The 202,578-nt window shown below is 38.9% G+C and overlaps 5 protein-coding genes, 2 long non-coding RNA genes and 1 other non-coding gene across 8 annotated transcripts; 3 read left to right on the forward strand and 5 right to left on the reverse strand.

The window, feature by feature from the left end:
- Positions 1–56,859: 56,859 nt before the first annotated feature.
- Positions 56,860–61,357, reverse strand: LOC135475368 (uncharacterized). Its single transcript, XR_010445040.1, has 3 exons — positions 61,037–61,357; positions 60,337–60,465; positions 56,860–57,462 (listed from the first exon to the last, which is right to left on the reverse strand). It is a non-coding gene; the product is annotated as an uncharacterized LOC135475368 (long non-coding RNA).
- A 2,412-nt stretch (positions 61,358–63,769) lies between these two features.
- LOC135475983 (uncharacterized) lies at positions 63,770–73,887 on the reverse strand. The gene is made up of 3 exons (XR_010445084.1): positions 73,502–73,887; positions 66,248–66,377; positions 63,770–63,883 (listed from the first exon to the last, which is right to left on the reverse strand). It is a non-coding gene; the product is annotated as an uncharacterized LOC135475983 (long non-coding RNA).
- Positions 73,888–77,176: 3,289 nt separating this feature from the next.
- LOC135475050 (kinesin-like protein KIF15) lies at positions 77,177–113,319 on the reverse strand. The gene is made up of 38 exons (XM_064754791.1): positions 113,233–113,319; positions 111,531–111,564; positions 110,954–111,137; positions 109,308–109,384; positions 108,333–108,370; positions 107,611–107,711; positions 106,985–107,164; positions 106,664–106,765; positions 105,686–105,793; positions 105,119–105,244; positions 104,314–104,372; positions 103,783–103,846; positions 103,333–103,473; positions 102,505–102,604; positions 101,719–101,834; positions 101,248–101,409; positions 100,528–100,732; positions 99,954–100,078; positions 99,272–99,451; positions 96,453–96,647; positions 95,880–95,987; positions 95,299–95,404; positions 94,233–94,363; positions 93,934–94,011; positions 93,171–93,287; positions 92,479–92,559; positions 91,678–91,848; positions 89,545–89,772; positions 88,934–89,032; positions 88,630–88,677; positions 87,612–87,770; positions 84,630–84,713; positions 83,733–83,842; positions 83,024–83,149; positions 82,471–82,521; positions 81,760–81,853; positions 80,028–80,159; positions 77,177–78,886 (listed from the first exon to the last, which is right to left on the reverse strand). The coding sequence occupies exons 1-38, from the start codon at positions 113,243–113,245 to the stop codon at positions 78,605–78,607; spliced, it is 4,515 nt and encodes a 1,504-aa protein (XP_064610861.1). The 5' UTR covers positions 113,246–113,319; the 3' UTR covers positions 77,177–78,604.
- A 176-nt stretch (positions 113,320–113,495) lies between these two features.
- LOC135475051 (uncharacterized protein SCO4629-like) lies at positions 113,496–116,378 on the forward strand. The gene is made up of 3 exons (XM_064754792.1): positions 113,496–113,600; positions 114,956–115,079; positions 115,906–116,378. Exons 1-3 carry the CDS (start codon positions 113,496–113,498, stop codon positions 116,376–116,378), a joined length of 702 nt encoding a protein of 233 aa, XP_064610862.1.
- Positions 116,379–125,341: 8,963 nt separating this feature from the next.
- Positions 125,342–146,617, reverse strand: LOC135475308 (partitioning defective 6 homolog beta-like). Its single transcript, XM_064755154.1, has 3 exons — positions 146,470–146,617; positions 144,365–144,590; positions 125,342–126,804 (listed from the first exon to the last, which is right to left on the reverse strand). Exons 1-3 carry the CDS (start codon positions 146,530–146,532, stop codon positions 126,089–126,091), a joined length of 1,005 nt encoding a protein of 334 aa, XP_064611224.1. The 5' UTR covers positions 146,533–146,617; the 3' UTR covers positions 125,342–126,088.
- Positions 146,618–146,899: 282 nt separating this feature from the next.
- LOC135475052 (uncharacterized) lies at positions 146,900–168,180 on the forward strand. The gene is made up of 12 exons (XM_064754793.1): positions 146,900–147,047; positions 154,011–154,126; positions 157,718–157,805; positions 158,596–158,684; positions 160,508–160,561; positions 161,254–161,387; positions 162,701–162,844; positions 163,726–163,935; positions 164,583–164,800; positions 165,410–166,787; positions 167,322–167,746; positions 168,058–168,180. The coding sequence occupies exons 1-12, from the start codon at positions 146,928–146,930 to the stop codon at positions 168,172–168,174; spliced, it is 3,093 nt and encodes a 1,030-aa protein (XP_064610863.1). The 5' UTR covers positions 146,900–146,927; the 3' UTR covers positions 168,175–168,180.
- Positions 153,002–153,194, forward strand: LOC135475985 (U2 spliceosomal RNA). The gene has a single exon (XR_010445085.1). It is a non-coding gene; the product is annotated as a U2 spliceosomal RNA (small nuclear RNA).
- Positions 168,181–169,829: 1,649 nt separating the features above from the next.
- LOC135475337 (cyclic nucleotide-binding domain-containing protein 1-like) lies at positions 169,830–182,090 on the reverse strand. The gene is made up of 14 exons (XM_064755193.1): positions 181,923–182,090; positions 181,387–181,465; positions 180,278–180,391; positions 179,197–179,255; positions 178,068–178,245; positions 177,214–177,362; positions 176,292–176,425; positions 175,945–176,006; positions 175,623–175,701; positions 173,338–173,470; positions 172,511–172,620; positions 171,149–171,299; positions 170,690–170,757; positions 169,830–169,978 (listed from the first exon to the last, which is right to left on the reverse strand). Exons 1-14 carry the CDS (start codon positions 182,050–182,052, stop codon positions 169,850–169,852), a joined length of 1,575 nt encoding a protein of 524 aa, XP_064611263.1. The 5' UTR covers positions 182,053–182,090; the 3' UTR covers positions 169,830–169,849.
- Positions 182,091–202,578: the final 20,488 nt, after the last annotated feature.

Consider the following 202,578-nt stretch of genomic DNA (forward strand, 5'->3'; position numbering starts at 1 on the left):
GTATGTATGTTGTATGACTGAGGATTTACGTCGTGCTTACAATTCTTCAGTCGTATGACGACGAGGAGTCATAATGTGTGTGTACATATATTGTGTCTTTTTGTGGCAGAGTCCACACCACCAAAGTGCTGCCGCCACTGAAAAATCAAGCCGAAGACACGCCACATGACACCCCACCCACTCATATTATACTGATACCCGGCCACCCAGTTATGTTTTCTTGCTAGGCAGCAGCAAGTACCATTTTAAAGTCTTTGGTATGACCCGATCCGAGTTTGATCCCGGGGTCTCCTGACTTTGTGGCGGACCCTCTAGCCATTAGGCCACCGGTCGCAAACTTCAGAAGGGCATTCCTGTTGCCCTGGCCGGTTGATAACTTCTGATCCGTTCCTAGGTGTGTATGTACATGCTGGAGATGGAACTACATCAACACTTCAAAAACAGTATTTCTCTTTTGGTCAAAAATCATTCATGTTGACAAATCAGTGACAGAAAAAAATTAACGCTAAGTTGTGGTTTAGTGCGTAAGCTGGAAACTTAAGAATTGGCTATTACTGACCAGGTTGTCATGAGGAATCTATAAAAAAAAAAGTTTCATCCTCGTACTCACTCGTGACCCATATAGATGTTTTAAGGTATTGAACTTAGCCCAAGTATTGAACTTCGACCCGTTCTTAAATGATTTTGTGCATGGAGTTGAAACTTAAGAATTATTATTTTATAATTACTATATCTCAAGGTATCTATTGTCCGATAAAAGTCGTTTATCACGCTGTTCCTAAGTGGCATGGACGGGAAACTTAAGAAATGGCTTTTAATGATCAGGTTATCATGAGGAATGTATAAAATGAGCTTCCTCCTCCCACTCAATCGTGACCGATAAAATTAGTTTTAGGTTACTTTCAACCCTTCCCACAGGAGACTGTACACGAATCACCATTTGTAGTTTTCCCACATGGTTCTGCATGTTCAATGTTTTAAAGCTTTCGTAAGGGACCTGATCGATTTCGCAAATCAATTTTGGGTCAAAAATAAAAAACATTTATTTTATTAACAAAGCAGTAACTCGATTTGTCATAACCTTTCTCATAAGCCACTAGGCCTTGTCACGCTTAATTCTATACAGCGTCTTTCACGAAAAAGTTACGAAAGTGACCCATGGTGGTAAAGCAATATATGTTCAAATCATTCAACGTTAGTTCAAATCCTTCAACCGTTTCATCTGATAACAACGTATTATAAGACGAATAATTTTCGCTAATCGCCATTGACATATATAAGGAAGTGCTGCAGGAAAAGATCATCATCAATCTGCAATAGTGCACAAATAATGACGGCAGTTGCACACCCATTATATTCACGCAGACATACATCTGATGAGGAACTCTATTTTCCCCATGCAAGTTTATTTTCCCACATATCCCACTACCAGAGATCTCCAGAGTGTTCCTAAATTCCACACGCTGTGAATGAACAGATTCTAATCTTAACGGATATGTGAAACGTGGGGATTTTATTCCTTAATAAACAACTGAGGTTGTACCCTTACATATAAAAGTACAAAGGAAAATTCTTAGTTATGTTTTTGGTGGAAGAGGTTACTGGTGATAAAGTACTGTTTCATTAAGGCCCCAGGGGTCAATCAGAAAATTGCGGTCGTTAAGGGTGAATCGGCGTCTGATTCACGCTGTTAAGCTAATGCCACAAAGCCGGTAAGCTCACCACTGACAACATTTCAGAAACCTTCGGAGAATTTTCATAAAACAGAGGAGTACTTTTGAGAAATGAAATGTGACTCCAAAATACAAATTTTACACATTTTTTGGCTTAATTTTCTTCCTTTTTCAACATAACAATAATCTTCGTGTTAGATTTTCTTTTCATGTGTCCTTCGACACAAGACATTGACAAAACAATTTAAAATTGACATTCTGCAGTTGCTTTCTCCACAAAAATGATGGCATTTAGCCTCCACCTCTGAAATGCTAACATTGTTCCCACATGCATCCTTGATATTGAATGTCACTGGTTCACATCTTACTGTTGTGATATGCTTTTTCATCTGTGCCTTCATAATCTCGTTTTATTGCATAACAGCTGATTTTTTAGACTTGCCTAAATCTAGAACTAACATTGGCAACCTTGCTAAAGTGGCCATGCATGGGTGCCATTTAATTCTGTGACGTGCAATTCCTGAACGACAAGAGCCACTTCACTAAAATGAATAATGGGCGGCACATCTTGAATGTTAATTCATGTAATCTTAAATGGCCAGAACAGATTAGCTCTGCCATTCCAAGACTTTGATTGTATATTAAATACAATTTAACAACACAGCATTATGAACAATTGTAGACCAGTAATGTATAATAACTGTATTTTTTTTGACCTAATTCTCATTATGCCGTTGTGAAAGAGGCTGTTTAAGTTGTTATTATTTATGCATTTACACGAATGCTTAAAATATAACCGAAACTCAGACAGACTTAAAAGAGGCTGGATGTCACCGGGTGTGCGTCTCCTTTTGTCAACTATCACACTGCCACCAGCGCTCTGGTTTAACTCTCTATACCATACCCACACCTCTATCCAACTGTACACAGAGTTCATATACGTACCCACACATTTATCCTCCTGTACATAGAGTTCATATACATTTAAGGGACGTCGATTTGGAATGGCAGGCATGTTAGTGCATGCTACTCAAGGCCTAATGGTGTTTAGCAGTCTCAACATATCAGAACAACTCTGGTTATTGGTAAATACCAAAATCTGATACATCATTTACGTCTTAAAGTTATGTCAAATGTTTCTAACATTTCTGATTATAGGCCTAATGGTACTTGACTCAAACAGTTTTATCTAACCCCTGGCCGCGTTCACTTAACAAATTGCCTATCTCTCAGGCACTGTGGTAATAAGTCACTAGCGGAAGTGTTTTGTCGTATATAAAGCATGTAAGGAACCTTTATGAGAAGAGCGTCCAATTAGAGATCGGTTGCAAACTTGCCTGGTTTCGTTAGTAAATTATTTATTACTCAGAAATGGTAAAGGAATCCTCCTCAGAAAGCATAGCTTATTAAAGCATAATTACATCATACGATGTTCAGTAACATATAATAACAAAAAGAATGCAATACGGATAAATGTCTGCCTTGTGAATGATTTATTACAACTTTATACCACATCAACCGTACTTCAGGTTTGTGAAATAAAGTGGCGATGGTTTACCCAAATCTCTGGTCGGTTTAACTGAACCTATACACTTGATAATACATACAGTGTCCAATAGTATATAGAGTGCCCAATAATACATTACAGTGCCTAATAATACATTACAGTGCCCAATAATACATGCAGTGCCCAATAATACACAGAGTGTCCAATAATACATACAGTGCCCAATAATACACGACAATGCCCACTAATAAATACAGTGCCCAATAATACATACAGCGCCCAATAATTCATTACAGCGCCCAATAATACATTACATGCCCAATAATACATAGAGTGCCCAACATTACATTACAGTGTCCAATAATACATACAGTGCCCAATGATACATGCAGTGCCCACTAATACATACAGTGTCCAATAATACATACAGTGGCTAGAGTAAGCCACAGTACAGACCTCTGGTACGTAACTGAGGGACTTTTCTACTCACAGAGCTTCACCCACATAACAAGCTAAATCACCCTTGATAGTTTGAGTTAAATTAAACACTCAGAACCTCAGTATCAAATCCCTAGACTCCTATATTACAATGTGACAGCATTCAAAAACTGGGACCGATTTTCTAAATATTTTACCTGTATTACTATTAGGGTATATATGGTATTGTAGTACCTAACAATATATCACGTGGACAAGATGATGTCAAAAAGGTTAGCATTGTCTAAAGCCATAGCAGAACCTGCAAACACAATCTGGTCGTTGAGATAAAAACTACCACACGTCCACACGTTCCATGAGAATCCGTTAAAACTACACTTATGCCCAACCATTGGCTAAACACCCGTTAAAACTACAAAATATAGCCAACTATTCTTTAAGCATTCGTTGAAACTACAAATATGCCTAACCATTCGCTAATCATCCGTTAAAACTACATGTATATCCAAGCATTGGCTAAGCATCCGTTGAAACTACAAGTATGTCTAAACAGTCATTAACCGTTCATTAAACCTACAGCATATTGTATGTTCAACCACTGGCTAAACATCCGTTAAAATTACACTACATTGTATGTCCAACCACTGGTTAAACATCCGTTAAAACTACACTACATTGTATGTCCAACCACTGGCTAAACATCCGTTAAAACTACACTACATTGTATGTCCAACCACTGGCTAAACATCCGTTAAAACTACACTACATTGTATGTCCAACCACTGGCTAAATATCCGTTAAAACTACACTACATGGTATGTGCAACTACTGGCTAAACATCTGTTAAAACTACACTACATTGTATGTCCAACCACTGGTTAAACATCTGTTAAAACTACACTACATTGTATGTCCAACCACTGGCTAAAATCCGTTAAAACTACACTACATTGTATGTCCAACCACTGGCTAAATATCCGTTAAAACTACACTACATTGTATGTCCAACCACTGGCTAAACATCCGTTAAACTACACTACATTGTATGTCCAACCACTGGCTAAACATCTGTTAAAACTACACTACACTGTATGTCCAACCACAGGCTAAACATCCGTTAAAGCTACATTACATTGTATGTCCAACCACAGGCTAAAATCCGTTAAAACTACACTACATTGTATGTCCAACCACTGGCTAAACACCCGCTAAAACTACACTACATTGTATGTCCAACCAAAGGCTAAATATCCGTTAAAACTACACTACATTGTATGTCCAGCCACAGGCTAAACATCTGTTAAAACTACACTACACTGTATGTCCAACCACTGGCTAAACATCCGTTAAAGCTACATTACATTGTATGTCCAACCACAGGCTAAATATCCGTTAAAACTACACTACATTGTATGTCCAACCACTGGCTAAACATCCGTTAAAACTACACTACATTGTATGTCCAACCACAGGCTAAACATCCGTTAAAACTACACTACACTGTATGTTCAGCCACTGGCTAAACCACAAGTATTTCCAACCATTACTTCGACTATCAGTGATGTATGTGATTCTTTTTGAAAGACTAGCGTTTATCAATCATGTATGCCGTAAGATGTCTACGTACCAGCCTGCCGCACGAATTGGTTTCTTATCCCTGGACAGGCAATGGACATGCGATATGCTTCATGAAAGAACACCCTAAGTCTATTTGAGCGTTTCCTTCCTGAGGCCACGCTCTCTGCAAAAGGATCGATAGATACTGGGCCTTTATTTATTTAGAGGATGGTTAGCGAAACCATAAATATCATGGCATGCATTGTGGCAAAAAGCATTAGAGGCTCTTTTCATGGAGCACGTTTGTCTTTTGTAGAAAAACCTAAGATTTAAAGCCGTATAATAGGGATTTACGTAGGCCTGAGAGATATGTGAACATGGCATCAAGGTGAAGCGTATATAACGCATCAGGGTGTCTACATAGACCATGAGGAATACCCCCTCCCTTAAAATAACTCACTAATACTCCATGTTATTTAAGATAGATTAAATCTGTACAACAAAGAAATGGAACGGGTGAGATCTTTAAAACGAGAAGTCTGACGAATGCCCTTCGTGGGCGTAGCGCTGTTATCTTCAGTGCCATATGGTATGCCCACCTACAGTAGTTTCATACAAACGAAGTAAAAAGGAGGGGGTTTTTTGATGGTATGTCGCACAACAGATAATTTGTGGAGTCTCATTCAGCTACTGATCATCAGATATAAAACAAAAATGCACAATGCTGATCGCTGGACAATGCAGAAGTATATACCATGTGTCTAGCCGTATATTTCTAGCTCAGTTGACAGTATTTGATCAATTCAGACACGTCAGCAAATATGAAACTTATGTCCAAGATCATATTTTCATATACACTTGGTTTATTTGGTACACCTGGCTGATTAATCTCCATAGTTAGAATGTTAAAAATAGCTGTAGGCTCCTCGGCCTCATTGTTCGGGTGTCCTTGGTGACAGTAAGCCGTAGGTGACGTGCATGTGACTGCTAACTTAGTCCGTTAACGCTCCGTGAAGACCAATAGGGCAGTTTCGAGTTCGAAGTCTTTAATCATTGTAAGTAGAAAAAGTCCAACTGTATCACGTGACCTGTCAAAAATGTTAGGCAACTATATTTGATCACATTTACCAGAACATGAGCGTCTGAAAAAAAGTTTCATAAAAAGTAATTAAGAGCAGACGAAAGATAAAGAAAATTGTAAATCTCAGCGTTTGTGAGCTTGAGAAGAGGAAAGAGGCGTAATTTGTGCCTCTAGAACAGGGCGAGACAAGTGATCAGTAAATTAATGTCAACACCTAACACGTTCCACAAGTCACATGACACAGTAGAACTGTTCTTACCTTTGACGACAAAAGGGTTCCAGCTGAAAACTCCCCATTGTCTTCCACGGGCACCGTGTGCGCATCAGCATGCTACACGTGTGAAAATTCCTTAGTGACACGTTTACTCCGGGTTCTCCGATCTCCGCCTCCATCCATAACACTGACTCCCATCACATAAGCGTAATATTCATGAGTAATGCATTAAGGAACAATAAAATAAAATAATCCATCAGACAGTATTAAATTCCATCCAAAACCCGTCCAAACAGCCATAAAACGAATATATAAAGTTCACAGAAGATGTGGAATTTAGGACTCGTTCAGGGCGAGGGTTGACTATCGCATTTTAATCGCTAAAGGTGTTTCCTTCCACCATAATGTTGGCTGCCGTCGCATAAGTGAAATGTTCTTAAGTACGGCGTCAAACACCAATAAAAGAAATAAATAAGTAAATAAATAAATCGCAAGAGGTCGTTACCTCTTTATTTGTGCCGTTGACAAACACACCCTCCGTCCACTGCAATAGAAATATGATTTTTTGTTGCTTTACAGTTTGCAGTTGAAATGTAACATTACAGACAATCGGGCCTTGAAAATAAAGGAGCTACATGTACATGTATGTGCCCGTGATGTTTACATCTCTACAAAAGCAGCATAAGGGTGATGTCCAGAGGGTTTTTACACTGTAGTATTGCATATATTATTACAAACTTACAAAGCCATAACCAAAACACATACTGGGGATGGGGGCAAGCGTCCCTAGAATAAACCATCGACATTCGCCCCTACCTGACAAACCTCCTGACCCAAGGCCGCAACCGAAGCAGTGAGAACTGAATTTGAACACGCGATCTCACTGGTTCACGTCCTGACAGTCATTTGAACACGCGATCTCACTGGTTCACGTCCTGACAGTCATTTGAACACGCGATCTCACTGGTTCACGTCCTGACAGTCATTGGAACACGCGATCTCACTGGTTCACGTCCTGACAGTCATTTGAACACGCGATCTCACTGGTTCACGTCCTGACAGTCATTTGAACACGCGATCTCACTGGTTCACGCCCTGACAGTCATTTGAACACGCGATCTCACTGGTTCACGTCCTGACAGTCATTTAGTTAGCACAACATAGTCATACTGTGTCACAACGTTAGGCTCGCAAGCAAAGGCTATAGGCTGCAGCACGAAAGTCAAGAAGTGTTAAAACTTATTTTCATGGTAATTTGTCAGTTGAGACCCTGCAGAAATGTTAGTTCTCCCGATGCCATTAGACTGTGACTGGGTTGAGCGTCTGTTGTCTTTTGCATCGTCATTCAGTCTTAGAGGAACGCGTAGGGTCGTTAGTTTATCGGTATATGTACAAACAGACACTCAACTCTAAATAAAGGAATGTCAATTTCAGATATAAGGTCCAGTGGGCCCAAAATAATTCAGATCCAAGCTGTGTACATGTCATTTCTTGTTTATTTCTGCACGTCCGATGAATCTTTGCGCGCATATTGGAAATGTAGTACTCGAATATTACAGGAAAACAATTATTCGTCCAGCTTACACTACATTCAATTTCCAATCGGAGAATCATCCCCGTCTTCCGGCGTATAGTCAGTGTGAGTAGTACGTTACCAGTTTATACGTGAGCAAACTGGTAACGTACTACAGTGGCCAGTCCGGCTTGGACTCACAAATGGCATGAACAGGTACCGCATTTGACAAGGGTTGCATGGGGTTAAACCTAATTGTTGCACCTAATTACTTTGCTGCCCGAGTGATGGCCACTCACAACAGCTCAAATTCAATCTCACTTGCAGTTCTTAATGGCTGAAGCCTCTGGAGGCCATGCTTAATTTGTAGTCTGCAATTATCTTTCAATTTCCTTATGCTTGCAAGCAAACCTTGTTCCCACGGGCTTGTGTCATGTTGGAGAATCGGGGGACAGGGCAAGGGTCTATAAGAAAGGTGGCCCAGAAAGGTGGATGACAGAGGCAAAGACCTACCAGTGTGAATCCTCAGTTAGCTACCAGTGTAAATCCCCAGTTTCCTACCATTGTGAATCCCCAGTTACCTACCAGTGTGAATCCCCAGTTAGTCTTTGAAGAGAACATTGCATGTATTTAGAATGTTGTTCCCATCCTCACACAAATGACACTTATTAACAGTATATGTGCTCATACGTGTATTGTCTGATGTAAACTTCTAGATCATATGTTAATATTTGGTCTCGTTACAATCTGACACAACATCGGAAATTTCGCCTTTGTTTTCGCGCTCACAATGACTAAGAAAAAGGCACTGTTTTATTTGCAAAACCCTCTTTTAAGGCGAATGTGTTTATTTATTAATTTTTATCTTTATTGAAATGGTACCCAAACTGCGTTTCCGATCGCTTGAATATTCACGCACATACCTGCCGTAAAATCCATAATGCAAAATCTCATATCATTAACAAGCGGCAAGTTGGACGTCAAAATATTTGCTTATCACTATTTAAAAAAGTTACAGATAAATGAAGTTAGTCAAAATATTTCGCCAACAAGCTGATGACGCTTTAAGAATAGCGTACAACCTGATGCAAAAACCGGTGGCGATGGATGCTTTCCATTTCATTGCGGGGTCAAAAAGCTGTACTACCAAACTTGTGTCATCTCTCTTAATGAAAGCACTACAAGATGTATAGTCATTCTTGAACAAGTACTGTTATGCAATTGCAAAAAAAAAACAGGTGTCAACTGCATGTGGATACTTAAAAACTCTAAACGTCTCACTGAAGAACTAGACGCTTTAATATACATACAGTATATGGACATATCTTCTTGGGATTTCTCCACTCTCTACACTACGATTCCTTATATGGATTTAATAGACAGAATTTCATCACTAATTGTTTCAGTGTTTAATAAAAGTTGTCACCGCTACATTGATGTCAAAGGCAACAAAGCCTTTTTCAGTTCCACAACACACATGGATTACCATTCATGTTTACTGAGTTGCTTGAATTTCTCAAAAATAAAAATGAAATTCGGGGAAACCATATATCAGCAGTGTATTCCGATGGGTACTAATTGTGGCCCGCTTTTGGCCGACATACACGAGTTGTAATGTGAATACGACTATATGCAGAAACTATTAAGGAGTAATCCTCACCAGGCCCGATCTGTCTCATTCCTTTAACGGTATACTGATTATTTCCTGGCTTTAAACAATCCATATACAGCAAAGGCTGTGAAAGATATGCACCCACCTTCGCTGAATTTAATTGAAACCACACTCTTCAGATAGTACATCTTATCTGGACGTATATTGTACAAATACCAAAACGGTTTCCTCTCTCGCAGATTTTACGACAAGAGGAATATTTTCGATTTCGACATTGTAAATTATTCTTTCTAGGACAGCAGTGTACCGAAGGGACCTGAACATGGCGTGTAGATATAACGCCTTGTAGCATTTGTTAGATCCTGTGTGTTGTGTGACGATTTTAATCAACGTCACAAGTTTTTACTGCAAACACTTGTATGTCAAGGTTATTTCATCAAACGCCTTCACTCCAAATTTCTTAAGTTTTACAATGAGTATAATTCTCTTGTAAGTAAATATGGACGGAGCGTCCGGAATCTCTGGCCCACAGCTTCATGACTGTGTCATCGTGTCGGATAGAGTATATGAACAGTTGCAATCAAAACTCAATTGAGATACATATTTTGTTATCGACAACTGATATTCTAGCATTACACGATTTGAATACTGATTCACTCAATCGCCTAAAACATACCTGGCGTTTTCCAGCATCCTTGAAAACTGTTGAGTGAATCTCGTTGCAGGATTCCATCCTATTTTCGTATTTTGTATAATTTCTCATGTTCGTTGGTCGCTTGTGTTATACGTTGCTTTTGTGAATTGAACTTGCGATTATTGACCTGGAACGTCCTTATTGGTTGACTACTGGCATAAGAATGTCTGTTTCGACGCATAGATTTCAATCGCTTGGACACAAGGAGTGTTGGTTCTTTTTTGCTCGAGATTTTTAATCCCCCACTGTTGTTAGCGAATTGGTCGAAATAAGTTATAGACAGCACTTCAGGTTGTTCGTTTGTGAAGTTCATTTGTGATCACTTGCCTTCCATCAAGGCAGTAGGCTCTGACATTCATATCTCGTAAATTCCAAGCAATTAAGTACACGTGAAATGTCTTCGTTATAATTGTGTTTTATGTACGAGAGATCAATCAGAAAACGTCAATTGCAAATAAACGCATTCTTTAATAATGCTGAATCGATTCTGTTCTACTGAAAAATTCCTTTACGACCAGGCGAAATTACGTGTATTTAAAATATATTCAAAATTGTTTTAATTTCCATAATGTTTAATTTTCCATAAAGTTTAATTTGCCATGTCAGCGGTTCTCAATCTTTTATTTCCTCATACCCCTTATTGACTAACATTGCATGCTTAATTTTCTGTCATGGGTAGGCCGTCATCAACCGAATATGTCAATGACTGTCACGCAATTAATAACAAAGGGTTTAGCCAATTAAGTTTATCCGGCCGCAAAGGCATTAAATACTTTTTACTGCTTAACTTCTTGGCCCACCTATTTGCTTTATTGTGATACCAACTCACATCAGTCCCAATTCAAACTCAACTGCAGTTGTTAACGGTGTAGTCTGCAATTACAGATAATTTTCCTTATTGTTGGACGCTAACCTCGTCTTCACTGGCCCGTACCAGCCCGGAGAATCGGGGAACTGTACTGGGATGTTTAAGGAAGGAATTCCACATAGAATGCCAGAGGCAAAGTCCCACTAGTGGGCATCCAGAGTCGTCCATTTGGTCAAAAAGGTTCATGTATCTACAATCTTGGTTGTATGGTTTACTCACATACCATTTTGTCGCCGGACGACAATTGTTGAGAGGAAGATCACATGGAAAACATGTCGTAGATATAATTTGTCATCGAAATTTTAAAATCTAAAGCCTTTTGCCACTTTTTGTCCAATTGTCGTCAGATAATTCTTACAGGTTATCCCCTCATCACATAACTAAAAGTATCCAAAGTATAATTTCTAGGCCACCATTATTTGAAAATGTCTTTTCATTCGAGACTGTTAAATGACAGTACATTGCGCTGCTTATTTGTTACTACATCTCAGGCTAAAGTCAATTATTTACCGCTCGTATCGCGCTCCAAGATACTGAATAACGCACCGCTGGCGCGTGACAAACTCTGTGTCGGAGACCTGCTGGGGAGCGCAGGATTATCGTCGGAAGGTGTGAATATAGTTTCGTTTGCAGACATAGGCTTATCTTAGGGTGCAAGCGAAGATGCAGTCCCCGTGTTTCAGCTATTTTAACATACACCAGCCGTGAAAAGCGGAAAATTTATCTTACAATATATGGCATACTTCTGCACAACAAAATCAGTTCATCAACTTGATGAAGTGCGATTAGAGTCTCCGAATGGTCTCGACGGTCGACAGACTAATTTTGATATACATCTACATTATGCCATATAGAACCATGCGACAGATGTTTTATAATAAACTGGCCAAATCTTCGCATAAATTTTACAACCCAACGCGACTTTCTTGTGAATAAAACACGTACAATAACGTGCGCTTCCCGCTTAGGACCTCGCCCCAACAGCGGCAGACAACACTCTCTTGTGGCCGTGCCTCACGTTTATGCCTTACCATTTATCGCGTATATAAAGGTGACGTCTAAATAACGCCATATAGTCATATCACTGAAAGGATCGTGTAAAAAAGATCACCCAAAACACGTATGCTCAGGTCAGCATCACCAGGCTGCAGGCCTTCCACTGTGTGCTACTGCTGGACAGACATATATGCCGAGCCGCAGCTGACAGTGTTGTCAACCAGTAACCCGAATTGGCTGGGGTATTTTTTTAAATCTGACTGGTGTGTTTACGAAGTTTTCAAGATTATCCCACAGCACTGATTGTCTATACAGACCTGCTCAGTTGCTGACCAAACCGCCACCCAGGGTGTTGTGCAGAAGAGGTATTTACACAGAAACAGCGAATTCAGCCCCAGTAGCCAGTTTTGAGAGATTAATTTATTCCTACTGTTTCATCTGGGTGTTGGCTCAAATCTTATTTTGCTAAGCATAAGTTAACAGGGTAGAATGAATTCCATGAAGACATTTTGTAGTCACAGAGCCAGAAAAGAAAAGGTACTCTGTGTCTGGTAAGCCAAAAATGCGAATAAAGTGTACTGCTGCATATGGGAAATTATTACCGTATTACATGGTGCGAAAAACCTTTCAAACAAATCATTTTTTCCTTTATGCGTTGGCTATGTGAGTTCATTTCCTACATGGTTTCGTAGAAATTACAAATTCTCCACAGTCATGTAGTCAAAATTTAACTTTCCACTATCATGATTTTATTTTTTACCACGTCTGTACATGAAATTCATATTGTAATACCGCGTTGTTGTTGTTGCACGGCAGGTCAAAGTCAAAGTGTAAATATGGTTTTCTTAATCACTGAGTGGCAGATAATTTTTCACTGGCAAATGACTCCCACAACAGGGAGAACCTTCTATGGAAGAAACGAAAGATATTCGCCCATCTTTTAGCTTGCTATGGGAGATGAAGAATGAGCTAGTTTTAGCAGTCGTGGTGCTCCATTACAAATCTCGCATGGACTCAGTCGTAAATCACTACTTAATACAGGATTGCCAATTTGCGATCAAAAACACACACACATCAGATGTTTTACTTCAGTTTCTTGAAAATAGTTCGTTTCAATGTCCATTTGTTGAATGCTTTCATAACTGTAAATGAAGATTCATTCTGAATGGCGAAGTATGGCAACCTACTGTGTCAAGTGGCAAGAAGAAGGAAGTGGGATCACAGGTCCCAATATGGTCAGAAAAGACCAGAATAGAATTCAAAGTTTTAAATGCATTTTACTAAGTCCAAATATTCTAAGAAAACAAATCAAACTATTTGCCCTGACAGCATTTAATAGCCTTTCATCTGACATGTCCTTCATGCTAGTGTGTTCTATGCCCTTAAAAACAACAGCAGTGCGGTACAAATTTTTTAGTTTTACACTGGTGCATGTTTTCACCCTCTTTGTCCATAGTTGAAATTTATCAAATCAATGACACCTTTATATTTGACTAAATGGTGACTGTGTGAAAATCGTGATCGACTAGTTAAGATCCTTGTCTTTCAGTATAACCGAGCTATTGTCGACAAGGCGTTAAGGCAAACCATTCATTCATCCATCCACGCAATCACTTCCAGCCTCGTCAACAAAATACTCCAGATTCCGTTGCCTCCACAGCCGTCGGAGCCATGATGAGTATAAGCCATACCCAGGTCTCAAAATACGATAGAAGTTTACCTGTAGCTGTTACATATAAAGCTCCCGTTTCATCCGTGAACATTAGGCATGTTTTCGTGGAAACACCGGGATATTTCGGTACTTAATTACAAAAGTTGACGTCAGTGGATTAAGCTGAACCGTTTCTGTAAACACCTTGGTCGATAAACCTTCCCATAGCCTAAGAGCGGTAAGCCCTGGACAGAAAGCCACCGGCAACAGGTTGTTGCAACACAGTTTCCGCATTGAAATCGTATGATACTTTGTATTACAAGAATTACAGTATTACACACCTAAATGCATTGGATGACACATCTAAGAAAGCGATGCGTAGATGACAATCTTCAAACCACAGCAGATCTTTTGAAATAGGTTTGATGCCTTGAAGATTAAATACGCTTAAAACGAACATTTCCTCCTGATCAATTAAGCGAAAGAAGAAAATGCCTCTTCTTGAGGGATTTCTTAGTTATTTCTAGAACATGCAATAAATCTAGTCATCCGGAATGATAGCTATGTGATCTTTCTGCCAGATATCCACATACATCATATCGGAAACTATAGATATCAATTGTTAGTTGGAATATGGCCATTAGAAGAGAATAATGGGAAAATCAATTCGAGTATAATGCAAAATAGACATGTTCCATGAACTGAGCACTCCACACACAAATGTTCCAAGAAATGAGCACTCAACAAAGAAATGTGCAAAAACCGAATACTGAACTCACAAGAACTGCGTACTTAACAAACTAACAAGAAAGTGTTGTGGACAATGTAAAGATGAAAAACAAAGGATTCCTCTTCAAACAGGAAAATTCAGCCTTTATACGTGAGATTGTCATGAATCACACCAGTGCTTGAACCAATATCAACATAACACACATAGAATTTACTTCGTTTCTTCAGCAACAAGTATCATTACCAACGAGGCTTTCTCAATATCGTTTTGTCGTTAAGGCATCAGTAGCTTTTAGCCAGGACATTTATGGTGTGGAAGGCTGGCAAGAACTAGGGTTTTACATGAAACTTATTTCGTTTTGTTTATAATGAGCGCCACCTACCTCTGAACTTCATGACAGTCACTTCGTGTTCGTTTAATGCTCCGCATCATATAGTCTCCTCTATACTTTTGTCGATCACTTTCTCCCGCTCTGATCTATTACACATACGCTTGGCTGTTTCATCTCATTATCTCTAATAGTCGGCATAAACTACCCGGTAATTTCGGTATTGCCAGGCGGTTCTCACACCTGCTGGCTATCTGCTCTATAGTTGTCGATCGATCAGCCCAGAACGGTATTAAAACCAACGGCGACTATTCGCTGTTCCTGCAGAGTACATCATCGACCATGTCTGACAGTCGCTACACGCCACTGGTTTATGTGGGTAACTTGTACAGGCTTAACGCCGTTTTCGGTTTCATTGTTTGCTGGAGACTTCACTGGCAGATAAGACTACAGATGCATTAAGGGCGAACGCATGAGGCACTTTTTCTCTCAAGTTAAACAGTCCTTATCAGAAATTTAGTTAAAAATCAATGTTTACATTCGTGCTTCGCATTACGGGCCTTCTGTCCACAACAACAGATAACTTCCTAGTCGAGTTTTCTTCATCCGTTAACCTGGCCACTATCTATTACATGAAAACAATTTAAAAAATCGACGTTCATAACATATGTCTATGATAATCATGTCGGCAAGAATAAGACAACATACCAACAGCATCGAAATTACTTTTATCATTTTATGATATCGTTATTATTATGATTGAGCTTTTGTATGCGTTATCTCACACTATAGAAGAAACCGATTATCACCGCAGATGGTGTTCCAAGTCCATTTCCAATTCCAAACAGTAAATATTCTTTATTCCAACTACGCGAAACGGAGTTGTGGTCAGAGTTTTACTCTGCATGCAAATGATTGTTCGTCACTCTATAAATGGAAGCAGAAATACCACCTACCCAAAATGCACCTCATATGGGAAAATACACTACTAAAAGTCAATCTGTTATCTGTTTCCTGACAAAACAATTTGTCAAGCGGAAGGTTTCAAGAGAGACTGGGCGTTTAATCACTCGAATTCTCTGACCCTTTGAGATTTCATGTCTTTTCATCGTTTTGATAATATCAGTAATGACTAATGTGGTAACAATGTCAGGTTAGTTTAGGTTTAATGACATGAGTGAGTGAGTGCTTGGGGTTTAACGTCGTACTTAACAATTTTTCAGTCATATGAGACGAAGGAATCCTTAGAGTGCCTCCTTGTTGCAGGACGGAGTTCCACCGCTCTTTTATCTAATGCTGCTTCACTGAGACGCCTTACCGAAGCCGCCCCGCCCGAGCCATTATACTGGTAAGTGTCAACCAGTCGTTGCACTATCCCCTTCATGCTGAAGGCCAAGCGAGGAAGTTACAACTCCCTCTTTTAAAGTCTTTGGTCTTACTCCACCCAGGATTGACACTGGATCTACTGACCCTGAAGCGGACGCTCTACCAACTGTGCTATCGGGGCCGATCAGTGAAATGAGATCTGTAACAAACTAGAGTTATCACATATAACACACCACTTGTGTAGTCAAATAATTTGCACGAGGAATGTAGCCTCATGTAAGGATATTCAATGTTTCAGGTGTTAATGATTTGTCCGGTGGGCATTATCTAAGGGATACGCCATATAAATGAAAAGTAATATCGATGTTATAAATAATATAAGGTCCTCCAACAGATTCCACCTCCATCTGTGTCCAATAATGTCATGGATACGTCTTACGGCTTTTATTACACGTAGATCACCCTTAGTCTACGGTATGGTGTGAAAAGAATCAAACTGATCTCACTGAAATGAAAACGGTGTGACAGAAAACCCCACACTTATATATTGTTCGAGCACCTTTTTCTTTTGAAGTCTGGAAACCCCTCCTTTCTCGTTATCTCAGAGATTTCAGCAGCTGTTACAGAAACAAGTATTTATATGCACTGACGGTTAAGTAGATTTCTTGTCTTTATTGGATACAATGGTCGATCTAGATTTCCATTTAGATGGCTGAAAGCGCCAATGCCGTAAATCTCCGTTTCACGGTGTTTTCGTTTTTTGTCTAGCAATAAATCAGGCTGTTAACATCATCCAGTCTGATACTACACTTAGGTGTTAATGAAAACATTCACGGTATCAGGCAGATTTTTCTCTTGGATTTACAGGTTAAACAGGTCAAATTGAAATTAGCTCTACCGTCTAAGCGGAAACAGGGTCAAGTTGCAGAGGCGCCCAAATGGCTGTTAATTTTTAGCCTTTTGCCGGGTTGTTTCCAGAATATCAAGATTGGATCAAATCTGATAAAGATTTTAGATCTTTACAGAAATACACATAAACTTCTATTTCAAACTGTCTTTCAAAGTCGTTATATTGTTTAAACTGTGGAACCAGGTGTTGTGTTTTATTTGAATAAATTTTATTTGACCCGTTTTAAAAACTCCATTTCATTGACCGATTTCATCGAAATACTCTTACACAGTGCTCGTATTAAGTTCAATACGCATTAAGTATTAAAGCATATCAAAAGTGTCTTCAAAAGTAAATACAATCTCGTCAGTAACATACCCCGAAGACGGTGGTTTACAACAGGCGCTCTAGTTTCGTCTAACCATAAAACTGACTGTCGTGGCATAAGTAAAAAAACTGAGTATGGTGTTATGCAACAGTCAAATAAATAAATAAACAAAAGCAGACATAAGATTTAGAGCCAATAGTAAAAGCTTGTAATGTCAACGATAGGACAATACTGTATCAACATAATCCACAGTGCCTCAGTTGATTGGTGAGATTCAAATGATTCCATTGTTTTCTAGGCCTTGAGGCCACTGATTCTGGGATTGTTAATGTGGTCCTATATGAATTTAGTTGGAGGTCACTTACTATCAATCAATGTGAGACCATCTGTGAGTGAATTCTTGCGTGAAACGCCAATAATCTGTCATCTCGTAAATCCAACCGTTGTCGCTGGAACTCCCAGGCTTCCAGAGCAAACAATTCAGCGTGCCAATCGAGCAACCCAAAACATCGGTATAGAACTGTGTTAAATCAGAGCTGATTTTCCTGTTCTAAATGTTTGATGGTATAAAAACAATCAGCAACAATCCAATGATTCATGCAATTAGGATTAGGCCTACCATCAAAACTGACACTGAATCTTCTACGTAACGCCCCTTTCATAACCATACTAAACAGAGGGGTAATGGTCTGTAACTGTTAACCTAATTCTGCTTACGTCATGGTACTAAGGAGCGTCTAAGTTGATACTATTTAGGCATTCATATAAACAGAGTAAAAATCCACACTAACGTAAATTGGATTTCATCGGTTACGCGTGACCATTTGTCAACTGTCAGATTGTCGTCGCTGCTTTGGCTTTAATGCCAATGATTTATGTTTTATCCCATAGCATTGCCTTATACATATTGCTATCCAAGGCCGTGGATAGTGCTACGAGTGAAAAAGTCATGATGACGGTACAGAAGTGACAGTAAATCAGATGTATGTAATGGTCGAAGGATGTTTTCCGGTGTTTGAACCAGAACCTCTTGATGCCACATCCACCTCTTTACCAAACCAACCTAAAACGAGAAGTAAGCTTACCGCTAATGTAATCCATGTAAAAGTGTTTCGTTGCTACCCATGATTTCCTGATATAATGTAGGTCCATGTCCTTAAAGGGAAACAGTTTAGAGCCGGTGAAAACGACTAGTTTCCTTTCGCCATTAGCTGACATCCGAGTAATTGGTTTCGGGTGAATACTTCAGAAAGGTAGGAAGGACACGTGTACATGAATCTCTCGGAGGACTTACAAATTTCGCACCACAACGTCATTTTGCGTTGCATGAATTTCATGCCACAAACCACTCCGACGCGCTTCAGTAACCACACTCACGGGGGTCGCCGTGAACGAGGTGTTTGGCGTGCCCGCGCGGCGCAATAACCCGAGAGCTAACCACTCTGGTGATCGCTCTGAGTTCAAGTCAGTTTCATGCTGACTTCATTTCCGGACATACATGGGAAGGTCTGCCAGTAATTTGTGTATGGTCGTGGGTTTCCCAGGGCTCTGCCCAGTTTCCTCCCATTGTAAGGGTGCCACTATCGGAGAGTAAAGACGAGAAACAACTGGCTTGTTTAACTGTCAGATTCGCAACAGGCTCTACACAAGACCAAACAAAGAAACATGAAAACATGAAGAGGTTCCAAAGGCGAGTCAGTCCACGTAAATACAGAATCCACAGTTACGTTGAATTCCTTAATGTACGGATGATGGTCTGATAACTGTTTTATTCCCCAGCTTCCTGTAAATGTATCCAAAATATAGCAGGTGGCGAAACACAAGCTGACAAAGTGCCCTGTACAAAAAATGGAGTACAAATGACGAATGTCGAAGGGCGTAAAGACAATATCTCCAAACCCAGCAAAATTCTTCACAGTGAATGACAGTAAATGTGACTGCTCTCAAATCGACTTGAGTATATGGCTTATTGGTAGACTCTAATGAACGACTTCGAGCTGCAAGAAAATTGTGGATGGTTTGGTCATAAATATGTTTACGTCACCGATGTATATTCCAAGAATGTACACACTATTTACAACGACACGAAACTCATAACACCGAAGCCCCGAGAACGCTCGACAGTGCTGGCTATAACATACACAGAGGGGAAAATGTAGGTCAGAGACTGAAAAATACCCAAAATATAATACAACGTTTAAAAACGAGGTTTCGTAACACCACAATAATGCTGGCCGCCGCCGTGAAAGTGAAACATTCTTGAGTAAGGCGTAAAACACTAAATAGGTTATTTTTAATTATTTTTCGGGGGATCCAGGCTATTTCATAATGTTCATCTTATTGAAGTAAGACATGCGCTGTTTGACGCGATTGTATTCAACAAATCTCATCGAGTTGCTTCGGTTTATGGAACAGAATTATCCTGCTTTCATTCAACGTGTCCAGTTCAGCGAGTCGGTACGACAACTCTAACTTTGAAAGATGCAGGAATGACACTTTTCTGGTGACCACCACAACAAGCTGTATCAACCAAGGAAAGACACTGTATGGTCATCATCAGCCTCTGAGCTAGATGGTTTGGCTCCATAATAGAACTAAAAAGTCAAAACACATGGATTACACACATATTTATACCAACAATGTTTGTTTAAAATATATTTAAATAATATCAGAGTTTACATGGTTAAATATAACCCATCGAATTTTGCCTTCAAAGTTTTCAGGTCTCCCTGTTTTTTATCTTAAATTGATTTTTGTTGTTTTTCCAAAGCCTTCTTCCTCTACTTCTTGGCTTCACTGCTTGAACAGCTCTTGGTACTTATTTCCCTCGCCTCCACCAGCCAGCAGCAATTCTTTTTTCCTCTGCTCATCTAGGTTCTCCAAACTTTCATTTGCAAGTGTATTGGCATTCGCCCATTGTTGTCCTATCTCGCTTCCTTAAATAGCGACAACCATTAGAAGGCTACTCAATAAACACGGCGAGGATCATTTTTGAACAGACTTTCATGAAAATTTTCTAATTATGGGCAAATGACTGATAACACCTCCTCTGTGGAAATAATCAGGTCAGGGCTTTACTGCTATAGGTAGGAAACAAAAATGTCATGATGGAAACCAAAATAAATGCAATTACACTCCCATCTTGTAATGACTCGTCAGAAAAAAAAACACGCTACTTATAGTGACATGAGCAAGAGTATATTATAGACAACACACACTATTAAGACACGTGAAATGAGGACTCTTATGGTGACATAAAGTTCACTATTTAATGTCGTCCAAACTGCTGGCCTTGGTGACAAGAGGAGCTATACCTGATGTGCGCAATATCAGCTATATTGCACATGAAATATCTTGCCATTGATAGCCATGACAGAAGCTGAATTTCTAACGCAAGAATAAAGCTTTGATAACAATACAATAACATGATAGAAAAACAAACAAATAATACAAAATTTTCTTTTCCAGTTTAAGTAGTACACGGTAGTTAGGGAGGGAAAACTGGCTGGGAAGATCATTAAGGACATTAAAGAAAAAACCCCTCTAAAAATCGAAGTAGGCATCACTAAAAAGACCAGTTAGCTATGCATAAACATACTTTTATTTATTTCTTTAGATTTTTGTGAAAAGAGTCAAAGGTGCTCAAAGATTTTAACTTTAAGGTGGGCTTTATGTACTATACTATCAGAGGTTAGGAGCTCTGACGTCAGAGGAAGTTTTTCAATCTCTTATCACGACACCGAATGTTGGAATAACTCTTTTTATCCTGGAACTAAACATTACTGAAATAATGTTCCCAAAAATTCCTTCCTTCTTGTGAAAATGAGTAGGAAAAAGGTGGTGTGACGTCAGAGTTCCTAGATACCGTCAGTATGGCTCATAAAGTCCACTCTTGTATTCAAATATTTGAATACCTGTCAACACTGTTAAAAATCTGAAAAATATAATGAAGGTACTTTTACATATAGTTTTCAATTGTCTGTATGATGAACCTTACTTCATATTTTAGTTTTCTTTTACTTCAAATTACCCGCAAGATGTTGACTATCCGAATGTTGTTCTGATATTGAGGCTTAACGCACCTTCTACTCTTGTTTAAGCCAAGCCAGTCTGTGCATGACAAATGACCTTAATTAAAACAACTTTTTTATTTGCAAAGATATTTGCACTAGTCTATGCACAAGGGTAGAGAATTGCTTAGTGGATACAAAGCTGTTTCCCTTGTATCAATAGACGCAAATACTCGAATATCAATAAGGCAAATTAACCAAGAGGAGTTCATTCTATTTATCAAGCTGATCAAAAACAAGCTCAAGTAGTTTCCTCTGGGAGTAGCCTATGGTTATTATAATATCGCTCTTAAGCCTCGGAATTTCCAACTGGGAAAACTGCGACAAACTAGAAATAGACAGAATTTGGACATTGATTTTATTTATTCGCCTCTTAAACATTCCTTGCGTCTTTCCATCTTCACTGAAACGGTTTTCTTTGCAGGAATCCGTTGTTACTTTACATACTTTCTCAATTCGCTGGTGGTTGGTGTTGAACGTTGTTATGGAAATTAGTCTTGGAATTATAAGCAATGAGCGTCCATTTTGGTTGACGTCATCCCCAGTAGGTTACACAAAACAGCGAACAAAGACTGACTCAACGGAGCTCAATGCCAAAGGGTGTGTTGAGTAGAGATGTAAACATCCCTCTCATAATGTGTTCAGAGAATGGCTGGTCGTCTCGTGGCAAGAACATCGGTGCATCCTTAACCAATCCAAGACTGTCCTAGGCACTGGATTAATTTTTCACACATTTGAGTAGCTATGACGACCGTAGGCAATAATCCTAACGTCTCGCATCCTGCCGTAACCAGTACCGGTCTTTCTGGGTAATTTTCTGCCGTAGGCGCATTTTTCCCAAGAACTCTATAAATCCAACTTTCAAGGTGCGAGTATCTAGTCGACCCATGGATTTCGACTAGTCGATTTAAAGTAAGGCATGCGCTATTTCAAGCGATTTCATTCAACAGATCGAATCGAGTGAACCGGCATATGGAACAGAATTCTCCTACTTTCATTCGATACGATAAATCGCTCTTCGAAAGACACATCAAGGATACTTTTATCGTCTTCGCTACGACAAACATAGCAAAAAGATACTGTATGGTCATCATCAGCCTCGGCGATAGTTGGTTTGGCTTCATAATAGACTTTTTTTAATTTCAGAAGTGATGGAACCCTGACTGAATTAGGCAAAATTCACAATCAAATAGAGTGCAGAAAAGATATTCAGGTTGCCACATGTCTTTCTCTAGGTTCATCAAGTACCACTTTTTCAGCAAGTGGAATAAAATTCCTTTTACGTACCCTTCGAGAAGTTTAAGACGGCTTAATGCTATCCCTGTCTGCGCTTTTTAAAATTTGTTGCAGCTCTTTTCCCTCTTCGTCTCCCCAGTTTCCTGTGGCTTTGCTTTGGATGCTCCTGTGTTTTTCTGATCATTTGTCTCCTCTCCGCTAGCTTTTTACTCGGTGACAGGTTTGTTTCTTTCACAGGATCTATCCTTTTCATTGAGTCTTCGACTGTCTTTTTGTGAATTCGCTGCATTTCTGTTAATTCTTGTAGCTACTAATGGGACTTCTCCTTCAAATACGTTGACATTCTCGCTGGTTAGTGCTTTGTGTTGCCTGTTGCTGAAAAGTGACCGTAAACTGCTTATTTCGAAATTCCTTACCATTACTTCCTCACTCTGAACATATGTAATGCCATCTGCGTGGCCGACGAAATCTATTCTTATTTCTGGTTAGCTCCTCACCTTAAATATCTCATCATTCTAGGATAGCCTTGGCGGTGTATGACCGTCAAAACAGTCACTTTTGGAACACTATTGGGATCACATCGCACGGTATTTAACGGTATCTACCTTTTAATGCAGTTCAAGTTTGTCCTCGGGTTCCTTTTATAAAACAAAAATTTTTTGTAAATATATATGATGTTTCGATCTGAGTTGGATATACAGTTGGATACGCATTAGATTAACTTTCTCTCCTACTTAAACATTTAAACTATAAAGAGTATATTATCGTTTCAAATTAAACATATAAAGTTACACAGTAATGGCCTGCACAGGAGCAGGATTATAGATCTTTTGCCCTGTACAAAACAAGATCCAAGGTTGAGAGACTGTCGTAATAGATGCAGATGTCACTTGTTACTTGGTGAATGATGATTCTGTTTACTAGGCCATTAACCATTTGCTTAAGCAGAAATGTAACCTGAATACCCACCTAGGTATTGACGTGAGACAGATAGCTGACAGTAAATATTTATCAGGTGCTAATGAACAAATGGGGGTCAATCACATATACCCATCTGTTCCATCTGTGTTATAAGCAGTCGCAAATTAAGAAATAAAACTTAGGCTGCCATGCTCAAATCACTTTGATAATGTAAAGCAGACAGAAGTTGTGTTCTGCTTGAGAACGAGAGGCCACAGGCCTTATCGAGCACAAGCTGTTCACTCCCATCGTTTGCTTGTAATACCACCAATCCGCCGCTTTTGGAGGGGTTAGAAGTGCGAGAACGTTGAGAAATACGCATCGTTGCCCATATTGCGCTTATCCAGATTTAGTACATAGGTGCTTGTTGTTTGATGCCACCTCTTTATATCTCATACACGGGATGAGTGCCTATTGGCCACATGATGTCAGTAATGGTAAATAATCCACTTTTAAACCCAACTGCCTGACCAAATACATGTAAATTCATTTTGCCTTTGTCCTCGAAAAATATGAGCTGTCAGATTTTGAAAAAATAGACGTTCTGGCAGCACAACCCAGCCCCCTATTTTATCAGCGAAATGGAACCGTCCCGGCATCCATGACAAGGGCGTCAGCTGTGTAAAATTGTCAAATTTAGCACATTTCGCTCACCATTGCTTTTAGAGATAAAGTTTTTTGAGGTATGTTAGATTTAGCAATAGCTGCACTCTGTTAATATTGAAAGACGCTTAGGACATTTGCTGTCCTAATTATTTATGACGCTTTTTCATGAGAAATAACCTCTTGAATGGAAGTGTTATTTACATGTAGTGGAGGGCAGTTTGGCTTCGTCAGACATGAACAGTAATGATACATGTAACCAAATTCAGAATATGTATGCAGGTTATATGAATTGACACTTCTTATCTCGATTAGCAGTCGACAAAAAATCATATAGTCCCATCACTCAGTTTGCAGTACACAAATCTAAACAAATGAAAGTATAATTCAGGGTATATAAATGTGACATTTGCCATTTCTACTTGACTCTGCTCCAGTTCTATTCTTACTATCCTGTAAGAGAAACGCAAATACAGAAGTCGTCAACCTAACGATACACTTAAACACAAAACAAGCTTTTTCATCCTTGATTTTTTGGCAACAGCAGTGTCAAATGAATAATTATTGTTTATGTCCATAAAATATGATATTTTCAAAAAAATTAGATTTATTTTAGTATAAACGAAAATAAGGTAGAATACAAATGTGCAGATATCTGACATTAGTAAATAAAAGGGTAAGGAATCATTTTGTAGTTTCTTCTACAGCACTCATCGCTATGTTCGAAATGTTATCCCACGGTATGGTCTGAATTCATCAAAGCGGGAATAGACCCCGTGTAACCGCTTACCAGGTGTATAACCGCAACCTCAAGCTCTGGATATAACCCTTACTTACAATTAAAATGTGAACTTGTTGATCGTCCGAGGATTAACCGAGCAGCCGACCGACACGACAAAGAGATACACAGAGCTTGTTGTAGCAGCTGAAAGAAAGTCTTTTGTCTGCTATTAAAATATTAAATATAACACTCTGCTGTTTCTGTCTCATTGAAGTCCACATTGTACGGCCTGCAATGTGAGTGTTTATAGTATTAAGTCACCCGACCGTGAGCCATTATTCGTTCAGGAAATTTATCCACGCCTGTTTGAAGCGCGCAAATCTGACTCGATATTTTCGGGACCATCTGTCTGAAGCCGTGTACTCAGCCACACGACATCGTATGGGAAATATATACGGACAGCATTAAACGACAGACTGCCAGAGTGTATCAATACAAAGCTTTAGGAATTCAGGATATGATTTGCTTTGACGATGGAAAATGATATTTCTCAATGGCCGTCTACTCACAGCCTGTCAGTACATTTTGTACCCTAGATCGGATCCATTTAAGAGCTTTACTGTACACGATCATTCCTTCTACATGATCATGCTGTCGCGGTCCATGTTGATGAATGCATAAGTTTAATGTGAATAATTACCCAAACACCCAAACCACTATCACATCATACAGAATGTTGTCTTACTAAACGGACTGTCAACCATGTAAAGCGTAAGGCAAATTCTATTTGACATGTATACATATAAACTGTTTGTTAAGTCTCAAATGAATCCCGTAAACGATTTCTGCTTTAGACAATAAGTGGTTGTTACATTCAGAGAGCTTGATTAGGTACACAGTTCTGTGAATACGTGCTATGGGAGATTTATAATGGAAAAGCTCTTAAGATTTGTACAGTATTTGCAGAATGACATTCGCACAAGAGATTCCGTATCGCCAAGGTTGTCATCACATGTTATACACATGTAGAGCAGATTGGTAAGTGTTTGAGCTGAAAAATAAGCTCTATTTCAAGAACAGTGCCATGCCTGTCTAAAACGTTTCCAGTCAGCATTTCTTCAAGAACAGTTCTATGTCGGTGTGAAACGGTCCAGTCAGCATTATATAGAGGCAATCAACAGAGGAGCTATTCTCAGCGGTATTGGCATTTTAATATTTCCATCTAGTAAAAATGATAGGAGACCATTTGTACGTGTAAACTTTCTCGAAGATCTCCTTATTTTATTTAATTTAAAATACCTTTAGAAAATGTATACGAGAAATTCAAGACAACCAGTTTTTGACATTAAAACGCATGTCTTTGCAACGTGTTTGAGAAAAAAATGTAAATAAGAAAAAAATGTTCAATACACCTCAGGTCACTGGTACAATTTTCCTCATGCGATTTGACAAGCACATTTTTACATCAAAAGTCGAACTGAGCCATCGCTTTGTAGAGATTCTCCGATTAATACCACAAGCCAACCTGCATGTAGAGCTCAGTTACTTTTGTATACCTTTGCCTTTTACGAGACTTCTCTTACAGACAGCACTGTTAAAATATCCCTTTTCAACAAACTATGAGGGAATATATTAAGCTGATGTCCAATGCTGACCAGACAAATGAATGTTGTTTACAACCTCAAAAGTTCAAGGGTCAACAATAGAGAGTAACCCACGTTGGGATTCGAACGGGTACCAAAACAAATGCGTGTAGCATAGTTACCAAGCCGAGTTAATACAGCAACAGGAAACATCGCACTTGCTTTTCTTTCATTTATTTACTTATTTATATTTGGATTTTAATGTTAATTTTGATGGTAGATTCGGACCAAAACAGTCAGTTAAGAATGGTATCAAAATTAGTGTGTTTTGAGTGACCCTGTTTATCCCATAGAAACGGCCCTGTTTATCCCATGGGAATGGCCCTGTTTATCCCATAGAAATGGCCCTGTTTATCCCACGGAAATGGCCCTGTTTATCCCATGGAATATCCCATAGAAATATCCTTGTTTATCCCATAGAAATGGGCATGTTTATCCCATAGAAATGGGCATGTTTATCTCATAGAAATAAGCATGTTTATCCCATAGAAATGGCCCTGTTTATTCCATAGAAATGGGCATGTTTATCCCATAGAAAAGACCTTGTTTATCCCATAGAAATGACCCTGTTTATCCCATAGAAATGGCCCTGTTTATCCCATTTCAGTATTTTAGTTCTCCTGGTACTTTTTCTGTCCAAACAGGCAAATATGCATAGTAGTAAAAACACATTTCCCTATTAACCTACCCTCAGTTTTCAGGTAGGGAGCTTGTACAAAACCAACTTCCCACATATAACAGCCTTACAAGAAGCACAGAAGTCAAAACACGGGGATTACACACATATTCATGTAAATAATGTTTGTTTGTAAAATATTCTATACAAGTTTTCAGGTCTCCCCCTTGGGGTTTTGTTTTTCTCCCAAAGCCGTCTTTCTTTCTTATGCTTGGTCTCGCTGGTCGAACAGCGCTTGGTACTTATTTCCCTTGCCTCCAACAGACTGCAGCAATTCTTTCCTCTGCGGGGGGAGGGGGGCTCCGTGGCTGAGTTGGTTAGCACGCTAACGCAGCGTAATGACCCAGAAGCCACTCACCAATTCGCAGTGAGTTCAAGTACAGCTCATGCTGGCTTCCTCTCCGACCGTAGGTGGGAAGGTTTGTCAGTAACCTGCGATTGGTCGTGGGTTTCCCCCGGGCTGTGCCCGGTTTCCTCCCACCATAATGCTGGCCGCCGTCGTATGAGTGAAATATTCTTGAGTACGGCGTAAAACACCAATCTAATAAATAAATAAATAAATAGATCTTTTCTCTGCGCATCCAGGCTCTCCACACAATCACCCATCTTGTTCGACGCTTACATGAGGAAACTTTCATTTGCAAGTTGTATTCGCCAAAGAAAATCAGGCTCATCAAAGACAAGCTCCGGTGGTTTCTTCTTGTATTATGGTTCTTAAGCTTAAGAATTTCCAACCGGGCAAACTAAAAGGTACAGGATTTGGATATTGATTTTATTCACTCGCCTCTTAAATATTCCTTGCGTGTTTCCATCATCCCTGAAAGCTGTTTTCCGTTGCATGGATGTGGTTTTTACTTACTTACTGTCTAAATTCTTCGGTGGTTGGTGTTGAACGTTATGTAAATTGGTCTTGGAATTATAGACCTGGAACGTTCATTTTGTCTTTACAAAACAAAGGGAGGTCCATAGTACTGTCTCTGTGTTCAACAAGTACCACTTTCCAAGAAGCTGAATAAAATTTCTTTTCCGTACTCTTTGAGAAGTTTATGACGATTCAATCTCTGTTTGTGATTTGTTTCTTAATTTGTTGCAGTCCTTTTCTATCTCCATCTCTCCAGTTTCCTGTGGATCCGCTTGAGATGCCCTTGTTTTCTTCTTACCATCTGCCCACTCTCCGATAGCTTCTTACTCACAGATAAATTTGTTTCTTTTTAGGTGATATTTCCTTTCATTGAATATTCGACTTCCTTTTGTGAACGTGCTCTGTTTCTATTACTTCCTGCGGCTATTTAGATGGCTACTTCTTCAAATATGTATTTTTTTTACATTTTTGCTGCTCGTTGGTGGTTCCTGAATAGGGACCGTAAAGTGCTGATTTCGATCAAATGGACGTTCTGGGTCAATAATCGCAAGATCAGTTTCTAAACAAAGTTCAATACAAACCATTGAAGAACTAAGAAAGTATATGAAGTACGAAATTAGATCGGATGCACGCAAAGAAGAAATAAGTTGTTTTCGATGATGAAAGAGATGCAAGGAATGTTCAAGACGACACGATGAAACAGATGAGGAGGGTCTTTGTTTTCTTGTTTTACCGGTACAAAGAACGCGTACCCAGTCTCCATTTCCCTGTGTTTTGTCACTGGGATGCAGTAATACAGAGAAACAGGTTACAAAATAAAATGTGTAAGGCTCATGGCGTCAACTTTTCAGCCGCTTGGTGGCGCCCCCAGGGGGCTTTGGGGGTACTGCTGGTGATCAAATCTCATTCTCGACCACTTAAAGTGTATACACTTTGTTCCGTACAGTTCAAGTTTATCATAAGGGTTATATTACATACAGGAACGTTTTGGCGTCGATGAGCAGTTTATACGAGAACAACGAGAACGATGTTGTTGTTGCTATTAAGGATGGTGTTCATGTTCTTAAAGAGTTGGGTGCATTGTTGAAATGTGCATGCGTTGCATATTGTAACAGCAAATGGGTAAATTTTTTGGTTCCTTGTTGTGAGCTGAAGACATGTAATCCATGTTATAGTGTCGGTGGCAATCAACAATTAGTACTTATCATTAAAAAAAAAACAATAAAAACCCGTTGTCAACATTTTCCATGATTATTTCTGAGGATTCGATCTGTGTTTTTATTACTCAATGAAGCATTTAGACGATAACGAGCATACTGAACATTTAAAATTTGTACATAGTACTGACATGCACAGAGATAAGATTAAAGATCTTTTCCCTGTACATAACAAGATCCAAAGTTTGAGGGACTAGGAACAGATATGGATGTTCTTTGTTACCTGGTGCAAATATTATTGCACAGGATTATACGTCTGAAGCCGTTTATTTAACCGCATGACATCCTCTGGGAAGGAGAGGCTTCCACAATGTATCAATCCAAAGCTAAATCCATGACATGATTTGCTTTGATAAAATAGTGAAGTGGGTCATGCTGTTTTGTAATGGCTAGCTGCTCACCGGCTGTCAGTATATTTTGTACCGAGATCGGATCAAGTGAACAGCTCTTCTGTACAGTATAATAAAGACGTACAGCATAGAGATAAAATCCAGAGCAGCGACGACAGTGTGATAGTTGGAAAATGATCACACGTAATCGGTGAAATACGGTCTCATGTCAATTTACCTCAGTCAGGGTTTAATTCTCACCATTAAGATGGTCGTTCCTTCTGAGGGATGATGCTGTTGTCCCCGTTCACGTTGATGAATGTATGATTAATGTAAAAAACCACACAAACCGTGATCAGATCATAGAGAATGGTGTCTTACTAAACGAGCTGTCAATCATGTAAAGTGTGAGGTAAGCTTCATTCTATATGTATAAACTCTTTGTTAAGTCTCAAATGAATCACGTAAAATAGTGTATAGTAATAGCTACCAGGTGAGTTATTGCAACAAAAAAGATGGCTTAAACGTTGGAAGCTTTTCTTTTTTTATTGATAGATTGATATATTTGTGTATTTGTGAATTTATTTGGGTATTTAGTGGTTTCAAGGGTTAATTTTGATGGAAGGTTAGGGTCGAAATGAAAGCCTTCAATGGGCCGATATACAGCATAGATCTTTTTCCTTTCTCTGCGGCCCTAAATCCGACGATTACCGAGATACCGTATATGACAGAACTGTTAAACCTGTTCGATTATCAGCATCTTTATCTACAGCTCGCGTTCACGTTAAGCGTTACATGTGATGTCATCTGTATTTGAGCATTTACGTCACTTGTTTCCTGATGTACGTTTTTCAGCTTATTGAGGAAGTGAACCAATGGCTTTTACGATAAGCTTTGCGTATGTATACATAAGCCAGATGTGACGTAAATGCCCAATTAATGGTGACGTCACGACGAATAAGCACGAATACAAGTTACTTAATCTGTGTGCTATCAAAAACATCAAAAAAAGTTTGTGAAGAACATTATGAAGGTAGTCTATACTAGAACTCTGACAAAAGACCAGCAAGACAGGAATTTACGCCAGGACATTGGTGTAACTGATAAGTTACACAGGTTTTTTCTACGCCCTGTTTTGTGTATAATAACCTGAAAAATATACGAGTATGACGTAACACAGTCATGAAGTCAATAGATGACATGGTCAGGTTTTTTGATGGTAAAATTATGGATTATTAGTGAGGTCAGTGCGCCCCTCCCCAATTCCAACACACACCCCTCCCACAACCTCATCCCCGCCACTTCCGCTCTCTCCCAGCGTAAATCCGAGCGGCAAGATTGATATAATCTCTTAAGTGAGTGGGTATTTATTACATCTGTGAAAGTTTGTTTTGCTATATACTGGACATGTTTTTAAAACAAGGCTGGTGATTTTCCCTGATGGATTTTAGGCCATTTACCCCATGGCTAAGGCTTATGAAATAATCTCGTATTAGAAATCCAAGGCTACTGGGAAGCTGAGAGCCGTGACTCCTCTATACTCATGGATCCATCCATTTTCACGATCACACAAAGGCAACTTGTAGTAGCACCTTCACGAACCTCAGCTCGTGACAGGCCCAATGGGCAATATAAAATACAATAACCAACTAAACAGCTCATCAAGAACAGCACCACAGGGATCAGATTGTTTACATTGTGTTTTGTCTGGGACACGCTGACCAAGGCATGCAACATCCATTAAGCTTTATTCTGGGAAAACGGATTGTTGGGGTCTCCATCAGTTATCAGATGAGCACCTCCTCATGGACTGTTTTCAGCTGTCTACCTCTACCCCCAAGCTATAATTTATGGCTGAACTGCAGTTCTTTCCCTGGAACAGTACGATCACACAGTAACAAAGTGCTATCGATTAGGTATGTTACATAACAAGCACAATGAGTCTGTTGTATAATTTACCCCAGAACTTGTGTCGTCTAATTATAGCGTGTATTATACCAGATTCAGTTGGTATCCTGGTCAATGAATGCATCTCCTGATCTAGTTTGCGCATTTGTACACTTAATAGACACGTTTCAGTCCATAAATGTGAGTTACTTTATGTTTTCAGCCTAATCATGCAATTCGTAACGTCACAAGTCTTACAGACATAGCCCTAGAATGGTGATAATCGATCGCATACAGAGTGACGAATGTCACGTTTTGTGACAGAAATAAGCGCATTACGAAAATCCCATTTAAGGCAATAACAATACATATGCATCACGCCACCTGTTGAATTTTTGATCTATACTCGAAATTTTTTTCACTTATCGCCATACGAGCGCCCACAGGGAACCCTCTTCCTTATAATCTGACGCCTGCCAAACCTCCTGCCCTATTTGAGCCAGGCACGAGCCTGCGACCTTGCCAGGTAAAGGAAAAGACCTCTAAAAATCGAAGAATTCATCACTAAGTAGACTATGTAGGTGGGCTTTATGGACCATACTATCAGAGGTTAGGAACTCTAGCGTCACAGGAAGTTTATCCAACTCTAATCACGACACTGAATGTTGGAATAACTCTTTTTACCCATGAGCTAAAGATTATTGAAAGAATGTTTCCAAAAATTCCTTCCTGCTGGTGAACATCAGGAAAAGCAGGTGATATGACGTCAGAGTTCATGAATACCGTCAGTATGGCTCATAAATATAAGCGTCATGTCCGACATTCGTATACCATTCGTAGTCCGTAAAGGGCGTTCCAAGTCGATAATCGCAAGATCCATTTCCAAAACAACGTTTTAACACTAGCTCCCAAAGACAAATGTATGTACGAAATTATACAAATAGGAAATAAGGCCGGTAACACACAAGAGAGAAGTGGTCATCAGTTTTCAGTGATGCCGGGCAGACAGTGGATACTCCAGGCATGAATTCCATATCAAAGTTCAAATTCGTAGTCCTTGAATGAGTTGCAAATAACAATCAAATAACAATTAAACAAGGTATCTCAGTCGTGCTTTGATTGCAACTGTTCATAAAGGCATCATGCAGATGTTATGAGCATGGATGCCTTTACGGCCTCTAGCTCCAGGTTAAGCGGTATTAGATACAGTTCGAAAATGACGAGCGTTACAGACCTTAACCGAACAGATTGTGATTCAAAAGTCATTTGAATCATTTGAGTTCATAAAACCCACATTCGTATTGAAATATATTTGAATCGCTGTCAACACTCTCAAAAAATCTGAAAAAAAAAAATGAAAGTATTTTTACGCATAGATTACAGTTGTCTTTAAGATGAACCTTGCTTCATATTTTACCTTTCTTTTACTTTCTTTAGCCTGTCGGCACCGATGTATTGAACACTTTAGGTGAATGTACCTTCCACTTCTTGTAGTTTCCTTCGTTACGTAAAGGCTGTTGTCGTATGTCCAGGGCTCTGGATTCTGGATAATTGTTTAAACGGGCAGAGTACGCAGTCCATCGTCCAGGGCGCCGAAAGAGCTGAATGAAAGATCATGTTTCTGAAATCAGAATTGAGCGGACATTCATGTAGTCGGCCAGCTTTATTTTACCTTATATCTACGTTTGGATTAAACCTCCCGTAGAAGCTTCGCCTAGGATTTGTATTATGGAGGTGTGTAGAAATATTTGTTCGCTAGGAATACTATGATTCCCTTGGCTTTTGCAGCATTCGGCCGATTCTATTCACTTTTTATTCGCATTGTTTCAATCACAATCCAGTCAAAACCAAATCATAGCAGATCACAAACCGGTGATTTATTTCACGCATAGCACTCGGTTACTGGTATTTATTTGGTGGTTTGCTTGTGCCAAGATTTGATTCAGGAGGTGGGTCGTGGCTTTATATCTTACTGGCACTCAAATGCCATGAACATATACTGACCGCTCAGCTCTTGCCGATATATTCTCCCTCGTCCCATCATTTTCTACGCTACTGTCTTAATCAGGGTACTTTGTCTATATCGGTACAGGGATCTCTACTTAACCCAAAATTAATTTTCTGTTGGTACACACTTACATTCAACGTATACAATCCAATACACGTTAAACCAAGGATATGTCTCTGCTGACTACAAAAGATGCTTCGCGAGAGAACCAGACGATGAAATAAATAGCACTTTCCTCAACTTAAAGAAATGTTGGCATATTTACGCCATTGGTTGGAGTACAGCTTATTTCTGCTAATAAATACCATTTTCACCTGCCAACATCTACGCAACATGAAGAAAGCTAGTACATAGTCAAACTACGACAAAGCAATAAAGGAAATTTACTAGCTGTGTATAACGATTAAGTTCATGGGCTTGGTTCAGTTATGTGTGTTTTCTCCTGGCTTGGGTAAATGCCAAGTCTTACATGGATCTTTACTGTATTTAATACATGTCAAACACCATCGGCTTCATCATGGTATATGGTTCCTAAGGGGGGAATAACCGGACGCAGTCGGGATCGTACCAGTTTACCGCTATAATAAAGACAGATAAACTGTTGTCACAGATTATAAATAACACATGATACATAAATCGATAGTTTTCACAAGCTTCCATGCCATTCCGTTCTCCTGGTTTGGTATATATCAGTACAAAAATGACACACTACATTTTCAGAGTGCCCCAGCTTTCACACATAGGTTATTTCACGAGCTTTTTTTCAGACAACCTCGGCTAACGCCATATGTGTGGAAAATAATAGGCTACAGTTAAAATGAAATGCCGTCAGAATGTCGTTTGGAGAGAGAGAGAAGCTACACTAGTTGCTAATAAATTCTAGATGCTAAAACCCCTTAGGCCTTCATTAAAATATTTTCGGTCGTATCCTGGCCGCCTCATCAAAAACAACCCTTCTTAAAGATTTTATTTGGGCTTTTGGGAGGACTTTCACGTTTAGTTTTTAAAGTCGCTATCTATGTCACTGAACAAAACAATAAACATCTTTTTTCGTTTGACCCACCCTATTTTTTCTGCTAAGATCTGTTCAGCCTCAGCAATGATTTTTTCCGGTGTGACTTGGTGTTTCGGGTGTTTAAACTATTTTTGACACATTCATCATTTAAAGATAAGACGGCAACTATTTGCTTGCTTTTTTGTGTTTTTTTTACAATTACCGTGCATAAGAAATCGTTTGCCACAAAACTGAAACTTTTTTTCTTTTTGCCGAACTAAAGCCCTGCAAAACATTCGACTCCATACACAGTCTTCTTGGAGGCGAACAAGCTTATAATTTGAGCGACCATCTTGGCCACGGAAAAGGCTCCTTGTCTTTTCTGTGGAGGGCACAAAAGATTGACAAAATATTGATCAGGGCAAATCCTATCGAACTTTTAATTTTAAAATGTCCTAAATAATTACCTTCTGCAAAATATCAGCCTCGTATGCGCACATGATTCCGTTCAAAAACGGTATAAAGAAGGTCTCACTATCACCTTTTCAGTCTTCAAATAAACCGCACAGGTACGAGAATTTTTGCCCAAATAGCTCACGTATAGCTTTTTTAACTGTTATCGGTGCCAAGGCGGCAAACACCGGTCGACAGTGCCAATATAAGCTCATACAGGAAGTCCTTCATGATGTTCCAATACGGCGTGCACATTGCGCTCGAGCAGCAAATATACATGGAAAAAGTTTACTCCCTTCATGCCAAACGCCTGTCTATGTCTTCAAATCCCATGTGGAAAAAAACATATATGATCATACCAAACAAGTTCATTTGTAATTGCGAACAAATCTAAAAAAAAGAATAAAAAATAAAAAAATTAAAAAAACAACAAGACAAAATTTGAGGGATTGACTGTAGATAGCCTATTCGAGCACCATTTGGTACATTCGGAGTATAACTAGGAAGATTTCGGGGCTGAAATCATTATCCGGCTCTTCTCAACTTGAATCACATGTTTCACAAGAAGAGCTAAAGTGTCCTACTTCAAAGTTGAGAGAGAGTCGCTGTTTTTGCTATGGTTTACATCACATGGCCTCAGACCGTCGTTAATTTTCCATAAGCTACAGTGTTAACGCTTAGCGCTGTAGCTCAATCCAAAACATTCCATGGCTAATAAGCTTTGGTGCATACCTGGCCCCGTCTGTGAGAAAGCAGCCATAAAAATCTTGACGTAGGTTAACCGTCAAAATCTAGGCCTTTCCATGCCGGCTGCTGGGAGAGGTGCCTAGCAACCCTAAGAGGAAGTCACTCGCAGACTCATCAACACCTGTCTCCTCGTGTCCTCTAGCCCAGAATTTCAAACTTTCATCATTAAAACTCATACCTGTTCAAAGCTGAGACAATTTCCATTATTTTGATACCAAGCATGCACCTGTACACCAAAATGGCAGGCTGGCAGCGAAAAAAGATTTTACACCCTAAAATACACAGAATTACACCCCATGAACGGAAGTGCTAATGGGGCCCTGATTCCACATGCGCCGCTCTCTACGTTCGTAAGAAGTGTCATGGTGTTCTTTTTCTTCACCAGGTGGAGCATTTTTGAAATATGCAGCTCGTGACTGCAAATCGGTCGTCTGTTTGTTTGTTTTTTTTTGTTTCTTTTGTGTCTGTTAAAAGTTTCTTATTTAGGCCTACAATAGACTGCATATACGTTCTTCGCTCTTTAAAATGAGCGAAAAAAAATTTCGTGTTTAAAATGATATACGTCAGCACTGGCAAATCTAGGTGTCACACGACCATATGTCGTTTTCTATGGGTTTCTTGTTATACAATGAGTAGATCGGGTGCACTGTCCAGGAGCCGAATGCCTTTCGTACTGATGAGCCTGTCACTTGTGTCATACTTAACACTTAATCATCTCGAGAAATATTCTAAACAGTTGTCAGCTGGGAGTCCCGACTGGGTGTTGTGTGAAATCCTACCTTGAGGCAGATCTCTCAATCACCAGTAGCCACGCATACTCCACACGCTACTACGCAATTATCATTCTTATAACAGCGACAATTACTCCACTGTGTCCTTCTGCGACCGCATGTGGAATCTTTACCATATATCCGCACGTGACGGTTGGACATGGGACCTTATGAACTTCGTAAGTCTTGCCAAGCCATGTATATACATCGCGATGAATAAAATCACCACGTGGGATACCGGTATGTGAACTGTTACAATCAAAGCGAAACGGAAGCTGAACTTATTTTGATTAACAACAACCGATGAACCCACCCGTTACACGATTTGAATTTTTTAAGTCATTCGCCTAGAACACTGTATTTGTCTTTTCGTCATTATTGCTTAGTTCTTTTGTTGATTACGTTGAGCGTTGTTTTGGAAACTTGTCTTGTGATTACAGACCCGGAATGCCTAGAAGATTAACGATTGATGTTTGTTTTCACACCAATATTCACAACGGAAGCTACTGATTCTTTTCCGTCTCATATCCAATACCAAAAAAAAAACGTAGACTATAAGTACTGTGAGCTATTATGATTAAGGATTTGATGTATTACGAATGCGTGTTTTTCGCTCATTTTGATTACACTTATTAATGACGCTCACACAGAAACAAAAGTCCCCGGGATACATTTCCACATTCTAATGCATGACTACCAATGTCACTTTCTATTTGACATTGCCACAGTATGGATAAAGTGCCGCCTAGTTGACACAAAATCATAACCAGTCGATCAAGCTGATATTTTGCATATTCAACAGGCCGTTATCCCCTTCAGAAAGTTGTAAAGATGTGCAAAGTTGGGACCCTACGTACCAATACTGTAGGATTCTGAAGCGTGTACTGCTCAGAAAGGTTTTAAACAACGTAGCAATACGCTACTGTTCGTTACCTGTTCGGCATTGTGTAGGTAATGCTGTCGGCACAGCACATTGCAGTCATACGGTATTGCACTGCAAGCACACGGTATGTTATGGCAGTCATATAGTATGTATACTGTGCGGGACCTGCTCTGTACCTTAAGGTTACCATGTTTTTAAAGAACCACTGAGAAGGTTTACCAGTTGTGTTATACCCTGCCCTCAGAGTAAAGCACCGTGGCTTTTAACACCAAATTTATTTAACACTTGTTTAACGTCACACTCAAAAAATATTCAGAGACTGACGACAAATGATCTTTAACGTGCGTCCCTCACGGCACCGCTACTGTAGGATTTTAAAGCAAACAGATATTTTAATGTAATATATATTTACTTAATATATACTGCTATACTGCTTAGAAAGTGCTAATAAGGTCCATGAATGTTTTACAAAATGGTTAAGGTACACAGTTTTAGTGTATCCAACATTAGGATGCGTTATATGAGTGCACATAACAGCAACAAATATGTCTTGTACCCCTAAACCACACGGTAGCATGTCAGTTAACCGCACACAAGGACAATGTGAACGGCTGGACGGAAGACAACTGTTGGGCGTACGTGGTAGTTTGAAAAAGGAATATTTATCTCCCCTGAATCATAAAGCAGTTGATGCCCCATGTCTCCCCCGATTGTGGATTATAAACAAAATACCACAGTGAATGCAATCCAGCAACAATATTTTCTGTAGGCATATATGTACACTATTCTACTTATTTTTCTTGCAAACGTGGAAATAATACTGTTCAATATCCAGAAAGTTTGATTCTAATAATGACAGTACTGTTATTTAAAACCTTTTTTCATAATTTATTTGATGGATGTTTTTCGTCGTACATATCACAATATTTCACTTAAACAAAAGCGGATCTTTTTCATAAATATTATGCTTTAAAAGTATTTATCACAAGGCTGGTCTATTCCATACATAACCCTGAACGGTGACGTATTCGTTATAAATGCTTGATTATATGGCCCTAAATACTGATGAAATAAATAAATTAAAGCAAACAGATATTTTAATGCAATATATATTTACTTAATATAAAATATTAGGACTTGGTGGGATAGGCTTTGATGTGCCCACAGTACAGGGTGGTCATTATACTCGGAATTCAATAGGTTGCACATGAGTTAGAGAAGCAAAAGTACTTGTGAGTTGGAAGTCAGTTTACAAAAGCTGTCGAACTGTATGCATAAAGCAAGGCAAGAAAGTTTAAGACAACAGCAAAAGATCTGCAGTTGACAATGTGTTATTATTCACCAGTATTTGTAAGCTATAGGCAATTAAACCTTAACTCACTGAACTTGTACACTGAGACCGCAAAAAATGCATCGTCCGCTTATTTACTTCACAGACCATCAGATTTCAGAAAGCACACCAGGGGAAATAACTGCTGTAGAATAATAGCACGAGATCGTTGGATATTAGCACGAGATCGTTGGCTATTGCCTCGTGAATATGGAATATTACCTAGTGAGCGTGACTTCGCTTTGCCTCGGCGCGTTGTAAATTATGTTTTGTGGCCGAGTACTGACCAAGAAAAACCAAGAGTAACTCTATGAGGTACAACATTTAGCGGTAAATAATTGAACAGTGTTACACTTCACCTGTAATGAAAAAGTGGATTTTTACGACAGGCACGACTACAAATATACACACTAATCACTGAGTAAAAATTTTCAGTTCGTAAGAGCACGTTATTAACCCGGATTGGCCTACAAAAACTGTGAAAGTCCCATGCCAAATACTGATTTTTTTTTTGAATTGTTGTTTAACGCCATTCTCAAGACTGTTTCAGTTACACTAGAACAGAACAAAATAATGAAATTTTGGATGAGGCACAAGTAATAAACATTCAACAATGTTTTCTCAAGATTCTGAGGCGATAAACTGATTTTTTATTGTAAATTAAAACACAGCATGTGGAAGTTCATTTTACGATTAGGGGCGATTTTACATCTATCATAGTTGGGATGCATACTGTGAAAATTTTACCAAGAACGTTTGCTGAAAAAGCTGGCCTGAATCCGATTCAGTAAAGTTTCACTTCTCATAAAAGTATGCGCTGATTTTGTAACGTACAGGATAACATTTAGCTTGCTAAACTTTACCATGAGTAAATCTTTACTAAAACATTTGCACAAAAGATGCAGCCCAGATTTGTAGCCCTCATTCATGCAAGCTGCAGTATGTCTTTAATTCTATTTGCTTTAGGAAAGTAGTGGTTTAATATATATGATTTTAAAGACACAAGCGCTCTTAGGTTGCAAAATATAAACGTCCCTCTATTTGGATGGAAGGTGGGATATGCTCATGTATGGCAATGTAAAAGACTGCTATTTCAAGTTAAAATACCTTAGTTCATCTCATAAATGTGGAATGTTTACTGTGAAAGGTAAACATATCCACAGTATGTGTAAAGGATATACAGTAATCACAAGTGCTTACTAAGAATTCTAAAAGTGCAGTCGGCTTAGTAATGGTATGAATCATCTCCTCTCGGCTGAGTATTGGCATGAATCATCTCCTCTCGGCTGATTAATAACATGAATCATCTTCTCTCGGCTGATTATTGGCATGAATCATCTCCTCTCGGCTGATTATTGGCATGAATCATCTCCTCTCGGCTGATTAATAACATGAATCATCTCCTCTCGGCTGAGTATTGGCATGAATCATCTCCTCTCGGCTGATTATTGGCATGAATCATCTCCTCTCGGCTGATTATTGGCATGAATCATCTCCTCTCGGCTGATTATTGGCATGAATCATCTCCTCTCGGCTGATTAATAACATGAATCATCTCCTTTCGGCTGATTAATGACATGAATCATCTCCTCTCGACTGAGTAATGGTATGAATCATCTCCTCTCGGCTGAGTAATGGCATGAATCATCTCCTCTCGGCTGAGTAATGGTATGCATCATCTCCTCTCGGCTGAGTAATGGTATGCATCATCTCCTCTCGGCTGATGGGTCCATTCCCGTTTGTGTCCAGACGACGGAAGGTGGGCCTAGTCAAACCTCGGTTATTTTTATAACTGTGCCACTTGTTACGGTATTGAAAACAGCAACAGAAAACAGACTCAGTGACTCAATATTACAATGTAAACAATGTTTTATATATATAAAATGAGATGTACAGTTTACAGACAGTTCAACAACAACAACATAAAAAAAAACATACACATCAGTATTACCGGTCTTTACAAGTTTCCAGTTCACCTTTGCATCCCAAGGAATGTATTCCAGGAAATCCAACGTAAAGACCATGGGATAAACACACAAGTCACAAATTGTCCCAGACAGGTACTTCGCCAGGTTAGCGAACGCGAACACAGGTTACACAGAACTGGAACAGTCAAGCCTTTGAATGACGTCACACCCGCAGAGCACAACACAGGGTAAATACAGGCATGGAGGTATAATCCACTTCAGATCAGTCACAGCTCCCGCAGAAGCTCACAAACGAGCCGTTCAGAGACGTAGAGTAATGTCACCTTGTGGCAGAACGTCAGCGTGTTAAACAAATTACACAGTCAACACTGTATAATCATAATAAAGATCCGAACACCAATAAACGTGACTTCCGCAGAAATTCACATAAACCAGACATCAGTACTACTGTGGTACACAAACGGTGCCGGCATAAAAATCTTTCCTCCCAAATGAAACTGGCATCACCAGCTCATATAAATATAATGGACTCGATACGAGAGCGTCGCACACTCTCCTGGCTCCCAGTGGATGCAGCAAAAATACCTCCACTCTGCACAGAAAACACGGCTTATATACGCTCCAGGTGGATTCAACTATTTTTAGACACAGAATTAACAGCCAATGTCCCGGCCAGAGTAGGCAAGTTTTCACAAACCAGTCACTTTTTTGCCAAAGCTCTGCGTCGGATAATCCACTGAGCCGTGGTTACTGAGGAGTGGTTACCAGGTAGGTTGTTCGCTTCGCAGATTGTGTTTCAGCCTTGGGTGTGAATTTGTTCGAGGATATTTCCTGTTTTCCATCGCTGAGGTAAGCCACCATTTCATCCTTGTGCAATATCCCGTCTCTCCGCATGTCAAAGAAGTCAAAAAGTATCTCTCATTTCTTTTTCTTGTACGTTTCCGTATCGACCTGCAAAACATAGTAACAGGAACTACCTAAATATAAATCTTCTTCTCAACATCATTAAAGCACATGTAATAACTTGCAACTAATCTCGCTAAAAGCGAGATTCTCACACAAAAAACCATTGTTGGCGAGATTTGAGGACAAAGTTCGAGGTTTTGATAATGTAACTTGTGAAAAGCAAGATTCTGACGATAAACAGATTCTCGCGAGATTTGATGAGAAGATGCGATATTTTGATAATGAAACTAAACTTTTTTTAAGAAAAACAAAGAGATTCATATGAGATTTGAGGACAAATGTGCGATATTTTGATAACGAAACAAAACTTTGCTAAAGGCAAGATTTGGGAGAAAAAGAAAATCTGAAGGGGTTTTGGGCAAAAGCCTGATACAATAATAGGGCGGAGGCGAGGGGGGAGGGTCGTGTTTCAGTTGGTTTGCGTGCTAGCACAGTGTAATTACCCAGAAGCCTCTCACCATTGCGGTCGCTGTGAGTTCAAGTCCACCTTATGCTGGCTTCCTCTCTGGCCGCACGTGGGAAGGTCTGCCAGCAACCTGGCTCGAAAGTACACAGGCACCTGTACATGTATAAACGGAAGAAACACCACCATAGTTTTATTTTCTAAAACCATTCAGGGTATATATGTAATTAACGTCTGACATTTTTACCCGATTGCTAACCTAACTGGCTCAATATCCTAAAGCGTTGCTCTCGACGAAACCAATCTGTGTATTGTCATTAAGGTACCAAATTCAAATATAGCTATAGCTAGCTATGGTTCGAATCATACACTTTGGATTTTTGTGGTTGTTTTCTTTTCAAGGTGTTGGATCTGCTCTGTGCGTATACTGGTAGCAATAAGTGTATAACACAATGTTCACATGATTGTTTCAAGTCCATTTATATTGCTCCTGGAGCAGGGGACTTAGAAACTTAATGTGTAGTCCCAAAAGGAAAATTGAATATCCTATACTTTAGCATGTGCTTTGTCGATACTGGTGGCTACTACTGCAAAACGTTGTCCGAGTTGAATGATGGGTGTTTACGAAACGATTTACGATCCTGTGGGTCGTGGATTCAAAATAATAGCAAAACCCACCAGAAGCCCTATTCAAAAAAAGTCAAGTTTCTTCATTCTACTGAGCTGGACACTGTCGTTTTAATGAAAAAATCTTCAGGATATTGAATCAAACACAAATACAAAAAATAAATAAGATAAAACAAATTTTTACCTTGTGTTCTTGTTCCATCATTCTTGGCTACACTGGCTTACGGCCTGTGTGGTACAAGGCTTGTGCGAGGCAAAGAAACAAAACGTTACTGACACAAGCCTTTAACAGATCCGTCTCACCAAGACGTCACGTGACCAGCCAGGAGAATGATAATGATTTCGTAATAGCGGTTGCCAGAAGCAATCTTACAAATGAAAAGAAACGATGACAGTTGGCTAATAAGCTGAATAGCTGTTTCCAGTGCGCATGATCGAGACTTCATCGCTGTGGGATCAACAAGTCTATGTGACCATGTTAAAACATTATGACACTGTTCAGCGAAACCCGAGCATTTTGTTCCACCCGTTGTGACAACTGAGACTTAACATGGGTTCGAGAACAGTTTCAAGTTAAAATTTTAGAAAAATACATTTTAAGAAATTGGATGGGGTTGAATTTTGGGCTGTTGCCGAAGACTGTAATGTTGTACCATAGGCATAAACAATCATGCGCTTTTGTTTATCCCACCAATGACACATTACACACATACGTACTGAGGCACCGCTCGAAACAGCTATCTGGCTCATTGGTAGGCTTCTTGATTAGAAATTATAAAATCGTTCATATGGACTCACGTCAGGGTATTGCAAATGTAGAGGCTTGTCGATTACATAGAGTATTATTACAAAAGCACATAGTTGTATACATATAAACTGTTTTACAACAATTCTGAGAATAAAATATTCAAGTTACTTACGCAACTGATATAAACAATCAGTTAGAAAAGGAAACTATAATAAAACGGTATCCCAAACACGTATGCTATATGGTAAGCCGTTTTGGTATTTGTTCTCTAAGTATACATATGTGCAAAATATTCGAACTTATGTCCACATGATTTTGTAGTTATGTACGAATATTTGTACATATTCCTAAAATCCTCAGTTTATTTGCGCAGATCATTTCCTTGTACACATGTAAAATCAATTTTACTTGCACATATGCACAAAAGATTTAATCTGTATCTGAAAATTCCTTCAAGAAAACATGAAACGCTTTGGCTTTATTTCTTAATGTGCATATTATGCTGTGTAATAACATGTAACTGTACAAACAAAGTTTTCAACTTTCGCTTTGGGGGTGAAAATGCCTTCAAAGTACAGTTTTCTTAAGGCTCCAGTGGTCAGTCCGAAAATTAAGTAGCTTGCAGCGGTGACGTCAACGATGATCCCTGTTTAAAACGTGGCGGACAGATCAAATGAGTCTGACCAAATGCGAATGAACAGTTACAGTGTTTGAGAAATTCTCACTGCACACTTCTTTTTCAACTGCCGGATACATGTTATAAAAGACTGCGCATCCCTACACGGTATTGAGACGACATTCTTGGGCTGGACAAAGCACACGATGCACGATCTCAGTTCCTCGGCAGACTGGCCATATTCTTCCGGCTTGTGCAGGCAGCTCTGCAGTTTTGACATCGTTTTTGTCAGACATTGTCGTATGTTTGATTGAGATTTAAGGTATGGGCTGGTACTCCGCCTTTTATTGACTACATAACAGATGTACACATTCTACATACTTCCGGATCGTTCCTACTATTGAGTAATTCGTCTTTCTATGCACGTAGTCAAATATTTCACGGGGAACATGACGCAAGCAGCATTGTCGCCGATATGTGCCATGATCAGCTGTTGGTAAGGCCATCGATTTGCAGTGTGATACAACTAAAACTACATCTGAGATCTGTTGCAGACTTACCAGGTTAACTTTCAGACATACAGACAGGATACATACTCTTTCATTTACTATAAACCTGGAACTCAGTATTTTTGAATGTGCAGTCCTCGGTATTTCAAAGCTGCATGCTACAAAAACACGTTTCATTTTAACTTCTAGTAATTCTGATTTCATATCACCTGCTTATTCGTGAATAATAAAGACCACATCGTCAGAATTGTCCTCAATTCGTTAACCATTATTTTCTAAACGAGTTAATCACACTTGGCACAGTCCATGATAATCTCATGGAAAATTTGGATGGAAACCAAAAAGATGTGACCTGTTAAAGGGTTTACTCACGGCTTATTTGGCAGATTTCACTTTAAAATTTTGTTTTAATAATGATCAGAAAGAAGCAATTATTGTGATAAGAAGAGGAGGATATTATTATGGAAGTCCAGTGAAAATGGGAGTTTACGACATTCTGCTGCTGTCAGAATGAATGCACCGGTTACATTTATATTAAATGAGAGGTTATAGTTTTAATATTCCTGCATAGTTAGGTGATATGAATGGAGAGACTCGATGACGAGCTACACAAACGCTCCATAGGACAGCAGAACACAAAGTTTTACTATGTCACGTTGCAAAGCGTGTGTGCTTCATATGTGTTTTATGAGCACACATACACCGATAATTGCGACTTAATAAAGGAAAGAGCAAATGAGTTCACAGCTTTGGACCGTCTTGATACAGGTGGGAAGGAGTTTTACCAGTTCCCCATTAATCTATATAGTATTGTATTTGCCCGGTGTATGCGTGATTTTGTGAGGAAAGCCCCAAGTAGTAGGATACAAACCCGGCTACAATAGACTCGAACTTAGCGAGCGGGGAGCATACTTCTTGTCAGTACACGAAGACACGAAACTATGACCACAATGGTAGGAGGATACGCCTATGATGGTACCATGATGGTACCATGGTTCTCCGACCATAGGCGGATGGCAGTAGCGAGTGCATCTAGGTCCACGTGTGCGATAGGCGATGGACGTTTGGCTGGCATCCGGCTGTATTGTATCACCATCAAAAATTTGTCAACTGTGACATTATATTGACACCGAGCCAACCAGTCATGTTTCCTTCCTCTAACCTCTCAGTGTTGAGCGTCAAGTGAGGCGGCAGAAAATAGCAGCTTTAAAGTATTTGGTTTGATCCCTGTGTCTCCCAAGTTCGAGGCGGAAGCTCTATCTATTAGGCCGCCGAAGAAGCGGTCGGAGTTCGTATGACTCCCTGATGAAAGACACATTCATCCATGGAATACCTGATAAGAGTCCGTGAACGACTCTTGCGAGATTTAGGTTTGACTGTTGAAAAGGCTGTTCAGAAGACTTAAGAAATGACAAAGGCTCCATTAAAAGAACTTCAACAGTGTGTGACAGCAAATGTTGACCCGGTCAAGAGAAGCAAATCAACTTTCTACATATAGAGCAGACAAAGGAAAGAACCATTAGTATAGTTCTTCACAGTTAAAATGACCACACAGAAAACGTGTCGCGTGGAAGCCTATGGTATAGATATTATATTATTCGGTTTATGGGTCCACTTGTACCACCGGTAAAACTGCACAGTGTTGAGGAAACCATTGAGTCTAACGTAAGTAATGAGGAGGCTGTGACTTCTTTTTCGAGACGACAAGAGTAGATTAGATTAGTAAAAAGGCCAATAAAGACTAGCTAATGAGTGCATGCTACCTCTCAACATCAATAAATGTATAATTTATTGATTTAGTTAGTTGTTGTTTAACATCATGCTCAAGAATACTTTCACTTATACGATGGTTGTCAGCTCTGTGAGTGAAGGAAACTCTAGTTCCCGAAGTAAGTCGCCCACCTATATTACGTTGATGACGAGCTTTCCCACACATGCACGTAATATTGGTTGAAGAAAAGTGGTTTACAACGAACGTCGAAGTGGGGAAAATGCCACACAAGCGCCATCGACCGCTTACTGTCACCAAGGCCACACAAGCTCCATCGACCTCTTACTGTTACCAAGGCCACACAAGCTCCATCGACCTCTTACTGTTACCAAGGCCACACAAGCGCCATCGACCGCTTACTGTCACCAAGGCCACACAAACTCCATCGACCTCTTACTGTTACCAAGGCCACACAAGCGCCATCGACCGCTTACTGTCACCAAGGCCACACAAGCTCCATCGACCTCTTACTGTTACCAAGGCCACACAAGCGCCATCGACCGCTTACTGTCACCAAGGCCACACAAGCGCCATCGACCGCTTACTGCCACCAAGGCCACACTAGCTCCATCGACCTCTTACTGTTACCAAGGCCACACAAGCGCCATCGACCGCTTACTGCCACCAAGGCCACACAAGCTCCATCGAGCGCTTACTGCCACCAAGGCCACACAAGCTCCATCGACCTCTTACTGTTACCAAGGCCACACAAGCGCCATCGACCGCTTACTGTCACCAAGGCCACACAAGCTCCATCGAGCGCTTTCTGTCTCCAAGGCCACACAAGCTCCATCGACCGCTTACTGTCACCAAGGCCACACAAGCGCCATCGACCGCTTACTGTCACCAAGGCCACACAAGCTCCATCGACCGCCTACTGTCACCAAGGCCACACGAGCTCCATAGACCGCTTACTCTCATCAAGGGCACACAAGCAGTGAGAACGGAGAAATATACACCTCTGTCCAAGGCATCAGTAGTTGTATAACCCGATTAGATTGGGCATCGGTGCGCAGGCTATCGTCATATCAAAAGCCGATTTTAATTCTCTCTTCAAGCTGCCAAAGCTTCTGAAGTCCATGCAGGTGTCAAACAGTTACATCAATATCAAGATTCCCATACTGGGAAAGTGCAAACATGTAGTAACAGTACACACTCAATGCCATTCCAATCCTCTTGCATTTTTGTTTTTTTTAATTGTTGTTCAATGACTCTTTGGAGGCGAAGCCTGCGTAAAACTAAATATGAAGTTGAAAAATTGTCTACGCACAAGTAACCGTAGTTCTCCTTACGAAAAAGAATCAAAGAAATTATGAGTTTGCTAGAGCCTAATATTAGAAAAACCATAAAATAATTTCGGGACTAGCAAGTTGGTATTCATGGGCGGCTGTTTTCACTGATCATGGAAATGTGTTTGACAGCAGTGTTACCCATACAAAACATGCCACGCCCAGAAAACATTACGAATGTTCAATGATTTCTCGATATTGTCGACTTCTCGCAAAGTGGAAACCAGGAATTGGTCTCACTGAGAGTCTTGCTGGAAATGGACACCTTGAGGCAGCCTGGACATGCTCAGGAAACAGTTGGTTTGATATGCAGAATGACATGACCTTCCAGCCTGTCCTACAGAAATGTAATCACCAGAGGCCAATGAAACTATCGTTGGATGCTTTCAAAGATGAACTTTTCGCTGTGTCATTCGAATGAGAAAAAACATGCGGAAACTTGATATGTTAACGTCCAAACTTCACGGGAACTACTTGGAATTGCCCAGTTGTCAATCAGTGCTTGAGCAATAATCAGCATCATGTTGAAAACAAGTGTTCCGTGTATAAACACATTTCCGTTACACTGAACAAACACGTCCTTGTGTTTATTTCTAATGACCAAATTTAGTAATTAAATAGATGTGTTTATTGTAGGCTTTATGTATTCATTTTATCGGTGTTTTACCTGTACTCGTAAATACTTCACTTATACAGCAGTAGTCATCATTATGGTAGAAAGGTAATCACAAAAGAATTCATAAGCCCGTACCTTTTGGTTGAAGAAATCCTAACAACGGAGTAAAGCACAGCATGGGAAGTAAAAGCAGAGCAGAAACCATATTGTGATGCGTGGCAAAGAGTCACATGTAACACTTAAACTCGAACTCCGGACTGTTTACCTTTGTAGTGAGGATTGTGTTCTGCCTGTTGATTTAAATGTTCAAATAGTTGAAAATTACAAACACCCTAGCACCACAATATTAACAGAATTATGTAATAAAAAGTGCATTGATGTTGATTACAATTTATTAGATAACACTGGTCTAAAATTACGCAAAATCTTGTGATATCGTGGAACTGTTACTGTGTCACGTGATTTTAAGACGATACAATTGTATGTACATATATCAAAAAATGTAAATAATTACAGTGTTTGAAAATATCCCGTTGCACAAGGGACATTTCTTATTTTGTAACTGTTGGATACATGTTATACAAAACTGCGCATGCCTGCACGGAATTAGGACAACATTCTTGGGCTGGACATAGCACAAGGTGCACGATTTTAGTTCCTCGGCGGACTGACCACATTCTTCCTCTCTCGCAGCTAGTTCATGCGACTCTACAGCTCTGGTTGGTCTCAATTTACACATGCTAGCTAGGTTGATCATAAATCCCTTGACGAAGCAGAGGCATTGGGTGAAATTTGTCATCGTTTGTGTCAGACATTGCCGCAGAAAGTGCCAAGTCATACAGACAGCTGTCTTGATGAACACCGCTGCATTAATGATTAGATATTTTGCCACACGACTGTAAGTAGTAAACAGGGACCATACCAGCCTGAAATGAGCCAGAGCCATGTAGACACCTAGACAAGCCAAACAGAAAATTACCAATAGTACCAACAGAATCTTGGTGAAACATGTGGCGCCACAGTTCCTGCCATGATTTTCCAACACCTTGCAATGTCCACACGATCGGCAGATGGCTACGCTTTTCACATTGTCCGGCAAGTCGTTCACGGCGACATAGTCTTCGATGCATTTCGCTTGACAACGGCTCCCACCACTCTGTCCATGGAGAACCAAGGTCTCCATATTTCCTGTTGTATATTTGTCTCGGGAGACAGTTCAGTACGTACTAAGGACTGGTGGTTCCTCTTTCAAAAGCGTCGTGCTTACAGTGGTGAATAGTCTAGGAGACGGTTAGTTCAGTACGTACTAAGGGCCGGTAGTGCCTCTTTCAGAAACGTCGAGCATACAGTGGTGAAGGGTTTAGGGGACAGTTTCTCCTTCAGTGGTCCGGTCCTGTGCAGTACAGCTATGAGGAATCCAGCAGACAGTTCAGGATGTACTAAGAGCTGGTAGCTCCTGTTTCAATACCGTTGTACAAACAGAATAATCTGGGACATAATTAGGCAACACCGGTTGTGTTTCTCCGAGAAAGTTTGCTCTGTAAATGGGCGTACAGCTTACCAACACATTAAATGATCCAGGCTGAGAATAATACGTTCAGGATTTATATCTGACCTTTCGAGATAACAGTAAAATAGTGCAAAAATGATACAATGTAAACACTGTCATTCAACGACGTTGAAGGGATAAGCCTCTGTACGTGTTATAATACACATCAGACCGAATTAGATTTACCTCCACTATCTTGTATACCAAAGGGCGAGGTATTAAACACACTGATAACGTTTGACATGGATTTATAACGCACAATAACAAGCGCAAGCTCGTCATATCACAAAGATAAACCGACGTATAGATCAACTCTTCCTTTCGTTTTCACAAACATGCCGCTATGTGTTAATGTGTCTCCAGCATGCTACACCATTGGGATACTGATTTAATTCGTTCACCTTGAACATTCTTCCGGTCTTTCCATCAGCCATGAAAACTGTTAACTGCTTCTGTTGCATAAATCCATCTTAAGTTTTTATTTTATATACTTTCTTACTTCTTTGCTGGTTTGTGTTAAAAGCTGTTTTGGAAATTATTCTTACGATTATTGATCCGCAGCGTCCATTTTATACGAATATCTGTTTTGAAGCCTAAACTCATGCATTGAGCTTATAACTGTGATTAACACTGAAAGCTATTGTGGAAATCCTGAGAAGTGCGTTCACTCATGTAAAGGAAAACCAAGCTCTGGGCTGATCGAGAGAAGTAGGGAGGAGAATATTTACAATAACACACCACCGACGACATAGACAATTTCTCGAGCATCAGCTATTAAGATGTCAGTTTCATAGACATGCATTGTAATATTTCGCTTAGAAAACATCGTATTTATAATCCTGCGCAATGTCATAGATGGGACTGAAACTTTCACTGACCTCGCTACAGTAGATCTTAAACCAAGGCATTTAAATAATACAGGACGGCAGCTCATTGGTATTTGACATGATGGCAAACACAGAAGATAATTAAAGGATGACACAAGTTCATGTAAAATGAATTCATATGCATTAGCCCATTAATTAAAGCATACAGTAAATGTCATGTGTTTGTCCACTGAATCCAGGCTTTGAAGAGCGTGTTATAGAACCCCAACAACTTCAAAGGAAAAGACCTCTGAGCATCAAAGTAGGCATCACTAAACAGAAAATTTAAAACTATACATAAATATACTTTCATTTATTGTTTTTTAGATTTGTGCGAATTGAATTAAAGGCGTTCAAACATTGAATTTTATGGACCATAAAATCAGAGTTTAGGAGCTCTGACGTCACCGGGAGTTTTTCTAACTGTAATCACGACGTTGAATATTTGAATAACTCTTTTACTCGTGAGAAAGCGATCAATGAAATAATGTTTCCCAAAATTCCTTCCTTCTGGTGAACATCAAGAAAACAGGTGATGTGACGTCATAGTTCCTAGATACTATCAGTATGGTTGATAAAGTCAACCATAATATTCAAATATTTGAATGTCTTTCCACCCGGTTTAAAAAATCTAAAAAGAATAAAATTATTTTTACGCATAGTTTGCAGTTGTCTGTTTGATGAACCTTGCTTCATATTTTAGCTTTCTTTTACTTTAAACTGAAAGACAGCACTTGGCTCATGTTTATGTCCACTAAACGACTACCATTCACAGTATCCTAAACCGGCATTAAATATTTTTTTACATTTTTTTTCAACCCAGTAAAATTTTAGTGAAACTTCATCTTGACACTGCTTCAGCACGTCTCCATTATCGAGAGAAAGGTGACCTGACGTTTAGTCTAACTCTCTAACGTCGAAGGTATTTTCCGTATAATAGTTTATGCAGTAGTCTGTGGCAGATAAAAGTTGTGGACTTCGGCAATGAAGGCCCAGGTGCAGTTTCCAAATATAATTCTGAAATCGATCAACACGAAGTGTTTTGAGAATTACGGGGAATAACTCCTTCTAAAGTGTCGCCACGATATGGCTGAAATATTGCCGATGTGGCGTTAAACCATAATCATTCATTCATTCCTTCTAAAGTGTCGGATCGACGGTAAGCCACATTTACCGCATCTTCATACGCGCATTAAATCTTAGGCTATACGTAACTAAATCGTTGTTAGCGATTTCAAAATGATGTCTTAGCCAGTAGTTCTGTGTTATCTTTGTCATTTCATGGAGTGATTGGGTAAAGGCCCCGCAGTCTGATAACAACGTGTTTCATAGGATAAAATTCTCGAGACGGCTGCCTCGACTCACAATAGCCATTTGTGCAGTATTGTCATTTTGTTCCACTTATTATTCGGTGAAATGTCATTAAAATAATAAAGTATGATACTTTTTAGAAAGCTTGAGTATCGGTTGAAATATGTTTTCACCAGGTGCTGTCTTGTCCTTTAATCTTTTCGCGTGGTTTGTACATCAACAATTGTACAAAACTTCAAGAGCATCATGGTGTGCGTCTGATGTCTATACACAGCACAGTTTGTGTGTTGTGATATTCTAGAAGCTTCGAAATCTGAAGAAAGCATGACTTATTATTGCTGTTTTACGTAGCAGCATACAGCATAATCCGGGTGTGAGTTTTAATTTCTGTGTGACATATCACTGTTTAGTTATATGATTATTCCTTATTCAAAGAGATTAAGTGCCTATACGATTGATTCTTATTTATCTATAAATGCGTCTCGCTAAACACACAACTTTGGCTACTATAGGCCTACAGATTCTCTTTTCTTTCCCTAAATAACATGAAATCAGGAAGTTCTCAAAATGATATGAATTTTGAAATTCTTTATTATCTTTCGGTCAGAAAAGGTTCTTTTACGAAAGAGTCGTGGATCTCTCGGGGTCTACGCTGCCTTTGGAGCCTAATGTGTTCGGACAGGCTGTTAAGCTACTACCCACCCCCACCCGGTCCCCCAATATTAATCTTTTCATAACTCTACAAATGGATACAGAATCCACGCTGACTGGCTGAAAGTTGAGGTAGGGTTCCCTGGGTTAAATCTCGCATCTTCCAGCCTTAAATGTACCTTACCTAAAATTCAGCTCAGGCAAGGCAGAGCCTTGGCAGGAGGCAGATAGTCATTGACTTGCCTGAATCCTTTATTCGTGGTTTTCTTCTGGAATTAGGTGCAGGCAATATGCAAACAACTTCCGTCACCCAACTGAAATGTTTTACATTCAGTCCGTTTATTTGATGTTTTCTACACAGTACATTAGCATTTATTTAAAGGCAGACAGGGTTACAACGATAGAGCTCGCGGTACGACTGCACGAAAATACAGTTGAGAACGCATCTCCAGCCATCTAAGACATGTAGAGCTTCCGGGGCCAAGGCAGCCCCTGGACCCTCGCCTGATGAGCTGTGATACAGAGTGCGGAGTGACTCTGCACTGTTTTCATGTGACTGTTAAATGTGATGACAACACAGCATTAGGGTAATGCTGAACTAGTGACGCCTAAGAATTTGAAAAAGACATCACTTTATATTCTTTGTATTTAATTCGGATTAAACCTTGGTGCTAATTATAGAAAATCTGTAAATGAGCTAAGCTGACAAGAGGGCGTATTTCACCGGTTACGTGAGACCATGTGCCAGCCATCACACTATCGTTGCTACTCTACTTTCTCTGCTCTACTATCTATATGCTGTAGTCTTTTATGCTGTGGCCATGTACCTCGTCTGGGGTTCATGATATTTCCACTCAGGTGAACATATATGTGCCACCTTTACCCGCACTACCCTATATACAAACAAAGTGAACTCTGAGGGTCGTGAGTGGTGGTTGATAACAGCCACCTAGACCGCGCCCTGGACGACCAAGCGGAAGACGTGGAACACGTGGAGCGACGCCTTTTCTGCCAACACCAACAAGCTCAGAACACGAGGAGCAACGCCCGCTGTGACCTTTCTGCCAACGCCAACAAACGCGGAACACGCGGAGCAACGCCCGCTGTGACCTTTCTGCCAACGCCAATTAACGCGGAACACGCGGAGCAATGCCCTCTGTGACCTTCCTGACAAGAGCAACAAACGCGGAACTCGCGGAGCAACGCCCGCTGTGACCTTTCTGCCAACGCCAATTAACGCGGAACACGCGCAACAACGCCCACTGTGACATTTTTTGCCAACGCAAACAAACGCAGAATACGCGAAGCAACAAAGCATCAGGACAAAGCATAAGAAGAGTTATATCAGTCTCCAGCCACTGGTTCCTTTCGGGCTCTCCGCCAGAGCACAGGACATCCAGGAATTCGGGCACAGAAAATCAGCCCTTTAGGCAACCTATCAAGCTTTTGTCCTTGTTAGATCATATAACAAGGTAACAAGCATCGACGCCACGAAGGAATGACATGTATATCATCTAAGGGACATTCGAAATTACGAGGGGGAGTGGGGGGGGGGGTATCCGTAGCCTGGTGGTTAGCTTAGCATAATAACCAAGGAGCTTTTCACCACCAATGCGATCGCTATGAGTTCAACTTCAGTGCTGGCTTCCTGTCTTGTTGTAATAGCCTAATGAATTAGACCTTGTATGCTAATTAATTGTAAAGCGTCTAACAGACGTCCCTTCCCAAACCGCTGGGTTTATTCTTGTCCTTAACTTAGAACCTCCGTAGCGTTTCCTAACTGACATTTTCTTAATCAGCGATCTTTAGTCGACGGGATCGCACTTTTTTTGGACCACAATAGGATCCGATTACGATCATATCGAGCATTTTTAGTCCACAACCCAGTATAAACATCGTACAGCCAGTCATGTTCGCCATCACTAACCTTTGCGCGCATGAGCGTGGTGCACAACGAACTATTCTCCACAGCTTGGATATTTTGTTTGTCATGCACAGCAGGCGATTTTTATCTGTGAAGAACAGCCATCAAGATGGCGAAAAGTCAAAAAGTTCAAAATGTGTCGGTTTTCAGTCTAAAAATGATGGATTTGAGGAGAACAGAAGCCCATCTTTCTCCAACAAGTGCGATCCCTTCGGCTGGGGATTGCTGATTGAGAAATTGTCAGTTAGGAAACGCTACGGAGGTTTTAAATGCTGAGAGGGAAATACCCAGCGTTTTGCAAAGGGGTCACTGTTAGACCTTGTATCGTTAGGATACAAAGTCTAATTCATCAGACTACGGTTGTATGAGAGATTTGGTAGGAACCTGCAGATGAGTTGTGGGTTCCCCTGGGCATTGCGGGTTTTCCACCCACAATAGTGTTGGCTGCCGTCGTATAAGTGACACATTCTTGAGAACGGCGTAAAACACCAATCAAATAAATAAATCGATCTTTAAGTGAGAAACATCTCACCACATTGTGCTAGTGAGAAATCTTAGACATCTGTGTTTGTCACGAGTGCATTTTAGAGCAGCAAGAACAGGTGAGGATAGTCAGTAGTCACTTGATCTATGTTAATCAAAGGGAAGACTTGTCAATTCAATAGAAAAGTTGTTGTTTCTCATCGTATATCTCAAAGTATCAGGACAAAGCATAAGAAGAGTTATATCTGTCCCCAACCACTTGTTTCTACGAATTCCTCTCCATTGCCTCCTTCATTGTAAAGCATGCACATTGAAGTACGCGAACGGTAATTCATGTCTAAGTACATCACTGGTACGAACACTTCTTAGATAAATGGCTATTTTTCTCCCACAGAAAACTTGTACATGTCTACGTCTTTCACATTTGCGTGACCATGGCCATCAATAGCTGATAATGACCCTCTTCTTGTGCAACCTGAAGCTGAGACAGCAATACATTTCCGTAGATGATTTTGCTTTGTTTTATGTTTCACTGAGGCAGCTTTTCCGACCACCTGGTCCAATCTGAATTGACCGTTGTTGTCTCCGTTTGTAACCAGGTTGTACACAGGACACAACCACGTAAACTGGAATGAACATCTCACAGCTTAGGCCAGAATTACTTCAGGCAGGAAATGTTCCCCTTTGTCTGATCACAAACAGTTCTGAAGTGATAACCTCACTCAGTAACCTCATTCACACAGAAGTAACCTCACTCAGACAGAACTAACCTCACTCCACAGTCCACATGATATGCATGCATCAACTACTTTCTACCAAAGATGTATGCCTTTTGGGCTCGGTTAGCCATGCTCCCAAATTAGCTTCCACATTCACCCCTCTGAATCGTTACATTCACTAACCTGGAACTCAATCTTGCCCCCTGCGCTGTCCTCAAAGTGTCAACGCTGTACGCTAGGCTTCCCGTGATCTTAAATCATACATCAAACGTCTGTTTCTAATTCTGAATACCGGTACGTAGAATATGATGTGGCCTAGCACATGAAACCACAAAAAGCTTACAGATTTTCTTCGTGGGTGTAAAATGGCTTTAAACTAATTGTGTACGAGACCCCGTGCAGAGGTCAGTTCGGAAAATAAGTAGCCTGCCGTGGTGACATCAACGATAATACCTGTCAAACCTTTTCTTTGGTTAGAGCCCGAAATGGGGGTGCCTGGCTGATCTTGCGCTCCCAGCATGTTCAACCATGTTCCTTAAAACCGTACTCTTCGTTTTGCAGTACCTTGTATCCTGTAATGTAATTCTAAATACATACACCCGCATTGTGAATAACAGCAGTGTCCATATGAACAGTCGTAATTAACAGAACAGTTGCCATTTGATTCTTTTGTTCATTATTAAAACAATAAATAAATTGAAGGTTCCCGGATACGTTGCCTGCTACCCGTTTAATGATGCACATTTGGGTTTCAATGAAAACGGTTTCCCAACTGATGCTCAATGATCATTAGATAATCTCAGATGGCTGATAAACCCTGGCTTGACCCTCGCAGATCGCCTGCTGACCCAACATGCATGGTGAAACCTCCCGGCTTGATTCTCGGAAATGAGCTCAGTTTACTGATTAAACTTGCTTGAGTTTCAGAGCTCATCGCATGACGACTACATAGGGAATAAATAGGACTTGATTGTTGGGATGATCATGTCAATTTTAAATTAAAACTCCGATGAAGGATAACATGGACTTAATGTACAGATTACAAATCCGGCTTTTGACAAAAAAATATTTCTTTATTTTTGTGCCTTAACTTACATGTATATATGACCATAATCACAGATTATATGTTCTGTATTTTCACACCTTTATCACAGACAATGTTAGTCTTAATCTTTTTCTGAACACCTCTGTCAAGAAGTGTGGTATAACTGTTTAATGCCGTGTACTAGGAGTGGAGAAGGCCTTGTTTTCCATTGCATGTACCTTTCTATAGGACAATCAGGCCTGTGCTACCCCAAATACGACAGTAACACAAAGTGAACAAACCTGTTTAAATCATGTTGTACTTCATGCGTGTCAGTAAATAGTCCAATTGTTCAATGCAAACTCATGAATATCCGAGTAACGGCACCACTAATGAATACAAACTCACAAGTGTAAGTAGCTACAGTCTCATTAGTCAACACAAACTCAACCATATTAAGCATATCACATTACAGATATGTAAAGTGATTCCCATAACAAGATGGGATGACGAATTTATGTCGTCTGTGAATGATTCCGATGCTAGGACTCCTTTCCTTGGTTTGGCAGTGGAATTGTTGGATAGCACTTGCGTTGTTGTCGGCATATTGGTGGAGGAACTTCCTGTACTGTTTACATTTCCTTCTGTTGAAGGTGTTGAGGCTAAATCTGAAAGTATACGTCCGGTGGTCATCATGTGGTGCTACTCCAGACCTGTGGTATATGATGCACTGACTGGTGAAGCAAATACAAATCCTCAACCAGGCCTGAACAGAAAAGCCCAACCGTTATCATGTGCTATCCCCATTATACAGGATCAGAGCCGGAAATCTTATAACCGTGACATATACACCAACACCCACCTTTCTCCTCTCTCACAATATCTCGCCTTCCTTCGTACAGGTGAGTCCTCCTTCGTACAATTTATTCACGGCTAGTTGGTGAACCAAACAAAATCCTGTTATTTGAAACAATAGTTTCTCGCCGGCTAAAAATTAACTGAATTTAGCTTCTTTTTGTATGTCTCCTGAAAATCATTTACTAAAACGTATTTAATTATGAAAATGTTTCCAGATGTTAGTAATCCAATCAGAAATGTCGTTCCTGGGAATATAGCATATCTGTGTCCGTAAATTCTAATGACGCTTACTCACTTTTACTTTTTAAGTTTTACGTCGGCTAAATTGTCAACATAAGCGTAGTATTGATGATCAAATAGAAAAATAAAAGGTTACATGAAATTACCGTGCATGGTAACGGTGAGTTCTTGATATCTCGAGTCACAGCGCTGGTAGTTTCTGCCCCGACTCCTGGGCGATGTTTAGGTCAGCTGATCCTTAAACTCGCGGGATCGAGATTTCGTCACATGCCCTCTAGGTGAAAACGCACGTTCTTATCTCTTTCTTTCTCGTCATTAATTTTTAGCTATATTTATTGGCACGCAAAAATAGTAGTTCTAGTTTTAAGATAAAACTCGTAGAGTACATGTGCAATAAATACTTATGCTTCTTTAAAATATACCTTTAAATCATAATAAATTAAATCTGGGACTGTCATATTTATGCATGCTTAAGATGTACATCTGGCCAGCATCTTTAAGCCTCCTACCTCGCTCTGGACAAATTAAAAACTCATGCTTTCCCATGTAAAACCTAACCGTTTCTCGTGGATGAGGATTCATTCCGAATAAATTCTACCACAATCAACTTCAAAATATCTTGAATGAGTCACTTCAAATTACAAATGTATTCCTTAAGCAAGGGTTTGTATTTCGAGCCCTGTACAGTGACATTGGCGTCAATGGCCGATTTCCCCTGGAGCAGAAGACCCAGAGGTAGTGTAGAACTAGGTTATGCAGAGCACTCTGTGAGGATTTATTTTGAAAGGAATGACTGAAAGATTATGTTTTAACGCGAAATCGTTTTCTTTAAAAGTGTTCAGATGTCTGTTAGCCTGCACTATAATATGGGCGCAATAAATCCCTATTGGAAATTTGTTCTGTGTGTTAATAATGTTTGATACCGGTATTTTAAAAGAGAAACACAATACAAGGAAATTAGATGCACTAACCTTAATTGGGAATGGATTTTTGTGGCAATAAAACGTGTAGACTTTTGGCATAAAATATTATTTATAAAAAAAAACATCCGTGACATAATTACCTCTCGCAATATACTCAGGAGTTGGACAGACTTTCTCACTCAGACGGAACTACTCACAGGTTTATCTGGAACTACTCACCAGTTTATCTGGAACTACTTACCGGTTTATCTGGAACTACTCACCAGTTTATCTGGAACTACTCACAGGTTTATCTGGAACTACTCACCAGTTGGACAACATTACTTACCTATATTCACCAGATTTACTCAACACTTGGGCTGAGATTACTCGCCAGATGAACAGAACTATTCACGGGTTGGACACTACTGCTCGCTGGTTTAGTATTACCGTTTACAGGTTAAATAGTGCTGCTCACCGCTTGAACAGAACTGCTCAATACTTCAACAGTACTGGTCATCGATTGAGCAGTTCTGCTCACTTAAACTGTTCTTCTAAAAAAAAAAAAACAACATAAAAATGACATAAAGTTCAGATGAAAGAGTGCGAAAAGCTATCCCTAAATTTGGTCTTCAATATTTTTTCCGATTTTTCCTTGAGGAGAAAAAGACACTTGAAAATAATTTTTGTATGGTGGGTATTTGGGACCACCTATTGGTATTTATAGTCTTTGTTTAATAATGTCATAAATGAGGTTGCAAGAAAGGCTTAATAAAAATTTTTGCACTAGAATTTTTCTTTTCAGCTAACAAATGTAATTAAACCTCAATTTGGATCATATCTATATTTTAATATGTTCATAAATTGTATCTTATTTATTTATTTGTTAGGTGTTTTACGCCGTATAAGTGAATATTTCACTTATATGACGGCGGCCAGCATTGTGGTGGGTGGAAACCGGGCAGAGCCCGGGGGAAACCCACGACCATCCGCAAGTTTCATAAATATTATCATAAATTATGTTAAATGCATATGTTTCGATATAAACAACAAATTTATTTTGAAATAAATTTGTTAGACAAGCATCACGTCCTTATTTAGAACATTATTATGCAACAGCGATAAATACCAAAAGTTGGTCCCAAATACCCTTTTCTCTTGAAAAAAATAAGTTTCGATGCTCTTTCATCTGATTTTGGTATCATTTTTATGTTTTCTTCTCTTTTAAGCATTACTGCTCACCGGTAGGACAGAAGTACGCTCAGGTAGAACAAAACAACTCAACAATTTGACAGATGTACTCACCAGGGTCCTGTTCCACCAAGAAGTCGAAAGCTATAATGAAAAGTTACGTTGCCGTGGTATTGCGATGGCTTTGTAACACGGGGCACAGTGAGATAGAAATACTCACCAGTGAAGAACAACTACTTACCAAATGACCGCTCCCCCCCCCCCCCCCCTTTCTCACCACCAGTGAATAGTGAAAACTGGCTGTGAAAGCACACGTACTGCTGCTTCGCGGGGATTACCGGACTCACTCACCTATTTCACACCTGACGCCGGCATAAGGATCCGAACATGAGCACGTGCCGTCAAATGTGTGGCATAGACCGCCATTTTGACACAGACAGTCTTGTTGACACTGGTTTCCCCATTTCGCCCGTGGACATCCTAGTGAGAATAGACAATCCCACAAGAATGTTTGCTTCAGTACCACACTAATGGATACAACTCAATTCAATTAAATTGATTGAATTTTGAGAGTTGCTGCTTTGTGCAGTTGGCAAGGAAACCCTATGTCGAATGTACACGGCTAATGTCCTAAACCAATATTATAAGAAACCGCATGACGAACGTACACCACTAATGTCATAAGCCAACGTTATAAGAAACTCTATGACGAATGTACACGACTAATGTCCTAGGCCTACATTATAAGAAACCCTGTGACGAACGTAGATGACTAATGTCATAGCAAACATAAGACATTTATTTTACACACACGTCAATTTTGAAATGGAATGGAATCTCTACTGTATTTATTTATTTGAGTTTTACGCCTTACTCAAGAATTATTTCACTTATACGCCTAAGGTCACATTATGGTGGGAGGAAACCGGCAGGGGCCCCACGGAAAACCCGTAAATATCCACAGAATGGTGGCAGACCTTCCCACTTGTGGCCCGAGAAAGCATACTGTCTGTGACACTATAGTGTAAGTCTACACGAGAAAGTAACATACCAACTTTCTTTGTTGTCAAGTCGGCAAAAATTTTAATATCTCCAAATGCAGTGTTTCTCGTCACACCACAGCGAAGTGTCGAAGATGACCTCTGTGGGAATTGGAAGAATTTAATCTCTATCACCATCCGTCCACCCCTGTACCACGACGCCGGGACATCCTCTGGGCGGGCGATGGAATCGTTAAAGTAACGCAGGACTGTCCCGGTCACCCGCGACGAACTTCCATCCAGACTTTTACAACTTAAAGACGTTCCAGAAATTGTTACGCCATCAAGCAAAGCATTTTTTTGGGCTGTGCTGGACAGGACGTACAAGGTCATGAAACCTGCGAAAAAACAAACTTGGTTCACATCCAAACCCACTGTAATTTCAACTTAAACGTTAATTTTCAATCATGACATGAACGTCTAATAAAACTCTTAGCATTAAAATACAATTCCTTGAGGTGAGGCCATCTTAGCCAGTGCAGCAAACTGTTTTGATGGTTTTATAGCCCATTACACAAATCTATTTCGGACTAAAGTCGAATGGACACCTTACAACGAGATGGGAAATCGTCCCCTTGTCTCTCAGGTTGAATGCCAAGCTGCTCAGGGTGATAGATCATCTGCGAAATGACGTAGGCCAAGCTAAGAATATTCTTTGCTAACCATCAGCCTACTGTTTGCCGTTAAATGCATAGGGTAATATCCTTTTCCGTCTATAATGTTGGCAGTTGAAACACGTTGTCTTACGAATTATACCCTGAATATATGACAGAGTCTTTAACTGACATTTTTTAGGAAGCTAAGCTGATAAACAGGTGTCCCTTTTCGCAATGCATTTGTACGATATGCTGTTAACTGAAGTAAAGAGGGTTGAGTTTTCATTGGAAGAATACTGTATATAATCTGTGTAGATTTACAATGCTATATTTAAACTTATCTTACATTTAGCTAGAGAATTTATGAAATATAAAAAAATTCAACTAAAAAAACTGAAAAAGCATGCAATTAGAGGAATCTACCTCGTTATCCTATTCGACACAAGGGTTTCAAGAAACGCATGTTACTAGTGGACCAATGCGAACAATGTGCTGGAAGCCATAAAATATCATGGTGAATGTAGAGTTCCCCTGACCTTCAAATTATTCCCTTTTTTTCGATTAGTACTATGACTGCCTAAAGCAACACGATACTTACAGTTTAATACTCCTAAATAGACACCAAATATGTGGAAATTATTTTGGTTCACGTGATCATATTTTATTATGAAGGGAATTCCCGCAGTGAAACGCCTTAAAATAGTAACATCTGCTTTTGACCCAACTTTTGTCTTTGAATAAAACAAACAGTACACACTGCATCAATCCAATTTTCCACTCATGTTCTTCAGTAATTGCACTTCATATTCAAGTAAGTTTTAAATGTTCTTCTGCATGAAAAAAAATTACACCTCACTGCTGCACCAATAGGGCGATTTCCTATTTAGTTGCAAGGGGGTACTTTACAAAAATTCATCAATCTTAGCTCATTGCAAATGTTTTGAAATTTCTAATACCGAAACCTAAGCGATCAGACGTGGCTTTAAATTTCCATGTAGTCAGAAATGGCTTTGCATAATCAGTTTAGTTTAGAAAGGGTCACATTTAATGAAGTGTACTTAGCCTTACACAACTGCACTTTATGGCCTAGTTTCACAAAGCGGCGTACGACATTTTTTACTCGTACATTTGTCGTATGATACATGTATTTTGTATTTATTTTTTTATTTATTTGATTGGTGTTTTACGCCGTACTCAAAAATATACATGTACTTTGTACGTCACTATTACCGTACCATTGTCGTATACGTGCGATTATCCTACATCTTGGCGTACATATACTATTATCGCACATATAGGACAATGATACAGTAATAGTGACGTACAAAATATCATACGACATACTCAGCCCTGAGGCCACTTTCACAAAAATGTCGTAGGTTATCGCACATATAGGACAATGGCACGTCAATGGATGCGTACAAAATATCGGACGACAAATATACGATAAAAAATGTACGCCGCTTTGTGAAAGTGGCCCCTGACCTCTACAACATAAGTTAGCTTGCTACGATAAACCAGACAATGAACAATTGCTGACCTAATAACATATTTATTATTCGTAAATACCATACTGCATTTACTGTATCTGACCGAAGGTTCCGTCCATGACTAAGTTCAACCAGCTTTGTAGGACTCTGAGAGTTTCATAGCTAGAAATTTGTTAAGAAGTTTGTTTACAAAGGTACGGTGATATTCTACTATAAAGTTTCAGAAAGTAAAATTTTATGAATTTCAGAGGTAGGAAACTCAATTAACAATCGAGTGGTGGACATGCTGAGGATAGTTACGTTAAACTGGAAACACAGAGCATGCGAGAGCAGTAATGTATGACCATAAAGAAGCATATCACCTGCGGGGCTCTCGCCGCCAGAAACGGGTAAAGCCGTAAAACATACATGTGACTGAGTGACCATTGGCAAGAGACGTCGAGTGTTCAAATTCAGCTATCCCTACGGCTATTAATCTAGAGGTTTTGTCAGGCGAAGGTCGGTGGTTTCCTCCACAACCGTACTGCCGAGGCTGTAGCTAACAAGACACGACTCAAAACACCGAGTAATAAGAAATTATAACGAATTATTATTTATTATACCTCACGTAAATTTATCGTCTTCCCTCGGTTAAACTGAGGTTGATATAATTCTACTTACAGTGTCTCACAGTGTATAAGTGACTCTCAATGCCCATCGGTGGTAAAGCAAAGACCGGCTCACTCTTCAGTTCCGATATGGTAAACCGCAGTGGACTTTTATTGGCCTCCGGCTGAAAGACAACCACCAGTAACAAACGTTCACTTTGAAGTATTATCAAACACCAATCAAATCAATAAATAAATTAACGGGGAACGGTTCAATAATTTTTATGATCGCTTTGGTATATGTGAACTTCACAGGAACATCATTGGACAAATTTGACCGTATTCACTATTGATTCATAGCTTGACACGTTTACCTCGTTTATCGAAAGCTCGTTTGATAGATGTAATTTACACAGTGGCGGTCAGTCTTATGGGTAGAGAAAAACTGGAGTGTCCGGTATAAAAAAAACGGATCTTTGCCAAGCTACTGACGAACTTTCCCAGTTGACTTACTACAGCTGACTTATCAGTGGGAGCGAGAATTGAGCCCTCTAATGTATGAGTCTAACTTGCGGAAGACTCGGCGCACATGCATGTACAGGAGATGCCTAAGGGACTACTGTACATGGTCAGTGTACATGTAGGCCTATAGGGGATGTCTGACGGACTACTGTACATGGTCAGTGTACATGTAGGCCTACATGGGATGTCTGACGGACTAGTGTACATGGTCAGTGTACATGTAGGCCTATAGGGGATGTCTGACGGACTAGTGTACATGGCCAGTGTACATGTAGGCCTACAGGGGATGTCTGACGGACTAGTGTACATGCTCAGTGTACATGTAGGCCTACAGGGGATGTCTGACGGACTAGTGTACATGGTCAGTGTACATGTAGGCCTATAGGGGATGTCTGACGGACTAGTGTACATGGTCAGTGTACATGATGGCCTATAGGGGATGTCTGACGGACTACTGTACATGGTCAGTGTACATGATGGCCTATAGGGGATGTCTGACGGACTAGTGTACATGGTCAGTTTACATGATGGCCTATAGGGGATGTCTGACGGATTACTGTACATGCTCAGTGTACATGATGGCATATAGGGTATATCTGACGGACTAGTGAGCAGATTCAGTGTACATGATGGCATATAGGGGATGTCTGACGGACTAGTGAGCAGACTCAGTGTGCATGTAGGTCTATAGGGGATGTCTGATGACCTACTGATGAGACTCAGTGTATATGTAGGTCTATAGGGTATTAGGACCGACTAGTGAGCAGGCTCAGTGTACATGATGGCCTGTAGGATATTCTGATGGACTAGTGAGCAGACTCACTGTACATGTAGCCCTATAGGGTATCTCCAACGGACTATTAGGCATATATATGATAGGCTACTGAGTCAAAATGACACACATACATGTAGTATAAGGACATGTCATATGCTCTTGAGCAGAAAGAAGGGAGGAACTTCGAACCTTCTAGGGGCCTCCGTGGCTCAGTTGGTTAGCGCGCTAGCGCAGCGTAATGACCCAGGAGTCTCTCACCAATGCGATCGCTGTGAGTTCAAGTCCAGCTCATGCTGGCTTCCTCTCCGGCCGTATGTGGGAAGGTCTGTCAGCAACCTGCGGATGGTCGTGGGTTTCCCCCGGGCTCTACCCGGTTTCCGCCCACCATAATGCTGGCCGCCGTCGTATAAGTGAAATATTCTTGAGTACGGCGTAAAACACCAATCAAAAAAAAAAAATCGAACCTTTTAAAGATATTAAGCAAATGCTAACACAAGGCATTAAAGGCAAAAAAGAAAGAAAAAAAAAAAACAAAAAACTTATGTACCATTACAGAAGGATCATTTGTTTAAACATGGAATGTTATAACTGAAATAATGTCACTGCAACATTTTAGCAGCGGCGGTGTAAGGAAAGGATTTATATTGTGAGGTTAACACTTTCCATGGTGTTAGAAATTCTATACTTAGGAAATGCTTCGGCCGTACCTGGGAAGGCCTGCAGCAACCTGCGGATGGTCGTGGGCTTCCCCCAGGCTATGCGTGGTTTCCTTTCACCATAATGCTGGCCTTCATCGTATAAGTGAAATATTCTTGAGTAAAACACCAATCAAATAAATAAATAAATACGAAATGCCTAGAAAATATTATAATCTAACAGCATCTGGTGTCAAATTAGCAATTGTATGTGTATCGAATTATAAATTCGGATTGGGTGAAAGCTTTTAAACATTTAAAGACTTTCGGCATCCCCATTTTACAGCATTTGACATGTTGTATCATTTTATCCCTAAAAAAACGTTGACATTTTAACATTTGCGTTTTAAGAGAGCACTCAAAACGTTAAACTTAACAAGATTAAAGTCATATATAAGTAAGATTTCCGTGTTAAGAGAGCACTCAAAACGTTAAATTTAACATGATTAAAGTCATATATAAGTAAGATTTCCGTGTTAAGAGAGCACTCAAAACGTTAAACTTAACATGATTAAAGTCATATATAAGTAAGATTTCCGTGTTAAGAGAGCACTTACCGTCGCAGCAGAGTCTGCAGGTATATCACATGATCCGACATCGTTCCCTCTAACCACACCAGACTCGATGACCCCCAGGAACACACACAACCCCAGGTAAAAATTCACAGCAGTCATATTGTTGGAGAATCTGTAAAACAAACGGATTTCCGGTGTAAGAATTCTGGGGTGGTTTTCTCTATATTGTGATCGCTTGTGGGGCCATGCAGGAAGCCATTTCGCATACAGTTTTGATCAATCACTAAATGGAGAAGTTTTTCCGGCTTAATGGAGACTCCGGTCCAAGCTGAGAAGGCCATCATCCTCTTGCAATGCGCGAGGAGTATTGGTCGCCATCGGAAAAGGTGTATCACTGAACAACACGTTACACAGATTTGATCTCTCCGGTCCCAGACGGGAAATGTTCATAGTCTGCAACCCATACTTGCATGGATTCAAGATAAGGGCCATATTACAACCTCCAACCCGGGCTACCGCACCGATACCGACACCCATACCGACACCCATACCGTAACGCTAATCATATCTAAACAATCAATACACCCACCTTTGTTCGTAGCGATGAGTAAATGTATATGTATAAGCATAAATAAAGCGATGACCATACACTGTGATTGTGGCAGTGTGTGACACCCATCCAGGTCAGAAGCCTCGGGTTTAATAACATCTTCAACTATCTTTAGCTCACTGTTTCGTTTTTTTCTTTCTTTAACATTTTCAATTCCTTAGTTTTTTCTTCACTATTTTTTCACAACACGGAGGGGGTAGTTCACACGGATTTCCCTTGCTCTTTCGTCACGATCCAGCTTGTAACTGTCTGCACACAAACATGTTTGTGTGTGACCACAGCCTTGGTGAATGTCCTTTAGACGAACAACCCTTCACCTTACACCCGTGTGTTCCTGTATGACATTGGCTGCTTGTTACAAGACAAAGTGTTTTTAAAGGAGAAGAAAACTTAACAACATGACACTACAGGCTGAAAAGAGCACTTTTTTTATATCTGTTGGTGCCTGCTGCATAATTTTGCGATTTTTCCTCGCCATACACGTTCAGCCTGAAAACGTCAAGGCTGGCATAAATCGCTGAGTCCATGGCCCTGTAATTTATGCTGGGGGTGTGTTGCCTCTCAGCCAGTGTAAGTCGATAAAACTTCCGGCTCGTCGTGTAAACTCGGAACATACGTCCAACATTCCGGTTTCTCAATCGTCAAGCGGAAAACGAACTGTACTGTTCGCTACCTTCTGGGAAGTGTATGAACTGCACTTCGGCGGTTTCCGACGGCAATTCTCCTCCTAAAACAGAACACTTAAGGACTAGTTCTTAGGTAAAATGGAGACGCCCACAGCGGATTTTGGCGCTGACTTTAGGTACATATTAGAGTGTTTCAGGGCAAACACCTGCGAGGAAATGCATACTCTTTTCAATGGTATTTGATTGATATTTAAATTTTTCTTCTCCTTTAAAGAGGCGAGATATGTCTGCCTGTGGGACACACGACATATCGAATACAGGCATACAACGATGAAGACAAGACAGCTAATGGCTCCGGATATCACATAGAATAAGATTATACATGGTTATGATATTAAACCCCAATTATCCATATTGACATATGGTGAAGTCCTCCCTGATCATTGCCAATGATACGGTCGCAAGTTCGCAAGTTCGAACCCAGCTATATGCTTGTTTGGCGGTGGCTATATTTCCACTACATAAAAGGGTTACCATTCACGTGATGTTTCGATGTTCAATGAGCTGCTTGAATTTCTCATTAATAACATCTGTGTGAAATTCGAGGAAACCATCAATCAACAGTGTATAGGTATTCCGATGGGTATAGATTGTAACCTCCTTTTTGGCCGACCTATACCTGTGCCGATCTTTCTCATTCACGATCGGCTAACTTTAAACAATCCATATATTGCAAAGGCTGTGAAACACATTTACCCACCTTCGCTGGATTTAAAGAAAACCACAGACTTCAGATCGTATATCTTATCTGTTTGTATATATTTGTACAAAGACCAAAAATGTTTCCTTTCTCGCAGAGTTTACGACAAGAAAGATAGTTTCAATTCTGACATCGTATTTATCCTTACTCGGACAACAATTTACTGAAGGGTCCTCTATATGGCGTGTACACATATCTAGCCTTGTAGCATTTTTGAGATGTTACGTGTTGTGTGACGATTTCAATCAACGTCACAAGTTATCACTGGAAAAACTTGTATGTCAAGGTTATTCCATCAAATGCCTTCACTTCAAATTTGTTAAGTTTTACGATGAGTATAATTATCTTGTAAGTAAATACGGACAGAGCGTCCGGAATCTCTGGCGCTCTGCCCCATGATTGTGCCTAATTCCGCATAACCCGAGGGTAGGTGCCGTGTCTTCATCGTGTTGAATTAGATCGCCGCGTCGGATAGAGTATATGAACAGTTGCGATGAAAGCGCAGCTGAGATACATATTTTGTTATCGACAACTTATACTCTAGCATGGTACACAATTTGAATACTGATTTCATTCAGTTTCGACGCGCAGACTTAAGTCAGGAGATTTGCCATGTAGCCCTAACTGACAAAAGTTGCGAAAGTTTCTCCAGTTTTGTCCATTGACGTTGTATAGCTGAAATATTCCTGATTATGTTGTTTTCTCAGCATGTATAGTATAAGGTTATAGCGATACGTTGGCAGTAAGTGGCCAATATAATCGCAGTCCGTCGCGTCCTGGCATCGAACCTCAAGTGGATAGCGTGGGTAACGTTGAGGTAAGGTTACGGTCAGCCAGCACCCTAGAGGTGTCCCTATCCGTGTTACAGGCCCAGCTTAAAACTGAAAAGGAGAATCCCATGTGACTAAAACATGTGACATATGAAAATCACAAAAATTTCACAGACAGGTGTGCTTACACTCATCGCCATGAGTAGCTATTTGTGATGTCAACATACATAAGACATACATACACAATCCACAATTCACACGGTGTTTTAACACAATCTTACACGCCTAAAGTAAGCAGAGCGCCTTGAGCCCATATATACAAAGGATTGACCCACTACATTAAATGCCCCGCTACCGGTACCCCTTCTCGTGGCAACGTTACTTTTCATTTCAGTCAGAAGCCATTGTGACATGAAGTCACAAAACAATTTTTACGCCATTCAACACAAACTCGTCGAATAAAAACCTTGCATATTTATGTCACATTTTATAGCCATGCAGCTATAGTTGTCCAACCTTCAACATCTGCTGGATCATATATAGGATCATTTAGGAACGGAAAACGCCCGAGCTAAGATGTGCCCAAACCCATAATGTAACAAACAATTCACTCACTTCAACCGACAGCCCCGACCACCTGAAGGACTCCATTCATTTTGTATTTCTATAGTTAGTCATTTATAATCTGATTGTTGCTTGACGTCATACTGAAGAAATTTTCACCAAGCAAAATCCTCGCAGCAAGCTGCAACATCACGCCACACTGGCAATTTTCACCTCTCGCAGCGCCCGAGACACCCAGACGCCATGACGTTACAAAAGAAATTCCAATCCGAGCTAGCGGAATGACGTCATAATACTTGTACAGTAACCTTTTACATTTCTACGTCGCGCAGCAATAAGACACGACGACATACATACGCAGCTTTGACGTATCTAAGTTAAGTGTTATGGCCAATATAAGCTTGCCGTCGATTGGTCTAAAATGCATTACCTCTGCGGACGGAGTAACAGAAAGGCAGGATGAAATATGCAGTTTTTGCCACATTTGTTTCGTTTTTGGAGGGTAGAACAGACTTTTAACACCTTCGTCTTAGTGTTCGTTGTTTAACCCTATACCGCTGAACCTTGTTTCCACCCTCGTCAAATCCATCCGCGGGTTACACAACAAACACCGCTACAGCGGCGTTAAACCCTTAAACAGACAACATATGGACAAACGATTATACCGGCAAATGACTGGTTTAAAATGACACCGTACAGCCTGGAAATAGAAACAAAGGTATCGAGCGGCGTCGCTAAGGGATTATTTCATTGGTGTTTTACCCCTTAATCAAGAATACTTCACTCATACGACGGCAGAAAGTATATGGTGGGGGGAAATCGGGCAGAACACGAGAGAAACCCACGGCAATCCGCATGTTGGGACAGACCTTCCCACACGCCAAAGGAGAGGAAGCCAGCTTGTACGATGGAAATTGGCCTTTATACGACGTCGATCAGAATTATGGATGGAAAAAACCATGAAAGAATGGAAGAACTCTCTGGGTAAACCACTGGCCTTTGGCAAGTGAGTCTACTCATTGGTGAACAATCCCAAATGTGACGCAAAGATGTGCGTACTGTGCCATAGTGTTGGAAGATAAGTGGCCTTCAACGTACGTTAGACTGTGCAACGGCCCTGAAGAACATCTTCGGCCGCCTAATATCATCAAAGGCCTCGCGAGCAAAGATAGCATATGACGACAAAGGGAATCCTTAGAGTGCATGCAATGTGTCACCTTGTTGCAGGACGGATTTCCACCGCTCTTTCATCTAGTGCTGCTTTACGGAGACGCCTTACCGAAGGCAAGTAAGTGGCTCCGCCCGAGCCATTACACTGATACGGGTCAACCAGTCATTGTACTTTCCCCTTCATGCTGAACGCCAAGCGAGGAAGTTACAACAGGGGCTCTGCCAACTGTGCTATCGAGGTAATCTACAAATTCCCTGTCCCAGGTCGGGTTTGAACCCACACATCGTGTGTCCTAGCGACAGGAAAGCAAGTGCTTCTAACCACTAGACCTTGACGCTCAGCCCATGTAAAAAGCGTGTATATCATTGTGTAGTCATCACGTGTGGTTATCATAAACATAAAGAGGTGCACAAAACGCTTAAACATTTTTTTTCCAATATTACCCCTCGCATACCGACTTCCCTGTCCGCTCGTGCAAGTATAGACAAGTTAGAAATACAACACATATATTGCTTTTATATACTGTGTTCACTTGTGTGAACAGAAGAGCGATAACAGCCAGCTGATTTCCTGGCGTCGAATGTGTCCTTGAGTCGATTACGAGCTAAATTGAACGCATGTAGATTTTTATTTTATCATTTCAACCGATGCACTGCCTATATGCACGAGAATTAATGTAAGGTACCGAAACAATTACCAGGAAAAACGTTGTGTATGTAATAAAGAAGAAAGAGATCAAACAATATTACGATAAGAATAAAGTTTTATGGCCAAGACATACATGGCTAAAAACATAAATGGATGAGGTTAACGTGTCCAGTACCGCCCCCCCCCCCCCCCCCACCCCCACCCACAGACCTCGGGTCAGTTACCTTGGACAAAGGTGAAAAAATAATGTAGGTCTGGCAAAATCAGTGACGAGTGACCGATTTCCAAGATAAGCGGTAAAATTCAAATGCACCCTCGGACCAGAAGGTTTCAACTCGGTTATAAACCTGAAGTGAGGTTCGACCTGCTAGACAACCATGCTGTATATACAGGCCTGCATATATACATATGTATACCCTACATATATGCAGTTTTCTATACACTATACATACACGTCTTTTTCCTCCATGAGGACCTTTCTAAATAATCATGCAACAAAAGCGGACGGAAATTTCACTATTTTTTTGCTACAGTAGGTTCATTGATTTACGTCACTAGAAAAAGAGCTTGTCTGAGTTAGCCCATGCATTGAGATAATTTTCTCAGTATTTCCCCGCTAAAAATGATTGTGTAGTTCTCTCAACAGAATCGTCAGTATAGGACTATTAATTGATATCAATGATTATTTTTTTCAAGACTCAAATAAGAACTACAAAAAAAAATGTGTGATATGACCAAAGCATGCCAGATGTAAGCAAATATAGATGAAAACAAGTACGTGGATGACTATTCAGTGTATAGGTAAAGTAGAGACAAACATACGTCACTAAAAACACACATTTACAACACTTTAGACATTCATTGCACAAAGTTCGCAGCTTTATCTTCAAAACTTTCCCTTCCTGAAACCTGATCATTTAACCTGTATATATTGTGTAAGCTCCAGATGTAAGTCATCCATCAAAAGCATTTTGATTCTTTCTACGATATGACTGCTGGATAAACAAGTCAGCTCAGGTTTGTCTTGGTCACTGAGCTGTCGGATTGGGCCAGACACTATTCACGTGCACAAGTACACAGCAGGTGAAACACCGAATCTACACACCCCCTGCCTCCACCCGCCAACCCCGGTTCTCATGACACTCCTCCTTACATCGCACAGGTAACCTAAAAACCTGGTAACTGCTACGCTTGGGGTTTGGTACTTGAAGTTGACATTTGGCAAATTTGTCTTCAGATCACATTGATGACCTGGTCAACATTTCAATTTCTACAGCTCAATAATAAGCCCTATAATGGTATTTCAATTTAATTTGTCAGGATTAATACCTGAACTCAAAGTGCACCAAGCCAGTCAAATTCATCACTGAAAGCGTTTTGACTGGTCAGCCATATTTACCCTGTCTTAACAAGCCCTGTACATAGTATACGCAGACTGATACGTGCCTGCATGGTTATTTGTCAGTTATATGCTACATTTAGTAATACATGCAAATAATTCACGTCTAATTAATTTACCCTTGCACAAAAGTATGCAGACAAAGGTTAGAGGGCCAGGTATATTTTCTAATATAGGCGTATTTGCAGCACTGCCAGAAAAGCATACAGGATATCACCGTTATATATTAAATAATGTACTATATAGTATTCACTGGACGTTGGCAACAAATCTGTGATACACTACTAGAATCGGATAGCACCATATGGGCATTACATATCTCCATCCTGTGTTAGACATCTACAGTGGATATAATCGCACTATCGGCCTATATACACAGTAGGCTAAATGGTCAATTTAGGCCGGTATGGGTGATACAATTTCTTACATGTTCACAATGACAGACACTACGAATTTATTATCAAGATGATTCAAATCATCGTTTCATCATATAGGCCAATATATGGAAGGAAAAAATCGTTAATGCGTTGCTTTCATTGATACCATATGTATATATATATATATATATATATATATATATATATATATATATATATATATATATATATATACATGACAGTCATCATATATCATTGACAGTGTTATTTTGAAGTTGTGGACGAAGCTATGACGTCATTAAATGATGACTCTGTCTTATACGTTAACTAACATGCGAAGAAGGGTCAACTGTACAAGCAACATTACTTACAGGTACTTAGAAGTCAAAACACACACGGGCCCCCGGCTGTCCAAGCCACCGTCTTCAAAGTTCGAGTAAATACAGTGACAGACCTGTACACTTACCACCTGGATGAATCAGGTGTACGTTTATATGTATACTGAATCCCACAAAGGCCTGCCAAACATGTACATACTAGAATGCATGTTACTCATCAGGATCCTCTTCTATGTCCAAGGTAGCGTTGACCTGTCACTGGACCTGCTCGAGATCACTCGACAAAGTGTGCACAGGAGAGGAAATGAGCATCACCTTCCTACATACGATGACACGTGTTCCATTAACCCACACATACATACATTCCTCGTGGAATTTCAGAAGCGCACAGGTGGACCACTGATTTAGGAGTCGAGATATTCAGGAATATCATCGACAGGTCGCACCTCTTCTGTCCCATGATCACGTGGTCCAGGTGTACGCTTTTGTTCGGGGTAACCGGACTCCTCAGCTGCGTCACGACTAAAGCGTGCAACCTGTGCCTGAGTTATAAAAAGACCCATGAATAGCACATTCACGGGGTGCACCGTTACCAGAGAAGACTCAATACTACATGAATGTATTTCAGAAAGTTATGTAATGGACTGAAGAAGCACCTATGAGGAAAATCAGCTCCGTTTTCGTGAATAACGTGGATCGGAGGAAGAAAAGTCGCGGTGGGTGAGGTCGAACTGAGAACATGGAGCAATGGCTCGATGATTTCATGCCATCGTTTCTCTGTACTTTTTCGTAATATCCCTAAAGAACCCTTCGTACTCAGTATATAGAACACCTTTTTACTTGTCTAAGTACGATTCCAACTGTTCGAAACCCCTGTAAGCGTTTTGACAATTTACAGCTTCTAGCCCCTTGTCACCCTTTTCTAGTGCTATATGAAGGTCGGACGTTTCGCTTAGATTTGTTATTGTTGGGCATACCATTTTCGCAATCGCATCTTCAGTCACAACGACCTCATCTCAAAGATTAAAGGCATTGCGCCAGAGGCAAGTATAATGTCCCAATTTCTCTCCACTCATGCAGAAAGTAGGCAAGCAAGATGATATGTACATGCTTGTTTTTTTCCTTTTGAAAAGGAAAATCACTTTTTCTGGAGTGACATCATCTTTTCACCCTTTTCTAGTGCTATATGTAGGTCGGACGTTTCGCTTAGATTTGTTATTGTTGGGCATACCACTTTCGTAATCGCATCTTCAGTCACCACGACCTCATCTCAAAGATTAAAGGCATTGCGCCAAAGGCAAGTATAATGTCCCAATTTCTCTCCACTCTTGCAGAAAGTAGGCAAGCAAGACGATATGTACATGCTTGTTTTTCTCCTTTTGAAAAGGAAAATCACTTTTTCTGGAGTTACATCATCTAATGTGCTGTCTTGCTGGGTTTAATCTAGGCCTGTCAGTTTGAACGTTTCATCAATATCGTGGCTTGGTCGACATAAACTCGTCTGTACTCAGTATACTATTGTCATGTACAATCATTTTCCGTATTACATTCGCCTTACTTCCTGGATATTTCATCGTAAACTATTTATTATGTGTGCGCATCCAGACGACAAGAATAGCGCCACAGGCATCAGGTTGGTTATATACAAGGCTAAAATTTAGGGGAGGAGGTTATGGTTTCTCAGGTCGGGTTGCGGCTTTAAATCAGAAGCTTAGACATGTACCTGGCGAGGTGCGGTGATTTCCCCACGGCTCCACTCGCTTCCTCCCGATCAAATACTCATAAAAAATGGTACCTGTCACTTGAGTAAAATATTCTTCAATATAGCATACAACTCTGGTGGGTGATAGCAGAGAACACGCATCGGCGCCCTTCGCGCTTCAGACGGAGACATGAAGATCGCGGTTCCTCGTATTCTGTCTGGGCACATCCGCGGAGACGCTAAGGTGGCGGTCTAGATGGCAGCTATTAGGACGCTAAGATCGCCGTCTAAACGAACGCCATATGAAAACACTGTCAAACCAACGACCAAGCAGACCCAGAAAGCAAACAGGACTTTGGGTAAAATCACCTATGAGGCATAAAATATCGTAGCTACAAGCAAAAACGATGAAAATAAAACAGATACCCTCTGGGTACATGAATGCCACTTGTTTTTTTTTTTGTTTTTTTTTTACAATGTATACACAAAGCCACTATTTTCTTAAACAAGCCGAACAAGTGATAGATACATGCACCTATGTTAATCCTCTTCTACTATACCAACTATAGGCCTATCTATAAATAACAAATTATTAAACTGTACAAATCTGCTCATTTGTTCATTTCTAACAAAGTTCAATTAAAATAGGTGACCATAACAATTTTTGGGAAATATTATTGGATTATATATAGGAACTGCAAGATAATTTCTTTTCAACATATGACCCCGGCGACATCTTACCGCCTGAAAACAAATGTCGAGACTTCTACCCTTTCCTTCATTTCTTGGCACGTTACATTTCTATACACGCGTGCTCGAAAAGCAGTCATGTCATACGCAATCATTGCCGTGCAACCACGCAATATGATGTGTGTTTTCACAGCGTACTTACTGATTTGACGAGGGAAAATGTTTCATTTTATTAAACATACCAATCGATGTTTCGTTGTGATTTCAGGCAACATACAGCCATGGACATGTTGCGCTAAGTACCAAAACAAACAAACTTATTATTGAGACAGGTTTTCCCTTTTGAAGTGTATACGGTTAGGAACCTGATGCAGACTTTCAAATTGATCGGTACCGTAAAGCAAATTTGTTAATACTGCTTACGATCTCCACATGAAATAGATGCTGAAAACAGTTCATATATTCTGAGCAGTTTTCATCATCCCTTCAATGTGAAAATAGGACAGACAATGACAATAAAAAAGAACGCCTCACACACATCATAATTTTGTCTATTTTAGCACTTCTACGACAAATCCAGAACCTTTGGTCGAAAACAAAATTTGCATAAGATGTATTTCTAAGAAACATAAAATAAAAACCTTGATATAAACATTCAGTAATAAGTTATTTACATTCTTTTGAAATTCCTCCGGCCTTTCTACCTCATCAATTGTCTAATATTTCGCCTTATATTGAGCTTACCTTTCGTCACTAACTTTACAAAGCTTCTCAATTTACCAAACCAAATTTAAATCTAAATTTAAAACCTAAAATAGCTCCTATTTCGTAATCACATAAAAATATACCTAAAACACATACATGTACATGAAAGAGTTATAGGTTCTGAATAGATAATGACATGAGAGTGTGGAAAATGTATGACTGACTGGTTTAACGTCGCTCTTAACAATTTTTCAACCATATGACGACGAGGAGACATTTGGTGTGTTGTGGCAGGGAGAGTCCATGACACCAAAGGGTTTCCTTTACAAAAGGTTTAAGTGCATATATGTATGTATGTATGTAAATATCTCTCTCTCTCTCTCTCTACATATATATATATACGTATGTATGTATGTATGTATGTATGTAAATATCTCTCTCTCTCTCTCTCTCTCTCTATATATATATATATATATACATATGTATATATATATATATATTTAAAAAAAGACAGTAAAATACAACTGTTGTACCTCTCACATCCTCTATCTGTGATATAGTCAAAGAACGGGAGACGTTAGACACAACATTTTATAATAGTACTGTAGAGGCATGTAGACAGGACACAATGAGTGGTTACAACTGCAACTACACACTTTCTGGTAGCTTTTATCAACATGATAGTACAATTACATGAACACCTTATATGGTTCTAAAATTTGGTACAATAATTTTTTCTGTACAATAAAAAAAAATTCATTGTATGATATACCTGTATTATTTGTGTGTGGCAGATTTGGTAAAGTTATGTAGTACAAGATTTCACTTCATCAAAATATAAGTTGTTGGGCTTTAAATTTAAACAAAAATTTTTTTCAGGTGCTTAAATATACCCCCCTCCCCCCTTTCACAGCAAAAAATAATTCCTCAACTAAGTCTGGTTAAATCTGGTGTATATGAGATCGTAAACTTGTACAAAGGTTTTGAGACCAAACAATGAATAATTGTGCATTGCAATAATGATGGATAGAAAGGTAAATTGCATACCCACAAAACTGCAAATTTATTAACCATTTACTAGTATTGTGTGAATGGCTTTTCAAACAGGACAACATTATATACCCCTTACCAGACAAACAGACACAGTGCTCTATTAAAGGAGAAGAAAACTTTAAAACATGACACTATAGGCTGAAAAGAGCACATTTTTTTCTATCTGGTGGTGCCTGCTGCATAATTTTGTGACTTTTCCTCGCCATACACGTAAAGCCTGAAAACGGCAAAGCTGGCTTCCCGATCGTCAAGCGGAAAACGAACTGTACTGTTCGCAACCTTCTGGGAAGAAGAGTTCTGCCGGAAATGTACGAACTGCACTTCGGCGGTTTCCGACAGCAATTCTCCTCCTCACACAGAAGACTGCAGGACTAGTTCTTAGACAAAATGGAGTCGCCCACATCGGATTTTGGTGCTGACTTTATTTTTAATTCATCAACTTGAGGTACATTAGAATTTTTTATGGCATGCACCTGCGAGGAAATACATACGCTTTTCAATGGTATTTGATTGATACTTAAATTTTCTTCTCCTTTAAATAAATCTTTTATTTTTTTTCAACTCAATTTTATTTAGTTATTTGATTTGTGTTTTACGCTGCACTTAAGAATATTTCACTTATACGATGGCAGCAAGCATTTTGGTGGAAAGAAAATGTCCAGAGCCCCAGGGAAACCCACGACCATCCACAGGATGTCGACATGCCCTCCTACGCACAGCTGGAGAGGAAACTCAATATGATTTTACATTATATCCAGTACAGAATGGTCATTTGTCACGGATGGTTCACTTGACCAGCTAAACTTGTTTTAATCTCACAGATTAACTCTGTCTAACACTTTCACTGGAAGAGTAGACATACAGATATGTACATTATGAGTGAAAATGTGGATCATGATAAAAGTTAGAGATGGGGTTTTGTATCTGTGAATCTTTGAAAACATTTGTTTCCAGGAAACGTATGAAAAGTCATCCTGTGTAGAGAGTTACACAGGTTTGGAGGGTGTTTCGGACTTAACACCCACTGCCTTGGAGGGTGTGATGTGGGACTTGACCTCTGTAGCCTTGGATGGTGTAATGTGTGACTTGACCCCTGTAGACTTGGAGGGTGTAATGTGGGACTTGCTGTGGCCATGTTTGCCTTGGTGGGAGCCAGACTTTCCCGGTGTTCTCTTTGCTGGGTTGATGTTCTCTCGTAACACTGACTCCATCCCGTAGCTGCGATGACTTTTAAACCTGGCCAGCTCCGATGAAAGCCTTGACACTTGCTGAGACACACCAGAAGACAACACAATGGTGTACAGGTTTATACTAATAATAATACATGTATGTATACTGGCAACAATTTCAGATATTTGTTCAGCTATAAACTATCCAAAAATAGTGACATTCCTCAAAAAGTCGAAGGCGTTTTGTAGTTAAAACCCAGGATAAATGAATGGCCCAAATTAAATGATAGGATCACAGACATCTTGTCTACTGACACTCACTTAAATAAATAACCGAACATGTTTTCAGAATCTGCTCACTGATTGTTTCAAGCTCTATCCACTTTACAATCATCAATTCAAAATAATTAAAGGATGTGAAATAATTTTCAGTTTTCCTAACCCCAAACAGACAAAGTCCTTTATCAGCACGTTAGAAAACTTCATATTTGTGCCCTCTACTGTTTCTGCCTGTCAAGTTGAGTCTGGCAGGTTTGAATGGGAGCAGGTTTGGTGGATATGTTCATTACTGGCGAGTCAATTGATCAAGACATGTGACATGCCAACTTGGTTCCAATCCACTAAAAAATTCTAATCTCCTTTTTAGTACAAAAACGCAGAGGTCTCCATAGCCTAGTTGTTTCCTTATTTCTTTCAAAATTTGGGACACCTAATCTATTCATTTTAGCCAATATATATGTAATTCTAGCAGGAATATTGGGTTAATTTTTTCTCACATGGTTAGGCCATTTGATGAATAAAATACTCATGTATTTACTTTTCCAAAAGGCTGGTAAAGAAATTTCATATTCTACTTCCTAAACCTCTAAAATTTGTCCGAAATCTCAGAAGGATTAGGGTATCTGGTGCGGGTGACTAGGGAGCCTCTCATCAATGTGGTCGCTGCCAGTTCAACCCCAGGCTTCCTCTCTGCTCGTATTTGGAAGGACTGCCAGCAACCTGTGGATGGTTGTGGGTTTCCCCCTGGGTCTGCCCGGTTTCCTATCACCATAATGCTAGCCACAGTCGTATAAGTTAAATATTCTTACAGTGTACAGAGTACAGCGTAAAACACCAATCAAATAAATAAATAAAAAAAGCAAACTTCACAGAAAGACATAATTTACAAATTAAGCGAAAAACTAGCTTTGTGAAACAGTTCCTTCATTCATTTCCCACCCTTAGAACCTGTGCCTCTCACCTCTCTCAGGTTGTTGTTTTCCTCTTTCAGTGCTAGGTGGAACTGGATTTTCTGTTTGTGATTCTGGTGTCCTACAAGTCTGGCATGTTCATCTTCCACAGTCTTCAGCCTCTCCTGTAACTCTGCCATTTCCTGGAGGCCACAAGATAAAGAAATACTTACACTAACATTTTCAGTTAAACAATGGAAAACACAATTTTAACATTAGCCTGATGAGCAACCTTCAAGCCTGACTTTCTGGCTTGGCTGGCATGGTTTCATTAAAGAGAAAGACAGCACCTCACTAATGTTTATGTCCACTGAAAGACTACTATTAAAAGTATCTTAAACCAGCATTAAATATATTTTTTAGATTTTTTTCAACCCAGTTTTTTTCAACCTGGATCCTGGATCACGTCCTAGCCTCCAAAGGGGTTGTGCTGGTGACTTTGACCCCTATTACACGTTTTCAAAATTACAAAAGGATTGTTGCAAAACTAGATTCATGCTCAATTCTGACATAAATCTAAACGCAACTAAGGCTGATTTAGGCATTTGAATATCGCTGGATTTTATGCTTCAGTTTTGTAGTGGTGGCTTCTAAGATGAGAGCAGTGCTGACCTAGTTATGCTGACCTCGGCTTGAACACGGTGTTTTAATAATTTTACTGTATTTTATAAAACAGAAAAAACATCCCTTGTACACGAGAAAGACACAGAAGCAAAATTTAAATTCTTCAGTTGTAGTAAATTCAGAGAAAAAAATATATCATTAAGATTTAATTTATTTTACTGCACGATTTAGTTAATTTAAGTCTTGTCTGGTGAGACGCTGTCTTCTCATTCTCATAAACCTTTGGCGCTCCTAATGAATTGTTGTTGTTGTTTAGAACCTCCTGACTAAACGCTAAAATGAACGACAACAAAAGTATTTGTATAAATTGAGCAGAGTGACTAAGTAGGTCTCTAGGGTCTATTGGGAAAGATGAATGCAGTTTGGGCAGTGATGGTATGCTCGTGTCTGACATAATTTGGCGTCGTTGAATATTACAGGGATAGTAAATCAACTCATTTTATGCGGTCCATGAATGATACAGACCTGTTCCACAACACTCTGTGAAATGGCCCTTTGGCTACACATAACTAAATTCTGGTAAACAATCTCAAATGCAGTAGTTCTGTGTTATCATGTGTCACTTCGTCCAGTTAATGGGTAATGACCTCATCACAGCTTACGCTGCGCAGTCCGACATGTTTGACAGTAACGTGTTTGATAGGATAAAATTCTCAACATAGCTGCCTTGTTTCACACCAGCCATTTGTGCAGTATTATCATTTTGTTCTAGATGTTCTAGACTCTGCCTGTTACCTTCTGCCAGATTTACTTTGTTCTGCCTTTTATGTTCCATCAGACTTACTTGGCTCGGCCTGTTACCTTTTGCCAGATTTACTTTGTTCTGCCTATTATGTTCCGTCAGATTTACTTTGCTCTGTCGGTTATGTTCTACCAGACTTACTTGGCTCTGCCTGTTATGTTCTGCCAGTCTTACTTTGCTTTGCCTGTTACATTCCATCAGACTTACTTTGCTCTGCCTGTCACATTCCGCCAGACTTACTTGGCTCTGCCTGTTATGTTCCGCCAGTCTTACTTTGCTCTGCATGTTACATTCCATCAGACTTACTTTGCTCTGCCTGTTATGTTCTGCCAGACTTACTTTACTTTGCTCTGCCTGTTACATTCCGTCAGACTTACTTTGCTCTGCCTGTTATGTTCTGCCTGCATGGTATCCAGCTGTGACTGAAGCTCCTCTTTATCACAATGATCTTTAGCTGCTAAACACTGCAGTCTGCAAAAAAAGGGGAAAACGGATATACATGTACCACATTGCAGTGTTGAGTTTTCAACATCCAGTTTATCACAAGTAAACAGTACAGCAAAATGCAAAAGGAGCACAGTCTAATTTGATTCATTTAGCATGACACATAACACTGGAGATGAAGATCATTGTTAACTTTTAGGAAATGAAGATCATTGTTAACTGACGGAAGGAATAAAATTCCTAGGAAGGTGATCCACTGTAGATCCCTTGCAAAACTGTCAATACATTTAGACAGACGTAAAGATTACAACAGAATCAAACAAAACCAATTAAAACATGCAATTTCAGATAATTTCAATATATTCCACATGAAAAATGCTAAACCAAATGCATGGATCAAGCTAGTTTTGGAACCTGATTTGAGATAGCCAAAAAAACAAAAAGAGTCTGCAGGCATAACAATTTTCTCAAAGTCAATAATATTTAGACAATTCTTAGCAAGGAAAACCAAAGAATACTGGACACACAGAGAGACACAAAGTAATAATCCTCACTTCTGCAGAAACATGGAATAACTTCCTTGAGTTAGGAAAGAATACTTGATCCCATTTTTCAGCTGATGATGATACAGGTGTGTAACTTACCTGTCCACATCTCCCTGGAGGTCATCCACACTGAGCTGAGCTTTGGCCAGTCTATACACAAAACAAATAACTACATCTCACAGGCCTATATTCAAACTAATGCATTCAAGCAGCAAAAAAATTATTGTCAGTATCACCCAATGACATTTTTGATGCCATTATTACAAGATGAACGTCGTTGTACATGTACATATATTTCAGACACCAATGATTTACAGTCCCTTTACATAAGATAAGATATCAGATTTTACAATCACACTGGGCATGTCAAATGATCCAAATACTGCTTTAAAAACTTCTTTCATTTTTGAAGAATACACCTTATTCATAAAAAGTACATTTTGGAGTAAAATGGAGGTCATAAAGTATAACTTTTGGTGCTAAATCTAAAAATTATCCAACTGTACCTTCTAAACACACCTGTAAACACCTTTCTAAGATAAATATGGCTATCAGAATCAGACAAACTAAGTAACTTTACAGTCAATAACCACATTTTAGTTCAAATACAGCACATGAGTCAATATATTAGAAAATGCTGGTGGTCTCTTACTCTAACTGTAGTTCATCATTCTCCTGGGTCAGTGATGACATACGGTCCTTAGCATCACACACCGCCTGCAGGTTAGACTGCAGTTCTGACTTAGCCTTCTGTACCTGTGCCAGTAACTCTTGTTCTCTACAACAGAAACCATTATCATGCTGAGTAATTCACGCAGCAATAAAGCAGAGAGCTTCCTCAGAGCTTTGGAATAATATATGCCATCAATTCTATCAAAGACGTTTTAACATCAGAAGTAGCTTCTGTTGTGCATGAAAGCACTGAAATTCGCCGTGAATACAAGTAAATTTATCCCACAGTCAATATTCTTAATATTCCAATTTTCATGTTCACATGTGAGAATATTATGAAATATTTCATTTCATATCAGAACACTCATAATCATATATTCATGTTGCTTTGCTATGTATGTGTCTTTGATCAACTTGTAGACAGTTGTAAATTTGTCTGAATGGCTAAAATTGCTTTTCAGATGGCTTGAGAGAACAAATTACAATTTACTCAACTTTTTATTGGGATTTTGACAAAAGGTTTTTTTTTTATTTTTCTCTCCATGTTAAGATTTTAAAAATTCATATCTTTTTCATCAGCCATATAAAAATTAGAACTTCCTACTGACCAAATGACCCTATTTCACCTGATAGTGTTAGGTTAACAACAAAGAAGTTGCTATGGATGGCCATGTGTGTAACACACATACCTGTGCTCAGATGAACTCTTCAAACCGTCCAATTCCTCCTCCACACATCTAAACTTGGACATCCATGTGTCCGCCTCGGTTTTATACACCAGTGCCTGGGTCAACTGAGCCTGAAATGAAACAGAAAAGCGCCATGTACAGTACAAACCAGGCTATGAAACTCCCAGTAGCCCACCACTAGTGCGCCAGTGGGTTGCCCTTTGTGGACCTGTGGAATGGTCATGGGCCATGTTGGTTGTGGAAAAATATTCACATCATCCGAACACTACTGGATCTGGATGCAGTAACTACACAGCTTTTTATAGCAACAGATGGCTTGAAGGCCAGTTAAAGTTGTGTTTATAATAGTGGCAGTGATTTGATGTCAACGTTCAAGTCAGCGGCCACATTTCTGAAGAAGTCAGCAAAAGCACTTCTATATTATCAACAGAAAAGACCTGGTTGTTAAAAGTGTAAATATTAGGACTTGGATCAGCATTAACTTTAGTTCAGACTAAAGTGGCATTTGGTTTGTATTGGAACCAGTCAAGTATTGAGATTGAAGCCAGATTTAACTTTTAATACATTTTGGAATAACTGCCCCCTGGATATCAAAAATTTGACCCAAAGACAGGTTAACAATAGCAACTGATAGAAGTGATAATCTCAGCAATTAATGAGCAATAAAATAGCCGTAATTTTCCAACATAAATCAGTTCTGAATTACTGTACAAGGAGAACACTCACACAATAAAGAATACCGATGTGTAAACGGTAACCTGTATCAATACTGGCATATTTCTCAGCATTTTGTCTTTACTAATGATATGTAATCAGTAACGCAACATCCAATCAACATGCTCAGGTCAAAGTGTTGAGACCTAACAGGGTGGTGATGCAGTGATCAGTATCTTGTACCTTTAGGGAGTTGATCTCTTCATTTTTCTCTGTTCTTGATGCTTCAAGGTCCTCCAACAGTCGTTCAAAGCTCTCCTGGGTCTCCTTGTATGTTAGCAAGGTTAAGGGTCAGCCAACATGAAAATGTGACACTTAACTTATACCTACATATTAATGTATAATGAAAGTCATGTCGGTATTGCCCTAGGAAAGTCACATAGCTATGTAGGCCTACAATGTAGTTCAGTACATTTAGGAGTGTAGGATGTAAGTGTGTGTAGGTTGTACCCTTAGAATGTCATACAAGTTGAAACTTGGCATTCTAGGTGAGTTGCTTAAATTGTATCATAGAACTCTGTTAAGATCTGTGTAAAGTCATGCTCATTTAATTTTTGCACCCGTCTTCTAGTTCTTGTGTAATGGCTTTAGCATTTAATTTTGCACCCGTCTTCTAGCTCTTGTGTAATTACTTCCAGCACCTATTTTTTGCACCCGTCTTCCAGTTCTTGTGTAATGGCTTTAGCATCTAATTTTTGCACCCATCTTCTAGTTCTTGTGTAATGACTTCAGCATCTAATTTTTTCACCCGTCTTCTAGTTCTTGTGTAATGGCTTTAGCATCTAATTTCGCACCCATCTTCTAGTTCTTGTGTAATGACTTCAGCATCTAATTTTTGAACCCGTCTTCTAGTTCTTGTGTAATGGCTTTAGCATCTAATTTTTTCACCCGTCTTCTAGTTCTTGTGTAATGACTTTAGCATCTAATTTTTGCACCCGTCTTCTAGTTCTTGTGTAATGACTTTAGCATCTAATTTTTGCACCCATCTTCTAGTTCTTGTGTAATGGCTTCAGCATCTAATTTTTGCACCCGTCTTGTAGTTCTTGTGTAATGACTTCAGCAAATAATTTTTGAACCCGTCTTCTAGTTCTTGTGTAATGGCTTCAACATCTAGTTTTTGAACCCGTCTTCTAGTTCTTGTGTAATGACTTCAGCATCTAATTTTTGAACCCATCTTCTAGTTCTTGTGTAATGGCTTTAGCATCTAATTTTTGAACCCGTCTTCTAGTTCTTGTGTAATGACTTCAGCATCTAATTTTTGAACCCATCTTCTATTTTTTGTGTAATGGCTTTAGCAACTAATTTTTGAACCCGTCTTCTAGTTCTTGTGTAATGACTTTAGCATCTAATTTTTGCACCCATCTTCTAGGTCTTGTGTAATGACTTTAGCATCTAATTTTTGCACCCGTCTTCTAGTTCTTGTGAAATGGCTTCAGCATCTAATTTTTGCACCCGTCTTCTAGTTCTTGTGTAATGACTTCAGCAATTAATTTTTGAACCCGTCTTCTAGTTCTTGTGTAATGGCTTCAACATCTAGTTTTTGAACCCGTCTTCTAGTTCTCGTGTAATGACTTCAGCATCTAATTTTTGAACCCATCTTCTAGTTCTTGTGTAATGACTTCAGCATCTAATTTTTGAACCCATCTTCTATTTTTTGTGTAATGGCTTTAGCAACTAATTTTTGAACCCGTCTTCTAGTTCTTGTGTAATGACTTTAGCATCTAATTTTTGCACCCGTCTTCTAGTTCTTGTGTAATGACTTTAGCATCTAATTTTTGCACCCGTCTTCTAGTTCTTGTGTAATGGCTTCAGCATCTAATTTTTGCACCCGTCTTCTAGTTCTTGTGTAATGACTTCAGCAATTAATTTTTGAACCCGTCTTCTAGTTCTTGTGTAATGGCTTCAACATCTAGTTTTTGAACCCGTCTTCTAGTTCTTGTGTAATGACTTCAGCATCTAATTTTTGAACCCGTCTTCTAGTTCTTGTGTAATGGCTTTAGCATCTAATTTTTGCACCCGTCTTCTAGTTCTTGTGTAATGACTTCAGCATCTAATTTTTGAACCCATCTTCTATTTTTTGTGTAATGGCGTTAGCAACTAATTTTTGCACCCATCTTCTAGCTCTTGTGTAATGACTTCAACATCTAATTTTTGAACCCGTCTTCTAGTTCTTGTGTAATGGCTTTAGCATCTAATTTTTGAACCCTTCTTCTAGTTCTTGTGTAATGGCTTCAGCATCTAATTTTTGCACCCGTCTTCTAGCTCTTGTGTAATGACTTCAGCATCTAATTTTTGCACCCTTCTTCCAGCTCGCGTCATGACTTCCAGCACCTATTTTTTGCACCCGTCTTCTAGCCCTTGTGTAATGGCTTTAGCATCTAATTTTTGAACCCGTCTTCTAGTTCTTGTGTAATGACTTCAGCATCTAATTTTTTCACCCGTCTTCTAGTTCTTGTGTAATGACTTCAGCATCTAATTTTCGCACCCTTCTTCCAGCTCGTGTAATGACTTCAGCCCCTACTTTTTGCACCCTTCTCCTACCTCTTGTGTAATGACTTCAGGATCTAATTTTTCCAGCAATCTGCTAACAGTTCTGAACTGGATTTATGAATTGTACGTTTCTGCATTATCAGGCAATTCTGAAAAGATGAACTTTCTGAATTTACCTCAACCTATACTGCAAATCCCTGACATTTAGCCTACAACCTGTAGTTCAGGACATTTAATATGGTTCAGCAAGATTACAGCTGTATTCTGTCACACGCTTATATAATCTTTGCAACGTGAAATTACACGCATTGACACTTATTTGTATCCAGAAATCAAGGTGGATATATCAATACAAGGGAGCAAACTTTTCATGACCTCTATTTGTTCTGTGCAAATTATTGCCTTTTTTTTGCTGATGACATTTTAAAATAACACTTTTTTGAATGACTTTTAATTATATTTATTTACAATACTGCTGTGAACATCTGTTTCTATTAGTAATTTTTGTCCCTTCCTACTTTTAAAGCTTCCCACCCAGAATACACAGTTCACAAACTGCACAGCGCTAGATCTGAGTCATTTATTATTCTGCTGTGCTAGTTAAGTTAGCTATCTAATATCAAGTTCCAACAACAGAGGCGGAGCATATCTAATTTATGCACCATTCTGTTACACATGTGCAATCTTTTCCAAAGGATATCTGGCGATCTCCTCCAGCTGGGTATTGATGAGTTCACAAAGATCTGTGTCGGGCTGTACAGGCTTGGAAATCTCTTCCAGTCGCTGCCTGAATTCACATCTTATCGTCTCCATTTCTTCTGTCAAGGTCAACACCTAAAATATACAGGTGAGCTTCCATTAAACAAAAGACTCTGATGTTCTCAGTACATGTACACAAAGTGGTTCAAATCATAGTAAAACCTCCATTGTTAGCAGATGTAAAGCTGTAGTGTTTTATTTTTATTTTATTTGATTGGTGTACACCATACTCAAGAATATTTCACTTAAACGACGGTGGCCAGCATTATGGTGGAAGGAAACTGTCACAGCCCTGGGGAAACCCATGACTATCTGCAGGTTGCTGGCAGAACTTCCCACATATCCAAAGTGTTTTTTGAGCACACACACAGTATGATCTACTGCAAGGAACGATGCTTTGAACCACTTTCTTAAGGGCGCTAAGGAATTGAGAATTTCCCCCCCCATAGATATTCTCTGCTACATTCTTCATTATTCCACAATCCCACTGCCAACCTGCCACACTGAAATAATATCAAAGTTAGATATAAAGGGGTTGTAGCCGAAAATTCCTCATTATATTCCTTTATTTCATTGATGTCTGGACTACACCACTATCTTTTGCCAGGTCCTTGACATTGTTACCCTCTGCAGTCAAATAAAATTCATCATATTTAATGCAATTTTCCAAAATCTCATAGGCACCTGGCACTTCATTTGGCTTCCAGCATAATGTGAAGTTGAATACTAGAAACTAAAACTGAGCTGAATGTCTGGCTGCTGCTGAAGTCTGACATGTTGTGGCATAGGCATAAATTGACGTGCTTTCATCTGTTGCCAATAATTCCTCTTCTGCTCTCCTGTTCTGATGTGCACCAGGAACAGCTATCCGACTCATTCTTGCAAAAGAATGCATATACAGGTAAGATCTATACTATCTGAGAGAACAACCTACCTGTGTCTTGGCTTTGCAAAGTTCTTCTGATATCTTATCTGATTCAGCCTTAAAAGAAAAAAAAAATATAGTGAAAACAAACAAATTCAGAGAGGTCATAGCCAATGCTAAATATCCAAAACTTAAACCTGGATCAAGCTGGTTTCCAAACCTCAACTGGAGTTACATACAATATGCCTGCACACAAAATTTTATGAAGAAAACATAGGGACAACACTTGAGGCATAAAGAACACTTCGTCAAACACAGAACCTAGATATTACTCCACGTAACTGGATTTTCAGAAAATATGAGAAGAGCACACCTGAGTCTCCTCGACGATGCGCTGTCTGGTATTGAGCTCCTCCTGTAGTTTCTCATAGCTCTCCATGGCACACTCCAGCTCATCTCTCAGCATGCTTACCTGAGGACACACAGAACACAGGGTTTTCACACAGGAGATGTATGCAGACACACAACCTGGGCTGTCCTTGTACAGGTAGTTCTCTACATTGAACATTTAGTCCAATGTGGTAGATCTATCTTTTTTCTGCACAATGACAACCTGAATCCAACCAGGTTAGACTACACAGTTGTAAAACTACCACTATGTAACCAGTTTGTCCTCAGGCATGACACAGGCATGACTGAAAAATAAACTACACCTGAATTACGATAGGTGAGAAAGATTCCCCACATTCAGAAGAAACACATTTCTTGATTGATCAATGTCTCCAATTCTCAATGAAAACTCCTTGAGAAAAGTAAATCAACAAAACAGCGACAAAAACCCACAAGCAAACCTTGAGGTGAAACAAGTCCCAGTGCTGGAAATTAGTGTTCAAACAATCTGTAACCTGAGATTCAAGAAACAAATCCAATGTTAAAAACAGATTCACTTAGACAGAGCTACGTGTAAATCAAACCGACATGTACCTCTACATTATGAGCACTGACTTTCTGTTCCTTCTGCTCTGCCAGCTCATTGAGCTGAACTCTGAGGTTGTCAATCTTGACCTTCTGGTCATCAGACAACTGCTGTAATGTCATGACCTCGTGACCTTTACTCTCCACCTCAGCTTCCAATGACATAATCACTTCTTTGTCAATATTCCAGTTGTCCTTCAGCTCCTGTATCTTACCCATCATTCCTCTCATGGCCTCCTACAACATGAGAAATCACAAAAAATACACCTTTATCAGAATACTAATTTTCCGTATTTAAAAGAAAACTCTTAAATCAGTTATACTGGAAATTAAACACAAATGCCCAAAGCATCCTAATTTTCTGTGATGTGTTGTCAAGAAACTACAAGGCTTCAAAGACAGAAAAACATCTGTCGGCATACTGTGAGCCTATACATGTAATTGGGAGTCTCCATGGTCTTGGGGTTAGCATGACAGCACAGTGGCCCAGGAGCGTCCCAACAAGGCACTCGCTGTGAGTTCAAGCCCAACTCATGCTGGCTTCCTCTCCGACCGTACATGGGAAAGCCTGCAGCAACCTACAGATGGTCGTGGGTTCCCCCTCTGGCTCTACCCAGTATTCTCCTACCACAATGCTGGCTGTTGTCATATAAGTGAAACATTCTTGAGTACAGCGTAACACACCAATCAAATAAATAAATATACGTGTAATTAGATCTGTGGTCTATTAGCCAGTGGGAAGGCAGAGTCCAGAATCCTTTATATCACTGTTTTGGTTGTGCATAGAAGTTATACAGTGTCCTCTATTGAAAGCAATACAATATTGTACACAGTGATAAGCTTGAACTTCACAAGTAGTTTGTGTGCTTAATTGCTTTTCCTGAGTGTATATCATGGCTCATGCATTTTCCAGTTCCTGGATACTTATCAGTGAAGACTGTGACTTACCGCATTGTCTAGGAGTTGTTTCTCCTGAGTGCAAATCATGGCTCATGCATTCTCCAGTTCCTGGTTACTTACCAGTGAAGATTGTGACTTACCACATTGTCTAGGAGTTGTTTCTCCTGAGTGCAAATCATGGCTCATGCATTCTCCAGTTCCTAGATACTTATCAGTGAAGATTGTGACTTACCACATTGTCTAGGAGTTGTTTCTCCTGAGTGCAAATCATGGCTCATGCATTTTCCAGTTCCTGGTTACTTATCAGTGAAGATTGTGACTTACCGCATTGCTAGGAGTTGTTTCTCCTGAGTGTAAATCATGGCTCATGCATTTTCTAGTCCCTGGATACTTATCAGTGAAGATTGTGACTTACCACATTGTCTAGGAGTTGTTTCTCCTGAGTGTAAATCATGCCTTATGTATTTTCCAGTTCCCAGAGTCTCATCAGTGAAGATTGTAACTTACCACGTTGTCTAGGAGTTGTTTCTCCTGAGTGTAAATCATGCCTTATGTATTTTCCAGTTCCCAGAGTCTCATCAGTGAAGATTGTGACTTACCACGTTGTCTAGGAGTTGTTTCTCCTGAGTGTAAATCATGCCTTATGTATTTTCCAGTTCCCAGAGTCTCATCAGTGAAGATTGTGACTTACCATGTTGTCTAGGAGTTGTTTCTCCTGAGTGTAAATCATGCCTTATGTATTTTCCAGTTCCCAGAGTCTCATCAGTGAAGATTGTGACTTACCATGTTGTCTAGGAGTTGTTTCTCCTGAGTGTAAATCATGCCTTATGTATTTTCCAGTTCCCAGAGTCTCATCAGTGAAGATTGTAACTTACCACGTTGTCTAGGAGTTGTTTCTCCTGAGTGTAAATCATGCCTTATGTATTTTCCAGTTCCCAGAGTCTCATCAGTGAAGATTGTGACTTACCATGTTGTCTAGGAGTTGTTTCTCCTGAGTGTAAATCATGCCTTATGTATTTTCCAGTTCCCAGAGTCTCATCAGTGAAGATTGTGACTTACCATGTTGTCTAGGAGTTGTTTCTCCTGAGTGTAAATCATGCCTTATGTATTTCCAGTTCCCAGAGTCTCATCAGTGAAGATTGTGACTTACCATGTTGTCTAGGAGTTGTTTCTCCTGAATGTAAATCATGCCTTATGTATTTTCCAGTTCTCAGAGACTCATCAGTGAAGACTGTGACTTACCGCATTGTCTAGGAGTTGTTTCTCCTGAGTGGAAATTGTGACTCGTGTACTTTCCAGCTCCTTGCTGAGCAGTGACAAAGACTGTGACTGAGCATCAAACATGTTCTGTATATTAGACTTCTGTGCCTGGAGACTGGATATATCTTCCATCAACCTCAAAGCGACAGCCTCCTGCAAATAGTACAATAAGCTTGTCTGAGAGGCTACTAGCATTAGAAGATGGTTGGTGACAAGATACATAATGGACAATCATCAGTGTTTTAGTTGGATTCTAACACTGTTTTTAGCAACTTGACTTGAACTAATAATGTTGCAAGAAGCCACACAACAAGGTTGTTTATGTATCTGGTACACAAAGCTTCGCAAAATTACTATATAAAATATAGCAATTTTTCACCCTAGATGGGATTGCATTTGCTTAAACCCCTTCACATAGCACAATTCTAATGCTCATGTTTCTATGTCATTTTTTTACAATTAAGTTTCTGATGAAACATAAAAAACTGGCATGTTTTCTTCACAAGAGACAAACAAAACAAGTTCAAAGATGATAGATCCAAGTCGGGGATACTACTATTTTTGTGCCTGGTACTTCGTTTTTCTGCCCTGTCCTATGTACATCATATACAGATTCTGTCTTCGTTTTTGCTTTCACTAAATCAGTCATGTGCAACCCACTAATGACAGTTTGCACAGGACAAAAGTAGACGCTGTTGACAAGGAAGCTGAAGACTGACATTCCAATGGTACAGATCTATAAACGCGTCAAATTATAACCAAGAATGTCACATTTCAGCTCACCTGCTCTTTTCCATCATTTTGCATCTGACTCTGAAGCTGTGTCACTTTTTCCTTCTCCACAACAAGCTTCCCATATGTTGACTGAAAAATGAGAAAATATTATATTTTATATCTTAGTCAAGAAAATTTTCCCTTTTTTGACTTATGGTGCAAGAAAACAAAAAAAGAGCATGATGCAAAACTAATACATTTACTCTAGCACCATACAAAGCCAAACTACTGGAGTTGATTTGCAAATGTGATCTCATTGGCTGATGGCTCATGTAGCCACCCAGTTTTTATATTCATTTAATTCTTGTTTAACACCATGCTTAAGAGCCTTTCACCTACACTATGTTGGCTAGTTGCATAGATGCAGACTTTTGGCGAGTTACTGGGAAACTCTCCAATTTGGGGCATTTGTCATATTGGTGAAAGAAACGTTATCTTCAGCAATCTTCATGCATGGCCACACACGAGAACACTCTCAACTTTTTCTCACCATCATCCCCTCCAACACCCACCACCCCCCGACCAGGGTAAACATTAAAATTATTTGTCCAAGAATAGGAGTGAATCCACATCTTGTGTGTAACAGCCGAGTGAAAGACAAGTACCTTAACAACTCAGCTGTACTTAACTTATAAAGTGAGGCAGTTTACACATTCAGCCATGTTTATTGCAGTCACTGGTGTTAACCTGTGACAAAATACCTCCAGTTCCGTCTGTACAGTTTTCAACTCCTTCCTCTCACTGTGAAGCAGACCTTCCAAGTCCTGGATCTCACTCTCGTGGAAACTGATTGTGGTCTGGGCATTATCAAACGCTTCCTACAATACAGCCAATATGGGTAGCATGTAGAAGGCACAGTCATACCACCTTTAAAATGGATATTGCAGATTCTGACAGTTTTATTAATCTTAGAAAGATTTTTTGATGTTTCTCTGGAAAGTAGGATGATATCCTTGTTGAAAAGTGTAAGTTTCAGCACCAAAAGAAATATTTTCTGACATTTATTTACCTCTAAACATGTTCTCCTTTTGACTAAATTTTAGCTCACCTCATACATGTAAGCATCAATTTCACCATAAATTGCACCGAAAAGGAATGCCGTGTCACTTTGTGACAATTTTCTATTCCTTCCTGTGTATTATTTTCTTTTTTTCAATTTCTTTCTTTTTTTTCCTCAGATGGGAAGGCCTGGCTAGATTTCACCGAAAAACATTCAGATTCATTTCATTATAATGATACTGTACATATATATAGCTGAGAACAACTCCTATTTTGGGTATCACCATAGATTATTTGCATGGTAAAACATAACATGGGAGGAAGCTTGAGGAAGGACCTTTCAAATTCATGGGTTTCAGTTTCAGTAACATGTACAAATCCATGCTTTGTTAATCTGATAGGAATTAAGAATCCATCTGGGCCCTATACAGAATGGACAAATGTACTGTTTGTTAACAGACATACCTGTAACATTGTCTTCTCTTCTGTCAGTTTGACATTCTCCTGTTGAAGTTTGGATAACTCCATCTCCACCTGAAGTACCTGTTAATCCACAAACACATCGCCATCAGTCACTTGACCTATACAGGTAACTCATATGCAGGCTATACCATGCCATCTTTAATAGCCATCTTTAAAGGATACATGAAAAGGTGTTGAAAAATGTATGACTGTAAGAATAATGTGCCAAAATTCCCACATACAGGAATCCCATCTACATACAAGAACAAACTTGGCATCTCATTACATTTCGCTAATCTTACTTTTGTTTCCAAAACGGACATGTCTTTGTCTCTGGACTCAATGTTTTCTTTACTCTTGGACTTCAGCTCGGCCAGCTCTTTGTCTACAGAGCGCAACATCACACCCAGATCTACAGACTCTTCCTTGGAAACTGAAACACAAGAATTCCACAGCTTACAGAACATCTCAACTTCTCTAAGGGTATTTTAAAGCCATAAAACAAAAGTACACTGTATAGCTGAGCAATTCAGAACTGTTATCCATCATCTGGAAGACCTGGTTTCAGGTAAATTTGTATTTACATGAATGTGTATGTCACTTAGACTTTAATGATGTTAAAATGTTAATGACATATAACTGATAGGAAGAAGCCATAAATAGGGATTTACACTCAAGTAAAGTCATGTACTTGTCCACCACAAGTCTGCGAAAGTTGATTTTACTGCCTACTTCCTTAGATTATCACAGTATTACCTCATACAGACAAAGACATACACACTTGCTACAGCCTGTTCATATTTAGTTGCAGGCCTTTATAAGATAAAAATCACAAAAAAAGTGTTTTGCATGCACACATGAAAACAATATTAACATATTTACGTCATTTACAAATTATAAATTTGTAAATTAGGCTACACTTTTCTTTAACATATCTCTGCATATCCAACTGATGGGAATATGTATACATATACTGTGTTTTCTTGCGGCAGGACAAACCCATGTTGCCATAGTGCTGCCGCCACTGAAGTATCATGCCGAAGACACAAGACATGACACCTCATCCTGTCATATTATACTGACACTAGGCCAACCAGTCATGTTTCCACAATCAATCTTCTTAGTGCTGAGTGCAGAATGACTGTCAAAGAACATCATCTAAGGATACCATAACGTTTAAGGGCGCTTTTGGCTCCTTATTATCACCAAAAATAGGTAAGGCAAGGCCAACATGGTGATATTCTAATGTGCTAATTTTGGCATCAAGGAGAGTTACCTCCACAAGCTGTCAGCAAAATGTGTATGAATCTGGACATACTGGTGAATATGATAAGGTGACTTCTTTGGAGAGTTAAAAGAGTAACCTACTTCTGGCCAGTTCGTTGGCTTTCTTCAGCTCTTCTGCAATAGTCTCTGATCGGTTTACCAGCTCTTCTTCTTTTCTTGCCCATTCACTTCGCTCCGTTGACAGAATCTTAAGCAAAAAAAAAAAACAGACAGAAATAAATAAACATTTATATGCTGCTAATAACTGGCCACAACACTTGTATTGACAGCTGTCTCTCCATCTATGAAACTTTTATCGTTTGTGTCATTTAGGCTATACTATTTTACCCAGAAACAGTGCAAATGTGCATCTTTTAATTCTGATCCCAATCAATATTACTTACAAACTTCATGGTTTATACCAGCAGGCACAGACCACGTGAGTTTGTTTATCCTTATGTATAAATTTGTGGGACATGCAGTTGAGTCATGCAACTGGCTTATATTTGACCAATGTTACTTGCTCAGGGACAATATGGGTCAAACCACTTTCTCCATAGGGGTGTATGAAATGAGCACAAATGCTTACAATGGGCCCTTCTGACTCAAGACCTCAATTCTTGACACAAAACGAAAAGAAAAGCCTCTGAAGTCATCATCTTTTCCATGAACAGGTGAAATACCTCATTCAGCTGCTCGTTTTCATTCTCCAGTTTACTCAGGGTCTGCTGGAGTTTGATCATTTCTCCTTCATGTTCCTCCACACGCTGTACAAGACTGTTGTTGTTGTCCTGTGGGGAAATAAAAAAAAAAAACCAAAAAAAAATTTAGTTCAAAAACAAGTTAATGCAGCCTGACAGCATGTTTACTTGTATAGATCAGACTGACCTGAAGAGATTTCACCTCATCAGTGAGATCGCTGGCCATCTGTTCAGCCATCTCTTTGGCAGTATGTCCTTTCACATGACAACACAGAACGACCATATGTATTTGTATTTCTGAGCAGACTGACCTGTAGATTTAATCTCATCAGTGAGAGCACTGGCCATTTGTTCAGCCATCTCTTTGGCAGCATGTCCTTTCACATGACAACACAGAACGACCATATGTACTCATATTTCTGAGCAGACTGACCTGTAGATTTAATCTCATCAGTGAGAGCAATGGCCATTTGTTCAGCCATCTCTCTGGCAGCATGTCCTCTCATATGACAACACAGAACGACCATGTGTACTTGTATTTCTGAGCAGACTGACCTGTAGAGATTTGATCTCATCAGTGAGAGCACTGGCCATCTGTTCCGCCATCTCAGCCGGCTGACTCTCTGGTAGAATATCCTCCCCAGGGTCCAGGATGAAAGAGCCATTAAATCCAGGGCTTTCCCGTGACAACTTGGCAAGGACATTGCGATTCCTCAAGCTGTAACAAGTCTTTGTGGGCGTGGTGATTGTCTACAACCACACAGACACAATTAGTACATATACACTTGTACATTGTTCTGGATCATTCAACCTTTATTTTTTTTTATGAGTATCACAAAGGTTTTCCTTAACAGTCTTGTTCTGGAGAATCTTACCTTTATGTTTGTACATGAATGTTACAACGGCTTTCCTTATCAATCTTGTTCTGGAGAATCTTACCTTTATGTTTGTACATGAATGTCACAAAGGCTTTCCTTATCAATCTTGTTCTGGAGAATCTTACCTTTATGTTTGTACATGAATGTCACAAAGGCTTTCCTTATCAATCTTGTTCTGGAGAATCTTACCTTTATGTTTGTACATGAATGTCACAAAGGCTTTCCTTATCAATCTTGTTCTGGAGAATCTTACCTTTATGTTTGTACATGAATGTCACAAAGGCTTTCCTTATCAATCTTGTTCTGGAGAATCTTACCTTTATGTTTGTACATGAATGTTACAAAGGCTTTCCTTATCAATCTTGTTCTGGAGAATCTTACCTTTATGTTTGTACATGAATGTCACAACGGCTTTCCTTATCAATCTTGTTCTGGAAAATCTTACCTTTATTGTCTGTACATGAATGTCACAAAGGCTTTCCTTATCAATCTTGTTCTGGAGAATCTTACCTTTATGTTTGTACATGAATGTCACAAAGGCTTTCCTTATCAATCTTGTTCTGGAGAATCTTACCTTTATGTTTGTACATGAATGTCACAACGGCTTTCCTTATCAATCTTGTTCTGGAGAATCTTACCTTTATGTTTGTACATGAATGTCACAACGGCTTTCCTTATCAATCTTGTTCTGGAAAATCTTACCTTTATTGTCTGTACATGAATGTCACAAAGGCTTTCCTTATCAATCTTGTTCTGGAGAATCTTACCTTTATGTTTGTACATGAATGTCACAAAGGCTTTCCTTATCAATCTTGTTCTGGAGAATCTTACCTTTATGTTTGTACATGAATGTCACAAAGGCTTTTCACATCAGTCTTGTTCTGGAGAATCTTACCTTTATGTTTGTACATGAATGTCACAACGGCTTTCCTTATCAATCTTGTTCTGGAGAATCTTACCTTTATGTTTGTACATGAATGTCACAAAGGCTTTCCTTATCAATCTTGTTCTGGAGAATCTTACCTTTATGTTTGTACATGAATGTCACAACGGCTTTCCTTATCAATCTTGTTCTGGAGAATCTTACCTTTATGTTTGTACATGAATGTCACAAAGGCTTTCCTTATCAATCTTGTTCTGGAGAATCTTACCTTTATGTTTGTACATGAATGTCACAAAGGCTTTCCTTATCAATCTTGTTCTGGAGAATCTTACCTTTATGTTTGTACATGAATGTCACAAAGGCTTTCCTTATCAATCTTGTTCTGGAGAATCTTACCTTTATGTTTGTACATGAATGTCACAAAGGCTTTCCTTATCAATCTTGTTCTGGAGAATCTTACCTTTATGTTTGTACATGAATGTCACAAAGGCTTTCCTTATCAATCTTGTTCTGGAGAATCTTACCTTTATGTTTGTACATGAATGTCACAACGGCTTTCCTTATCAATCTTGTTCTGGAAAATCTTACCTTTATGTTTGTACATGAATGTCACAAAGGCTTTCCTTATCAATCTTGTTCTGGAGAATCTTACCTTTATGTTTGTACATGAATGTCACAACGGCTTTCCTTATCAATCTTGTTCTGGAGAATCTTACCTTTATGTTTGTACATGAATGTCACAAAGGCTTTCCTTATCAATCTTGTTCTGGAGAATCTTACCTTTATGTTTGTACATGAATGTCACAACGGCTTTTCTTATCAATCTTGTTCTGGAGAATCTTACCTTTATGTTTGTACATGAATGTCACAACGGCTTTCCTTATCAATCTTGTTCTGGAAAATCTTACCTTTATTGTCTGTACATGAATGTCACAAAGGCTTTCCTTATCAATCTTGTTCTGGAGAATCTTACCTTTATGTCTGTACATGAATGTCACAACGGCTTTCCTTATCAATCTTGTTCTGGAGAATCTTACCTTTATGTTTGTACATGAATGTCACAAAGGCTTTCCTTATCAATCTTGTTCTGGAGAATCTTACCTTTATGTTTGTACATGAATGTCACAACGGCTTTCCTTATCAATCTTGTTCTGGAAAATCTTACCTTTATGTTTGTACATGAATGTCACAAAGGCTTTCCTTATCAATCTTGTTCTGGAGAATCTTACCTTTATGTTTGTACATGAATGTCACAACGGCTTTCCTTATCAATCTTGTTCTGGAGAATCTTACCTTTATGTTTGTACATGAATGTCACAAAGGCTTTCCTTATCAATCTTGTTCTGGAGAATCTTACCTTTATGTTTGTACATGAATGTTACAACGGCTTTCCTTATCAATCTTGTTCTGGAGAATCTTACCTTTATGTTTGTACATGAATGTCACAAAGGCTTTCCTTATCAATCTTGTTCTGGAGAATCTTACCTTTATGTTTGTACATGAATGTCACAAAGGCTTTCCTTATCAATCTTGTTCTGGAAAATCTTACCTTTATGTTTGTACATGAATGTCACAAAGGCTTTCCTTATCAATCTTGTTCTGGAAAATCTTACCTTTATTGTCTGTACATGAATATCACTCATACTCTCTCTGTCTATCTTGTTCTGGAGTCGTCTGGCCTGCATGACTTTCTCGAGCTCAGACACCGCTTTCTTGTAAGATGTCAATTCTGCTGCAGCTTTCACCAGAGCCTGCTGGGAAGCATTTTCCTGTGTCTGCAGTTTTTCCTTCAGCTGGGAACATGGATTTATAAGTCATACATCAGAAACTGGAAAATTACTCACTGTTTTGTAGCGAAGAATACTGCCACTAACACATTCCTGTAAGTCATCTTCTCCAATTAAGAAAATGCTGTCAAAATCAATCCACAATTCATTTATTTATTTTATTAATGCTCTACTCAAGCATATTTCACTTATATGAAGGCGGTGAGACTTATGGCTGATGGAAACCGAAGTGCCAGGTTGTGATGCACCTTGTGATGTACTGATATATACACCATACCAGTGGTATTCAACAATCGGCTCACAATTCAGTGAATGTGAAAAATGGCCACAAAAGCGTGGCAATCCACAAATTCTCTGCCAAAGGGCAGCACTGAACCCACACTTTGTGTATCCTAATGATTGCAATACAACCATCTCAACCACATGGCCATAACCCACTCCCAAACTAAGAAAGGAATACAGTAAAACAAAACATCTAACTTATCTCAAGTGTTTCACATGATCTTACGTTTGTGATTTCGTCCTGTAGCTTCTCCACCTGAGACTTGTACCTCTCCACTGTGGCCAGGGACACATTGTTCTCCCCACTCTGAGGGGTACTGAGTATCAAGGGAGCGTCCTTATCGCCATCACCTACAGCAGCAAATACATTGTGGAAAATCTCCACAGTATTTCTGTGCACTATTAGACGTGCTGAATGAGGCTGAGCTCACATAAAGTCGTAAAGCTACCATTTAGCTCTGGTAAATATATCTAGATCCTCACAAAGTCCTGACTAATTACAATTAATCATCTTTCATAAAGGGTTCCAGTGTTCTGTACAACCTTTTCCATCAACTTTTCATGGTTTTCTAACCTGAAATAGATTTCTTTTTAAACAGCCCTTATACACTTTGGAATTTTTGTTATCTGAAATCCTTGTAATGCTGTCAAATAAAAGTCAAATACTGCCAAAAATTTTACACATAACCCTGGGTTCCTGATCAACAGCTGACTTTACGTCCCAAATGTCCTTTCATTTACTGTTTCAGGATGTTAAAGAAAGACAGCTCCATGCTATACAGGTGTGACATGTGGCTTACCTCCCCTGTGAACAGCCAGCAGTTCCCTGAACACTTTCTCCAGTTCCTCAGCCCGCTGAGGGTCCACCTGCTGACAGGTACCCTCCTGACCCCTCAGCTTCCTCAATTCTGCCTTTAGTCTCTGGTTCTCCATAGCATATTGCTTCAACTCCGGGTTGTGCTCCAGCTGATCACGTAAAATCTTCACTTCTTCAAGCAAATCTGCCTGAAATATAATGTCACCAGAATGGATTTCTACCTCTGCACTGGAGGTTGTGTTCTTTGTCAGCCTTTGTCTGTCTGTGAGCAACTTTACAGACAAAATCACGGAGGGATCTTGATGGAATTTTGTGCATGGTTGGTTTCAGGACAATGACCAATACAGTTTGGTGATGACCCCCATGGGGATACACATCCAAGAATACGTTAAACGATTCTTCACCATTGACAGACAGAACAGAATTTCATGAGGTTTGACACCAAAGTGAACATTTTTTTTACTTTCAATGGCAGCTAAATTTGAGCTTTTTTGTCTCTAGCCAATAAACTGAGCTGAACTATTGCTACGTGTGTTCTGACTGGTACATGTAACTTAACTGCTTTCATCAATTTTTCAAAGCTGAATTAGAAATCAATAGCTTAAAACTAATATTTATAACATGTATATGTGTCTGACAGGATAGAACAGACATGACAAAGATATCATGCCATTTTCACATCTCTCCAGGCTTCCATACTCACTGTTCTATCATTGGTTATGTCCCCTGCTGAGCCTGATTTGGCTGCTTTTTCCAGTTTTGCTATAAAACTTTCTCTGAACTTGACAATCATCTTGGTAGACTGAAGAAACTTCTCCTTCTTCTTGCACAGATCATCAAGCTTAGCCAGTTGTTCCCGAATTTCCTGCCAGAATGAAAACAAGTTCATATGTGATATTTGCTTCAAAAAAACATGATCACAGGCAAACATGAACATGAACAGAACTACCGATAAATGCATACCTGTATTTTAAAACATCGAAAACATTTGCAGCTGGTATTTATTTCTCTGTTTGGTATTTTACTCAAGAATACACTGTTAGTACAATACCTTCATTATGGTATGGAAAACAAAGGAAAATGAAACAATGGATATAAAAACAGTAAACAAACTAAGAATAAAAACAGTAAACTAAGAATTTTTTCTCAATGACACCATTTCTTTCCTACATACCATTTTTTCTTGCTCAGTTTTTTCTCGGAAATACATAGCATGGATGAAGTTTCGTTTCCACGTCAAATTCAGCTCAGCTGATTGGGCGTTTGGCTCTGGTTTGGCAGTGTAAATGTCTGAAATGTCAGTTAACATTCACCTGTAAGTGTTAATGTGACAAAATTGAAAAGAAGACTGATGCAAATTTGACACACATCTAGGAATGAAGTAATAAGACAGAATGAAAAGAAGTTTCATCCAAGAAAAAAATGATCACAAAATACAACAAGGCCTACCATCTCACATTTGATGTTTTCTGGGAGTAAAATGCATACATTCAGCTTGAATTTGAGCAGACACAGACCATAATTTGACTGCCTTACCTCAGCCTGTAGTTGACTCACACTACCCTGACTGTCCTCAGTGTGTGAGAAGACTTACCTGAGGGGTTAGTAGGGATGGCTCCACTGTAACACTGAGCCAGTAACTCCTTCAGACGCCTCACCTCAGCCTGTAGTTGACTCACACTACCCTGACTGTCCTCAGTGTGTGATAAGACTTACCTGAGGGGATGGTAGGGACGGCTCCACTGTAACACTGCGCCAGTAACTCCTTCAGATGCCTCACCTCAGCCTGTAGTTGACTCACACTACCATGACTGTCCTCAGTGTGTGATAAGACTTACCTGAGGGGTTAGTAGGGACGGCTCCACTGTAACACTGAGCCAGTAACTCCTTCAGATGCCTCACCTCAGCCTGTAATTGACTCACATAACCCTGACTGTCCTCAGTGTGTGATAAGACTTACCTGAGGGGTTAGTAGGGATGGCTCCACTGTGACACTGAGCCAGTAACTCCTTCAGACGCCTCACCTCAGCCTGTAGGTGACTCACACTACCCTGACTGTCCTCAGTGTGTGAAAAGACTTACCTGAGGGGTTAGTAGGGACGGCTCCACTGTGACACTGAGCCAGTAACTCCTTCAGACGCCTCACCTCAGCCTGTAGGTGACTCACACTACCATGACTGTCCTCAGTGTGTGAGAAGACTTACCTGAGGGGTTAGTAGGGAAGGCTCCACTGTGACACTGAGCCAGTAACTCCTTCAGACGCCTCACCTCAGCCTGTAGGTGACTCACACTACCCTGACTGTCCTCAGTGTGTGAGAAGACTTACCTGAGGGGTTAGTAGGGACGGCTCCACTGTGACACTGAGCCAGTAACTCCTTCAGACGCCTCACCTCAGCCTGTAGGTGACACACACTACCCTGACTGTCCTCAGTTTGTGAGAAGACTTACCTGAGGGGTTAGTAGGGACAGCTCCACTGTGACACTGAGCCAGTAACTCCTTCAGACGCCTCACCTCAGCCTGTAGGTGACTCACACTACCATGACTGTCCTCAGTGTGTGAGAAAACTTACCTGAGGGGTTAATAGGGACGGCTCCACTGTGACACTGAGCCAGTAACTCCTTCAGACGCCTCACCTCAGCCTGTAGTTGACTCACACTACCCTGACTGTCCTCAGTGTGTGATAAGACTTACCTGAGGGGCTAGTAGGGACGGCTCCACTGTGACACTGAGCCAGTAACTCCTTCAGACGCCTCACCTCAGCCTGTAGGTGACTCACACTACCCTGACTGTCCTCAGTGTGTGAGAAGACTTACCTGAGGGGTTAGTAGGGACTGCTCCACTGTGACACTGAGCCAGTAACTCCTTCAGACGCCTCACCTCAGCCTGTAGGTGACTCACACTACCCTGACTATCTTCATTTACCACAGCCTAATAATGATAAAAGTATAAAACAAAAGTCATGAAATAAGATGTCTCAGAGGTAAGGTTTTAACAGTATAATGCATTACAATGAGGTAGAATTTTGTTCAATTATTAATGGTACTTTTGCATTTACAGCTAGTTAAATGTAAATACCAATAAAAACCCCTAAAGAAACAGTATCACAAAAAACACGTACATCAGAAGGTTATGAATAAGAAACATGTGAATAATAAGTGATTAGTTTTTATGTCTATACATGACGCAAATTTACTATTTTTCTTTTTAACTTTTTGCACAGGCATTAAGTAGCATTACCTTATTTTTAATCATCTTTGCCCTCTTGGCAAACTGCAATGTAGACAATGTTTCGCCAAAGCACCTGCAGAAAAGAAAAACAGGACACCAAATTTAACAGGCTTGTGACCTGGAAACCGTGTTCTACATCACTATTTATGATTCTAATTAGTGGAGGTCTAATTAGTGGAGGTAAGGGGTTGAGGGAGGGGAGATGGAGGCATTTTAGTAGATAGTGTGAAGAATCTTCCCAGATCTAAAAGTTGCAATGATTTAGAAAAACATCTCAGAGGTCGAAGGAGGGAACAATTTCAAATGTTTAATTAAGTTGGACATGCTGTACAGTGAACAAATTTTCCACCAAAGTCACATTTACTGATTTGGAGAAGAGTCATTCTCGAGGAGAGCAGTCTGGAGTATTGATCGCAATTAAGTTTATCATGTGACCACCAGACCACAGAACATGTACAACGCAGATTTCTGCCAGCAAACCATGGTATTTCAGCTCCATTTACAGTCGGTTAGACATACCCTTATACACATGCGACTTACTTAGAAGAGGGGTGGGCACAGGCTATTAGCTGAGTTTTAGCATTTCCCCCTAAGGAATCCTGAAAGATGGAAAAAATAAAAAAATGCATATACAGAAATAGACGTACACAGGTATGAGCAGAGATGAAAGCAGACAATTTGATGAATTTAGCTTGGTGAATTTTCCAGGACATTCCAGGAACATGATTTAGTCAAAAAAAAAAAAAGACACACACATATAGAAATCCAGATAAACACTAAAAATGTTTATCTCCTAATGACTGAAACTACTGTACATGAACCAAAATTTTTGCAGAAAATATTTCCCAGTTCACTGTGTCTATCAGTTTCCAATATCTGACATTTAACAGCGTACCCAAGAAGTTTTCCCATGTCAAAGCAGCTTTGTGGGTGGACGAAACCGAAATGTCCAAGTAATTAGCAACCAAATGATAAAATCCTGACTTATACCTCAACCCAAGCCCATTCAGTCATGTGATTAGCCTGCCACTGGTTGGCTAGGAAGAAAACAATGCATGAGGAACAATTCATGTTCAAGAAAACTTCTTATGCACTTGTGACCTCCATGGTATTTAACCAGTAACCTCTTCTTGGGGCTTACAGTAACATTCAGCTGTAATTTCACCAGAATAATTGTTCAATTACACTAAAATAGAGTCAACTTCAAGACAAGTTCTAAAAACAGGGAGCAAAATGTTATGATAACTTTCACTGAACTCAAGGAAGAAAATCTGGATGCTTTTGACTAGTATAGACTTGCGAATAGAGATCCAAAATGTTGCTCCATTATTAGAGGTTGACAAACCCTGAGAAGGAAGGTGAGCTTGGACTCTCTGTAGGGCACGTGTTTACTCTTATTACTGGTGGAAGTGACGAGGGCCATGATGACATTGCCCAGAGTGGACAAAGACCGGTTAATGCTGCCTGCCTCCTGTAACACACACACAAACAATATATTTATACTGCAGTGAAAAAAGTACTGAAAACCACACCAGCAGCCAAGGTCATCATTAAAACTATGTTTGCTGGGCCTAACTCCTACTTTAAAGCTTTCAACAGCATTTTGATCATTTCTGTTTTTCTATTTTTGTTACAGAGCCAGCTTAGCCTCAACAAAGAATTTCTCAATGATGGCCCAATATATTAGTACAATACAATCTTCCCCATAGTAATTCTGCAAGATATATTACATACTAGTACTCAAGAAAGCACACTTTCTCACAGCTTCATACTGTATATCAATATTTCATCACTTGTCTTAGAAATACTATTGTGGTATTATAACACAGACAATGTCACGTACAAATACATGTATGTGTCGCTGACAAACCATGAACACAAAAGCAGTTACTAAGTATAACAGATACCAAACCTTAAGTCTTATTCCCACAGTATTGGTATCTTTCTGTCTCTCGCTGCCAGCCAGATCAACAAGGTTCAAGTGAGAATAGCGGACATTCTGTAAGGCACCCTTCTTCTCCTGGAAATACATTCAGCAGATGTTACAACCCTTACAGAGGCTACTGAGTTAATTACTAACATTCACCTGGTATCACCCTTCCAGCATCCCTATCACCAGTTGATTTATTTATCAATCTGTTTACCTAAACCTATGGGATAGCAAACTGGAGCATTGCACCACACTGGTTAGAGCCAATGATCTTTGGATTTGGCTATTAAAAGATATGACCAGTTTTGGCCCTAGATGGAAACATGTCATCCTGATGTACATACAAAAACTTTTCAAATCCTAGGTGTTTGCATATTTTGAAGCCAAGTCAGGCATGCCAGAAATCAAATTCAATGCTCGATTCAAACCATTTCCTCACAATATCTTTATGTTACATATGAAGAATTAGTTCAATAGAAAACCACTGAAAGGATAAAACCTGAAAAGGTATAAGCAACTCTCCTTATGACATTCAACACAATGAAATATCAGACGCCTGGCACAAAATACAAGGGAACAAACATGCAGATCTGTTAATCTGCTCTCTACATGTACACCGCAATATTCAACTTACATCTGATATAGACACGGCTCTATAGGCACAAATAACTCCATATCCCAGTGACTTGTGCACACTACACTGACTAACTATATGGTGTTACAGAGGCCTCCTCATAGCTGAGACACATCATCTGTGAGCAGCCACAAGGGATTATGACAAAGGTGACTTCAAAATCAGATCTTCAGGACCACTTGTTCACATTATGGTCGTATAAAGCCATTATAAAGCAAGTCAAATGATTCGATATAAAGCTCCAGCCATCTATAAAGTTCATTTACAATGATGTATACTGCAGTACAAGTAAGTATTGCCCGTGAAGTCTGTTACAAGAATTTTACCTTAGATTCTATCTGCAGTGTGAACACAGCATGACTCCTGGAGCTCTCTCTGTTCATGGATGTAGAGGCCACGCGGCGGTTTAGCCAGCCCGACCGTAAAACCTGCAAGCGACAAACAGGTAAAATTTAGAAACAGCAACTCCTGGATTGTGAACATAATCTGAATGATTAATTTATAAGTCTTTACTGTTAAACTAAATTCAAGCTATCCAGATAACGCACATCAGACAGTTGTCTGAGGCCAGAACATGCGAGTCATACCTGATGAGCCAGACCACACAATATTCTCACCTGACAGGCCAGAACACACAAGGTTTTTACCTGATAGGCCTCCAGTGCTGAGGTGACCACCTGCTCTGTCAGTCCACTCACATACACTCCCTTCTTGATGCTTTCCCTCAGATGCAGACAAGGTGATGTTGTGTCCAGCAGGTCAAATATCTGTTCATTGTAGATCTCCAGAAAGGAGCACTTGCACAGGAATTCTTTTTTCTCTCCATGCTGCAATAAATCCCAGAAATGTAAGTCAGAAAATTAGCTGGTTCATAGTGCTGTACAGCTAAAACTGGCTGATATGTTTGTTTGATATAATAAAAGAATGAATTATTAAAACATAAGCTGTCATCAATTTAAATTGTAGAACACTAAACCTATTTTGAAGTGTTTGTTAAAATTAACTATATTTCGCACACATAGCAGTACCTACTGTATACCACCAATTTTCTCTTAACACTTTGCTTTTAACCTTTCATCAGTTGTAAACAAAAAGTGAAGGGTGTTCTTTTTTTTTTTTGAACATATTTTTGTCTGCACACTACCATTTACGATCTTCCACATCAAGATGTCTACATCAGCAACATGAGAAATTTTTCACAGCTGGCAAAAAACACAACAGATATTAAAATGAATAAGATATTTAAGAATATATTTAAAGGATTGCTTCTTACCATTTCAATTTCCCTATTAATCAGGTTAAACAGAAATTCAAAACTTCTTGGTATGATACCCCTTAACTCGTGATGGAAATTATCCACATCATCTGATGGACCTGAATAACAGAACAGAACAACACTGTAAATTAGTGAATAAAACAACTGTAAGATTTAAATGAGTTTTCATTAAAGTCTTTATTTCTAGAAAACCTAAATTCAAAAAGTATTATTCTCCATGAGAAAAGCACATCTAACAACTAGACAAGAATGGTAAATAGGGACAGTCCTTAGATGTCAGGGAATATATGTTGAGTTGATAGTTTTAGTAAGTCAGACAGTACTCTGGAACACGTATCAGTACACGTGTGTGAACCAGTTACACATAGGCAAACATGTACCATATGGTCATTTATTACTATCATACAACAGTGTACACCTTCACAGTAGTCCAGCATTAAGCTCACGCCTCCTATTTTTATGTATATTTTTCAAACTTTTCTTCTCAAAACTATTCTTGAGTTATGGTGTCCAGTCGTTTTGTTGTCACAAAGATTCATATTAAATGTATGAAATTCCCTAAATTTTGTGTTACTGCTGAGGTTTAAAGTGCTTTCTAGATTACCCGCATGGGTTTGCTTGTCCAGCAACTGAGAAATCCTAGTACTGAGCACTGTTCATAAGTATCTTGTTTACATTTCAGACACTGTGTAGAATACATTTACAAACGCATAACTTACCCAACATTGTGAAGGTTTTGCCAGAGCCTGTTTGGCCACTGTGAATAGAGCAAGTGTCAGATATTAACAAAGGACAGAAATATACTCAGTAAGATGCAGGCAAAGAAATGACATGGGCATGAAATGAAACATCATCTGCAAATTTCACTAACATGTAGATTAGATGTACTCTATGTGACAAATGACAGCATGGTGATTTTCCCACAATGTTAGACTTATTCTGATGAGTGATCAACAATGCTGGGTAGTTATTAACACAGATAACGTACTCAAAAATATTGATTTTTCAATTTTTTACAAGTAGGTTTTATGAGCGGAGAAAACTGGAGTACCACAAGTTAAACCACCAACTATCAGCAAAGTAACCGATAAGCCTTCTCATGTGTAATACAAATATACACACCTGCGGATCAAGATTAAAGTGTGTGCCACACTGACAGATACTTCATGTTAGAACACTTAATGGCAGTCAAACGAGTGAGTGAGTGAGTGCTTGGGGTTTAACGTCGTACTCAACAATTTTTCAGTCATATGACGACGAAGGAATCATTAGGGTGCATGCACGTGTAATGTGCCTCCTTGTTGCAGGACGGATTTCCACCGCTCTTTTATTTAGTGCTGCATCACTGAGACGACTTACCGAAGGCAAGTAAGCCGCCCCGCCCAAGCCATTATACTGATATGGGTCAACCAGTCGTTGCACTATCCCCTTCATGCCGAACGCCAAGCGAGGAAGTTACAACTTCCTCTTTTAAAGTCTTAGGTGTGACTCGATCAAGGATTGATCCTGGATCTACCGGTCCCGAAGCGGACGCTCTACCAACTGTGCTATCCGGGCCGGTCGGCAGTCAAACGAAGACCGAGGCCAAGGAAGATGGGAGGCAAAGAATCTCAAATATTCCCAGGGACGGAGTCAAACCCACCCAAACATGCCTGTATCTGTTAGAGTGTACAATATCAGGTGCATGAACTTACTAGGCAAAGATAGTTCCATTGTAACCTTCCACACAACTTTCAATAATTTTCTTGCCCACTGTACAAAACACTGCTTCCTGTAGGGTAGAAAACAAAGCATTATCTTCTGCACATGCCATTTTAGTTCACAGCAAATTCATTAAAGGTTAAAAAAAACTATAAAAATCAAAGTAGGCATCCCCAAATAGACCACTTAGAACTATATATAAATGTATTTTCCTTTATTTTTTTTTAGATTTTTGTGAGAAGAGTTAGGCACTCAAACGTTTGCATTCTAAGGTGGGCTTTATGGACCATTCTATCAGAGGTTAGACACTCTGACGTCACAGAAACTTTTTTCAACCCAGTCATGACACTGACTCTTAGAATAACTCTTTTTATCCATCAGTGAAAAATTGCTGAAATAACGTTCCCAAAAATTCCTTCCTGTTGGTGAACAACAGGAAAAATAGGCGATGCGACGTCAGAGTTCCTAGATGTTCTGTCAGCATGACTCATAAAGCCAACCACAGCTTTCAAATATTTGAATGCCTTTTAACACTCAGCAGAAAATCTGAAAAATAAATGAAAGTATTTTTACACATAGTTTTCAGTTGCCTATATGAAGAGCCTCACTTCATATTTTAGCTTTCTTTTACTTTAATAACTAATGCATATTTCACATAACGAAAAGTATGAAAGTATATTTACGCCGCACACAGTCATTCAAAGTGCCTCCTGCCAAGATAACATTTCCCCTACAAAGTGACTGACGAGTTAAATATGGTACGTGTATAAAGTTAAACTGATGTATGTGAAGTACAATCTCATATAAAATTGGATACTGAAATTTTTATTTGGTGAGTGAAGTTTCATGCTCTACAGACTATTTTCTCTGATTAATATGAAATAAAATGGTTCCATTTTTCTGGATCCAATGCAAGCACTGTAGGACTCTCAGGAAGCAGTTGTTCTTATCAAGTGGGTATTCTTCTTCCAGTTTCTTTTTTTTATCACTTCTCTGTTGTCGCCCACTCACTTACACACGTTAGTTCTCACTTGCTTTGCTGTGGGAACTGCCTGATGTCACTATCAGAGGACACAGGAAACTTGACAGCCATAAACACATTACTTGTATCAGGGTTATCACATGACTATTTCAGTCAGTCATTGTTTCATGGTGATTTTCAATACCTCATCTAGAACATCATCAGCTTTCTTTATCAAATTGTACTGTCTTTAGTGTTAATGTATCTTTGGTTGCTCTTGTGGACGTTGTTTTCGTGGACGTTGTTTTACATTGGGCACAGCATTAATCGTCGTAGCCAATTTGTAATCTAAAGGTCTGCTGCTAAATTAAGCGTATGAAAAACTAAGCTACCAAGGCAAACAAACAAAGTATGCATTACACTGCCATGGCCATTTCATGCTCATAACATGAAGTAGGCCCTAATCAATCTCCTGACGCAGGGCTACACCTAAGCCAGACCATGGTTCACATACAAGTGCTTTTGAAGCAGCCAAGTCAAATGCCTTCAGATGATACTCAGCCACCTTGTACAAGCTGTCTGATCTATAAACAACACCCGTTTAACCCCTGGACACAGAGAAATGGCACTGCCAAAATGAGTTATGCATAGATGTAAAAGGATAAATAGATATTCTACCTGCGTTACACTGATATCTGCCACATTGTCAAACAGGAAGATTTTAGCCTCCGGTTTAGCTTTCATGATGACCGCATTCCTGTTCTCGTCCACACTAAGGCACCAGTTCCGTTCCACATCCACGCCCATGTCCGCTTCAGCTGGGGGGCGCACGCGAACAAACACCTTGATGGCATCTCCATCTCTGTGGAGATAAACAGATGATGGTTGAAAAGAATCAATAATGGCGTTCTGTGATATTCTAACCTGTTGCTAGGCTTTTATATAAGGGTGCTGCACTCTGCCACTTTTTTGTTTGGCCCACACTAATAGATTGGCAGTAGAAATTGCATCCCCCATTTTGGAGGAATATACCTCTGCACTCTGCCCCTTTTAGATTTCAAGCTAGATGGTTGTAATATTTATTTCACATTTGAGAATTATTAAATTTACTTTATTATGCTGGAGTATAGGCTCCACTTCACATCATTTAAAAAAATTCATACTAATTATGGTTCATATCATAAAATTTTTACTTGAAAAGACCAATTAATTGGTTACTTAAACAACTTGGTTTAAGCATTTTCCTATGTCTTACCCTTTAGGTGCAGGTTCACTGGTGGTTGAGCCATCTGTAAAAACAACCAACAAGCATCAGTTTTAAAAAAATATATGAAGATACTGTACTAGGCAAGACCAATTTCATTTTGACTTTATGGGTGAGCTGACAGCAATACATCTCATACTTGACAGTTTTAAAACATTAGCTTGAAATAGCGACGCTATACCATGATGGAAGGAAAGGCTGACTTGGGTGGATGTCTAGACTGTAATTTGGCTTAAAATGCTTTACCCCAGTACCATATTTATGATTGTTTGGGTGCATGCTGTTGTTGTTGGGAGGTACATGTAGGTTGTTTTCATCCAAAATGGAGATAAGGCTCAAGTTATAAATATAAAATACAGTTGTATAAGTTCAGTCGGCATTTCAGGAGTCTAAAGGGTCCACACAGGATTAGGCGAGATATCAGCCGATTCAACAGACTATGCTAGATGTATATTTGATCTACCAACTGTAAAGTCTCGCCTTTTATCTGAGTTAGTTTGCAACAGACTACTCCCCCCCCCAAAACACATTGTCTCTCCTAAACCTGCATGAAGTACTAAGGTTGTAGAATTGGGCTGTCCTGAAATGTAGATTGGGCTTATTCTGTAGAGCATATATACTATAAATATCTTTGGAGTGAGAGGTGGAAATGACAACCCACGAGATGCGATTCTTCGAATGGGTTATCATTTCCACCTTCAACGAGTATAGTATTTATGATATTTAACCATTGTTCTGCAATATTCTATTTAATATTTACTTATTTACAATATCATGATTTTATTTATTTATTTGATTTGATTGGTGTTTTACGCCGTACTCAAGAATATTTCACTTATACGACGGCGGTCAGCATTATGGTGGGTGGAAACTGGGCAGAGCCTGGGGGAAACCCACGACCATCCGCAGGTTGCTGAAAGACCTTCCCATGTATGGCTGGAGAGGAAGCCAGCATGAGCTGGACTTGAAATCACTGCGACCGCATTGGTGAGAGACTCCTGGGTCATTACCCTGCGCTGGTGCGCTAACCAACTGAGCTATCATGATTTTGTGTTTCCGAACAGGTTAAGCAATGATTTTCAACTGTACAACAGTATGTGGACTACATAGACGTGAACATAGCATGATCATGAACATGACGTGTTGTACGACATTGTGTCTCGTTGTCGCGTGATGAAGAACATTAACAATTGCCAGAAGATGTGTTATTTATGACGTCATCCCGCTGAGCTCAAACTGGAACGTCATGAAACAAAATGTTTCTTCTCAACATCACAGCATCCCCTTGAGTGAAAAAGAAGACTTTTAACAATGAAGGAAATTCTTACTTTTCACCTGAATATGAATAATTTATTTATAAATAGGATTATCTGTTAAGCAACAATGATATCCAATAAATAAATCAATATGTAGTATGTATTGCGAGATCAAATTGGAGTACCAATATATGAGAGCTCCTATGCGTAGTTTGTAGTCTGTAAGATAAGGAAGAACACACAAAAAATCCGTGGTAAATGATAAAAACGAAAATAAATGGGGAAAAGGCATTTGGATGAAGTGATAGTAACGTGTTGTTGTTGTTTCATCGGAGTCTAAGACACGTGAAAGTCATCGCGGCTAAACTATGAAATACAAAATACTTCCCCACCACAGATCTGATTTGGCGATTTCAAGAAACCATTGAGTTATTTACCCGTGTTAGACATTTGGCAGACGGCACAATGTGCTCCACTGACACGGGTGCTTCGTCCTGGAAAGGTAAGTAATGGAGACTTCTTCAAAATTGGCGCGGGCGTGATTCTGCGATATTCTGCGAGATGTCAACATAAAACGTCACAATGGGGATTCCCGTCGTGATGACAGACAGGACTCCCTTGGGGATGCCGGGCGGGGTCCCCCCGGAAATTCGGGTTTGTCTCTTTGGAACCACGGTTGGCTACCTCATGCGCTGAAATAATGTTTTGCTCATGTGTTAAGCCAAAGGTGCATCCTTGTGAGAAGGATTACGACTGTGCTAAAGTCATATGGGATTATATGAGTATGGGGCACGCGCTAAAAAAGGTACCGGTACTTTAAATTTGGTAGTTGCATGCTGATGTTCAAGTACCCGTACAACAAATCACATCACCCCAGCACTAGTCAAATTTACACGAGCTTGCAACAGCCCTGTCTAAAACAGCCCATGTTGTTTGAAGTTGCCTATATATCGTTTTTGTTTTCGATTCTACTTTGCAAAGGACGGCGCATGGTTAAGGCCCTACCCCGGGAACTCAGGTTTCATACGGTCATAAACTTTACGGCCATCGAATAAGTGAAATATTCTTGATTATGAGGTAAAACATCGATGAAATAAATAAATAAAAATCAAAAGCACAAAATAAAAGAATAAATAACGCAAAGATTATTTACATCTGGTTTGGAATTTTCAGGCTGTGGCATATGTACTATGTGTGTACACGTATGACTTGTTTTACTGGCATTTAAATTGGAAATATTCGATTGACAATGTTATAAAGATAACAATGTCGTGTTTATTCTTTAGCAACGTGTTTTGTGTAGGAACAAGAACACCGTGGACATCTGCCGTTATCTTTATGCTGGGGACATCGCTAAAGAATAAAGAAAAAACTGTTATATAAACCAGACGTAGATGGCGTCCGAACCATTTGGACCCAACTCGATAATGTTGACCTACGCGTAACGCTTATGTCGACAAGTTGTCTCTTTGGGAGCAACTGTGACCAAGTGGACGCAAGCACGTGTAGATTAGCCAAACTGGGTACAACTAGGTGCTGCGAGTCTCAGGCCAGTAGGAGTATGTTCAGCTCCGAGCTTCTGCTGAATCAGCCTCTGAGCTGAGTTCAATCGTATGCTCGAAACTGCTCTCAAAACTCAATTGCTCCCGGTCGCAAGTTCGATCTACGCTTGGCTTTATCGATACCGGTACACTACCTTGTCTTTTTGTGTCAGCTGTACAATTAGCATTTTGTGCTACCAGTTACACTCAACACATAAATCTTAATTTTTACAGAAAGTCCATTGTCTGGGTGATGCTATAATGTATTCTACTATTTCATCAAAATGTTCTGTTAAATACACAGACTATATATTTTGTTAAATCAACACAAAGTTTCATTTAGACTAACAGGGTATTACGATGAATATGATATGATATTGTGTTATAATGACAATACATTCTACTACCAATCAGACAACAAATTTCCGGTTAAAATTAACAGATTAATTTGTGTGTGTGTGTGTGTGTGTGTGTGTGTGTGTGTGTGTAAACCAAAATGCTAACACTAATCTTAATGAGTAGTTCTAAAATAAAAATATTGCATTCTTATAATTATCTTCAATTTTATATTTGATCTTTCCTTAATTTAATTAGTTTTTCCTGGTACATTCAATTTTAGGCTGACCTCATTCTTGGCTTGGGTAATCAGGACTTACGAACAGCCGAGCACGCGGCTGAGCTGTACCTGTCCGGCATGGGCGATAAGCTCATGTTTTCCGGCAAGGTGGGAGCTTGGACCCACGGTATGTGCCATAATGTACTGAAGGGAAAGAAAACATTGTAAGATGACATATCGACAAGATGAACGACCGTTAAGCACTAGCTGTCCATGAAAATAGACCGATTTCCTTGTTGGCGTGTGTGTGTGTGTGTTTTTTTTTTTTTAACCCAGGAAAATGTGTTTGAAGCATTGGATTCTACAGTGGCCATTTCTGACCATATTGTAACCGGTGACGTAACATGAGGTTTTAGCAACTAAATACACTGAGACTGATACAGATTTCTATGACCCAACAGACCACCCTTAAATCGTATGTTGTAAAAGTATTTTACTCTGCTGAACATAATCTGAAGAAAAAAAAATTATTGAACGATTTTCCTGAACAGTGTTTATTGCCTTTTCGTCTGAAATATACATCATGTTAGTGTTCCCCTTGCAATAACAGACTTTACCAATATTAAAATATGTACATGCCATGACTGGAAATAGATTTGCTTGGTACTTACAACAATATTTCAGGTGTCATATAACTATATAGTCAGTTTTTATATAGTGAAACTTCCTGACAGCTGGGTTTGAACCCACAACTCACCGTATGGCGAAGGACTTGTAGCTTTCAGAATGGTAGCTTGAAATTTGCAGTGTTTGCCGCATTTTCTTCAATTTTTGGGGTAAAATAGCTTCGTCTTGGTGTTTGTTGTGTAACCCGATACTCGGTACGGGCCATGCACGTGTAAAATGACATCGACTTTTTTGCAAGATGTCAGAGCTATATTGTGAATTTCAGCTTTTTTGCTGTACGAATTTTTTTGGATTAATATACCAATGGTTCCTTTTAATACCTACAGGAATGTGGGATAAACCCGAAGCAGAGGTTTTCAAGGATGTCGCTGTCAAAATGGGGGTGCCCGAAGAGAAGATTATTTTAGAGAAGGAAGCCACTAACACAGGAGAAAACATTCGGTTGTCTTATGAGCTGCTGCGAGAAATGGAGGAAATCCCGCGGGTCCTGATCATCGTACAGGCGCCGTTCATGGAGCGAAGGTCCTACGCAACGTTCATGAAACAATGGCCTCTCGACCACATGGACATCCCGGAAACGCACGTGGTCTTCTCCTCGCCCAATATACCGTTACCTCATTACACGGACGAAAATATAGACGATTTCCAAGAAACAGTCGCCAAATTACTGATCACGCTAAAAAAAATTAAAGAATATCCTGCAAAGAATTTCCAAATACCCCAAACTATACCATGCCGTGTGAGAAAAGCATACGATTACCTGAAAAACTTTGAGCAGTACAATAAATACATTCGCTGATATACTGACGAGTGTTTGGACCTATATATGTGTAATATTGTGATAGTTTGTACATGTGTAACCACGATTAAAACTCACACGTGTTAAGTGAATATCATGAATCAGATGAGCACTATATATTGAAAGGGTATATATCGTAACATGTCCACCTGTTAATACGGAACAGAGTCTTATAACGCCGGTGATCTTGGCACTATACCTCGCTTGGCGATTAGCATGAAATGGCCTAGTAGACTACATGATCGGCCCGGTGTCACTTTGATGTGATTGCTTGGGTGTCGTGTTAGGTGTCTTCAGCATGGCGTTCCAATGAGAAAAACACCGCTGTTAACATTGGGTACGGTCACCTACAAGGAGATACCGTCGTGATATGACAGATATCAATGCTGAAAGCCACGTTAAACCTCAAGTAATCAAATTGCACACGTGTAATCCTTATAATAAAACGAACTGACTCGTGTACAATATGGGTTAGGAATAAAACAAAATCAAGACAATATGCTCACATATATTAAGATTGCCTAGATGGTTATTTAAAAGAAATTTAAGGGAGAAACCTTTACTATGACAAGAGTAATTCATGCTGTTCATCAACGGATAACTCACGTTGGAAAATTAGGTGTTGTTTTTATTATTTACTCATACAGAAAAGATACAGCGTCGTCCGATACATGAACTTTATGCTTGTGCCGTCTCTTGAGCGCTCAAGGAATTGTCTTCTTGTTTTTTTTCTTTAATTCTCTGACGTCTAGTTTCTATTCACAGTCTGGATTTCTGAAGTAACCTAACGTTTCAGTCCGGTTCTGGTCACAACCTACCATGTAGTAAAAGCATTATGGAAAACTTGTGAAATTGATCAGTTGAAAGAAAAATATGCTTGAGACAACGGTACAAAAGGTATTAGAAGAGCAAAACTGACTTTCGGTTGCTTGGCTTATATAATGTACAGCTTACGATGAAGGGAAATCAGACTGCCAGGGGTAAATCGCAGACCTTAGGCAAATTATACGGACAAACTTTGCAAGTATTAATTCATTCCAAATGACCAGGGGCCACTTGCAAAATGGACTCTTAATCCAAAGCTGATTTCTAAATCGCTAAAATCTTAAGTCAAAAACTGAATGATGGGCAGTGTCATACTGGAAATATTTCAGCCATTTTGTGGCAGCCAGCACACATCTTCATCAGCCAAGCGATATAGATGTGATGCTCTATTCAGTCATACCTTGGCTCGAGAAGAAGACCTGAGCACATATTCATATACGAGTGCTGCATTAGCAAGCTCATACATCCCTAGTTCTCTACTTCGTAGTAAACAGTTAATTTTGTATTCATAAAGCCATGCTAAGCACCTTTCCAGAAAGTTGGCAACTAAGCATTTTAGGAAGTAACTAAGCTGGCATACTGTGTTCCAAACTTTTATGGAGCCTGTTGTATCACCGTTCTGTATCAGTACTATTACAGTGGTGGGGTCATCAGCCACCTGCCACATGTGAATAGCCACTGTTTCCATGGGTATACTCCACGGACAGCAGCACTTTCCATCATATCCCAAACGTAACTCAATCTATAAGGACTCGGCTATCATGGCCGAACATGGCCACCTAGCAACACCTTTTATCCATTTTCCGCCATGGTGACATACGACTTGGACATCACTGGAATGACACCGCTTTCCGTCCACCCACCCAGTTACTCCGAGGAAATGACAAATTCTTTCAAATTCCTCGTTCAATCTTGCAATATCCGTTTCATTTGGAAATCGGGCGAAATCATTTATCTTTGTTGATTATGTCCGAGAGATGCGATGAATTGCTCTACATGCAGTTGGTTGTGAAACCTGAAGAAGATCACCCACGACAGAGTGAAATGTTGATACGGCAGAAGAGATTGGTTTCTCAATGCTGGGTGTCCAATCGCCGTTTTCATTAAATGTGCAATGAAGAGAATCCCTGCACGTGTAAATCTCCACTTTTTGTACGTCATCAAGGATATCTATGGGGTTTAGCCTAGCTGTCTCTGAAAACACGTTCTATACGCATTAATCGGTTTGTTTTTGCTAACTCAAATATGCAGACCGGCCCGGATAGCACAGTTGGTAGAGCGTCCGCTTCGGGACCGGTAGATCCAGGATCAATCCTTGATCGAGTCACACCTAAGACTTTAAAAGAGGAAGTTGTAACTTCCTCGCTTGGCGTTCAGCATGAAGGGGATAGTGCAACGACTGGTTGACCCGTATCAGTATAATGGCTCGGGCGGGGCGGCTTACTTGCCTTCGGTAAGTCGTCTCAGTGAGGCAGCACTAAATAAAAGAGCGGTGGAAATCCGTCCTGCAACAAGGAGGCACATTACACGTACATGCATCCTAATGATTCCTTCGTCGTCATATGACTGAAAAATTGTTGAGAACGACGTTAAACCCCAAGCACTCACTCACTCACTCAAATATGCGTCTTGCCATGTTTCTTGTTTAAGGTGCAAATCTCACTTTGTTTGGTTGTCAACTAGTGAATTAAAGTCACCTGAGATCGACTTTAACTCCAGCAGCCAACGCAGCAGCCAAATAAGCCTAACAAACTTTTATGAATATCAGTTAGCTTCCATTTAGGCTTCATTAAAAATGTATTAAAAATACGCGCAGGTATTTGTTCTCCTCCGAAGCATATAAAATATACCTGTAAATTATGTTATAAGGGACACCTTGGTGATCCAGGTAAAAAAAAAACAGAAAAAAACTTTCTAGCAGTGTAAACTGTAATCTGAAAAATAAGGGAAATTACAGTGAACTCGATGAAAAGTTTAGAAATCACCTGTAGGGGGAGTAAATGAAAGAGAGAGTCATTATATTATCCTTGCTATAGGCCTATATGACTTCTTATCAAGAGGCATGAGTGAATTTTGTCTTTCGTCTTTTGCGTTTGCTGTGTTGCGAAAAATGAATTATTCACAAATTTATTAAACACTTCATGCAGATAAATTTCAAATAATCCCTAATCTTGACCATTTTAAGCATGTATGGCATTTTGGAAATACGAATATACAGCCGTGAATTAGTTGTTGCACTGTCACGGCTATATACTTTCCTGGTAAGTATTTTCGGATGCAATTTCGAACAAAAATCTCTTCTCGATCTTCTTCCTTCTGTCATGTACGTTATTAAGTACCTATTCGGCTGTTGTAAAGACTTGAATGGGCCGGTTTCATGAAGCTCACTCAGCTAAGTTTGTCCTGAACTACTATGGCGACGTATATTGCAAAGACATAAAGAACACTTAGCTAAGGGCTACTTAACACCAAGTATGCTTCATGAACCAGCCCTAGGGTTATATTTACGTGTAACTTTCTACGTCATTACTTACGTCAGTTCATTCATGCTTCGCTGAATGAGGGTGGCCAAATATGGAGGAGACCCTTTCCAGATATAGTTCACGTGACAAAGGCATGGGACACATGTACATGTGCATTCAACCCTTACCATCTTTATCTGTGTTAAAGGCGTCTAAAAACCATGTTCTAGCACATCAACTAGAGTGCTGTAGTGGTATAAGAGACCGCCTAAGGACCCGACAAGCTGTCTGATGGAAGTTCGAATCCAAAACATTCCACAAGAAATAAATCCTAAAAAAAAAAGAAAAAAAAGAATACATCTCAAATTATACAGCGCAACAATGTCATTTACATCACACTTGTCAGAATCTGTTTACGCTGTTTTCCATTGTATGCAAATTGAACATCTCCCCATTCAATTCTAACCAATGAAAAATCAGTAAAAGCACGTGACCGTGGGAAAAAATGGAAATCATCACGTAAATATAACCCCAGTCCTTACGACTCCCAGATACAGATATTAAATACTAACGTAAATACTTCAGTTTAATACATAACGGTGTCTGAGGAAAGACAACACTGGCTAAAGCGCAACATAGATATTTAGCCTGATTTCATCCATATAGTAACCCGACGTCCTGCCAGCAATCTAATCGCCAGACCAATAGGTATATCCACGTGATACTTTTGCTGACAACAGAGAACTATTTTCATTTTGAGGGAGGCACGTGGAGTCTAGCCGGTTTTCACAGCGGGAGGTCACGCTGGACTGCCCAAAGTAAGTAAAACACCAGCAATTTACACCCATCGCGTGGCCATCGTGGGCACGATATCGCGGCCACGCCTAGCCTCCGAACGACCGCTGAATACGGTCCCTTTTAACAGGTAAGACACCTAGGCTTAGCAGCCCTTTATGAATAAGGGCCCAGCACTGTACTGATTAACTTTCAGCAAGCTATATAACTCTACCCCATGTGACATCATATTGGTGGAAGACTTGTGATCTCTAGCCACACTCATGCAAGACGACGCAAGAAAGCACTGTTGGCCGCTTTATTGTCTCCAACTTGGGGCAATGAGAAAGGGAGGCATTCAGGAAGCTCACTGTCTGCGAATTTATGTGATTGTTCTTAAAGGGCATATTCCAGAATCATCCACTTATACAAAAATGGGACTGAACCCAATAATCATATGACCTAGCTATTGAAAGGCAAATACCTACTATGTCACATGCACTAGACCCCGGCCAACCCGCTCCTGCAGAAAGGAAGTGAAGAAAAATGAACACGCAAGTTATTGAAATCAAAATAAACATGCTTTATTCATCACCTGAAGTGAATACTGAAAACAAGCCATGAACAGTGACAGTGGGAAAAGGCAGGCATGGCTGAATCATGTTGTGATACGCAAATGTCACAAATGCTGATATGTCGAAAAGAGGTTTGTGTGTGAGTGTGTGTGTGGTGGGGGGGGGGGGGGGAGGGTTGTGTACACCTTATCTGGGACAAAAAACGGATATGTTACACATATCGTGAGGCCAGAATTAACTGTTGCGAAAAAAAGGGAACAATTTTTTTGGTGAACATTGGACTAAGCATGTATCCCGAAACGAAACCCCTCCTTAAAAACTATTGCAATGGCACATAGTCGATCATATATTTCTGTTTCATCCCTTGCCCAATTGGCCCTAACAGTGAAATTTTCATCTTTCATGCAGTGATAAAAATCTCTCCAGTTACAATACAATTTTTAACAATTCGAGAAAAAATGTTATGGTTACGCGTTCAGCCATCATTAATAAACAGAAGTAGCACTGCATGTGTTGACTGACCTCAAATCATGATACAAATAAGTTTACCGTAACATTATAGATGGAATGGGGATCAACCATAAACATGCAAACGATTTACAAACTGTTTAACCAACTATCTTGGGTAAAGATCCGACCGACAATGGTCAACGTCAACAGAAACTCAAAACTCGAAATTGTGGGCTAACGGTGAAGGTGTGCGACTTGCTGGAGATTTGTTGCAATGGACATTCAATGACAACCTTCAATACTTTCGGAGAAATACTGGCCTATACTTTTGTGTATGTGTGCAGCATATTCATCACTGAATTTGAATCAATTTTTGCTAATTCCATGTTCCCTTAACACCTGTATAAATGCAGATAAGAAACAGACAGGTGTGTCAGAAGGATACTTTGTAAACGTTTTCTAAAAGAAGTCATCACTGTTATCTTCGTATTTACTCTGCAATTTCCACAATCTGATCTTGCTGAAGAAAGAGACGAAGTCCCATCCAGTGGGGAGCCTGAGCAGACTTTTAACGGAGCCACGCCAGTTTATTGTTTACCTACCGCAATTCGCTGACCTTTTCGACCAGCATGCGTCAAGTCATAGCTGTGTGCCAGATCGTGAAATTTGTCACTTTTACTTCGACTGATCGAAACTTAAAAACAGTCGGGAGGGCGATTGTTTTCTCGCCTTGACTGATGGCCAGTCAAACATCGCCACGGCAGTGCAGTGCACGTGCTTGGCAAAATGAAAGTAGTCTGGTAGACACAGGCTTGAAGAATTCCAGCCGACACCATTACTTTTATCCATGAATTAAAATGAAGAAAGTATCAAGCCACAGTTGTTTACAAACCTGTAGATTCCGACAATGTCTAGAAGCATGCTCTTGCCAAACTGGCAAATTAACGACTACTTATCCAGCTGTCAGCTACACTGCATCGATGAATGCATTATAGGGGGAACAGTTCTGTCCGTTCATAGTTCTGTATGTTTCCGCCATTTCCTTTCGGAAACCGTCAGCTATACACGCATACTCGAGACAAGGTTTCCTACACTCATACATGTTCAAACCTCGATCTCACATTATTATGACAGCCCATTGCCATGTCTGTACATCTGTAAATTTGCACTGCGACCGTATAGGTAGACGAGGACAATCTCCAGATTCCGGTTTCATAAAATGGTGATCATAAACTGAACATGCATGGATTGAACATTGTGTTCGTATGTGTGGAAATGGATGCCTATTACCAACTTCATATTGCAACAATTGTATACATTGTGTTAATGCAAGGGTAAATCTATTCCTACGCACATTTTTTGGGGACCTCAGTCATTGCGTCAGTCTTACAGATAGCTGTCAAGGTACAGAAATCAACATTGAACAATTAGATAAACTTATTTTCATTAACCCACACCTTGGAGAAATAAAAAAAAGTCAATACGACTGTGAAATCTCCCCCCCCCCCTCCCCTTATACAGACCAGCAGACGGAAGTTCAAATATAGTCAAACCATCACGTGACTAGCAAAGAGCCTGTGGATTTTAAGTTGGACGTTTGGATTTGATTTTGTTACTAAACCATTTCAGTAAAGCCATCATAAAGTCATGTGCTGGTATAGGTGTATTTCAAAGACATTCACAACACTTACATGTAATCTTTTTTACCAGGGGTAGAATTCAAACCAATTACCAAAACAACAAGTGGTCAGATCGGGTCTCTGCTGATACTGACTGGTCCTACAAACAATATTGGAACTTCTAAGGCTAAACCCAGAGCTGGGCCAAGTTGCGATCTGCATATCAATACAACTCGACTGTTTATAATTGACAACACTGTCAGTTTTAAAAACCCTCTCCGAATTCCCCACAAAGAATGATATCGTTAGATCATGAAAGCCTCCATTGGTGAGGTGCGAAGACGTATGTATGTTTTGATGCAAACAAAGTGTGTGAAACCATATTTTCTCACGGGGAGAAGCGGGTAATGCTGAGTCTAATTTCCGTATGCGAGTGCTGCTCAGCTGGTCGCAAAGGTCAACGAATTACGGTAGTTAATACTGGGTTTTATGTCCGAGAACAAAAAAAAATATCAACCAATGGCAATACTTTGATAAACACAAATCTTTGTTCACCTTCAGCCAACTATGTTTCTCTTTGCAATCCTACACAGTTAACACATGGATGAGAAAAATCAGGCCAACTGGAAAAAGGAGAAAAAAAAATCAAAAACACAAATATGGAACACCTGTGATAAGAGGTATTGTTCTTTGTGTCTGCCTACATGTGTAAGCCTCATTTACACTTCATAAGAGTATAATTTCATATGTGTGCTTGTATACACTGTATATATACTGCTAGGTGCATTTACACTTGTATGTTTACTGTTCATGGCTCACATTTATAATATCAGTTTGAGAATAAATTTGTCAGAATCATTGATGGAATGTGCAATGTTGCAGTCTTTGACCAAACAATCCATTTATGTTAAGAGGAATTTGGGCAATCTAGGTTAAGGGATGGCTCATCAAGACTCTGCAAAGGGAGAGGAACAAAATGGTCTTGTCAAGAGAAAGTTGTTACCCAGCTATTATTAACACCACAGAACCAAGTTTAGCAAAACAAGATCTGTTAGGATTGTTTTCTAGGCTTGATGCTAATTGATAACACAAGGCCATGGTTTTGGTATGATCAGTCAGGCACATTACAACCTTATACATTGGACTATAATTCTGTCTCAAATCAGATCATGAGTTTTAAATCCGCTGAATTTCCAAAAAGGGAAGGCCCAACCCTGGATTCAACTTTCTCAAATACCAGATTAAACTGTACACAAGCCATTTCAGACACTAAAGTACTTTTACGCTCCCCACCCCCATGATAGGAAATCTAATTCATACACTGCTAATAAAATACATTCAGTAGCAATAAATAAAAAAAAGATAATTTCAAATTAAAATGAAGATTGTGATACAATTTACAGGTTCGCTTGGATACATAAAAAGTTATACTCCAGTGATGTTCCCAGTAACACCCATGTACAATTGAAGGTCTTTATTATACATTTAACTTACATTATGTGTGGTCAGGTTCTTTTTTGAATTGTGTAATTGCCAAATTTTTCACAGTTCATGTTTTTAGTCCATGTCTTTAATAAGCAGATATCCCACAAGGGCCAATAAAAAAATTAAAGACAACTGGAACGAAAGAGATATTGATGAGTAAATGAGTATACCTTTTACCAGAATGGCAAATTATGTTCATTAGGTGACATTAGTTTGGGCCCACATGTACTTTCAACTTGATACATTTTTCACATCAGGACAAAATCAACAAGCAATCACATGAAACAAGGTAACATTTGTAAATAGAAAAGTAAGAACAAATGTTTCATCCAGAACTCACAACACATGTATGTATGATATATGTCTGGAGAATTTTTTTGCCTTGTTTATTTTGGGTAAAAATGAACATTAAAAATTAGAGCTGAATCCAAATGTTAAGACATCTTTTTAGGAATGCAGTTAAAAACTAAATGTAGTCATCATGTAAGACAAGGAAAGATTAAAACTTATGAATCCAGACATTTTCTAAAATTTATAGAACATATTAAAACTCTTTGTTTTAAAACCAAGTATGAGACATTGGATGGAATGTGAGTAGGAATATATACAGCTCAGCAAAATTGGACCTCAATTAAATCAACCCTGGTCCCTTACAGAAAAAATAACCACATTTGCAACAGCGATGTGCTTTAAAAAAAAAAACATATATGTAATATATATATATATATATATATATACATGAATACAGAGTAATTCAACACATTACACTGAGGAATTGTACACAGAGCATCTTTAACAAGTCTTACAAAAATGAAATATAGAAAAGTCAACATTGCTGTGAGCCTCACCAGGAGAGTTGCAAGCTTCTTGGGAATAGTAAACCATAAAATATAGTTAATTTAAAATTCACATTGGTTATATGCAAGGCTAAATAAGACAACATGAGAACTGTATTATTTTCAGTATCAAAAAGGCAAGATATTGCGTCATTCAAACGCAAACATTGATGTGATAATTTGGCCCGCGCAACACATCTTCATTTAGATATGTATATAGATACATGTATATTTAAAAAAGTTCATCCAACAATACATAAAAAGCACAGATATAAGAATAAATGTAGCATGAAAAGTTCCATGCACAACTGTCAGATACCAAGAGATATATGAATGATTTTTGATACCAAATACAGAACATACAGGCCACTTGCGCAGAGCTCTTGTAGCGTTAGGTGCATGTAACTACCACAGCAAGAATACGTCTCCCCCACTGAGTGCTATTGTAGTTAGAATGCACATACATGTAATGCTACGATGGCTTCATGAAATCAAGACCCGTTGTTGTGCACACCTTACAGCTTTTGGTCCCAAAATTGAATAGACTGGCAGGTCACAGCCTTGCAATACACAGGCACCAACTGAATGTACACAAATGCTTCAGCCCCTAACTGGACTGTCACTGAAAAGATGTTGATGTAAAAATATGTGTAGAAGGGCTAGGGTGACCCACAGAAGTAATTGCTAGAGGCTCAGTAAGGCTGCCTTATCCTTGTTGTTGTTGTTGGACACTGCCTTTGTCGTCTTTGGCGGAGTTTTAATATGTTCGTGCACTTCATCTTCGTCGTCATCCTCTTTTGAGTGCTCGATAACAGTGTCACTTTCTCCAGATTTGGTGGACTTGTGGGAATGGAGCGAGCCTGTGGAATTCTGGGATATGTGCGAAGACTGGGAGTTGCGTCCCACTTTGGCGAGCTGAGAGGCTAGCGTCAGTCTCTGGTTGACTGGTTTGACTGTGATGATGAGGTTAGAGCTGTTGGCCACCATCATGTCTGTCACTTGGTCGAGGGTTTTACCAGACACCTCAATACCATTTACCTCTAGCACCTCATCGTTCACCGCCAGCAAACCTGTGCTCTCAGCCAACCCGCCAGGCACCAGACGTGAAATAAAAATAGCTGGCACTTTCTCCAAGCCATGAGAGGTGACACGAAGACTCGTTCCATCACGAATGTAAAATCCTAAAGGTTTGTCCGACCCGTTTTTCATAAGTTTTACCCTGCGATGTGTCTCTGGCACGATGTCAACATCGATGATAGCAGAAACGCGACGGAAATCTTCTGGCATGCTGATCTGTGGTCGAGGTTTTGGCAGCGGTTCGTTGTGGATCAACTTGCTAATGGGGTTCTTCTTTTTCATGGGTAATGTGCCATAGCCATTGAATTGGAACTCTCCATCATCTACAAAATGCAAAATATGGGTCAGTGATGGAACAAAGAGACAGGCAAATGCTTGGAAAATAATACTAGGGAACTAGAAAACTCTTAGTTTTTAATGAACAACAGGAAACACCTAAATTGTTCAGTAATATACAGTAACTGTTTACCAAGAGATATCTATGCTACATGTGAGCAGAGAGATTACATGTATATACAGGGCAACTCTTTCCACAGAGACAAGCATACACTAAATACAAGTACATGTATATACTAGACCACTGTTTGTGGAAACCCAAGCATGCATCAATAAATGTACATAAAAAGAGACAATACATGCACATGTACACAAAAAGAGACAATATATGTATACATTTATGTTTATCATAGCGATTCATACACTTCCATTCTCATTACCAGTAGCAGGTAGTGTAATAGGCTATTTAAAAAAAACAAAAAAAAAAAACAACAAAGAAATATTCAAGTGCAATTAAACACTGCTGAGGAAAATTTGCTTATGAGGTAAGCTTGGAGTACAGCTTAAAAGTTACGCACATGTATGTGTGTCTAATTATGAATGTAAAAAGGGGGACAACTTGTGTAGTCCAAAATGCAGAATCCATCCGCTTAAACCCAAGTCCACTTTAATACATGCACTTTCATCCAACATTATCCACTTCAGAAATAAACTTTTAAAAAAATCCCAGCATGAACATTCAACAACTTGATACAAGTTAAAGATTACATTAGACACTCAACATAAATCAGCACAATTCATGTGAATGTACATTATGGTGTATAGGGAGGAAAACCAAATAACATGGTTGACAAAACAAAAGAAGATAATCATAAATGACATTAAATTTAGCTCATGACTGAGTTGCACATTTTCCCTGATCTTATTGATCTTGGAAGGGTGTTTTGAAGTTTGTTTGGAAGGTCAGGTGATATCTTAGTTGGGAAATGTAAGTTTCAGCACCCAAAGTAACGTTTATTTCAATTAGCATCTACAAATGCACCTTTTTTTAGCGAAATTTTATACAGAAACACTGTATTATTAAAGGCTTCCTACAAACTACGTCAACCGGAGCTGACAAGGAAATGGCGCTGAGTTCCATAGTTACTGTGAAGTGCTATATATGGATAGGGCTGTTCTCAGCTACAATACATATATACAGCTTATTACACAGATAATTCAGGGACCCATAAAAAAAATCCTCATGAGTACAAATAATGCTTACATGTCTTAACAAGGTACTTTTTATGGTCTACTGTGTTCAGTTTGCCTCAAGTGTGTAGCGTAAATGTCTAGACAGCTCTTGACTGACAAAGTTGATCTGGTCTACACTGTACACGTCAGGGACATGTATCAAGGTAATTGGGAGCAAATAAAATGAAGTACATGTAGAACATTGCACAACACATCATATGATTGCATGCCACTATGCCAAACATGTTTCCTGGAGAAATTAATGTTTAACAGTTTCCATGTCAATGATGTGGTTGTTAAAGCAAGCAGACATAAATATTGATAAAATGTAATATCATGGTGCAATAGATTGCCCAAGTTTTAATATCAAGCTGGTACTCCTCGTGTGGACCCAAAGCATACATACATGTGTATGCACATACATGTATACTGCTGTGCATGTGGTCACCAAACAGGAAGGGGGAGGGGTAGTGGTCATGTGCATGTCTGTACACATGTAATGCCTTTAGATCTAATAACAAAAACAGATGGCAGATTCAGCCACAGGATCGCTACAGAATTCTTGAGCTACATGTACATGTATCTTACAGGTTTAGAATCCATTAAAAAGGCAGATTGTCACAAAAACTGACCACTCTCTTTCTGTGGACACATTTGTATATACACATTGGAGCACTCAATTCAGGTATACTTTAAAAGGCACTTGCACAAAATAAAAATGTCCATGTACATGTTCCACTGGTTGGTGCAAGAATGAGCCAGTAGACAGAGGTATGACAGGCTTCTGACTACAAAATGCATGTATACAATGTATGTGTAAACAGCAGGAGGTATAAACTGAAACAAGAGGAAGGTACAGGAAGGGAGAAAGGTACAAAAACAGAGTAAAATACAGGAACACAGGAATGTACAAGAAAAGAAAACAGTACGGGAAGGGAGAAAGGTACAAGACCAGAGAACACTACAGTAAGGGAAGAAGGTACAGGAACAGAGGTGGAAGGTACAAGATTAGAGGATGGTACATAGCACTTGGAGGAAGGTACAAGATCAGAGGATCGTACACAGCAAGGGAGGAAGGTACAAAAACAGAAGAAGGTATAGGAAGAGGGGAAGATACAAGAAAAGAGGACTGTACTGAAGGGCAGGAAGATACAAGAAAGGAAGAAGGTATAGGAAAGGAAGAAGGTTAGGAGATGAGGGATCAATCTCTTCGCTGTATGACCACACAATGAAAGAGGCCAGAATGCAGACTTGACTGGGCCTGTTTTCATAAGCTGACCATATCCACACAATACTGGCCAAGGTCATTCCTTGCATTATCCCCACATGCCTAACATTCCTGCCTCCCCAAGGGCTGGGATAAACCTCCCCATCTGTTTGTCTAACAGCTGGACCACAAACTGCATCACACAAACAACTTTCCTTCTCTGTTTTTAAACCCCACTCATGACTTCCTCTTTTAGCCAGCCTTACAATTTGAAGGACACTGAGCAAGTCTGTTCAACCAGCACCCACAGTACATGTATTTCCAGTGCCTGTGCACTGATTTCATACTGGGCAAATATAGCTACCCATAATGCTTCACTCCTTATTGTATTTGACATTCAGATTGCTGCAATGATGCATTTTCACATACATACATTGACATGCAATCTACTTGTAACTTCCTTTTATTAAGGTTAAAAATGCCTGAGAATTGTTGATCAGCCAAACCCCAAGGCCCCTGCTTGTCTGTGGGAACAGAGCTGTTAGGTTTGGAGATTTAATCACCTCTAAACAAAGCCTAGGATATTAATTAAGCACTGTTAGCTGCGAGATAGAGTTGCCGATGTCAGGGGCCATACTGTTAGTCTGTTACCCAATATCTCACTTCCCAACAGGGCCATGCATCAACCTGCCAACTAGACTCTTCCTGTCTGATCTGTGTACAGCGACATAATCCAGGTGCAAATTAGCCAGAAATTGACTCTTAACAAACAGAAGATAACAAGTTTTTCCTGTTCATATCAGTGCATCAAAAGTAATCAAGGGTACATAGATAGATCAAATTCTTCCTCTTTCACACAATGCACATACCCATACATGTAATGACTACCCATTTATATGATTTTATAAACATTTAGCACTTTTCACTCCTGAATAAGGAAGACAAGTCATAGGCGCAGTGATAAAAAATAATTTCTGACTTTGATGCTCTACATTTTATTTTACACTTACTGTACTGGGCTTAATAAGATTTTGTCTATGTCAGACTATAAAGGTGCACATTTTGCCTGATTTCTATTGGTCTCAGACTGGTGTTTTGGGCTTTGTTTGGAAGGTGCATGTGTGGTGATATTCTACGGGGAAAAGATTCATGATAAAAACTAATATTTCATGACCTTAATTTACCTTTAAAATGGACATTCTTGCACAAATTTTTAAGGCACGCCCAGAGAGTACAATACACACTGTGCCTGAACAAGGTAACACTTAAATGTAGAGCATATGCCTCGCACTATTCAGGATAGATTGTATCGAAGTACATGTAGCATAAACGTAGATAAATTTGCATAAACACTGCAGCTGGGGGAAGCAAAAGCTTGTGAGAATTTGTTAAAATCTGTTTCCCAAGGTAGAATTTATAATTCACTAATTCGAATACATATATATTAAATGCGTGTATAAACAATTAGGCATGCTTCATTTGAGTACAATTTCTTAAATTTCATTCTAATAGCATGTATGACAATCCCACATGTTTAATAATCAATTTACAGTATGCTGATGTTGGGGTAAATGATTCTATAAATGCAATGCAATCAAATGGGTGCCATACCATCTATTTCCATGAATGCCTGGAAATCGTATCATTTTTCCTCAAAGCTGACTAACAACTGACACAAACACAAGGTTCAAATCCAACGGTTACTACACATAGGTGGGCTGCATCCTTAAGTCAGAAGGGAGGATACTACATGTATGGCACAGTGATGTCCTCAAGGCTCAGCTTGGATTCCTTCATGGTGCTTAAGTGAAATGTAATGTTAATATACAGGTAACTACACAAACCCTTAAGCAAGTCTTTGCCAGTAACATTTACATGCATTATAGGCAGAAATACAACTGGTTCAGATACCTGGTTGCAAACATCGCTAGCTATTTAGAAACAAAATGCATGAGCCATAAAACAAAGTAGGACTAAATCCAAGCAGAGTACAGACATTCTACTGTAAGAAGAATCAGTAATATGCACAGAAGGTACATGTACTGTAGATGTGTAGCACAGAAGGTACATGTACTATAGATGTGTAGCACAGAAGGTACATGTACTATAGATGTGTAGCACAGAAGGTACATGTACTGTAGATGTGTAGCACAGAAGGTACATGTACTACAGATGTGTAGCACAGAAGGTACATGTACTATAGATGTGTAGCACAGAAGGTACATGTACTATAGATGTGTAGCACAGAAGGTACTACAGATGTGTGGTAATACAGCACTGGTCATATCTGTTCATCTATGGAAAGACCTGATGTAATCTAACATGTAACATCATAATACTGTCTAGAATGAATTATGTAAGGAACAGCTCAATACATGCCTGTCCATATCCACATAATGACCTCAACTGAATTCATCAACAACATTTTGTTCATCAATCTCAAAATTCTTTTCTATATGCAGAGCTTAATCCCCACTGAAATTTCTTTCTTTACAAAAACACAGATGGCAAATTTATTTATGAGCACTTATTTATAAAGTGCATCAAACTTACATTGATGTGAAAAATGAAAAACAAAAAATTCAAAACAAAAAATATAAGTGTAAGCAGAAATTCCGTAGAAATGATAAGCAAGACCATTTTTAAATTACATATACTCTTTTTCAGATGCTGCAGCCATACGATGGTCTTTATATGGATCATACATGTACCCACTATGTAACACATGTGATACGAGATTTTCTCCTTTTATCAGACATTCTAAGCTTTGTGGAATTACAAATGTAATGTCTACTAACACACAAACATATGCAAGTACTGTAGAATACTTTCAACCTGAGCTAAAAACAATGCTTGTGATGGAACAATAATCTGTGATGTAATTTTAACTGACACACCAGTGGTCTGTAAAGCTTACATTTATACAATGGAAACATTTGGCTGCATTTTGCTCATATATTTTGACTTTATAGGCTTACATGTACATGTTGATGTTAGTGTTTTCAATGTACATGTACACATGCAGTTAATGACCTAAAATTACTTCCACAACTAAACAGCACATTTCACCTGATTCTGAGAATTCTGTTGTTCTTAGATGGTTGTTTTGATGTCTTATGACTAGACTAGATATCCTACTGGCAAAAATTAGGTTTCACCTTCAAAATATTACCTGATGACAATTTTTACCAGTACCTAGTCAAGTGCAATTTTTGAGACAACATGTTAGGTGATCTATCATCCATGTACATGTATCTATGTTCATCTTGCAAAATTTGAACTAAAAATAAATCCTACAACCACATCAAAGGCCAGACTGACTTAGGACAGGATAGGTTTTTTGTTTGTCTGCAAGGCTAGAGTGGCCATTAACAGCATACATGAAACTCAATTTAACTGATCAACACATAAGAAAACCGACAAATGTAAATCAAAACCATGACTACGTAATCCACAATTCCCACAATATTACTGTAATTCTTCAACTTTTTCACATGTTTGCAAGCTTTTTATTCAAGCATATTCTCAAGACATTATTCTGTGTTGACTGATAAAGTTATACTTTTTGTGAAGTCCTGAAATCTAACCAATGTACTTTTGTCTTCAAAATCAAGTTAAAAATGTGCATAAATTGCACTGAAAGTTGATCTTTCATATGTGAAAAGGTTGATGAACTAGGGTATACTGGTAGATTATCATGTTCATTTGCTGTACTAATTATTACAATAATTCCTGGCCAAATGCTGCTTCTTAATCTGGGTGTAAAAGTGTTACAATAAATATATAGCTTTATGCCAAAATGTGCAACTAACAATCTACTGGTAATCACAAATAATACCAAACTTATAGCATACTTCACCTACTGTAATCGTGAACCTTTTCAACCACTGAAGCACTTTTTTCAATGGAAACTATGCACACAATTATTGAACTGTTGAATTATGAATATGGCACTAAAAATGATTTGTTTGTGTCATTAAAGATGCAAGCTTCATAAAACTGTGCAAACTACTTCTTTCAACCCGCACAGTTCTCTCAGAATGTTTCAAAATATTGGTCACAGAGGCAGTTGAAAAGGTTGAAGAGTTGGGGTATGACATAATAAATCCGCATCAACAGATATGAAATTTTAGGCTTGTATTCAAGTTTCTTTTTTTTTTTTTTTTTTTGGTTCCTTTGCTTGAACTTGCCTTCATTTTCTGTACAAACATTAAGTAACAACTGTTCAGTTTATTTTAGGCGACTTTTGTTCACTGCTAACACAATGTGATGTAATGTAGGGAGAAACAGAAACTTTCGCCTCAAACGTGTGACTTCCACAAACATCCTGCAAGTTATGCCAGGACCACGTGATAACTTTGGTGCGCAGTTTTGTTATCTGAAATTACATGCACGTAAATATACATGTATACCTTAAGCATATAGCTGAATCATGCTCTACTCAACACTACATGTACATTACTACATTTTATATGTAGGGCCAAGGTTAAGGGTGAGAGCATATTGCTCACCCAGTTCTGGCTGACAAGCTTTAGACAATTTGTGCTGTCTAACCAAACCAGCCACAGGCAAAAATGTTCTGTCAACCAGCTCCTAAATGCATAAGGTAAACGGAAGATAGCAGACATACTCAAACAAGAGAATTACATGTACAGTGCATATGCACTGGTCTGTTCTAAGCAATTATTTCTCCTTAATGGTTGATTCAATGATACCACACAAGAACATCTTACTTTCATTTTTCAAATAAATAATGGAGGTCAGTTTAGTGAGTTGAAGAGACTGCAGCACCTGCAGCCGACTGAAAGTTTTATAACCAGCTTTGACAAGTAACTTGACAACCCATCCCTCAGAACTCAACACCAGTTATTTGTCCAATGAATAGAAGACCATCACCTATCAGTCTCTATCTACCCTCTTGTCCTTTAAAAATGATCCTTGGGTCTATTTTACAGGTTTCAATGCCAATAATAGTAAGAAACAGTTCAGTGAAAAAATTTTAAAGTGTTACAAAATATCACTGTTCTAACAATTCATTGAATCACTTTTCATGCTTAGAACATATACTGATGTCATACTTAACAATCTTTTTAGCTGTGTCAGTAGGTGACACATATACTGTGTCTTCCTATGGCAGAGTCCGCTCTGTACATGTGAATATGTATAAATGAAATCAGAGCACCCAGACAGAATATTACCTGTAAATGTACAAGATAAATACATATACATGTATATTGTATGTGTGATAACCAGAATCAATGGGTTATTTTGTTCTTAAACTTGTTTCTAAGATGACTGGACTTCTCCAGTAAGACAGTCCACTAGAGCTCTAACATTCCATTCATTCAGAACATAAAAGCCTTTACTACATGTCTAAGATCAGTACTAAATGGTGGTCAGGATCATATTACAAGTAAGCAGTGAGGCTAAGAGTAGGCTCCATTGTACATTGTGAATTGTACTCAGTGAATGCACTTTTCTTGTAAACAACTTACATTCTTTGATGTTTATACTTGTCCACACAAAAGTCATGTACTAAACTTAAATTACCAAAGTGTGGTGGTTTATTCTGACACACACTCCTGCTTTGCTTCATCCATAAAAGTAAAATACTCTTGAGTTTGATGATTTAACACAAAGCATATAAATAATAAAACAAACACAGCACACAACACCAACCAATGTACATGTATAGCACATGTGCGTACAAGTACATGTAAACAACTCTGACATGTGCACTACACGTTTATGAAACCATAGCAATAACGCTACAGAGAACTTATAGATGGTAGGTTACGTGTAGTAATGTTTACAAAAGATACATGTACATGTAGTCATGTAGTTCACATTGCATGTGTATGTACACACTTCCACGCTCAGCGTGATTTAATGACAAAGGTGACCCCCAGGTATCAAAATACCACTGACACTTTCAGGATGTGGGATAAAAATACAACACAATCCGTTCAATCAACAGGCTTTAAAAATGCAATGCCGATCATAGCCATGAGCAAAATACATAAATGTACTAGTATTACAGTAAATTTCTGAAAGCAGTAATATTAAAATATGTATGAAACAAGGTGGGGTGAGTGTGGTTAAGTGTGTTGACAGCATGGCTCCCCGCTGACAAATCTAATCAGTCAGGCTTTCTTATTTTACCCCTTTACATCGTTTGATTGTATCAATTTTAGCTGATAGGGCCAAGGTACTTATTTTAATATCAGTGTGAAGTTGTTTAGTAGTGACGATGACTAATGCGTTAAAATGTTTTGTGCACTGTATTTATATACAAGCACATATATGTAAACGTATGTACATGCATAGCGGAACTAATAAACAACGACACAGTTTATATATAAGGGAGCAGGCTGAAATGACCAGTATCTGTCAAGCAGTTTATACACAGGGAACAAGCTGAAATGACCAGTGGCTGTCAAGCAGTTTATACACAGGGAACAGGCTGAAATGACCAGTATCTGTCAAGCAGTTTATACACAGGGAACAGGCTGAAATGACCAGTGGCTGTCAAGCAGTTTATACACAGGGAACAAGCTGAAATGACCAGTGGCTGTCAAGCAGTTTATACACAGGGAACAGGCTGAAATGACCAGTATCTGTCAAGCAGTTTATACACAGGGAACAGGCTGAAATGACCAGTGGCTGTCAAGCAGTTTATACACAGGGAACAGTCTGAAATGACCAGTATCTGTCAAGCAGTTTATACACAGGGAACAAGCTAAAATGACCAGTGGCTGTCAAGCAGTTTATACACAGGGAACAGGCTGAAATGACCAGTATCTGTCAAGCAGTTTATACACAGGGAACAAGCTGAAATGACCAGTGGCTGTCAAGCAGTTTATACACAGGGAACAGGCTGAAATGACCAGTGGCTGTCAAGCAGTTTATACACAGGGAACAGGCTGAAATGACCAGTGGCTGTCAAGCAGTTTATACACAGGGAACAGGCTGAAATGACCAGTGGCTGTCAAGCAGTTTATACACAGGGAACAGGCTGAAATGACCAGTGGCTGTCAAGCAGTTTATACACAGGGAACAGGCTGAAATGAACAGTGGCTGTCAAGCAGTTTATACACAGGGAACAGGCTGAAATGACCAGTGGCTGTCAAGCAGTTTGTACACAGGGAACAGGCTGAAATGACCAGTGGCTGTCAAGCAGTTTATACACAGGGAACAGGCTGAAATGACCAGTGGCTGTCAAGCAGTTTATACACAGGGAACAAGCTGAAATGACCAGTGGCTGTCAAGCAGTTTATACACAGGGAACAGGCTGAAATGACCAGTGGCTGTCAAGCAGTTTATACACAGGGAACAGGCTGAAATGACCAGTGGCTGTCAAGCAGTTTATACACAGGGAACAGTCTGAAATGACCAGTGGCTGTCAAGCAGTTTATACACAGGGAACAGGCTGAAATGACCAGTGGCTGTCAAGCAGTATATACACAGGGAACAGGCTGAAATGACCGGTGGCTGTCAAGCAGTTTATACACAGGGAACAAGCTGAAATGACCGATGGCTGTCAAGCAGTTTATACACAGGGAACAGGCTGAAATGACCAGTGGCTGTCAAGCAAACACTTATGTATTACACGTATGATTTCCTCCATGTACAATTACCTACAGTGTATTGCTCTCGTATTACACTACATACATGCACATGTCCATTCAGCCTTACGGAAACGCTTTACTTCAGAAGAAAATTAGACATACAAATATGTGAGTATTAATTGAAGCAACAAAGAAACAGTGTTCTAAATAGTAAGTCAAGTAAAAAGCATAGTTTAGCACACATTTGCAGACGGAATCCTACATGAGGCATGCATCAAGTATGGAGTAAGTCCTCGCATGCATGTCCTATTTTCTGAACGATGAAATATCCGCGGCTACATGCAAGACGTCATGCGTGAAAACCAAGACGTAATCAGGCCAACAAATCTCTCTTCTACTTCAACCAGTGATCTACTTTTAGATGAAATAACTGAACACATTTACCTCACCCTGTATATCATGTTGCCACTCTCCACTAAATACTCATGCATTGTAGTGATGAAGATCGGCATGATCAGTCATATTACTAATTGAAAGTCTGTCAGATAAGTCATACTTATCAGGTACATGTATGTGAATATTCCCACACATGTACCATGTTCAATTTAATACAGAAAAGGGCCATACCTAGAACCTGTTTAGTTCTGGGCACCCAAACTAATAAAGTTGTATTAAAACATGTAAACTGAACACAAATATTATGGTTTACCAACAAAAAGTTTAGTTTCATACAACTTTCATTCATTCATTCACAGAATTAAAAGCTCTCAGAAAGCATCAATTTGAGTTGCACAGTCTAAAAACTTTAACGCACGTTCACAATGTCATACATAATTTTACTGTCATATGATGACCAGGAATCATTAGGTTGTGTACATATATTATCTCTTTGTGGTAGGGCGAGTCCATGACGCCAAAGTACTGAAGTATCATGTCAAAGACACCAGACATGACACCACCCAGTTAAATTATACTGACACTGGGTAAACCAGTCATGTTTCCTTGCTCCTACCTCTCAATGATGAGTGCCAAAGTGAAGCAGCAGAAAATACAGTCTTTTTAGACTTCAATTTTACAGTCTTTACAGGCTTCTCGACTTCAAGGTGGACTTCAAGGTCTAACCATTGGGCCACCAAAGCAAAATGTTAGGCTTGTACAGTGCATTGTAAGTACAGGTACAAGCACCACCAAAACATGAGTACTGTATTCATTAACACTGTCTGCAGGCCTGTAATATACATGTACATACATGCTTGCTGTGCAGTCATTTCAATCACAGCATTATGTATTCACAAATATGTGATATTTGGTTTGGAAGAAAAGGTTAGATAAACAATAAATTCCACTGAAAAAGTGCTTTAAAGGCTCAAAAGGATGAAGATTTACAATATGTACATGTACATGTGAAAGAACATGTATGTATATAAAACTGGAGAAAAAAGTATTGAGTACCACTTATAATAAACAAAGTACAACTTTCAAGGCAAGCATTTAGAGTCGTTCTTTGATGTAGATGTACATGCATGTCACAGATCACAACTCCAAATCCTCCATGCTACTGTAGCAGTGATCCATGCTCATACTCTTTCTTTACTCATTCTTTTTTTGTATCTAACAAATACACAAAAAAAGAAAAGAAAAAAAAAGTGTGCATACCCTGTTATCAGACAGAGCAACCTGTCTAGAGAAGATACCAGGGTCTGAGGCAGTGTTAATTGGTGCAATCTCCGTATACACAGATTAGGGCTGATAAAACCGCCATGGTGGACAGGAACCAGTCAGCCACTTCATTAGGATCTCCACAACCACAATATAAATAGGTGAACAGCTCCAAATGACCTATACCTCAACCTGGGTACTGCACAGGCATAGCCTGTCCCTCATGCAGGGGAACTGCCCTTAGCCCTGCCTTGTTTACAAACCTAATACTTCCAACACTAAGCAGATAGTTAAGTTCATTTGGGTGGTTGCTCTACATGTAGTTCATTACCTATTGGGCTGATTGCGGAGACTTGATAAAGTATTACCTTCAAATCCATGATTTACTACCTAACAAGAGGACTGAAAAGACAATTTGTATCCACGCGTAGGACATGTAGCAGAATAGGATTAAAACAAGACTACAGTTCATAAATCCTTTAATTCTTCACTCATATGATGCAGTCAGCTTAATGGGTGGTGAAAACCTTGTCCTCAGTGCATCATAACTGCCAGGTACCTGACAAATCAGCTTGATGAACAAGTCTGATATCAAGCCAACTTACATGTATATGTACACAAGTAACGGCACAAAACAGCATGTGCATATGAAATTTAGTAGTAGTGACTTACAATTAAATCTCTCTACTTCCAATTAGAAAGTCCTATTAGCACAATGTAGACATCATTATTCTGCAGTGATGATCTTGATCAAATCTCTTCCCAAATCAATGACCTGTACATGGACAGACACCTGCAGGGATTAACCATGGCTCATTTTCTCAGGAGACATTTTATACCTCTCTGAAAGTTCACGCACAAAGATCAAAGGAAAATCCTGTATCAGAAATCTGAGAAACTTTCCATAGCAGTGCACAAAATCAATACATACAGACAGATGTATAATACATGTATGTCTGAATCTGCTAACTACAAACATGTACGCCGATAACCGTGCCAGTTAAATGTATAACAATATTACTATTATATATATATATATATATATATATATATATATATATATATATATACACACACGTCATGTACCGTCATGTATCAGTGTTACCTCACATAAAACAAAATGTTGTTCAAGAACCTATATTTCTAATGTCCTATATTTTCCAACACTCTGAAGCGCCATTTGCACTAAGTATTTTTGTGGGACTTTTTTGTGGCCTTAACTGGTTTATTGCAAACACATAATGGAATATGACATAACAATGAAAGACAATGCACTTTCAAAGACTGTCCAAAACAATCTCTTTTTCATGGACTTTCAAGATGCTGACACCTTCTGAACAAAATGGGACCAGTGGGGACCCTGTTGTATTGTAGAGAATGGTCTATAACCGCAAAAATAATGATGTTGTTGAAGCAAACATATATTATGCACTTAAGGACACATACATGTACTTCATATGCACCCAGTCCATGTGATACATGTGGGATGACAGACTAAAATTTTTATTGAAGTACCAGTACATGTACACATGCATTAAATGGCATTAAGCCCATTCCAGTTGCACACCCACTGAATCAGAAATTTAAAGAATGTAAACAAACACTTAGTAATTGTTTTGAGAATGAATACTTTGATCTTAGCTGTGTGAATTTCAGTGACCAACAGGTTTGGACAATTACCTGTCACAACAAGCACGTATTCAGACTGCTACACTTGACTAGACACCCACTGCACATGTGCAAATGAAGGAATAATTTATTTATTTGTTTGGTGTTTTGCGCCATACCCAAGAATATTTCACTTATATGACGGCGGCCAGCATTATGCTGGGAGGAAATCGGGCAGAGCCCAGCGAAAACCCACAACCATCCACAGGTTGCTGTCAGACCTTCCCACTTACGGCTAGAGAAAGCCAGCATGAGCTGGACTTCAACTCACAGCGACCGCATTGGTGAGCTAGCAAGCTAACCACTTGAGCGACGGAGGCCCCTTGATTCAAAGAAGGGGCTGGTTGTAAACCTGTACACAGTGGATGATAAATAGAGGAAACCAATTCGTACAATGTAAGGCGGGGCTGTCAAATGACGCCACGTTAAAGGCAAACTAAACGAAGTAAAGATTTTGTGATAATATGTTAAACTGTTGCGCTGTTTTCTATGGGCTATTTTAAACCCATAGTTTAAATTCACCACTGGTATCATACTAACTGTTATATTTAATGAAACATAAATGAAAGAAACTACTAATAGCATGGTGTGCATCTTTGTACATGAACATCTGCTGAGAGTCTGAAATTCACTACAGACAATCGCTTCCAGACGTTTCAAGTGTTTAAATGTACATGTGCATGTAGGAAAAAGGCTATAACTGCAATTCTGACCAGTGTTGATTTTCAGGCATTCAAGTACAGGTATACACAAGCAAATACACCGGTTGGGTCTATAGTTAGGCCATGATCAGTTGGTTATAAATGCGTTTCAACTCTTCTGCAGACTTAACCTGTGTTTCCACAGACTTGCGATTGCTATTCTTTGACACATTCATTAAATTGTTACCATGGCCCATGCATTTCCATGTGCCTGTATGGTGCTATTTCTCCACAAATCTACCAGCAATAAATCCTCGTCCGATGCACTAAAAATGGGACATTTCCATGTGTTAATGCATGCATTAAACATTGTTGGTGGAAATATTCCAGTGCATTTATATAATTCCTATTTGGACAAGTAACTGCAGATTGAACTGCATGTCCATGGAAACACAGTATTAGGATTGTGTGTTTTTGAACTCCATACCTTTCTCATGTAAACATTTTTCCAGACAAAAGTACACTTGTTACCCATGTCAAAAATTTCCCAACACTTCAATATTGACATGATTTTTAGAGCTTCTTGAATTAGACTTTCACCATTAGGATACTAGAGCTTGTGTGTAAATTTACGCCCATTTATGATGCCTCTTGGTATGGCCACACAAGCATAGGTAAGTGCCTAAGTTCAGGTCATTGACAGGAAATGGGTGAGCAACTATGCCATGTGATTGTGGGTTAGCTCCTAACAGACTGGTGTCTAGTTACCACTACATCCTCCTGCCAAGGTGTGACCAGGTCACCCCAATCACAATAGCCTATCAATTATTCAACTGACACCCACAGAGATTACTATCACTGGATGACTAATACACAGGTTTCCAGCTTACAAACAGACACAAACTCACCCTAAACATCACATACTGGAATTAATTCTTCTTTATACTCCAATATGTAAGTGCATGTTGTGAAATTGTTACCTGCAGATAGTACTCCTTACAGCCATTACACTGTAGACTAGAACCTCCATAATTTCATTCTGTTGCTGGAGGAACATCTGCATCATACAGATGAACCAACAGATCATATACTACAACATACAACCTGTAGTCTAGTGCTGCACCTGTAGTTGGCAACCAACAATACTGTATAAATATCATTCATCACCCATGAATTACATAGTCACGGATAACTTGGGTTGGCCTAAAGTCTGGAGTGATAAATCAGACCAGACCTGAGAGTAGTTGGTTATGCATATAAAGTCGCCTTAAAACAGATACTACTGTCTGAACATCTATCAATGCAACACAGTCAAATAGTGCACTTCTCTCCAGAAAAATACAGTATGTTGCAATTCAGCTTACTTTCAGGCCTATTTCTTGGACTGACTAAAGTAAACATGGAACCTAACAATTCATCTCTCAGGATATTAACACAAACCTAAGAGCAGAACATCTAACATGTATGAAATACAGTACATATGCAAGTCAACTACTTAAATATTACATACCCTAATTCTTAAACCTGTTCAACCACCCCTGCAACCATTATTTACAGGAGTATGGGGTTTTACAGAAATAATTTTCTGTCTCTCAGGACAGCAACTAGACTTCCTCTGTCCAATTCATCAACAGGTGCTTGCCAAGACTATACAGCTTGGTATTTTACTGCCACCCACCCAGTTAAACAGTCACCACACCCTAACAGCTCTTCCCACTGATGGCACCAGTACTCACTCCCATGTGTTTACTTAACCTCACCACCCCATCCCAGCCTGACAGCCCGATGACCAGCAGGAGATAGCCCCTTAGGTCAGCCTGGTCATGTAAGACACTGGGATGGGCAGGGGTTAAAACCAGCACAATATCAAGTCAGATCAGGACCAGGTCATGCTTGAATGACCATCCTTATGTACAGCATGTACATGAATACATATCAAGGATTTATGTAGGTATATAATATATATATATGTAGTCACAAGTCCATTTTCACAGGTTATGAGCATGTATAACATGGCTGAACTGCATGCACATACACATAAATCATGAAAATTGACACATAAGCTCATGTACAGTGCTTTGTAACTTGAAATGCACAATTTGAAAGAGCTTCAGGAAGATTAAGGTATCCGTACACCAATGTATCAGCCGATGATTGTCCTAGTTTAGTTGGCACTAGTACTTAAAATGCCACCACCAAAGTTGGTGACAGACCCAAAACGAGCCATCACATTTGCGTGTGAACCCAATGACCACATCTACTAGCCACTGTACACTGCATGAGAGAACATGCACAGCAGAAAAGTACACAGGAGAATTCTGAGATGTAACTATTTTACACTTTTGTTTTTACTTTGTTCAGTTTAAAATTACATGCGTATGTGTTAAAATTAATTATTGTAATTAATGAAGAGTTCTTTGATGCTGCAAAGGTTGGGGCTAAATTGTATGTAAGTATGTGTAAATGCCTTTACACATAATGTTAAATTTGTCATATAAACATATGTAATATAACAGGCTTATCTAGATCTATACTTTTCCTGTGCATGAACTAAAATAAGTGGAGTCAGTCATGCGCCAAAGCATGTCACTTACAATGAATGTGTGTAATATATTACATGTACATCTGCACATTGGAGAGGCTGTCTTTTTAGAAACAATAGACTCCGTACATTCTACACAGATGACCCAAAAATACTTTTCTGAACATGACCTTTACAACGTTGTATATACCACACCATATTGTTTTTACTCTATTAGCCTGTAAGGACTATAAAGTACTCCACAAGGTGACTTACAAGATCTTTAACTTCACATTTCACCATAGTCAGAAAATTTATTGTTCTATGTAAACAAAGATAATGTGTAGGGGAATGCAGGGGAGTGAGGGCTATATGTATCCAGCAATTTGTCCACTGAGCTATTTATCGTGTAAGGCGGTGTTAGGTATATATAAATGTGTAAGGGAAAGTTTGCAACGATATACACATGTACAAAACACTGGTAAAATAACATACTGGCAGCCATTTCTGTGACAAAATTGTACCAACTGAGTTAACACTTCTCCTATCCTAGGAGAAAAGCCTGGTAAATGTGAGGACAAACATGTACATGTACAGTCCTGGTAATGCTGTACATGTAGCTTGGCGCTCTGCCAAAGTGTTGACTGAGCTATGGGCAAAAACACAACAGAACAAACTTAGCATATCATGTAACATTATCCTACTGAATGACAACATCATGGGTGTACACATACATGCATATCAGATTTGCACAGGTCATTCAATCCCCTATCGATCTATTTATTTATTTCATTATAATTTACCTCAATGAAATCAAGAAATTTTAACTTAAGACCTTGGCAATGAGGGTTCCTTCATTCTAAATATTTTAAATCGTATGGCTATTAGACTTACAGGATGTTGCAATCTATGTAGGGTCTAACTAAACATTTACATAGAGAAAAAAAAGGATTTGTTTTTTCACACTCCAATGATCAAGCTATCATGCTACAGTGTTTCACAGTATTTGGTATATTATTTTCTGTACAAGGCTACAAATCTTGAAATTTGTGCACTGCTAGTTTGTCAAGTTCAAAAAACCTTGAGAGCTACATGTTGAATCAGACTTACCTTTTCGTAGCACCATTAGCCTAAGTAAGGGCTGTGCCATTGACAAGGCCTTTTTCAGGTTATCGTCATTGTTAATAGGTAAAGGATCCCCATGAATTGGATCGGTATAAGTGATGACAAAGGGAATCTGCTGTAGTCGGTGCAATGTTTCCACAAGCGTACAGAACTCATCATACTTGTTCACTTTGGCTTTGTCAGCAGAAAAACGACGAAACTCTGCGTAAAACTGTCAACAGAAAAGAGGACAATAAATATATACATGTATATTTGATAATAAGGATAGCGAAAACAATACAAAAGCGAGGGGTTGAATGAAGCAGGCATATTCAGAAGATGATGGTTCTAAAACTGTAATTATTCTTATGAGTGGATAATTTTTATTTGATTTATTGATTGGTGTTTTACGCCATAATCAAGAATATCTCACTTATATGACAACAACCAGCATTATGGTGGGACGAAACCAGGCAGAACCCGTTGAGAAATCCACGACCATCTGCCTGTTGCTGGCAGACTTTCCCACGTACGGCCGAAGAGGAAGCCAACATGAGCTGGATGTGAGCTCACAGTGATCGCATTGGTGAGATGCTGCTCGTCATTACGCTGCGCTACAGCGCTAACCAACTAAGCCACAGAGGCCCCTACCTATGAGTGGATAATGGCACTCATCTTGTACATGGTAAACCTCTTCATTTAACACCATAGTCAAAGAAGCCATACTTGGATTCAAACACAAATTGATACCGCTGTACTGATCATGGTTCTGACGGTCGGAGCTAGTCATCACTTTACCCCTCTGAGCCAGTAAGAGACGTGAAATTTTAGAGTACAGCAAAAAGTGGATGCTGATACCTAAATGGAAGTGCATATCTTTGTGTTCATCAACAAGAATCAGCTGAATGTACATGCATACAAAATTTAGTGCTCAGGTTGAAATACAGACATATAGGAACCAAAAGTCCTCAATTTCTGATTTAGAGATTAAATTTCTGTGTAAGATCCTAAATAATTGGATGAATCCAACTATACTGTGTATACTGTGTATAACAAGTGGCCAAACTTGAAATGAACTAGATGAATGGCTCCTCAATTCAAAGAAATATTTCAATCCCTGCATTGAGTGCACAAAAAAGTTATATCATGCTTAACATGGTTTATCTAAGCTTTACACATAACCATGTTGAGTTAAGGGAATGGCTTGTATTGTATAAACTAACCTACATCTGTACCTCCACAACTAAGTGTGCAATTAAAAGGGCCACTCCCACAAAGAGATTGGTCATGTACACCTCACACAGAAATCCGCCAAATCAGGTGTAGACACATTTTTTTTTTTTTTGGTGTATGCATATTATTGTACATGCCACTGAAAACTTATCTTTGATTTATACTGCAATGTTCCCAGTTCACAACATTAACCCCATAACAATATGTAAATCACAGCCTTGAACTGATTGTGAGCCATTCAACAGGTGCTGGTAGTGCTGATACTATCACCTTAGGAAAAGGTCGTATTATTTGCCTTTCACCAAAAATTACAATCAGAAATCTTTTGACCTCAAAATGACATGCTGTGTTAATGTCAGTACTTTGCACATGATGACAAATGTAGGTCTATACATATCAAAATCACTAGTCTACATGGAGTCAGTTAAATTGAACAAACTGAATGTTAGAGTCAAACAATATCACATCATCTAATCATGACAGTATTGTGAAGTTAAAAGGTGGAGAATTTCCTTCAAATACCCAAATGTCAGAAGAAGAAAAAACAACACTTGAACGTATGTAGGCCTATGTGAATTTGATTTTAAACATTTCAAAGTCAGTGACTTATTGATGATAAAATTACCAATAAGCAATCACTGTCTAGCGTGAACTAAAACTGTATCCGTGGCAAGAAAATACAAAAACGCTAAACACCACAGGGATCCAGTGCACTTTCATTTCCCTGATTTGTGGTTAAAACAGAGACAGTCCCATCCACTTGGCTTGTGACTTGTAGTGTGACTCCACTGTCTTCACTGGTCTTGACTCAGTAAGTTCGGCGCGTGAACCCCCATCAGCTGACACACCTATTCTTTTCCCGTAATCGCCTCTCTTACCTTGCTTTTAACTTCTATGAGGTTCTGCGACAGTCTCGGCGGTTGTTTAGCGTTTCTAGACATCGTAAACCCAACACAGCCCTTCGCATAGGGCGAAAATTCTTTCCAAATTCTTTCAAGACTCCGAGTAAATAGCTTACAGATGAGTTACCGTACGAAACCGACAAGTGAATAACAGCTTTCTCTGACGTCATGGACCTAGGCGTTGTAAACTCGAGCAGAGGTTCAGTCTAAATAGACTGGCAAAATAGAAGTATTTTAGGCAAATAATCGCACAAGAATATTATAATATAATAATTTTCTGTTACACTAGGGTTGTTTTGAATGTAAACATGCCGAAAAGAGTGATTATGTGTTTAAAAGAATTTACGAGATTAAAGCATGTTAAGGTCAAAGGTCACTCTGAGGTTCTTTTCGCGGGAAGGTGATGGTGAAAATTATAAATGTTTTGAAGTAAAATGACATCAAAACCAAGATGGGGTTACAAAAGAAGCGCCATGGTGTTGAGGCCGTGGATCGTGCAGCTGTTGGTCAGAGGGGATTTAAAACAGAGGGCCCAGAAAGTGCAAGTTTTGCAGGTAAAATTAGGAATACTATAGTATGTTACAACAACAACGCTGACAGTCACTGACATTTCACTGCAGTGACAGAAACGAGAGACTTCACCCTACAACGACGTTAGCTCGATCGACAACAAGTCCTTGAGTTTGAAACACATGAAGTTCATGGCGCAGCAATCGTTGGTGTTGATCCGACCCTTCAAATGTTGATTGTGAAAAGCAGGACAAGGTACTTAAATGATTTTAAAATTTTGAAATGACGTCATATTATATACTAGTTTAGTTGCAGATTTAGTCATTGAGCAATGCAGTTGCAACAACCCCATATTTGTTGGATTGACGGTAAGGAACATTTACTGCTGTTCACACAGACATTAAAACCTCCCTCTAGTATAAATCGATGTTAGTTCTTTAAGTCAAATGATTGCCATTGCTATTTCCCGAGTCTTCTTGTCAGTTTAAAGTGAAACCATATTAAAACCCAAACCTAAACCAGACAACCCTAAAAGAAACAGAAGGTTACACTCTAACATGAGTTTTACTGTTGTAGAATGAGAAAAACAGTCACTCAGACAGGTATTTATATTTTCGAGCATCTGGAACCTCGTAATGAAGTGGAGGGGATAAATAACATGGAATTAAATGATTGAAAACACTGATTTTTATCAATTGCTAAAGTTTATAGCCCAACAGAACATTGCAACTGTTATATGTGAAGGCGAGATACATCCTGATTACTTTTCCAGAAATCGTTTCGTACCTTGAAGCTATATTATTAATTTTTTGTCCACAATCTTCTTCAGTGCCTATCTCACCTGGGTTAAATATTTGTTCCACCTCCACTACTCTAGTCATGTGACCAGATAGTGTGCCGATGAGGCTCAGAGCAGCTATAACATCACCGAATATGAATTGGTACAGAATGTAGCTAAGCTTGTTAATATGCATCGGTTGTATTTGAAATTGTAGTCACTCTGTGTCATTTTTAATAACTCTTGTCAAGTGTGCTATTTCCAATAACTGGAGCTTACAGTTCAGCGACTTAAAGCTGTGACTAAAATCAATGTCAACTGAATGTTTCTATAAATTATCTAACCTGTTCTTAGGGTGTCCTAACCAAAAGTAGTCCATGGCAGTAACACAAATTGACTAAATAGACCATCTTCATGGTTTTGATGTAATCTCACAACAGTTGATGTTCATTTATGCTAGGGAAGTTATAATGGGTCTGAACAGTGGTGAATGCTCTTTACCATTAGTATGACACATTTGGGGCTGTTTTGATGAGAGTTACCCGACTTCCCACTACTAGTTCCCAAGTCAAACACTCAACTGCTTATGTGTAGTGGATCATTAGTTTAATAGTTTTGACTGACACAGAGGCCCATAACTCTATGCAGCTATGATAATGTTAATCCGTCATAACACTGAGTCCAACCCTACCTCTCAAAATTTCGATGCAGATTTTCAAACGTCAACTTGATGGAACTGATCTCAATGAGGTGTGTGGCACTCCAACTTACAAGAGTCATTTTTTGTGTCCTTGTTGCTTGAAGACCTTATTACCTAACTGCCATATGTTCCACCCACATAAATGTTTGATTTTGAGTGTAGTCAATAGCGAGCATGTGCGTGGAGGAAGTGAGGGCTTGAGATAGAGGAATAATTTTTAGTGTTGCACCTCTAGCATACGGCTGTGGCATGCTAAAGGGACAAAAATGTTCTGGTTTGGTTTAAGATTTCAGGGATGTAAAATCAGTGACATAGCTTTCCAGGTAAGTGATGTAAATAAACAGCACTGAAAAAGCAGAAAGTTACATCTCTATTTAACTATAGGCGCGTTCTTGGCTGTCACAACAGGTCCAAATATTAAAGTCGTCGCACCAAAAACTTATTGGCTAGATCAGATGAAGCATTACCCATGTATAAACCACTTTTTGCCAACCACTATTTTCCACTCCTCCAACTTTTTGTATTTGCTAAAGCGCCACGATATAGAATTAGTACAAAACTGAAGGACCTGCTTAAGCCCTCTTGTAAATGTTAGTAAAGCCTAGTTTTGGAGGCCATCAAGCAGAATATTGTATTTGATCTAGTTTAGATGTTTTAGATCTGTGGAGGAATCCATGATCATGGTCATCCTTGATCGTGTGCTATAGGGCAGCGGGAAGATGTCCATAAGAAACAGTTTAACTTATTTAACCATACAAATAAAATATTGCAAGTACCGGTATTCAGAATAGTTATTTCCATATGAATGAGCAGTGGTGTAACTTAACTTTTTGGGGAGCTTGCTGTCAGGGCAAGTTGACAATGAAAACTGCATGCCCACACTTATTTTCACTTGCAATGCCACAACGCAACCATATCTTTTACAATTTATTGCAAACATTGATATTAAAATTGTACTGAACAAAAACCACTAACTGTTTCAATCCACATTTCTTTATTTTCATCTTACATGTTACTCCAGTGAAGTGAACAATTTCAGATTTGTGTAGTGCCATTCATTCTTGTAACTTTTTGATGCATTCATTTATTAACCATACACTAGTCCACTCAAGTACTAATATATAAGTGCAGATCTTTCAGCTTGGTGCAAGGATCCCTGTTTTAATCCACTTGATCGTTCGTTTTTATCTTACATGTGTATGCAGTGAAGTGATGAAAAAAAAAATTAATAGTGACTTCAGATTTGTGTTGTGCCATTCATTCATGTAGCTTTTTGAACCTGGGATTTGTTTTTGACTGGTAGTTATTATCCAGTGAATCTTCTCTGTTGCCATAAACGTGTGGTAAACAATGTGGTGACCAGCCTCCACTGAGCCATCTTGGTGATGCGCAGAGAATGCTAGACATAAATACACTGCTGATTTTATGGCACGGAAGCGTCCGTGTGCGGGAGAGTACACGCTGCACCCTGTGCAAAAGCCTCGTTCTGATTTCATCCACCTGTCTGAAAGCAGCGCATGGCCGAAGTGAAGTTCGCAATTTTACAGAAATATTTTACGAGTTCAGCTGAAATATTCAAGCAAGTGAAGGATTATCAGCATGTGCAATTCAGTTCATAGATTATTTTTATTTTTTATGCACTGGTGGGCTACCAAAAAACATGATACCCTTTCCCGATTTCACTTGCATTTGGCAAGCGGGTAAGCATTAAGTTACACCAGTGATGAGATTTATACAAAGTAATGCATAAATATGTTCTGGTTGTGAACCAGTGTAAAGGTTAAATCTTATATCTCAGATATAGTTTCCTTGTAGTCATTACTGTTAACTATTTTCATCTTTGACATATAGTTGAACTCAGCAGGTTCACTCTAAGGCATCGGACTCATCCACAAGTAATAGGTACTGGCAACTTTGAACAAGGGATGTAACTCTATACATCATGTCATTTTACAATGTGCCAAGGAAATGCAAATCTTGATACCATATCATGCTCATACGAGTACATCTACTTGAAGCAAGTCACTTATGAATGGTTATAATGCCTTGGAGTAAACGTGCTGAATTCAACTTCATGTCACTCTGGAATGCAAATTGGTCTTCAAGGTGAAAGTGAAAATTGATGAGATGAATGGTGAAAGTATTTGAAGTACATTAGGAAGCTTAAAAGAAAGCACAAATCTGTTCAAGAATGTGTTTGCAGTTGTGCTAGCAAGTCATAGCCCATGGTCTTTTTCAGTATTTTGCAGCTGCCAATGTAGGCTTGAATGAATGATTATGGCTTAACGCCACATCGGCAATATTTCAGCCATATCTTGGCGATCCAATGTAGGCAGCATTTTCAGCCCAAATACAGCTTCTTAAACATTTTCCCAATTTTGACAAACGGAGTCAGAATGAATCATTTACATGCATGGTGTAAGTGTAAAATTATAAATACACATGTTTACCTGATACATCTTTGTGTACTCTCCTGAGGCAGAGGCTGTAGCCTTGCAGTCTACCAACCTCTGCTGAACACCCTGCAAATCTTTATATGACGAGCTGGAGGCCGCTAATCCACATTGACCAATGGAAACGAACCTGTTAAGACCTACCCGAAAGGGATTGTTGTGGTTTCATATCAGAAGTCAGTTCGACTCAGTTGAAAAGTTTGAACCTCTGGATTACATGTATGTAATAGAGATAGGTTTGCCAATGATCGTTTGGATATAATCTTTTAACATGAGTTGGGGATTCTGAGGATGGGCTCTGTGTGGAGACTGCTGGGCTAAAACTACCATACTCTTCAACGCCGTGAAGCATGTGGGCTTCCCTGTCTCTGTTTGCAACGTTAGCCGATACATAAAATATCTTTTCCCTGAAGAGTATGCATTGAAGGCTTTATCTCCGATGTATGCACAGAGCTGTTTTGCCCTGAATTTCTCACAAATGGTAACATCAGCTTATCTTTTGAATTTATTTAATTTAGTGGTCAGTGGTCAACTTCTTCTTTCTTAATCACGAATATTAATGAAGACACACCTCCACCCCTGTCAGTGAAAATTTGTAGTCTTTTGCAAAGGCTTTTAGCTTGTATGGAATGCTCATTGGCAAATAGTGATTGGGTCAATCACAGCTTGTATCCGAAAAATGGGTGTCTTTCGATAGAGCCTGAAACCATAAGGTTAGAGGGTCTGTCGTAGAGAGAGTAATCTTTGTGATGACAAAGGCTTAATTTTAGGTCATTTAATCCTTAAAACTGAGTGAATCGCGATGCATTTTGATCCTTGCATTTTATTTATATCTGGAACTTCTTGTTATCATTGTTGATCAGTTATGACAAATAGAATTTTATTGATGACCTCGGTTTTTCCCTTTCAGTTAATGCTATATTGTGATCATGTTAAAAGCATGCCATTTCAGCTGTCATCTGAGAGATACTAGACTGAAGAATACAAATTGCTTGTTGTGAATGGACAGGAAGTGGATTTCTTTGACAGGTGATGCTGATACACCTCAGGGCAGGGATTTACAGTACAAGTACTAGTGTTTGAACTCTTATAGGGCCATTATTACAGATGTATTCATGGTTTTCTGGCTTACCGTCAAAAATATTTCCTGTAGGTGAATAGAAAGCCTTCCAGTTCAAAAACAGGAAAATTGTAAAAAAAAAAAAAAAAGAAGAACTCATTAAGGTTGAACAGATTTAAAAGGTGAGTATTAAATTTTGTTATTCCCTGTTTTAATTTTTTAGGTTTGGTTTCCTGGTTAAACACAAAGTAAAAAAATTGGAAAAAAAATTTCCTTTCTGGCCTTATCCTATTTTTTCTGATACGGTTTGGGTATTCCCCCCACAACTCCCCCCCCCCCCCTTCTCCATGTGTTACTGTCAAAATAATCCATGAAATACATGGGGAATTAATCTAGTGCTTGTACTTGTAGTTTTGGTATACATGTAGGGTATAATCTAATGATCTCTCCCTCTCTGCCTCAACCTTAACATCCTCCCCCCCCCCTCCCCCCAACCCCAACCCCCACCTCCACCCCCTCTCACCCCCTTCGGGCAAGTAGAATCTATTACATTCACTTGCAGGTCTTTTGTCAATGTAATTTAAAGCTTTCAGGGAGAAAATTGTCAAATTAGGGATGTGTGTAGAGAGAGGTCTGTTGAATGCCCAAGACGTGCACAGTGTGGTGTGAACATGCCTCAGGCAGTGCTGTTGTAAGCTGTGGCCAGCTGTGTTTAGGCTAACCAATCAGCAGGCTGGCTGACATAGCTTATACGCAGAGCCCGTCAAAAGATAACACAATGTGAAGCAAATTCATTTATTTTCCCTCGTAATAAATGATTTTGTTGAAATCAAATGTTATTATAAATAGTGAAAAATTCTGCTTATATTTATAAAATGGATCCAGTGAAGCAGGAGGTAATGGCTGAGTTAATATAGGCTTATATCTGTCTGAACTTGCAGAGGTTAAAGCCCATGACTAGCACAGTGGTGTCACGGAACAAGGTGTTTCGGCACACAATCATCTGTATCGCTTCTCGGCCTTTTGGCTAAGATCAAAGTGTAGTATCTGTTCTTATCAGCTTAATATCTGATACGTCCTCCATTGGAGGACATCGATATTAAACTGATTTTTGGAACTCGGTGAGAGACTTGGAGCTTGCTCCATCCTCGCCACGGGTTAGCCTGGTATTGCAGTACCTCCAGGAATGGCCCACTCCTTTTTCAAATCAATGTCAGACTAGTATACATGTATACCATTCTTACCCTCTGCTGGTCAGATCAGAGTGAAATAATGTTGTGCAACATAACACAGTGTGTTTATGTCAGTGTTTTGTAACTGCATTTTTTAACATGCATGCAAAATCTATTAATTTCATGCTGGGATCTATTGTACACTAGGCCACACCAATTTATAATTTTGTTGTATGATCAGAACGACTCTTTTTTTTTAACATGTTGGATGCGGTTATAAAACTAAAACTAACAAATCATCTGTTGGAAATGTTGACTGTCCTAGCAGTTTTTCCTCTTAAAGTCATGTTTTCTGGTTCAGAAAGCCGTTATAAAAATCTCTTAATAAAAATGTCTGTCAGACAAAATAAAAATGTGGTCTCATTTTTATTCCAGTTTTGCATTTTTTTATTGTCGGCTAGCCCTGAATACACTAATATTGAAAACTTATCTTAACTTTGTCGTGTCATTTTACGTAACTATGACACTGTACCTTAAAATCACAACAAGCATTCGTTAAGTATTGCCACACAATACACAGTCCTATAAACTGAAACGGGATAATATAGAACATGCAAAACGATAAAATACAACCTGTATCAAAATGTGTACTAAACGCGTGTGCAGAATGTCAATGAAAAGGTCAGTCGATGTGAAAAAAAAACAGTCCCTCAATTCAAGCCCCACACCTCGTCATCGATAGTGCACCAGTAAAGACAAATAATAAACATATGACATGTATGTGTAGGAAAAATGGAAACAAGACAAATGCAAGTTGTTATTATTTCCTGTGTTTTGTGTGCAGAATGTGAGAGGTCCACGACGTTCAGATGGTAGTGTGATGAAGGAACTAACGGACGGACAAGCCTACATCAAGGCTATATTCACCGCAGAGGCGATGAGGGACTACAGTGATAAGTGGTGAGCTACAAGTAATGGCCCTCAAGAATGCCTGCTTTTTAGCAGATGTACATATAGCTTGACACATGGCTCCCTTTAACTCTTGAAATCCTCGAAAATACTTTATTTTGTGTATAGATTTACAAAACCTTGAAATTTCTTGAGAGTTCATTTTGGAACGTCGTAGTTTTTGAGGTGTACATGAGGTCTACTTCATCATAATATCGAAAAATGTAGGGGCCTCCGTGGCTCATTTGGTTAGTGCGCTAGCACAGAGTAATGACCTAGGAGTCTCTCATCAATGCAGTCGCTGTGAGTTCAAGTCCAACTCATGCTGGCTTCCTCCGGTCATATGTGGGAAGGTTGCCAGCAACCTGCGGATGCTCGCGGGTTTCCCCCGGGCTCTGCCCGGTTTCCACCCACTGAAATGCTGGCCGCCGTCAGATAAGTGAAATATTCTTGAGTACGGCATGAAACACCAATCAAATAAATAAATGAATAATATCAAAAACCATCCTCTGTCTCTTGGTTTAAACAAGTTCTCGCCACAACATTGCTGAAATATTGCCGATGTGGCGTCAAGCCATAGTCATCCATTGGTTCATTCATTAGGCTTCCAGCTGTAAGTAATGGCCCTCAAGAATGCCTGAAGATTATTGCTCTTATTATTGTTATTATTTCTGTTGCTCAGCGGCTTTTGCAACTGCATGAAAACCGTGACCGCTGTACATTTTATAACAATACTAGGTTCAGAGGATAGGTGCTGCACTGTTTCGAACTTTCGGCCACCATATTGATATCTGAAAAAAATCTTTAAGTGTCTTCTCCTCGAGAACAGCTGAACTGAATGACCTGAAATGACCTGATGTTGCTAGAACATAACCAGGCAAATATAAATTGCGGAGTTTGTGCCTACATGCCTACATGTCAGAAACTCTGGAAGACCAATGTGACCAAGAATTTCTGAAATTGGAAACGAAGAATACTTAACTTGGTAAAGTTTGTGCTGCTAATTACGAATCTGTTGTTGTTTGTCCCCTGTGTTTAATAGTTTTGTGACAGATTTTGACAAAAGTTGAAAATCCAGAAACTTTTTTTTTGCCCACAGACAGAATACTTGTTGCATTAAATAAAAGTAACTTTTTGAAAGATTGAAAAGATTGAAAGATTAATGTTCTTTGGTCATCTTCAAATTCTAATTTAATACTTTTGCAGCTGTATCATCTCAAAAATTTTGATATTTGGAGGTCACATGACAGGAGGTTTTTGTAGCTGTAAAGCTGAAAATTGCTGAGTAGAAAGGTTTATATATGTGCTATCTTTGTGTTGCAAATTGTTATACTGTGTTAATAAATACAAGACGTGTAAGGCTTGAAAAATAGTACAAAAAAGGCTGGTTTACCACATTTGGCACATTTATGTGTACATGTTGTATAATCTATGAACAAGTGCTGTACGTCTTGATTATATTGATGAAATAGTAAAAATATTTTTTTGAAATAGCAATCAATGAGTGAATAAGCGCAAAATGACAGATTTCGCAAAATGTGTACGTAAGTTGAACATACCGTAAATGACCTAAAATTCTGTCCATGACTAACTTGACCATTTTTCCAGATTGTGAGGGTTCTGTTGATTTAAGTAAGGAATTTTGAGGTTTGCTTGGAACATGAGCTGATATTCTACTGGAAAGCTGTAAGTTCCAGCACCAAAAGCAATATTTTGTGACATTTATTTGCCTCTAAAAATTCACTTTTGTGGATAAAATTTTAGGTCGTTTAGGTTAATTTAGAGCACAAATATGCATAAATGCTCCTCAGTTCTTGCTGCACAAATGCTCTCATTGTCCTCTTAATCATTTTATGTTATGCAAAGAGTGCTTGCCAGCTTTAGTCATATTCAAACTGATTCTGGATACGGAGTAGGTACATGCATATATAATCCGTTGATGACACACCATTATTTAAGATCAGGAAAACGTGTATGTAGTCAAGGGGATGCAATTTTATACATATAATTGTACCTTTTAATGATTGCAAGATTTACTGCCAGAAAAAATGCTGTATGTGATCAAGGGGAGAAAACTATGTTCAGTGGGATTTTTCAGGTTTATGTTAAGTTAATAGAATATGTGTGTCATATTTAACAGAACAGTCTGCTACAAACGCAGAACACATTCTAGCATCATTCAGACAACAGGCTTTCCGTTTAAATTAACAGATTACTTTGTTGAGTGCATGCAACTCCACACCATCTGCCTACTTCTTCAGGTAGGCATTGACTACAAATTGCCCGTCAGTAATGAGGTAACACTAACTGATGTAATAAATTCATTGAGGTATGGTTGTAATCCAGGCTCATGGTTAAATAAATAATGTCAATAGCCTTTGTGGTACATATTCTTGTCCACATTCCATGTATGTTTGAACTGATCTTTAAGTGGAAAAAGGGCAAAATAGCAGATTTCGCATTATGTGTCTGTATGTATAATATAATCGAGAGCACAGATATCTAATAGTGCCAAAATTCTCCATGGTTCTGACCACAAATTTTATAAATTTAACATTATTTGTATAAAACTTTACCTTTACCTAGATTTTCTGAAAATCGCTGGACAATAGTCGTGGAGAGAAATTTGTTTTACAATAGGTGGACCAACATGCTGTTAGGACAAACTGCATCCAGTAACATAGTGTTCACTACTGTCTCTGTGACTCAAATTTGTTTGTTTTTATTACAGAATTTCCTGACATGCAACTCTAAAATCATTCTGTTATTAGATCACATGCTACAAGATTTAACATACATTTCATTTATTAAGGTTATATCACGCTAAAACCTGTCAATGATATATGACATTGTCAGAAGCAGGGTTTAGAGTAAAGTTGATAAAAGCTTAGGTAACTGCTGTGACTTTCCCTAAAAAACATATCGGACTCTGCCCATTCCGTTAGCATGCAACTTGTTTTTTAATAATGGGAGACTCGACAATGAGCTAAACAGAAGGTCCAAATGATAGTAGTATGCAACGTTCTCCTCTGTGACATTGCTGTGCTTGTGTTCTTCATGTATGTTTTATGATCACACTTACATATACACCGATAATTGTGATGTAGGAAAGGAAAAAAACAAATAAGTTTACAGCTCCTGATACAGACAGGAAGGAGATTTATGATTTCCCCATGATGACATCACCCAGGGCCATGAGTGCTTGCCATCCAAACTGTGCTTATGTAGTTTGACATTATGGGATAGAAAAGGTTTTACAACTACTTTCCATCTGCAAGGATATGAACTTCAACATATGGATGTGTAGAGCGAGTGTTGTTACGTGTCACTAAAACCAATTTTACCTGACTAAAACCAATTTTTATAACAAGTGTGAATGATTTTATAGAGAGGTGAATATAGGCGAATGGCTAAAAAAAATAGACTATAATGCTCTATGAAGTCTTCCCTTGTATTGCTAGTGCATCTACAACACCATTACTTCTTATATATAAACACACACTGCAAACTGTGTGTGAAGACAGGCTTGGAAGCATTGCAACTGTATGCTGTTCTAGCTCCTTTTGGGATTGTAACTTCATTTGTCTTGTTTTCATGTTTCAGTCAGGATGATTCCGCTCCACCCAGTATTAATGATGCTTTGCTGATCCTGACTGATTACCACATTGAATTTTTGCCACATGAATGCTGTGTAAGTTGCTATATTCAGTTCCACATGTCAGTATAGTTAGTCTTGCTGTCTGGAAATGGTTTCAAGCTGTGTGGTCTGTTGTGCATTTCTACATTGTACCTTTGTGCTGACAGTTTATGGTCTCACCAGTAACGTACTCATTTATTATTTATAAGAGATCAGTGGTCAATCCAGCTTGGACGTGAGATACCTTTGTGTGGGAACTGATGCATAAATTTTGGCTTTCAGTACAAGTCTGACACTATGGGTCGAAAAGGAGTTACAACATTATATTTAGCATTTAAATGGTGTAACTGATGTGACCTCACAATGAACGGTGGAAAGGGAAAAATTGTGTCTGCTGTCTATCACAATGAACAGTGGGAAGGGAAAAATTGTCTGCTGTCTATCACAATGAACATTGGGAAGGGAAAAATTGTCTGCTGTCTATCACAATGAACAGTGGAAAGGGAAAAATTGTGTCTGCTGTCTATCACAATGAACAGTGGGAAGGGAAAAATTGTCTGCTGTCTATCACAATGAACATTGGGAAGGGAAAAATTGTGTCTGCTGTCTATCACAATGAACAGTGGGAAAGGAAAAATCGTCTGCTGTCTATCACAATGAACAGTGGAAAGGGAAAAATTGTGTCTGCTGTCTATCACAATGAACAGTGGGAAGGGAAAAATTGTCTGCTGTCTATCACAATGAACAGTGGGAAGGGAAAAATTGTCAGCTGTCTATCTCATTAACCTCACTTCATCTTTTACCTTTTTTTAACTTTAATTGTGACACTATGATTGATTTGCAGCATTGGTCAGAGTTTGTTGTTGAGGTGAAACGGTTTACTTTGTGGTCATACCAGGAAGGGTTTGGTTTGAAACAGAGTCCTGTTAACAGGTACATTCTATTGTTTGTTGTAAAACATGTGGTTATGCTGTTGATTACGGAAGTGTTGAACGCCCAGGGATGTACATGTACACTGAAGACGCTTTACCAGAGATGTTGGTCCAAAAATACATATTTTCTGGTCAAATCAAATTTCCTGTATGAATCAAGATTAACTTTTAATCATTTGTTTTCTGTAAATACAAATTTCCTCTATGTACCAAGATTAACTTTAATTATTTGCTTTTAGTAAATACCAGTCTTAACTGTACTATTTATGGTGTTGCATTTGGGCTATTCTAAATAACAGCACATTTTCCATTGGATTATGTAAACACAGTCATATTGCCGGACTCCAGACCACATGCTTGAAGCATGGGTTTATTCTCAGCCTTGGAGAAGAAATTTCATTCCTCGCATTCACTTTTGATTGGGGCCTTGGTGACAGTAAGCAGTTGCTAGCTTAGGGTCGTTTGTGCAGCCTTACGTTTGTTGAAAGACCATGCATCTTTGTTCCACCAATATGGTATAGTGTTACACATGGGAAAGGTCCTTAGATGTTCATCCATATTTCTGCGGCCAAAAAATTGGCCATTTTAGAAGTGAAAATTCTTTTTATGCTGAAACAACAATCTATCTATCAGTCAATCAGTGGATCCAGCTTTATCTGTGATGTATATTGTGAAATCTACTATCATCAGTGATTTCAGTCTGATTAAAATCGGAGGGTATGTATGTTGCTTTGCTATCAACAATCAAACGCGCTTTCTATTCCAGCATGTTCAGTGACATTCGCTGAACTGAGAGGTTATTGACTTCAATAGCGACCAATCATTATGAGGCTTTCTAAAGAGCTTGTTGTCGCTGGAAATAATTGATGTCTGTTGGAAAAAAGGGGAATTCGCATTTTCCTGCAATGGAAGTACAAGTAGCTTGGATTGGCAAAATGATGGACACGCCAAGGAAACTGTATTATCGCTTTCCTTCAAACACAGATATAAATTTGTCATAGTGAAACAGCTGACTTTGTCGCCATGTTGTTGCTTGGCTCTGGTATGATGATATTCCGCAAGTTAGCCTCAGCTTTGGCTGTGTCTGACTGCTGCCTTTTTTCAAGCAGTGCGTCTGTAATTGGCTGAAAGAGACACACTTCTTGAATGTGCCACAATAAGAACTGTTTCAGATTGTTGTTAGCGGAGATATACATACGATCTGATTTTAATCAGATTGCAGTGATTTATAGACCAATATTATTAATGTTGTAATTGACAAGCGCTCAGTTTAATCAGCAGTGTTAAAGAAAATATTATGTACACTGCACAAGTATCAAGCCGATCAGTTTTTGACCTGTGAATTGGTGTATTAAATCCAGCTTTAGCTACCTAAAGAGAAACGATAAGTTAAGAAAATCCATATGACAGGCGTATGTCTATTTGAGTACAGGAAGAGTTTGTTGTACCTCAAGCCTGAATATAATTTTTTGGACAGTGTCTGAGATTTGAAGCCTTGTGACTCACATCTGGTGTTATCTTTGGCTTGTAATACACATACATGTGATTTGTATCCTCAGGTGTGCTCATTCTTCAACAGGTATCCTCAGGTGTGCTCATACTTGAACAGGTATCCTCAGGTGTGCTCATACTTGAACAGGTATCCTCAGGTTTGCATATACTTGAACAGGTATTCTCAGGTGTGTTCATACTTGAACAGGTATCCGCAGGTGTGTTCATACTTAAACATGTATCCTCAGGTGTGCTCATACTTGAACAGTTGTGCGGTACCTGTTGTTTAGTGCCTTATACTGACCGTGTTCATTCTGTTTTAATACATTTCAGCATGGATAATGAAGGGGTAAAGAAGAAAGCTGTTGCTATGTGGAAACAGTGGAGGTATGTTTATAATTCTATTTTCATTAACAATGTTATGGTTACTAGCTCACCTGTACAAGCTTATGTCGTACCCTGAGTGTCAGCGTTGGCATCCAATGACATGGATTTCAGTGTTAAGCAAAATTTTAGGGGTGGCATCTTAAAAAGTACTGCCGGCATTGAGATCAGGGTTCGCACACATATAGAGCATAATTACATGAGGGGGATATTCCATTGTTGATTTGGTGTGCACATATTAAATAACAAACGCATTACTGCACAATTACAACACAATACCATATCTGACATCTAATGTTCACTGAACCATCTCCCATGATCTACCCAACAAGGGGAGATAACCTAGTCAAACAGGTCAATCTTCGGCCATGTTTCTAAATATAGCGGCTTGAGTGAGTTGATGATGAAGGGAAACCCTAGATAAAACCGGCTGTTGATTGTACACACAAAATCAAGCAAGTCAGTAAACATCTGGAAATCTTCATTTAGATGACGCTTAAAATAACAGCCCAAATTTTTTGACATCATCAGTATGTCTCTTTAAATGTCTGAAATTGTTACTGTTTGCATGAGGTTATTATTTCCCCTCTGCTGTCTTTGACTTTATGCTACATGTAATGAGTTTTGCTCATGTTTTCATCTGTATGTTTCTGATTGCCAAGAATTACGAGTGACATACATATATGTTATGACAGGGAGACTCAAGCCAGAGGAAACACATTGGACTCCAGCTTGAGTAGTATACCTCTGAGTCAGCTGCTGGATGAAATGGGGATGGTCAGTGACTCTCCTGTCATGGAGGAAGATGAGGCCCAGCCACAGGGTCAAGGTCAGTGGCTAGTAGTGGTATGAGTTTACCTCTGGGTCAACTGCTGAAGGAAATGACCACAGAACCCTATTTAACAATTTAAGCATTTTCTGATTTAACTGTGCACCAAACACTCTGTGACCAATAAGCATTTCTGCCTACCTTGCCCAGCCCAGCCATGAAAAGCTTGACATACATCAAAATCAAGAGGGGTGTGTAGCAATGTCAAGAGGCCATCACTCGCAGCCTCATCAATAGATGATACTTTTCGTCCTCTTTTTCAAGAATTTGAAGCCTTCATCAATTAAACTCATACCTGTGCAAGGATTAGACAGTTTCCATTATTTTCCTACCAAACATGTACCTGTACACCAAAAAGGGCTGGCTGGTCGCAAAAACAAAGATTTTACACCCTGTTGATGAACACAGAATTACATACCCACCTGAAAAACAGAAGTTGTAATAGGTACGGATTCTAAATGCGGATGGTCATGGATAAAGATGTGGTCCAGCGACATGGTCAAGATTAGTGGTTAGCAGTTGTAATCAGCATTTGTTCTGTGTCTCTGAGCACATGTTAACACCACATGTTACAGTGGAAAGAAGGATGTTCTCGTATTATCTGTGAAGCTTATGTCAATACTTTTCTGAAAAGTAAAACTGTAATTAAGATGAGAAAAATAGAGCAGATTCAATGAAAATAAATACCTTTAATTTTAGTGAGTGATTTGTTCATATATATTGTGCTTCATGTTGGTTTTGAAGAGCTGGCGATTTCAAAAAATAAGTGAAATATTCTACAGCATAAACCACCAATCAAATAAATGAAATAAATATTCAGGTTCTTTGTTTAAAGCAGACATGTACATATTTATACTTACATATTATTTCAGGTGATTTGCATACAGAGACAAATGTTTGTTTTTGGCCTGGCTTTACACAGATTTTCTTCTGTTGAATAACAGTTCAGTTGTAATAAGAACATGGCAGTGTCCATGCTTTTTGTTATAGTTATTATTTTTGCTTCCATGATTGACCAGCCGGGATGAGAATTTCATCTGATTTCAGTTGATATTAAAGGAAAACAGCATTTTTAAAATATCTAAATCTTGGACCAAAATGGGCAAAAATAATCAATTTACAAATGGGGGTCATTTTCTTGTGGTAGAAGAAATTTTATCTGATTTATTGAAAAGATTATCTTTCGGAGGTTAGACATGAACAGTTACCTTACAATTTGAGATTTCTCTTTATAGGGATACTGTAAATAAATTTACTTACATTTAGTTATCAGTGTTAAGAAAAGAAGTCTCATGTTTACATTCATGTTTAAGATCCACCACACATACCCCAGGATACTGCTCTGTCACTAACTTCAGGCAGGAAATGGCCCACATTAGCTGATTATGATGAGGATTGTGGCATAGAAGATTTCATCATATCTGAAGTGGAGGAAAAAATATTAGCAGCAATACCAGGTAATCAAAATGGTATAGTTTTGGGATGGTAGAGACTCTTTATTGACTTAACGTGTTCCTTGTTAAGCTCTCCGTAATCATGTGGCATTAAAGACGGTATAACCTTACAGTCGGAAGTGATACGTTGTAACGTTGTGGACATTGGGCACCAGTGAATATTGGGCACCAGAAAATATGTGTGATATTCTACACTGACAGTGTAATGCAGTGTTGTCACAGCCACCCGATTATCTGACTAGGGGTAACACATGTCAGAAAGGCTTGCCACAAGTGGACTCAACAGTCATGATCTTTCATCGGAATCTAAATCATGTTTTTTGCAAAAGTGTCTTCAAAGTACTTGATGAGTGCATTGGTGTATAAAGGTTAGAATTATAATAGTGGCAAATTTCGTGTACATTAATGGGTTCCGTGACAGTTCCTAAATACATGTATGGTACACTGAACTCACAAAATCCTGCGGCTTTTGCAAGATTTTCTTGAGTACCACTTATTGTGAACTTTTTGCGATTCATGTCCTCACCCATGAGACCTCTGATTCAAATCCAGCTCTAGCTAGTTCAGCTTACTGGCTTAGGCTGCATGTCAGCCAGATTTCCTACAATTTCCTACATATATTCATTCATTAAGTCAATCAATCGATTTGGTGAGTTTAGTGGATGGATGTGTGCTGGTATAAACATGGCCACATGGGCTTAGTCAGTTGCTTATTGTCACTAAAACCCAGCAATAGTGGTTCATTCGGGAAGGATTGTTACATACCTGGTTTCTGACATGCGTAACCGTAACTGCCCTCATAAAACTGAAAATCATGTTAAGTACAGGGTTGAAAATTTAGTCAAATAAATACATTTAATTTCTTTTTTTCCCTTGCTCAACAGAATGGCAGCCAGGTTACCAGCCTCAACCTACTCCAACTTCTGATTCCTGTAAATCTTCAGGAAATGCTTCCGAGTGTCAGAACACAGCCACTTTGAGGAAAGACTGCATGGCATCCACTGAACCGAAGGCCAAAGAATCTAGGCCAGGAAATGGTGGAGTGCAGAAAGCTTTAGATGACAATACGGAAATTTGCGGAGGAAAAGCTGATGGTACATTATCTAAGATTGTTTCATTAATGTTTTTTTGTGAGGTTGACAACTTACGACTGTTGTCACTGAAGTTGCATTTATTTATTTATTTAATTGATGTTTTACACCATTATGGTGGCCGGAAACAGGGTAGAGCCCAGAGGAAAACCCAAGACCATCTGCAGGTTGCTGGCAGACGTTCCCACCTGCGGCCAAAGAGGAATCCAGCACGAGCTGGACTTACCTCACAGCAACAGCATTGGTGGGGGGCTCCTGGGTCATTGCGTCGCGTTGGCATGCTAACCCTCTCAGAAGAAGCACAAGTACTGAACAAATAGAACACTTTGTCCAGTATAGCTGCTTGACATTGTCTACACATGAACATTGCAGTATTAATATGTGCCTTATAAATGCTTCTTTTCTTTCTGATTTGACTAATTTTTGTCTCAGGTATTTGCTCATTCTTTTGCTTACTCCTTGAGGCCTTTGTCAAAGATGTTGATGCTGAAGTGATGATGTCATTTGTAGATGTTGAGATATGTTATTGTATTATGTAACAGGTGAAGCTGTTGTCATGACTGAATGCCAAGATACATTATTATCATGAGTAACAAGTGAAACCATTGTAAAAACTGGATGCTAAGATACATTATTATCTTGTATATCAGGTGAAGACATAGTTACAGCTGTTGATGCAGAGATACAAGTTAGCCAATCTTTGTGGGAAAACTTCCTGCTGACGGCACGAGAGTCCCGTAAAGACGCAACCACCCAGGCGTGCAGTCAGACCATGCCCAGCTCACAGACCCATCAAATAGACACTTCAGGGGGTCACGCCACCACCCCACACCTCCAGGGCCAGGTTACAGAAACAGAGGTTACAGAGGTGAGTGTTATGGAGGGATTTTCTGCAATATGGCAGTGTGGAATTTCAAAGCAGATCATGAGCCTATGACCAGTCACTATTGACTTTCAGTTCCAAGGGAATGCTTAAAGATGCTATACCAGAGATTATGACAAAATCTGTCTGCACTTATCACTATTACGTTGTAACTTTTTCAATTTTACAGTCATTTTAACACAACAAATAGCACGAGTGTGAATCTGATATTTGCTGGAAAGCAATAATGTGAACTGTATGTGAGCAATGATTTCAAAACCATGACTATGAAAGTTCAGATTACAATGGAAAAGGGTTTTTTGGGTGCCTTGGTGGTCTAAGGGGTTGATGGCACTTACGAGGCACTTTGCATGTCATGAAATTTGCTGACCACTTAGCTTTCACTAGTATGGTGTTCACATCTGAATGTCTCTGGTGGTGAAGGTTGATGGTGTATTCTGGGCATATCGGCTGCCTCTGCCCATAGAACTTACCACCATCACACAATATTAGTGAAAAATTGTTATAAACATCTATCACATAAATCATCCAAATACAAAAGAAAATGTTGCTCTTTCTCTTTTCTGTTCAAAGCAAATTGTTTTCTGCTTTCAGAATGAAATAAACCAGGGAATGTCGTCTGAGGCCAAACAACTGAACAGTAGCAAAAAAACTAGAACATCGTCAGTAGAGGCTCTTGAATCAACACCTAAAGGTCACAAAGAAAGGTCAGGAGTGATTCAAACTTCCCCCAGTCTTCTGTCATCCCCTGAGGAACCAAGATCCCCCAAGAAACCAAGTTCTTGTGGCAAAGTAAGAACTCCTGAGAAACCAAGATCATTTCAGGAAACAAGATCTCCAGAGAAACCTAAGCGCGCAAGGAAACAAAAAATCATCTGTGATGACGAACCGGTGGTCATAAATGACAGTTTTGTGGAAGATGTGCAGGAAACAGAGAGTGGTGCTCAGCATGACACCTTGGGAAAGGATAAAACTGGTGGATCTGACGGTTGCAAGGAAAGCAAGGTTAAGACTGCAAAGGATCAAAATGACAATGAAAGTCCTGTTTTTGTAGACATTAGCTCAAGTCAAGAACTGTCACCTGAAGCTTTTAAATCTACGACCAACAGCCAAAACGACCTTGAACAAAACAGGTTATCCTTGAATAAAACATCAAAAGCAAAGGGATTTACCGTGCAAACAAAGGAAGCATCATTAGAGAGAGATCTGTCAGATGTGATCATGCTTGAGGAGCAAGAGGAAGAAAACAGATTGCATCAGTTAAGTAAATGTTCAAGGTCGCATAGTCAAGGTCAGGAAGGTTTCTCTGGTAGGTTAGGATTTGATGAAGCGTCATGTGATAATGGTGAGCTGCAGGGAGACAAGTCTTTGAACACAGTAGCAAATCGGCTGGCTTCACCCTTAGATAGATCCATCCTGAAAAGAAGGCTTTCTTCATCAGACTCAGAGATTTCAAGGTCAAAGAAAGTTTTTGTTCACGAACAGAAGATATTGAGGGAACGTACATGTAGCAGTTCGTCAGTTTGCCCTAATAAGAATTTTACTCCTGTCAGGCTTGAACATTTGTCAGAAAACGATGTTACCACGGTGACAGTAAATCAGAATGAAAGAGACACTGTGGACAAAAGCAGGTTACAAGCTGAGGCTTCAGCTGATGTTGAGGTGACAAACCCTCCTAGTTTTCAACATGAGACTACTACCCTACATGAAAACAGGTTGTCCAAACCCACAGAGTTGACAGCTTCCTCACCTGATGTGAAAGTGCCAAATGAAAATGCCCGAGTGGCTGATCGTGATTCTGGCACTTCAGTTGTACTGTCAGATCAATCAGAACAGCTCGATACAAACAGCCTCTTGAATGATGCCCAGATCGTCAGTTCTGGAGAGCTTATGACAAGCTCTGGAGAGCAGCTGATAAGCTCAGGGGAACAGTCTCTCAATCAGCAGACATCAAAGGGCCAAGGGAAAACAGGTGAATGTTCATTTTTGTATCTAGTGGACTCGTACTTGTTATCAGATTGTCATCTCTCCCAGGGTGGGGTAAGGAGTCAAGTGTTTAACCCCCACCCCCCCCAACCTCCAGTTCACTGTATGTTAAGCCTACATATAGGTAAGTGAGAATAAGTGGTTGACGACACTCATATCACCATTTGTGCAGTCAAATGTTCATTGATGACCAGTTGTGTTCTATCAATATGTTGTGCTTATCACGTCGGAAAGTTTTTCAATGACTTGCCAAGGGCTGTTTTTTTACGAGCACTCCAGTTTCCTCCACCCTCTGGTTTCCTCCACCCTTAAAAGTGACCACCTTCATATAAGTGGAAAACTTGTGAGTTGTGTTAAGCAACACTCAGATAAGTAAGTAATGCCCTGTTATCTCTGCAGGGGTGCATTAATGGGTGTTGACAGGCATTTTGAAATCTGCACCCAGGAAATATCATGGGTAGGACCCATGTTATATATATGACATGAAACCTAAAACAGCCTTGATATCGATTTGTTTCAGGTATTATTGTGGCCTCATCCCATGATATATTATCAGAGAAGAAGAGTCCAACAGGACTGATGAGTGTTATAACACTGTCACAGCCGCGGACAACAGGTACATCAACCCCTCCACAATCTTTGTCATCCGGTCAACCTGCTCCTCTTGGGACTCGTGCTGAGGACTCAAGCCAAACCACACCCAGTCATTCTCTACCTAGTTATCAACGGCCACCTCATGGGACTCATTCTGAGGTGTCACACCCAACCACACCCAGTCATTCTCTGCCCTCATATCAACCTCCACCTCATGCGACTACTAGCTCTGAGATGTCGCCAAAAACTCCACCTGTCCACTCGCTGCCGTCCTACCAACCATCACACCAGCAATCTAGTTGCACCTCCAAGACAGCCAGTAGCCAAGGGAGTAAAAATTCCTGTGACAAGGTAAGAAATGGCTACCCCTGTCTGTAATCTTGCTTTGAATGACCTATAACAGGAAAAGAAAATTAATAAGTGGGAAAGGTTTATTAGCAACCTACAGATGATTGTGGGTTTCATACAGTTGTGAACAGAGACCAAAATTCTCCTCAATCACTTGAGAACACAGTGAAGGTTGTTATTGTGGATGCCAGAGTTCCAAATTTTGTTTGGTCACATGAGTGTGGCATGTCAGGGATGATGTAGAGATAGCCCATCGCCAGTACGCCCTGTGTTCAGGTTGAGTTACGATAATTTGTTCCTCTTCCCTGTTGCAGACTTTTTGGGGATTGTTAGACAGCCCTCCTGTGTCACCTGCAGGTAGGAGGCTACTGGAGATGTCTTTCTCTGACGGTCTGATGAAGAAGATGGAAGCCTATCTGAGCAGGATGTGACCTCATTCTGTCTGTGACAGTGCTAATTTATGTACTGTGTGTTTGAGACTTGTCCCTTCATGATGAAATCTGTTTGATCTACATGTACATGTGACTTACACTGCCTCAACTTCCAGACAGTATACATTCAGACTTTTATACTATAAGGAATATGTCCAGCAGTCTGGCTGCAGGTATCGCCTGTAAAAATGATCAGAAGCACCCAAAGCGCCTTGAACTGATCCTATTCATTGATACCAGCACCTGTTCTTCCGAAAAGAAATTAATGAACTAAAATTAAGCAAAATATGTTGTTTGAAAAGAGTTAAACTTCAGGTGAAATAAAGTAATTAAGATATAGACTTCTTTTTGTTGGCTGACGTTAAACCTCAAGCACTCCCTCTTTTTAATGGAAGAATGGTTTCTGACATGAATATTAACTGTAATTCTGTGATCGTTTGTATCCCCTTACCCCTTTTGTGAATCAGATGACAACAAAACACATTATCAGAATTCTGAAGCATTTAATTACATTTCACAACTTTGTGATATTATCACAGCTTAATTTGAAATACATGTAAATAAAAATCAGTGCAGGTGCATCATACCACTATCTGGTCAAGTATACAGTTCAAGTATATGTATGTACTGCTGTAATAAATAAATAATGGCTTGTGCACAGCACTGTCTGGTTCATAAAACTGATGTGCTTTGTGATACTTAAGAATTTTTCACAGTATATGCAGTGGTGGTCAGTTTTTATGGATGGAGTTCCCCACTGGCCTTCGGGAAGTTTATCAAACTTTATCAACTCTGACATACAGATATGTCTACCACATTGGTGGGTGATGTGGTCATGAGCAAATGTCAGTAGACTGCACAGCCAGCCACAGGAGAGTATCAACTCCCTATTCAGTATTGTCACCAAAGCTCCAGGAAAACAGAGTGTGGATGAATTCTCACATTCCCTGTCCAAGTCTAGGACTGAAACCTCACCTGGTGTGTCTAGTGCCCTAACCACTGGGCTACACCCCACTCCTCATCTGTATTTATCAAGTGGAGATTTGCCAGGAACCCAGTCTAGGGAAGTAGTTGGACACACCAGTTTCCACCACCCATGAACATGACCACCACTGCATTAGTGACTATAGATAATAAACTTCTACATGTCAATATGTACGTGTACACTCATGAATCCTATAAGATATGATTTTCACCAAACATAATTTACAGTAGACGATAGTTTTGTCTTTGCATAACAACACAGTCGTCCCTGGGTCGTACATGTAGCCTGACAATACACAATGCTTCAGCTGCAGAACTATGTGACGGAATGCTTCCCATGACCAAAATCTACATCCTTTTGGAAAAATAGTTGCTAAATATGTAACAACAGAGCCATGGTAAAACTAACTCGTGAGCAGCATGAGTTACGTGGGGTCAACATAACTAGCAATTTCATACATAAGTATGGAAAATACCAACTGTTCAAATTACCTGGACATCAATGAATTTTCTTCAAACAGATAACTTTAATAATTTATAGTCATCTACTTGGTCCTTTTTACACCATACAGTGTGATTTTTTTTTTGTAGCATTGCATGATTCTTTAAAAATGAACATAACAAAGGCAATGTTAGTACATGGATTACATGAGGCAAAAATATAATGAGTATCCTGTGATGTACACTGATCTCAGTTAGACCATTTGCCATAGCCAGGCAGAATTCCATGTGAATTGATGACGTCAACAACAAGGTTATGCTTGAATTCATTCCACTCTCTGTTCAACTCCTGGTTAATATACTCCTCTTCAATGTCATCCTGAAATGGAATTTTGAGAACAAATACAGCACTGAGAGCAGAAAATTAACCATAAATCTATATCTGTCGGTGACTTTTTAGTTCCCTCAGTTACCACTAACAATGGACTAATAACATATTAAGTTTGCATCTAAAACCAGATTCAGCTTGCATTAGGTTTGTTGGGCATCTTGGAAAGCGCAGTGATTGTCCGTGCAGAGCTCCCTCCTCCCATTCGCCTGTCTGCCATCATGCAAGAAGAATATTCTGGAAACATTAACCATGCTAAATTGACATTCAAAGGTTTGGAGGTACAATTATGCATTTTGTGTGTTAAATGCTGTGCCCAAGAGTTTTTCACTTTTCTTGACGAGTGGCAGTAACCAGAGTGCATGGAGTTCATCACCTGCCTTCGCCAGATACTTGACAAACTTTCCAGTACACATATAGAACAGTGTGTGCTGTATTCGCATGTGCAGCCTCACTGGTTAAGGGCATGCTGGTTGCAGTGAGTCATCACCACAACCATCTTAGCCATCAAGGCTGCTATTGATTATTATAAGAAAAATGTATCCGCATAGTAGAATGTTTCTATTTTTTATTTCTGTGTCCAAAAAACAAATTGTCATCCACTGTTGACCTAATATTCTGTGAAAATGTCTCGCTTTTAACCCTACGTCAGCAAAACTTGTCATAGATAATGGCAGATGGTAGTTATGTTTGATGACAAACCTTTGTAAGTTTCCCAAATGTTTCCTCGTTAGACTGTACAAACAACTGCCTGGTTACATCATCTAGCTCTGTTAGATCAGAAAGAAAACAGTGGGAATCAAAGACACATTAAAACTAGATTGATTTGTGAAGCAGAAATATAGAAAGATAATTTCAGATTCAATTATTTCTGTGAAATAACTTTTTGTTACAGAGAGTTTTTTACCAAAAAGTTTTCATTCACAAGCTCTGCGGTCAGTTTTACAGATGGAGGAATCTGTAAATTTTACCCAGGGCATACGACTGACCTAGGTATGAAATCTGATTTTATCCAGAGAAAATGTTTTTCATGAACTGATCTACCTAATGATCTGTGAAAGCAGTATTTCGTTACAAATGTTCATTCACTCCTCGATAACACTGCATTATAAAAAAAAGACGAGAAAAAATCATTTGTAGGTAACAACAGTTTCTACTGACCTTCGACCTTGTCAGGTGTGATGACCCCCAGCTGCACTGGCGTTGCGGTGACTACAGAACATGTGATAGGCTCCCTTTTCAGCAAACTAATCTCGGCAAAAGAATCTGATGTCTTCAGTTTCCCCATTACAACCTGTTTGGATTTCTTTTCCTGATTAACAAAAGCATGAGAGAATTGGCACAAGAATACAAATTTTATGAACAAATTCAAAATATGTGAAAAGCACTAGGCTTGCACAATTTTCTACTGAAAATATACAAATCATTGATATCCTGGAATTCATGACACCAATAATATCTGTTTTCAATTATGTCTTATTCAGCCAAATTTACTCGTGTCCACTCTTGTTTTCATAATGTGGCTATACAGGTTTTATTTTTTTGAAAATGGGGAGTCCACATGTTTCAATTTACGTGTTATTTATCTGATTGGTGTTTGTGCTGAACAATTTTTCAGTGTGGCAACGCCAATTTTTCACTTTTACAGCACAAATCTTCCCAACTTAATGCTGTAGCAGGACGAGAGATGGCAGGAATTGAGAATGTGACTGGTGGGAACAAGCCTGTAAGGGCACCTGGGTGCTTTGACGGAGTAGTATCCATTTTGAACGCGTCTAGAGGCTACAAATAAGAATCTGCACACATAGTCTGACCCATTGCTCAGCCAGGATTGCTTACCACTATGCCACAGGGTCTGACCCATTGCTCAGCCAGGATTACTTACCACTATGCCACAGGGTCTTACCCATTGCTCAGCCAGGATTGATAACCACTATGCCACAGGGTCTGACCCATTGCTCAGCCAGGATATCTAACAACTGGACACAGGGTCTGACCAATTGCTCAGCCAGGATTACCAACCACTGGGCCACAGTGTCTGACCCATTGCTCAGCCAGGATTGCTAACCACTGGGCCACAGTGTCTGATCCATTGCTCAGCCAGGATTACTAACCACTGGGCCACGGTGTCTGATCCATTGCTCAGCCAGGATTACTAACCACTGGGCCACAGTGTCTGATCCATTGCTCAGCCAGGATTACCAACCACTGGGCCACAGTGTCTGACCCATTGCTCAGCCAGGATTGTTAGCCAATATGCCACAGGGTCTTACCCATTGCTCAGCCAGGATTGTTAAACACTGGGCCACAGGGTCTGACCCATTGCTCAGCCAGGATTGTTAGCCAATATGCCACAGGGTCTTACCCATTGCTCAGCCAGGATTGTTAAACACGGCCACAGGGTCTGACCCATTGCTCAGCCAGGATTGTTAACCAATATGCCACAGGGTCTGACCCATTGCTCATGCAATCATGTTACCAAGAGGTTGCAACATCAAAACTTTAAATCACAGCACTGCTCACCTTGCGGCCATTCTTCAGTGTAACAATGACATCAACCTGCCTCAGAACATGGCACTCTCCAGTTCGTATGAAGGCCAAGTAAGGAGCTTTGTATCCTTCACTCACCAGAACTGAAACAAAACCAAGTGTCATTCATGAAATTATCTTTCTTTCTGAAACACTATTTTAACAGTTATGCATTGCTAACCACTATTTATGGTGGTTAGGAGAACACTAACATTGAGTATATGTCAGATAAAAAACCAACCCAATGTGTCCAGGAAAATGGTTTGATTTATTCTTTATAACGTTGTGAGCCAAGTGAGATGCGTTCCTTTAAACATAGCAAATATTGCAACTAGTGATTTCACATTTGACTTTTCCCAAAGCTAGATTTCTGCATTCAAAATGCACATACATATACACTGTACATACAGACTTATGAATCTCTTTACCAAATGGGTCTTGAACTACATTTTATTCAACCAAAAATTATGGAAATTATTCTTACTGTGACCCAAGAGACTACATAATCCAATGTTCCGAAAGCAAATTGTTTGGTTGGAAAAAATTTAAAACAATGTATTAAACTTATTTTTTCTGGGTATTTCATGTGACATAAAGGTGTTTTCTTAGTCTTCAAGAAGTTTATTCACACACCACTTTCATTTCCTATGGGCCAAAAAACATGAATAAAAATACTGCTTGCAAACCAATCCGTATACAGATAGGATACGAAAAGCGGATTAAAACTGAAATAACAAGGGGAGAAATGACAGATTTTTGCTTGCATTTGATCTCCTTCAAGAAAAGGTGGTTTTCCAGGAGATAATAAGTTAGTGACTTACTGGTGTTGGCAGGGTATTTCATCCATTCTATCAAGTCTGCCACCTTCAGCAACGGTTGTCTGGGCCATAGTTTGTAATTGCCACAAGATATCAATAAATTCACTTTTTCTGTCTGTTCTCTGTGATGGATTTGCTGGCAAGGTAAAGGAAGACTTTTCACAGGACAACATATACAACACTACTAAAACTGAGAATCTGTTCACCTATATGATGACAGCCGTTAATATCCATGGGGCACTCAACCACCAACATTTGGCAAGTTACTGATGAACTTTCCCACATGTGATGTACAAATATGCAAGCTACATGTATATTGATTAAAGACTAGTAGTCTTAAACAAATATCAAACACTGGTGACATCAATTTGATTTTATGTTTTTTTACGGCGAGGGGACTGTAGTAAGGCTGTTGTTAGGATTTGGTTTCCCGCCTTTTTGGCAACACTGATGAGTTAGGTTTAAAGACTTTGGGGAGGAAATTCATCATTAGTGGTTCATATTAAGTAGGGATATTGCTTTATGACTCTGTTCGTATTAACACGTACTTTGTCATCATGGTTACTAGCTTGCAGGTCGAATGATATTTAAAAAGATTTGCAGTAAAATTTAGTGTGGTAGAGTTACTGTGGTTTCATAGCGATTAAATGATGTTTATTTATAAAAGCAGAGGTAGAAGGTTTTTCATATTTTGCATTCCTCTAGAGTATAAATAGCAGATTAAGTAGCAGTTAAATGTTCTTACTTGTACCTTTTCGTAAATGTTCTTACATGTACCTTTTAGTAAATGTTCTTACATGTGCCTTTTAGTAAATGTTCTTACATGTGCCTTAGTAAATGTTCTTACATGTGCCTTTTAGTAAATGCTCTTGCATGTGCCTTTAAGTAAATGTTCTTACATGTACCTTTTATTAAATGTTCTTACATGTACCTTTTAGTAAATGTTTTTACATGTACCTTTTAGTAAATGTTCTTACATGTGCCTTAGTAAATGTTCTTACATGTGCCTTTTAGTAAATGCTCTTAGATGTGCCTTTAAGTAAATGTTCTTACCTGTGCCTTTAAGTAAATGTTCTTACATGTGCCTTTTAGTACATGTTCTTACATGTGCCTTTAAGTAAATGTTCTTACAAGTACCTTTTAGTAAATGTTCTTACATGTGCCTTTAAGTAAATGTTCTTACATGTGACTTTTAGTACATGTTCTTACATGTGCCTTTAAGTAAATGTTCTTACATGTAACTTTTAGTAAATGTTCTCACATGTGCCTTTTAAAAGTGTCTTTTTGGAAACACAAATCTTAGTTAAGTCATGTACTGAGTAGACATCCACTAAGGTCCTCGTTGGGGCTATAAAAGTCCTGCCCTAATGTGAACAGTGCCGTGAGGAGTTAGTCACCACCTTGGACAGTCATCAGCCTGGCTGGTCACCCAGGTGGCAGCAATACACATCACTCACTCTGATTTTGTGTTTGGGTCAGTTATTTGCCCATCACTTAATGTTAGTGATAGCTAACCTGTTGCCTCACCCCAGGTTACACGATGCTCCAAAAATGAAATAAAAAATAAACCTAAAAATCCTCCTTTCTACTATGTTTTATAATGACATTTTTATGACTTTTCTGTTTTTCAAGGCTTTAGTTCACATTACCCATAAAGTAGATGATTTTCAGGTTTTATTATCATTTTTATAAGCTCTTCCCACAGTAAAAAAAAGTTTATTTCACTCAGAAAACAAAAAATATCAATTAGTGTGACTTCACTACCACTGACAGTGCAAAGTTTCAAGAAAACTGCATGAAAACTACAGCAGCACTGATATCTTGACAAGCTAAACAGAATCTGTCTTCAAACATTCCGAGATAACAAGGGTGAAAATTAAAGAAAATCTACTGAAAACTATACTGACCATTTACACTGTACCTGTGAACAAATTAGTCAAAATGCTTCTCTGCATGGTACTTGTAAGTTGGAAAATCTAAAGAGGCAACAGTTTTGTCACAAATGACAACCTTTTGCAATTAAATGTACATCAGTTCCACTGCTGATATGAAAACCATTATCATGTGGATGAGGACAGTCACAGATACAAATAGAGACGGCATAATAACAGTTCTCAGCCATTCATGGCTGAGGGGTAAAAACTGGTATTGATGAGGGAAGTTTTACCTTCTAATACTCAAAATGGTGCAGGTCACCATTAAAGCAACTATCTGAGGAGAGTTAAAGCAATATTTGCACACACTGAAATAACCACTTATATAAGTATTTCCACTATATGCTTACATACCTCTATAACTCTGGCATAATCAGAAGTTGTCACTTTGAAAAATTCACAATTCTGCTCTGTGGTGACGACACTCAGAATTCTGAAGCAAAGGAAATACAAAGAATTCTGTGTTACTAATTCATTTCAAATACATTCCAGCTTCATTTCAAAACAATATACTTAATGGTTATCTCAAAATTCTTATGCAAACTTATTCCCCTTGATGCACCTGATCCTCAAAATATCCAGTCATAAGTCATATCTGAGGGATGTGGTAAAGTTCACCAATCCTCTTTTCTGAACAAAATAATTGAAGAAGCACTCACTGCTCATGTGTACTTACTTTGAATTTGGTTCCCGTCCTTCAACTTTTTTCAATGTTCCAAAGCAGCTCCCCACAGTAAGCTAAAACATCATACACGTCCAATAGTCAAAACACATCATAGTCAAAAACTCAATTCATCAAAATAAGCTATGAGTATGACTCGTATGTAAAGAAATTTGTAAACATAAAGATGATTTTGGACAAGCAAATTAGGTAGGCGTTAACAATGTTAACGTATGGAAACTGCACAATAAAAAAACCCGAAAAACAATCATGCTCAACTAAAATATGTATTTAAGGACATGGCTAATGGCAATCTGAACATGAAAAACATCAATATCTGTGTCTGTGTAACTCAATCTTACCGTTTCATCTGTGTCTGTGGAGATCGGTGTTGGTGACCTAAACATGTCAGGTTCAGGTGTAGTACATACATATGGGTATGTCTGAGGCTTGACAGTCCCTCGTAATATCACGTGGATACCCATGGTGCCAAATACTATGTGCAAATACATAAAAAAGGGAGAAAGGAAAAACGTATTCAGGGTGACGGCATAATATAGTTGGATAATGTGTTAGTAAACTGTTCATTCAATGAGGAAAGTGTTGATAATTACAGACACTTTAACACGTAACTGTAACAAACCAAATGCAAGTACATACAGGTAAGTAGAACATAATAGAAATTTTAATGGAAAAACAAATATAAAGTATGTACGAGATGAAACAAAAACACTTTCAAAACAGTTCATCTTTTTTTTCCAGATTTTTTTAATAACCACTAAAATTCATTTAAAACAAAGGCTTTTGCTCTGGCAAGTTTTTGCCACTTATTACATGTACATGTATACACAGACTGCTAGACTTCTACCTTCAAAATGCACATACTGTACACTTAGCTGTGAATGCATTCCCCAAATCGAACCTGAAAGAAATTATTTTCAGGAAAAAGGGCAGATATGGATGTCATTGTTAAACACAGAGTCCCAACAGAGGAAGAACCCAATGTTTGAAAAGCTTTTTATTTAGCTTGATAATCTTCTACAAAAGTAAACAGTTAACTATTTTTCTGGACAGAGTTTAACATTTTTTTTTATCTGCCATATAATATGTGCACTATGTAGATTGTGTTCATTGACTATGAACCATAGTTAATGCATTTTTAGGCCCTTAATTTGCTGCCACAAATTTCTTTCACTTCAGCAAATTCTTCTGATGCCTATATTTCACTGTCATGCAAGAACACGTAGTCATCCACAACTAAATTTTTACCACACACTTCACTACCTGTGGTGTTCTCCCCTTTCCGTGTTTCCAGCATGGCTACAGCACAAAGCTCTCGTAACGTACTCTCCGGGATCACATCAATCAGTAAGTCAAATGTCTTCATCACGTTAAATATCTTATCGTTGTCTGCCGTTGTCCTGTCAAAGGGGCTGAATAGGAAAGTACACATTCGTGTAAACAATGATTGCTCATTCTTGTAATGCACTCATGATTTATTTCGTGTAAGATGCACAGTGACGTATTACTAATGAGGCAAATAATTTGTACTTTATGAACAAAGCTCTTCATAATGTAAAATTTCTACATTAGCCTCAAACTTGTTTCTTAGTGCATCGAGTTATAACTGTGGCTGAGAAATATCTCATGACATCTCATGACACTTTGTTTTAAAACTGAACAAAACAGTGCAAAACTTACACTTCATCTGTAACTTGTCATAGAGAAATCACATATCAAGTAGGCTTCTACTCAACTAGACTCTGTCCAGAAGACATAGCCAGTCCAAAACAGGATATAATTTTATGGAAAAAAAGAGAAAATGGCCCGAAACTCAAGTTTGGATGAACTTTCAAGAAGATGAATTTGCCCAAAACAAACAAACAAAAAAAAAAAAGGGACAACTAAATCCTGTTGAAAATGGACGAAGCTTGAACTTGATATGTTAGTCGAGATGTTAAAGCAACATATTAAGTTTCAATTCAATATGATGGACCAATCTGCAAAACAAAATTTTTTTGGGGGATGAACTGGCTCTGGTACTGGTAGGGGACAACTTAATCCAGAATAAATAAACCACCATTCAGTAGGAATGTATGTCCAATGAAGTGTATGGACACAGTATCTTTGTAACTTACAGCTTCCTCAGAAGTTTTCTCACAGTCTTTAGATTTTCAGCCTTTACAGATTCGGGGTCTTCACTTTTTCGCTCCTTATGTAACAAGCGAAGGTGGTCCCTGACATCATGGGAAACGGAGTCAATTGCCAGAGGCTTTTGCACAGGAACCGTGACTGTTTTAGAATCAGGTGCTTGGGCTACAAAATAAAACATAATGATAACAAGTCATTTACATTTACAGACAGAGAAATAAGGACCATTTCCCACCTGAAACAAGCAGGTCCAAGCAGTATATTTTGTTCTACATGTAACTACATGTAGTTACAAAGCAAACAGCTAGTTCACCACCACTGTAGCATAAGAGAATGGTGTGTTTTACACAGTTTCCAACCAACTTGCTTAGGTTAGAAATAGTCCCTGCTGTTATGATCACTGTCTAACACTTCATAATTAAATATTCATGCACATGACGGTTGAATATCTAATCAGAAAATAAAAAACAGTAATTAAATTCTTTTACAATGCTAATGAGGGGGCCTTCGGTGACTCGTTATCCTAAAAGGTAGCTCTAATACTGCAGCAGACAGGTCCGTATTGGTGAAAGAAGGCTAAAGAATAAAGTAACATTCAGACAGCAACTATAACTTTTTCAGATTTTTTAAAAAGTATTAAATGTATTCAAATGTCTGAATTCTACGGTGGGTTTAATGGATGCTACATCATTTTTGTTGGTTTATATCCATCTGCAGGAGAAACTTTTTTTAAAAGCAATTTTTTTACTCAAGCTCTTTCAATATTAAAAGCTCTTTTAAGAGTCAGAAAACTTACATCAGAGTTCAACACTGGTTATATGGTTGATAAAGCTTCAACCATTTGAATTCATTTATGGCTCTATTATATCTTCAACATTTAGGCATGTTCACCTGTTATTGTTTAAACTTAAGTTGAGTCATTTCTCTGCACAGGCTGAAACTATTTATGTTAACTGTTAGCTATATACTCTGAATAAATGCCATAATCAAGACATTCAGCAGAGGGGGGATGTATTGCAAAGTTGCTCTTAACCATACAAAAAGACTGAAAAAATAGGTAACTCTCTAAAAACGAATTATACCATGCTAAAATATAAGAGGTAAAGCTGTTCTCACCAACAGCCTTCACTGTTCCTCGTGATGTGCACAGACTCGCTGCTGAAGCCCTGGCAACTCTGCAAAATAAAAAAAAGTGATCTTTTCACGTTTTTTTATTCCAAATTTTTCTATGAATTTGTTATTTCTATGTAACATTATGAACATATAAATATATACATGTAAGCAGTTTTAGATGTGAATAAATCTTATAAATTATTATGTGTGTTGCTAAAGTGGAATGCAATGTTTGGCACAGAAGATGTCTGGTAGTACACTCATGACCTAAAATTTTGCCCCAAAAGGTACATTTTCACAAACAAGTAAATATCAAAGAATATTATTTGCTTGTTTATTTGAATGGGATTTTATGCTGTACTTAAGAATATTTCTCGTATACGACAGTGGCCAGCATTATGGTGGGAGGAACCCATGACCATCCACAGGTTGCTGTCAGACCTTTCCACGTACGAAAGGAGATCAAAGAATATTACTTTTGGTACTGAAACTTACATGTTTCCATTTGAATATAATCATACTTTCCAAACAAACTTCAAAATACCTTTTTAAGATCAAATGAGCTCACAGGACCAGGCAAAATGTAGGTAAAATTCTAGGTCATTTATCCTATTAAAAGTACATGCACACATGGCTACGTAATGGCTTACTATTTATTATCTTCTTTGCCAGGTCAACACTGACCATACTGTATGTCACCATGATTTTACATAGCTCTATATCCCCGATGAGTAAGGATTTTCAAAACTGCAGCAGAATTATAACAATGAAGAAATTCTGAAGGATTTGTTCCTCGTTATACCTCTTCTCCACACCAGAGGAAAAAAAAAATCTTTTTATCTCTCCATCCTTTCATATATAATGGATGTATATCGTGACCATAAGTGACAAAGTCTATTATCTGGGAACTGGAATGTTGCAGGCTAGTATTAACTAATACTAATAACCTACTGGTCTCATGTAACCATCACATGGTGTCAGATTGTTTTATGGAAGTTTTGTCAATGTTTAATAAAATATTAAAGATGGATCTGGCCCGAGGTTGATCTGTGACATCTTGCATATCATAAACAAATGACCGTACCCTCTTTTCTCTGAATGGATTGGGAGACCATGCTTTTTGGGAGGCTTGACAAACATAGACTGGACATTTTTCATAAAAAGCTGATGGGCTTCATCAGTTGTTTTTTCATTTGTTCTGGAACAAGAAAACACAACATTTAATTGCTCAAGGATAGATAAATGAACCCAATAATAATTAATGTAACTGATGTTAAAGAACTGATGGATATATAAAGGATGATGGAAACTGAAACTTTGATCAATTTTGAGTAGGAAATACATAACTTATTACATCTGAATAATCGAATGGGTTAGTCGTTTCCATATTACCAGAAATCCATTATCTACAAGTATGCAACTTCCCTATAGCTAGTCTCCACGGCACCTTACACTTTTCAACAATTGTGAATACATTATGTGACGTATCTGCGCAGTGATGTATTTTAATTTTTCTCTCTACTGAACAGCAAAGTTTGAGAAATGGCTGATGCATGGTAGGGAAAAATGTTTCTAAAGCTGTTGTGTTGAAATAGACTTTAAAAAATTATGACAACGGAACGATTTGTAAAAGGACAACAATATCTTTGACATTAACTGTTTTAGAGTTGCTTGGAAATATTAAAATAGTCAGTGGATTCTTAACTGCATAGCAACAATGATTAGCGAAATCGTAGTTTTTAAATATGGAGTTTCAGTTTCAACATGTGGCCAGTTCTTGTAGATGCCGCTTACATTAGACTTCCCATGATTCAATTCACAATTTGCACCCAAGAAGTTGGCATGTCTCTCCATCAGGTGGCTCAAGCTTCTATAGATGATGTAACACATGTTATGTGCTCTGGATACAAGCTATAAGGAACTTGCATAGTTCTAGGTAATGGACTTCTGATATTACATTACAACATTGATAATTTCAAGTTTTTGAAATATTATTCATGACATGATATCTCATACTGACAAAATGTAATAACAGATGAAATAATTATATTTAGAGTGTGGAAAAAGAATCTTACTGATTAAGACAAATTACGTAATGTATACAGTGATATTCAAAGCATGGCAGGGGGTCTGTACAGTTTTGATTTTTACGCAGATTTCTTTAACTGAACAGATAAAGCATCAAATACTAACCCACTCCTTAATCCATCAATAGAACACAGCCACTTGAGCTTGTCGTAATTTATAACTGGAATATTTTCAATCTTTGGCACTAAAATGACAAAATTGAAGGCAAGGTTTGACCAATAAAATTATAAATGTAGATATTTAAGCAACTGAAGTTTACTGTATTAAAGTTGACAATGTAAGAAACATATGTAGGCCTATACTGTTGTACATACTACACTTTGTTTCAACATTAAGGTAATTGCAAACGAACCAAATATAGATCAAGTGCGTACTACTGTATGCAGCTTGCATAACTTTTCCTATCCTGTTTGTCCATCGGTAATGACCGATTCTTGTGCATGCAGGGGTCTTCTGTTTACGTTTACAGATATGGATAGTAGTTTTCAAAATTATGTCGTGACAGCACATGACAGAACAAAACCCAAAAGCTGACAAAAGTGCGGTTTTGTGAAAACAAATGATTTAAAAGTAAGTTTGCACAACATTAAAGAACGCACAAAAATCGGACTCGGCTCTTTGACTGAGCAACAACAACATACGTGTGTGTTGTACTTTTCGTTTGTCTCGTTCCCCCCACTGTTTATGAGGGTGTCGTTTCGCTTCCACTCGAGCTAATTCCATTTTTCGCTCAATAACTGCTGAAACTTTACTGTGCAAAATATCCTGCATCTTGGGAAAGTTTGCTAATTCGGCTCACGTAAATGCCGTTCAACTCTCTTAACAGGTGTCAGTTCGATACGCCAATGCGCAAGCGCAATGTTTACACGTAGCCCAGCAACCATGTTGCTGGCCAGTGGTAGACATTCTCACGTGCACACGGAGAAAAAGTGGCGGTAAATTAAAGCTGTCGCATGATCAATGATGAGTGCAAATCACTTCATGAACGCACAACAGTGTGACATGGTAATGTGAGAAAATTTCTGTGTCTATGAAAGGACAGCGATTTTTTTTTCAGTACCGGTACTTGCTTGGCCTTCACTTCACTTTACATGTAGGCCTACTGGTGTAGTGTAGTGCATCGCTATATACACAGTATGTACATGATGAAGGCCTAAAGCAGCCATAAGTATATAAGTACATTTGTAAGTGCTGAGAAAAAATCGCTACATAATGACTGATGTACATATGTAGGCCAATAAATATGTGTATATATCTCGTACTGATTCTAAAGGCCATAGTATTATACCAACTAGTATGTGTATTGGATGTAAAGAAGGACAAGGTTGGGAGCGAAATTTTACAGATTAAAGCATTATTTTCCCTTTTACACTTGATCCTAGATATACCAGCATCGTCAGTAACTAACAGAAACCTGACATTATAAAAAGAAAGTGCAAATGAATACATTGTAAATAAATAAATAAATGGTACATTGAAACGTAAGCTACGGTGCAGCCGACATTGATAAGTGTAGCCTACACATGCAGAGTAAAAATATCATGTCTTGAAGGTATGTTAATGACGTGATAAAAGACTCCAGTATTAAGCCGGCTAGAGCAGTGACAACAGTGCGATAATTGGCAAATGGTCAAACATAACTGGGAAATTCGGGTTGTTGTCAATTTAAGGATGTTCATTTCATTTTATTAGATGTCACTGGTCTAGAATTACTCAAAATGCTGCGTCATCATCACATTGCAAAGATGTTACAATAACATTAAAACAGACTCTCATCAGCCACTTTTATGTCTCGGTCGAACCTTTGAATGAAGTCATTGAAACGATCAAAGTTTATTTCAAAAGACAACACATCATGCCATGACAAATGCACATCATTGCTTGTTTGCCGAAGGATAAGCACCACTGGGGCAGTTGCAAAGGGCTTTGTTAACAAAACATACTTGCAGCTTTTGCCCACATTCAACAAAATTTCAGAACTTTATACAGAGATCATCTGCATTCTGGAAGTCTGCGTTCATGGTACTTGATTTTCTAGAATCTTTAAGGACCTAGTGCAGATTGCATGTGGTGATATCCTCTTACTCTAATACATGTATCTGAGTAATTCTCATCCCAATTTTCTACTCTGTAATTAAATTTATAGTAACCCCCAACCCCCCACTCCCCTCACCCCCAGCTAGATTAACTGATAAATTCTATGGAACACACCTTGCTGTTGTATTTCCTTCTTCAGTCATCATTTATATACAATATGTGACATAAAACAATTTATGATATTGTTTTTGGAGCTGAAACATATTTCTAGTAGGATATCATTTTATTTTTGAAAACAAACCTCAAAAGATATTTCAACCTATGGATACTCATGGGTTTCTGCTAGGCCCCCAGTTTCCTCCCACCATAATGCTGGCTGCCGTAGTATAAGTGAAATATTCTTGAAAACTCCAATGAAATAAATACATAAATCAGAACATGTTTCTAAGGTCAGGATAGATCTGTCAGTTAGACTTAAGTGATGACAGGGGATGGTGGGGGTGGAGGGATTGAGCAACGGAATGATAGGCAATATCTTTTGTCAGTTACAGTACATTTATTGATGTGTAATTTTAAATATGCCCTATTAATTTATGTACATGTTTATTTGCCCTAACACTCCAAATAAAACAGATTTTAAATATACATGTAAGTACAAGTGAGCCTAAACTCCAGGTATATTAGAAGGCCGAACCTGGTGTACCATGATCTGAATGTGTAATTCTCAGAAACTTGTACCCACCTGTTTATAACTGTATGAATGTCCTGTGTGGTATTGTATCTGTTTTTACCACCTCCATCAAACACTGTGCCCCTTACCATGTAGCCATTCACTTACCATGTGTTGATTCACTTGATTGGTCATGAAAGGGCAGGTGACAGTGCTCAGTAATGATCTTAATTACCTGTCCCTTGAACAGGTGTTTGGCAGAGAGGTTAATGGTAAATGACCTGGTATTTGGCCTCATGATGAAGTTGCCTATTTTGCTTGATTCCTAGAGTGGTCCATACATTGATCTTGGAATGGTGTTCTGATGTTTTGCTGAGCTAGGATGATATCGTACTGGACAAAACTGTAAGTTTCAGCACCAAAAGTAATATGTTATTTCATTTGTTGGGTTATAAATTACGCACTTTTATCGATGAAGTGGTGGTTTTCTTTACTTATAAAACCAGTAGTTACATGTAAGTTACATGTAATTATATGCTTGATGCAGTCAGGTATATTGTACATTTAAGCTTCGGAAAACAGTAGCAAGCACTTAAAATTCTCACTAGCAGGAATATGCAGACATTTTGTAATTATTAATTTATAATAATATTGTTATTGATGGATTGTGTATTAAGATCTGAATGTTGCCCACATGCATTCATGTGTACATGTTATATACATGTAACTGGACAACGCTCTCTGCCGATGCTATCCTGTGATATGGCACGTAAACCTGTCATGCATCTCACCTTTGTGCTGATATGAGTTTCAATTGGGTTAATACATATATAACTTTGGGCTCAGCCAATATGAATAATGACTAGACTAGTGCAACCCAACCAATACAAGTGAGCAAATACGATGAAGCCATAGTCTTTATCTGGAATTCTCTTTGTCATTGTCAGTTGATAAAAAATGAAAATTAGCATTGTTCCTAAATATACTCACTTGTATCCCAACCTAAAAACTAAGTGCATGTGCAAAGCATTCCTACTGAAGCCATATTGGCTAGATGAATTTGCTGTGCACTGTTTGGTGTGTCCTGTCATGGACAAGCTCCGTTCTGGTGCTCCTTGTGGCGCCATGAGCACCCCTCAATACAAGAGCAGTGGTTATGAATACATGTCCAGGTATATACATGTAGATATTGGAAATGAAATTTTACCTTTCATAAGTGTTGTGCTGTCATGAAAGTTATGTAGTCCTTTCATTCGGTGAAACAATGTTGCACAGGTAAGTATGAGGACACTCTGTCAGTATATGTGTTCATACGTCATCTGTGACATGACCTTGGTCTTAATAGATTGCCTATGGGAAATAGCAATATCATGCAGGGGTATTACCTCAATTTCCTCACCATTAGCTGTTGTCGCTATTGACTGAGACAAGCTCGCTGTCATTCCTGTAACTTAATCATTATTGATTCGCCGTCTCCCTCTGTCAGGTGACTAGAAATCTCGGAGTACGTATACAAGGAAGGTTGCTATGGCAACAAGCGGTGGTGTATTGATTGGTGTTGGTTGCATGGCATCAGAGCCAGGTACCTGTTTATACGAAGATGTCACAGATTGAATATTATCTCTGTTTCGTCTTGTTGTAGGACATGTCAGAAATGGCGACTTGGCCTTTAGGCCGGCAGATAACAACAGCCTAGAAGACAGAGAAGCTGTTCTAAAGGGAGAATCTTTATCTGTACACCTGTACAGTCATTGTGGCCCCACAGTTTGGGCTGGGAGAGAATTTTTGTGTGACATTTACCAGTGGATGTTGATGTGTCACACGTACACAGGTACGGCTTAAATATATATATAGGTGTGTTTTATTCATCATGTGGTATAAGCAGATGACAAATGTCAGATTCAGTAAAGAGTCTTGTCAAACTCTAAATATTGTGTTGCAAGTTTGTCTTTTAATAAGCCTGAATACATTCATAAACATGTTATTGTGTGGCAGTTTAGCATATAATGGGTAGACATACTGGTATCTATTTCCCTACGCAGTAGTAAATTCATTAAACAGTAACCTACATCTTATTGATAAAGACATAGGCTAAGTTCAGGTTCAAGTATTGCTAGTATGTGAGGTATTGCTAGTATATGAGTTGCAGATTATTCATACACAGAAATGGTGCGGTTATCTTTCCCAATTAAGACCTCAGCAATCAGTATTTTGTACTGAGATACAATTTCTATTTTTTCTTTTTTTCTTTCCATTTATGTACATTGAAGAGTGTTGAAGTTTTCTTTTAAGTGATTTGCATTAGTCTTCACCACATAAGTCCCATCCTCGTAGGAATTGATAGTCCCCGGGGGTGGGGCGGTGGAAATATAAAGGTGTGTCCCTGTCTGTCAATCACTCCATCAGTCACAAATGTTTTCTGAACTTTTTTATTAGATGGTTCATTGTATTGAATTTCAGTTAAAATTTGGCACAGTATTTGACAATAACAAGTTACAGGTCAGCTTCAAGTGGTCATGCAAGCTAAGTAATGGCTTTTGGCAATACTACGTGGACCTGTAGATCTATTTTTACTCCGAATGAATTATTTGGAAATGTCACTGACATGTAAATAAGTCTTGGAAAGTAACATATTAAACATTCAGTAATTTCAGTGATTTACAAAACGTTCCCATTCACTGAAAAAAATGACCGTCGTCGAATACATGTAAGTGGAAACTTTTTGAGTATGGTGTTAAACAACACTTAGATCAAATAAATCAATAAATATAAACCTATGTGTTGGAATTATGCTAGCATCTCTGACTCTGACCTCATTTTTCTCCCACATAGAAGAAAAATCCTCTTATGGTCTACCAGAAAGTAAGCCTTAAACAGTATGTAGGCCTATAGGTTTTATACATATGTATGAGCTTATTACTATTGATAAAATAAGATCTAACATGCAGCATGTTGCCATGGTTACTTGTTAACATAGTACTTGTGTTGGGTTGACACTCAGGACTGATTAAATTTGCCTTGTCCGTCTGGAATTGCTAGGAGCATGAAGGATACATCCAAACATTCAGTACATGTAAGCATAGGTGGTTATACATGCATAGTTTATTATATAAAATATAGAATTCATTCAGGAATAGTCAGGGTTTTCATTTAGCATTGGAGAAGGAGGTTAAAGTTCAAAAGTAGTTGGCTGAATTGAAAATAATTATGTCACAATTACTATTGATTTAAATAGTAAGAATATTCAAAGTAGGTGGCTACAGGGACGACAGTAGACAGCTATCTGCAGTCTGCTACTTGCACTTTTTGAACACCCTGATAGTGCTTATGCGGTTTAAACATACGGTGTATCACTCTGTAGTATGTACATGTATGCATAACATTCAGCATTTAATTATAGCGGGGTGAATGGTACAAGTTTTTTATGAACAGATAAAAATTCAGTTTTGATATAAATGGAATGTATATTATACAGTTCATCTAATTCTTCAACATTTTCAACCAACTCTGAAACCAGTGATTTGAAATGTTCTGAGAGAACTGTGGAGGGGGGGGGGGTCCAAAATAATTTGCACAGTTTTATGAAGCTTGCATCTTCAGTGACAAAAACAAATTATTTTAGAACATTTTGATAATAATTGTGTGCATGAATTCCACTGAAGAAAATGCTTTAGAGGTTGAAAAGCTTGAAGATTTAGATAAACATTACTCTATTTAACTGTTGAATCATATAAATATATACAATATTGAACTGTGTGATGCATCCAGTGTTTATTTATTTGTGTGATGCATGATATTAACATGTGTATACATGTATTACTTAACCTTGTGTGATGCATTGCATAAAAATAAAATATAGTATATTATTTATTTATTTCATTGATGTTGTCCACTAGTGTGATAGCTCACACAGTTTCATGAGTGGAGGAAACTGGCAGACTGAAGTGCACCGCTGGGTAATCCAACAGCCTTTATTTGCAGCTAACTGACGGAATTTCCCCCGTGTTAGGTACAGATGTGCACACCATATTGGTGGAAGTTGAGTGGTCTTCAGCAAATGTCTTCATGAGTGTCGTCATCAGCTGCTTGTTGTCACCAAGGCACAACTCCCCTGTCTAAAGCGAGGCATCGAACCCACATGATGTATGTTGTATCAAATGAAAAGCATGCTCCTTAAGCACTCAGTCAGGACTGGCTGCCTACATTAGATATTATATAAAACCTTGAATTTACATAGGTACAATGCATATATAACACAGCTTCATGGGGGATAATGACAGTGAGTTCCCCTGGGCTCTGCCCACTTTCCACAACACAGTAATCCTGGTCACTGTCATATAAGTGAAATATTCTTCAGTAAGGCGTAATTCACCAGTGAAATAAATAAATCTTAGTGATGAACAAGGAACAGGCTGTGATCTGTGTGTAGTGGTTAGAGTCAGGGTTGCTATAGGACACTCAAGATGTGGGTTCAATCCCAGCATTTGACAGGAATCAGTGTAGATTCCCCAGCCGCCATTACTTGTGGGCTATAAATAAGTGTGTGTGTTTGTTTGTGCAGTCTTTGGTGAGGACCATTATGCATATCTGTGGAATGTTTGCCTGTTAGCAACTTGTCAAATGTGGGTGGTTTTACCCTGGTAAATCTGGTTTTCTCCACCCATAAAACTGACCGCCATCTCATATGTGAAAATTCTGGAGTACGGCATTAAAAAACAAGCAAATAAATAAAAAAATAAATATCGTGGTGAATAGCAAGTTCACAAAAAAACGTTGATTAACCGTATTGTGTTTTTTTTTTTCAGTGGTACCCAAACATTCAACTAGCTGTGACAATTGACACTGTGATAGCGTGAATAATTTGCCTATTAACAGTAAGTGTATCACTTTGTTAAACTTATATTTGATAGAATGGCTATCACGGAGCTGGCCAGTAGCAAGCTTACCACAGAGCTGGCCTGTGGCATGCCTACCACAGAGCTCGCCTGTAGCAAGCCTACCACAGAGCTCGCCTGTTGTAAGGCTTGCCTGAACCAAGGCTACCACAGAACTTGCCTGTAGCAGGACAACCACAGAGCTTTCCTGTAGCAAGGCTACCAAAGAGCTCAGCCGTAGTGAGGCTACCAAAGAATTCAGCCGTAGCAAGACTACCAAAGAGCTTGCCTGTAGCATGGCTACCAAAGAGCTCTGATGTAGGAGACACATGAATGCAAAACTTCAGTTCAATACATAAAGTACTGAAGTCATGAATTTGGTAATTTACGTTAATTAATTAATTGGGTAAATGCACACAGCAACATGGTGTTAATCATCTGACATACATGTGTATGTACATACTGTTACATGTATGTACAAAACAATATTGATACAAAAGACAGCACAGTTGGTAGAGTGCCTGCTTGAGGGTCACAATTCAGACTTTAAAAGAGGAAAGTGTAACTTCTTCGCTTGGCATTCATCATTAAATGGATAGTGCAATGACTGGTTGACCCCGTATCAGTATAATGGCTCGGGCAGGACACCTTACTTGCCTTTGGTAAGTCATCTCAGCGAAGCAGCACGAGATAAAAGAGCTGTGGAAATCCGTCCAGCAACAAGGAGGCAAATTACACGTGCATGCACTCTAAGAACTCCTTCTTCATTATATAACTGAAAAATTGTTAAGTACAACGTTAAACCTCCAGCACTCACACACTCACTGCATCGTTGATGCTCCAAACGCATATTTATTAGGGTAAATTACACATTTCATTATGGCCATTTACCCTTTTGTGTATCTAATGGATTCAATTAATAAGAAACAAAAGACAACAAATAGTATAAACTTAGTTATTTCAGAAGAGAGTTGAAACCAAAATGGCCGTGACGTGATAACTCTATAAATCACCTTTTAAATCTGAAATACTTGAATTTCTTGATGTGTGCAGTTTTGTTCACTTTGATCTGCGATATCTTGGTTATGCAACATCACAAAAGTAAAAAAGTATGCTTTTTAAACTTCATGTTGGATACTTTAGCCATTCATATATATATTTGTTTAATTGTTATGTTTTCTATATGCATAGCAACAGGCGGGGTTTGTTCATCATGGCTGCTCTGTGTGCATATTAATTACTGTGAATTACTCATGACTTAGCCTCACGTTTAGTGCAGTATCTCAAAGTATCGTAATCATACAAAATTCCTGACATAGTGCGGGTTCAAACCCAGCCTTGGTTATAACTGGTCAATGCCACTTGTGCGGCCGGTTTGCACAGGCAACGTTTGTAACCTTCGTTGAAGACTACTTGTTTCCCACCAGTATGGTGTGCATATATCTGTACGTCACATATGGGAATGTTTATTGATTGTCAGTAAATAATATACATTAGAACAGTTTTATAGTGTTCTCTTTTATAGTTTATTGATTTAAACCAGGTGCCCCTGTACCTAAGTGAGAAATCCTTGAGGATGGCATTAAGCCACAATGTAATAAATAAATCAAAATTCCTGATCTTTACTTCTTTGTATTAGAATGAATATTAACATTAATGTTTAACTAGCTTTCATTTCACCTGAAGTTTTGCATTCATGTGTCTCCTGCAAGATAGCTATTTATGGTATGACTATATAGTGGCCAGTGACGTGACATTGGGCTTTTACCACTTATTACATGATGTATGTATTTCAAGCAAAAATATCATTACGATATTGCATGGGCCCCAAGCAGAATGTGGTAGAATCTGGGGCCGGTTTCATGAAGCTCACTTACCAAGTTAAGCCCTTAATTACCATGACAACACATGTGGTAGAGATATAAACTGCACTTATCTCAGTGTGACTTAATGCTAAGTGTAAAGTAAGCTTCATGAAAATGGCACCCAATGCTTTAAAAACATTTTTAATACTCTGTTGGAAAAATTTGAAAAAATTTTAAAAAAGAAAGAGAACTATTTTCCTGGACAATTTTTTTATCCCCACCAAGGCAAGCTGTTAGATTTCACACAAGTTACCCTTGTTTAGAATGCTGTAACATTGAAACAATGGTAGAGGATCATTAGTGAACTCCATGAGTGCAGTTAGATTACCATTTGTAATGTTATTTATTTATTTGATTGGTGTTTTACGCCGTACTCAAGAATATTTCACTTATACAGACATGATTTTTTTCCGCTTTTTAGCGGAATTCCGCTTTTTCTTTGTTCAGTTTCGATTAATTTACCTGTTTTCCGCAGATTTTTCTAGCTTCCGGGGCCTAGGCGGCCCCTGGACCCCAGCCTTTTTGGGCTATGATAGTAAATTTCAGCTATTTTCTTGGTTCACCACAATCATGTCTGCTTATACGACAGTGGCCAGCATTATGGTTGGCGGAAACCGGGCAGAGCCCGGGGAAAACCCACGACCATCCGCAGGTTGCTGACAAACCTTCTCACTTACGGCTGGAGAGGAAGCCAGCATTTTATAATGTTATGGTTGTGTTGAAAAGAAGATGTGACCAAATTACCTTATTTGGTCTAACCCTCCTAACCTAACCTAATAAAATATTATGCTTTGTGGCAAATTTCTTACATTTGCCCATGTATATTGTCCTACATGTGCCTTTTCAAACAACTTGTTGGGGGAAGTTCTGGTTAATTATGTCATGATTACCTGTTTGTCTGTTCTTCAAGTTCTCCAACCATGTCCCGTCCAGCCCCTATCAACACCAAGCTAGCCTCAGGTCCTCTCCCAGATGAACCTACCACTCCCACCATCAGGGTTAGTCGCCCCAGCTCCTCCATTGGGCCACACCCTCACATGCCCTACCTCCCAAATGGGAAGCCTCATTTGGACCAGCTCCGCCCACTTCCACCCTTCAGTCTGATTCCGTCCAGTCCCACCCAACAGAATATGGGCCTACCAGAGTCCAGCCATCCTAACCAAGTCAGCTTGGCTGACAATTGCAGCAGACAGGTGCGAAAACAGATCACTGTCCTTAACAACGGCTCCTTTGATGAGGGCGATATGAACACGAGCTCAACAGAGAGCTTGATGACTTCAGATACATTGACGCAGGTGGAGGTGCTACAGAAAGGGGTGGATAACCCTGTGTTTTCATTTGGAGAAGAAGAACTGCGAAAGATGAGAATCCGTCCACGTAACTCGAGTGAGGGCAATCTGCGAACTACCACCAAAGGGGGCGTCCTGTTACCTCCCCTGAGGGTTGAAGGTTCGCATTTCTCTCCGTTGACACCATTCCTCAACCCTAAGGAGATGGACTCCTTGACCGTCCCAGACTCCTTGTCTTTGGCTGGTAAGTCTATCTTTCTTTCTGCAATACAGATACGACTGGATATACGGTAAATTTTGGAAATATGATGCTGGAGTGTTGTCCAATTTTATGCCATTGTTTTCTTTCTTAAAAAGGCATGGAAATCATGTTTATTTGCCAGAAACTACTACTTCAGTTGTTTGTTATTTTGTTCTGAACGTCTGCATTATGTTTGGCAGAATTGTGTTTTGTGGTCATGTGGTCATATTTCTTCATGGATGTAATGCTCAGCTTACAGCGGTAAGCACAAGAACTGACCAGTTTAAAATGTGGACATGTAATATCAGCATGCACAGATGAGACTCTCATTATTTACACTTTTTGTGAGAAAAGATGAGTATATAATGGTAAACTTCAAACTGAAGCTGAAGTAACTATAGAAATGTTTGAAACTAGAGGAGTATATGATGATCACTGTCAAACGGGATTAAAAAAAAACTTAGATAATGCAAAATGTAAAATGAAATAAAGCAAACAAACCAGAACAGAATCATTTTATACAGCAGAGACAGTAAAATCTGAAAATATCTGGAGACTGATTCAGAGAACAGTCCACAAAGCATGCATGGACCAAAGAGTAGACCTTTTTTTTATATGGAAAAGATATGCAATAATTACCAAAAATATGGTTATGAATAACTCCGATTTCATTCAGCTAAGGATGGTCTGAAAACTGCAATTTCCACAATCTTAGATCTGTGTGAAAGGGTTGCTTACAGTTTAGATTCCATGACATACAGTACATGACACCTGGTCTTCTCCAACCAATGATGTTTTACAAATGCAAGGGTTGCATGCTGATCCATTATGTTTGTATCAATACAAACTTCAGAAATTCCAGACAACTGGAAAGGTGAAGCTTTAAGGAAAAAAGTCACTGTGAAAAAAGTACATGTGCATTAATTTATCAATTAAATTAAAATTGCAAGATTCAGTCAAAGTTAAATTGTTACCAGAACAGAAACCCTTGAGATACTTAAATGTTGGAACACATGGAATTGCACTTCTCTGTCTAACTTGTGGTATTATTATTGGGTCGTACACAGCATGTATTTTATGTAAATTTTACCATTTTCCAAGTAACATAATGATTCGAAGTGATCCCGCCGCCTTTATAGGGACAATTAAGAATTTTTTTCGAAATCTGATTAATTTCTTGCAAGAAAAACTGATATGTTGGCAACGTATTGAAATGACTTCATTCTAAGCCCTGTGTAAATTTTTACATACCATTACTAAAATCTAAAGAAAATACAGTAGTACAGTGGTGGTAGCAGATTTGTGGTGGCAGCTTCACAGCCTAATTTGGTTTAATAAAGGTTAATTTTACACTGTACTGAAAGTAGTTAACATACATATATGTTAACTACTTTATGTACAATGTAAAATTTGCGGTCTTGCGGATTCCTGGGATGACATATGGGAAGTAACTGAATACTCATGCTGGAGGTGAATTTGTGAATAGTTATCTCCCCTTACATTATCTTTCCTATATACACAGTGACGAAAGATGTCTATCAAAATTCCAGTGAAAAATTTAGAGGGTTGGTTTGGTTAATTTGAAATACTCAGCAAACACGTTGTTATATATCTTAGCCACAAGTGGAGCTGTCAGGGTTCCAGTGACAAATTCATAATTTATACGGATACAAACATGCCCGACTTAAATACGGTGCAGGCATGTAGAAAACTTGCAATACAAGCCAAGATTCCATGTTTAATACCCTCCATGTGTAATACAGTTAACCAATTTTTAATAACCAGACAATAGACATTGACATTCACTACACAGATCATTTCACTGATTATCAGACCTTATGTAAGCAGACATAGGTTTCTGTGGCGTCACTGGTATAGATATCAAAAAACAATAATCACGTTTACAACATTAGCTACAGTGGGAATTTTGAAGCTCTATGTTTTATGCTTGGTTAAGCGAATTTTAAATCTCAAACAGTACACATTTGACAGGTAATTTGTAAATGTCAGAGAAAATGCAATGGTTGACATTTTGATTTGATAATTTGTGATAAAATCTTTCAGCACAGTTAAACCATAACGCTGGATTTATGACCAGAATTATGTTTGGTAGCTTACATGGAAGTAAAAATTTGTTTGTCACATGGCAGAAACGTTCATGGATGTGCATTTCAGAAGTCAGGAAAGCAGATTTTGTACACTGTATTGTTTCAGTTTAAAAGGATCAGCAATTCAGGGCTGTAGAGTCACTTTGTACTTTAAAGAATTCACAACAGAAAGCTCTGATAATGTACCCGATTTCATATTACTCAAGTTCTGGTTTACAATTTAACCATATACAAGGTAAACAAGTTGAGCAAATCGGCTGCTGAGAATTGGCGGTGGTTACATACATGTATGCCTGATAATGTGGTGGTACTGTAGCTCTTAGACACCCCGTATGTGGGACGCTTTGCCTGCATTCTGTGGATGGTTGTGGGTTTCCCCCTGGCTCTGCCCAGTTTCCTCCCACCATAATGCTGGCCGCCATCGTGTAAGGGAAATATCCTTTAGTACAGCGTAAAAGACCGACCAAATAAATAAATAAATCTGAGACACCCAAGACCGTCATCATTGTAACTAATAGATTTGTCATGCTTTCATCAAGCTGCATCTGAAACAGTTTTGTCCCGTTCAAATTTTTTACTCAACCTATTTTGGGGCATTTTGATTGGCAAACTAAGAACCCAGTTTGCAAATTTCTCCTGAGCATATCTTCTGCCACTTGTCTTGAAATTATGAAATGTGAAACTTTTGTGAAAGCAGTAAGTTGTGATTGTAGAGATGTAGAAAGCAGTAAGCGGCTGTTGTAGAGATGAAGAAAGTTAAAAGAATTTCTAGCCTGATGATGTAATCCAACATGGCTGCCAAACTGTTTGTCCCAGTTGAATTTGTTTTAAGTTTCAGTACACTGCAAGAATAATTATTACAAACCTTCCAAGTGTGCCTAGCTATTTTTTAATGTTGTTGGCATCATGCTTCTTGCATTACATATTGCATTTTGCCACAAGCAAAAAATGCAATGTTCAAATTGCATTTTGTTCTTAATTGCATTTTGCAATTAATGTGATGTTACCATGACATGTCATCATTTAGTGACACTGCATCAAGTTTTTGTGCCAGTCATTAACAGTATTACAACAAGTTTTACCTCATGTATTTAAATTTTTGTGTCAAATTTTTATTTTCAGTGACTAAATTTTGTACCCCGGATAAAGAAGTTATTATTGATTGATGTGTGGTGTATAATAATTAGCTTATTAAATGAGTAAGGTCTGATCAGCTCGCATTTCACTGTTTGCACTGCAGAAATAGAACTCGTCCACATTAGCTAGTATTCATTCAGTCACCTTTAATAACGATACCGGGGCCCCGGGGCCAAGGGGGTTAGCATGCCAGCGAGGCGAAAGCCCTGTTCATGCTAACTACCTCTCAGGCTGTTTGTACTACCAACACCCTGCGGATGGGCATGGGTTTATTTCCACCGTAATGCTGTCCGCTGTCATATAAGTGGTATATTCTTGAGTCGAACACCAATCAGATAAATAAATAATTATGATACCATTACGTTTCGTATGTTGGAGCGAATTCTAATCTGATTTTGTGGCAGCAAATGATGTGATTTGCACTCTCATTTTTGGTCTCCTGACAAAACCTACTTACCATACAGATAGGAAAATATCAGATTCCTGCATGTAGCTACAGTTGTAAAGATTCTGGGAAAAAGAGAGTAATGATATTAATCCTGATAAGAACAACACGGTTTCAGCCAAGCTTCTGGAACCCCCAATAAGGGCTCAGTGCGTGCGTATGTAATCACTGAGAAAATGGCAGCCATTAGCCGATAATAAACAGCAGTTGAACTTCTGTTCAAACGGGTTATGATGCATGTGATACCTTTGTTCTATGTTAATGGAGCATTAGTCAGTCATGTGTATAACCCTCACCCAGTCTTTTGCTGCTGCTCCGGGTGATGTTGACTTCAGATCACTGATCCCGTGGAGTAGACCAGTAAAGGCTTACTTTGATCTTCTGCTACAATAGCATGAGTAAGTTTAGCTCTGATTGGGTCCAGCTGGTTTGATATCTTTTCAGATCTGATCTGACGATAAACTTGTGTTTTATAAAACCAGAAGTTTGAGCTAGAAGGCATCAGCAGATGGGTGTGGCATTGATACTTTTTGTTCTCGTCTCCTCACAGAGTATTTCTCAAGTTCTTCTGTTAGTTGTTCCTCTTGTTTTGCTCCTTTCTATAATTTTTTGGAATTATTGACATCCTTTCTTTTATCGCCACTGATTCCTCTATCTTTTAGCATGGGCTAATCTCGTACAGTAAAAAGCATTGGAGCAATATGACTAATGCTTTACTAGGAATGCCATAACCAATGCTTATTTGTTCTTTACAAAAAATTGTTTGAAATCAAAATTTTTTGTTTGATAGGTGATAGATGTTGTATTGTAAAATATTTCACTTATGGAATTGCAGGAAAAAAGGGTGCAACTGAAAAAGAATGAAAAAAAGTGTACACATTTCAATCTATATATTTTCAGTGTAGATATATGCCTGTGTTGTACCGGCAGTCTACAGTGTACATACTGTAATAGGCTTACGGTCCTTGTCATTTGACTTGTGCATACATGTACATCATGGTGTTCTACTCTCATTCTTCAACCTTTTTGCATGTTTGCGTGGTGTTTATTCAAGCATATTCTAAAGGCTTTATTGTGTGTTGAGTGATGAAATTATGCTTTTTGTGATGCCCTAAACTGGTCAATCCAACCAACATTGGTTTATCTACAAAATCAAATGTGCTTAAATTGCACTGAAAGTTGCTCCTTCACATGGGCAATTAGTTATTTGTTTTATATTATCTGTAGCCTCTCCACTCCACTGCAGTAGTCATGTATATGTTGTATTTGATATTAGTCTGTGAAATGTTTAGGACAAGATTTTGATCAGTAGCTTTGTTACATGAAGGTTAAGATCTAAACATATGGCAGAAAAATTGCAGGCTTATTGCTAAGCCGTAACCATTCATTCAGCTCAAATTTACAGCTATATAATTGAAAACTTACAGCATAGATAGGAAAACCAGAGCAGCGACGACAGTGTGATAGCTGGCTAATAGTCACGTGTAACTGGTGAAATACAGGCTGTTGTCAGTTTACTTCAGTCAGGGTTTTATTCTAACTGTTCATGTAAATGCATAAATAGTAACAATTTACTCGCCACCTAAACCAAATGGTTTACAAGAATGTCTCAGAACTGTTTCAGGCCAGGTGTGAGGTTCAGTCCTGCCTAAAGTCTCATGACAAGATACATTGTCAAGGCCATTTGGACAGATTGAATCAATAATAATTAAATTAAGAACTACTTTCAAAGTTTTTGTTTGTTGTCGTTAACAAGGCTTTTGATATCCCAGACCATAGTTGTGTTATTTGGGTATGACAGCTAGGACTTCCAGACTGTACATTTAGTTCCTGTTTGGTTTGTCCCGTTGTCAGCTATATGGCTGTATCGTATCCAGCAACATTTTTTGCTGTATCTTCCTGACTGTTCTTTCATTGACTGATAACTCCAGCAACATTTTTGCTATATAATTCCAGACTGTTCTTTTGTTGACTGATTTCTCCAACAGCATGTTTTGCTGTATCATGCAGGCTGTTCTTTTTTAGACTAATTACTCCAACAGTACCTTTGCTGTATCATGCAGGCTGTTCTTTTTTAGACTAATTACTCTAACAGTACCTTTGCTCTATCTTCCAGGCTGTTCTTTTTTTGACTGATTACTCCAACAGTATTTTTGCTGTATCTTCCAGGCTGTTCTTTTTTGGACTGATTACTTCAGCAACATTTTTTGGTGTTCAATTCAAAACTGTTCTTTTTTTGACTGATTATACCAACAGCATTTTTTGCTGTATCTTGCTGACTGTTCTTTTTTTAACTGATTACTCCAACAGTATCCTTGCTGTATCTTCTTGATTGTTATTTTTTAGCCTGATTACTCCAACAGTATCTTTGCTGTATCATCCAGACTGTTCTTTTGTTGACTGATTACTCCAACAGTATTTTTTGCTGTTTAATTCAAGACTGCTCTTTTTTTGACTGATTACACCAACAGCATTTTTTGCTGTATCTTGCTGACTGTTCCTTTTTTGACTGATTACTCCAACAGTAGCCTTGCTTGTATCTTCTTGATTGTTCTTTTTTTGACTGATTACTCCAACAGTATCTTTGCTGTATCATCCAGACTGTTCTTTTGTTGACTGATTACTCCAACAGTATCTTTGCTGTATCATCCAGACTGTTCTTTTGTTGACTGATTACTCCAGCAGTATCTTTGCTGTATCTTCCAGACTGTTCGATTGTTGACTGATTACTCCAACAGTATTTTTTGGTGTTTAATTCAAGACTGCTCTTTTTTTGACTGATTACACCAACAGCATTTTTTGCTGTATCTTGCTGACTGTTCCTTTTTTGACTGATTACTCCAACAGTAGCCTTGCTTGTATCTTCTTGATTGTTCTTTTTTTGACTGATTACTCCAACCGTATCTTTGCTGTATCATCCAGACTGTTCTTTTATTGACTGATTACTCCAACAGTATCTTTGCTGTATCACCCAGACTGTTCTTTTTTGACTGATTACTCCAATAGTGTCCTGGCTGTATCTTCCAGGCTGTTCTTTTTTGGACTGATCACTCCAGAAGTATTCTTGCTGTATCTTCCTGATTGTTCTTTAGTTGACTGATTGCTCCAACTGTATCTTTGCTGTAACACCCAGACTGTTCTTTTGTTGACTGATTACTCCAACAATATTTTTGCTGTATCTTCCTGACTATTCTTTTGTTGACTGATTACTCCAACAGTATCCATGCTGTATCTTCCAGGCTGTTCTTTTTTGGACTGATTACTCCAAAAGTATCCTTGCTGTTCTTTCCTGACTGATTGCTCCAACTGTATCTTTGCTGTATCTTCCAGACTGTTCGATTGTTGACTGATTACTCCAACAATATTTTTGCTGTATCTTCTTGACTATTCTTTTGTTAACTGATTACTCCAACAATAGTTTGCTGTATCTTCCAGACTGTTCTGTTGTTGACTGATTACTACAACAGTATTTTTGCTGTATTGTCCAGGCTGTTCTTTTATTGACTGATTACTCCAACAATATTTTTGCTGTATTTTCCTGACTGCAGCCCCTTTTGTTGGATTTTCCAGACACATCCTTTGTTGACTGGTTACTCCAGCAACCCCTTTTCCTTTATCCTCCATATTGCTTTTTTGCTGGTTATACTCAAGCAGCTCCCATTTGTTGGATCTTCCAGACTTCTTTTTTTGACATGCTATACTCTCTTGGTCTTTTCTTCTAAAGGTGATCAATAAAGTGTTGAATGTTGATATTGCTTTAATCATGAGTTCCTGTCTATACTGAGTACTTGCCTCTGACATAAACATGGCGAGCTGTTTATGTGATGGTGTTTCAGTTTAATTATTTTATTTATTTGATTGTTGTTTAACATCCATAACTAAAAACTTCCAGGTAATAATCTTATATAGCTGAACTATCTGGCAGAACCAGTCAAATACTAAGTATTTTATTGTTTCATGCTCCTCTTCACCACATAGACTGCATGGAGAAGGTATCCGCTTTCTTCTCCTGCTATTAAAGTGCATGGCATTGTGGCTCTAGTCTATATCCCTGCAGGCACATTGATTACCATACAATATGTGTTTTCGTCTGGGCAGGTTTGTTTGTGGGCTATTGCCCACGCTTAGAGCATAAATTCTGATCCAGTGTTTGTCAGTATTAGGAACAAATAGGATTCTGAACAATGACTGTGTGCACGGTGTCGGATTATGAAGTATCGATCTGGGCTGAATGTAATACATGCACATGTACGGCAAATTCTGCATCACTTGGTAACATGGGTAACATAATGTTGGAGGTTCTCATTTCTAAATACCTAAAATATACATGTAGACAGCTACAGTGTTTGGATCGTTTTCTTACTAAATTACAGTAAAATACATCCACAATGTAATACACAGTCTGACTGAATTCTAAGTAGGACACTTCCACAGCATTATTAACTATGGGTTTCATTTTATCTATTTATTATAGCTACATGTACAACAAGCAGTTCTAAATATTGGCCTCTCTGTCTGTCTGTCTGTTGGTCTGTCGGCCGGGGTTCAGATTTGTTTAATATCTGATCTTTACATGTGGGCAATTTAATCATTTCTTTTCCCCAGGTAATGTATGGAATTTTCATGTACCTGTGCATTTAAGATCTTGTCTGTGTGTGTCAGTGCATTGTTCCCAGGTGTGTTGTACAGGTACTTGGGGCACTATATGGCAAAACATCTCCTTGTTGATCGATTGAGCAAGGGTTCTACAGCATTGACGCTGCGTTTAATTCGTTTAACAGCGTTAATGGTGATCAAAATTACATTGGTTCGAAAAGCAAAATTTAATGAACTAACAAATGTAGAGAATTTTAATATGCACATGTACGTTGTAAATGTGTCACATGCTAAATATACTAAAATTCATACCTTAAACAAACTCAGTTTGAGGGGCTACAAAATTATTGAATCAGTAAACAAACTTTTGTCAGAATCAGATGATATTTCAATATCTGTTAATATTGCAACCACCAACAAACCACAGTGAAGGAATTTGTATGTATGCAAAACTTGAACAGATCCTGGGTTTGGAACTTGATTAAACAAATGAATACGCCTATAGCACACAATATGTTATCCAAATCAGAAAATATAGGAGCAATTATTGCACTGTAATAAGTGACAAATGAGAATCACAGAACTCTACATGAACCTGCAACCTGAGGGACGAATTATTCTTCCTCGGGTATGACTCATTAGAGAGCTCGGTCATGGAAGCCCTCATGAGATTATATTCAGATGCTAGTGGTTACAAGTATGGTTGATTTAAGGTAGTCAGAATGATGTAATGTGATGTAATATGATGCTTATCAAAACATTCTGCACCGTTGAGCACCATTCATTCCCATCACGATACAGTACTGCATGATTAATCTGAAAAAGTGACACAGACTGCATCGACCCAGTGATTGACGCTCAGCAATTACAACCAAGCAGGCCTACACCTTAATTGATCTGTTTCTAATCAGAAGCGATGGTGTGTGTAGTACGCATATTTGTGTGCATTTGTTTAATGGCTGTTCACCTAGCTGGCTCATTGTTCTGACTGCTGTATATGACGGTGAGGAATCGGGGAAGTGGTAGGATAGCTGAGGGTGGGGTGGCAGTGGGGGGTGGGAGGTGAGTAAAGTGGAGTTAAATGTGCCTGCATAAATCACTGAGTTGATGTGTGACTGGCTATCATTCATTACCCTCTGTTATGTGACAGTTTGATGAATATCTACTTTACCAAAACATGTATGTTGCATTTTTTTATCAGCCTGCTGAACAGTCCCAAGTTGTAGTACATGTGTGTTGTTAATGACTTTATTCTGGTTTTCATTGCTAGTATATTTTGTCTCTTTGTCTGAGTAGCTTGTAGCCAAATACTACTCCAATCAGATGAAAGCTGGTAATAAATTTATTGTATTTACATGTATGTGCGTATCTGAAGAACAAGATATACATGTAAAATATTCTCCCAAATTTGTAGAAGTGGATGTTTGTATTAATGTTTGATTGAAGTTTGTTTGCTACCATGAAATTGAAGGAAAGGAACAGTTATTGTGACTCAAAAGCATCTGTTTAATTTTGTTTTAATTACAAGTTAATTTATTAAGGAAATATGAACTCATGCATGAAAATTCCCATTATTTAATTGTAACTTACATAGTTAGCAAAGATAAATAAGACATTTTGAAAGAATACCAAGTTCAGATGAAAGTTCAGATGAAACTATAGCTTTTATCTTGTCAGGAGTCCGGTCAGTTAAATAAATAATTAAAATACACCGGTGGAGGTAAATTACATATAGTCTTCAAGAATATCAAAGACATTAACAGAATTATTTCTATAAAATGTTTGCTCTATTAAATGAGCATAATTAAAACATCTCTATTTTTTTTAAAAACAATTTGGGATAACTGGGTGCCCATATATTTTAGTTATGGGCAGCATTAGTTAAGCGACTTCTAAATTTACATATACAAGTATACCTTCAGTGCAGAAGCACATGTATTAATTAGTAATTATCCAAGCCTCTTTGTGTAAAATGAATGTATTTATGGAGAATATGATGAATTCATGAGGTATTCATCTGAAGAGTCGGAGATAA

Source organism: Liolophura sinensis, chromosome 9, assembly GCF_032854445.1.
Source record: "Liolophura sinensis isolate JHLJ2023 chromosome 9, CUHK_Ljap_v2, whole genome shotgun sequence".
Lineage (NCBI taxonomy): Eukaryota > Metazoa > Mollusca > Polyplacophora > Chitonida > Chitonidae > Liolophura > Liolophura sinensis.

What these genes read in the sequence shown, in the direction of transcription:
- LOC135475050 (XM_064754791.1), bottom strand. An exon ending in CACTGCAGATAGAATCTAAG is followed by an intron (nt 105,794 to 106,663) that starts GTAAAATTCTTG and finishes ATGTATTTCCAG; the next exon opens with GAGAAGAAGGGTGCCTTACA. An exon ending in AGCTCACCTTCCTTCTCAGG is followed by an intron (nt 104,373 to 105,118) that starts GTTTGTCAACCT and finishes TCCATCTTTCAG; the next exon opens with GATTCCTTAGGGGGAAATGC.
- LOC135475051 (XM_064754792.1), top strand. Translation starts at nt 113,496, where the DNA reads ATGTTTTGCTCATGTGTTAAGCCAAAGGTGCATCCTTGTGAGAAGGAT. An exon ending in TGGGGCACGCGCTAAAAAAG is followed by an intron (nt 113,601 to 114,955) that starts GTACCGGTACTT and finishes ATTCAATTTTAG; the next exon opens with GCTGACCTCATTCTTGGCTT. An exon ending in GGTGGGAGCTTGGACCCACG is followed by an intron (nt 115,080 to 115,905) that starts GTATGTGCCATA and finishes TAATACCTACAG; the next exon opens with GAATGTGGGATAAACCCGAA.
- LOC135475308 (XM_064755154.1), bottom strand. Translation starts at nt 146,532, where the DNA reads ATGTCTAGAAACGCTAAACAACCGCCGAGACTGTCGCAGAACCTCATA. An exon ending in TCATAGAAGTTAAAAGCAAG is followed by an intron (nt 144,591 to 146,469) that starts GTAAGAGAGGCG and finishes TTCTGTTGACAG; the next exon opens with TTTTACGCAGAGTTTCGTCG. An exon ending in GCTAATGGTGCTACGAAAAG is followed by an intron (nt 126,805 to 144,364) that starts GTAAGTCTGATT and finishes TGCATTTTGTAG; the next exon opens with ATGATGGAGAGTTCCAATTC.
- LOC135475052 (XM_064754793.1), top strand. Translation starts at nt 146,928, where the DNA reads ATGACATCAAAACCAAGATGGGGTTACAAAAGAAGCGCCATGGTGTTG. An exon ending in GGCCCAGCCACAGGGTCAAG is followed by an intron (nt 161,388 to 162,700) that starts GTCAGTGGCTAG and finishes TTCATGTTTAAG; the next exon opens with ATCCACCACACATACCCCAG. An exon ending in GTAAAAATTCCTGTGACAAG is followed by an intron (nt 167,747 to 168,057) that starts GTAAGAAATGGC and finishes TCCCTGTTGCAG; the next exon opens with ACTTTTTGGGGATTGTTAGA.
- LOC135475337 (XM_064755193.1), bottom strand. Translation starts at nt 182,052, where the DNA reads ATGCAGGATATTTTGCACAGTAAAGTTTCAGCAGTTATTGAGCGAAAA. An exon ending in CCACAGACACAGATGAAACG is followed by an intron (nt 176,007 to 176,291) that starts GTAAGATTGAGT and finishes ATGATGTTTTAG; the next exon opens with CTTACTGTGGGGAGCTGCTT. An exon ending in CATTTGGGAAACTTACAAAG is followed by an intron (nt 169,979 to 170,689) that starts GTTTGTCATCAA and finishes ATTCCATTTCAG; the next exon opens with GATGACATTGAAGAGGAGTA.